Raw genomic sequence first — 288,358 nt, 5'->3', positions numbered from 1 at the left:
TAAGAAATGCTGAAAGATGATTTAGCAATGTCTGCTGAAATTTGTTTAAATTACATATAATTTTATATCATTACAAGTAGTTTTTTATATGTGAAAGCAACACCCAGACATTCTCACAAATGCAAGGAGTAAGAAAATATACTTCCTCTGGGGAAAAATACTTAGGATTTTTATGGCATCAGAGTAAGAACTCTAAAACTTAATAGTTTTTTAAAAAATACAGTGATCCCTAAAAGCAGATAAAGATTGTTTTCTAAGTAAATTTGTAGACATTAAAATGTTTTCCATTTTAAAAATTAAAAATAGAAAACAAAAATAATTACATTTGAATAGAAAAACAATATAAGAAGCTATGATCTGATTATAACAATCTGGGTATCAACTCTCAAAGTACATTAACAAATACAAGGTAAAAATGTAAAGTATTAAAATGAATTCATCTCTCATACCTCAAAATCACAGGTGAAGATAAATGGCACGTAGAATAAGAAAATGATGAAGAAACAAGAGCAAGAAAGGAGATATTAGAACGAGAGAGATAAAAGTCCCAGGAACTTACCTCCCTCTTCAACTCCAACTATATATATACATATTGAAGAAACATTTGAAAACCAGAAAAAATACTGAACAACCACCAGAAAACTAGAGAGTAAGGATATTCTAAAGGCATAAATCAGATGACATAGTATCTCAAACAGAACCAGAACCAAGAAACCAGAGGGTGCTTAAAAAAAAAAAAAAAAAAAAGGGAAATATGAATGAGAACAACTAAAAACCTCTCTCTCCTAAGAGCACCTCTGAGAGATCCAGGAAAGGAGCAAATGGTTGCTGAAGAACATAAGATGTAACCATTAGTAAAGTGCTGAAATAAGGGAGTAACTCACCCTACTCTCAGAGCAGCAAACTCCAGAACACTGCCCAAGGCTAAAGTAGTTAGCAGTGCTCTCCAACATGGAAGGTCTGATAGGAGGTTCCCAGAGGGAGCACACTTGCTAGGATCTGAGAATCAGGGCAGTGTCAGGATAATTCATTTACTATACCCTGCTGATATCCATAGCCTCTATTAAGTCATTGCCTGTGGATTTTTGAGATAATCAAAAACTATGGCAGATAAAGAGTGAGACTCATCACAGCTTAGGAAATAGACTCAATCTCCAATACTGTACAGCTTACTTCCTCGTTTACAAACATGCACAGACCAGAACAATCATCAACAGTTGAAGAAAGTTATAATAGCATAAAGAAACTTATCAATATCACCAAACTGAAAAACTAACTTCAAGGAAACAGAGTTAATATGAGAAAGAGAAGCACATATAAAAATTACTAGAATGATTATTTCAGAGTAATTTTCAATACAAAATCACATTCTGTAATTAAATCCAGATCCCAAAATTGAAAACAGCAAATCTAAATTAAAATCTTCAACAAATATGGTAGAAATATTTTTTTAAATGTTAGATTGCTACCTCACACTACACACAACCACCACTACCACCACATGATAGAATATAAATCAACATGTTAAAAAATAAACTATATAAGTAACAGAGCACTTTCAGTTAAAGGTATACCCATTGCTGTATTCCCAGCATCTAGAACAGAATCTGGCAAAAATTAGGTGCTCAGTAAATATCTGTTTAATGAGTTGGTTGCAAGACTGAATTTAAGTTGGTTATACCTCCTGAATCTTTTTTCCTAGATTGCAATTAGAAATGTTAACCAGAAAGTCTCCAGACTTGGGGATATTTATGCTGATTAGAGTTAAACGCCTGGCTAAAAACAGGAAACGATGAGAAATTCTACACTGACCTCTGAGAACATGGCATCCTTCCCTCCTTCTGTTTTAGGAATGCTAGCAACCAAATATCAATCCTTCCATTGGAAGTACCAATAGGTAGGAAATTATACATTTATCTCTGCAAAAGGTGAACGTCCTGAGAGTAAAAACGTTGATTATTACAGCACAGCACTGGGAAATAGTCAAATGGCATGCAGCATAGACAAGGTCAATTATCTCCCTGCCAAGAACTGAACATAGGGCTCTTGCCATTTTATATTTGCTGGGGGCGGAAAGGGGGGAGGGCTAGGAATGGAAAAATACTGAGTCAAAGCAGAGAAAAGTGCCTTAGCCAAGGTCCCACACCCACCCCTGATAAGGCGGTCTTGGTGGAGGTATCTAGGCTAGGAAGGAAGATTTGGGAGAGCAGGCAGGGCTGAGTCCTTGACTGCCACTCCCTCCAGAGACCACAATTCACTAGCAGTCTGGTGTTAGGGAGGGCAGCTTTTTCCCAAGAAGTATGCCAGGTGAAATATTTGTAATTGCCTGTGCTCAACACTAAAGGATAACACATAAAATTCTGACTGGGAGTCAGACTCCCACTCCACCCCTTAATCCTTCAGAATCCAAGGAGAAACATAGGCTACCCCACCATGGACTAAAATGGGTCAGATATCGAGGGACTGTGACCATAAGTGATTCGATTCATCAGTTTGAAGAAACAGCAAACCAGGGCTAGGATCAAAATTACTCTATCCAGGGTGACCAGGACTGACTTGAGGAGTGAACATAGCTATGAGTCCCCACTGTTGCCAAACCAGGAAATGATGTTCCATACACCATTAGGATCTACTTTAGAGAGCCAGGAGGCCTTATTTTAAAACGTCATAAAGGGCCATTCTATTCTGCTATTTTACTCGATTCAGATACAACACAAAGTGTTGACAATCACGTGACTCTTCCTTGATTGTCCAGCAGGAAGCTAAGGTCTCTGTTGTTCTCCAACTGTGTTTAGGAATTAAGGCTGGTCTGCCATGTCTCCAAACTTGAGATAGTATTACTAATGCCCTCAGGGAGAGTCAGGAAAAGCTGAACAATACTTTTCTAATCAGATGACCCCGACAGTGGAAATAACCACCCAGAACACATGCATGAACAGAGTCAGTAATGCCACCTGGCAATAACCCCATTTACCTACGGCTGCCTGGTTTTGGAGATCCTAACTTACTCAGCATGGTGCAATATACCCAACCAGGTCTGGGAAGGGAGGCAGGGAGAGTTGTTTTGAATACACAGAAGTATCTTATTAATGTCCCATATGTGCGTGTTACACTGATAGGAGAAAGATAAGTGAAATCCTGGTTTTTATAAAAAAAAAAATATCTCAAGAAGGTTCACAGTTTGGGGAGTGTAAGAATCATTGATTACCACTGGATTCAACCAGCTAGAAGTTTCTGCACGTGGACAGAAAACTTGAGTGGAACTGAAGAGTCTATGGAGGGTGGGGTAAGCATAGGGAAGGAGAAACCTGCCACTATAGACGTTAAAATAGCCCCAACAGCAAATTTCCCTTTTTTTCAGATGTTGCAGCTGCCTCCATCTCTGCTAGGAGCAAGCTGAAATCTAAGAAGGAGTTTTGCTCCTATAATGCCAGAGTCCAGTTGTGGCAATGCATCTTGTCCAGATAAATAAGGTCGGGTACTTGAGGTACTAGCAAGTTCCAAGGTTAGAGAAATGCCCATTTATGGTGGCCAAAGTCACAGAAATGTGACGTTTAGACATGAGATCGGGTGACAGGTGACATATTCAACAGCTCATCAAATTCAGGGCAAGGGCAACTGCCTGGGACACATGTATCAGTGAATTTGGCCAGGAGGGACTCACACAGGCTACCCTGTGTAGGAGAGAGAGAAGAGAGTTTAGATCCCCTCCCTCCCTCTTTCATACCCTTGTTCTCAGGTTCAAAGGTAATTATGACCTATCAGTCAGAGGGGCTTTTCCTCATCAATGGCATGTGGGCAGTGTACACTGTACCATGGGCAAATATAGTGCCCTTGATCCAACCCCCAGGGATTTGTTGAATATAGGCAGAAAGAGAGAATGAGAGGAGGATTTACAGAGAAGACAAGGGAGATTGACTTTATATCAACCTGACTGCTCTAGAAATAGAAATAAAAGCATATTGCTTCATAGTGTGGGCCTGATTACTAGAAGAAATGTCTAAAAGATTTGAAATGGCTGTTTCTGGGAAGTAAAATAGGGATCTGAGGAGGAGTAGAGCAGTGAACTACTAGTTTTCATAAATATCTTTTAGCAACCTCTGAATTTTTAAAATTATGAGCATGTTTTACTTTGAATAAAATTAACAACTAATAAAACAAAAACTCTAAAAATAGAAAAATGGAGTAGAAATGAATGTCCAAAATCCTATTACCATACTCTTAACCCCACAACTCAGATCTTTTTGACATTGAAGTCTACATTCTTCCAATTTTGTCCCTATAGATATATATTAAACATAGAGATTTACAGTTATATAAAAAAAACATGAAAAAATTGATATGCTCAAATTTTAAAAATATTTAAGTTTGGGTTGGAGAAGAAATTTTTGATAAAGGAATAAGTTATAGAAACCATATAGGGAAAGAATAACCTCATAACTATACAAAAATTTCAACTTCATTATAAAATAAATGCACATAATCAAAGTCAAAAGATAAATGAATATTAATCGTGCATATTTTCCTCATATATAACTGACAAATGATTATTTTTCATGGATAGAAATCCTACAAATTGATTTTAAAAAAGAAAACAATAAAATATTGTCAAAATATGAACTGAGAATTTACAGAATTATCATGGAAAATAAACCTATGAATAGGAATATTCTGGATAAATAGTAATTGAGTAAAAGCAAAAAAAAAAAAACATGCATTTTTTCCTCATTAAATTGGTAATAATCCATAGTATAGATACAATCTTGTCTGAAAGTGAAAGTGGATAAACCACTTAGTTGAAGCGGAAGTTGAAAGAATACAATATTATGTAAAAGCCAACATACTAAATGACAAAAATAAATCTATTCCTGTCTTTAGTCCCAGCAATACTTCTTATAGGATTCCCCTGTACAAAAATGCTTTCAGATATAGATATAAATATTTACAAATATCTTCATGAGGAATTGTATAATAAAAATGCTAATTGTGGGATTGAGAACACCTTCTTGACCAAGAGGGGGATGCAAAATGAAACAATATAAAGTTTCAGTGGCTGAGAGACTCAGATGGAGTTGAGAGGTCACCCTGGTGGACATTCTTACACACTATGTAGATAACCCTTTTTAGGTTTTAATGTATTGGAATAGCTAGAAGTAAACACCTGAAACCAGCAAACTGCAACCCAGTAGCCTTGACTCTTGAAGACGATTGTATAGCAATGTAGCTTACAAGGGGTGACAGTGTGATTGTGAAAACCCTGTGGATCACACTCCTTTTATCCAGTGTATGGATGGATGAATAGAAAAATGGGGACAAAAAAATTAAACAAAAAATAGGGGCTGTTTGGGGTGTTCTTCTTTACTTTTATCTTTTATTCTTATTTTCACTTTTTCTGGTACAAGGAAAATGTTCAAAAAATAGATTGGGGTGATGAATGCACAACTATATGATGGTACTGTGAACAATCGATTGTACACTTTGGATGATTATATGGTATGTGAATATATCTCAATAAAATTGAATTTAAAAAATGTTAAGCAACCATAATTTCTATCATTAGAAGAAATGTTAAGCAAAATATACAAATGGAATTTTATGCTGCCATTAAAAAAGAATAAAATAGCTCTATAGTACCTAACATGGAAATGTCTCCATATCACATTGCTAAGGGGAAAATCTCAAGCCACAGACAGCACATAAAGCTCTATTTCCTTTACTCAAAAATAAATAAAATACATATACATGAAATAAATAATATACATTATAATATATAATATATATTTATTAAATAATATGTATGTATGAGTGCTTATATAGAAATATCTGTCAGGACACATGCCAGTATTTTAATAATGCCACGACCACCACTTCCAACATAACCCAAGCATCCACTGGAATTTCTTACCTGGACTATTTGGTAGCCTCCTAACTAGTCACCCAACATTCACTCTTACCCCTCCCCCTCTACTAAACTCTTCACTAAACTCCACAACAAAAACGTGGATTTTTTTTTTAATGGAAATCAAATCGCCCTTCTCTGCTGCTAGGGTGGGGTAGTTAAGGGGCAGAACTTCTAGTGAGCTGTACTGTGCCTACCTCTTTGACTATATATTCTCCATTCATTCTCCCCTTCACACCTTCAATGACCTTCTTGTTTTTCCTTCGACAACCTGAAGCTTCTTGCATTTACCGTTCCTTTTGCCTGGAAGGTTCTTCACTCACATTTTTACGTAGGTATACATCATTCAGTTCTGGTCCAATGTCACTCCACAAAGAGGCTTCCCTATGTCCGGCGCTTCTCCGCCCCGCCTCGAGTCCTCGGTCGGCCGGCGATGGGGACCAGAGAGATAAGGGGAGAGAGGGTGCGGACAACGTCTTACCCGGAGCACTTGTGATCACTCAGGACTCGCGGTGGTAAAGCAGATAAACTTTTAATGGGACTAGGCAATCATCATCTTTACAGGTTCCACCCGGGGCGAGACACCTCGGGGGAGAACAACCTCGATGCGGCCGTCAGGTACGGCTCCTTGTGGGCTGTCTCCCCGAGCTTTGCCCGGGAACTTTCTTATAAACCTTGCGTGTATCCAATGGGCTAACGCCACGCACACAAGCATGATTGGTGAATACAGCGGGTGGTTACATACATCAGAAGCCGGAAGCAGGATGTGGGCGCCATCTTGGCACCACTCGATGGGCGGGGGGAACTCAAGGGCAGGCTGCAGCTTGTCTACTAGGCCAAATCCGGAAGGTGGCTGCTCACATCTCCCCCTTTTTTGTTTTTTATGCCCCAGTGTCTCCAGTGATGAATGTGCTCCCGTGGACCAAGATGGCCCACAACGTATTTTTTGGTGCTTTGGGGAGTCTGGACTAGGTCCCGGCCATACCAAGGTGGGACCTCTGGCACCGACCAGAATGCTCACTTCATATAGAGACCGGAGAACCCGTGAGCCGGAAACCACGTGGCCCTCCTTGCAGTACTCAGTCTCGCAACTGGGGGACAGGAGGATTAGGAGAAGGTAGCCAGTGCCGAGGGCGTCACTAGGAGCCTCTGTGCAAACGCCAAGGGTCCCGTCTGGCCACAACTAGGACTCTGCGTAAGAGGTCCACCTGAGACAAAAATTAGGGCCACTGGTACCGAATGTTTATATACGAGATTTTTTCATATACTTAGCTGCGAACCTTACCCCCGAATGCCCAGCTTCGAGTGGTTGGGATGGGTGCTGGGCAGAGGGACTATAGTTATCAGGAGGGTTACAGGCAGAGGACATGGCCATCATGGCGGTAACACGTAATTGCTGTTGTCTTTGAAACAAACGCTCCAGCAAACTCTTAACAATGATCAAACCTACTAATAACCCCACAGCAAGAAGAACCCAGTTGGTTAGATTAGGCCAAGAGAACCAGGAGGGAAAAAAGGTCAATATTCCTGGCCCTCTTCCCGGTCTGCTGGGGAGTGGTCGACACCGTCGACATCATTTGACCGCTCATCACGCGAGTTGAGGACTGGATCCAACAGGTCACGTTGGGGGTTTAACGACCCGTCAGGCTGCAGTTCTTTGGTGTTCTCAGGCGACTGCACGGTTCTCACCAATCTCTCCGGTACCCACACTGGTTGGCGTCCTGGTTCCTGGGGAAAGACACAAACAGAGCCTCTGGCCCAGCTGAGCACTGGGTCAGGACCTTTCCATTGCCCCGACAGAACATCCCTCCAACGGACCAGGCCTCTATGCGGAGGACCTGGGGTGGTATGTTGTAGGGCAGGCATCATGGTTGATGCGTTTTAGGTGTAGGCGGGTATGCACCCTCAGTGGCCCCTAGGAAAAACCCAGGCCTTGTCTACCGGGGTTAGAGTCAGCCTGAATGGGCTTCACGCGCCCTTGCAAGGAGGCTCCCAGCCCCCTGCCCGGGACATATCCCATTCTATTCAGCAACTGTTTAGAAGTTGGAGAGTAACCAGTGGTTAAAGTCACGTCCATTTGAGCTAGAATATCTCTTCCCCATAACGAAACAGGCAGGGCCAGCACATAAGGCTGAAAACTGCCTTGATGCCCTTCCTCATCCTCCCAATGGAGAGTAATGGCGCTCACCATGGGCGCTGAGATTTGGCCGATCCCTCTGATGGTGTCTTCCGCTTGGTTCGTTGGCCAAGCGGGGGGCCAATCTTGCTGTCTTATAATCGACCTATCGGCTCCAGTATCTAACAGACCTAGGAAGGCTCGGCCTTGTACTTTAAGAGTCAGCATGGGTCGAGACTCTAGGGACATCTGAAGACCCTCAAAAACTTCTCCGGAGGACCCAAATCTTTTATTCCCCCTCTGTCCTGGCTTGCTTGGAAAGACTGAATGCAGGCTGGGCAAGAGCAGAAGCTGTGCCAACCTATCGCCCTCTGCAATGACCAGAGTGCCCTGCAGAGACTGCACCATAACCTGGACATTACCCGTGAAATCTGAGTCTACAACACCTGGCACAATTGTTAATCCTCTTAACGCTATGGATGCTCTCCCTAATATAAGCCCCACGGTTCCTACTGGAAGGGGCCCCCTGAAAGAGGTCCCCACCAATTGGACTCCCATAGCTGGGGTTAGCACGAGCCCGGAGGTGGCACGGAGGTCCAATCCTGCTGATCCGGGAGATGCGCGGGTCTGGATGGGGGCCGCATCGTCCGTTGGTGTGTTTGGGGGCCCACCGCAAGGGTGGACCCCCCCTGCCCGTTTTTTGAATCTTGCTCAGGACGACCAGAAAGGCGTACTCCTTGCGCATTGAAGACTGACTTACAGTCCTCGGCGCGGTGAGGCCCCTTGTGGCAGCGGCCACACAGCCTAGTGACTGCACGTGGCCCGCGGAGGTGCTGAACGGCAGGCGGTTGATCTTTATTGGGGCAGTCTCTCTTAAAATGCCCAGACTGGCCACAGCCATAGCATCTTTTTGGCTTTACCTCTAAAGCTCTGGGGTCCTTTGTGTTTACTTGTAAGGAGCTGGCTAACATAGCAGCCAGCCCCGCATTAGTTAACGGGCTGCCAGCGTCCCTGCAAAGCCGAACCCACTCTGTCAAGCTCTTTCCCTTATTCTGTGCCAGGATAACCTTGCACTCCTTATTGCATTGCTCAAAAATCATCTGCTTAACCACAGTTTCTGCAACCATTGGATCTGAGAAAATCCTCTCAGCCGCAGTCTGCATTTTCGCTACAAAATCTACAAAAGGTTCTGTGGGACCCTGGTGTATGCCGCTAAGCGAAGCCTGCGCCTCTCCTTCCCCTGTCAATTTTTTCCAAGCCCCTATGAAACAGCGAAAAATTTGGGCATAAACCTCCTGGGGGTATCCTGTCTGATTCTGGGCGTGAGCACCTTTCCCTAAAAGCATATCCGCATTCCACCCGCCGTGCCTTGCCACAGCGTTTCTTGCGGCTTGTTCCTCAGCTAACTCCTCAAACCACGCCTTCCAATCGATAAACCTGCCAGGAGGCAAGCAAGAGCGAGCCAGCTGAAGGATATCTGCAGGTGTATGATTTAGGGCGGAGAGGTTTTCAACCATATTCAGGGTGTAAGGGGCGTTAGGGCCGTACTGATGGACGGCTTGCCTCAGCTCCTTCAAGAGCTTGTAATCATAGGGTTCATGATTACGAGCTTGCTGATTGATAATGACTGGGAACATCTCGGAGGCTGGTTCGGGTTCATTGAGCAGCGGTCGGTAGCCGCCAAGAACGCCAAAAGGTCTGAATGTGGTAAAAGGGCTCCACCTCCAAAAATGCCTCCTATTGGGTGAAGGGTGCGGAGGGTCCGCGTAGTCGGGTGGGGATTCTGGGCATTGCGCGGGAAGGTTAGGGTATGTATTCGGCATGTCCGCCAGAGGGAGCCCTCTATAAGGGCCCTTTACGGAACCGCTGAAACCATCCACCGGATGCAGGTGCATCCTCTGAGGCGCAGCAGCCGTTGCTGGTGGGGCGGAGGGCCGCGTGGGTGAGACAGGAGGCCCCTCTAGGTCAATCAGCGGAGGCGCTTCCGGCCCTTCATCTGCCTCACTTTCAGATTCTGAGTCAGAATTATCAGAACTAGCACTCGACTCCGGCGGCTTGCCCTTATGGGAGCCCTCCGCAGATGAAACAGACTGAGCCTCTTGGAGTGCATGTCGCGCCTGCAACAAGGCGGTAGGCGTAGTTAGGCCTGTGGCTGATTCTAACTCAAGTACTGCACGAACAGTCTCCCATATAAGGACTAGAATCGGGTCCAAACAGACACCCGTTTGGCGCGCTCGGTCTATATCACGACCAAGTTTCATCCAAGAGGGCAGATTAAGGCTGCCAGAACAAGGAAACCAGGGGGCAAAAGTGGCCACATCATCAAAAAATCGCTGGAGAGAGCTTCTCTTAACTGAGATACCCCACTGTTTCAAAAGGGTCTTTAAGGGGGTTAGTAGGGGTGAACTCCCGGACTGCCCCATGCTTGCAGCCGGCACTGTCTTGTAATCACTCGGAGAGCTCTTCCGAGTCCCCGGGGCTACCTGAACGCCCACGGGCCCTAGTCCTCGTATGGAAAGGGGGTGCTTACCTTCTCGCGGTGATCAGTCGCGGAGGTCAAACCACGGATCCCGGGAGCACGTCTCCGTCGGGGCGAGGGGAACGCAAATGAGGTTGCGGGTTCGAAGGTCCCCGTACGGGCCACCACTTGTCCGGCGCTTCTCCGCCCCGCCTCGAGTCCTCGGTCGGCCGGCGATGGGGACCAGAGAGATAAGGGGAGAGAGGGTGCGGACAACGTCTTACCCGGAGCACTTGTGATCACTCAGGACTCGCGGTGGTAAAGCAGATAAACTTTTAATGGGACTAGGCAATCATCATCTTTACAGGTTCCACCCGGGGCGAGACACCTCGGGGGAGAACAACCTCGATGCGGCCGTCAGGTACGGCTCCTTGTGGGCTGTCTCCCCGAGCTTTGCCCGGGAACTTTCTTATAAACCTTGCGTGTATCCAATGGGCTAACGCCACGCACACAAGCATGATTGGTGAATACAGCGGGTGGTTACATACATCAGAAGCCGGAAGCAGGATGTGGGCGCCATCTTGGCACCACTCGATGGGCGGGGGGAACTCAAGGACAGGCTGCAGCTTGTCTACTAGGCCAAATCCGGAAGGTGGCTGCTCACATCCCTAATCATCCTGTCTAAAACATAGCCTTACCTCCTCTCTCTTTACCCTAGTTTATATTTATAGCATTTATCTCAACCTGAGGTTGTGTTATACACACATTTGTTTACTTGGTATCGTTTATCTTCACTATTGGAAATTATTTTCCAGGAGGTAAGGACTTTTACTATGTTGTTTATCCTTGAATCCTCAGAGTCTAGAAAAGTTCCTGACATGTAGTAGGTGACCAATAACTGTGTTCATCACAACATAGCTTGCTGGTGAAGAGCTAAATCAACCTGCCGGTGTTCAAATTCCACCTTTGACATTTAGCAGCAATATGAGCCTGAGCAAATTACTTAACTTTCATGTCCCTCTTTTAGCAATACAGGCAAAATATTAGCACATATTTTTAATATTGTGATTATCCAATATATGTAAAGAACTTTGAAATCTGTCTGGCACATAGCATTTATAGCTGTCAGCTATTCTTTTTGTTCCTAAAAATCTGTTGACAGAATGAATGCAGGAACAAATTTATGACTGAATAAATGAATGAATAGTGGAGGTGAAAGGGGACTTTCATTTATAAATTACCTTGCTTAACTCTTTTACAACAATCATGTTTTTCTTTACTACATTCATAATGTTTTGGGAATTAAATTTAAAGTTAATGGAAATAAGTAGTATCTATGTTTTTCCAGTGGGAAAGAATATGTTGACTTAAAATGCCTTTCCCCCTTCCCACTACTCCCTGATACCAAGCATGTTGCCCTCCACCTTGAAATTCATTCCAGGTTACTCAAAATGATAATAACAGTACTCCAAACATGCCAGTTATTCTCTGTGATTCTCTTTCCTCCCCAACCCCGTAATCCACGATTTGCCTTTCTGTGCCCTGCTCCACAATTTGGAAGGCTGGTGTCTGTGGACTAGGTCATTGCCCTCTCTCTTTTGCTTTTAGGATTCTAGTTGAATTCAGCCAACAGGAAGGACTGTGAGGAAATCAGAGAAAAGGAGGAGAAAGAGCATGTGCTTGGTCTATATCTCCTGCATCTCTGCTCACATTACCAGCTGTGTCAGCAGCTACAACCCTCTATGGCCACAGCTACTGCAGCGCCACCCCTATTCTGTATATCCACATTTCACTGGGCCTCCATTCCCCTTGCTCCTTAAGGGCTAGGAGGGGCAAATTACTTCCTGCTATTACTAATCCCTAAGTGTGTCACCACCCCTGGTTGATTTCTATAACACTGCCCGCACTTCTGTAAGTAATCCCTTCATTAAATTAATTCCAGTTAAATCTTCTTAATTGTGCCATCTATTTTGTGACCAGCAGTCAGAAAATTATATTTCATGATGCAACTGGAGCATGTGACAAATCCAAAAATTATGCTCTATTCACCATCAGCTTTCATTGCACAAAAGTCATGACCTTCTAAATGAAGAACGCCATTCGGTTTCTGCTGCATCATCTACAGCAATCTTTGTTTTGGATTTTCTCCCTCCTCATTTCTTGAGGCATCTCGGAATCACTTTTTATAAGGGGAGAAGATGACCATTCCCATGTAGTCATTTTACAAGTAAGCTCTTTTCTTGATTAAGTCCACAAAATGTTCTGCTAATGATCCCTGGAAAGAAATTAAGTTTTGCTAAATTCCCATGAGCTGTTTCTTTGAGTCTTTGGATGACAATTTGAAATGGGCAATCAGGGGAAAAATAACTCGGCCTAGAAGTGTTTGGAAATTATTTTGCTTAGTTTGTTTTGAGTCTCCTGGGTATGAATTTTTGAGATGAAAATGCCCACTCAAACTAAACTTTTGCTTCAGAGCAGACAAATGGGGGCACATGTGTTTGGTTTAACTGGCTATGCCCCTCATAGACACCATTTGAATTCTCTTCCCTGTATACCTCATTGTTTAGGGGAAAATTGGCTTCAAGGAGGAATATCTAGGGAATTTCTCACTGTTAGTGAATAAACTCCAAATAAATACTAATTTTGTTTTTGTTTTTGTTTTGTTTTGTTTTGATATCCACATGGCATGATTTTGTAGCAGAGAACTTTAGGAACTAAAAAGTGAATGAAAGTACTTTTAATGATTGCTTGTATTATTTTTGTTTGAGTAATATATATGTATTCACATTCAGTTACCTCTTATGACATCTTTGCAGAAATTTAAGCACTCTCAACACAGATACTTAATCAGTGGAACTAGGTTGATACATTTGTTAAATGTAGGTATAAAATTTAAGTGTATTAATTTTGTTTATTTATTGAAATTCTCAATGAATTTGCCCCACATATTACCCTTTTAGATTTTTACTATTTAGAATGTTTCTCTTTGACTTAATTTTTTTTTTTGTTTTTGTAACCCTTAGTTTTAAAAAATGACAATAATAATATTTTTGCTCTTTCCACATACTGCTTTCAGCTTAGTTGAGACCTTTCTGAACCAGGGAAAAAGACATTCTGTGGTTTTAAAAGGTATGTGGAATATTGGAAAGTCCTTTATGAGGCTCTAAAGGAGCTATTCTTTAGAACTTAACTCCTCTTTGTTATTACCCTTATCAGATATATAGTGTCCTGAAGGACTGAGCATTAAAGAACATTAAAGGGGAAAAAAAAAAAGGTGGGGAACCTGGAATACAAAAGGGGAGGAGGAAAAAGTTTGGAGGGTAAAAAGAATTCCAAGAGAAGGTATGTTGTAGAATATTTATAGAAGAAAAAAGAATATGTTTAGTAATGTTTTGCATTAGGCCTGATGCAAAAAAAGAAAAAAAATAGGGAAAAAATCAGGAAAGAAATCAAATCTAATGGTAGAAAATCACCTGCAGTATCCCCATAGGACACTGACGTCTGACAGGGAGGAGGCAGTATTTGTATAGCTGAATCACTTTAGCATACTTCAGTTATTTCTAGGTGCAGAAGCAGAGAGGCGAAGAGAGAATCTGTCTTGCAAGCAGGAGCAAAGTGTGGGTAGTCAGTCCCAAGAAACATGACTAGCGTGGCCTTCCCACCTGGTTTTTTGGACCCTTGCAATCCAACCCTTGATCTCATTCCTTTGACTGAAGGGAAAACTGAGCTGACCAAAAGTGTTAACACTTTAGGCCTTAACAAAAAAAATGTACAACTTAGTGGGAATGTTTATTCAATGCCTTCCCGAAAGAAGCTTTTGTAAGATGGAAGACAGAGAAAATAAGAAAGACATTCAATACTGACCCTACTCTCTGGAGAGGGTTAGAGTGGAAGGCAGCCAGTGTGGCCTGGAAGAAAGGAAGGGAAAAGTGCAAGCTCGAAAGCCAAAGATAAACTTGGCTTACTTCTAGTTTTGCTTAAAGTGACATAATTAAGCCATGCCCCCAAGTATATGCAACATCTGATGACTCTGAGATAAGAAATTGTGTAAAAAGGCAGATGGATTAATGCACTGAACAGGGAGTTAGAAAAGCATTTCCATGATTCTATAGCTATTTAGTCTCTCTGTCCTAGAAAGCCAGAAGTCCCTTAATTCAGCCTTCTCTAGACCCTGCTAAAAATGTTTTTTACATGGCATGTTTGCAGGATCACAATTTCATTACCAAAATTCTTCTGGTCCTGATTGTTGAGATTTGGTGATTTACAATACTACTGTAAATTCATAATATCTATGCACCCTACATAGAAGGACATAAGGCAACTGTGCTCAACCATTTCTCATTCCAGAAGAAAGGACAGGCTATGAAAATCATAGTCCAAATAAATTGTTTCAGTGGTTTTAACAATTCCTGATTGAGACTTGAGTCTGCAGTTTAAAATCCAGTTAGCACTATGTCCCATAGACTGTAATAGATACTGGCAGTCCGCAGGGTATCTCTAGAATGAATTCTTATGTCAAATCAACTGCTGGATTCTCATTTTCTGTGTCTTCAGTGAGTGAGATATTTGCCTTGAGTTCTTTCTTTCTCTCTCTCTCTCTTGTTTTGCATTTCCAACTAAAAAGAGTTTGAACATGCAATAAATCATTGAAAGTTACTAGAAAAAGAAAGGGCTTGCAGCTTGTAACAAAGACTGATTTAGAAATATGCTCAGCATTATCATAGAATAATATAAGATAATTTAGTATAAAAAGAACAGACTGGCACATAACCCAGTACCTTAAAGTGCCTTAAGGTGGACAGTTCTGTTTACACAAACTGCACTGCAGCACCAGGTACCTGTCGATTCTCAGAAGACGCTCACTGAAGTACCTGAACAGAGCTGTGTTAACAATTAACACTTCCAACCATCCTAAATTAGAACCAACTCAAGAGACAGAAAGTGAACTTTCAAAAGATGTTTGCAGAGCATCATCTGGTAGGAAGCCATTTTTGGAAAATAATCTGTCTAATGAGAGGAAAAAAAAGTGAAGAAAAAGTGGGATGTGGGTTTTGCTATTTTCAGCTCTTTGTTTTGCTTTCACCAAGGTGTCTATAATCCTAGCTGTGAATATTGTACATGCTGTCTGGGTCTCCTACCATGAGAACTGCAAATGAAATCATGTCAAGCCATGGCACGTGACATGCGTGGGAAGCATAGCCTAAATCATTAACTTAATGGCAATTATCTCTGGAGAAAGTGCTGCTGAAAACAAAAGATACATTAATTTGTTTTGCTATTTTGGATACTTGAAGCTCCAAAAGGAAGCTTTTGGAAGACTGAATAGACAATCAAAACTATGGGAAGCCACGAACACATAATTTCAGTTATTAGCCAATCTGCATATTAATATCCTAGAAAGAAAGGGACAGAGAATAAAACTCCTGGATTGTCTCTGAAAAAAAAAATCAGAAATTAGATGTACTCAGAAATGAAACTTGTAGCCTGTGTTAATTAATGAAATAATGGAGGAAAATTATTTGCTATGCAAAATGTCATGAATTTGAGTGGACTGAAGATAAGAAAAATAGCCAATTGTAGCTTTAAACTTAAAATTGTTTCTCCTACTCCAACAAAGAAAACCCAAACCTTTCAGTATTTTCTTTTTTCTCTCTCCCTTCATAGTTCACAAATAAGTGATAGGTAGTTATTAAACCCATTAATATTTCATTCTGTACAATTTCTGCTTCATTGCACACATTCCCTTTGTCAAAAAATATAAATAAATAATAAAACACCAATAAAATCTTTACAGAAAAGATATAAACAATAAGTATTCCTTTGCCATTTCATTTTGGGCAACAAACTGTGCTATTAAAGATTCAATCCCAGAACACATTAACGTGAAGCTAATCCCTTTATATTCGAAGACACTCTCATTTTTTAAAGCAGAATAATGGAATTTCTCATTTATATTTTCCAGAATGCCAACCCTTTCTATTCTGGTTACCCAAAGTAATTTGATGAGCTTCTTCAATGTTATGCAGCCAGAATATGACCAAGATAATACTTTTTCCATGTAGGGTTATCAGTTAGGGTATAAGTATTACAAATTACAGATCTGTGACATTGAGGGATAACTCCCTAAATAAGGTTGTTTTTAGCTATCCTTTAGTCTGCCATGAGCAAAAGCACAAGCTAATGGCATGAGCTGGTGCACAGCAGAGACATTTTTCTTTCATTTACACCCCATGATCTGTGAGAATAAAGGGCCTTCATGTACGAAAAAATAAAATTGTGTCTCTTATATTAGACTCATAACCATTTTCTCTGTACCCAGCAAAGAGCTTTTCTCTGCCGTTAACTAAATGGACACTCTCTTTCTTTTATTAAACTGGAAGATGGCGGAAATTTCCTTTTTTTAGTCATTTCCTAATAACCATATATGGCATAGATTTATATCTATATATATAACTGGTACTTTGCAGATTATAGAGTAACTGATACAACAATCTTTATTAAGATTGTTAGATATTTTGTATTATTCCTAATTTACATTTTGACAGATGAGAAAACCGAGCTATATAACTTGCTGGATATCATCAGGAATATAAGTGGTAAGCACAGGATTTGAGCACAAATGTTTTCTTTATTTAGACCTACACCATTCAATGGGATAGCCACTAGCTGCATATGATTGTTAAACACTTGATTGTTGGTTAGTTCAAATTGAGATGTGTTATAGGTACAAAATGTACACCAGATTTGGAAACTTGAAATGAAATAAAGAATGTAAAATATCTCATTAATAATTTTATATTGATAGCACATTGAAATGACAATATTTTTGAATATACTAGATTAAATAAAATATATTAAAATTTATATCACTTCCTTCATTTTAGTTGTCATATAATGTGGCTCCTAGAAAATTTGATATTAAATTTGTGGTTCTTATTTGTGATTCATATTCTGGCTGTATTTGAACAGCACTATAGTAGACACATACTGTCAAAATCTCTATAGAAAAATTATCAGTTCTTTATCTACTGGCTTTTAAAGAAAAGTAAAAACATTTTTCAAAAGTGGATTTTGATTTTAAGCTAAAATTACATATATACTTCTTATTTGCCTGTGTCAATATGCTGATCACACGTGAATGAAAATCATTTTTTTCCCAAGAATGTACTTCCCATTTTCAACCTGGAGAGACATCAAATCCCATGATGTGTGGTGCTTTTTTTCTCTGAAAGTCTATACTGTGCTATCCTATCAAATATTGCCTCTTCTTGCAAGGATTTTTTGCACTGCAAAACTCTCAACACCTGGTAGCTCTGCATGACTGGACAGCTTCTCCACGTACTCAAAAAGTGTCTGGAATTACATTGTCATATTGGAGGAATGGTGCAATCATTTAGCAGCTGTTCTCACACTTTAGTGTACGTAACAATTAGGAGGGGAGCTTATTAAAATGATCAATTCCAAGGTTCTCACTTCCACTGAGTTTCATTCGGGAGATTTCCATACTGCCCAGTAATGTTTATTTTGTCAGTCTGCTCAGATGATTCTGATGCATGTAGCCCATAGACCACCCTTTGCAAAATCCTTATGTAGAGAGAGGTCAATAGGCTACAAACATCAGAACCATGTCTGTATGTGCACTTGGAAGCAGAGTACATAAATTTCCCAAAAAATAGTACAGATGTCAATAATCAAAATTCAGGATTTATTCTTATGTATTTGTTTACAAGCCTATTTACATTTTCATAGAACCCAAACATGAATCAGTACCGATGAGATGATCAAACAAGGAATCATTTTGGAAAGATACATAGATTTTGAAGCCCTGGATTTGTAAAGGGCAAGTCTTTTATAAAAAATTCCCAAATTTCAGTCTTAGCATCTATAAAATGAAATAAAAATACTTGCCTCACTAGAATGTCACATAATCTACTTTAAAGTGCTGTAAAATGGTGTTATCAATTCTTTAATTTTTTTCCATCAGGAATACTTTAATTAGTTGACTATCTGGTAACATATAGTGTTTGTCTTCACTGCAGCTTAAAAGAAATACAACCAAAGTTAGGAATCCAGCAACATTATGATATATAGACTTTGATTCAGTCCATATGTAGGACACTTTTCAAAAAATTTTAATTTGGAATTAATATTGTGAAAATACATCAATTGATAGTAAAGAGCTTCTTCTCTCACTATATTACATATATGATATGTAATATATATTAAACTATATAGTATGCATGATGAGATGGTAATTTATTGACCCTGTTATTCTTTTGCACTTACTGATTTTATTTGCAAAATTCATGTGAGAGTGTCATCAGAGTCCAAAACAAACTGACATTTGCATTACAGAGTCAATAATTGAACTTTGTTATTCACTGAAGAATGTGCAATAGAATATTGAATTGGCAAGGATGTGGCATGAGTATGATGCAATATATGAGGCCTATTTAATAAACTATCAGTACATATGATATGCAAAAAATTAAAGTTATTGCCTTTATATTAATCCTTGCATAGGGAGCCAGAAAACACTAATTTTTCCCAAGAATCTTTTTCAATAGAACTAAGTGTTCATAGCAGGTAAGGAAGGCATTTTACTAGGTACATTTTACTAGGTACGTCGTTATTTCACTGGTACATTATTTTACTAGGTACATTATTATGGGAAAGTAAAAGTCATGGCCTATGCCTTCCACCACAAAGCTTGGCAATACATGCACATGTGGAATATAATAAGCATTCTTTGACAATTGATAAATAAGTAAGAGTGTACTCATGAATGAACAAATGAACAAGTACAAATGTAGTATAACAACTCTGTCAAAATTCAGGAAAGGGAATATCCCTATCAATGGTCTCTAACACATGTATACAAAACATTTCTTCTCAGGTGTCAACAATCTCCCTGCCTTGTAGGAGGAAGAATCCTGAACATTAAGTTCAATTGTCATAGATACAAGTATCTATAAATGTAACAGCACACACTGAAGATTTTTGTGAATTACCACATTAACTCCACTTGCCAGCTGTGCAAGTGGGACCTGAGAAATGAGGAGCATCACTCACATGTGAGGTCCGCAATAGAAAAGAACTCTACACACACAACTTGGAATGGCAGGAAATACAATGCAACTCTTTCAGCTGGGGGTTTTTCACTGGAACACAGATATTAATATACTTAATGCTTAAATTTACAAATTAACATCAATTAATAGATTTGGTCAAGCCATCAAAGTCCCTTCAAGAATAAAGACTGATAACATCAGGACAAAGCAAACAGGGATCCAGCGTTAGTTGAGGAATTGCTATGTGCTGGGCTCTTTAATTCTTATCTCAGCTAATCCTGATACCAGCACCGAGAAGTAGGCATTACTCTAATTTTTCAGAGAAGGAAATTCTGTGTCTCCCAAATGCTTCAGAAAGCCATATGGTTAGTAAATGATGGAGCCAAAATGCCAATTCTGATTTTTCAATTTCCTGTGCTTTTTCTTCTCTGCTACCTCTCAAGGAAGAAAATCGCTTCTGAATAATTTGACAGAGCTTGTCTTAGTTTTAACCTCCACCCAACTCACAGAGCCTTGGTGCCCTCTAATGATATATGCTATACAGAAAGAAGACAAAACTATGTATAGGAAAATGTCCTCATGTCCAACCCGAATGAACTCTGCAGTCCTAAACAAGGCAGAGGGTAGAAGTACAAACAGGATGAGACTATGAAATCAGTCCTTTTACTTATCTAGGCAGAGTTTCATCAATCTATCTGCAGAGACACCTACCTGCTGTGCATCCCCATGCTGATCACATTCATTTCACCAAAACAAATTAGAGAGGCAAGAGGGAAATAAATAATTAGCACTTTGGCCAGTTCCAGTAGGTTTTTCTTTCTAGCTATATGTATGTTTACATTTCACAGCAAATTTGAAACTGTGAAAACAGTCAGAAACCAGAAGAACACTTAGTTGAATGCCTCTAAACTGTTCACTTACGGTGCTCTTTTTGTGCAGTTGCTGTATGTCTTTAGAGAAAGAACATACTTTATTGAAATGAAAGAGAACTTTGGAAAATAATGTGTGCATTTATGTCAGAGAGAGACAGAAGGAACTGCACTGAGAGGGTAAGCGCTGTACTAACCCAGTTGGGGCAGGTGAGAAAATGACCATACTTGATAGTAGCTGCCAGAACTCCACAAACCGTGACAAGTAAGGTCCTTGGAAAGTAGACTCTGCCAGGCAGTGGATATTAAATCTCTGTAGAGAGGTGCCTAGAAATCCCCTACCGAAATGCTGAATTGAATGGTGGTTATTGTGGAACTGGTAGGAAATATCAGCTAATTAAGCAAGGCCTGCCCTAACTATGTCTCCCTTCCACAGAGTTATCCAGCCCTGTGCCCTCTATTCTGCAATATAGCTTGAAAACCTCTCTGTTCTTGCACCAGCCACATAAGCTCATCTCCACCATCTGACTAGGAACTCCTGAGAGCAGAAACCATATTTATTTGTTTCCTTGTTTGTCTGTTCGATCCTCCAAGCCTAGAACTCAATAACTAGAACATCTGGAACATGATGTGTTCTGGGCTTTGAGAATTAAATAAATATATAACTAGATAGATGATAGATAGATAGATAGATAGATAAATAGATAGACAGATAGATTCAGTTACCAACTTATCCCCACCCACCAACCCCCCCCAACCCCTACCCATGCCACACAGACAGTTCCCACTAAGAATTAACTCTTGACTTCATCACTTGGCTCACGGTCTAGATCCTCAACCATTTACCTCACCCCACCACTCACTCTCCTCATCATGTCTTCATGAATACCTTGGCTCCTATTATTTTGTCTCTGTCTTATGTCTCTGGTCTCACATGCTCTTACAAATGACATTTTATGCTACTTTATTCTGCTCCTCTACTGTTCCTATAATACTCTCTTATTGGTTATATTCCACTCAGATTGGTCCTTATGGCATGAATAGATCTAGTTTGACCCTCTGGAGGTCATGCTGGTCTCATCCATCCTGGCTTCTCAGAATCTACTCATGAGTTGGCCCATGGATTTGGCATCAATGACCAGATTTGACTTGCCCATAGGAGATAGCCAGAAACACGTCACCATGCAAAAAATATTGCTGGCTAAGTAAATATTTAAAATACAGGAGGCCTTTGAAGGGCCAATGATGATACTGTACAATGAAAGAGAGATAAAGATAGAACCAGTCATGTGCACCTGACTCCATAAGAAATTTTAAAAAGCTTTAAATTATGGTTTCAAAATAATTTTAAAAACACTAGTCTTCCTTAATATAATAATATTTTCAGAGAGAACTTTTTTAAACACACATACATGCAACAGAAGAGAACACAATCATTCTGTCATCATTTTAAAAGATTCTTGCATTCAAACACAGGAAATTATGATATAAATTAAACTCTAAATTAGTTGTGCTTTGCCTAGGTCCACAGACCTCATATTCATTTCCCAGAGCTGTACACAACTGCATTCCCAATAAGAGAGAATCAAGCCGACTTGGTTTCTCGGATGTCCCAGTGCTTGTTGTGGATTTGTTCACACACTGAATCAGATGCATTTTAATCTCCAGCTCAGCCCATATGGTCACCCCATGAGCATTCAGAATAATTCTCAGGTACATAGTTACTCAGCTCTAAAAAAAGTATGAGCATGTCAGGCATGTAACTTATTCATCATCTTCAGTATAGTAATTTGTGAACCTCAAGAAATGGTAAAACTCTACTCTAGGCTATTAATTTCCAATTCCACTAAATAGCAGGATCAAAAGCTGCCTCTCTTAGTGTGAGGGGCATCCACGGTGAGAAAATGGATACCCAGAAACGTTTTCACTACTGAGCTGGGGTATAAAGCTTCCATCTGTGTAGGAGTTCAGGATCTGTTCTGTGATTTCTGTTGCTAGGCAACTGCTTCCTTTGTCTGCTTTGTTCAGAACAGTTGCTTTATTTTTACTTGGTTTAAATGATGCAGATCATAATGTGAATTCATAAAAGAAAATAGGGAAAATTTTATATCAAAATTGTTCTAGGGAATTTTTAATCATGTATGAAATGTTGATGCAAATAAAGCTACCTACAAAAAATTGAAGAACTATAACCCAGCAGGTCCCACCTGAGATTTTTTAATAGATTATTTGATACTAGGGTTTCCTTTTGCTATCATCTATGTCTGACCAAAATAAAACTAAGTATTTATGCAGTAATTAATTAATACAAAATACATCTTGAGAGTGATTTGCAGGAAAAAATAACATTTTTTTAGTATGAGGTGTTGAGATAATTTGGGGGAGATTAAATGCACTAAAATCAAGAAATAAATACAAGTACAAAGGCAAAATAAAGAATACGGTTAAGGGATACACAGACTTTCCAAAATTTGAGAAAGTTTGAAATAGGCAATATAATAAATTTTCCTGTAACTCTGATCTGCACATGCTATAAGAATTAAACTAAACAAACTTATTGATTGACAAAAAACACATCTTAAATGAACACATGATAACTTTCTTAATGGCTCTCAATCTTTCATTTTAAAGGTAATTATTAAATGAAACAAAAACAACGACTATGGTCTGATTGTGTTAATCGTCACTTAAGTTCTGCCTCAGTCTTACGTGTTCATTCTTTGTCTCATTAGCTAGCTCTTCATTTTTTTCTTCTCCTATTAATAACAATAAACCAGACAGTGCATATAAGGGGCAGATATTTTAATACTTTACAGATCTTAATTCACTTGATCTCAGTACTATTACTGAAGAAAGTACTTTTGTTACTTATCTTTCCCATTGTAGAGTTGAGAAAAGGTATTAATATCCCAGGGGCATCCAACTAGTTGGTGGCGGAAACAGGATTCAAACCCACCACCTCTGATGTAGAGCTCACCTACTGAACCACAAAATTTTAAACTGTGATTTTTTACCTGAGACAATTTTGTGATTGACTCCTCTCTCTATGTAGTAGAGAACCTTCCTTGATTTGGGTTTTCATAAAATAACCACCTAAATCAATGTTCTATCTCAATCTATTTTAATTTTCAACCCTTATGCACTGTGGATTATAAAACATTTGAACCCCTGCACTCTGGTTACAACTGGCCTTAACTGAAGTGTGTCCAGCATTTGTGTCATTAGCTTTTATGCATTTCTTACTGCTGCCTAGAGTATTGAGCTCTTAGGTTCTAGAAGACCTAAAGAATGATCATATTGTTGTAGACTGGCTTGCTTGCATAGTTATGAATGTCTTCTGTCTTCAGTTTCTCCATTAGGTAGAAAGATTGTAAACCAATACTAAGAATTAAGGATCAAACATATCAGAGCAGATTATTTGTGAGTACTTTATTAATACTGTGGTTTTTGTAATTTGGAACTTTTGTTAATCTAAAGTGAGGTTCTAGAATGTTTTTTAAAATGTCCCCATAATCACAAATCCTTTATTGTTTAATAAAACTTATTATTAGTCCATAAGAAAATTGTTTGACAAATTCTGTAAGCAATAATGAATCTAGTGTTATGGAGGTGTTTTCACCCTTCGGTCTAAATGAGTCTTGAATTTGAAAGAAGTCAAGTTTGTTCTTTTCCCTATGCAGGGGCATTACTGGAGGTGAAAAATGTGGGAAGAATGAGAGTCTGATGCCATTGAGATTTGCTGTTTACAGAACAAATAAGGGTACAGCTCAATAGAAGCCCAATTTGCTGTATTCCACATGTTGTTGGATCCTGATGAAATTGTCATCTCTATATCAACAGTTCTCCAACTTTGGGTCCCAGAAAAATAGAGCAGAACAAAGTCTCAAGAGTATATTGTGAGCACTTGCTTCTTCCTTGACAGAAACAGAAGAGCAAGACAAAACAAATCAAGAAATATGGGCCAGTATGTAGGAACGTTAAATTTCCTTAAGGATTATTAATTTTCAAGAGATTCCATCCAATAGTGTTTTGAAACTAATAATGACAATTAATTTACAAAATTACCATTTTTAGAACACAAATTCCTCTCTTTTTCAATAATCATTAATTATTAAAATTATTTAAATGAAATAAATTTATTGTTATTGTTAAATTTGCAAGAAAATCAATTATTCTTCCTGAAGGCTTCCCCCTCAAGTACCATTCTTAGAAGACTGGTTGGTTTATAAAAGATAATCTTTTAATAGTATTGACATTCCCTAAATAATGATATTTAGAAATTTTATTAATTGCTTGTGCATCAAAATATCATTGTATGAAATAAAACATATATGTCATAAAATGTAAAATATATAAATGAATTAGATTATAAATAAATAAACTATAATGTCGAGTCTACACTAGGAAGGCCTTTATGGGGGTTAAGTTCAGAACTGAAAAATGAGCTGATGACTCCACAAATAAATGTTTTTTGCTTTTGATTTTGGTTTTTTTGGTCGCTATGTATGCAAGTTTGGATATATTATGTCCCGCCAAATGCCATGTTCTTTGATGCAAACTTGTGGGTGCAGACTTCTTAGTCTTTGGTTAGGGTGGGACATTTGATTGTTTCCATGGAGATGTGACCCACCCAACTGTGTGTAATACCCTTGATTATTTACATGGAGATGTGGCTCCGCCCATTCAGGGTGGGTCTTGATTACTTAACTGGAGCCCTATAAAAGCTCATAAACAGAAGGACCTCAAAGCAGTTGCAGCTGAGAGACACATTTTGAAGACAGACGGTGAAAGCTGACACTGACATTTTGAAGAATGCCATTTTGAAACGCAACCTGGGAGCAAGCAGATGCCAGCCTTATGCCTTCCCAGCTAACAGAGGTTTTCTGGATGCCAACGGCCTTTCTCCAGTGAAGGTACCCTACTGTTGATGCCTTACCTTGGACACTTAATGGCCTTAAGACTGTAACTTTGTAACCAAATAAATGCCCTTTGTAAAAGCCTTTCCATTTCTGGTGTTTTGCAAAATGGCAGCATTAGCGAACTGGAACACTATGGCACAGCAAACACACAGATTTCAATCAAAGAATAGGGAGGTGTAGTACGGAGCCTGCTACCTGCTATAACAGTTACTTAGTCAGTTAGACGGTGCACAATGCAGTATTCACCAAAAAGGAAAGGAATAGGTAAATTAGAGGGCATGCAGGAAAAAAGAACAAGATTTGAAATTTATTTTTTAAGAAGACACTAGAGTTCCATTTCTTGATATGTGAGAAGATTGATTTGAGTAGAAGTTTCTCTCCATAGCACCACATCATAAACAAATGATTGCAAGGGCCATGCAGGTGTCAAAACCATTAGGATCAGGCTAGGTATTAAACAACAGGGAGTGGTAATTCCCTGAATAGAGGCTTTTCACCTTTGTTATCTGCATTTAGATTTTATCCACAGTCAGTCCACCAACCACCAATTTAGGACTCATCTTACATAGCAATACAGACAAATACTTGACTTAAATAATAAAATAGCAAGAAAGAACAATCATATAATGCTAACTTATGCCAAGCACAACTCAGAGCAGGTAAGCAAGTGACCCAATTTGCATAGCAATCCTATAGCTAGGATTATAACCCAAGCAGTTGGGCTCAAGAGTCCAAGTGCTTACATTGACCCATACTTATTAATTTTTACTTTATATTGCTTTTTCCCCCTCAAAAGCTTAATGAGAGTTGTCTTTTAAAAGATTCTAATTCTAAATACAATTTTATCTATGTCTGGGATTTGTCAAATTTCTCTGAAAGACTAACAGAACCAAAACCATTTATCTTGAAACTCACGTTCCAGCCATTCATCCTGCTATCAAAAATGACATCCACTAGAATGCACATTGTCACCTCTGTTCAAGAGATAGACCTGCTTAAAGATAACAAAGTATGTTTCTCTATGATCATATATCTTCTTGTTAAATATGCATTACCTTTAATTTTATAAAACCAATTTTAGGCAAATAAAATAATAGCTTAAGTTCAGAATATAATAAGTAAACCAAAACAAATGAACAAAGTATGAGATTATGATACAGATAATTCATTAAAACAAATTATTTAAATATGAATATTTCTTCTACTTCTCACTATGTGCCTCTCTTATGGAAAGCTTTGATTTATCTCTCATTTTATAGTTCTTCATGTTCATGACAGATGTTCCAACAATGAAAATTGACTATGATAATGCTGTATCTCCTCATACCTATCAGAATAGAATTACTCTTATCATTTATAGGCAATGTCTGAATATAAACCTTTGTTTTATATTTAACAATTTTTCTGTATTATTTGCTTAATTTTCTTCACATTTGCTTTTTCTCCTTAGAACAGTTATGGTAAGAGCTCAGAGCACCTCAAGCAGCTGGTGATAGAATAGCTCAAGCTGTTTTTTGATCTCTGATTAGTATATGCTCCCAGGATGAGGAATTAAAATAAATCAGCTTAAGACTAAAAGAAATTGTATTCTAGTAAACAAAAGCATGCACTATAACACAACACTGCAAATTATCTAGAACTCAGAAAACACATCATGAGAATTAGAAACAATTTTAAATGGTAGATAAATTGTGAACCTACCATTTTTTAGCTAAAATTTCTAAAGATTTATATTTCATACTCAAGAACCTTACATTCTTAATTATTATAAATGTTGAACCAAGTTGAAGATGTATTAACTATATATATTTGGAGACATCAAAGGGCACAGAATTACTTGCCATTCATCATCATTTAAAATCAGTTTAAGTATTAGATAACTAATAGTATTTTTCTCATACTGAAATGTGCAACACCAGTCTAATTCTAGATAGAGTACTCAAATACATGGTATGTGTGTAAACTTCACAGTGTTTATTGGCCCACATTCAGCTGGCAAACAGTGAAAGTGTCACTTTGGATGTATAATAAATCAATGTTAGCTGAAATATAAGAAAAAACCTATGATAGTATGGTGGTTTGAAGGTATGCACCCCCCCCCCAAAAAAAAAACATGTTCTTAAAATTAACCCATTCCTGTGGGTGTGAACTCTTGTAAATAGGACCTTTTAATGAAGTAACTTTAGTTAACTTGTGGTCCAGCTGAATCAGGATAGATCTTAATCCTATTTCCAAGGTCCTTATAGGGCAGGCCACAGACAGAGTGAAAAAGTCAACAGAACCCAGAAGAGAAAGGAGAATCCCGGGAGAGACTACCATGAACATTGCCATGAGACAGAAAAGCCAAGGACCAAAGATCACTGGCAGCCAGCCCCAGAATGTCACAGCCTTCTGGGAGAAGCACTGCCTTAATGACACCTTGATTTTGGACTCCTCCTAGCCTCAAAACCATGAGCCAATGACATCCCAGTGTTTAAGCCAATGCACTGCATGGTGTTTGCTTTAGCAGCCAGGAAGCTTGCAGCTGGTGAGATAATATTTAAGTCTGAAATATCAGGATGACCATCAAATGTGAACTCACATTAGCCCTAGTTAAGACATTTCCCTATCTGGGACAACTAGTTTCTTCTGATTTGTTTGTAAATTTCTGGTAGCCTGCTTTAGGACAATTGTGAGATTTTCATGCTAAATCAAACACATGCCATATATGTTTATAAAAGCAAAAAGTTAAATTACAATTCAGAAAAATCAGTTTTCAAAACATTGTTTCATAGAAATAGGATTTGTGTCTACAAACTGACCAATTAGACATAATTATATGACAGTCTTAGAGAGAGCTGGATTCCCTGTTGGAAAACAATTATTCTTCCATTGCATTCCTTAGTTATAAGCTCTGTGCCTCTGGATTTTAAAAGCTCAGTATTCTAATGACTGAGCATTAAAACCATACTCATTTGGCATACAGAGAAGTTTTCATGCATTGCCAGAAGTACCATCACCAAGAACAGCAGGAGTGAGCTGATTAAAGTAGTTTTACCACCATTTACCTATAAAATTCAAACTGTTCTTAAACATTAGCCCCAATGGAGTTTGCCTTCTAGAACTGGATTCTTTTGCAAATTGCAAAATTTCACAGAGCAACTTAGTGCCCTGGGCATATCAATGGATATTTAAAAAAGCAACAACAACAACAAAACACTCTTTATTGGTTTAAGCAGTCTGATATTCTTTATCTTTATGTCTACGTTTTCCAAGTTTTTCCTCATAAACATATGTTGCTACTTCTAAATGAAACAATATATATTTTGGTAAAACATCTATTAACATTGTTTTTGTCCTAGTAGCATGTTTTCCGTCCAAGCTGCATACAATTTTTCAATGTTAATTTGTACCTATGACCTTAGAGTTGATAATCCCACCTTGCCATTAAATTACGCCCCTTTTTAGAGATGCTTAAAACATTGGCTATTAACATCAGGTAATACTCTAGCCAAATCCTGGTAGGGACCCAAGTGATTCTTTATATATTTTTAGATTAAGCTGAGTCTTGAAGGCTGTTAACATTGACTCTTGCATGTTCATCAGACTCTGAAGTTTATGCTAGACTTCTAGATTTGGCTCACTACATCAAATCAACTCTTACAGCATTAAACAAGCAATCTTTTTCTTAGTGTTGTAAACTTACTAGTGTTGCTTTCGGATGTTGCTCAATGTGGTATCTGAAAAAATTATGTAAGAAAATAGACAATCAGAAAGATAGGTCTGTTTATCTTTCTTGTAACTTCCTACAGTGTTTGTTCTGGTTTGCCAATGCTACCATTATGCAAAACACCAGAAACGGATTGGCTATTATAAAGGGGATTTATTAGGTTACAAAGTTACAGTTCTAAGGCCATAGAAGTGTCCAGACTAAGGCATCTACAAGATGATACCTTCACTGAAGAACAGCTGATGGCATCCGGAACACCTCTGTCAGCTGGGAAGGTACATGGCTGGCGTCTGCTGATCCTTTGCTCCTGGCTTGTATTTCAAAATGGCTTTCTCCAAAATGTCTCAGGACTTCTGTCTTCACTCCTCTCTCTCAGCTCCTGTGTGCCCTTGTTTCATTCTCCCAGAGCATTTCTCTCTAAGCAGCTGGGGGTTCTCTCTTATCTTCTCTTGGGAACAAACTCTGGATTACATATCTTAGCTTCTCTCCAAAATGTCTCTCTCAGCTTCTCCTGGGGCATTTTGTCTTCTCTGCTCTCTGTGTGAGCTCTCTTTAAAGGACTCCTGTGATCTAATTAAGACCCACCCTGAATGGGCAGGGCCAACCATCCATGGAAATAATGTAACCAGAGTTCTCACACATGGTTGAATGGGTCATATCTCCATGGAAACATTCAATCATACGGTTCCACCCAACAAGATTGGGCTAAAGGATCATAGCTCTTCTGGGGTTCATAAAAGTTCCAAACTGTCACAGTGTTCATAGAACATGAAGGAAGGGAGAGTTTGATTTGTGCTTTTGTATCCCTGCTGAAAGCATTGCATGGTAGAGCACTGACTTTTGAATTTGTAATAGAGATGTCAACAGGAAGAAATGGGATAAAATATTGGCAGGATGTATTTACATAAAATTTAAAGAAGCATCTTACGATCACATTTATGTAAAGTTTTTAAATTTTGTAAGAACTGGAAGGTAAATTACCAATCTACATCTTTCCTAGCTTAATTCCCTAAACTAAGAAAAGATGGAACTGCCGTCTATTGCCATTATCAAGTGGAACTTCCAAACAGTTGCTGTCCTATGCTCTAAAGTTAAGGGCCTACATCTTAACAGAAACCAGTTGCCACAAAAAACATTAACCTCTGCTTATTAGATTCTTCCAGAATTTCCCCACCTCTTTGATTCAAATATCTTAGCCTATATTCTTGGCAAAGAGCCCAAACTCTTTCTCTTTTGTACTTTTGTCTTGAACATTTTTCCATTTTTCCAAGTGCTGGACCTCATTCTGTGTTGTTGGCTTTTTTTGTTTTTGTTTTTTGTTTTTGTTTTTTAATCTTTACTGAGAAATCCTGTAATCAATAAAAATGGATAGTTTGTTCTAAGGGTGCTTCCCAGATTCAGAAAGACACATCTTCCAGTTCTTTTCCCCTTTGCCCAATTCTGAACTAACACCTTTCAGAGTAGATCTTCTAAAATCCTGAAGCTTCTTTGGGATTTTTATTTCATCTTTAGTTTCCATTACACTTTTGATCCCAGGTTCCCTTCCAGAACAGAAGATGGCTCCTGCTCTGTTCTGGTGTTTCTTTTCTTCCTTTTTCTTACTTTCCCCTCAAGCCACCAGTGTCCCATGGATCCTTATACACTGTGTGGTGAGCCTCATGCTGCTTATTGTAAGAAACAGTAATGATAGAAACTGTTTATGATTATTTTGTCTGAGAGGTTAGTAAATGATAGTGCTTTTATATTTATGCCTTATAAGGAATCAAAAATGACAATTAACAACCTCTACCAGTCAGTTATACCTGAATAATAATATAGTATGGACCTTTTGTTCTTAGCCATTCTCCCTAAGCAAGATAGAGTGGTACACTGATAATAATTCAGAACCTATTACTGATTAGAGGAGTAAATATAATAATGAGAATTAAGCTCCCTACCTTGGGGGAGGTGGACCAATGGTGAGCAGTGGAAATGGGGTATGTGGAAGGAGAACTGTATGATGACTGATTCAGCATCACAGGGGCCCATTATAGTGGGTGCCTTGTTTTGCCTAATACTTGGAGGCCTGATCTTTGCCTTTTCTTAGATGAGTGACTTTGGAAAAGATCCCGTGCCATAAAATCATCTTCAAGAAAGATGTCAGGGGGGAGGAGCTAAGATGGCAGCATAGAGAGGAGTGGAAGACTGTTAGTCCCCCCCGGAACAATTCATAAATGACAAAAAAAACTAGTAAATAACCTGGAATAACTGCGGGGAGACAAACGTGACTGTCCACTCATCATCCACTAACCTGAATTGGGAGGAATGCCCGAGATCGCAGCATAAAATCTGTAAGTAAAACTGCAGACCCGCACTAAGAGCCGAGAGACCCTCCATCACGGAAGCCTCATGGTGCTAGAAAGCAGCACTCTCTCAGCCCAGCTCCAACTGGGGTTTTAATGTTAACTGCTCGATACAGACAGCAAATCCTCAACAAGCAGACAGAGGCTTTTGGTGACAACTGACCCAGGAGAGTCAGGGGACATATCTGTCTCAGGTCAGGGAGCCTAGAGGATTGGGTGCTATCTCTGGCTGATGGGTGAACCTGGGAGATTTTCTGTCCCTTTCTCTCTCTCTGGAGAAAACCTCAGCCATTTTCAACCAGCAGCACTTTGCAGTAAAGACAGCCTCAGCCATTTTAAAATCAAAACACTTTGATCAGCAGAGTCAGAGAAACAAAGAACATACTGATATGCAGATGACCTCTCTGGAGGGGGCATAGCTTCCCAAGAGGAAAGAGAGGGGCCCAGCTCTACTGTCCACCTTTCCGGAACCACACCCCAAAGCCTGGGGGAGGAGAGCCACAGGCCACATCCTCTTACACCAGCTGGTGACAAGCTGACAGCTGCACCTGCTGGGCAGAAAAGCACAGGTGTATCAATCCTCTAAAAAAACCATCAGGGAAACCAGATACTGACTATTTCCTCCTTCTGTAACCTGAGCCTGTTCTTGTCTGGGAAAACCTGATTGGGTGGCCTAGGAGGTCAGATGCCTAGACAACAGAAAACTACAACCTACACTACGAAAAATGAACCTATGGCCCAAAGGAACAAACATACACTTCAACTGAGATACAGGAATTTAAACAACTAATGCTAAATCAATTCAAAAAGTTTAGAGAAGATTTTACAAAAGAGATAGAGGCTATAAAGAAAACACTGGGCATACATAAGGCAGAAATCGAAAGTTCAAAAAAACAACTAGTAGAATGTATGGAAATGAAAGGCAAAACACAAGAGACGAAAGACACAATGGAGATATACAACAGCAGATCTCAAGAGGCAGAAGAAAACACTCAAGAACTGGAGAACAAAACACCTGAAAGCCTACATGCAAAGGAACAGATGTAGAAAAGAAAAAATATGAGCAACGTCTCCAGGAACTTAAGGATGAAACAAAGTACAAGAATGTACTCATCACTGGTGTCCCAGAAGGAGAAGAGAAGGGAAAAGGGGCAGAGGCAATAACAGAGGAAATAATCAATGAAAATTTCCCATCTCTTATGAAAGACAAAATTACAGATCCAAGAAGTGCAGCATACTCCAAACAGAATAGATCTGAATAGGCCTACGCCAAGACACTTAATAATCAGATTATCAAATGTCAAAGACAAAGAGAGAATCCTGAAAGCAGCAAGAGAAAAGCAATCCATCACATACAAAGGAAGCTTAATAAGACTATGTGCAGGTCTCTCAGCAGAAACCATGGAGGCAAGACGGAAGTGGTGTGATATATTTAAGATACTGAAAGAGAAAAACTGCCAACCAAGAATCATTTTTCCAGCAAAGCTGTCCTTCAGGTATGAGGGAGAGCTCAAAATATTTTCTGACAAAAAGACAATGAGAGACTTTGTGAACAAGACACCCACCCTACAGGAAGTACTAAAGGGAGCACTACAGAGTGATAGGAGAAGACAGGAGTGCGTGGTTTGGAACACAATTTTGGGAGATGGTAGCACAGCAATGTAAGTACACTGAACAAAGATAACTATGAATATGGTTGAGGGAGGAGGGTTGGGAGCGTGTGGGACATCAGAAGAAAGGAGGAAAGATAAAGAATGGGACTGTGTAACTTGGTGAAATCTAGAGTGTTCAACAATTGTGATAAAATGTACAAATAAGTTCTTTTACAAGGGAGAACAAGCAAATGTCAATCTTCCAAGGTGTTAAAAATGGGGAGGCATTGGGGGAAGGATGCAATCAATGTAACCTAGAGACTGTAACTAACAGAATCATTGTATTATGCTTCCTTCAATGTAACAAAGGTGATATACCAAGGTAAATGCAGATAAGAGGGGGGGATAGGGGAGGCATGTTAGACACTTGACATTGGTGGTATTGTCTGACTCTTTACTCTAATTTGATTTAAGGTTACTTTTCCTTTTGCTACTTCCTAGCTGTCATTTTTTTCCTCTTTCTTTTGCCTCTCTACCTTCTTTGACTCTCCCTCCTGCCTTGTGGAAGAAATGTAGATGCCCTTATATAAACAGTGGTGAAGATGGTGAACACATAAATATGTAACCATACAGAGAACCATCGATCGTTTACTTAGGATGGAATGTATGGTGTATGAACAAAACCGTCTTAAAAAAAAAAAAAATGGGTTGATGTCAAAACCTCAAGGGCAATATACTGAGTGAAATAAGCCAGACACATAAGGACAATTATTGCAGGGTCTCACTGATAAGAACTAATTATAATATGTAAACTCACAGACATGAAATATAAGGTACCAAGATATAGGACGAGGCTTAAGAATGGGGAGTAGTTGCTTAGTATGAGCAGAATGTTCAACTAGGATGAACTTAAATGTTTGGAAATGAACAGAGGTGTCAGTAGCAAGATGTGCGAATAACTAACAGTGCCGCATGGCACATGAATGAGGTGGAAAGGGGAAGCTCAGAGTCATATATGTGACCAGAAGGAAAGTTGGAGGTCAAAAGATGGGAATGTATAAAACTGAATCCTATGGTGGGCAATGTCTATGATTAACTACAAATATTAGAAAACTCTTCCATGAACCAGAACAAATGTATAACAATACAACTAGAAGTTAATAATAGAGGGGCATATAGGAAGGAGATGTAAACCTATTGCAAACTATATACTACAGTTAGTAGTATTTCAACATTCTTTCATAAACAGTAACAAATATACTATACCAATACTACGAGACAACAATTGAGGGGGGTTGGTTAGGGATATGGGAGGATTCGAGTCTCCTTTTCTTTTCTTTTTTTTTTTTTCTTTTTCTTTTTTCATCTCTCACTTTATTTCTTGCCTGGAGTAATGAAAAGATTCTAAAAATTGAACAAAAATTAAGTACGCTGATGGATGTACAGCTGTATGAGGATACCAGGGGCAAATGATCGTACACTTTGGATCTCTGGATAATTGTATGGTATCTGAACAATCCCAATAAAAATTAAAAAGAAAAAAAAAAAGATGTTAAATCCATCACTGTTACATTCACTTAGGGGGAGGAAGCTAGGGCCATGGAGACAACAAAGCAGAGTTGGAATATTCAAGAATTTCTTTTCAAGGTGACAGACTGAGCAATTGCACTGCCCTACTTTCAGTCACAAAATCCTGCTGAAAGAATATATACAAAGCAATAAACCTATAACAGCAAAGGAAATGGTAGAGAGTGGACACTAAGGGATGATATTTCAAAAACTTTCTAGAAAGTATAAACAGGAGGCTGTTGCATTGATGCTGAAGATGTGCTGTTGGTGAGAATCCAGGAGAGGATTTAGGTTCTAAATCAGCAGGTATACAGGGGCCAGAAATGTCAAAGAGGGGTACAGAAAATTGAATGTCTACTGAGTACTAACTGTACCACTCAGGGACAGTGACATTGGACAGAATGAAATTGAATCTTCACATGCTATGTGCCCTAGTAATAACCAATATTTACCTAATCAAAATGATACTGTTATTCTCAAATTTCAAAGCTAAGTTATAGACAAAGTAAGGAAGATTTAGCTGTGCTTGATGATGTAATATAAATGTTAACCAACTTGACAACATAGAATTAAAATGATAGAGATGGTATATGCAAAGGAGGAAGAAAAGGGAAAGAATTTTAGAGGCACTATTATTCTCATATTTATAAATAGGGAGTTAAGAAATGCACTCAAATGTGACTGAAACAAGAAACAGAAATTTAAGTATAATATTTAAATATATACAAGCAATCAATACAAATAAAATAAAATAACTATCAAATAATAAGAATATATGCAGATAAGAAGGGAGAGAAAATGAGCTAAATCCTTATTTTTTTTTTAAATGGAGTCAGTAAGTATTGGCTGAACTTGATGAATTAAGAAATTGTGTCAAGCCACATTGTTCAGAATTACAGAAGAAATCAAGGGTAGAAACTGAAACAGAATCCTGTTAAAAATTGCCTCAGGAGAGGAACACTGGATTTGGAAATGGAAGAATGGTCTTAAGGGCATGATTTTAACCATAAACTCTTCTATACAGTTTAGTTGATATATATGACATTAATTTTTTGCTACAGGTTAAATAAATCAGATATCTTTAACTCCTGAAGTCAAATATGACTCCAGCGTTTATCCTTTCTACATCATGGTTTCCTCAGAACTAAATAAAATAATGAAAGTAAACTGCTTAGACTGATGCCTGTTACGTAATATTTTTTGTTTCCTAGGCTACTCAAGCAAGTACTGTGCAAAACGATGGCTTAAACAATGGGAATTTAATGGCTCATGGTTATGAGGCCAGGAGAACAGTCCAAATCAGAGCATCATCAAGGCAATGCTTTCTCCCCAAAGCCCGTGGCCTTCCGTGGCTGGATGCTGGTGACCCTTGGTCCTGGACTCCTCTGTCACATGGCAGTGCACGTGGTGGCCTCTCCTGACGTCTCCCTTCTCTTCCGGGTTTGGTTGTCCTTTAGCTTCTTGCTTCCTATGGCTTCCTCTCTATCTGTCTGAGTTTCATGCTGCTTATAAAGGACTTGGGTAATAGGATTAAAACCCATCCTGGGCCACACCTTAACCGAAGTAACCTTATCAAAAAGTCCTACTTATAATGGGTTCACACCCACAGAACTGGATTAAGTTTAAGAATGTGTTTTTCTAGGGTACATACAGCTCCAAGCCATCACACATAACGTGTTCAATAAAACATTTATAATTATTATTGTTGTTACCTTTATTAACATTATTTTCATATGCTTGGTGGCAGGATGATTGGTAAAGAAGAGGCAGTGAATAATGGTGCAAGTTCCTTCTTCATCTACGGCAACCCCCAAAAAAAAAAAAAAATAGGTCTACCTTTTTCTTCTTTCAAGTATCTGGTACTTAGTGTTAAGAATTTCACTTTCATTCATGTAAGTGTTAGGAATACTGTGCAAATCATTTCCTTATACTACTAATTTTTCTGGTTCACTCAAACACCATCCAGAGCAACTTCATATATGTTTATCCCTTTCTTCAATTCAAGCTTTCCTACTTTCTCTCTAAAACCCATTCTTACTATGCAATGATAAGAATATAATTCATGTTTTTTCTTATAGGACTTCATATAAAAACAGAAACTATACAAGTTTATAATTGTATAAATTATAAGAAAGAAAGACCAAATAATTCCTCAATGGTCTTCTTCTTTGTCTTTCTCCTTTTCCATTCTTTTTTCCTCCTCTCTTCTTCTCCTCTTTTTCTCCCTCCTTTTGTTCATGCCAAAGATCACCTCAAACTGTCAAGAGAAGATAGATGCTTATTTTTGAAACAATTAAAACTCTCAAAGTATCAATATATGCTATGTCACAAAGATTTCAAAATGGTTGCTGTATCCAGGGTCAAATTTGGTCTTAAAATATCTTAGGTAACATTCCCCTAACAGAGATTCTAAGGTATTTAGTCATGTTCGTGCTAGTAAATAACATGGCACCTGTGGCACTTTACCTTAGTGAACTTCATGCTTTTTAAAAACTTCCAGTGTGATTTTAGATTAAAAATCAGTTACTTGAAGTTTCTTAACTCTATTCCTACAAAACAAGTTTCCTGAACTAAACGAGACGTCATCTTTTCAACCAAGGGACCAGTTCCTGATAGCTGGCAAATTCCACCTATCTATCCTAAAGATCATACAAAATATGTCTATTTAATTCTTATATTTCCTGGAAATAGTCACATCAAAAATACAGTTTTTATTCAGCTGCAATGAAATACACTATATTAGAGGACTAGGAAAGTAATATATATATCTATATATCGTTATTTGCTGAATTGACCAAATTGATCAATGTGGAAAATCTGTAATATAAAGGAAAAGAAAGGCAGCAAGGTTAAACAGTAAGTATGAAAAAATTAAAGCAGTATATTCAGGAGAAAATGTGTATATTAATCAGAGCTTGGAGAGAAAAAGAATGAGAGATATGGAGAGACAGAGTGAATGAGAAAGAACAAAAGAGAAAGAGAAAAAAGTGAAACACAATTGTGGCTTCAATTGCTTTCTTCAAATACAAGACTGTGGCTAGATAATAGCAACTGAGCATTTGACTATTTAGAATTAAAGTTTTTATTTAATTCATGTGACACATATTCCAATCTCAACAGCCTTTGCAATATGTGATTATTTTATAGCAATGACATTATAAGAAAAACGCACATTAATGAAGTAATCATTAGGGAACAGAAATGAATGTGATCTAGTTATTTCTACCTTGAGGAGAATCTACAGAGGAATATGGAAGGTTTTGGGACCTCATACAAAAAAATAATGTATTGGAAAGGAGAATGATCTCTATATATCATTGAGTTAACTTGAGCCTAAGTGGTCTAGAAAGATCTTTTCATTTACTACTGATTTTTTTTTTCTCCTTACATGAAGACTTTAGGAAGAGTCAATAGTCAACAATAAATCATTACAACATTGCCTTACTTGTCAACTGGGACCTTAGTGTTAGGGAATAAATCCCAGAAATTAGGAACTCAAGAGCAGAAGAATCTAAGCAATCCATTGTTGGAATTTCTCTCCCTACCATTAACATCATCACAGAGTTTTGGTTCAGTCCAGGGCAGAGTGATAACACAGTGGTTGTAGAGTCATTCCATCTCCACTAGAGTCTAGCTTCTTTTGTGTGAGATAGATGCAAGCCATTCTGATTCATTTCATAAAATTGTTATACAACCTACTAACAGGAAACGGTATTCTGCGTACTGTTTTGAATTCCAACTTGAAGTGTTTTCCATTTATTAAAAGAGCACTTCTGCTTTTTTATATGTCATTCTATCTAAGTGTAGGAGGTTTTGATTGGAGATGACATTAATTTTAAGTAAGGCTAATTTAACAGATGGATGATAATGAGATATACTGAATCATCAATTAAGAGAAAATACACAGTTAGAGAATGGCAATGACAGTTCATTGGTCATTTGTGGGCTTATGTATCCAGTGTTTTAAATAATCAGATTTAGAATTCTATTATCTTTATAGGGTAGTATAGATAACATAAATATGAGTTATGATTATACCAAAGTATATAGTTTCAGTTATGCATATTTTAGAATTTATGTTGATTTGGTTAATGTTTCTATTTCTTTGAACAAGAAGTGCTTATGCAAGTCTTTATATAAACAAATAGCAAATCATATAATAAATTGCAATTCTAAGGGACACAATTACTTTTAATTTTGATTCAATAATATCTAATAGCCAATGTTTTATGAAGAGATAGATAGATAAAAGATTCGTTTAGGAGGAATGTGTGATTGTCAATATATCTTGAAAGATTAAAACTTTGAATATTCAAAGTCACCATTACACTTTCATAGCTTATTTGAAAGATGAAGAACATGTTGACAGCAGTATTTGTAAGCGCTGAACATAGAAGACTCTCCTCTGGAAAGGATCAGTGTGAGAACATACAAGGCCTTCTGTTGAATATGCTTTTGACAACTCCATTGGTGTTCATATATGTCAACAATCTTTGCTTTTAAGGAATTCTTTTGCTTGTAATTAGCAAGCTGGAATGAGATATTTAAACTGTGTTTCATTAGCAACATATTCCTGAGGGTTGTCAGTTTTTCTATTAAGATTTTTTTTTAATTTTCTCTCTACAATTTGATACTTTTTTGAAAACACAAAGCACATTTTCCAGAATATCTTGATAATCACCCCATAACCAGGCATTACCCATCAATTTGAATGTCTGTGTTTCAGTTTAGTATAGTTTTAACACCAGACAACACTGTTTAATTTATACCCAACTGTTGAGAAAAGAATTGAGTTTTAATTCTTTAATGTTGCATTCTTGCCAAGAGACAGTCAAATATTTTCTACAGAGCACTACATGAATAGATATTTTTCATTTCAATTAAAAATACTGTTTAGAGGTGTTCTAAACATTGTAAGCAGTAAACCAAGGGAAATCTAAGAGAATAATTTCTCAAAACATGACATTTTAAGTATTGGGGAAATTTTTCTGTTGATCTTGGAATTCACTGATGTTATACTTGGCACAAAATGAATTTAAAAAATGGTGCAAAGAGAACTTCCAGGGAAGATGGTGGAGTAGGGAGTTCCAGGACTCAATCCTTTCTCCAAAACAGCTAGTAAACAGGTGGGAACTGTCTGAAACAACTGTTCTGGGGCTCTGAAGGTCAGAGGAACAGCATCCAAGGAAGAGCAGAAAAAGAGGTGGATTAAACTATGGAAAAATACTGTGAGTAGCCCTCTCTGCAATGTGGCTGCTGGCACCCAACTCCCGCTCTCAGGGTGGGCTACCTCGGGATACAGCCCCTGGCTGGCTGCTGCTGTCAGAAAGGCACTTAAAAATCCTCTTCCCCAAGAACTGTGGGAGGGGGCATGCATGGCAGAGCACTGTTCACAGCTTTTGATTAGTGAATTCAGTCACTGGATCCCGGCTCTGTGCTACTGTTTCAACTTGTCCAAACAAAAGAGGCTGCAGTCAATGTTACCATCACACCCATGACAGGCACAGAGGCTGCGGATGTTTAAAGACACAGCACTTCCTCAGGGCTGAGGGGACCAGTTTGCTGAAGGGTGCCATCAATTGGGCAGGCAAGGAAAGTGCAGGTTTGGAGAGCCGTGAAAAAGGCTCTTGGCATCTTTACTGACCTTCTCCCTAGGGCACTTTGGAGCCAGTCTGCACCCTCTTCATGGGTCATTGGCCATGTATTTGCTGTAAAATGCATACCTAGGAAATTCCTCTCTGGGGCAGAATTTGCCCTCCAGGCAAAAACAGCTAGGGACAATGAAAGGAGTGTAAAAAAACTATAGAGACAAAACAAAAAGGAACAGAACAGAACAAGATTCCTGGAGAAGGGACAGAGAAAAGGAAGATTTCTCCTGGGGGTGAAAAATTGTACCTCATATCCTGGGCAAGAATCAGATGAAGAAGGGCTGAAAACATCTGATTGGTTAAACACAGGCTGTACTAAATGTCTAGAATAAGTTGAATCAAGTGTCAAAGAAGAGCCTTAATGCTTAAAGGTTAAAAACATTTTTAAGTCCTAACAGCCTTAAGTGTTTCATTTTGTAAATATTTAGTTCAGATTTTCAAAAGAAAAAGAAATGAAAATTATTTCAATTACACACTGTGACATCCTCTTGTCTTTAATATCACCTTAGCACTTTTCAGATGTGTTTGCAGAAAGAGAAAATTGTTTACCTTATTTTTAATTTTGGTTTATATAGTGGCATTAATATTAAGAGTCCAAAAAGGAGTCTTTTCATTCTCCTAAAACCTACAGCTAGCCTCCCCTTTTCATAAATACAGCTCATTCTTATTTATTCACTCAGCCTGAACTGGATTTCAATGTATATTAATCCTGAACCATGCATATTAATGCAAAATGGAAAGATAATTCTAAATTAAATATGGTTTCAGAACAAATGCTTAGTCCTTTTCTTAAGCATTTTGTTCTTGATTTAAAATTTAGAGCAAGAGATGTTAGAAAGCTCTCTGCCTCTTGTGTTGCACAAAATGAAGAGTCTAAAATTAGAAAGTACTACACAATTAATTTTAAGGATCCTAATAATGAAATGCAAATACTGGTTTAAAAATTTAAATGACAAAAATATGTACAGCACTACCACCCCCAAAGCATTTATTAAGTCACTGATGATTGTTCATGACACAATATTAAGCCCTGACAATAATCAGGTGTCTTCAGTTACAATGGTATTTGTTATACTGTGAGCTCCCAAAGGATAGGAATTATGCTATTTTCAGAATTCCTCTGTAGTCTGAAGTACCATTAGCAATTGACTATAATCTTAAACAACAAGAAGAGTTGTAATTAATCAAGTAATCAGAAACATCTTTCCCAATTCTATGAGAGTTATAGTTATTTTAATTAAATGCATTAAAGTTATATTGCTTGAGAAGTAATTTACATACTCACCATTCCATTTTTAAGTGTTGGTTTGAATTAGTTTAAGCAAATGTGTATAACAGTGCAACCATGCTGTAAAGTATATTTCCATCACCCCTAGAAGTTCCATCACACCCTTGCTAGACAGTCCCCTCTACCCTTCCCCAGTCCCTGGCAATCACTGATCTGATTTCTGCATCTATAGCTTTGTCTTTTTCATAATGTCATATAAATGGCATCATAAATTATGTAGCCTTTAAATCTGGCTTCCCTAACTTAGCATAATGCTTTAGTGATTCATACATATTGTTGCACACAGCAGTATTTCATTCCTTTTGGTTACTGAAAAGTATTCTATTATATGGAAGTACCACAATTTGCTTATCCATTCACATGTTGATAGACATTTGGGTTGTTTCCAGTTTCCAGTAATTATGAATAAAGCTAATATAACTATTTGTGTGTTGGTCTTCATGTGAACATATGTTTTCATTTCTCTTGGGTAAATACCTAGAAGTTGGATTGTTGGTTCAGATGTTCAGTGTATAGTTAACTTTATAAGAAACCGCCAAACTGTTTCCTGAAGTAGTTGTACCATACTGCACCCCAAAAGCAATGTAGGAAAGTTCTAGTTGCTTTGCATCCTGGCCAGGATTTGGGAATTGTCAGTTATTTCTAAATTTAAGCTTTCTAGCAGGTGTGTGGAGGTATCTCATTATAAGTTTAATTTGCATTTTCTCAATGACTAATGATGTGGAGTAACTTTTCATGGATTTATTTGCTATTCATATCTTGTGTTCACATTTTTAGCTCTATAATTTTTAAGGGTGTTTTTCTTCTTATTGTTGAGTTGTAAGAGTTCTCCACATAGTATGAATACAAGTCCTTTATCTGATATGTGATTTGAAAATTTTCTGCCAATCCATGGCTTACATTTTAATTTTTAACAGTGTCTTTTGAAGAGCAGACATTTTTGATTCTGATGAAGTCTTATTTATCATTTTTAATGGTTCATGTTCTTTTCATCCTATCTAAGAGAACTTTGCCTAATCCAGGGTACAAAGATTTTCTCTCATGTTTCTACAAAAAGTGTTCTAGTTTTATGTTTTACATTTATGTCTATTTCAAATTAATTTTTATATATGGTGTAAAGTAAGGGTAAATGTTCATTTTTTTATATGGAAGTCCAATTATTACATCAATATTTGTTGAAAAGACTACTATTTTCTCTTTGAATTACTTTGGCCCCATTGCCAAAATTTAATACATTTTTATGTGTGGGTCTATTTCTAGACTCTGAATTCTATTCCATTGATATCTATATCTACCCTTTTCCAAAACTACACTGACTTGAATTCTCTCTACTTCTGTTTTCTGAAAATATCTTCATTTATAGTAAGTTTTGAAATCTGACAGTGTGTGTCTTCCCTCTTCTTTTTCCCAATTGTTTTTGCTGTAATGGGTCTTCCACTTTCCCATCTTTAAATTTTATAATTAGGTGGTTCAATTTCTAAAGAAAGGAAAAAAAAAGAACTATGGGGATTTTGTTTGGGATTGCATAGATTTTATGGGTCATTTTGATAAAATTTTATATCTCAAAATATTTCTGCTTCCAATTCCCAAAAACAGTATGTGTCTCCATTTACTTAGGTTTTCTTTGATTTCTCTTCACAATGTTTTGTAGCTTTTAAGTGCAGAAGCCCTAAATCTTTCATATCAATTATCTTTGTTACTATTATAAAAGGTATGGTTATATAAAGGTAAAGTTATAGTTTAATTTCAAATCCCAATTTCATTTCTCATTGTAGTATCAGAGACAATTAACTTTTCCACATTGCCTTTGTTTTCTGACCTTTGCTACATTCTTCATTTCTAGTAGTTTTTTGTAGACTTTTGGGGACTTTTGGGGATTTTCTTCATAGATGATCATGTACTCTACAGAAAAAGATAGTTTTATTTCTTCTGTCCAAGAGTGATGTCCTGAGTAGGTAGGGGGATGGAGGTTATTATATAGCAGGAGGGGCTTTAACTAAGCCCATAGAAAACCTATTACAAAAGGAAAAAGTAGAGTATACGGAGTCTATAAATATTAGATATGATCTTTTTTAAACCCACTTTAATAATGAACTCAAGATGAAAAATATTACAGCTTAAATGCTGGTCTTAGTTATGTTCTGCAACAAGATGGCAAAAATGGACAGCAGTAGTATGTTATACAAAATAGCCTGCATTATCCCTTACCCAAATGTCCAGCTTCCACTAAGTGGTTCAATTAGTTTTAATGTGTGAATAATATCACTTTTTATCCTGGCATTTTAATAGGTAATAACATTACCTATTTTTGAAAACATTTTTGAAAAACAAGCTTCCACATTTAGAAACTGATAATGAAATGCCTTGGAAAATAAAGCTGAGGTAAAAATTATGTAAATCTATCATTACTTTGAGATAAAATGCCCATCAATCTAGGTAGAAATAAAGTTGAACAAACATCATTTAACAATTACAAAAATAATGCATAAAAAATTAGAGACTGACTTGAATATTACTCTATAATAGCATCAATAATTACAAATTTGACAACTCACTATGTAAATTATTTTGTCTAAGTATTCAGCTAATCTCATATTTCTTATGTCCGGGGGGGATTATAGATTTTTTTTTTTCTAGTGCATATTATCCCTCTGCTGTTGTTATTTCCAACAAATAGGAAAATGAACTAAATATTCTAAAAGTTAATATGGAATTATACTTGTATTCATATTTTTTTGATTGAAGAAGTGAGGTGCTTGGAGATGCAAATATGAATGCTAAAAAAAAAAAATAGGACAAAAATTTGAAAGAACATCTCACCAAAATTCTGAAAAAAAAAGGTAGTGTTCTATGAAATTAGCCAATAAATGTGGAAGATCAACATATGTCTACATATCTGATGATATTAAGAAATGGAACCAAAAGCCAAAAACTTCTATTTAATAGTTCTCTATAGGGGAAGGAGATGGTAATAGAAGCTAAATTTCACTGAATATAATTTTTTGACGATTTCTTCCTTATAGCTATGCAAAATAATTTGCATAATAATAAAATATTTAAAAGCAACTGCTAATAATATAAAGTGAAACAAATAAATCTAACTACATAACTATATACTGGGTTGGGTACATTACTATCACACAGGGACTTTTTCAAGTGAATTTAAAATACAGTAATTTTACTGTATGTCTCTAGTAGAATATAGCTGCAAGAAAAATTACACCCATTTCAGTAATCATATTGTTGGTGGTGTTCGTATTGCTATTTTAACATGGATTGTTTGTGTATGTATTGTGAAGTAAAGTTTTGGCTTAATGCCATGACAGATGCAAAAGGTGCTACAGCTGGAGGCTCACAGTTAACGACAGTTTGCAGAGCAGCTTCTCTCTTGAAGAGAGATCTGATCTGCACATACATTAGCCCCACACCCAGCTTTCTATTTGAATGTTCATCTTTTTGCGTTGATTTTCAAGTGCTTATTGTATAATAATGCCAGTATCCTTTGGTCTTTCACATGTTATAAATATTTAAACATAACCTACATTGTTTGGTACATTCATACATAGGGGTGTGTGTGTGTATGTAGATCTATCTATAGCTAGAAATCAATAGTTAGATAGGGATTTTCAAATGTTGTCTAATAAAGAAATCTGAATGCAGCAGATTGTAAAGCATGTTCCACTCTTCCTTCACCTTATTAAAAAGAAAATAAAACAACAAAAAAATAGTCCTAAACATATTTGGTTGGGCAGAGCAAGGTTACCCTCAAATGCACTATTAATGTTACAAATGAAAAATCCTGCATCACTTCATAGGATGTAAGGAGAACAAATCATAGCTTCTAGACAGTCCTGCCAACTGTGCATAAACTTAATCTAATCATGAGAAAACAATATTCAAACTCAAATTGAGGGATACTGTACAAAATAATAAGCAAAATAAAAGTGTAAAGGTCATGGAAAGCCAAGGAAAGACTGAAAAACTGTTTCAGATTGAGTCTAAAGATAGATGACAACAAATGCAGCGCATGATTTTGCTATGAAGACTTTATTGGGATAATTGGAAAAATTTGAATGGGGTCTAAATTTTAGGTTAATTAGTAATGCTTCTTTGTAACTTTCCTGATATTGATGGCTGGATTGTTATGTAGGAGGATGTCCTTGACTGTAGGCTATATACATGTACACTAAAGTATTTGTAACTTATTTTCAAATAGCTTTAAAAATATTCTTTTTTGATGTTCTTACAACTTTTATGTATCTTTGTTTCAAAATTAATATGTACAATAGATAGATGATAGGTAGGTAGGTAGGTAGGTAGATAGAGAGAGAGAGAGAGAGGTAAGAATGTAAGTGTAGTGAAGAATTAACCTTATCAAAAGAGAGGGCTCATTTTTGCCTTCAGCTACTGGGAGGTGATCTCTAGGCCCTTGAAATGTCATGCCTGATAGGAATGACTTTGTTTTCCTGGCGACCTTGACTAATGGAGAGTCTAACAATAGGACTTACACTGGGGCTTTGGATCACACAGTGTCTGCTCTGTCCCTGGAGATCAGCTACATAGAGAGTATGTGATCAAGCCCCAAAATGCATGAGTTAGCATCCTTTATTGGCAATATTCCATGTATACTGTTACACACCACAGCCAAAGATAGTTAATTCTATGTCTCCATGAAGAGAGGACAATAGAAGTTGTGTTTGGTACTTCTCCCAGAATCTCTGATTTTAATCTGATTGCTTTCTCTAAAATAAATCATAACTGTGAGTATAACAGCTTTCAATGAGTTCTGAGACCTTCTAGAAAATTATTGAAATGGAGGGTGGTTTTAGAAATTCCCCAAACTGGGAATTGATGTCAGAAGTGATGGTGATTTCTTCAGCGGACACTGTTTCCTCTAATTTTGTAGTTGGCCTCTTTTTTTTTTGGCCATTTTCTATAGGTTTTATTGCACAGGAGCATTGGTCATTATCATAGTTTGGCTTCAACAGGAAGACATAAACCCTAGAAAACCTGACTCGGTTTCTGGCCTTCAGGATTTCCCAATTTTCTCTATCAGATACAGATACATTTTGATTGTATGAAATACTTTTAATTCCAGATTCTAGTCATAACTAGAATGGTTCAGTCCAAGGTAAGGGACCCAGGAGGCAACCCTTAGGGTCAGGAATTTAGCTCTACAGAACTGCCTCAAACCCATCACCCTGCCTTTCTGCAGAATGTGGCCCATCAAAACCGTCTCAATCCCCAAAGAAGAGATGAGGGTACATTCTCCCACCCACTGTAAATAATGCAAACAGGTGTTCAACTAAAATTTTATCAAGAGGTATCATTCTCATTTTATAAATGAAAGTAAGGTTCAAGTTTGCTAATTAGCTAAGGCCTCCACATTTCTTCTCAGAACCTGGTTAAGGCGGGTTCCTGATGCTGACTATGCTCAGAGTCTACACTCAGACCACAAGGGAAAAGCATTTGTTAGCATTTAATGAACATCCTTCCACATGGCTTCAAGCCACGAGGACACAGGCTCCCCCTACACCCTTGATCTTCTCCTCAGCTCTCCTGCTGATGAATTCCACCTTCACAATGATAGGCTGCTTTGGAATCTTTCCCTTCCCCGGAACTTTGTAGTAGCCCAATGGCACCACATCAATGATGGGAGCAACTCCAGTCTTGTTTTTTAGCAGCATTTACCCATGTCTGCTCACTGACTACAGTCCACAATTTATCAAGGTTGACATTTGGACAGAAGCTCTGGTTCCTCTTCAAGTGATAATGTCTCATATCAACCTTCCCAAAGTAACCTGGGTGATATTTGTCGAAGTTGATCCTGTGGTGATGCATGCCACCAGCATTGTCCCGGCCTCCCGGATGCTTCCGGTGTTTGCCAATATGGCCGTGTCACAGCTGTGGCTCACGTGGCCCTGGAGTTTCCGGGTCTTTCTCAATCTGGAAGGCATGTCGGTGGCTGATACAAAAGAGTGGCCTAACTCTTGAATGATATATTTTTTTAAAAAAGAAGAAAAGAGAAGTCTGTTCATGATATTTTGCAGCTCCTCCCATTAAGAGGTGGAGTCTATGTCTCACCTTTTGAATCTGGGCAGGTCTTATATCCTGCTATCATCAGAAAAAAAGGCAAAGAAAATGTAGTTGTGTGAGTTCTGGAACCTAGACCTCAAAGACCTTAAGTTTCTACCACCACACCTTGGAATGCAATCCTGAAACCACCATGCCATGAAAAAGCCAAGGTTGAAAGACCACGTGTAGAGAGAGGCGCAATTATCCCAGCTTGTAAGATGAGCACACCTACCTGCTGACTAGCCAGCAGTTTCATGAAGGGGCCAGGTAAGACCAGCAGAAAAAAAAGTGAGCAATAAACCACAAAATCAGAAGAAATTTTAAATTGTTACTCTTTCAAGAAATTGATTTTGGAGTGACTTGCTACTCAGCAGTAGATAACTGATAAACGATGACTTTTGAGTCACATTTAGAAAAAACATTCATTTAAATAATCTTCTATTTCTTTTAAAATGCATTTATTTATTCTTCTAACAAGCAGTTAGAAACACCTACTCTGAGAAAACATGATGCCAAGGACTTAAAATATATCAGTGAACAAGACAATCTTTTTAAGCTGGACAGTTCAATACATATGCATATATACTGAACACAACCTATGTGCCAGACACAGTTCTAGAAGCTGGAATACAAAATACAGAGTAAGGAGAGACTCAGTTCAAAGTGAGGAAATTACAGGGCAATGCCCTAGGAAAATTCACTGTAAGTAATATAAATAGTGGATATGCTCATTTCATCATTTGTGCTCATGCTATCTTTGGTCTCACCCCTAATCTTTATTCCACTGAATGGCAGTCAAGTTATGGAACAGTGATTTTTATTGCAGAAAATAGGAAATAATTATGTATTAATGTTTTTACATCTTTTGGTTTTACATCATGGATTCAAAATAGGAACCTCACAAAGATTCCTATTTTAAAACATGTGCCTCAAATATAACCAAAATGTCCTGCTTTGATCCCAGATTAAAGTTACTAGATTTAATAAAAACCAAATAAACAAATGAAGAAACAAAAAACCAAAACAATCAAACAAAAATCATACAGGACTCCCAGTTAAACCTGAATGTCAGATACATAACAAAAAAACATTTTTAGTATATGTTCCAAATATTGCATCATGCATTCTCATGCTAAAAATTATTTGTTGTTTATCTGAAATTAAAATTGAACTTGGCATTCTGTATTTTATCTGGAAAATGTATCCCAGATCATTTCAAGTTCTAAGAGAAGCTATGTTATCCCTGTTCTCAGGACAACGTGTTCTTGTTCATAAGAACTGGAACCCTGAAAACTGGAAACATCTATTAATATATTAAAGCTTCTGAAAAGTTCCATCGTACAAAAGAATCTATTTAAAGTTCTTATATTGCTAAACATAGGAATCTATTTGAACAGAGCAATACTTTTACTCTGAATGCCTATTAGTACATTCAGAACAGCTTTTCTGTAAGACCACTTAAAAATTAAAATGCTACACAAATGGAAATGCTCTTTAAAAGCCAGGTACTTTAAAGTGCTCAGTCTGTGTTAGTTGAAACTAAATTTGAATATTCTTAATAACTATGGTGTCCATTTTATAGACTATATTCAGATAGGAAGAGATGAAGAGTTTAAGATTGCAAAATATCTGAAATCATGAGTAGACTATTTTGTCACCACTCCAAATTCTCTACTGAATAGGTGAACTTACTTAAAAAATAAAATCAACAAACATTTGTTCATTGGCAGTAACAGTTAAGGAATATATTTGATCCATGTTTTAATTTAGAATGATTTTCAACAATTCTGTTATTTCCTAACGTATTTAAATCTAGGCCTTACATTTTTATAAAGTGAAAAATATTTCATAATATTGACAGAGAAAGAATAGAACATTATCACCAGATCTATACTGTGTGCACATTAATACTCTGATTGTATATTATTTTGTTAAATTTCCATATATTTGTAATTCAATATAAATAATTTGGGGACTCTAATTAATGAGAACTGTTTTTTCAGAACCAACTCATTAAAGTTAAAAAATAATGAATGGCGGGACTTCTGGAAAGATGGTGGAGTAGGGAGCTGTAGAGCTCACTCCTCCTCCAATGACAGCTAGTGGGCAGGCAGAAACTGTTGGAGTGCACAAACAAAGTGCACAAACATAGGTATCATGGGTGTCCCAGAAGGAGAAGGGAAAAGGGGCAGAAAGAATATTTGAGGAAATAATGGCCTAAAATTTCCCAACTCTTATGAAAGTAAATAAAACGATAAACAACCCCATTAAAAATGTGAAAAAGAGTTGAATAGACATTTTTCCAAAGAGGCAATACAAATGACAAAAGGCACATGAAAAGATGCTCAACATCATTAGCATTTAGGGAAATGCAAATCAAAACCACGACGAGATATCATTTCACACCTAGAAAACTACAAGTGTCGGAGAAGACATGGAGAAATAGGAACACTCAGTCACTGCTGGTGGGAATGTAAAATGATGCAGTTGCTGTGGAAGACAGTTTGACAGTTCCTCATCAAGACTTTAAGTACTGAATTGCCATATATATCTGGCAATCTTGCTACTAGGTATATACTCAGAAGGACTGAAAGCAGGGATGCAAAGAGACATTTGCACACCAATGATCATAGCAACTTTATTCACAATTGCCAAAAGATGGAAGCAACCCAAGTGTCCACCAACCAAGAATGGATACAAAAAATGTGGTATATACATACAGTGGAATATTTTTCAGCTGTAAGAAGTAATGAAATCCTGATACATGCAACAACAAGGATGAATCCTGGTGACATTATGTTGAGTGAAATAAGACAGACACAAAAGGGCAAATATTGTCTGATCTCACTGATACACACTAATTATAATAAGAAAACTCATAGAGTTAGAATATAGAAAATAGGTTACCAGCAGATAGAATGAGGGTAGAGAATGAGGATCTGATGCTTAATTTGTACAGAATTTCCAATTAAATTGATTAGAAATAGATAGAGGTGATGGTAGCACATTATTGTGAGTATAATTAACAGTACTGAATTGTGTATGAATATGGTTGAAAGGGGAAGTGTACGGTCATGTGTATCACTAGAAGGAAAGCTAGAGGATAAAACATGGGACCATATAACAGTGAACTATGTTATGGACAATGACTGTGGTTATTAGAACATAGTATAGGTATGTTCTTTCATGAACTATAACAAGTGTGCATCACCATTATAAGGTGTTAATAAAAGGCTGGTATATTGAAAAAATACACCAATTGTAAACTATGGAATATAATTAACAGTAATGTTTTAATATTCTCTCATCCATTGCAACAAGGGAACCACACTAATGCTAAGTGTCAACAACTGGGGTGTATAAGGGACAGGGTTCTGTTTTGTTTGAGTAATGAAAACGTTCTAAAATTGATTGTGGTGATGAATGCACAACTTGGTGATTATACTGAGAGCTACTGATTGAACACTTTGGATTGATTGTATGGGGTGTGAATATATCTCAACAAAACTGCTAAAAAATAATAATAAATGGCCATGATGAAATCAGATAGTGGTGTCACTAAAGGTGTTCCATGGCATATATAAAGTTCTGGAACCTGCAAAGAAACACCATATGATTTATCATGCATTTATTTGCTACAAGCCTTAAGCCAAACTCTAAAATGTTCTTAGAATTATCAAAGGTATTTCTTACAATAAAGTAAACAATAATCTATATCATATAGTACAAACATCCAGGAGGGTTTAACTTCCTTATCACCCATCTTACCTCTAAGCTCCTGAGGAAATGGAGCATAGGACTTCTAGGTGATTTGGCTTTATTTTTTAACCTCTTTTTTTCTTGGTAGTTTGTTGTTTGAGATATCTAATTTTTTTTTCTTATTCCAAAATTTTGAGATTGGAGATAATGCATAAATTACAGTAAAGGAAAAAGGAAAGATAGCTTGAGAGGATATGAACTATATGAATTATTATCCATTAAACAGTGATTAAAAGCAGATTAAAATTTAAAAATTACCCCACTTACAGCACACACACACAGGACAACTAGGTGTATATGCCTCTCTTTTTCACCTTAAATATGTTGCAATTGTTTTTTAACTTGCCTCTGTTGCAGGAACATTTTCAATGTCAATAAATATTGAATGTGATGCAATGTTTACATTGACAAAGTAATGCTTATTATATACGTATATTTAATTAAGCAATCATTTATTTTACACATTTGAGCTATTTCCAATTTTTCATTAAACAGAGACTCAGTAAGTACTTTTATTTTAGTAAATTTGCATATATCCATAATTATTTCCTTAGGATTGCTTCCTAGAAAGGGAATCAATGGGAGAAAATATACTCCACATTATAAGGAGACTGAATCTATTTGGCAGGACCTAAAATCCAGGACTACCTGCAAGGGAATATAGTTTTTAGTTTCCCGACCTCAGAAGAGAAAGAGGAAGACATGGAGGCTCAGACAGCCAATCTTAATCCCATGACAGGAGAGTGCTTTGACACTTATACCCTAGATAGGAAAGTTAACATAGGCTAAATTCAGAGGATCCTAGATCCAAGGAATGTTCCTAACTCCATCTTCGAGCATAACAGACTTTGTTGTTTCTCTAGACCAAAATACTTCCCTACAAAGTCCCTCCTGGGCCACCCCTCCTCTACTTCCTTCCTAGGCAACAACAATTATGAACCCACAGTTTAAGGTGGACAGTTCTGATGAAAGAGCAGATACCCAGTGGTTTAGTGAAAGACCTCAGGGAACAAACACTACCCAGTAAACTCACTTCAGCCAAGTCCACAAGCAAAATTGCTAGATATTACTGTGCTAGGGGCTAGGGAGTATTCAAATAGTGAAAAATTCAAGTCTGAATAACACAGGTGAAACTGAAAGATGGAGGGAAGGAATTTACACTATTTAGATACCTAAGAAGGCATTCAAGTCAAAATCAGGTGAAATCAATATAGATCATGAACAAGTGCTTCCTCCAAACAAGGGATACATTATTATAACTGGAAAAAAAAAAAAAAAAAAAAAAAAACTCCTCAATGTGTTACTGATTGTCTTAAAAATATTAATTATGATACATGTTTGGCCCATATTTTTAAGAATATAATTCAATGAATTCAGTATTACTGCTGAATGAATCATCTCTCCACTTTCATAGGGCATGTTCCTGCCTACACTTAGCCTTAGGACTTATATTCTGTTTTATTCCACTTCACAGGGCATTTTCTGGAAGCCAAGAGGTTTTGACAGCAGCACATATACTGTAGCTCAGCAAATCACATGAAGGTAGAAAGACATGAAAAGGAGCTCCCAGCTTCAAAAAATTTCAAGATAAAGCCTTCAATTCTTTAAACATAGTAGAAACTTACTGATAAAGAATTGAGAATTTATATTACTCTATATGCATATGGGTATAGTTGTTTTAGTGAAATGATTCTATAGAAATTATTTAAATGACTCTAGAAAATAAATGTATATCTTTAAGCTGCCTTACATTGCCAGGCTGCTATGACAAAATGGATCGGCTTAATAGGAATTGGCTCACGGTTTTGCAGCTAGGAGAAGCCCAATATCCAGGCGTCAGCAGGGTGATGCTTTCTCCCCAAAGCCTGTAACATTCTGGCTCTGGCTGCCGGCACTCGGGGCGTGGGGGAGGTGGGGGGTGGGAGTGGGGTTCCTCAGCTGGGATTCCTGCCTCCCCTCGCACCGCAGCGTCCTCTTCTCTTCCGGGTTTCCATTGACTTCCGGCTTTTGGCCCCTCCCCCTGGATTTCTGTGGGTCTGAATTTCCTCTGTTTATAAAGTACTCCAGTAATCCAGATTAAGGCCCATTCTTATTCTGATTCAGTTGACCACACCTTAACTAAAAATAACATCTTCAAAAAATCCTATAAATAATGTCTATGCACCCACAGGATGCAGATTAAGAATGTATTTAATTTGGAGTACATAATTCAACCCACAACATTGCCTTTATATCATTATCCTTGAAAAAAATAGGCTCGGGATAGAGAATGCTGTGTTGTCCCATGGAGTATAAGCACAGTCAGCTAGCACTGGAGTGGAGGTGTGATTCAACCCACCCCTTCCTAGTGAAGACATTAAGCAAGGTATTAATTTATTTAATCTTCATTTTCCTCACCTGTAAAAGGCTAAATAAAACCTGCCTCACAGGGTGTGTGATAAAGAGATAATGTCATATATAACGCCTAACATAAAGTAAGTATAAACTGATGGCTCTGTCATAAATTAGTGTCTCACTGGTGATTTCATCTGACACACTGAATTATAATTAATATATGGCATATCTGCACCTGCCAGCTAAACTGAGAGTTTCTTGAAGGCAGGAACCATATCTTACCTACCTCTGTGCCCTTATTATCTAGCCCGTGGTTGTTGCTCAATAAATTGCAGTCAACTGAAAAAGGTCTCAAGTTCCTGGAACCACCTCATGCCAGGTTCAAGAGTTACAACAGCCAATTATAAAACTATGGATATAATGATCACATAAATAATAGAGTAGCTCACATGGGTTTTATGCAAGTCAACTTACTACTGAGTATAATATTTTCGATAAAGCTAATCAATGTACTCAGACTTTCAGTTCATTCTAGATCACCCATTTCTATTATGTAGTTATTAATACTCTGGAGCCACACAAGCCAGAGTTTGACAAATGCTGCTGAATTTGATTGTATATATGTGGCCGAATTTATTCTAAAACTGCAATAATTTCCTGAAATTCTTTGTCATGTATCAATATGAATCTAAACTGCATATTAAAAATCACAAATGAAGAATATTTAAAACTCCATATATTTCAAGTGAATGGAGAAAAATGGTTCACATTAAGACTCAGGAGAGAAGTCAGTCTCACTGCCTTACATTTTCTCTTGGGTGATGACTTAGTGCAGATGAAAATACTTTGGTTAACAAACTTCTGACGCCAGTAGTACTTGGCTCTTATGAATATATTTTCATTCAATGAGTCTCATTACTTACTATTATTTATTATATATTTATTAAACTTATCACATAAATGATATACATTATAACATGACATAATATATAACACTAACATATTTATTATATAACATATCTTATACATAGACTTACTATTCATTTGCATATGATATTACTTAGATATTGTATATAATATTACTTACCCACTTATTTTCACTTACATATATTACTTACTATTCACCTGCCTAAATAATCACATATATCCACAGACATAGTGTGAATACTTTGAAATCTTTTGAAATCTTCTTTGTCTTACTATTTTTATTCACCCACCCCTTCTGCTACCATTTTATACGTAACTTTTCACAGTGTTTGTCTAGTCACACATTCACTTATCTATCTGAAACCCCTCAACCCTCCAGTAGAAGCGGCTGCTTTCTTTTCTTTTTTAATTATTTTTTATTTAGAATAGAATATATATACACAAAATTGATAACTATCCAAGTGCAATTTAACAAGTAGTTAAAGAGCAAATTTCAAAGAGTATTATAGGTTACAGTTCCACATTTTCATTTATTTCTTTAATGTGAAATATAACATATATACAAAAAGGTAATATCTTTCAAAGTATGATTTAACAAGCAGTTATATAGGAAATTCCCAAAGTTGTTATGAGTTATAGTCACATAGTTTCAGTTATTTCCTTATTGTGAAATATTACATATATACACAAAGGTGATAGCTTTCTAATTACAATAGAACAAATTTCAAAGGATGCTATGTATTGAAGTTCACCATTTCAATTCTTTCCTTCTTTATGTGTTCGCACTCTCAGCTGCCTCATGCAATCACAAGGATGTGGAAATTCCCCCTCTTACATACCTCTTGATCCCATCATATCCAACTACCTTTTCTACAACTAAGGAACTCATCATCCCTTGTCTGAACACCAAGAGCTGCCTCACTGAGTCATTCATCACTTTTGTTAGAATGACTCATGTTGCACACCATATTGTGTCCTTGTAGCGTGTCCTTCTTCAGTGGTTTCCCATCACCTGAAAGACAAATTTTTGCATTAACTCCATAGCATGTAGGATTCTTTGCCATCTTGTTCTCTATCCCACCATCACTTTCTGCTACAGGAATAATGAATTTTTTTCCAACTCCAAAGCATATTTCACACTCTCAGTATCATCTTTGCATTAGTTCTTCCTTACTCTGAAATAGTCAGCCTGATTTATGCATCAGGAAAATCTCTTCTTTCAACTCTTAGATTAATGTCACTTCTTCTGTGAAACTCTGTGTGACTCTTACACATCGACCTAATATCTTCTTTGACTATATTCCCACTTTGCCTGTACACCATTAGTGTTGTTATAATTTTTGTTTCATATGCCTATCTTCCCAGTGAACTATACACACCTGAACATGGAATCCAAGGCTTGTCAACACTGTGTTTCCAGGGCCTTTTATATTCATAACATGTAACAGGAGCTCAAAATATTTATTGAGTACATGAGTTCATGATGGCCCTAGGCTACCTCTTACATCACAGTTGGTTACCCTAATGGGTAGCTTATTGCTTAATTCACCCACATGTTTTTTTATATGCAAAAGTCTGGAAAAGGAAAAGCTCAGTACATAATATCTGGGTTTTCTAATAGGCAGATGCCATCCAGCTTCTACCCCAGTAGTATGATGTACACATGGAGTTAAGGGGACAAAGGGAAGCGTTGTCACTGTCAGTAACTAAATCAAATTACTGTGCTAGAAGCACAGTAGTATATTTTAATAAATTTAAAATAATTTTAATTTCATTATTTAGCATTATCTAATAAATAATATTATTATACTTTATACTTTCTCTGTATCCTTGGAAATTTTCTAAAGAACTTCACAAAGTTTAACTCATTTCATCTAGTTCTATAATTATCTTCATTTTATAGATGAATAAATTGAGACAGAGATGTTAAAAAAACTTGCCCAGGATCACACAGGAAGTGAACAGGCATGGATTCAAACCCAGGCAGCATAGCTTTAGAGGTCTGTGTTCTCAACCACTACACCAAATCACTTTAAAATTATAGTGTCACAAAATTTTGACTTAGCCTGTTTCTAGGCTCATCTGATGAACAGTTGGTGAGTCCACCAAAAGTTATTTGCATGAACGACTTTTTTTAAGCTGAAAAAAAAAAAAAGGGAACAGATTTTTATGCAGGTGCCTGAGGGAATTAGAAAGGACTGCAGAAGATAGCACAGTGTCTGACTTGGGTAATAGTTCCCCAGGAGGGGCAATGAACTTGTGCTTGTGCCTTACGGAGAGAGGAACTCGAGACTGAAAATAAAGAGCTGTTTTTACAGAGAATCTTAGAGGTACAAGGCATAAACAGCTCTCAGAACTCCAGATGACAAAGCGTGGGGAGATTAGCATTTACCTTACTTCTAGAGCACAGCATGGATTTGGCCTATGAATACTTTAGGGCTGTGCTTCTAAAATTTTAGTGTGCTTAGGAGACACCTGGAGAGTTGTTATAAAATGTAGATTCTGATTCAGTAGGTCTAGGGTGGGCCTGAGATTCTGTATTTCCAAAAAGCACCCAGGTGATACCACAAGTAGACTGTGAATTGCACTTTGAAAATACTAAGGCTCCAGGGAATACCATGTGACTTATATTTTAAGGTTTGCCCTTTAAGAACATTGGACAATGACACTGACATGGGGCCCCCATAGCTGTAATGATGACGACTTTCCCGTTGTTTTTTGGGCCATGGCCATCAACAAGGAGACAGGAACAAAAAAACACAGGAGGGCTAGTTACAACAGAACATGAGAAACACCTGGGGAAACCAAAATTACCTTAGTAAGGCTTTCAGCGGATCTAGATTTACTGTTATTAAGAAGCAAGGGAAATTTATATTATTGCTGTTAATGCAACCCTCTTTGTAATCAAGCATTAATGAAGAGATTTTAGACACGTCAATGATTTTTGTAAGCTTTGTGTTAGCTCATATCATGGCATTTTTTTTAACCATAGCTATCTGTGTATTTTATTACAATTTCCACACTTTTGTGATTATTCACTTTGCTTGCCTGTTCTTAGTATTGTATATCTTTTTTAATCTTCAAACACAATGGTTTTTTTATTAAAGAAGTAGGTTTACAGAAAAATCATGCAGAAGGTACAGTTCCCATATGCCACCCCTTCACACACACAGTTTTCCCTATTATTAACACTCTGGGTTAGTGTGGTATCTTTATTACAATTAATGAAAAAATATTATTATAATTATGCTATTAACTATAGTCCATAGTTTACATCAGGGTTCACTATTTGTGTTGTACAATCCTTTGTTTTTTGGCTGTTTTTTTTTTTTCTTAATTGTATTGTAGTAACACATATACACCCTAAAATTTCCCCTTTTATCAACATTCAGATATATAATTCAGTGGTGTTAATTACATTCACAATGTTGTGCTCCCATCCTCACCATCCATTACAAAAACATTTCCATCACCCCAAACAGAAACTATGAAACAATTAAGCATTAATTTCTCCATTCCTTCCCCTATTCAGGCCCCTGGTGGCTTGTATGCTAGTTTCTGACTCTTTGAATTTGCATCTTCTAATTGTTTCATATAGGTGAGATAATACAATATTTTTCCTTTTGTTTCCAGCTTATTTCACTCATCATGATGTCTTCGTTCCTTTTTTATGGCTGAATCATATTCACATTTTTTATCCATTCGTTGGTTGACAGACACTTGGGTGACTTCTATCATTGGGCAATTTTGAATAATACCACTATGAACATCGATGTGCAAATATCTGTTTGAATCCCTGCTTACAATTCTTGTGGTATTTACCTTTAAGTGGGATGGCTAGGTCATAGGTGATTGGTAATTCTTTACTTGAGCCTGAGGAATGGCCACACTTCTATGTGGTTGCATCATTTTACTTTCTCACTAACAATGAGTTAGTGAGTGAGCATTCCTATTTCTCCATGTATTCTCCAACACTTGCTATTTTGTGCTATTATTTTTTAATACACCTATTCTATTGGGTGTAAAGTGTATCTCATTGTGATTTTGATATGTATTTGCCTAAATGGCTAATGTTGTTGAGCATCTTTTTATGTGTTGGTTGGCCATTTGTATATCTTTGAGAAATGTATATTCAAGTCTTTTGCCCAATTTTAAATTGGGTTGTTTGTCTTTTTGTTGTTGAGTCATATCATTGTCTTTTGAGATTTAAATGTAACTTGCTTATAGTCTATTCCAGGACAAGTGAGAAACCATCCTAAATTCTTATGGCAATTTTACACTCCAAGTCCCAGCCCTTGATGAACTAATTTTGACTTGAATCTCTTCTTCCATGGAAACTCACTTTCTGCTTCACCACATTGAGCCAGAAAGGCAATTTAATCACTTTTCCTCAATTTACCAAAACTGCTCATCCAAAATCACTGCATCCAAAGTTTCTGGTGCATAGCAAATTTTAGTGAAGATTTTGGGTGGTAAAGGACTATTACCTGTCAGAAAAGCAAGCATCTAACATTATTCATAAAAATTCTTTGGCCCGCTCACCACTGGCCATTTTCTTTGACCACCTTTCCCCACAGAACCCAGACTCATGTGTCTTGTTGCACAGCTACTTCCCTTCTCATACCCCATTTCTCTCTGCTGCACCAAATCCAAGTTCCTTTTTAATGTTTTATGAATAGCAGTACGGCTATCACTTTGTTTATACAGACCATGGTATCAAAGGCCCTGACTTCCCCTTCCAGGGCCACGTTAAAAAGATTAAGTTGTTCTTTTTTTTTTTTTTGTAATCTCTTCTTTGTGGAGCATCTGGTGGCAGCAGTTAAAATAACCTTTTACCCAAGCACCCATTAATGAGTATTCTTTATTGATAGTCAAATGAATGTACACTACCACACCATGCATGTCAACAGGCTTTTTTCTTCTTCCTTATTGACATAACTAGGTGGGGCAATTCATTTTTCTCTTGCCAAAGTTCACAAATACCCTTCATACAGTTATAACCTCACTACAGTGTCATAATGAGTCATGGGCATTCTGAGTTGAATGCAGTTTTGCTTAACATAGTGTTTAAAAAAAAAAAAACTAGCAAAATTTGGTTAGCTATCAGAGAGTTTTATTGAATCAATTCATGAATAGGGAAGATTCCAATCACCACACGGTAAAGAGGGATTCGACTGAACAAAAAGCAACAGGCTTTTATAGACAGAAAAAGTGAGTCCATTGGGAGGGAATTCCCACTGGTTAATACAGACTACGTTTCCTAATGTGGTAAGGGCAGGTGGTTGCTTAGCAATGAGGAGGTTAATGGGCATAGGAATAGGGAGTTGGCATAGCTGATTGGCTGTTTAAATATTGTTTCTGGGCAAGCTGGGAATTTACAGGGAATAGAAACTTAGATTTTGGTTTTGCTGACATGAAGCTTAGCACGAGTGCCTCCATGGTGAGCCTACTAAATTTTGCTTATCAATAGAAAGAAACCTCAGCACATTAGCTATTATTACATCCCACTATGAGAAAAATGCAGAAGAGTATGATAAAATCTTAGGCCTTAGGAGGGAAAAATGAAACATCATAATTGCCAGAGTCAAATCACAATTAACAGAACATATGTTTGTACAAGACTGTTTAAAATATGGCCATTTCATGAGTAGTAAATAAATGATTCTGCTCCCTCCCTCACAGCAGTAACTGATTAGGAGAGCACCAGAGATACTCACTTTGGTCAGTAAAAGACCATCATATTTTATATCTCAATGCGTATTGCAGAAAAATCCTGATATCAGACTACTTGATTGTTATACAGAGCATGTCAGAATGTTGTTGTATGCTGTGTGCTGGAATACTGGGGAGTGAACTGTGTTTCCACGGAAGTCTTTATCTGGAATCTCTTGTTCTAGGTCCTAACTTGACCCTAGGCTTTTCTTTTCTCAGTTGGAAAAAATGCTAATAGGGCTCTCTTTGTTTCTGAGGACATATAAGAAACACCATTCATTTGTAAATTATCCCTTGGGTTTCTTGTCAATAGTAGCTCTATTCTGTTGGGGTCCTAATCTACAGTTGCATTTTTCCTTTCAAGAACTAGATTCCAAACAATAATAACCTGGGACAATAGGAGAGATGAGGGAAAGAAAAACTATCTGCAAACCAGGTGCGGTGGAAGCATGGTACAGATGGTGGTAAATTGAAAGGTAAGAAATGGAGTGATATAAAATGTAACAAGTGGAAGCTTAAACAGATAATGAAACCATTAAAATTGCAAGTGCTACTGCTGAGAACGAGTCTCCAGAATCTCTTGGCGATTGATTTTTCTTCTTGGCTCAATAAATCTGAGCTATCACCTGAAATCTACACTCCTACCCCAAACTCTTGTTACACAATGCTGAGGTCTATAGCCTTGTTAACTAATTAGGTTAAGAAGTATTCTTGTTGTTTCCAGGGTTAACACATTACTATCTGATGCCATAAACACACACATACACATACACACAGAGGAAAAGGGGAAAATTTTCTGTAAAATTAAGTTCATGTTTTAAATAGATATGTTTGTGTGTGATTGTGAACTTGGGCAATTTTGCAGGGAAAAAAAAGCATGCCTAAAGAAACTTAGACAAATTTATTTTATTTTATTTTTTATTTTTTTGTCTTCATTTTATTGAGATATATTCACATACCACGCAGTCATACAAAACAAATCGCACTTTCGATTGTTCACAGTACCATTACATAGTTGTACATTCATCTCCTAAATCAATCCCTGACACCTTCATTAGCACACACACAAAAATAACGACAATAATAATTAAAGTGAAAAAGAGCAATTGAAGTAAAAAAGAACACTGGGTACCTTTGTCTGTTTGTTTCCTTCCCCTATTTTTCTACTCATCCATCCATAAACTAGACAAAGTGGAGTGTGGTCCTTATGGCTTTCCCAATCCCCTTGTCACCCCTCATAAGCTACATTTTTATACAATTGTCTTCGAGATTCCTGGGTTCTGGGTTGTAGTTTGATAGTTTCAGGTATCCACCACCAGCTACCCCAATTCTTTAGAACCTAAAAAGGGTTGTCTAAAGTGTGCATAAGAGTGCCCACCAGAGTGAACTCTCGGCTCCTTTTGGAATCTCTCTGCTACTGAAGCTTATTTCATTTCCTTTCACATCCCCCTTTTGGTCAAGAAGATGTTCTCCATCCCACGATGCCAGGTCTACATTCCTCCCCGGGAGTCATATTCCACGTTGCCAGGGAGATTCACTCCCCTGGGTGTCTGATCCCACGTCAGGGGGAGGGCAGTGATTTCACCTTTCAAGTTGGCTTAGCCAGAGACAGAGGGCCACATCTGAGCAACAAAGAGGCATTCGGGAGGAGGCTCTTAGGCACAATTATAGGGAGGCCTAGCCTCTCCTTTGCAGCAACCATCTTCCCAAGGGTAAAACCTATGGTAGAGGGCTCAACCCATCAAACCACCAGTCCTCTATATCTGTGGTCATGTTAGCAACCATCGAGGTGGGGTAGGCTAATACCCCTGCATTCTCCACAGGCTCCTCAAGGGGGCACTACATCTTTTTTTCCTTGTTTTTCTTTTTTTTTTTTTAACTTTCCCTTCTTTTTTAAATCAACTGTATGAAAAAAAAGTTAAAAAGAAAACAAACATACAATAAAAGAACATTTCAAAGAGACCATAACAAGGGAGTAAGAAAAATTTATTTTAAAACTAAAAAACAAAAAAACCATGAAGCAAATAAAGCTATTTAATCACCCAAATTTGCACAAGATATTTGTCGTTTATCTAAATAATTCTAATAAGCTCTAATAACTGTTTCTGTTTTATTTTCAGTTCTGTTTTTTTTCACTTAACTTTATTATTATACTGTATTTCCATTTCTGACAGAGTACAACTTCTCATTTGCTGACGTCGTGGTATTCCATATAGTTCATTCTCATTTTGTTGGTTACTTGGGAGTATCTTTTTTTTTTTACTCATATACAGTACACAACATTGTGTTCCTTCTTTAATTTTTTTTTTCATTCAGAAATATTTCCAGGGTATAGACTCAAATATGAAATTACAAAGTCAAAGCTTATATTTGATTTTATAACTTATTAATATTATACCTCACATTTCAGAAAGACAACAAATACTTAGTCCTACCAATGATGTATGATATTGACTAGGTATAATAATTATAGAAAACATTTATGCAGGGCTTAATAAATTCCAGTGACTATATTAGGAAATTTAAATATATTATCTCTCCTAATCAAAATATCACAAGCTAATATCTTCCCATGATTCTGATGTCAATATATATCCTATTTCCATAATATCTATGTAGTCTTTTACATATGCATACCTGTTTCTCCACTGGCTAAATACAGTAATTTATTATTTTAATGAATTGTTTTAGCATAACAAGAATTTATTTGGATGTTAACATTATTTTAATTTGCATTTTTTCCAATTCCAGGAAGTTTGTATATGTTCACATGATGATTTACTATATTTACAATACTATCTGTATTGCCTTTTTAAAATTATTTATACACTTTGAGGTTTGCTGAATAAAGACTATCATTGAATTTATATTTGACTAAAATGTACCATTCCAAAATGAAGAATTGATAGGATTCTTGTAAAACACCAATTTTGTTAATTTCCTGTAAATTTTATATTTTACTCTGCAAAAAAAAACGTATCTAAGATGTCTGGTGTCAGAGAAGGTGGAGAAACTCCATCCTGTCTTTTCCAAAGAAGGAAGGTGTAAAACCTGAACAGAATGCATGAAGCATTGTATTAGTTAGGGTTCTCTAGGGAAACAGAACCAACAAGAGATAACTTTAATGTGAGATTTTATAAAAGTGTCTCATGCAAATGTGGGGATGCACAAGTCCAAATCCCATAGTGCAGGATGCACGAGTCCAAATTCCATAGGGCAGGCAGCAAGCTGGAACTCCGATGAAGGTCTTTGATGACTCCCCCAGGAGAGGTTGACCAGCTGAAGAAGTAAAAGTTCTCTCTTTTCTCCCTTAAAAGTCTTCAACAGATTTAATTAAATCCAGCTGATTGAATTCTCTCATTGTAGAAAGCACACCCTTCGTTGATATGATCAGGCACAGAAGCAATCAATTGATGATTTAATAAACCAGTCTTCTGGTTTATTAACCAGCACAAAATGTCCTTGCAATAACAGTTAGGCCAGTGCTTGCTTGACCAGACACCCGGGCACCATCACCTGGCCAAGATGACACATGAACCTAACCATCACAAGCATCATGGCTAGAATTGGCAGGAAAACACCAAACCAGCAATGATTTTACTATTTTCTTCTCCTCTTATACCAAAACCTGATGTGGGCATTAGCGCAAACTGAGAGACCTCCAGAGAAATTCTCTTATAGAAGGAACTGTGGTCTCAAAAGGGTGGTGAAATTCCCTCATTGCAATTTTCTCTGTGTGTTCTGCTGCTTGGTGCTGTAAGTGGACAAATCATTGGAAGTGTGCGGCCGAGTGGGATAAATAAAGGACCAGATTTTTGGCTAAGAGAGAAACAGGGAGTCCCAGGGTAGTAGAATGCAATGGAAGAGATCAGAGAGAAAGAGGAACTAACCTAAAGAAAGACCACAGACAAGGTCCCAGGCTGACTCCTGGGTGGTTCACACACAGGATAAATTCAAACAACACTACAAAGGATTCAACAGTGGAACTGAAATTGAAACCACAACCCATAGAAGTTTGCTTGGAACTTGCAACCTGAACCTAACTCAGTCAATTTCAAATTGAAACAAAAATATGAAGATGCTCCATAGAATTTAAACAGGAATCAGAGCTTCGTAACACAATACTCAAAGTATCCAGGATACCATCTGAATTACTCAGCACAAAAATAACCAGGAAAATCTCAACTAACGTAGGAAAAGTCAAGGAACAGATGCCAAAGCCAAGATCACACAGATGTTGGAATCATCTAGCAAATACTTTATAGTGTCTATCAAAATGCTCTAATAAAAGCACACACACTTGCTATGAATGGATAGGTTCAGAGTCAAAGCAAAAAAAAAAAAAAAAAAGGAAGAAGAAGAAGATGTGAAGAAGACAGAAATGGAAAAAAATAAGGTCTGAAAACTTCCCAAATTTGTTGAAAGACCTAAAGCTAGAGATTCAAGAAGTTTAGTGAACCACAAGTAGTATAAATCTAAAGATGTCCATGATCAGATAGATCATAATGAATATACTGAATATTAAATTTTAAAAATTGAAAGCAGACAGAAAAAAATTATGGACTACTTACAGGGGAAAAGTGATTTCAGAATTCCCATCAGAAACCATGGAAGTCAGAAGAAAGTGGAAAGAGATTTTTAAAGTGTTGAAAGAAAAGAAACGAATCCAGAATTCTACATACAGCAAAAATATCACTTAGGAAAGAAAATGAAATAAATTGATTGTCAGGTTAAAGAAAAATAAGAGAATGGCTATGGGATTTGATCAATTAAACTCCTCAGACTGAAGGGAAATGATGCAAGAAAGAATTAAACAAAACATAATGGTAAATATCTAGCTAAACATAAAAGAGTCTATTATTCCCCTCTTGAATCCTTTAAAATATGTTTCAGGCTTGAGAGCAAAATTATAGTATTATCTTATGGAGTTTTCCATGTAATACATAAGACAACATCAACATAAACAGCAAGAACAAGGGAAACTATTTTTGGAAAGGTTTCTCATGCCACTTTAAGGGATAAAATATTGATTCTAAATAGAATGTAAAAATTTTAAATGTACGTGGTACTCCCTAAAGCAGTTATTTAAAACTATACAAAGAGATAGAGTAAAAACATAATAGATACATTTATATGGTATTCTATAAAATGTTCAAATAATCTAAAAGAAAAAATGAAACAGAGCAACAAAATTCAGGTGAAAAACAGAAGACCACCCCCCAGCTCCTTGCAATATTAAGTTCTATTAGGGTTAGTGAGCATGGGGACTTAAAGATTGGTGCATAGTGTGTGAAATTTCATTCCTAAGGGGATTTATGATCCCAGTGGCAAACAGACAGGGAAAAGCAACATGACAGCACAGGGAATAATTTTCATGACTTTGGGGTATTCAAAGATTTTTAATATATGACACTAAAAGCCTGACTGATTAAAAAAAAACAAAAAAACAAAATGATAAATTGGAGTTCAACTAAATTTTAAGAATTTTGTTTCAAAAGACACCATTAATGAAATGAAAAGCAGGCCATATAATGGGGAAAATATTTGCCATTCATATGTAATAAAATATTTGTATCTCAAATATAAAAAAGATTTAGCCCAGTAAAAAGTGGGAAATATTTCAATGGAAATTTAATCAAAGAAAATGTATGAATGGCCACTAAGTACATAAAAAGATGCTCAACATTATTACTTCTTAGGGAAATGTTGCACCCTCTAGGCTGACTATAATCAAAAAGAGAGACAATATTAAGTGAGGATGTGGAGGAATTGGAACCTCATGTATTACTGGTGAGAATGTCAAATGGGGAAACCAGTTTGGAAAGCAGTTTGGCACTTCCTCAAAATGTTAAATATAGTTTTTCATGCAAACAAACAAATCTACATCTAGAAATCTACCCAAGAGAAATGAAAATATGGTTCCATGCAAATATTTGTATAAAAATGTTTATAGCAGCCTTTTTCATAATAGCCCCAAACTGGAAACAATCCAAATGCCCACAACGGAAATGAAAATATATATCTACACAGAGACTAGTATAAGAATGTTTATAGCAGGATTATTCATAATAGCCAAACTGAATGGGTAAACAAATGTGATATATTCATACAAGGTGTTCTGGTCTGTTATTGCTGCCGTTATGGAAAATACCAAAAATGGATTGGCTTTTATAAAGGGATTTTATTTGGTTACACTGTTACAGTCTTAAGGCCATAAATTGTGCAAGGTAACACATCAATAATTGGGTACCTTCACTTGAGAATGGCCAATGGCGTCCAGCAAACCTCTGTTAGCTGGGAAGGCACGTGGCTGGCGTCTGCTTGCTCCTAGGTTGCATTTCAAAAAGCATTCTCCAAAGCGTCAGCTTTCAACTGCCATCTTCAAAATGTCTGTCTAGGCTGCAGCTCTCTCCAAAATGTCACTCTTAGCTAATCTGAGTTCCTTCTGTTTGTCAGCTTTTTTATATGGCTCCAGTGATTTAATTCCATGGAAACATTCAATCAGAGGTCACACCTTAACCAAAGGTGTCACTCACAGTTGGGTGGGTCACATCTCCATGGAAACACTCAATCAAAAGTTTCCAACCTAATCAACAGTAATACATCTGCCCCCACAAGAGACTACATTAAGGAGTATGGCTTTTGGCGGGACATAATATATCCAAACTAGCACACAAGGAATATTATTCAGCCATAAAATGGAACAAATTACTGATACATCATGCTACAATATGGGTGACACCCAAAAAGATTATGCTAAATGATAGAAACCAGACATAAAAAACACATATTTTATGATTACATTTATATGACATGCTTATAAAAGATGAATTTATACAGACAGGAGATTAATGGTTGTCTATAGCTGGAAATTGGGAAGAGAAATGTCTGCAAAGGGGCATGAGGGATCTTTTGAAGATGATGGAAATGTTCTAAAATTGGAATAGGTATCATTGCACAACTTTGTAAATTCACTAAGAATCATTGAATTGTACATTTAAAATATGTGAATTTTAAGGTGTATAAATTGAAGTACAACAAAAGTATTAAATAAACAAATCCCATGTGTAACCCAAAGCAGCATGATTGAATGCACAGAAACACAAAGGCTATAATTTGTTTGATGTCATGAGTTTGTAATTATTTCATAATCATGATTGTGCATTATGTAAAGAACTATGCATGATTTCTCTGTACTTTTTAATGTTTTATATCTGAATATGACTCTGCTCCAAAAAAACCATACCTATTAAACCTTTGTTTTTGAATCTTGTGCCAGTTTGAATATATTGTGTCTCCCAAACGCCATTATCGTTGATGTAATCTTGTGTGGGCAGACTTTATCAGTGTTGATTAGATTGTAATTCTTTGAGTGTTTCTGTGGAGATGCGCCCCACCCAACTGTAGGTGATAACTCTGATGAGATATTTCCATGGAGGCATGGCCCCACCCAATCAGGGTTTGCCTTGATCAGTGGAGCCATATAAATGGGCTGACAAACAGAAGGAACTCAGTGCAGTGCAGCTGTGAGTGACATTTTGAAGAGGAGCTACAGCCAAAAGGGACACTTTGAAGAAAGCTCAGGAGCTGCAGATGAGAGACAGTTTGAAGAGGGCCGTTGAAAGCAGACGCTTGCTCCGGAGAAGCTAAGAGAGGACAAACACTCCAAGAGCAACTAAGAGTGACATTTTTGGGGAACTGCAGCCTAGAGAGGAATGTCCTGGGTGAAAGCCATTTTGAAACCAGAACTTTGGAGCAGACGCCAGACACGTGCCTTCCCAGCTAACAGAGATTTTCGACACCATTGGCCATCCTCCAGTGAAGGCACCCTTTGTTAATGGACACTTTATGGTCTTAAGACTGTAACTTTGTAACTAAATAAACCGCCTTTTATAAAAGCCAATCCATTTCTGGTGTTTTGCATTCTGGCAGCATTAGCAAACTAGAACAAATCTATTTTTACTGTTACTGGCATGAGACTTGTTTCATTCAAGAAATATATTTTGGTTGACGGCTGGCTATGTTGGATCTGAAGGTGAGGGGAGAAGTTAAAATTGAGAGAAAGGATGCAATTAATTTCTTGAGGACTTTCTTACCACAGAAAAAAGTTTAAATATTATATTAGTTTGTCTATAAAGAATTTTAATTGCCAGAGCTACTCTTCCATTGGACATTAGTTTTTCCTTTATCCCTTATCACTAAATTAATGATTTGAAATGACACAGAAAGGTAAGTTATAATTCCCAGAAGTTACCCAAAACATCTGCTCATAGACCAGAGAAATACCACATGAAATATATTAGTATTTCTGTAGCATTTTTTTAGAGTTCCTCACAATATCCTTCAATGCACTTAAAGAAACTAATCTTCTGAACAGATTTCTCATTGTGTATTCTGTGGTATTGACTTTGCCCTTGAAAACTCAGATAAAGATCTAAGGAAATACATTGAAAAAAAGTGCTTGCATACTAAATAGTTATAAAAATACATAGAGAATTGTCCTTTATTAGGCAAATTACTTATACCCCTTTCTTACTTATCTTTCTGCCTTACTAGTCCTCTAAGTATCATCTTTCCATTTTAGTACATTACATAGTTATACTTGGGAGTTATCTGAAAACTCCTTGAAGACAGGAATCAAGTGAATCACATTCATTTTTAATTACCAAAGTTCTAAAACATTTGAGTCCTGGTATACTTGTTTCTTGATGTGGGATATTTTAGCCACCAGTACATGTGCTGGCAGTGGTATAAATATACTCTCTAGCTTATCTGGCCACTAGAAAATCTACCCTTTCTTTAGGAGATGGAAAAAAAAAAAGGTGCTCTTATGGGGCGCCTATGGACAGATGTTTATACATGCTCATTCTCATTTAGAGTTTAAAATGAATTTTCTATCCTTTTTCAGGTACAAATACTATGATTTTAGGAACACGAAGAGGCCTACCCTTGGATACTTGAGTTTTCTTTATTATTTTCATTATTTGGGGTTAAGAGCTTGGTGTTGTCAAAAATTCTTCCACTAAAAATGAAATTTAAGTAAAACATTCAGTCATTGTTAGCCAATCACCATTTACCCACTAGATAGTACATATGCTTACCAGGGATCATAATTAAAATTACAGAAGTGAAGTAAACTTAAAAGACAAAAGTCAGCAAAGTGACCACCATTCTATGAGCCTCCACCTTCCACTAATCATGTCAGAAATATGCTAATAAATCCTGTCTCTAAATGGCAACAAAGATGGGTTTGTGAAGATTGTAGCTTTGGTTAATGCAAGGGGCAGATAAAAATCAACCACCAAATTTTGTCCTCCCTAATCATGAAGGCGTTGACTTAAAAATTTTTATTAGAGAAGTTGTGGGTTTACAGACTAATTGTGCATAAAATACAGGATTCCCATACATCACTGCACCACCAATTCAGTACCTTGCATTGGTGCAGAACATTTGCTACAGTTGATGATAGCACTTTTTTGTAATCATACTAACTCATTTTAATGTTACCTTTGTTACAATTAATGAAAAACTATTGAAATAGTACTCTTAATTATTGCTCATTATTTATATTACGTGTATTTTTTTCCATATACCACCCTATTATTATCACCTTGTATCAGTGCCACACATTTGTTTTAATTCATGAAAGAACATCCTTATACTTGTTACTATAATCTGTAATAGATCTTCTACAATAGGGTTCACTATGTTATACAGTCCTGTGCTTTGTCTTTTAATTTTCGTTCTAGTAACATTTATGACTTAGTTTTCCCTTTTAACCACATTCATCTACATAACTGTGCTGTTAATTACACTCAAAATAATGTGCTACCATTACAACCATCCATTTCCAAACCTTGATAATCAACCTAAATAGAAATTCTGTACAAATTAAGCATCAGTTCCCCATTCTCTACTCCCAGTCTATCCCCTGGTAACTTACATTCTAGATTCTAACTCTCTGAGTTTGCTCATTATAATTACTTCACATCAGTGAGATCATACAATTTTTATGCTTTTGTGTCTGGCTTATTTTACTCAGCATAAAGTCCTCAAAGTTCACCCATGTTGTCGCATGCAACAGGACTTCATTCCTTTTTACAGCTGAATAATATTACATCATATGTAAATACCACTTGTTTATCCATTCATTGGTTGATGGACACTTGGGTTGCTTCCGTCTTTTGGCAATTGTGAATAATGCTGCTATGAACAATGCTGTACAAGTATGTTTGAGTCCCTGCTTTCAACTCTTCTGGTTGTAAACCTAGTAGCAGGATTGGCTGATCTCATATGGCAATTCTATTCTTAGCTTTCTGAGGAACTGCCAAACTGTCTTCACAGTGGCTACACCATTTTACAATCCCAACAGCAATTAATGAGTGGTCTTATTTCTCCATATCTTAATTTTTTGTTTTTTAAATAGTAGCCATTCTAGTGGGTGTGAAGTGATATCTCATTATGGTTTTGATTTGTATTTCCCTATTAGCTAGTGATGATGTGCATCTTTTCATGTGATTTTTAGCCATTTGTATTTCCTCTTGGAAACATGTTTATTCAAATCTTTTGCCCATTTTTTACTTCGGTTGTTTGTCTTTTTATTGTCTTGCATAAGAGTTGGGAAATTTTGGGCCATTATTTTCTCAAATATTCCTTCTGCCCCCTTTTCCTTCTCTTCTCATTCTGAACTCCCATGACACCTATATGTTTGTGTATTCTGTGCTTTCAGACATTTCTCTGTGACACTGCTCAATTTTTCTATTCTTTTCTCTATCTGTTCTTCTAAGATTTCAATTGTTCTGTTGTCTAGTCTGCTGACTCTTTCTTCTGCCTGTTCCAATCTGCTGTTGTATACCTCTATTGTATTTTTTTAATTTTATTGAGATTGTTCACATACCATAAAATTATACAAAGATCCAAAGTGCACAATCAATTGCCCATGGTACCATCATACAGCTGCACATCCATCACCACAATTAATTTCTTTTTCCAATTTTTAGAACATTTTTATTACTCCAGAAAAGAAATAAAGGCAAAAAAGAAAACTCAGTTGCTCCCCTACTGCTAACCACCGCCCCCCTCCACTACTGACTCACAGTATTGGTATACCACATTTACTACTGTTGATGAAAGAATGTTAAAAGATGGGAATGTATAAAATGTTTTATACATTCCCATCTTTTAACCTCCAACTTTCCTTCTGTTGATATACGTGACTCTAAGCTTCCCCTTTCCACCATATTCACACACCATTCAGCACTGTTAGTTATTCTCACAATAACATGCTACCATCACCTCTGTCCACTTCCAAACACTTAGGTTCAACTTAGTTGAACATTCTGCTCATAATAAGCAACCGCTCCCCATTCCTTAGCCTCATTCTATGTCCTGTTAACTTATATTACATGTCTATGTGTTTACACGTTATAATTAGTTCATATCAGTGAGACCATGCAATATTTGTCCTTATGTGTCTGACTTATTTCACTCAGTGTAGTGCCCTCAAGGTTTCTTCATCAACCCTTTCTTTTTTAAGACAGTTTTGTTCACCCACCATACTTTCCGTACTAAGTAAACAATCAATGGCTCTCTGTATAGTTACATATTTATGCATTCACCACCATCACCACTATCTATATAAGGACATCTCCATTTCTTCTACAAAGAAGAAGGAAGAGTCAAAGATGGTAGAGAGACAAAAAAAAAAAAAAAAAAAAAAAAAAAGAAAGGAAAACAAAACAAAACATGACAGCTAAAAAGCAATGAAAGGAAAGAATTAAACTAAAGTAGAATAAAAGAGTCAGACAACATCACCAATGCCAAGAGTCCCATACTCCTCCCTTATATCCCCCTCTTATGGGCATTTAGCTTTGGTATATTGCCTTTGTTACACTAAAGGAAGCATAATACAAAGTTTCTGTTAACTATACTCTCTAGTTTGCATTGATTGTATTTTTTCCCCAATACCATCCTATCTTTAATGCCTTACAAGGTTGACATTCATTTGTTCTCTCTTACGTAAAAACATATTTGCACATTTAATCACAATTGTTGCGCATTCTAGGTTTCACTGAGTTATACAGTCCCAGTCTTTATCTTTCCTCTTTCCTTTTGGTGTTCCACATGCTCCTAACCTTCCTCTTTCAACCATACTCACAGTCATCTTTGTTCAGTGTACTTACATTGCTGTGATACCCAAAATTGTGTTCCAAACCTCTCACTCCTATCTTTTCCTATCAGTCTGTAGTGCTCCCTCTAGTATTTCCTGTAGTGCCAGTATCTTGTTCACAAACTCTCTCATTATCTGTTTGTCAGAAAATATTTTGAGCTCTTCCTCATATTTGAAGGACAGTTTTGCTGGATATAGGATTCTAGGTTGGTGGTTTTTCTTTTTCAGTATCTTAAATATATCACACCACTTCCTTCTTGCCTCCATGGTTTCTACTGAGAAATCCACACATAGTCTTATCAAGCTTCCTTTGTATATGATGGATCACTTTTCTCTTGCTTTCAGGATTCTCTCTTTGTCTTTGACTTTTGATAATCTGATTATTAAGTGTCTTGGCGTAGGTCTATTCAGATCTATTCTGTTTGGAGTACACTGTGCTTCTTGGATCTGTAATTTTGTGTCTTTCATAAGAGATGGGAAATTTTCATTGATTATTTCCTCTGTTATTGCTTCTACCCCTCTTCCCTTCTCTTCTCCTTCTGGGACACCCAAGACATGTATATTTGTGCATTTCATGTTGTCATTAATTTCCATGAGACATTGCTCATATTTTTCCATTCTTTTTCCTATCTGTTCTTTTATGTGTAGGATTTCAGGTGTCTTGTTCTAAAGTTCCTGAGTATTTTCTTCTGCCTCTTAAGATCTGCTGTTGTATGTATCCATTGTGTTTTTTATCTCTTGTGTTGTGTCTTTCATTTCCATAGATTCTGCCAGCTGTTTTTTAAGACTTTCAATTTCTACCATGTTTGCCCAGTTTTTTCTTTATAGCTTTCAACTCTTTTGTTACATCTTCCCTGAAATTGTGGATTTGGTTTTTTATTTGATTTAGCATATGTCTTTGAAAATCTTTAACAGATTGTTTCATTAAAGTGAAACAATCTCTCAACTGTATCTTGATCGAGGTGCAAGTTTGTTCCTTTGACTGGACCATATCTTCATTTTTCCTAGTATAGATTGTAGTTTTCTATTGTCTAGGCATCTGGTCTCCTTGGTTACCCCAGTCAGATTTTCCCAAACCAGAAGAGGTTCAGGTCTCAGAAGGGGGTTATATTCAGGGTGTGTCATAGAGGAATGACAGACTTTTCTGTGAGGGCTCTATTTGCCATGCTTTTCCTAACCTGACCAGAAGGTGGCACCTGTCAGCCTGCCGCTCCCGACTGGTGTAAGGATGTGGCCTCCTTAGTTTCTGTTTTGGCTGTTTTTCCCCAGGCTCTGGGGTCTGGTTCTGAAGGGAAAGCTGGGCCCCACCTCCTTACTCTTAGCGAAGATACATCCCCTAGGGATTTATCATCTACATTTGAATAGTCTGTCTGACTCTGTTATCTCCACCCCTTACTGGGTCAGAGTGCTGCAAACTGAAAATGGCTGCAGCTCTCTCATCTGAGCCCTTCAGGTTGAGAGAGAAACAAAGGGACAGAAAACCCCCTTCTGGACCCAGTACATGGCCTCCCAGTTTCACTCATCAGCTAGAGGTAACACCCGGTCTTCTGGGTCCCCCTCCCAGTACAGATGAGTCTTCTGGTTCTTTAAGGTCAGTCATCACTAAAAGCCTCTGTTGTTGGGGGTTTGTAGCTTGTATTCAGCAGTCTACATTTGGTAATTAAAACCCATGTTGGAGCTCAGCTGAGCTATATTCACTCACTGGGAGAGTGCTTCTCTCTACCACAGCTAGGTTTTCCAGCAAAGCCTGCCGTGGCGGTGGTGGTTGTGGGGGGAGTGGGGGTGGGGGTGGCTCTCAGCATGGTTCTCCGGATTTTACTTACAGATTCTATGCTGTGATCTCAGGCATTCCTCCCAATCCGGATTGGTGTAAGATGTGTGGACAGTCACAGTTGTTCCCCAGCAGTTATTCCAGATTATTTACTAGTTGTTCCTTGTTGTTTATTAGTTGTTCCAGGAGATTGACTAAATTCCACTCCTCTCTATACTGCCATCTTGCCTCTCCTCCTCTGTTGTATTTTTAATGTCTAGTATTGTCTTTCATTCCCATAATTTCTATTATGTTTCTTTTTACACTTACAAATTCTTCTTTATGCTCATACATTATCTTTTTAATATCTTTTATCTCTTTATGCATATTTTCCTTCATCTCCTTGAATTGATTTTGGATATTTGTTTGAACATCTTTGATTAAATTTTCCAACTTCTGAGTCTCCTCTGAAGTTTTAATTTGTTCCCTTGACTAAGCCATATTACTGTTACTTAGTTAGGCTGGTATCTAGGCATCTGATTATCTTGATGAGTTAGCAATTCTGAAGGTCAGTGTCTTCCTCTTGTCTAGGGTGTTATTTGATTGGCTTTGTATTTAAGGCTCTTCTTTATGCTTGTTCCAACTTCTTCTAGATCTTTTGAATAGCCCATGTTTAACTGATAAGATTTTCCAGCTCTTCTTCATCTGAATCTTACCCTAGATATGCAGTGCACTTTTTAAGATTGCACTTTTTAAGATTGCACTTTTTATGTAATTGCTTCACATCTAAGAGAGAATTTACTTTCCTCTATTCCTTCTTCCGGAGTCTTGATCTGTTCTGTTTTTGTGAAGAATCCTTTTTCTCAGCTCCTATGATTTGTTTAAATCCTCTCCACTCAGTGCCCTGTTTTCCTTACACTTTTCAGTTCTGAGACACTCCTGTCATAGTAGTTCAGTTTATCCCCACCCCCCACCTTTTTTTTCCTGTGAGACTTTATGCCTCTGGTTTCTCCCCAGATAGGGTATTCTGTCCCATGGACCCAGATGGGTCAATCAGGAAAGATGGGACACTGCAGAAAGCTCCATTTTGCATTTAGATGATCTAGTCTAAATCCAAAAGAAACTGGATTGAGTGAGTGCACCACTTCCCAGACACAGTTTACCAAGACATCTCAATCTCTCTCTCTCTCTCTCTCTCTCTCTCTCTCTCTCTCTCTCTCTCTCTCTCTCTCTCTCTCTCTCCCTCTCTCTCTCTCTCTCTCTCTCTCCCCCGCTTCCTGGGGGCCCTTTTGTATGCAGCACTCCTCACTGGCTTGCGTTCTGCCCATGGTCTCTGTGGACTTGAGTCCCTGTGCTTGGATACATGTGGAGTTCTATTGCTGCTTTCTCCAGTGGAAGGTGGGAGGGATCTCACCTGCTGCATCTGAACAACTCCGCAAGCTGTGTGGGACCAAGTGAGGGAGAGAGAGTGGACTGGTGGGTCTGATATGGGAGGTTCCTGCCTGATTCTTTCCTTTTTCTTTAATTCAGCATTTGTGGAGTTCTTTTATGATCTCTACTGTCCATAATTCCAGTGTTCTAAGCAAGTGAGGTTTGTTCTTTTATTCGCTGAATTTCTAGGGAAAAATTTTCACAGGATGTCTTAAGTCACCATGTTGATTACATCACTCAAGGCATTGACTTTTGAGAAAAGAAAGGAAACAAAAGTAAAAAAATGTTATTAGCCCTAAAACAGGATTGTGCTCTGAAATATGTGGGAAGAATTTTAGAAAACAAAAAACAAATTTATTTTTTTCCATTTATAATCTTGCTCTCATTTTTGAACTGGTTCAAAGAGACGTAATATCTTCTGAAATAAGAACTATGATATTAAATCTATGTCTTGAACCATTTGTTTCACTGGAGCAAAAAAACCACATGAATAGGAAAATACACTTACTTAAATCACTGTTGACAGAGACAGATAGATGATAGATGATTGTTAGATAGATAGATAGATAGATAGATAGATAGATAAATAGAGACATTGTTTTAAGGCATTAGTTCCATTCATCTTATTCCTAATATATTCTCGTCTTTCAACAAGCATAAATTCATCTGCTTTACACAACTGATAAGATTACGTTCTTCTGTTCATTTATATTATGGTGATGCTATTTTTTGTTATGCTTCATCTAGAATTAGTGCACAAATTTTTATTACATTCATTCACTATTCTATGCACCTTCACAAACTTTAAAGTTAAGTTATATTACACATTTTTCTGTTTCCTTCTAACATAGTTTGCCCTTTACTATATCTATGCCTCTGCTTATATTAACGTTCATGTAACCAATAATGTACAGCTGGGCAAATCCCACTAAACTCTGATCTTTTCTGCCAATGTCCTCCAAAGACCCCCAGGAACACAGCTGTACTTGGACAAGTTCAGTTTATTACAAGTTGCAACGAAAGGGAACATACACCCCATGGCCAAACTTGGGGTAACTCAGTAAAAGGGTGTTAGAAAGGACTGACTACAGGATTTGATCTTGTCTTAGGTGATTTGGGAGAAAGTTAAAGTAATCTGGTCTTTGATATACATTGGAGAGTGTCAGAAAGCAGGGATAATTTTCTGATTGAGTATCTTATTACTAAATTTCATGTAGAGGTGAAAGGGGTAAAGCAAGGCTAAAGATATTGCTAAATGAGGAATAGTCACTCATATTAGTCAATATATAGGGGGATTTGTGTCAGTTTTGTGGTTCAGAAAGTGTTTATGTTTTGTCTTTGTCCCTTTGATTTGAGTGGTCTTTTGTCATGATTCATCACAGTCACAGAGTGGCCTTGTCTGATTTGCTGTCCTGTGAAATTGTTTATGATCAACAAGAGACCAACATTCAACACAAAATAGTTTCAGAATTACATCAATACCATTACTATTCAACTAATGGAGTTAGAGTTTGCTTTTTATCATCCTTTTTGTTTCATTTTAACTTTTGAATATATAAAATATTAACTTGGTTGCATATATATATATATACACACACACACACACACACATATATAATCACACCTGCCAGTATATATGTATGCATGAGTGTGTGTGCTTTGTGTGCATGTGTCTGTTTATCAAGATACCTTGCTCCCTTTTCTATCCACTATTCACACCCTATCCTAGATAACAACCTTCTGCTTTCTTCTCACAGTGACTATTTAGGAATGTTTTCTGCCACGTTGTGTTCCACTTAAAATTAATGGAATTTTCCCCATTGAGTCATTATTTACAGAAGTTTCCTGGGAGGGGTGCAATTTTAAAGTGTCAGATTTTTTAATATAGCAATGGCTCTTTGGTTGGTACAGTAAAGTTTTTATTTTTAATAGATGGTGTCTTTTGAGAAGCAGATGTTGCTTCTTGATTCTGTGATATTCAGTGATAACGTTTCCCATGTATACTTTCATTTCTTCTGATTGTGCGGTATCTGTTTTCCTGCTTGTTTACTTCTTGCCTTTCACCAAGTTTTTAGGTGTGTCAACATCTTCCATGTTTCCTGTCAGTCCCCTAGGCTGCCATTTCTGTATCTGTGCTCTTTCTAACCTGTTCATTTGGATTCCCCATTGGCCAGTGCTCTAGTCCACTTGAGAACAGACCTGTTTTCAGTAATTCTGCACTCAGGGTGGGTACTTCTTTTTCTGGAGGTGAAGTGTGTGTCTTATGATACTACTTGGACTTCACTCAATCTTTGTTTTCTGTGCAGTCTCTGCCTGATTAACCTCTTATGGGCTCTGGATCTGGCTTTATATTTGGGATGTGTGTTCCACCACAAAATATATAAAGTTTGTCATATCTTCTGTCTGCTACACTGAAGGCAATTTATGAGTCATTTCATTTCTTCTTGTTGATTTGAGGGATTAAGGATATGTTTGTAGATTTTTCTACTAAACACTCTTGTGTGTTTTTTTTTTTTGTTCAATCTTTCCTTCCTTCCTTCCTCCCTCCCTCCCTCTCTCTCTTTCTTTCTTTTGTCAGATTGGCCAGGACATCCAGAGAAATGTTGAATAGCAGTGGGAATAGGGAGGATAAGCTTTCAGTGTTTCATTATTAAGTGTTATATTGTTGTAGGGTTTTTGTGGTAATGTTTACCAAGTTAAATAATTTTACAATTCCTTGTGTGGTAAAAACTTTTAGTTCTCTCTTTTTCAATATGAATTTCTGTTGATTTTATCTAAAGTTGTTTTGTATATCTATCGTTTCTGTCATTTAATCTGTTGATGTGGTAAATTTTATTGACTGATTTTTATATTCCTAAACTAGCCATGTGTGTCGGATAAAGCCAACTTGGTCATGATGTATTAATCTTTTTAAGTTGTTGAAAAAAGTTTGACAATACCCTTTTATTTTAGAATTCTTTCTGTATGCTTATTGGACTGTAATTTTCTATTCAGAGAACACCATTTTCAGGGTTTGGTGTTGAGATTATGCTAGTCCCATAAAATAAATTGGAAGGCATCCCATCATTTTCTATTTTCTGAAAGTATTTGAATAATTTACTTCATGAGTATTTAAGAGAATTCACTAGTTAAACCATCTATGCACTGAGTTTGCTTTGTAGGAAAATTTTTATCTCTTGATTCTGTTTCTATAATAGTAGTAGAACTATTCACAGTTGTGCTTTGTGGTTTTTGTTTGTATCGGGTTTTTTTTTTCAGCTCTGCAATTCTGCAATGGTTGTGCTATACAGATTCATTACTTTTGTTATAAATCTTGTTTTTTCAATATCCTGAATAATTTAGGACTGATTTTTCAATTACTGAAAGAGATGTATTAAAATCTCCCATTACAATTGTGGATTAGTATATCTACTTTTAGTTTATCAATTTTTCTTTATATATCTTGTTGTTATGTTTTTAGGTCATATCAGTTGAAAACTGTTATACCTTCTCATCGTGTGAGACTTTCATTATCTCTAGCAAAGTTCTCTGAACTTAAAATATGTTTTGCCTGTTATTAATATACCTACCCCAGGTTTACTTTGGCTAGCATTTTCATTGGATATTTATTTACATTCTTGAAATATCTCTTTAAAAAAAGTATAAAGTAAGATTTTGTTTACTATCCAGTCATACATTAGTCTTGATTGGCAAATGCCATTACTTTTTCAGTTTTCAGGGCAGACTTAACTACAATGCAATTAGGAGCCCTGCCAAGCAATTCCTGAGCTATGGAAGTATCAATTGTGATAAATGTGTTAAAATTTTTCTTTGTAACAAAATGTAATGCATTGTACACTAAAACTATTTAAAACATGATATTTCAGAAATTAATCCATCAATTTTAAAATTTTTGTTCCTACTTAGTTGTAAAATTCCATCTTACTTTTATTTTCACTGTATGAAATGCAGACTGGCAAGAATAATAACCTTCGATTTAATTCACCTGTGAAAAATATTAAAATCCAGAAACGATGTGTCTGGAAATACCTTTGAAAACAAGTTTCATTTTTTTCTCTTTGTAAACGATCATAGTTAACTTTTTCAAAATATATATTATTCTAGTTCTATATTTTAACCACCTATTCTTTCATTGATTGCCAACTGTGCTACATGTTCTAGAAATTGTTAGGTTTTTCCTCTCATTTATTTGGTTTATCCCCCCTTCCAATTTACCAGCAATTTTAATTTAGTAGCTAAACCCTATTCCAACACATTTTATTATAATACATGTAAAATACATGTTTCTAAAATATGGTCAGCTATCTAATCATTCTGTGTAAAAGTCAATTATATGTTATTTTTCTAAATCTATTAGCAATATTGCTAAGAAACTGGAAGCTTGCCTAGCTCTCACAAGATTAGGAAGTTGTTATCTTAGTTTGGAAATAATATAGCTATATTTATCTTCCAAATTCAGGCCCTCTTATCCTCAAACGTGATTAGCAAGTCTGAGACATTTTTTTCTAGTGTAAGTTGTCATATAAATAATTAAATTATATAATTTTGAAACATTTATCTATTAAACAACAAATACAATATATTTTGTTAAACCATTAAAATGGTGAACAGTTGCAAAACTAAAATTATTAAGAAACAAAATTACATTTTCCTTCTACATTAAAGCAGTATAAAAGCATCTTCATTGTGATTACTTAATTATTTAAAAATATAATGTCAATAAAATAATTATTCTTGGCACATAGTCACATATTTTAATCAGTTTCTTAGTCATGTATGTGTCATACAGTACCACAGGTTTTCTTCTTAAGTGTTTCTTATTTTAAATTTCTCTCAAAATTTCATGCGCTCATCTTCAAAGTTATAGAATAATTTTGTTACTTTTCATTGAGAAAAAACTCAACAAGCCTGGGATAACTGGTGAATGTTGGTCAAATTCTACTAAATGGAGAGTATCCTCAATGAAATTTATACCTATACTATGCCCAAACTAATCTCTTAATCTCATAATCTTTTTCTTTTGAGGGCTACGTGGAGTTCCAGTTTCTTAACAATATTGTGAATAGATTTAGAAAAAGAATGAAAGACTCCCTTAAAAAAAACAAATTCAGCCTGTGAAATGCCTAAAAACAATGTGCATATGTGATTCAGGGCTATCTCAAATGTTGTTCAATGCCAAATACTAAATATGCTCTTCAGAGGGGAACTGGTAGCACAGACAATTACATTTCCAGGTTTCTATCAGGGCTCTGTCCTCATCTGTTGTGGACACTGCAATGTGCCCCTACCTAATTCCCCATCACTGAAGGACTTAATGCCTTTGGTTCTGGAGCACCTTTGTTTCTGGAGCACCTTCAGTTGCTGGCCTATTCAAGGGTCACCTTGATTCCACTGTCCTAAGGTACACCCCTTTTCAAGAGGCTGTATCATGTTTGATCAATGAAGGTGTGCACAGTCCTGGCATCTCAGGGCCCTTTTAGTTCCAGAGCTCCCCGTACAGCTAGCAGAGGCTCTCGTGGGACCTGCATCACAGCTTGACCCTCTGCCCAAAACGGCTCCCTTCCCCTCAGCTTCCACAGGTTTTAGACTCCAGGAAACTCCTTAATAAATATCCTCATACTAAATGCTTTCCAGTGAACCCAACCTGTGACATCACCTTGCTTACATAAGGTACAGAAAAAATTTTGCATGTGTTTTCAAGTTCCACAGATCAACTCTAAGAAAGGTAGGAGAACTCCAAGTATGAGACTCTTATCATCCATACAATTAGACCTGCCTCCAGTGGTGGTTAAAAAGCTAAGGAAAAGACAACTCAACAGAAAAAAGGACAAAAGATACAAAATGAACATTCACAAAAGGGATAAATATATGTTAAAACATGAAAACATGCCTAATCTCTCTCATAATAAACTGCATAATCAATTATGTAGATGAGGACATGGGACATAGGTTTCTTGACAACACTGCAGGAGAAAGAAAATGAGTGTCAACTCTGAAGCACAATATGGTGATGTCTGTTAGAATTTAAAATGTATGTGTCATTCTTGGCCTAGAAATTCTAGTTCCAAGCCCTTACATATTCCAATATTTAATATTCCAGATATATTCCAAGTTATAATAGGTGGAAAAAAGAGAAAGGGTCAGACAGTGCATATTTGTAGTATGCTACAATATACAGCAGGAAATAAATATACATGTACACATCCATATACACATATAAAAATATACATATGCATGTTATTTATATATTTATATCTACATATTTCTGGATATATAAAAATGTAAGTAATCGTCTTTGGGAATGTGAACTAAATGGCTTAGTATAAAAAGTATAGGAGGTATATTTTCATTAGATATCCTATTATAAATTCTGAATTTGATACTGAGTCTGTATTAACTATTTAAAAATAAAATTATAAGAACCAAAAATATTGAGGATCAAAATTCATATCCAAGATGCCACAGAAATTACATTTAGGTGTTCAGCTGGAGAAGTTAGTTCCCTATAAATCCTATCTGAAATTTCAGAGTGCTCAGATTTTCTGAAATTTTTCTTAATGATTCTAAGTATTCATGCAATAAATATACATTAATAACTACAATCTTTCCTAAGAGCTATGACATCCTTTTTCATTTTCTTTATGCTGCCCATCTCTTTCTGCACAGCAACTCAGTCATTAACATGGGCATTTAATTTATTAAAAAATCGCATGTTTTTTTAGTTTCAAGAAAACTGTAGCCTTAATTTTCTAAAATTTTTTCCAATCATAGGTCTTCCTCTACCTGTCTAACTTTCCTCTCTGATTAACCAACAGGACTCTCTCAAAGAGATATGAGATGCTTATTGATCTCGGTATCTGAGTTTGCCATTAGGGAGTCCTCTGATGAGCCACTACTTCATATTCATTTTTTTGTGATTTTAAATGCATTACCTGAACATAAAAGTGTTAATATGAACCACGTATTGGAAAAGCTAGCATTTTTGCTGCTTTTATTATTTTTAGGATATCCACAGTATAGTACTATTTTTATTCCATCAAATATTGAAGTGAATTTGAAGACAAGAAAATGATTATTCTCTTACCTAGGGTCAGCCATCCTGGGAGATATGGTAACAGCCTTCAAGAGCTTAGTTTCGGCAATATAATACTTTTGTGCAAATTAGAAAAATGAATTCCCTATTGAAAGACACATTAGAGAAAAATCCCCTCCCTGGACTGAGCAATTAGGGAAAAAAGATCCATGTCAGCTTGGTGAGTGAACAGAGGCTGGGCTTCAGTCTATTCAGCAAAGCACAAACCACTCAGCACATGTGTCTCAGTGCTGCCTCGACCAGTTTCAGAAGCCAAGTACAGTTTGGAACTATCGGCCCATTTAACATCAGCTACCATAAAGTTATGTAGAAGAAAACTGCCACCTTGCCCAGCCTTTGCTTAGAGTGAGTAGTATGTAAATAAATAAACAAACAAATACTAAAACTAGCCTGCCCTCCCAGATTCACCTTTCTTTCTAGCTATAGTCCCCCCAAAATAAATGAAACAGCAAATTTTTCCTGACTCTCCCCTAAGAAAAACAAAATTTTCCTGAGTTTTTAGTGCTGACCTCTGAAAATCTATGATCAGCCTTGCAAATATGATAATCCTGTGAGAAAATGGCAGCTTTCCATCAAGAACAGACTTACTGTAAACTCAATAACTTTGTTCTTTTGTGGATTTTTCTTTTCCTTCAAATACCTAAGATAGTTTGACTTGGTGAGCCAGTACTCCTGGTCTCCCTTGCAAGACTGCTTTGCAAGTAAACTCTTTTTTTTCTAAATGTTTTTATGTCTGAGTCTCATTTGACAGTTACTATTTAGGCCATGCTTTGGTGGTTGGCCTAGATTTACAAAATATATATGGACAGTTTAATTTGTCATGTGTTATATTACAAATATAAGGTCAATTGCATTCTATTTTGCAAGCTAGTTAAGAAAATATCCAACATACAACTACTTCTCATCAAATCCACAGCTATCTCCCTGGTTCCTCTGTCAGTATCACTTGCCCGGATTATTGCAAAACCACCTAAATAGTCTGTCTCCCTGTGTGGTTCGTGTCCCTTTATCACTGTATTTTCAACAAAGCAGCCAATGTGATAATATTAAAATGTAAGTCAGATCAATGGCACTCACTGGCTCAAAATTATCTCAATAACTTCTCACCACCCTGGCAGTAAAATCCAAAATCATTAAAATGTTCTGCACATCTCTATGCATTTTCCGCTCACCACCACACCCCATTACCTCACTTACATTATCTCAACCTAGCTCTATCATCCCTAGCTAAAGTGTCCTTGCCGTTTCTTGAAATCAAATCACTAAACATGTTTCTGCTTGAGAAGATTCTCTCTTCCTGGAATCCTGTCCTACCAGAAAGATTTTCCCTCACCTCCTTCAGGTCTTTATTCTAGTTTCACTATCTCAGTAAGGCCTTCCTTAGTATCACCTTATCATCTTTCCTACATTTTTCTGCATTGCATTTATCACTGTCTACATATTATAAATTTCACTTGCTTTTTCAGTTTATTGCTTATAGCCTCCACACTACAATATAAGCTCCACAATAGAATTTTATTTGTTTTGATGTTTTGTCTCTGCTGCAATATATATTTGTTTAGACAATGAATTCATTCCATTTATTCTTCCAAATTAAAAAAACAAAACAAAACAAAACATATATTGAGCACGTGTTTCCCTGCATTGGTGAAGCTACTTAGTGTCTCTCTGTGTCAATATCTCACTTTAAAAAAGAGGATAATAATTATGTTAATCCCATTGAATGCCTCTCAAGGTCAAAGAGTAGAAACTGCACATGAAGTGTTGGCACTGTGTTGGGCACATAATAAGGGCTCCACAAATAACTATGGTAATGATAATGAGGAATGATGATCAGTTGCGGCATGGTTCAGGGAATACTTAATTGGATTGGGCTTCTTAGAAATCTAAAAAACAATAAAACATGTCTACTGCCTATTCCTCAAAAAGCTTGGACAACTGAAAGCTGATGAGCCAGAGAAGACTCATTCTCAGAAGCTCTTTAATAATTGCTTGTTATCCTATGCTCACCGGGGCAGTACATTAAAGTTCTACAATTCCATGTCTCTTCTACGTTGTTACTTCATTTTATTATAATTCTTATTCTATGTATATTGTCAAAACAAAAAAAAAATCTGTGGAAGACAGGATTCTCCTTTCACTTGTTTCAACATTCACATGTGCGAATACTTCATCTTTCCATGGCTTTAATTTTCACAGGCAATTGAAAGATGCCTTTGGCCTCTGTTACTAAGTCATTTCACTTTTCAATATAACTTCTATTTACATGCTTTTCTATTTCAGCTGAATAAAAAACCATTTCACTTCCACATTACTGGAATGCTCCTATCTGCCCACTCATTCTTGTTGTCATCTTCAGTTTTCTGCTTTTACTCTGCTGCAGTCTAAAACATCATTCCCTAGAGAACCGACTATAACTGTACCAGCAAATTAGTGATACTGTTATTGCTTTACCAAAAACCTTTAAGAAGGCAATTGTCAAAATGATTAATATTATTAGTATTCTGCAATCAGCTTTACCTAAAGATTGTAGTTATTTTGAGGTTTGCTATAAAAGACATTATCTTCAATAAGCTCTATGGGAATTCCTGTATTGAATTTTACAAATTAAATTTTTGACACCAGATTTAAAAAAATTATCTCAGAGTCTGAAGTACTTACATGATCCATTTAATAAACAATTGTACTCAATGTGGTTTGAATATATGTACAAAAAAAGTTACACTGTTTTACCTGTAAAAATCAAGATTTTTAAGGCCGCTGGTATAGATTGTTTTGGTTTATTAATCTAGTGAAATAAATACTTCTCTTTTTTGGTAATTTTAAAAATTAATTGCGCTTTGAAATAACCACAATGAGAGATTTTTGTATATAAGTCAGTTTTAAAAGTGATTCTTGGTTGAACATAATGAATTCAAGGAATGAATGGACTTGTAGAGAAAGGTTTATATTCATATAGGAGTTATGTTTGTAGGAAAAGATTTTAAGGGGAAATGAAAAGTTAAAAAGGAAAAATAATCTAAATACTTACATAGACAAAGGCTAGAAAAATTCAAAACATGGGAGATAACTGACATTATACTTTGGAATCAGTATAATATTTAGTCCATGAAGATGTACAAAAATTACCATCTTCTTATGGGACAATCTCACAAGAAATTCAATATTATATTTCTTGCTGAGCTTTTATAAGTTGTTATCCAAATAAAAATAAGTATGTTGAAAAGTTTTCAGTTTTAGCTTCTTGGGCTTTGTTGTTTTGTTTATTTACTTAACAGAGGGTGGCTACAAAATAAAGCTACAAAAGCCTGGGTACTGCAAAATGGTTGCTGACAGAATTTGATAACCAATATTATCAATGGTATCTGGCAAGAGGTCTTTTGTGAAAATGCACATGAAAAGTTATTTTTAAATTAGCCTCTTTGACATACAATGCTTGCAAGATTAATCTCCATTATCTGAAGTCTAGTCCCTTCATTACATTACTTTATAACATTCAATTGTATAGATTTACCAAAATTTGCTTTTTCTTTCTGCTGCTGAAGGACATTTGAACCTGTTTGTTTTTCACCATTATGGACAATGCTAATGTAAATATTCTTTTACATGTATTCTGATGTAAATGTGCCTGGGTTTCTCTATTGTATATATGCAGGCATGGAAATGGTAAATATATATATATATATAAAATTTTAATACATATGGCCATATATTCCTATGAGTTTTTCCTTATGAAAAGAAATAAATGGTCTTCATTTTACTTTGTCTATACTTAGCTCAAATTACAACACAATGTATGACCTTATTAGTCATGTATTTCTGTTTACTTTTCCCCTCCTTTTAGATTTGGGCATGCTTTAATATTTGAATTTTTTAATTTCATAAGTTTTATTTTGAAATACATTCAAACTTACAAGACATTTACAGAAATAAAACATGTTCATGATACATAACATGTCTTACTAGCATCCCTCTCCCTCTATGTTGCTGGCTTTAAGGAACCAAACTGCCAGGAATCCTACAGCCTTAAGGAAAGGAATTTTTCTTACTCATCTTGATCATATTACTTCTGAATAGTAGGGTTGTCATAATGAATAACAGTTATTATTAAAAGATGAGCAGGCCTATATATTTCTCACCCAAGAGTGGGAGATCAAAAGAGTCATTTTAATTAGCCTTTATCATAAAAATAGCACTCAGGAACTATTTGTATATTATATAATAATATTATTTTATAATCCATAATATTGTTGGGTGTGAAAGGAATATAGACTAAGGAAGAATTCAGAGGCTTATATTTTATCTAAAACTTTCTGCAGGGTGGTTGTAATGGTAATTGCACATTCATTATTACCTAAGGAATGTGTTCCTTATGCCATAGTTCAGGAAGAAAATTTGATATAATTCAATACCACATACATCCTATCATTGGCATGGGACTAACTCCTACTTGTGGCTATGCAGGAACATGGCTAAGAAAAAGAAAATGGTTCTACAGTTTGGCAAATAGGTTATCATGTTACTGAAAATAATTATCAACAAACAATCAAGTCACAGTGTGATATGAAGTATCTCAACCACCCAGATTGTTTAACTGGTGACACTGTGCTAAGAAGAGGCACTGAGTTTTCTTCATTATAATTAGTTTCATCCTCTAGACCCAACTGAAATACTCTATGACCTGAGTCTCATTTAAAAGTAGTTGTGTCCAAAAATTATTTGAGTATCTTATCTATTTTCCATTTCCTTTTACCATTCATGTATTTATTTTTAAATCACTTCTATAAGTGAGTTCACACATACAAAATAATACCTGTAGCCTGTGTCTTCATTCTCTAACAAAGATACCATAATTTTCATGTTTCAAGTTTCCTGAGAATACGTACAAAAATATCTAAATCAAAATATTTTAGATCATTGTATTATTTTGAAACATGGTCTAGTTATTTTTATGCATTTAAGCATGAATTCTAACACTAATTAAAGAAAGTACTTGACTTAGTGATCTAGCAATTTAGATTATATCAAAAAAAAACAAACAAACAAACACCTGTTTTGAGATGGTGTTGGGTTGACATTTTTTTTCATTGTCAAGCTTTTCGGTATTGTTTCCCTTTTGGCTTAAGCCAAGTCAGTGGCCAGTAATCATTCTGATTACTCAGGTAAATCCAGGAATCAATTTCTTCCAAGTGAGCACTCTAATTTAATGAATTGTTCTGAGAAAAACAAACAAAAAACCAAAAAACTAAAATTAAGACCAAAAATGCCTGTAGTGTTTATTTAATTTTTCATCAGATATAAATTAAACTAAATCACATTGTGAGTCTGGATGGGGGTTAGCATATAACTAACTCAACCAATCTACTCAAAGCATACACTACATCTGTACCTATTATCCCAGATACTAATTAAGATGGTCAATTAATTTCAATATAGATTCATGCTGATACTCCAAAGGATTTATATGATTTAGAGGATCACAAGATGATGGCAACCTGGATCTTTTTAGTTGTATCAAGGGCACCGACAAATGCTTGGCTTACACATATAATTCTATCAATTTCACATCTTAGTCGATGACATTCTGGGGCTAGAAACATTGGCTTTCATTTAAAACATACCAGAAATCAGACAAACGAGCCTGGCTTGGTTGTGCCTTAATATATGTTGGTGTCAATCCTAACCTATACTGTACGGGTGATATCTGATTCCAAGATTTCCTGTGAAGGATTAGGACCAATTTGAAATAGTTCCATTTGTCTTTCCTAAGTTATGGGAAATTAACTATGCATTTAACATGATAAAGGAGCAACTCTTATTTGTATCTCGCCAAAGCTTGTTGAAGTAGCAGGGATGTAAACGTACATGGCTTATGTATGAATATCAGTCCACACGTAATCTACATTCATTGGTCACTATACTGAGTACCTGGGTAAGATGCATGAACAGTTATTGCTTAGGGTGATGTCTTGTAACAATTTTTATTTCTATGAAATTAATTATCAGAAAAAGACCTTTTGTTGTAAATATTTTAAATTTCTAATGTTTAACCAGTGAAGCTTTAATTATGAAATTGCAAATAATAAAAAGTCTATAATTTTAGATGGCATTAATGGTTTAATGTTTATGTGCCAATACTAGATGTTATTTTATCCCAACTGGGATTAAGAGATGAATAGAATTTATTTCCTCTGAACACAAAATCTGATACAAAATCACTTCTTGATTAGCAAGTGTCCAAATATGAAATTGTTATAATTTTCAATCTTTGCTTCAACTTGTATTTTACTGTCTTTCTTTAAACCAACTTATTGGTTCTAAATGTACCAAGAAAATAAAGGAGAGGAAATATACCTTCAAATAGTACTTTTCTTTTGGGAATGGTTCAGGTGATTTGGAGTGCTTGATTGCAATGGTGGGGGAAGGAGACATTGTTGTGAAAGTCTAATGAAAGCTAAAATGATCTAAAATTATTGCTTTGTCTTTGGGGAATTGTTGGCTTTCTCCTTTCCAGATAAAAATATGATATAAAATTATTTCTCTTTTGTTTGTGTTGGCTGCCAGACATGAAGTATTATATTCAGTTACAGCATCTATATTTTTTGCAGTTACATTTTTTGTTTTTTTTTACCCTCATTTCTCTTTTGTATTAAATTTTATTCATCTTTTCCTATAACATTTTGTAAACTTCAAAAAATTTTTTTCTTGAGGTATATGGGCTATAAATAAAGTATCATAAGCAAGATATTGGTTCTAATAAAATGAAAATTGTGAGTTCGTTTATCCCTAGTGTTTGCTGGCAGAGTGAACTTTCTAAAATACATATCTGATTCCAGCATCCCTTTAAAATCTTTAAAACTTGCCTTTAGCATAAAAACCCATATATTTTCTATGGGATATGTTGTGGTTTGCATCTGTATGTACCCCAGAAAAATATGTTCTTAAACTTAATCCATTCCTCTGGGTGTGAACCCATTGTGAGTAGGACTTTTGATGAGGTTACTTCAGGTAAGGTGTGGCCCACCTCAATCAGGATGGGTCTTAATCTTATTACTGGATTCCTTTATAAACTGAATGAAATTCAGACAGAAAGAGAGAAAGCCACAGAAGCAGGAAGCTGAAATTCAATGGAATCTGGAAGCAAATGGTGAGGCCAGGAGGGGCCACAATGTATGTTGCCATTTGACAGAGGAGCCAAGGACTAAGGATCACCGGCAGCCAGCCCCAGATGTCAATCTTTGGGAAGAAAGCATCACCTTGATGATGCCTTGATTTGGACTTTCTTTTAGCCTCAAAACCATAAGCTAACAAATTCCCATTGTTTAAGCCAACCTACTGCATGTTATTTGCTTGAGCAGCCAAGGAAACTAAAATAGGCTATAATACCCTTTATGACTGGGCCCTTACCTACCTCTCTAATTTTCTCCTAGCTTAAGCCACTTCTTTCACCCCATATGTAAGCCTAGATCTTCTGAACTTTTATTAGCAAAACAATGTGGTTTCCAAACTTCATGAATCTATACACACTGCTTCTTTTACTTTCATCCTTTTCATTATCAATGTAATTTCTACAAATTTCTTAAAACAAAATTCCACTATCCTTTACTGCAAGGTAAGTTGCAAGATAAGTTTCAAGATCTCCCCACCCTCTTTAAATCCACCACAGTCCCACATCACATATAAGTTAGATCTAAGTCTTCCTTGCACTCCCCTAGTATCCTGTGAAATTATGTCTCAAAGTATTAAATCATTCTATTTTAATGATCAGTCATAAATCAATAAGTTTTGAGTTCCTTTCCTTTTATTATCTTCTATAACTCCAGGGAATTTATAATATGTAACACATAGTAGACACACAAAATTGACCAAACCAGTGATTATTGATTTGAAGCTTTTTAGTTGATGGGTTTCTCTGCAGGTTTCAATCCTGCAGTTATTTTCAAATAGACATGAGTACCCAGAAAGTTAAAGTCCAATGGACAAGTGGTGGTGTAGATTTTACACATGGTACAAATTGATTCCATCATTTTCGACTAATAGCTCTCCCTACACAAAAGGCACGTTTGACTATTTTGGAAAGTGTTAGTGGAACGTATTAGGAGTTTGGATTTGATTATTTGGAAAGTACTGGGATAAGAAACCAACCGAAACAAATACACACCCAATGCCTACAAAAGAATATTAATTTAGAATAATCAATTATTGGCCTATATACTGGTCATTCAGAGTGTTTGCTTCATTCCAACTATAACATTTTGATTCTCTTCTAGAGATTCTCTCCTACCCTCTTGAAGACTAAGCATAATAAATACTTCTTTAAAGCAAAGGCTTTTTTTCCAACTCAGTCATCAATCAATTTAGCCACTAACACCCCCAAAGTTTATAATTAATCCTTACTCTGTAAGACACTGCTTGTTCCTTTATTTACCAAATATCAGCTACTTAATACCTTCTTTACAGTTGTATATTGTCTTGATTTGCCAGGGCTACTATGACAAATACCATGCACTGGTTGGCTCAAACAACAGGAATTTATTGGTTCACGGTTTGGAGGCTAGAAGTGCAATATCAAGGTATTCGCAGGTTATGCTTTCTCCGTGGATGTACAGTGCTGGCTTCCTAGAAACCCTCTGGTGGTCTCTCTCTCCTTCTCTGGCCTCCCCTGACTGCGTCTGAATTCCCTCTGCTTATAAGGACTTCAGCCATATTGGATTAAGGCCCACCCGGATTCTATTTGGCCTCATCCAAATAGGATCTTAGGAGGTTGTATTTAAAAATGAGTCCTCACTTGCAGGACCCGAGGTAAGCATTTGAACATGTCTTTGTGAGGGACTGATTCAATCCACCACAAATACCAGCTCTGTCAGTTGATATTTGCAAAGCACGTTTCTGGCATGATACATGAGATTCATATTCAGTAAAAAGTATAGGTTGGATGCAAGAGTCCCTTCACATGTTCAAATTGAATATTTCAAGGAAAATTATGGACAATGTGAAATAGGAATCTAAGACTGTAATGAATAATGTAATTACATACTATCAATTTTATATATAGGGGAATTGAGAGCCTGAGAAATAAAACCTGTCTAGGGTTGTAAAGATGTAATTCCATAATATACTTAGTTATCTCTTTCTATGCAGTTTTCCCTTTAACATGGCTTGCTTTCTGAAACTGAAAAGTGACTTCAGCATTGAGGAGGGGGAGGAGATAAAAGTTAATATTGAAAAACAATTTATTTAAGGAATTTTATTGAGAGGAAGTTATAAGTCTCATTAGATTTTACAAATCCTCTTTATGACAATGGCATACTGGGTTGAGAAGGAACGAGCACCTTTCATTTACAAAAATGAACTTATATCTAAGTGAGATTTTATGATTTACCCTTCTCATTCAGTCAGCCACTGAAACTTAAACCTCTTCAAAGAGCATATCTGCATAGGCCCATCTAAAATATCTGCATACAGTTCATAAATCATCTGGTTAAAATACCTTGGCATTTATCTCTAAGATTAATTTCTGGATCACAAGCTTTCATATATTTTAAGTGACTGTGCAGCAATAATATTTTTCTGCTAATAAATACTGACACCAGGTTTCAAGTTAATCTACTGAAACTAAAATCTACTCTTGATATTGTTTTCAGACCTGTGGGGTGGATAACCCAGAGAAAGTAGATTTGATATTCAAGCTTTGATTCAGGACATTGAGGTTATGAACACTATATTCAGTATATTTCATGAACACTGTTTGTTTTGTCTTGCCTTCTCTAAACAACTGTAAAATAAACCTGGTCAGACATTTGCTCAGACTATGGCAAAAATAGATGCCTATCATAATAATTAAATAATGTCTTGTTTAAAATGTTTTTTCATTTGGAAGGATTGCATGAATGAAAATAAGTATCAGCCCTCATATTTAAATCTATATGAAAATGTACTTAGACTTGGACAAGGAAAAATGTCATTAAAACTATATGCTGTTTATTACAAAGCTACAGTGCTCAAAACAGCATGGTACTGGCATAAGGATAGATATACTAACCAATGGAATCAAATTGAGTATTCAGAAGCAGACTCTCACATCTACAGACAATTGATATTTGATAAGGCAGTCAAGCCAAAGCAACTGGGACAGAGCAGCCTCTTCAATAAATGGTGTTTGGAGAACTGGATATCCACTTCCAAAGGAATGAAAGAGGACCCCTATCTCACATCTTATACAGAAATTAACTTGAAATGGATCAAAGACCTAAAAATTAGCTCTAAGACCATAAGACTCTTAGAAGAAAATGCAAGGTAATATCTTAAAGATCTTGTGATAGGAGGTGGTTTCCTAGACCTTACAACCAAAGCACGAGCAACCAAAGAACAAATAGACAAATGGGATCTCCTCAAAATTAAATACTTTTGTGCATCAAAGGACTTTGGCAGGAAGGTAAAAAGGCAGCCTACACAATGGGAGACAATATTTGGAAACCACATATCAGATAAGGGTTTAATATCCAGAATATATAAAGCAATCCTACAACTCAACAACAGAAAGATAAGCAACCCAATTAAAAAATGGGCAAAAGACATGGACAGACACTTTTCTGAAGAGGAAATACAAATGGCTCAAAAACATATGAAAAAATGCTCAACTTCACTGGCTATTAGGGAAATGCAAATCAAAACCACAATAAAATATCATCTCACACGTATTAGAAAGGCCATTATCCAAAAAAAAAAACCAAAAAACCAAAAAACAAAAAACAGAAAATGACAAGTGCTGGAGAGGACATGGAGAAAGAGGCACACTTATTCACTGTTGGTGGGAATGCAGAATGGTGCAACCACTCTGGAAGACAGTGCGGTGGTTCCTCAGGAAGCTAAGTATAGATTTGCCATATGACCCAGCTATTCCATTGCTAGGTATATACTCAGAGGAACTGAAAGTTAAGACACGAACGGATATTTGTAAATCGATGTTTATTGCAGTATTTTTCACAATAGCCAAGAGATGGAGACAGCCCAAATGGCCATCAACTGATGAGTGGATAAACTGTGGTACATACACATGATGGAATATTATGAGCTGTAAGACAGAACAAAGACACGGAACATATAACAACATGGATGAAACTTGAGAATGTTATGTTGAGCAAAGTTAGCCAGAAATTAAAGGACAAATACTGTATGTTCTCACTAATATGAACTAACATTAATGAGCAAACTTTGAGAGTTAAAAGCTGATAATACAGGCTACCAGGAGATAGAAAGAGGGCAGAGATCGGGCATTTGATGCTGAAGGACTACAGAATGTTCAGTAGGATTGATTGTACAGCTCCAGAAATAGCATAATACTGTGTAGTGGTAACTACACTGAACAAAGATGTCTGTAAGTAAAGCTGAAAGAGGTGGGCTAGAGGCATGAATGACACCTGAGGTAAAGATAGAAGATAAAGACTAGCACTGTTTAACGCAGCAAAAACTGAAGTGGTCAATGACTGTGACTAAATGTACAAATATAAAACTCTTCTTGCACATGGGACGACAAATGAATGTCAACCATGCCGAGTTTTGGAAAGGGGATGGTATTGGGGAAGAAATATAATCAAAGCAAACTGGAGTCTATGGTCAACAGCAACATTGTAATATGCTTCCATTAAATGTAACAAAGGCAATATACAAAAGCTGAATGTGTATGAGAGGGGGATATAAGGGAGGGATATGGGATTCTTGGTAGTAGTATTGTTGCCTGACCCTACTATTATGTTGTATGATATTTTATTTTTCTTTTTATTATCTTTTTTATTATTTGTTAAGAAAAACCTTTTTTTTTCATAGTAATCAATATGTTCAAGGGCTGACTGTGGTGATAAATGCACAACTGTATGATGATACCATGAACAACTGATTGTACACTGTGGATAATTATACGGTATGTGAATATAGCACTATAAAATCATATGGAAAAATATAAACAGGGATAAAAGTGCTGGAGAAAACATGGAAAGAGGGATGTGCGTATTTACCGTTGGTTAGGCAGCAGAATGGTATAGCCTTTCCGGAGGACAGTGGGGTGGTTCTACACAAACCTAAGTATGTGGGTGCCGTAAGTTCCTGCAACCTCATAAGGGGGCATTTACTTGGAGGATCTGAGAGCAGGGATATGAATGGACATTTGCACACTGGTGTTTATGGAGAGAGTATGCATGCTTTGCAATGGGTGGAGGTAGCCTAAGGGTACATCGACTGAGGAACAGAATGGTGAACTGTTGTGCGTGCATACAAATGGAATATTAAGCAACTGCGAGGAGTGAAGCTGTGAGACACTCAACAAGGTGAATGGATACTGTAGACAGCATTTTGAGTGAACTACACCAGAAACAAAGGCAAACGCTATAATGCCTCACCAATATGGACTAACTATAATGTGTAAACTCAGAATTGAATCTTAGAGCACAGCTTGGGAACACTTGCTTGTAACAGTCCCTAGATTGTAAGCTCTTACAGCAGTCAAACCTATTCCTGAATTGCAATGGCTATCTCCAGATTGTGTATAACCTGATTGATCCCTGGAACTTTGGGTATCTATGTGACATCTGAAACTCAGAGCTACAACTTGACAGATATGAATGTTGGTATTAGCTCATATAGCAACTGTTACAAAAAGCTGAAAAAGAGTCCAGACTTCAACTAGAAATGTGAATGAAGCAGATGTTGGTTAGGACTAGGGCAAATTGGGCCAAAGGGTAAAGGAGAATAATGACTGAGTTTTAAAACTTCAAATTCCATGTGAGACCAACGGAATAGATGTTTAGTTGGTGCAAGATCTATATTTCCTAAAAAATTTAACTTGTACAGTTTGTTAAAATACCATAATTACATGGAACTTTTAATAGGAAGTGAGACCTGGTAGGTTTGCATAGGTTAGTGTGAAATAGCGATACATCCCAAAGTAATTTGGACAGAGAATAAAAATATACATGCCGGGCCCCCCTGAGGAGCTGGGGGAAAATGCAGAGGTGTTGGGCTTCCTCACCTGGATTGTTGCTGATGTGCTCACAGACATAGGGGCCTGGTGGTTTGATGTGCCCAGCTCTCTATCACGGGACTTGCCCTTATGAAGCTCGTTACTGCAAAGGAGAGGCTAAACCTGTTATAATTGTGTCTAAGAGTCTCCCGAGTACCTCTTTGTTGCTCAGATGTGGCCCTCTCTCTCTAGCTAAGCCAACCCGGCGGGTGAACTCACTGCCCTCCCCCCTACGTGGGACCTGACTCCCAGGGGTGTAAATCTCCCCGGCAACACGGGATATGACTCCTGGGGATGAATCTGGACCCAACATCGTGGGATTGAGAACTTCTTGACCAAAAGGGGGATATAAAATGAAACAAAATAAAGTTTCAGTGACTGAGAGATTCCAAATGGAGTTGAGAGGTCACTCTGGTGGGCATTCTTATGCACTATATAGATAACCCTTTTCAGGTTTTAATGCACTGGAATAGCTAGAAGTAAATACCTGTAACTAGCAAACTGCAACCCAGTTGCCTTGACTCTTGAAGATGATTGTATAGCAATGTAGCTTACAAGGGGTGACAGTGTGATTGTGAAAGCCTTGTGGATCACACTTCCTTTATCCAGTGTACGGATGGATGAGTAGAAAAATGGGGACAAAAAGCTAAATGAAAAGTAGGGTGGGGGGGTGATTTGGGTGGGTTTTTTAAACTTTTATTTTTTATTCTTATTTGCACTTTTTCTGGTACAAGGAAAATGTTCAAAAAATAGATTGGGGTGAGGAATGCACAACTATATGATGGCACTGTGAACAACTGTACACTTTGGATAGTTGTATGGTATGTGAATATATGTCAATAAAATTGAATTAAAAAATTAAAAGATGCAGTGCCCCCTTGAGGAGCCTGTGGAGAATGCAGGGGTATTCGCCTACCTCACCTCCATGGTTGCTAACATGACCACAGACATAGGGGACTGGTGGTTTGATGGGTTGAGCCCTCTACCACAGGTTTTACCCTTGGGAAGACGGTTGCTGCAAAGGAGAGGCTAGGCCTCCCTATGGTTGTGCCTAAGAGCCTCCTCCCGAATGCCTCTTTGTTGCTCAGATGTGGCCCTCTCTCTCTAGCTAAGCCAACTTGAAAGGTGAAATCACTGCCCTCCCCCCTATGTGGGATCAGACACCCAGGGGAGTGAATCTCCCTGGCAACGTGGAATATGACTCCCGGGGAGGAATGTAGACCTGGCATCGTGGGACGGAGAACATCTTCTTGACCAAAAGGGGGATGTGAAAGGAAATGAAATAAGCTTCAGTGGCAGAGAGAATCCAAAAGGAGCCGAGAGGTCACTCTGGTGGGCACTCTTACGCACACTTTAGACAACCCTTTTTAGGTTCTAAAGAATTGGGGTAGCTGGTGGTGGATACCTGAAACTATCAAACTACAACCCAGAACCCATGAATCTCGAAGACAGTTCTATAAAAATGTAGCTTATGAGGGGTGACAAGGGGATTGGGAAAGCCATAAGGACCACACTCCACTTTGTCTAGTTTATGGATGGATGAGTAGAAAAATAGGGGAAGGAAACAGACAGACAAAGGTACCCAGTGTTCTTTTTTACTTCAATTGCTCCTTTTCACTCTAATTATTATTCTTGTTATTCTTGTGTGTGTGCTAATGAAGGTGTCAGGGATTGATTTGGGTGATGAATGTACAACTATGTAATGGTACTGTGAACAATCGAAAGTACGATTTGTTTTGTATGACTGCATGGTATATGAATATATCTCAATAAAATGAAGATTAAAAAAACAAAACAAACAAAAAAAAAAAGACATAATGCTGAGCAAAATAAGCCAGGCACAAAAAGAGAGATATTGTATGTTACCACTAATGTGAATTCTGTGAAAAATGTACAATGTTTTATACTGTAGAATGTAGGGGACCTAGAGATACCAATTAGTGGAGGGGGAATGATAATCTAATAAGAACAGATAAACTATGGAGGGTAATCTCAATGTTATGGGAATGCTCAGGAATGATTATGGTTTGTAAACTTTCTTGGATATAGTAAGATCATGTTGGAAGCAATAGAGTTATTTTAGGTTTTTTTTTCTCTTATTCCTTTGTTTTCTTAGGGGTTGTTAATTTTCTTGGGGTATGGTAGGAACATGTTGGAAGCAATGTAGTTATTTTAGATTATTTGTTTTTCTTACTCCTCTGTTTGGACATGGTTTATTAATTTTCTTGGGGTATGGTAGGAACATATTGGAAGCAAAGTAGTTATTTTAGGTTATTTGTTTTCCTTAATCCATTGCTTTGTTTGAAATGTTGTGGGGTTTTTTTGGTTGTTGTTTGCCTGTTTGTTTTTAATTTTTTGATAAACAAAGTTAAAAAATTGAAAAAAAATCAGTAGAAAAATGGGAGTAAAAACTAAATGACAAATAGGGTGGGATGGGGAGATGGTTTGGGTATTCTCTTTTCACTTTTATTTTTTATTCTTATTCTGATTCTTTCTGATGTAAGGAAAATGTTCAGAAATAGATTGTGGTGATGAACGCATAACTATATGATCATACTGTGAACAGTTGATTGTATACCATGGATGACTGTATGGTTTGTGACTATATTTCAATAAAACTGAATTAAAAAAAAATTAAAAAAAAAATTATATGCTGCTTATATAGAAAGGAGAGTAAGCAAGGTTAGTGATGTGGGAAGAATAATGGCCCCCAAAGAAGTACACTTCTTAAACTCCGGAACCTGTGAATATGTTACCATATTTGGCAAAAGGACACACAGATGTTATTAAGAATGTTGATATCGAGAGATTATCCTGAATTACCTGAATGGGCTCAGTGTAATCACATGGGTCCTTAAACCTGGAAGAGGAAGGCACAGGAGAATCAGAGGAAGATGTGACTATGGGAGAAAAGAACAGAGAGATGTATATGGTGCTGGCTTTGAAGATGGAGCCAAGGAATAAGGGCAATGTCTAGAAACCAGAAAGAACAAGGAAATGGATTCTCCCTAGAGTCCACAGAAAGGAAGGCAGCCAAACCAATACCTTGATTTTAGCCCAGTAAGAACTCAAAAGTGTTGTGAGATAAATCAGTGTTGTAAACTGCTAAACATGGTAACTTGTTACAACAGAGATATAAAACTAATAGAGTCAGCCTGGAATTTCTGCTCAAGGAGCAGATTAAATGCATCCATTTATCTCAGCTTCTTCCCTAAACTTTACTAAAAAGAAACCAGTAGAGTTTTTAAAAGTGTATGAAAGCAAAGTGGTCAGGAGACAATGGCAATACAATTTTGAAACTTGAAAAACAGCTGGATGATTAGTAACCAATTTAACAAACCCAAGAACTATGCATAGCAAGGGAAATCCAAGAAGCAACACTTTTACATCTCAGAACTGCCCTTTTACTTCTTGCCCACAAGCCAAAGGTGGGCTTCATATATTTATAGAATCAGTATATACTTCTATACCTCTGGAAACGGGAGGAGAGATGAGGTTAAAAAGTTCATTGAAAGTCTGTTTAAAAAGCAGACACTCTAGTTTCATTTTTTTCTTAACTCAATTAACTCAACTTGTTGATTGCCCCCTCTTACATCATATCAAGGTTTGTTTTTGTGCGAGGATAAAACATAATATTTAGAATATGGAACCCTAGAAACATTTGAGGATGGGGACACTGTTCTGAAAAGCGGGGAATAAAGACAGTTTCCTCCAGCGGCCACTCGGCAGTTGGAACAATGGCCACCCAGGTACTACCCTGCAGGAAGATTAAGTCTTATCTGAGCAACATAACTGAACTAAAAGAAAAAGCTTAAAGATACTCACTTCAAATAAACTGACCAACTATGTCACTCTACAGTCAAGATCGTGGCTGGACTTAATTCACATATTTGCACCAAGCCTCAATGATCCTTGTAAATGTCTCACCATTAATGAGCACAGACCTAACAATTGCCAGATATATGAGAAAATTGCCTAATATGAAAAATGGGTCCCAAAACAAGTACCTAAAAAGATGCTAGGAACAGAAGAAAATAAAAGGAATTTAATAATCTCAATGTAAGAAAATTTTCCTAAAGGACCTGTTTCCAGATTTAAAAGATCTAGCAAAAAGCATTAAGATAGTCCCACAGCAAGGCAGATCACTCTGAAATTTAGAACATTGGGGAATAGTATAATATCTGAAAAGCTTTAATGGAAAAAAATTAGTTTTATACAAAGGATCAAAACAGAATGACATCCAACTTCTCAGCAGCAAAACCAGAAACAAGGAAAAAGTAGAACAATGTTTTTGAAATTCATTAAGAAAAGTCATTTCTTCTCTAGGCCAAATTATTAACTAATTATAAGGGGAAAATTACGTATTTACAGATACGAAAGGTCTCAAAAAGTTTAACACCAGGTATTCTTCCTCATAAACTCCTGAAAAAAAATGTGTTTTATGGTAGCAAAGGAGTAGATCAAGGAGGAAAACAAAGGATGCATGAAAGAGGGTCCATCTACCAAGAAAGAGGTGAAGGCAACCTCCAAAATGATGATAATGGGAGATTCCAAGACAGCAGCTCAGCAGACTTAGAGAATTTTACAGACTAGAGCAGGACAGATGTTTTGTGGAGATTTCTTCAAGAAGATAAAATTGATTGACTATCTAGTGTGTTTGATCAATTAACAGGAAACTACACAACTGGTAAAGACTACATGGCTGAATTAGTGGTAAGTATATACCTAAATAAGCAAAGAAAAACAGGACTATTATCAAACCTAGGGAGAAAATGCTGTGAAGGCTGAGAAAAGTAATCAAAACACATGGAGCTCAATTCTGATGGAACTTAATGAAAACACTGATGATTTATATAATTAAAATTGTATACAGCTATATTGGAAATTTTGGGGCAGAGTGGAAGTGGTGGATGTGTAGTGGGTAGCGAAAGTTGAAATAGAACTACATCTTCATCTGTCACAGTGAAAAGCAAATATATAATGTCCCAAACTGGAAAATGAAGAAGAAGCAATATAAGGATGTTTTTTAGGGTTTTGCATGCAAATAACAATAGAATCATCCAGAAGAGTTGAAAGTGGCTACTTTTGGGGAGAGAGTGGAGCACTGTTGTCTATTTTAACAAGAGTTGTAGAATCTATATGATTTTTTAAACCTTGTGTGTGTGTATATATATATGGCTTTATTACTGTATATTATAACATTATATAGATATATCATTCTCCTTCAGGAGAATTAGACTTGTACAGACCCTCATTTTTTGTGGACCTAGATTTTAACACCCATGATGCGAAAGAAGCAACCTTGGAGTGTGGGGAACAGGAAACGAGACCAGAAGTCCCTGCATAACTACTGGGCCCTGTGAAGTCACCACTCTGTGAAACAGGGACCAAACTTTCCACACACAGGCAAGGCAGTGACAAGGGGGCTTGGCTGTACCTGGGGCTAGGGACAGGGTAAAAGATCCTGGGAGAATCTGAAACTCAAGCCTATGCATCATGCAATTATGGAGTACAATATCCTAATCCAAGAAATGCTTGTAAACCTGACTGGGGTGTGGAAATCCTACTGAAACTGAAGATAATCAAAATCAAACAGAATATACAAATTCCCTCTCCCCTAGATACAGCAATTAGACATATAGTAGTCTTTTCATCAACAACAAGAAAGTCCAGAAGATAATTTTTAAAATGACATTTTCATATAATTAAGAACTGGGGAAGTTTTCCACTCACAGATTTTTTTACTGAAAGAACTATTAAAATATATATTTCATTAAGAAGAAAACAGAGAGAAGAGTGAAGAAGTGGAGTAAAACAAGCTATGGTTACCAAAAAATCAGTAAATATTTAGGTAATTATAAAATGCTTTGACTTAAAAAAAAATAAATTTTTTTGGAGGGTGGACAAAGAACTGTGTATAAAAATAACAAGTAAAATAGGAGAGGATGTACCTAGATTTAATATAGTCTAAGATTCTTGCATTGTTTACAAGGAGGGCAGATTTATTAAGTTTAAATTTCATCAGATCATATATGTAAGCTTAAATTTTAAGGGTTATTAAATAATAGAAATAGAATATAAAAAGGCAGATGAAGAAAACAAAATCCAAGAGAAAGCAGGAAATCCACAAACAAAATTATGTACAAAACTATGTATTATTAGGTTTTCATATGTATGTGTATCTGTGCACAATTTTTGTGCACATATGTATGTATAAATACATGCATACATACATATATATATATATATACACACACACACACACACACATACACACATAAATTATATAAAAACAAGCAAACAAGCATGGGGACTATACACACACATTTCCAAATAGTTATTACTTCTGATGAGAGAGGGGATAGTGTAGGGTTTCGAGGAAAAGAAGGGCTGTTTTAGCTATTTTTATCACATTTTATTTCTTTAAAATAGATGAAGCAAATATAGCAAAATATTATTCTACACTTTTTTTAACATCTGAGTATAAGATACCTAAGTATGAGGCAACTTTCTGCTTATCTGAAATATTTTATAATTCTGTTTTTCAAGCATCCATTGGAGACCTGTATTTTTAGCTTGGCTTTCCTTTCACCTCTTGCCACTCATGGATCTCTCTGTGCTTCATCTTAAGTTTCCATTTTCCTTCATACTTACTTCATTTTTAATTTATCCTTCTCTTCTATTTACTTTTTTTTCTTCTTTAACCAACACATGATTTGGTCACACTTACTACCTTGCACTCTTATTTTCCACCCACTATTTCTCCAAACTGCACAGGGAAAAATGCAAACGCCATCATGCAAGCCATCTTGCAGGCTTAAAACCACTGAGCACAGTCATTAAATATGTATGTTCATGCTTCCAAATTGTTTGGGATATGGGGTTGTTAAAAAAAGGATTCTCCGTAGACTTTATACCCCCAGAGGACAGGGACTACTCATTAGGTTTATGGATTTAATTTAATTAAAAGGCCCACTAAACAGCCTCTCTGAGGATCAGTTTCTTCAAGTGTAAAATGGAGATAATCTCTATCATGTAGAGTTGTTGTGAAGATTTAAATAATGTACGCAAAGCACATGCAAGTGATTGACAGACACAGATCTGGAAAAGGATGAAAAGGGTTTATGGATGTGATACTTAGCAATGTTATACTGTAGCCTACCGTGTATTTGTTCTCTATAGCATTCATTAGTCATCCACAGCCCAGATTTTATGAAATAGTCAAGATTTAGAGAAAACTTCTCAGATAAAGAAATTCGCAATCTGGAAGACAAAATTTCTACAAATAATACTGGCCATCTCTTTGAGCCCTGAGAGGTCAAGATGCTGCAGGAACTTTGCATTTTAAATTAACTCCATAAAGTTCCTAGAAGTTGGGCACATTGCATATTACAGAACTTGACTGATACAAGATTACGAGCACAGATTTTCTATGAAGCATTTTTGGGACAAATAATGGAACATATGATTAAAAGATGATTCAGAATTTAAACAAAATTAGGAAAATTATGCATTTTTCTTTACTTACTGTGGTTCTTTGAAACAGTGGATCAGCAAAGCTTGAGATGGTCATAAAACTTCCTCCAAGGAATACAGCTCTCAAGTAATCTGCATTAAGTTCAGATTCCATAATGTTAAAGCATCTCCCCAATAAAGAGACAAAAATAAAAGTAATCCTTAGGGAATGACTTGTGATGGATTAGTCATTGTCTCTCAGGAGTTAAGAGCCTTATAATAACAAACTAACAAAGGGAGGTGACTAACTGTTCAGAAGTGGAAAAAGGACAAGCACACTGTAAAAATTAAATCCAATCATATTTCAAAAGTTTGATATAGTTTTTATAAAACTGAACTTGCAGTATTTAATACAGGAGCTTACTTTTGTAGCCTAAATTACCTTGTACATTTAAATAATTGTAGATTGCATGCTAGAAAATGCAATTAGTTTGATGCTAATGTGAATATGTACAATGTAATTCAAAGCATGAATTCTGAAATTAGCTCACAGTCCTGCTGGGCAGTCAAGCTCAACTCTTTTGTAGTATAGAGTGAGAGAAATTGTCACAACAGAAATAGATTGTAAGCCAGCTTCCCCATGTTCTACCTTTCCTCTTAATAGAAATAATACATTATAATCTCATTCTGTTCAGAAAAAGTGGCTCTCTAAGTTCTTCAGCTAACTGGATTACAGAGACAACTGAAATCCATTAATAGTACTTAAAGCAATATATGAATGAAAATAAAACAGTCTAAGGAAAATTTTTAATACACATAATTAATGGAAAAAAAATTCTGATTTTTCATTGGTATGTATTTACAAAAGTGTATTCACGTAATGCTGAGGAGAATGAATATTTAAAGGAAAGCATTACTGAAATAATTTTCTGTTTTTTACACCATTTTGGTAAATAGAATGGAATAGTTTACCATGACAGGAGGTACACCACGAAAAAGCTTTAAAAAGAGACCAGTTCTCAACTGTTAAGTACAATTATTCGGTTCAATGATCACACTGCATTTTGCTTTCCAAGAACCACCACATCTATGGGCTGAAAATTACCTTGACTTAAGTTCACTTTTACTCTCTTTAAGCTCTTTTAACTTCTTGAAATGGAAATGCCAGAGGTTTACTTTTTTTTATTTAGTCAATAAAATGCACAACTTTTCACTGCTGAGAAAACCCATCATGTACAGACAGAAGAATGTTGGTTGAAATCACTTTGATAAAAGGTCCTCCCGGCTGAAACACATTGAAATAGATGATTTTGCTTAGAATAATCAGAGTAAGGAAAAAACAAAACAAAACAAAACAAAAACCAGCAAAAGGAGAAGTAAAAGCAATTCTTTATTTTTAACCAAATATAACAGACTTCATAATTAGTTTCAACAAAAAAGGTAGGGTGACCATATAATATATCATCCAAACTAGGACATTTTGCGAGTGAAAGAGAATACTATTAATTACACTGGTACAACAGGTATGAACTGGGAATCTCCCTCCCAAAATTGGGACTTATGATCAACCTAGCAATAAGGGTTAAGCTGCAATTACATGCAGAAATCACACCTTTCCCATATATATCTGGAAAAGATAAAGGAATAGCATTCATTCATATAAGTTAATTTTGGCAACAGTGGTTCTTTCTCACCAGTCAGGTCTCTGTTCAAATATCACCTCCTCCCCAAGCCAGACACTCCATTTAAAACGATCAATTCTTACCCGACCCAGTCATTGTCCATCCTATTACCCCCCGTTATCATTCCCTTATTTGATATCTTGACTGAAATTATCTCATTTGATCATTGTTTGTCTCCCGAATGCCCCCTTCTCACTCCCCTACTCAAATGCAGGGTTCATGATAAGTAGTGGCTTTCTCTGTTGTAGCCATGTCCAAATCCCCAGGAGTTAAAAAAAATGCCTAAAACAAAAAATGCACGCCAAAATTTTGTTGAATGAATTAATGCATTCTGAGAGCTTGTTTTTGGTTCCATCTTCTCCCTGGTACCAAAGACAAATTAAAATGATTCTCCAAATTAAATTATGGCTCCGTTTAGTTTTAAGTGATTGGACTAAATGATCTTTGTGGTTTCTTCCACTGCTAATAATTCAGATCCAATGGACCCCTTTCCTTTTCTACCAATATTTCATTTTCTACATCCAGAAAATAAGATGGTTTGGGAATCAAAGAATAGGGCAATTCGCTTATTCACAGTGGATGGATACTCAAAGTTGATCATTTTGCCAGTAAAAATGCCCTGTTATATGTTTGCACCTACAGAATTTGGTTGATACAGAGGTAGCCAGAAGGTATTATTGTAGTCAATGATAGAATTGTTGATGTAATACTTTGCCAATAAGAAAATCATCACAGGGTTGATAAAAACGGGAAATGATGAGAGCCCAGGCTAGCCACTCAGGATTTATATATCATTGAGGAGGAGTAGACTTAGTGTTACAATGCCCAAAGAAGTTTTACAGGAAAACCCATCTTAATCTGATAAGGATATCTCCTATATGTTCATAAAAATCTATTTCAAATCTTTATTTTGGAGATGTTCTATTGATCAGTAGTTATGATTCTAATGAGTGACAAATATCAGAACTTGGGAGTTAGAAAAATAGGACTACTAAAATTATCTGGATAGGCCAGGGACCTGAGACACCAGTAAAATCAGTGGTTATCAAGACAATAAACTCAAGTAAACTATCTTCAATTGATCTCATTTAAATTTCTCTCCATTCTGTACACAACATTCTTCCTGAACTATGAGTGACAGGCACGGAACAGGTTCCCCAGTAAGCAAACAAGTCTATCTTGCTACAACAAATGCCATAAACAAGAGAACAGCATAAAAAAGAGACTCAATTAGACATACAGAGTTTAAGTGTGAATGTTTATCATCAGTCTTCATTGCATCCTCATCTCTCCTTATGGATAAATTATAGGCTTTTAAAATGACAAAAATTCCAGAAAAGGAGTTAAAATATTTCCAATCAACTCCATTTGAAACAGGGACCATTACTTGTGTAATTTCACACAGATTCTGATATATTCAACATGACTTGGCTACTATTATCATGATTTAGCATTTGTTCAGAGCTCCTATTTGTTAATTGCATGCAGAACAAATTTCCAGATTTTAATTGATCCATGAAGTGACCAATTCTCAAATTATTCTCTGTTTATTTTTCCCCAGTACTAGCAACTTTTAAAAATCAAAAGAAAAAATTCAATGATATACTGTGTATTGGTATCCTCTAAAATTTACAACTTAAATATATAATAGTTATATTTTTGTAGGGTCATAAGTAGTACAAACTTGTGTGACTCTCTCATATAAAGTACAGTTGAAAATCTTCTAGGACATTAAAGAGCAGAAAACATGAAATCAGATTTTTTTAAATGACAAATAACTTAAGGCTAAAATATTTGGTATTAATACTTAATTAATGCCAGTAGCCTTCCTAGTCTAATAAAGTAAACATGCACAAGAACTACAACTTAGAAACAAAACATCACAATTTTCAGATATGTGTGTATGCATATATATGTATGTATATATGTGTGTATACACACACACACACACACACACACACACACACACACAGTTTTATCACCCTGAAAGTTATCCACTCATGTTTGGCTTAATACATATATAAGAAATATAGGGGAGAGTGCCACCCCTTTAAATATATATATATATATATATTTTTTCAGAATATACAATATAAATATACCATATATAAATCATGCCATAAAACTAAATGCAAAATTTGCACATTATTGCATGCTTGATGTGATAATACATGCCCGTTAGAAGAACTTCCTTATAATGTCCTCCCTTCATAACTTTCACTCTCTGCACAGTAGCAACACTTGAGAAGGAAAGGGTATCAAATATGCATATAGGACCAAGAGAAAAATGTATCTTTCAGATTCCTTAGGGGGCATTACCTTGCCAGCCAAATACTGGACTATTACTAAATTGAACATTAAATAATGCCTAAAAGGTGTGTTTCGTTATGTGAATCGATCAGAGTTCATTTTTCTTAATTTGGCTGGAAGATTTCCTTCCATCCTAGATACTCCTCCAGCCATCTTTTGAAGCTTTGGTGGCAAATCAGCCACAGACTGGCTCATGGGATCACATAACATCTTAGTGGTTTTAGATACCAGTTTTTCTTCTGAGTTGCCAGGAACTGAACTTATTCGTTGAAGTTTCATTGGCAAATCTCCCAAGCTGTAGGCTTTTTCTGAAGTTGTGGAGCTCATTCTCAAGAGTTTCTTTGGAAAGTCTTCTCTTCCAGTGATTTTTTGCAGCTTGGATGGAAGCTTTGTACTAATGTCATCTAGTCCATCCAAGCATTCCACAGAATTATGTCTTTCTTTGCTGTTCGTTATGGCTGGTGCTATCAAAGGGGATGACATGAGAAGCATTTCTTCCTGTTCTTTCACACTATAAGGTGGGGTTGGGACTTCAAATGTTGCATGGAATTGGGAGTAATCAACTTTAAAGAATCCTTCCTCTAAGGAAATTACAGGGAAAAAACGATGACCCCAAAGGACTTCATCTTCAGTGTATGATGTTCGAGCTTGACATGTCATCCCTATAAGCAAAAAGAAAAGTCTTGAGAAATTATATAGTGAAAGCATATATAAAACCAGTTTGACCTAAGGAATTCATTTTGCATTCTTATTCTTAGGTATATTCTGCCTTTTTCCCCTGAATAGTAATCACACATAGAATACTTACAGAGAATTAGGGTTACATGCACTATTTAAAAAACTATAGAGGTGATAGTTTAAATCCTTCATTGAATCCTTCCAAAATCTTGGATTATAATTACTATCAAATACATATCACGAGAGTATCATCTGTTATAATTTATATACAGTCTTATTCCAGATGGATTTTAAAGAAACTTACACTGAAAATACACTCCTACTATGTCAGGCACTGTGCAAGGTGGTCTGTATATATTATTTCTTGTCCTCACCATTGTCCAGCTAAGAAAGGTTCTTCTGCCCATTTTAAAGATAAGAAATCGAGTGTTCAGAGAGGTTAAGTCTCTTGCTCTTCCTTGGCAGAGATCTAGTAAACTGTAGGGAAAGGCTATCAGTATCATGATAATGTCTGTATTTTTTCACTTTGCTGTGATGCCTCACCTCTATTGTTGTAGTTAGGAATCTGATTCCAAACAATTTAGTCTTTTACCTCTGTCATGATCCAATTGTGACAGGGACCAAATATCAGTCCTCAAAATCAATACTATATCAGGAATATCCACCAGGAACATTTATGTATTAAGATAATAATATTACATTAATGTTTAGTTTTACAGATGTACACACAATAGCATTCTGTTCTTTCCAACAATTTTCTAGCCTCTGACTGAATATTCCATTAAAAAAAATCAGAACGTCATGTAATTAAAGGAGATTTTTAAAAAATCCTTATCTACTTTCTTGGTTTTTTTTTGAGAAATTTAAAGATACAGAAAGGTACCAGGAATAAAGAACAAGTATTCACTGTTCCTATCCATTTACATATGATGTAATAAATGATGTTTGTGGTGGCTTGGAGTTATGTATCCTAGAAAAACATTCCCTTGATCTTAATCCATTCCTATGGGTGTGAACCCACTGCAAATAGGAACTTTTGATGAGGTTTCAGTTAAGGTGTGGCCCCACCTGAATCAGGATGGATCTGAATCCTATTATTGGAGTCACTTTTTAAGTAGAATGAAATTCAGACACACAGAGAGAAAGCCACGGGAAGAAGCCAGGAGAGACTGCCATGTGCATTGCCATATGACAGAAAAGCCAAGGACCAAGGATGGCAGGTAGCCAGCCCCACAATGCCAGTCTTTAAGAAGAAAGCATTGCCTTGATGAGCTCTTGATTTGAACTTCTCCTAGCCTCAAAACTATAAGCCAGTGAATTCCCATTTAAGCCAACCATTGTATGGTATTTGTAGAAGCAACCAGGAAAAAACAATGTTGAAGTACCCTTTAATTTCTCCTCCAAAAGCAACCACTCTAATGAACTCTTTATGTATCTTTCCAGTCAAAGGCATTAATTTAAATTAAAAAAAAAAAAAATCCAAATACATTAACTGTTAAGGGAGAGTACTTCCCTTACAACCTCATTTTAATTAAGAAAAAGCTATTCCATTACAAAATTGATGGTGGTCCGAATTATCTGTAGTGAGGGCATATATTTAATTTACTTCACTGTTTTGAAATGTAATACAGGTTTGGTTTGCCTTTTGATCAATTAAAATTCATATCTACATTAAGAGTTGAAATAAATTCAGGATCATAAACTTTGTTCAATTATTTCTAACATGAGAGTAAATACTGAAATAAAATTTGAACTATCCTCTTCTTAGCCCATTTTATTTTGATGGCTTTTTTCACATTAGAAATGGAATATGAAATTAAAAATCAAAAGTCTGCCCCTGCTACTTACCATTGTAATATACCACATTGCTGATCCCAAACCACCTTGCATAGTTTCCCTGAGAACTATCAGAAACTATGGAAAAAAAACTAGAGAACTTAAAAAGAGGGGGAAAAATGGGGAAAATGAAATTTAATAAAAGTTTCATTTTGTGGCAACAAGCTATTGATTAATCAGGAGGTTAAAGTGCTATGGCACCTAAAATGGAAACAGGTATTTCTAATGTGTGTTTGCATAAAAATACCTGTAAGCATTGTTATTGAAATGCCAATGGGTGACTCTGACTGAAAAGGAAGGTGGGGATTTTATTCCACTGTATGAAATTAATTTTTCTTCCTTCCACAGGAAACTGCTACCTGTGGGGAAGTTTATATAATTGAAAAGCAAGTGAATTTGGCTCTCAATTCCTTTACAAAATAGTTTGTGGGAATTTACCTAAAAATCTCTGAGCTTGCGTTTTCTTTTCTGTGAACCAGATAGCAATATCCTCTCTGTTAAGAGTTAGGTTACTTAAGTAAAAGTGCATGGAACTGTGTTTGGTATTTAGAAGGTGCTCAATAATGACTGCTGTTTCACTGTTCAGTAACGACCACTTGAATTTCCTGTTCTTAGGTGGGAATTGTTTACGTATTAGTATTTTGTTCCATATTCATACTATAAAAATTAAATATAAAAATCACTGGATATTAGGTAGCAATTTTCTTTTAAAATTTGTCAGACAATATAATATTCAAAATACGTAAAACTATAGAAAAAGATACATTACTCACATTCACAACTTTTAAGGCTTCTCTACATTTTCCACTTATGTATTCCTAAGAGCAGAGGAGACTAAATTTGGAAACTTGGTGCATCTAAAAGACCAGCAGCAAGCTGAATGACAAAAATCAATGATAAAATCACGTTCACAAGAACATCTGCCAGCTCTTTAACCTTTGCTTGTTTATTCTGCTATTCCTTTTACACGTTCATTAGATGTAGGTACACACACAACAGGCATTTCCAATCCAATTGCATCAGTTTTTAAATCTGGTTTTACCTCAGGATCCTATTAATCTGTGATCAACATATGGATGATATGGAAGCTTTTAAATTGGATAACAGAAGAAATTCAAGTATCAGCTTAGTTAAAGTGATAAAATCATATTAATTGAGGGACTACTTCTTTTGGCACAAGTTAGCCCAAAATGGCATTGAGAAAAAATAAAATGCAGATTTCCTTTGAGAAGCTTTAAAGTAGATATAGTAGATATAATTATGTTTTCTAAGAACACATATCATAACATTCATCCTTCTGGAATGTTTTATAATATTTCTCTAATCCAAATTGTCTTACAATAATCTATATTTAGATTCAGAATTACAGGTGCCATTTGAATTCAAATAAATGCAGGTGAACACAATTATTCAAAGGGTAATACACGATTACACCTCTTAACTGGCAGTGCAACTGTTTGCATGTTTTAACCAGACTCCAGACTTGAACAAATGTGGTGAAAATCAACACAAGCTCATCTCTGTGGAAACTGGCAAAGCAACAGATGCTGCTACTGGAAATAGCTGCGACTTTTGAATCTTTAGATTAAAAACATTCAGCGAAAAAAGATTTATTCTGTGCATAGATTCACGGATGAAAATGATATATATTATTGTTTAAACTATTTCAGTGTTAGTTAGGTGTATTTAAAATGATAGAGGCAATGCAGCCTAACCTCTTTGTGAAATTTCTCCTTCCTGATTCTGTCTTTACCCCAGAATTTTAACTGAATTGAACGTTCATTCAAATACCTAGTCTGGACATTTTTAAGTGAAAATGGCAAAGTAAGTTATTTGACAAGTTCTTAATTAAACTTGCAGAAACCCTGTAACTCAGTTGATGTCTAACGCTTCTCTTGGTCAGAGATTGTATGTATGTGGCACACACAAGGTAGGCATGATGTGGTTAAATAAAATATACCCAGAGGCCAAGAGGAATAACTGGATGCTTTTGACAGAAAGCATCACACAATCAGTAACTTCCACACAGGAGGCTTTCTCTAGTCCTTACCAAATATGGAAGGTGTTTTTAAGAGAGAGAGGAGGAGGAGGAAATGAAGGAAGGAGGAAAGAAGAAGGGAGAGAAAGAGAGAGAGGGAGCATTCTCTGTGAAGGTACCTGTCTATGTTACCATGTGTGTACTAAACAAAACCAGATCTTCTTCAGTTTGGCCATGCAATAATAATAAAATTAGGTAATACGTGTAAAGGGCTCACTATGTACAAGTATCTTTATAAGCCATTTTTACATGTTTATCTTTAATCCTTACAACCCTTGGAGGAAGGTACTATTATATACCCCTTCCCATTTTCTAGAGGTAGAAACTAAATCACAAGAGGTTATAAAACAGTAAGAACACATACAGAGGGAGTGTGAAGCTGGAATTTGAACCCAAGAAATTGGGCTTGAAAATCCCTTCTGTGGTGTTACCTGTCTACCAAGCTGTCCCGTGTAGTAGAAAAAAGGAACAAGAGGGAGTTTAGCTATAGAAATACAGTTAAAGAATATTCCATTTAAAGTGTTAACTTCAGGCTACAAGAGCATCAAGCCTGTGTTTTGTGGTCGGGGGAAAAATTTGCTACAAAAGGGCAGAAGCAATGCATGAAAGTAACAGCCATTCATTTCTATGTACAATGAACATGAGAGGCAGCTGGTGCAGTGGTTTAGAGTATGCGTTTTGGTATCAGACAACCTTGGAGCCACATCCCGGCTTTAACTTATGCTTATTAAACTTATGCTGTCTAACCTTGGAAAAGTGGCCTCTCTGAGCCTCAGTTGTTTAAATCTTTAAAATTAAAATAATAATAATAATAATACATATATTCTGAGATCACTGTAATAATTTTATGAAATAACATGCAATATGTTTAGTAATATCTTAATAAATATTAGTCATTGTGCATGTGCAAAAAGTATGGGAAACCAAAAAAGATCATTAAATCTTAAGAATTAGAATAATGAATAATTTTTACTCAACTTGAAAATGTTTGTTTCCTTGGGTTCCCTATTTATTGTTTAAAATTGCTAGCTTTATTAAAAAATATTAAAAACAATATTAATGTCATTTTGATTACTTAACTGTGAGTTAAGTATTGCTATATATATATTACATACTTTATTTCATTTAATCATCACAGCAACACTGTGAATTGGGTATTATCTCCATATTAAGGTGAGAGAACTGGAGCTTGGGGGTGTCACAGAGCAGAGAGTAAACAGCAGAGCGAACACAGAACTTCATATTGACTCCCAAACCTAAGCTCTTAACTACTTAAACTTTATAACCTCATGACTTAGTGAGAGGGTACTGAACATGATAATAAAACTAACACAATATTATTTGTATAAATGTATGTATATACATATATGTATAGGTATAGATATATATTTACATTAGTTTATTGATTAATAATTGTACAGTCCTCATTCCTAGTGTGGGGTCCGTATTTTTCAACTACTTTTCTGAATAAACAAAATCTTTAGTCACTATTATCAAGATCTGAACCAAGTGGACTCCATATGACAATCATAGCTGATATTCTGGCATCCAAAGAAAGCAGGTCATGTCAGCCCTACAGATCATCAGTGTAGATGATAAAGCATAGGCTTTAATGCCAGAACCTCCTACCATCAAACACAGAGCCCCAGCTCCACCACTAATTCCTGGATGACTTTTGAAAACCTACTAAATCTCCTTCAGCCTCAGTTTCATCATTTGTAAACTGAGGGGTACACTACTGATTTTGCAAGGACATTGAATCAAATTAAATGAAGTACTATACATAAATCGCTCACACAATAAATATTAGTCATTTAATTAAATGAAATACTATATGTAAATTGCTCACACAATAAATATTAGTCATTTTCTTCCAGAAGAGTCCCTAAATAAGGAATTCGTGTCTACCCAAAAGTTTCACTTACACATAAAAATTGAAGAATTAAGTCAAATAAGGCATTGTTTTGCTTCCTTAAAACTGTCCTCTTTGCCTATTTTTTCAAATTGACAGCTGTTTATAAAAAGTAAATGGACTAACTGCTTAGCATGTATAACATGCACTGTATCACAAAATAATTTCCTAGTCGGCCTTATGTATTGCACCGAAGATTACTGAACAAGATCTGCAGATCTTTCTTCCCTAAAGTACCTTGAAAATTTTATCCTCCCCTGAGATATAATAACTGTAGGACTTACTTGGCATTCTCTGCATGCTCTATTGTGTTGCACTGAGCTGAACCCAAATTTAAACTATAAACTTTCTGAGGAAGCTTATGATGTTTCTTTTTATCTTGTTTATTAAAAAAACATAAAGACACTGTGTACACAACTGTTCAATAATACTAAGGTTACTGGCATCAGGCTCTTCTGGGATACAGGTTACAAAGCCATTAAGAATATATAAATTGCTTCCAGAAACTGCAGTTTTCAAATACATGGACTCCTTTTAAAAGTCAACATATTCTGTTCAGACAGACTTTTAGAGAGGAGTGGAAGTTTCTGGCATTCATGGAACCCAATATTATATTCTATTATTTACAAGCACTTGGCCTTACAATGTGTTCTCAGACATCAGTTTTCCATTATTTCTCAAGGAGGTCAAATAATTCATAAAAAAAAAGAAAAGAGCCCAATTGCATCTGTTAGGAAATAAAGCTTCGATGAGAAATTTAATGGCAAAGATTTCAAATGTAATACTTGAAGTTTCTACATTTCCAGAAAAATAAAAGGAATGGAAATCGATTTTTAACAATGGCAGTAGAACCAAATATTACGTTGCATCTGTTAAGAAATAAAGCTTCAATGAGAAATTTAATGGCAAAGATTTCAAATGTAATACTTGAAGTTTCTACATTTTCAGAAAAATAAAAGGAATGGAAATAGATTTTTAACAATGGCAGTAGAACCAAATATTATGTTCCCCAAAGGGAATATAAGTGCTGCTGCTAAGGGTCAATGGAAGGTAAAAATACGCCAAGGATTTCATGGTCTTATTCAGATAGATGGAAACCTATTTAGGAAAGACAGGGTAGTATTAAGGAAAAGAATACAGTCTTTGAATATAAACTTGAGATTGTTCCTGTTTCAGACATTCACTATTAGTAAGATATTGGACATATTATTTAAATTATCAGAACTCTCCTCTAAAATACGGGTAGTACTAAGTAATAATAATACCTAAATACCTAATTCATAAGATTATTGTGAGGATAAACGACAGAACCTATTTAGTGGGCCTATCATATTACATGGTAAATAATAAAGGTTTAATAAGTGCTACTTGTCATTAATCATCATTATTATTGAAGGTCCAGTTAGTTAAAAGGTTAGTTTAAATATATTTCAAATTATTGTTTAGCAATCACCCAATTTATCAGAATTAACTCAAAGCAAATGAAAATAATTTTCACCTTATTGTTTCTGGCAATTTGGTATAGACCATGTTACCTCTGCTTACCCTGATTATGAAGAAAGATATAATTACACACATCATGAACTGAATCTCAAGTGTAGCACTGTCAACCTCATTTGCTCTGCACAAATTTGACAACTTTATAGTAAAAACTATTTTCCCCAAAATAAATTTGATTTCTCTGCCATGTTGTCAAGTCACTACCTTCAGCTCTCCACTCTCACGTCATATAGAAAGCATTACAAAACTATGCTAAGTACACTTTCAACTCGTTATCATTCCCTTAACAAAAAAGCAGAAATGTTCTGCTCTTAGCACATCTTTTGTGCCTCTCCTTCATGGTACATGTTAAAACATGTTTCTCCTGTGCTGTCAATTTTAAAATCAAAGTGATAGCTACCTAAATTCATTCATACTATTGTTTTATTTTGATAAGATATGAGTTTTCTTTCCAAAATATCATAATACTATAACTATACCATAGTTACATTGTAATCCAATTACTGTTGAAAGAGATCCCATATTATCCAACTGAAATCAGAAATATATCTTTCAAAAGGAAAATGTAACAAATTTCTAGCTTAAAAAAAGAACATCTTTTAAGGTTGCTAGAATTTAATTAAATTGGCGAACATTATTTCCAGTCATTGGGAAGAAAAAGTTCTGAAATATGATCTAAAGCAATAACATATATGTCAAGTTTTTTTACAAATGTCACAAAACAAATTACAAAAATTAAAATGTTTTGATTAATCCCTGTTTCTAGAGATATTCCTAAAATTTTGCTTTTCAATGTCATTCACCACTTCGTGTGATAAAGGTGACAGTGGTCATAAGTAAATATGTGGGTGCTCTGAGTGGCTGTAATAATTTAAAAAAAGGAAAATAAGGGTTGGTGAGGATGTGGAGACACTGGAATCCTCATACACTGCTGATGGGAATGCAATGTTTCAGTTGTTGTGGATAACATTTTGGCAGCCTTCAATAAGTTAAACACAGAATCCCCATCTGGCCCAGCAATTCTACATGCAGGTATATAATCAGAGGAATTGAAAAAAGGTGTTCAAATCAAACTTGTACATAAATGTTCAGAGCAGCACTATCATAATAGCCAAAAGGCAGAAATAACCCAAATGTCCATCAATCAACAAATGGATAAACAAATTGTACATATTCATTCAATGGAATAATATTCAATCATAAAAAAATGAAGTTCTGATAAATGCGATGACATGGATGAACCTTGAAACACTATGCTAAATGAAAGAAGGAAGACACAAAAGGTCACATATTGTATGATTCCATTCATAAGAAATATCCTGCTGTCATATCATAGAGACAGAAAGAGGATTAGGGCTTGCCAAGGGCTGGGGAGAGAGGGGGATAGGGAGTGACTGTTTAATGGGTTTGGGGTTTCCTTTTGGGGTGATGAAAATATTCACGGACTAGTATTGGTGATGGTTGCACAACACTGTGAATGCACTAAAATGGTGAATGGTTAAAATGGTGAATTTTATGTTATTTGTATTTTGTCATAATAAAAAAGGAATGAGGAAGGAAATAGGAATGAGTGACAAGGGTGGAAGGGAGGAAGACGATTTTCATCATATATACATTGGCAGCTTCTAACTTTTGAATATATGATACTTACACAAAATAAATAAATAAAATTTAAACAAGAAATAAAAATAAATAAACTCCTCACTTACTAACATGTCTTCCCAGTTCCTTCAAAATCTGGTTCTAAGCTACCATTAGTTTCATCTCTTAAAAACCTTTAACAATGACCACAACAACACACAGTAAAAAAATATGTGCCAGATCCTAAGTGCTTTATATATATATTGTACAGTTCTCCCTACAGCCCCATAAAGTACGTACTATTATTTTTCCAGTAGACAGATAAAGATCCTGAAGGGAGGTGAAGTAACTTGTCCAAACTCACACAGCAATGGTTTTAATTAAGATACAAACTCACACCCTCCAACTCCAGAGTCAATCTTTTTAACCTCTATGCTATTCTGTTGCAGTTTTCTTGAATGAATGAATTTCCCATTGCAAATTACTGTTCTCCATTCATATCAGTTGGTCCACATTGCTTCAACTGCTTGAAATGTCCTCTTCTGTCTCTCCATGTGTTGACATAATTCCTCATATTCAAAGCTCTTAAGAAATGCCATTAATTCATTGACGTCTTTAGTGATTTTTCTAATTTAACTTATCTTTAACATGTATTGTATCCATTGCCATACACACAGACATTCACACACATTCCTCAAGCACTAGGGACTGTGAATGTCACAAAGACGTGCATAATTAACTTCACTCAATAACAGTTTTCAGCATTTATCAATTTATGATAAATCTCCTTTGTGCCAGGAATTCTTCTAGATGCTGAATAAAGGTGTTATAAGGACCGATGGCAATGGAGTGAAGGATCAACTTTCTTAACCTGCAATTTCAAACCTGGTCTTGAAAGATTAGTAGGAGTTTGCCACACATCCCATTGCCACAATGAGAGAAGACTACAACCTGGATAGGGAAAGAGAACATGAAAAGACACAACCCAGTCGCACATGCGTTCAGGATACAGGTGCTATTTGCTCATTTGCTGCAGTTACCACATTTCAGATTAGAATAAAACTCTACGGGAGCTCCTCTCCACCTTGGCATTTCTAGTATCCACCATTATTCTAGGAACTGGGTGCTTAATGCATTCTTGAGGCGAGACATTGGAGTGTGAAGAAAGAAGGAGAATGGAAGGGTGAAATAAATTAGTGAAGGAGAAGTCAACTTTTGGAATGAAACAGATCATCCATAACCCCAAGTAATCCTCTTCAACACAGCTAGAGAGGGTCACTAACAAAACTGCCAGGGATATGTTTACTGATGAAATAGATATCTGCAATTTGTCAATCTGCATTATTTTCTGTGCTTTTAAGGTGATGATCTAGGTCATCTCATGAATACAAAATTGACCTTAAAACACCTATACTAAAAATTTTGATTAGTGAAGTAGGAAAAATGATATAAAAATAAATAATATAAAATATTATATAAAATATAAAACTTTGCACTAAGAAGCAAAGATACACTTGCTGATAAATCACATTCAACAATTAGCTGTATTTTTTCTTACACTTTTGTGAAATTATACAGATAGATGCATACAGAGATACAGTTAATTGAGAGGATAGATTTACCTGCATTTTAATTACTGAGCCATGTAATAATTAATTAATTGGATATTTTAATTCATTTGATTACCTGACCTCTAGTAATATTTAAAGTTGGTAAAATTTCTATCCCTCATGCAATATTACTGATTACTACCATATAGAGTATATACATTTGCATCTGACAATCTAAACTTTGTTTTTCCCCCTAATTCATAAGGCTTACATTTTATATAGGCTGCAACATCTTTTCAATCACACACTATAGCTATTTTTTAACATCTCCTTTGGCAGAAATTCAAATACATTTTGTCTGCTTGCAGGCTTAGAACAGAGCCTGAATAAATATTTGCAATTCAGCAGTTGTTCTGGTTCTACGCTTTACAGTAAAAGGTCAGAGATTTTTGCTTCTAAATTTGCTGTTAGGTTATTTATAGAGCCTAAATGAAAAATAAAATCCCTATACTTCTATAGGAACTATTTCAGAGTGCCTTTTATTCTGAGTGTGATAACACCATATCACATCAAAAAATCACAAATATAGTATATTTTCATACAAGTACTTTTTTAGTGCATTTTTTATTGTGAACTTTAACATATATACATAACAGTGATAACTTTCAAGGTATGATTTAACAATTAGTTACAGAACAAACTTCAAAGAATGTCAACAACTTCAGCTATTTCCATTATTGTAAAATATAACATATATACAGAAAGGTGTTAATTTTCAATGTACAGCTCAACAAGCAGTTATACAGGTAATTTCAAAAACTGTTACGAGTTACAGTTCAGTTTCAGTTCTTTCCTTATTATGCAATATAGGGTATATACAGAAAGGTGAAGACTTTCAAAGCACAAGTCAATGAGCCGCTATAGAGCAAATTTCAAGGGATGTTATAGGTTACAGTTCCACCATGTCATTTGCCTCCTTCCAGCTATTCCAACACCCCCAACATCTAATATATATATATATATATATATATATAGAGAGAGAGAGAGAGAGAGAGAGAGAGAGAGAGAGAGAGAGAGAGAATATAAAGTTTCAATATTCATAGACGTTTGTTAAATCTTATCTTGTTTGTTGCTACCCCTTCCTCTCACTTAACCTCTTTCTCCATCTTCAGGGGTGTCTAGGCAGTGAGCACCCTAACTTGTTCATATTGAAAGGAGGTGTCGACAGTATTGGGAATGGGGCCGCATCTGATTGCTGGTCTTAAAGAGGCTATTGCCTCTGGGTTTTAGGACTTGTCTGGCATAGGAACACTCTGGTGGATTTAAGTTTCTGAGAGATAAAACTTAGTGATGAATCTTTTGTAGAATCTCAGATAGGGACCTAGGTATTTGGGGACTACTTTTGGTAAGGGCATGGCTTCCCGTGGCCATTTGGGATGTCTAGCTGGAGCTTGCATAAAAGAAACCTCCAGGATAGTCTCTCCACTCTATTTGGGATTGCTCAGCCATTGTGACCTCAGCTTGTTACCTTTCTTTTTTCCCCCTTTTGGTCTGTATGCATTATCAATCCCTCGCTGCCAGGGCCAGGCTCATTCCTGGGAGTCATGTACTTTTAGTAGAGAAATGATTGGTTTGAACATGTATATACAAATCTTATGAAGGAAATTAATTTTCTGTCATGATATAAACAGGCATTTAAAAGTCCAATCTTTAAAAGTCTCCCTAAACTACATGGTTTATCATCTCCATAGGTATTATAATTTCATTCAATTTCTTAAAAAAACAGAAAACCACTTAAAGGAAAAAAGTCAAAGATATAAAAAAGCTGAGATGCAAACAATGACGTCCTTAAAATTGACCTTTTCAGAAAGGAAATGACTAACAAATTCAATAAATTTATGCTAAAACGTACCCCAACTCCTAAGTAATCCTGGATTTTCTTAGGTTTAAAAGTGAAAAATGATCTGTCTACTAGCATTCTGCTAATTTAGAGAGCCAGGGTCCGGAGGCAAAATTCTAAACTGGAATGGTGACCTTTTGTGGAAATTTTATCTTATATATCTTTGCACAGTATTTTGACATTTATGAACACAATGTATAAATGATGCTAAAGTATATAAATGTAGAAAAGAAAAAAAAAACTACTACCTACTGTTCAAAGACTTGTTAATATTGCAAAACAGCCTAGCCAAGGTCTAAATAATGAAGGGAAAAGGAGGAAGGACAGGTGTGTTAATCTGCCTGGAATAATGGAAACCAAGCTCTCCTGCCAGATGGTCACTTAGGAATCATAAGATAGAAACAATAACTGGTATCAAAAAGGTTCATTTTGTGGCCATACATATCCAGAAGCATCAACTTTTGTGTAGTTCAGAATCAGACACTGAATTATCTATACATTCTGCCAATTTTAATAACTTTTGAGCTAGTGATGTTCATTCTTAGATACATCACTTTTTGAAGAATAAGCAAAAAAAAAAAAGCAAAGGTTGAAAAACATATAATATCATTAGTTGTTTCATTTCAGGTAATACTGCTCTGATTAATATGCATTCTTGACCATGAGAAATTCATGACCTGTGCATGATCAAATTCTCGCTTATACATGCTGGCATAAATGTATTCAAAATTATTGAGGCTGTTTCTTTCACTGATTCATATTTCTAGTTAACAAACATTTCATGGAAAAAATAAGAGAAATTTGGCTGTATTTAGGGGATGAATCAGGAATAATGGAAACACTTCAAGCCAAACTGAAAGGAGTAATACTGGAGGCACTGATTTTTTTTAAAATGGGGAGAGAAGGTAGTTTGGGAAGGATGAAATGAGTTTTGTTTCAGACATGTTAATATGATGTGATGGTAATTAATCCTTGACAATAATATCATCTAGCATTTACAGCACAGGTATTACATCCTAGGCTGTACAATAAGAGCCATAAAAGGATTATTTTATTTTAAAAATGGCTTCAAGGTAGCCATCTTCTTTCACAGATGATAAAAACCTATCCTTGAGAGAGGCAAAGTAACAAGTTACTTCTATTCCCAGTTGGCTATTCTGGATCTCAAGAGCCCTTATCTTCTCTCTCTCTCTCCTCCTCCTCCTCCTCTTTCTCTCTCTGTATTGGAAAAGTTGTGGGTTTGCAGAAGAATAGTGCATAAAATACAGGATTCCCATACACCACCCTAATAGTAATACCTTGCATTAGTGTGACACATTTGTTACAGCTGATGATGGCACATTTTTATAACTGCATTATTTACTACAGTCCATGATTTAACTTAGGGCTAACTGTTTCATGCAGTTCCAGGGACTCACATGTCTTTTTTAAAAAATTTTATTCTGTTACCATATATACCTGCTAACATTTCCCCTTTTAATCACAGTCAGATATATATTTCAGTGCTGTTAACTGCATTCACCATGTTATGCTACCATGATCACCATCCATTTCCATCATTCCAAATAGGAACCCTGCACATTTTAAGCTTTAACTTCCCGTTCCACATCCCCACCCTGTCCTCTGGTAACCTAGATTCTAAATCCTGACTCTGTGAGTTTGCTTACTGTAATTATTTCCAATCAGTGGGATCATACAATATCTGTCCTTTTGTGTCTGGTTTATTTCATTCAACATGATGTCTTCAAGGTTCATCCATGCCATTAGCATGTACCAGGACTTCATACCTTTTTACAGCTGAATAACATTCCATCATATGTTGCTATATTTCAACCACTTCACTATTCTGTAAAGATAGACCTATGTACCATGCTGCATATGAGAAAATTTTAGACTTAAAAATGTCCCACCAAATCTGTTTGCTAACAATTTTTAAATTTTGGTTATTACAATTCATGAAGCCATAATTTAAAGGGTTTTAAATATTTTATAAGAATCTCTTTAAAGGGGGCAGAAAGAGAAGTCACAAAGTCAAACTTTATTGTGTTGTTCTTATTTTTGTGTATACTGTAAACACTTGTCACATTAGGAATATCTTTCTTACTCACATAAATGTAAGTATGTGCATCTGTTTTCTGTGCCTATATTTTATCTGCACAAAATACATGGAGGAAAGGAACAGATATACTTTCTTTGAATCTAAGCTTATTTCCAAAACCTAAGCCTCATGTCAAAGTTTCCATAAATATAAGATTATGTAATCATTCTTTTAAAAATATAAAGAAATTTTTCCCTCCATTATTTGAAATCATTGTTATTGCTTGTACCATCCCCTGAGGGTTGCATTCTCTCTGACGCTGACAGCTTCTAGTTATTTATAGGTGGTAACCATGCTCTTTTTAATCTGCCTCTTCCCTCAAGCAATGCAAATGCTGTTTTCTTAATTTTTCTTCAGACATCAGTTCTTTGTGTTCATATAATATTTAATAAATGGAGGCAGAAAGAGGACTTACTATACTATATATAGTATAGTACTATATATATAAAGTGGTATCCTATAAGATATAACTTTAGGACTTTTTTGAGAATATGCTAGGATCTTAATGGAGAAATGTTCCCTTCACCATCAGGACAAAAGGGGAAAAGTGCATAGACCATATCACAAGAGAAACAGAAAGTAAACATTCAAAACTTCAAACTGTCAGAAATGAATTTAACATGATAATTATGAAGTTTAAGTTTCTGGACTCTCACTAGCAAGACTTTTTCCATTTTCATTCACTTGATTTCTTAATTTTGTTTTCTTTTTTATTAATGAGAACCCAAATGATGTAGCTGCCATTCCCAACTGGATTTGCTACTTGCAAAGTGCCACAAAGTGATCAAAGCATGGCTCACTGACTCAGATGGCCTGAGTAACTGAAAATCTTTCCCATTATCATGGTGGTCTTGTTTTGTAATTTTTCTGTTCTTAATATTTATGAATTTTAGGAGAATACACACTCTGCACACCTTTTACAGACATTCCCTATTCCGCCTGAATCACACACCTCGTCCATACAAATTGCCCATCAAACACTGCCTGTCATTCTTAACCTAACACCACACTCCCCCTCCACAATCTCCGTTTCTCCCTGTCAATAAATGCCAGCTATCATTAGTACTACTACTATTATTACCAATATTTTAATATTTAGTTTCCAGAACCAAAGTCTTCTTATTCAAAACTACTTCTTCATTAAAAGGTTAAACTTTTCCATTTCCTTTGACTGCTGAGAAACCCATCAGATAAGGAGTGTCTGCTGTTATATATTGAGGGGGAACTATACTTATCACCTGAAAAAATGTGTTCCTCCACTGAGAGGGGGGTAATTGATGTGTTTTATCAAAGCTGGTGTCACAGTCTGATTGTGTTTTGCAGAGACCACTTTACTCTGTGAAGGAAATATCTGATCAGGGCAAGACTGAAACAAGTAGACCACTGGGGAAGCTATGATAAAACACAATGGCAAACAAGAGGCTACAGAGATAGATCAAAAAGATATTTTGGGGACACATTTAACAGAGTTTGACAATTGATTGGATTTAGAAGGTGTGGAATATATGCTACCTACAATTAAGTACTGTTAGAATGGTGAGGAAGGATGTGCCTTGAAATTCACTTGAAATTTAAACAGAAGTTAAAAATAGTAAATCAAATCATACCCTTTAATTTTCTGAACTTTCTTATCAAATTGTTTGACAGTTTTATACTGTCATGCCTGCCAACTTATAGTTCTAGCAGCCAGTAGTAGCACAAGAAAAATAACCATGCTCATCTAATTGTGTGCCATTAAAATGGAAACAATTATTTCCAACTAAACTGTCTCTCCATTCTGCTAAGCTCAAAGGAAATGTTATGACTGAAATGTCACCTCAAATCTCAAGTTCCTATATCTGGCATTAATTTCATTAATTATAGCCTCTTTGTTTTACTACCAATCTGCTGATAGAACACTGGCTGGGTCTCAACCAACTAATCAGATTAAATACTTTGAGTTTGAAATACATGGTGTGCATCTTGACGCAGTTGTTTTTTGAAGGCTCCTTTCTGAACAAACAGGTATCACTAAACTCATAGCGATTTCGTGATGCTGAAATATAGTTTTAAAGGAAGCTGTCCACTTTCCTATAACCAATAAGAATCTGTTGCAATACCAACATGATTCACTGCTTCTTTTCCAAGAACATGAGAGCAAAATAGGCAAACAAATAACTATTTTATTAAGAACTCTGGTAAGATAAGGAATTGTGTCTACTTTAATTGAGTAATCTTGTTGCCTGAATAGTGCAATTAAACCCATGCTATTCTAAATTGGAGAGGATTTAAGAAACATTTTCTAAAATCCCAACTTGTATCAAAGAGGGGCACCAAGATAGAACTTGTGTCAAAGAGGGAAACTAAGGCACAGGGGTGCAAACTGCTGTACATGTGCCGGTCTTACCTATTTTCATTTAATTATAACACAATTTGGGTTATAGATGATGTCCACTTTGGTAAAATGAAATGGGAACATGTAAACGACCAGACAATATGAACACAATCTAACTCTTCACTTTAAAATGAAGGGAATTGTGATCTTGTCTAAGTTTTCTACATTAATTTAATTCTCTATACAGGTTTAGCTATATCCTCAGTTAAACCATTTTTTAAATTACCAGTTCTGGTTGCAATTAGAATATGTGAAGGAAAGAGCCATCTGCTTCTTTCTTTACTGTCAATTTAAAAGAACGTTTGGGTTTCAGTGCCTGGTGTACCTATTGTATGGTCCCATTAGCTACTCTCAATCTCTACTTAATCAGGGCAAGGGAGAAAGCAACAGAAACAAGATGGTATGACTGAAGAAAAGCTCTAGTGACTATTAAGTACAGTATTTTTAAAGGTTATGACTTAACAACCAATAGTATAATATATATAAGAGAGCATACCAGGCACAGCACATTTTTGATATAGTAAATTGGTTAAGTAAATTCCAATTTTTCTACTCTTTTACTGAAAAAATCAAACTAAATATTTTACCTCTAAATCTGTCTAGCAATATAAGATGTTACATATCCAAAAGCATAGAGAAGAAGAGGGAGTAAGTAACAAGAGATTTCCCACTTCTGCCAGAGGGAGCACTATTGAAAGAAGAAGTCTGGGAGCTAAGACTATGCCCAACACACATGCTTCACCTAGGAATGATGGCTCTGTTTGAGCCAAGCTAAGGATCCCTGTTGACTGTTGCTCTTCTTGCCATCCCATGAAAAAATCCTTTCAACCCTGACAGTGCCGAATCCACCAATTACTTCAAATCTCCTGACCAGTCTAGACAACCCACCATACACAAATGCCAACATTCACCCCAAGCAAGCCGATCATCCTAAACATTTGGAAACTGGTAACACCTCCCTTCCCCTCCCAGCATTTGGCATCAGCCACCCTTCCCTGTCCTGGTTGCCTTTGCAAGTGGGAGTGGGCAGGACTGAGGTTACTGGCATGCACACACACACACACACACACACACATATTCAGAACACTTGGATAGGTTTGCAAAGTTTCAAGTGCATGTGGTTTTCATAGATGCCCTAGTCAAGCAGGAAAACTTACACATCCAATGATCTTGTGAAAACCATGGTTAAAATTTATAAATATAGACACTAAAAGGTAATAAGTAGTTAGTAGAAATTTTTAAGAATTCATTGTAGTCTAGTTGTTTATCTTATCTTCTAGAACTTAATCTTAGCATAACTACAATGCAAATGTTACACATACCACCTTTTTTACAATGAAGTGAATAGATAAATGCATTTAAAAATCACATGTCCTTGAGTCTAACACATGGATAGACTTCTGAGAGAATCTGCTTATATTTTCCAAAATCTGAATGAACTATAGAAAATACATTGGTTTTTTCAAGAATCGGATCATTAGACTATTAAGGTTAAAATGAAAAACAAACTACTATTATGTTTACAATAGACTGAACAGCTATATGTGTTAATACTTACTGTCTTCTAAGATAATTAGGTTCAAATATATTGTACCAGATACAGCTACTTAACAATGAAATCTTTTAAAAGCATATATTTAAATAAAATTGCTAATTTCCTGAGTAATTATACAAAGCACCTATATAAGTCTGCCTTCAACTTGTTTACACCTCCCCCTCCATCCATGTCCTCCACATATCAATAGATTGTAAAAGCCCTAAAAAGTTAGAGCCTGCTCTAAACTGCATGTTCAGCAGGGTCATCAATGGAAAGGGACACCGGTATCTTCGCACTGCTAAGCAGAAATAGTCTCATCAACATGGGACAGTCTATTTAGCAGAACATCTGTTGGGCCAATTTAGGAGAAAAAACCACCTTCAGAAATCTTAAGGGAGATTTCTGGGTTAGAGTGTTAAGCCACAGAAAGGTGAAGGGTTTTATCAACATGCCAGTTAAAAGGAATGGGAATTTCTCTGTACTAGCTTGTTTGCTACAATTTGCAAAACAAAACAAACATTGAGTGTCCTATAGGGTGCTTCTTAGGTTGAGGTGAAAATGAAAGGAAAATAAAGGCAGATAAATAAACTGGGAAGAAAAGGATTTCTATTTGCAAAGGTCATTATCTTAGAGAACAAACTATACCAATAAGAAAGGAAAATGAGATCTTGGAGGTTCAACTATGCAAACACATGGAAGAAATGGAGATATACATAGTCTAACCTGCCCATAATGATGAAACTGTACAAGAAGATTGGAGCTCCCACCGAATGTGTTGTTTCTGAACATTAACATCTAAAAAATGCAAATTTATTCAGTTTAAAATTGTTAACACAATTAAAATGCTTTAAATTAAAATGAAAATGCAAAAAATAAATGGTATAAACACAAACACACATACAGAGATACATTTATAGAAAAATGTTTGGTCAAAATATACATAATAGAATTGGTGCTCTCTGAATCCACTGTGCAGCATTTTGCAGTTACCAGTGTTGCCCAAACTCCTATTATCCAAACTAAGTACCCTGATTATTGGGGTGCCCTGATCAATGAAAATAACTATACCAAAGTATCAAAGTATCTGCAAGATGAGTAATAAAATAAAGACAAAAAATGTATAAATAATAGGGGGGGGATAAGGGATATGGGATGTTTTAAGTGTTCTTTTTTCTTTTTCTTTTTTTTCTTTATTTTAGAGTAATGAAAATGTTCTAAAATTGATTGTCACGATGAATGCACAAGTACTGATGATACTGTAAGCCACTGATTGTATACTCTGCATGGATTATATCGTGTGTGAGTGCATCGCAATAAAATTGGATTAAAAAAAAGTATCTGCAAGCATTTATTTCTACTTCAATATAAAATTGGCTTTAACATTATATCTGAAAAGCAAACCTTAGTGACAATTCTTAATAAATTATCAATGTGGAAGTAATAAAAAAACATAATGAAAAAAAGAAGAAACACAGATATAAATACTGATATAACAAAATAGTAACTAATTAATATTAAGGATGGCTGGTAAGATCACGGACAGCATGCAAGAGGATACGATTGAGAACAAGATGAGGAATTGATATATTCAAGGGCTATTGAAGGCTATGGAATCAGATGGAGGAGATAGCATTTGAGAGATGTAGGCATTAGGAATGTGCTTGCCATGAAGTAGATACTTGAAAAATATTTGTTAATTGAGTAAAAAACTGAATAAATAAACCCATAAAATTTTCCTAGACTTTGATCATTGATTGGATTTGGGAAGAGAGGACGTGGGAAGTTTCTATGGTACCTCAGTCTTCTGCATATCATCCCACCTTTTTTTTTGCCCTTCTATGTTCTAATTCTGTGCCAACAAGCATCTTTCCTTGTCAGATCATCTTTTTATCTTTCCGTTATCATACATATAATTACATTAATGCAAAATAAACAGTAAATGGTTAAAAGACAACTCAATGTTTCATAAGCATGATTTACACGCTGTACTTGTTAGTGCCCATATCAATATTATTTTGCCAAAGAAATCATTAAAAAACATCTGCCAAAGTTCCAACCAGTCAAAAAAATAGGATATAATGTCATCGTGTACTTCATAAAAATAACATTCTTCATGTCAAGAACAAATGTCAAACTTTCAATATTTTCATGAAATACACAATACCAAATTTAAATTAAGACTAAGTCACCGCTTAGTCAAACTAAACGCATTTATAATTACAGTACAACTTGTGTTTCTGTCTATTACATCAGATTGCTTTTATTCAACTCTTCATTGCCATAATTTATATTCAATTGCTTATACTTTTTAGAGAATATGTCTATGTTAACAATTTGAACAATTTTTAAACCATATACACTTTCATATATATATTATTGGCATATACTTAACACTTCTTATTGAATAGGTATGCTATGCTCTCATCAGCCATAGTGTCCACTGCTATAGCAAAATGTTCAGAAACTGCTACATCAAATATCTACTCAGCTGGCTAAGCTGGTTATAGTTCCATTAAGCCAAGGCAAGTAGGAAGATAATAATAAATGGATACATTTTCATGGATCCAGTTCTTCTTGTTATTTTCCACATTATTTTATTTTGCCAATGAGAAAAACTGAATAAAACATATTTAATATTATCCTAGGTCAGTTCGAGTTGCTAAAATGCCCCAGTGGTTCAAGATAAATATGAAGCATACAGATTGGAGATGGAAGCATCAAGAATACTTCCTTTACTATATAGTTTTAATTTCATATAGTAAAAAAAAATTGAGTGAGCATTTATATATGACTTATTCTATCTCTGATATCTGAAAACTGGCTCAGTTTCACTTGCAAACATCCGAAAATATTTTCTAAAACTAAAAACTGTTGTCAGGAAAACATTACTACACTGCTACTTTGTTTTTGATGTTTTTGTATAGTATAACATTATTAAGTTTGACAAGTGTACTGTTGGTAGTGAGCAGTAAAAATGGAATGCTGAAGTAGTCTAAGTCCAGAAAAAGAAAGTAGCACAGCTGCCTTCTTTGGTGTAGCTCTGCTGTCAGCCAGATGCATGTTTAAAACACAAAACCAAAAATAAACATAATCTCCTTTTTGTTTTTGGAAAAGTTTTGAAGCTAGCATCAACTTCAGTCTCTGGAGGGTTCTGAGGCAAGCTTTGCTTTCTTTAAATTAGAAAGCTACCCCAAGGAAAGTACAAGATATAATTAATGAAATTTTGTTTAAATTACAGTAAAGAAAATGATCTGTAGATAGCTTAACTTTGAAGGGATACAGGGATAATAATTTTTAAGCAAAATTTATAACCTTAAACCTTTGCAGCAGATTAATTTCTAATAGTCAATTACTTACTAATCTGCCCAGGGAAATAATTAAATTCAAGGAAACAGTGACCATGTTATGACTCTTGTGTGTTGTCTATGATATCTAAATATCATTTTCACTAAAAGGAACTACAGAGTTTTGAAGAATAAGTTCATTCCAGGTCTGGGACAAGGAACACACAAGATGAGATTCTGACATCTTTGCTGAAAAACAAGGAAACTGTTAAAATCTAACAGAGTTGGGTCAAAAGGACACAGGGTCTGGCTAGATTTACCTACTACTGATCAAAGATTTAGAATTTGAGATTGAAAGAGTAATGAGTACAACTAATATAATATTCTATATATTAATGTCCATGAATTCATAAAGATACTAAAAAAATTCTATGTATATAGAGACCAAGTATGCAAACAAAAGAAAAAAGAAAAAGAAAATCTCTGGTTTCCACTGGAGATAGATAGAGCGACTATTAATCTAAAAATTGTTCATTAAAAGGTAAACCCTAAATATCAGGATAACCAAATAAACCTAGTGTTAAAGACAACTTTTCATTACAGAATGATTCCAGATAATAAATGTGAAAGGAATGATAAAATTACAAATTGACCACTACTTTTCAACACAAAATGAAATAAGTGTTTCAAACAATGATTATCAAGAGATAATAAAACCATAACGAGGAGCGTTTTGGAGATTGAGGAAGGTTATGTTGTTTCCCCATTACAAAGAGAAGTCCAACGCCATCCCCATGATAAAAGTATATGCCATCTCCTGACACCTGTCAGTGGAATATTTGTTCTTATGCTTCCTCCACTAAAAAGGGGAGAACAAACATCTCTGAATGATCAAGTGCAGCCCATGATTTTAACATAAGAACCTGGAGAAAGAGACAATTGTATAAAAATGATTACAGCAGTTTCTAATAGACATAAAACAACAGAATTTTTTAGTTGACTTTGGGTGATCAAAACTTACATTTCACAAAACATTTTCAGGACTGATTTTCTTGATATCCTTGTTTTTAATTTAGCTGTAGAAATGCAAATTGTATTTGGGCTGTGGATCATATATAAGGTATAAAAGAGATGGACAGCAAAACAAAGGTTAAAATCAGAGAACAGCAGGAAAACAATTTAGCAATTAGGAAGCACTTCCCAACAATGAAATCTATTAGAGCAGGGAAAGTTCTCCTGGGGGAAGTATAGAGTCTTATGGACCAAGTCATTTCAAATAGGCTAGACAAAATAATCAAAAATGGCATTAAGAGAATAGTCCCTCAAGAGAAAGATTGGAGTAGGAAGTTGATTAGATAATCTAACAGAGCCATCTTATATTTAAATTTTCATGATTCTAAAATTCTGTGAGGTTTTTAGATCGTTTGATCACCCGATAGAGGGACTTTAATTTCATTTTTTATGACATATCTAATAGATGAACAGCAGTGATTGTGCAAGCTTGGCCTGGCTTGCTCTCTGGGGTTTGGATTTCTGGCACAGAGCTAACTACAGCTCTAACATAAACCTCAATGAAACCAATAATTACAAAGTATTCCCTATGTAGAATTTCCATGAGACATCTAAGGCTCATATCAGCACTGCTAATGTAGAATTAATGAAATTTAAATCAAAAGTGTTTATCCAACACTGTGATGAGATAAAGTGATTTGGAACAGCTTATCATGATTAAGGCTGCAGATTGCAGGCTATTATTAGAATGAAAAAAGGAATATGAAATTAATGGGAAGAAAACCAAAGGTAGATTCTTATTAATTGGGGGAAGAAACAGATTGTATCTTGAAAGTAATTAATGCACTATGATGATTGTGGTATTCTCTTGTTTCCTCACATTAATCACTTTTATAACTGAGGACTGGCATGGATAAGACAATGTACCTGAGGGCCAAATGACTTGCCATGGCAACAAAAACAAAGTCCTGGGCTGTTTAAAATCTCCCACAGTGCTTTGTCTTTCGGATGTGAAACTATTCTTAGTGACTAAAGCAAAGGTCAATGAGAAATTGCAATACAGATAAAAGGGCTAATAATGAGCTGAACTTTAAATCCATATTTCAGAACATAATAAAACTTATATGAAAACTTCATCCCAAAGAGATATGTTTTCCACAAGACATATAAACTGAAAATTTAATGGTAAAATTATTTACTTTGGCATTTACTGAGGTATCCAAAATTTTCTATCCATTACCCAAAATTGTAAAAAATGCTGCTGATAGAGCCTACCAATACATAATTATCTTTAACACCACGTGTGTTACTTATTACAGTAAATTGTTAGTGCTTTTATATTTTCAATAGTCCACATATCTTTAATATTAGAATGTGCTTTTATTTCCCAGTAAAAAAGTGGCTTCCTGTGCCTTAAGGATCTCATTCATCCACATACCATATTGCAAGATACTCAGCAAACACTCCAAAATGGGTGTTGTGTGAAGGGAAACGTCAAAAACAAGCCAAAATAACAACAAAAAAACCTTTTTTTTGTTTTGTTTTTTTTTGTTTTACATTCCAGTTCGTGACATCCAGAATGTAGGGTGGAAACTATTAAAAAAAATGCACAACCTTTTACTAACTTTGATCAAGTCCTATCAAATTTTTGCATAATTTTTACTCACTTCACCTACTTTTTGAAAATTTTTTTTTAAATTTTAATCATATTAATTAATTTATTCCCTTATATCAAAAATATTCTAAAATTTAATAAAGGATTTTATTATTTCATTTGTAAATAGTTTTGATAACACCCTAATAAAATTTACATCCTAATTGAAGAGACAAAAAATAAAGACAAATAATTGCATAACATCATGCCAGCAGTGATAAGCTCTATAAAACAATAATAAAGTAGTATGGTGGAGTAGGTATTTATAGATTGGGTATCAAGAAACCCCTCTCTGATAAGTAGACAACTAAATTAGGTGAGCAAATGAAGCCCAATAATATCTGGTAGAACAGAGTTTCAGCAAATGCAAAGGCCCTTTAATGAGAGCAAACTTGGCACAAATGAGCGATGACAGAGAGTCTGGAGTGCCTGAAGGGCAAGTGGTAAGGCAGTGAATATTAGGAATTGAGGTTGGGGACTGGCAGGGAGGCTGCTCAGATAGGTCTCATAAATTGAGGGATGGAGATGCAGGCTATGAGGAAGATGGTGAAGAAAGGGATCTCTCTGTAATAGAAAGAGATCATGAGCACTTTATATATGCATATACAAAGGTATGCATAAGGTCAACACTAGGTTTACACATACATTTTCCTTCTATCCAGCACGGAGCATTTCTAGTGAACACAGGCATATGCAATAAACCTATAAATAAATTGCAAAGAAGTACACTGTTGAAAGCTGACTGCACAACCAATATAAATGTCAAAGCAGTTTTAAAAAGAAAAGGAGGTAAAGAACTGAACAAAAGACAGCAGAACCTACTTGCTTTTATCAATTATTAACGTGAATCTTTGGAGCAGAATTAGCCAGCAAGATAAATCCCTGGGAATCCCATGTAGCAGAATTAACCATGTTTCTGTTCATCTATTTAGAACTGAGTTAAATTCAAAAACATATAATGAAGACGTTAAGAACCTCTTCCTTAAGGAGAAAAAAAATACAGAAAAATCACTATACAGAAATAAGGCTTTAAAGGAAATGTTTATTCTGAATAGAAGTCAGAAAGTCGACTCATAACTTCATGAAATACTTCCATAATTCATACTTTCTTATCATAATTTTTATAAACTTAATGCACTGATAGGTTTCCTCCCTTAATATATTTTACCGCTATACTCTACAAATGCTTTGGGAATTACACTGTTAATATACCTACACATTACATTATAAGCTACATACTTGAAAGCTTGACCGGTAATTTATAACATTTGTACCTTGGAAATGGAACGATATCATCTTTTGTCAAAAGTCACACAATTAAGTAGAGAACAAATAAAATCACTAAATATAGTGAAAATAAAGACAAACTTTAAAAAAATATCTTTTAGGGAATAACTGTGACAGAAGTCTTGAGTAAGTAATAATAAGGTAGGAAAGAAAACAGTGACGATGTTTAGTTAGTATCATGGCCCAGAACTAACACCGTGAGCGCCAAATCTGTAGATAGTACAACTACTTAATTAAGATGCATATTACAAAAAACTGCAAGTTGCCACTATTTATCTGGGGGGTGTAAACCCAGTTTTGGAACATACTATTATAGAGACAATGCAGTTTCTGATTCAGTAAGTATGTAATGGGTTGTCCTTTACATAAGGAAGATGCTAGCTGCCACCATCAGAGTACAAACTCACACTCTCTGAATCTCTTGCCATTTTGTCCTTAGGGAAAAAGATTGAATTTATAAATCAATAACAAGAGTTATACATATTCAATCCAATCTCTAGAAGTAAAATTTGATTCAGCCCACTGGGTGATATTAAGATCAATTATTGCATGATTTCATATTTTTTTCTGAGCAAATCATAAAACTCATCCCCATAAATAACAAATTTGTCTTCAACAATGGCTTTAGCACATACAGCTAAACCTATGCCCTACAAGAATTCACTGCAATAGGCAAAGACAAATAAGAAAAAGGAAAAAAAAGTGAATTAATCTTTGAATCCTAATACAGTAATTTCCGGTGATTAGAGAGTAGAAGAGTTAGACTGATGGAAAGGCCATTGTGACCCATGACTCAATATATGATGAAAGAGCTTGTTTTGGAAAACAAGTGGAGCAGATCAGGGGGCCATGAATAAGATGCTCTATCTTGGCAGGACCATAGGGTGGTGGGTGTTTTGCGGTTCCTATCACTACTCTTCAAGTGCACCAGGCTGTTGGGGCTTCAGAAGGTTTGCCAGGCAGAAAGTGGGGCACGGCTACAAGCTGATCACTAATGAGGACAAATAGACTGAAAATAAAAAGATGGGACTGCCCCTGCTGACTTCTAAACATATGAAATAAACTCTTTAACCATCTAACAGAGTGCTTAGGACTGGGAGTTCCAAGCTACTTATCAGCTGTGTAGCCTGGGTTAATAAGTTAACCTTACTAACATCACTTATTATATCTGAAAAACAGTAATGGTAATTATTATACTTACATGTGGCTACTGCCTGGATTAATAGAAACACTGAATTCAAAGCATTAATACAAATCAGCATGCAGAAAGCACTCAATAAATGCTAGCTAAGATTACTGTTTCCACAGTATCCATAATGAAGCTCTTACTGCATTTTTCCAGGCTCAGCTTCACTCCTAGGCAATTTGATATTTGACCTGGAAAAGTAAATTATATATAATTAAAAGTATCCCCATATTTCTTCATCTGGTAATGGCAGATCCAAAATATATCAAAACTAACTTCTATAGATGACAAGCAACTCCCAATATTGTGATGCACCTGTAGGTGTGAGAAACTGAAAGCTCTACAGGTTTTAAAAAAACAAACAAAAAAATCCAATTTATTTTGAAAAACAAAAAAGGCATTACTTTGAAGACTCAGAACCACTGTCTTACAATGAAATCAACAAGAAATACAAAAGGTTAGAAGGTTTTAAATTTATTTTCTCAAAAGAACCGCAAAAGTCCTACAGCTTTCACAATAGAACAGTCATGAATTAGCAATGATAAACTAGGAAAGTCTGAGTTGAGATCTTTACAAGATTGTTTTAAAATTACAAGTGTATATATTGTTTTAATTTTGGTACTTACTCTTCTTTTTCATGTAACAAATTGGATACATTCTGTGTCCCACACACCATGACAAGGCAATTTGTCAAAATTTCCTTGATTATGTTAGGGACTGTGAGGCTCTGAAGTTCATAAAGAAAATTAGTTTGCCAATTTGAAAGAAAAATAAAAAGAAACTACTTGATTTATGCTTACAATTACATTAATTTTAGAGATCAATTTTAGCAAATTATTACCTTCTTGATAAATATTGATTATTGTTTAATAGTGATTCTTTTCACCCAGGATAATGGCATTTGAATTTTCTTTTATACAAGGATCAGTCAATAAACATTTATCAAAGGAATAATTAAATTTCATCTAATTACTTTTTTCTAAATGCTATTCAAATAGGTGCTAAAATTTCATTTCAAGTTTATTTCCAGATACTTTGTATCCCGGTAATGAAAACACTTCCTCTTATAGAATTGTCTGATTAGTTGTCACAATCTAGTAAGAAAGGATGCCAAGTGGGACTTTTTCCTTTGTCCAACAATTGAAAACCTAAAAATAAAAGAAGAATTTAAGGATTCTTTATTCTAAAGGAATCTCAGACAAAAAGGGCCAGACTCTGCCTTGCAGGTCTATTAAATGTGGTAGAACTGGATAAGATACCATCACTCTCTGTAGCATACCTACAATTCCCTTTTCCCTTCTCTGTCTCACTATGATTGCTAGAAGGCAAACTGAAGATTGCTTCTTACTGGCCATTTTGGGAGGATGAAGGCTCGCTAGAGTAATTCCTGGCAGCAAGACAAGAAGGAACATGTGGGGTGGGATGGGGATGGGGTGCTCATGGTCAGCTGACAGGGGCCAAAGGGGAACAAAGCTGCCTGCCCCTCTCCAAGGAAGCCATGGAGAGGACTGCAATAAGTTTCCAACTACCCCCCAACACATATATCTTTTCTGAGGAAGTCACTTCATTGGCAGAATCCTCAGGAGCAGATGGAAATAGTATTGAGCCATCTCACCCCAATCCCCATCGCCTTAAAAAAAAACCTGTTAAATAACACCTACCAGGTCTCCTCTCTTCTGACTCTGAATTTCGGAAGATTTAGAATGTGGAAGGCTTGAGGACAGGTGTCCCAAACTACACTCCTCCTCTCCTACAAGATTCTAGATAAGTAGTACACCCTGGGGTCCCTCACCTGAAGTCAGACTACCGGTAGATTTAAATGAGTTATTGTTTATGTGTTTAGAGTGGTGCTGGACACATATTAAGTATACAATATATGTAATAAATATATAAAAGTGAAGAAAGTTGCCCAGGCTTTATCCCATACAGAACGAACCTAGTCATCCTATTTTCACTCTGGACAAGCAAATACAGGTGACATCAAAAGAGACATCACAACAATTTAACTTAGAATAGTGAAAGAGCTACACATTACAGTGATAAATAAAATGTCTTCACTCTGAAAAATTTTCTTAAGAGCTTGAGACCAAAGCATCTGCCCAGGACGAAAGTATTTAGATCTTAGCTTTTATCTATTACCATTTTTATTACTGTTTCAAGACATAGCTTAGCCACACTGAGGTCAAATAAATATTTAAACTATATTTGCATTTAGTTATTTTTGGATTTTTTGCATGCAGATTTTGGTATATTGTTGAACCGTTTTTCAAATAGTAAACCAATTGTTATAGTAAGTCATTAACCAATTGTTAGTGATTCTTTTAAGAAAAATTGATTTGAAATGTCAGGTTTTCAAGATACGTTGAATCAGTTTTTGGATCTTCTGTTTTGATGAACTGATTTGTCTATTCTTATGATAGTATTATTTTAAAACTCAGATCTCTTAATTTTCATAAGTTACTTTAATAATTGGATCTCATAATATCCTATCAAGTAGGGGACATGTTTTATTTTTCCTTTAATGTGTCCTTTTCTTGCCAGCTTTTCTTACTCCTGACCACCGGGTAGAGAACAAGACTTAATCATCTTTAAAACGATATTTAGTGCCTTCCAAGCATATATCATATGGAAAAATGTAAGCAAAATAAGAGTGTGCATGCATGTATGTGTACAGTCACACTATACATATATATAAATATGTATGGGTGCATATATACATACACACATGTCTAAATATATAAAATTTTCTATGATATGGAATTTCACATGCAATACATGAAATAAGTAATATTATGTCTTTGTTAGCGTTCATACAAAGATTTTAAAACGTGTATAAAATTGATTGCTAGCAAGGTAATGCTGGCTCTTTGAATATTAAAAAAGAAATTGTGGCTATGACACCACTCTAAAAAGTATCTTATTGCTCTATATGAATATACAGTCAAGACTGCTTTAGTTTCAGTTTAAAATTTACAGAGAAACAAATGGAATTGATCCCTCCACTTCTGATGGGAACCCAGCAAATAAAGGAAAATCCGCAAGCTAAGGCTTTCTGGGGCAGAAAGAGCTAAAACATAAAACCTGACTACTCTTTGACAATCTACAACATGTTACTTGTTCTCTGCCTTGTATCAGTGTTTTGATAATTGCCTCTGCAGACAATTCATTTTCCCTCTCAATTTGGTAATTAACTTGATTATCTTATTTAATTAGCTATTTAGCCTAGTCAGTTTCACAGCACTGTTGTGTGATCATTCTTTCCAATTTACTGCCTATTGAAAGGAAGTTCCAATCTCTCAGAGATATTTGGAACATTCTTCCTCATCGCTTCTCACTCATCTGATCTTTGAGACTAGAAGGAAAAACTGGGAGATTTATCTAGACCTGCAGATTCTCGTCTCCTACTCCTCCTTTGGTATGTGTAAAGTGTCTGCTCCCGAAGTAGGGGGATGGGGTAAACTGCAGTTGTCTAGAGGTGCTAATATCTCAAGAGATAAGCTGTGGAGTTTGGAGAAAGTAGGACATGAAAATCTTACTGCTCCCAGTATGATCAGTCAACCCCTACCACATCACTGAAACCCTTGAAACTAAAGTGTGACATATGTTCAGCTTTCCAGACCAATTACTGTCTGACAATGGTGTGCCTTTTGTAGTAAAGGCCACCAGCAATGGACCAATGGTCAAGGTATTTGGTGGACATTTCAGGCCCCTTTTCATCCTTAAACTACTGACTTCATTAAGAAGTGGAATGGTCTTTAAAAAAATCCACTGAAAAACATTTCTGATTCCGCCTACCCTACCTTCTCCTGGTCCACACACCATAGTCAGGCTGTTTGGAAACTGAATGCAGCAGTTCCCTGAAAAGGTTCATCTTTTCTTGATCATCTGGGTAATATTTAGGACAAAATGTTTGAGAGGTTATATAAACCTACTTTAAAAGTTTGGGATTCCACCCTACCATTCTTGGGCATGATGCCTTTCTCTTTCACAAACAATAACCTTGGGCCAGCTTGGTTGGTATCTCTGAGTGGCAGCTGGCCAAAGTGTAGCCAAAAGAATTTTGCCACCTGAATTCTCCCACTGGACTGATATGGTCCTGAGGTTGCAAAGATAATGACCACTAGGCTGAGTACACCGATCCCTGAGTTGCTGATAACACCCTACATGGGCAAGGTGAAGGTGTAACGCAGCTCATAAAGTTTGTTAAAATATCCTTCACCCTCTTGTATCTGTCCCTCTAGATGAAAGGTCTGGGCATGCGTAGATGATGACTGGTGAAAAGTGGAATTTATAGCTACCGGAATGGGATACAACAATTTCATGGTAGCTTATGGAGAGCAACAATCTTGCATTAGAACATGAGAACCCAGTAGGCACGAGAGAGGAAAGGACAGTAATGATTTTTTGTGTTTCAAAGCCACTCCTGGAGCCTTCCTCACAAAGTAAAACATTCCTGTGCAGCTCTTCCAAAGGGTAGCAAGTTTCTTAAATATAAATCACACTTGGTTCTGCCACCCACTGCCAAAATTTGCTGATCATGATTTGATAGCTGTTCTCCTTAACCTTACCAAGAATTCACCAGAAACATTAGGGGATGTTTCTGTACCTCCCATGCAAAACACCTGTCAGCACCTCAGTATTGCCCAATACTTCTTTGGCACCAAGGTGTAAACCCATGCACTCACTAATGCATCCTACCTTACCTGGGTTAATTCTTCTGGCCAAGTGGAAAGGTCAATAGAGAGACTTAATGGGAAATTCAAACGTCTTTCTAACATAGACCCTGATGATTATGGGATTTTTAAATGTGGCTGAGTTGGGGACACTGTGGGGACATGGTTGTGGTCATCCTGCCTGTAGTCTTTTTGATAAAATAGCCTTAATTAAATTTTGTATGAGACAAATTGAACCTAGTTAGGTCTAGTCTCGGTTAGATTAATCAGAGTGGCTGCCACAGTGGCACAGTTGTGAAAATTCGAGTTTGGCCAAGAACACATAGAGTTAATGGATGGAATTTTGGGAGTGGCAGTCTTCCAGGACTCTGAGCATCCCTGTATGTTCTGCTGAGAGTGCCATACTGCAAGGCTTCTCTATCTCCTGAGCTAGTCACATAATCAAATAAGTAGATCAAATTGACCTTCTTTATGACGAACATGTAGTTTGCTCACTCCCCAGTGAGAAGGGATTTACTTGTTTGCTGTTTGCTATAATGTTTGCTACTTGCACCAAAGATACTGGGCCCCTGGACCTGGGTCCCTCAGCTGTGAAATAAACCCACTGCATGTGTAGCATCCATCTGAGCCCATTGCATCATACCAGTGGGACTTGGGAGGCAAGGATGACAGGCACAGAGATGCTGATGCTCACACTGCTTGCTGTTACATGAATAATAAAGTTGTTTGTCTCTGGCCCAGCAGTGGCCATACCATGTTTTCTGCCAGACTCCACGGAATGGGGGCGGGCTGACTTTTTAGCTTGCAAGTAGGGTAAAATCAATTCTCAGAACCTTCACAGTTGACAGAAACAACACGTATTTTGACAAGCATATAACTATATTCTATTTAAGCAATTCATAATTGTGTTCTCATTAAAGGAAAAAGAAAACATGAATATATCCTTATAATTTGGCAAAAGACACACTAGCTAGAAAGTAGCTGGACTAGGATTTGAATCAGATAATATGGATATAGAATATATGCTTTTAAATACTCTCCTATACTTCTCTATAAATTGATGTAGTTTAAAAGCAATGGAAAATTTTGCATTTTCTTTCGTAAATCTCCATGTCTATTTAACGTAATTCTGTGTATAACCCATTAAGCATCAAAGTTTTCAGTTCTGTTTTCTAGATCGGTGATTGCTTTATCTAAACTTGACAAATCTGATTACCATTCCTTTAATTTGCATATGATATATAAACTTTTTAAAAAACAAACTATTTAATTGCAACATGCCCAGGTTAGATATCATAATCACTTGACTATAATAAACAGTGAAAAGGAGACTGGTTCCATATTAACAATAACTTAAATCTAGTTATATCATAGCACTTTAGTACAAACTCCCAGAAATTCTACATGTCATGAGTTTACCAAGAAAAAATACAGTCTTTTCTTTTCTTTGTTCCAATTCAAATTGTAATTCATGTTATATTCAGACTTTGAAATTTCTCTACATCACCATTAACTAACCAATCAGGAAGAGAGAGAGACAAATTAAAAATCATTTCAAAGTTTCATTAAAATGCTTTCTGAAACAGGAAAAAAAAAAAAAAGCCAAAACTTATAGATACCTATTTATGATGACAAAATAGATCTTCACAAGACTTCCTCTTTATCTTAGCCTGAAGTTGTTATACTCTGAAGCTTTTGTTCCTATTCAACACTTAGACCATTTTAGCAACTGAGCTACCCCAGACTGTTGGCAACCCCTCATGAACACAAGAGGAAATTATCCGCAACTTCTTTTTAGCCCTGTCCTTAGGTCTATGAGGTCAGTGTGTAAATAAAACACTGAAAACGCACCCCGATACTTTTATCTCACCAGTTATTAAAGCCATCTCTTTTGAACACAGACCTACAGATTTTTCACTTACACACCATATTCCAATTGCTGCTTGGATGTCTTAGGAAAATTGTTCCATCTTCTCACAATTCCAGCTGTTAGTCCTTCAAAGTACTCAGTCCCCCTCTAGAGTTTTATACATTTTAATCTACTCTTTTATTCTCTTCTTATTATACTTTTTTTTTATCAACTTCAAAGATAAATTGTATTTTTTATCCTTAAGCACTAAAATCTGATTTGGAAATAAACTTGTAGAACATAATCTGCTTGTAACATAGGGACTCCCTAGACTTTTATATTGAAATGTAGAAAAACTCAAATGATATAATATTGGAAAATTGATAATGTATAAATATTTCATACTATAAACTACTTATGCTTAATGTTTAAAAATTTTAGGAACATGTCAAATACAACCAAGCACTTCTTCCTATTGTGAACATGGTTTTGAGACAGATTGATCCAGGTTTCAACCTCAGCACCACCATTTTTTTTTGGTGTGTGGACATGGATAAGCTCCTTAATTCCATTCATTTTGGTTTATTTATTAATACAATGTGAAAAATACCTACTTTATAGGGCTGGATGCTATATATATATGGCATGTTGCATAGCACCTGGCACTTATTTGTCAAGGAATAAATCATAGCTATTAACATCTGATGAGAAATTCAGCAGAAAACTTATCATAAGGATATGATGGATAGTTTCTCCTTCATTTTGACTCAAGTGACCACTTCTCCACATTGCAACAATGTGAAACATAAGCCCAAAAATCAGGAAACATAGTTTTTGCAAATATGGGCAATGGAGAAAAATTAAGGAAAGTGTGTATTACTGGCAAGAAAAGAAAATGACAGTATCCAAAATAGCTTCACCAAAAATATACTTGATTGGAGTTTTAGCTAAATCTGGCAATTGTAATTTGAAATCCTTTTCACTATTTTCTTTGAGACAGCGCATCAGACTGTACTTCTGGTTAAAAGTTTACTAACCTTTATTGGGAACCTCCTATGTTTTCACATATTAACTTTCACCATGTCTGAAAAATTAAGTTTTTATTTTCACTATTTTAAAAGACCAATACTCAAACAATAAAATGTCTTAAGCAAAATCAAAACTAACAAAATTCTAGGTCTCCAAATTCTGAATGGCCCTCAGAACACTGAAATCTTTCTTCAAAATAAAAAAGTACTTTAAAAATAAGCTTTACTTCCTTAATATACAACACAATACAATAAGATACTATCACAGGTATTAGGTTTTACAACTTTTCTTCTCTTTTCAATTTTTCAGCCTTCAAATCAAAACATGATATTTAAGTCATGATATTCTATAAAAAGAACATCATTATTCACCTACAACCTAATCACCATTATTTCTTCATTTTGTATGACATTCCAGTTCAAAGTCAGTATTAGTCTTGACTACATTTCATTTCCATGCTACTATATACATATATATAATTATATTCTAATTAAACATTTTAATTTTCATACCATATCCAACACAAGAAAAAATGTTCACAAGCCCCCCTCCCCATAAAAGTTTACATTTTAATAGCCATAATTTAAGTCTGGCTTAAAATAATAAGGTTTTTGAAGTCCTTGTTAAAGAGACACAATAATTTAGTTCAATAATAAATCTCTCTGATTCTTAAGTCTGTGGAGGAAAATATCAAATTTTCACTCTCCCACCATGAAATGTAGACTGAGCATTAGATATTAAATAAATTAATACCTTGGATCCTTATCAATTTTTTTGCATGTTCTGTGTGTGTCAACCATTTTGATTTCTGATCACTTTATGAAACAAAACAGACCAGGTTTGACAATTACTTTTTAAATTATTCATAAGCAATCTTATTTTATAAGCCATATCTTCATTTACTCCAATTCTAATTCCATGATTCATCAAACTCACAGCAAATCATTTACTATATAATATAGGACCTGGAAAGTAGATGGTTTATTAAGGAAATTTATTTTTTGCTTTGTGAATAATGCACCCCTTAATAAGAAAATTAATTTAAAATAGATTTTTAAATCACTCTTTATTGAGATAATCTGCAAAATTTTAAGGAATACACAAAGTTTGGTCCCTCTGTGGTAGTGAGGAGTGCCTCCTAATTAACTTTGAGAATCAGAATGTTAAAATTTAGCATTATTCTCAGCTACTTCCACAGCCTCTCATCGTTTCCTCAATAGTTCAAATAATGGAATTATGTAACATGTTTGGTTTGTATTTAGTATTAGAAGTGGATAGCTTAATTTCAAGTTCTGTAAGAGTTAAATTCAATTTGAACTCTATTCAACTGGCAATTTCTCCCCTCACCCCAAATAGACCAGTGCTTTTGAAAACACAGTAACTTATCAATATCACCTTAAGACTGTTACTATACAAAACAGCTGTATTAATATTATCTTGGTAATACAACTACTAAGCAAACAAATTATATTATCGAGAAACTCTATAAGATGGACTGAGATGGAATTAATTTCTTATAGGAATGGGCTAGTGTGTTTGTGGGAGAGAAGTGGGAATGTAGATCATTGAATTGATAGGAAAAAGTAGTCACCTATATACATATATTTACATGACTCAAGGACACATTAAATCTTTTAGTCACTGTGTCAATATACTTAAAGGACAAAATCATGATTAAATACCTGCAATCCATATTTTCTTATTCCTTCTCTGAAACTCTGAATTTATATTTATGGTGAAGCATAAAGGTAAAAACAGGAAAATCAACTGAAACTCTGTGAGATAACAGGACCAAGGAGCCACAGGACAGAACACCAGGCGGCCATCGCCCTGCTCAGGATCCCATATCCAAGCCATACTGAACCATGCCCCCCACAAGAACACTGCTCTTCGGCTCTCATCAGCACCTACATCATTATAGAAAACAAAGCAGACAAGAAGGCTGGAGGCACGGTGCAAAAGGAAAGCTGCTTTCAAACAAACAAACAAAGAAACCCTGAGAAATCCTGAAAACATCACATGGTGAACAGCAGGTTTTTATCTAAGATATATAACCAACTACACACTACTTCTGATTCTGAACTATGGGCAGAATCACAAAGCCAGAGCAGGAGAAAATCCACAGCAGCAGTTCTACAGATCATACAATATTAATACATACTAAGAAAATGGGGCTAAGGCTAATTTTTGTTTTATTCTGTTGTATTAAACTCTAGATGAAATACGAAAGGGAGAATATTCCAGCAACTTGGGAAAGTTGAGGCAGACAGACACAATTTCTTTCTGGTATCAAAAGCTAGCAACTAATATATGTGTTCTCTCTTAAGGATGAGTAATCATAAAAAAATAAATAAAAAGTATGGGATCTATAAATAACAGCAAATAACATTAACAATAATAACCATTACTAACATTTATATAGTTCTTATTATTTGCCATCATCCTTCTAATTATTTAACATATATAAGCACAATTAACTCTGACAATACTTGCCCAGAGTAATTAGTATTTTTATTTCCATTTTAGAGATCAGGAAAATGAAGCATGGAGCGATTATGGTAAATGACTTGCCCCAGGTCACAAATGACAAGAGTGGGTGGGTGTAAGTGGGATTTAAAAACTCAGGCATCTGGCTCCAGAGCCAACAAGCTTAATATTACACTTTTCCAGAGCTGAGGTTAAAAAAAAGTGAGAATGCCTAAAACCTTCTGAAACACCTAATGTGTGCTTCCTCCCAGTCAGGTGGGAGCCAGACAGGAAGAAGGCTCTCTGGGATAGGAAGGCTGTGGAAGATGCTCCTTTGAAGAAGTATGCTGCCAAGCATCATGCTTTGCACAGCCATCTTCCACAGTTGCACTTTTGTATATTTTACTCAAAAATAATCTATACAACAACCAGAAACTTCCTCTAAAGGCTCTATGGAGATGTACTGCAGTAAAAAAAAAAAATTAATCAGAAATCAAAGAACAGTTTTGAAAATAACCGTTTGGGGTCATTGAAAATCATCAAGCTGCATGACAAAACATCTTTTGAAATAAGAAAATAGGACATAAGGAGAAGACAAGCTAGGATGAACAAGGTATTATAAAGGAATTGGCAGATATTTTTAAAATGCAAAAATTCCTAAATCCTGGAGCACAATTAAAAAATTCATACTGGAGGCAGTAAAAAGCAGATTTAAAAATTGAAAATGGAGAAAAAAGACAAGAAGTGCTCAGAAAGTCACTGAAAGAAAAACTGCAAGAACTGTGATAGATAAGGGAGAAAGAGAATAGAGAGAAAAGTTAAACATTCATGCTTCCATTCAACAAATTCTTTTTACTTTGGATTGCTAAAAGCCTAAAAGCTATTGCCTCTGTAATCATGTCTAGAATGTCTAGAATTCATAAAATGAAAGAGGTGAAGTTCTTACCCTCATTTTGTTTCAATTTTAGTGGAATTACAAGTGGAAATAAGAGTCCACAAATTTTGGAACCTGAGGATTAGGATAAATGAACCATGACATTCACTGCAGCATTATTTAGTATTTTTAAAAATAGAAGCAACCTAAATATTTAACCTCAGGGAAATAGTTAAATCTTTTGTAGAAGAATGTAGAACAACCTAAGTAATATGCAAAGATAATAACAGTAAACTTTCCAAAGCTGGGTGGGGGTGGGGGGGCAGGGAGGTGGGATTTAATACTGAAAATCAGACAAACATAAAGCAAATGAACCATACGTAGATATTTTCTTGACATTTTTATTTGTGTTTCAGGGATAATGAAAGCCTGCTTTTAAGAACAGACTCCAGATATTTGCCCGGCTAATTCCCTCACCTCTTTCAGCCTCTCATTGACTCTATATTGACCATCCTACTTAAAATTACAACCTACTCCCCCAACTCAATTTCACTCTGCTCTACCTCTATTTATCCTTCCAACTTACAACCTGAGAATGTACTATATTATTTCATATTTATTATGACTAGAATGTACGCTCCATGAGAGTTGGGACTTATGGTTTATGCTGTTCTGTGATAAACACCAAGACCAGAGAACACTGCCTGACATATAAGGTATCAATAAGTATCAGTTGTAGTAAGTAGTGAAATCCCCAGGAAGGGAGCAGGAACAGGTTGTACACACACGAAGAAACAGCAGGTCTCAAGTACTGTCACTTAAAGGAGAACCAGAAACGTGGCTGGAATGAGGTCAAATAGTAAAGAAGAGACTTCTGTCCTAAGAAATTTGGAGATGATTCAGTACACAACAGGATTTAGGATTAGCACTTTCCAAGATAAGAAGAGGAGTGTTTGAATCCAACATGCAGATCCTCTGAGACATCAGCGGCTTGATTAGATGGTTGGCTTCCCCATCCCCCCCCCACCAATCACTGCCTCTTTCCTCAACATTGTACCTTAAACATATATTGATTTCTCTTCCTTTTCTGGAGGCTTTGCCTGTCAAATTCCTACAATCATTCATATATATATGTATATATATATATATATATATACATAAACATATATTCCTTACAGTTTTACCATTTTAATGTTTATCACTTTTTCTCTCCCACCCCAGCACACACAGACACCACACACACAGAATTTCCTGAGACAGTTTCCTGTTCCTGTTCACCACAAGTCCTAATGTAAGACACATGGTTAACACAAAAAGTTCCTGGATGAAAGGTTGAATGCTTTAAATATGTCTATGGATTGAATTGTGTCCCCAAGAAGATACTGAAATCCTACTCCCCCATTCCTCAGACTGTGACCTTATCTGGAAATAAGGTTGTTACAGATGGAAGTAGGCAAACTAAAATGAGGTTTTGCTGGGGTAGGGTGGGCCTTTAATCCAATATGACTGGCATCCTTATTAAAAGAGGAAACATGGACATAGACATAGAAGGGGAACACAGGTGACAACTAAGGCAGAGAAAGCTACAGACTGCCAGAAAGCCACTGCCAAGCCAGGAGAGAGGCATGGAACATATTCTTCCCCACAGACTTAAAGAGAGCATGGCCATGCTGACACCGTGATTTCAGACTTCTAGCTTCCAGAACTGTGAGAAAATGCATTTCTGTTGTTTTAAGACACCCAATTTGTGGCATCATGTTGTAGCAGCCCTAGGAAACTAAGACAGAACATACTTCAGATTTTACTTTTGTAATTAAACAGATATGCAAACCTTGGAGATAATGCGGTTTGGTTCCAGACCACTGCAAAAAAGTGAATTTAGCAATGAAGCAAGTCATGTGATTTTTTAAAAAAATTTCCAGTACATATAAAAGTTATGTTTACCGTATACTGTAGTCTATTAAGTGTGCAATAGCATTATGTCTAAAAAACAATGTACATACCTTAATTAAAATTTGACACAGAGACAGAAAGTGAGCATATGCTGTTGGGAAAATAGTACTGATCGACTTCTCAATGCAGGGTTGCCAACCTTCAGTTTGTTAAAAAAAAAAAAAAAAGAAAGAAAGAAAGAAAAAAACTGCATTATCTGTGAAGCACCATAAAGCAAGGTGTACTAAAATGAGGTATGCCTGTATTTTTGTGCATATATCATGGTATCAAATAAATGTCTCCTTAAAAAATACCAATTATCTAATTTAATTCCTTTAGAAAGTTTGTGAAGCACAACCATAGAGTAAAACTTCAATTTATAAGTGAGAAAACAAGTCAAAAAATGTTCCATAGAATGTAACTAAAATGCTTAGGCACTGGAAATATAAATGCGATAGTTAATTTCATGTGTCAACTTGACTAGGTTATGGTTTTCAATATTTTGGTCCAGTAAGCACTGGCATGATTGCTCCTGTGGGGGTATTTCATGGATTTAAATTATTAGCCAGTTGATTGCACCTATGACTGATTGCATCTACAATCAACAAAAGAAATCACCTTCAGCTATGAGAGGAGTCTCCTTATTCAATCAGATCAGTTGGAGGCTTAAACGGAGAATGGAGGATTTCACAGTCAGAGGGAAAAATTTCTATCTCTACTCCAGACAGTAAGCTCTTCCTAGGGAATCCATCATCACCTTCATCAGAGTTCCTATCTTGCAACTTCTTCTGGGGACTTCAACACCACCTCTCGAAGTTTCCAACTCATGACTGCCCTAAAGAATATGGGCTTGCCAATCCCCACAGTTATATGAGCCAATTCCTGTCATAAATCCCTTAATATTTACATATATTTCTCCTGTTGGTTCTGCTTCCCTGGAGAACCCTGACTAATGCAGTAACCTAGCTCCCTTTACATGCCACACACCTAGAACAGTAGGTGGCACATTATTTGTCTCTGTAAATGCTCCATGAGGTGAATAAGAGTCGGAATGTTTCTGGAGACCAAGAATCTTAAAATCTAGTTTGGGACTCTCTATACTCTATACAGGTGGGGTGGGATTTTTGCTAGACATTACTTAACAGCTGTGTGCTATAATCTGTTGGTCATTGCTGCTAAGGTCTGGGAATAGAATGGGCTCAGCCAGCTACAACACAAATTCCAAAGCAGGTATTTTGAAAAAGACTTTTCTAAACTTAAACCAGTAGTTTACACAACAGAATTTATAGCTCCTCCAAATAAATATATTCTGTGACTAGGAAGGACTCTTTTTAATAAAGTAACAAACTTCAATAAAAGTAACAATGCAGTGCAATCAGTAGATGACCTAAGTAACTGGCTTTACATGCTGTCCACCATCAAGGCATTCAATTCCAATATAAACTATCTGTGTTCATAATTGATCCCACAAGGGAAACTTTACAAAATGGTATGAAGTTAGTAACTTGAACTATCTGTGTTCATAATTGATCCCACAAGGGAAACTTTACAAAATGGTATGAAGTTAGTAACTTGAAAATTAACTGAGCAACATAGACTTCTATATTAACTTTTCAAATGCTGAATGCTTGGTCTGCATTTGATGGAAAAAATGACCCAGGATTCTCAACTGAATAACGACCAAAAGGTGTTACTCCATATAGCAAAGTGATCAGTGTGTAAAAGACACAAAACAAGTGTTTATGTCAATACATCAATGAAAACACTGACAAAAGGCAGATAATCAGCACAATTACACCTCATCTAGACAACATAACTGAATAAGCTACATTTTTCACTTTTGTACGAAGATACCCTGAATGATTTTATATCCACAGAAGCTCTGTTGAGAGTCTACCCGATGTGGCACCCCTGATTTTCTGACTGAATCTCCTCAGTGCCTTTCTTAGAATGAGTTCTTCTATTGTACAAATAGTTCTTGTACCTTAAAAGCAAATGTCTTCAATCATGTTTTCAATTCCTTCAAGTGACCATCAAACAGTCCTGCAATTTAGCACTGTCACAACTCTCATGAAGACACTCAGCATAGTTTGAAGTTTAATCCATCTCCCATGTGATGCTCGTGACAGTGAGAGAAGGGACAATAAAAAATCTGCAGTCTAGCAAAAAAAAAAAAAAAAAAATAGCTGTACTACAAGGTATTGTGAACTAGTCTGCAAGGATATTCCAAAGGATGCCCTTCTCTTAGAGTTTGAGTTACTGTCATTCACATTCCAGTTGGGAAATCAAATTCTTCAAAATCCAATTTCCCAAGTAGAAATCCAATTCTGTAAGTATTTTCTTACTCTGTAATGATGCTTTGAGTTCCACACTGATTTAACCAGGAATGGAATAAAAGAAAAAGCACCTCACAAAAAATTCAAGTGTAAAGCACCAGGTCTTCTTTTATGACTCAAGAAAGCCCTGCTTTTCAATTGTACATAAGAAAGAAATACACTCACAATTTATTTCATTTAAGCAGTTAGGTCCCAAAACAATATGAAACATTTTTTAAAATTTTAACCTATTAGCCTGGCTCTGGAATACTGAATAAAAATGGCCCTAAGAAATCAAAAGCCTTGAAAACTTTTAAATAGCAAAAGAATCATGCATGAGCAAAGAGACAAAAAAATGAATTTTAGCATTTTAAAGCTTCTAAAACATTTACAAAATGTATAAGAAAGAAGATTATTCCTTTAGAATAACTAAATAATCACAGGAAATCATTTTAAAGCATTAATTAAACACTAAAAGAGAAGACTATATATATGTATACATATACATACATACTCCAGGTAGTATAATTTCAACTTCAAAGACATAAATGACTTGATTTTCATTCTTCTAGGTGAGACATTATAGATTTATGATCTCCAATGATATAAAACACTTATTTTTTCTCTAAAAGTGGGGAAAATACATCACATTGGCACCAAGCCAATCTATAGGACAAACACGAGAATCAACATACTAGGTTTCCTTAAGGCATAGACCTTAAGAAGAAAAAAATTTAACAACATTGAAACAGGCCCTGCATAGACGATGTCAACACATATTTTTTTAATACTGTGCCTGACTCTAATCTACTAAAGATTTATGTTGTCAATAGAAGTTATTTACTCAAGAACAATGACTTCCACCCTAGGGATATGGGTGAGGCAATTCAACAAGGCATACTCATTTGCTAAATTTAAAATATAAGCTTCATAAGATAAAGGGAAATTGTGCCTATACATTAAAATAAAAGCTTCATACAGAAGATAAAAGGAAATTGTGTCTATACAAAAGTCTATTATTCATGATGACATTTTTCAATCCAATTATTCCAGGACGCTTGCGTATGTTATGTAGAGAATAGTCTTCCTCAGTGAAGCTTTCCTGACCACCAAGACAGGAACTTCACACCTCCCCTGAGCTTCCTTACTGGCCTGTGGACCATGCACACCTTAACATGACATGTCTGTGCCCCTCACTTAACCAAGAGTTCCCTGACAGCTGGGACATTTTTCTTATACTCAGTACCCAGCATGTAGTGTTAGGTACTAGGAGAGAAAACAATACACTGTAATCACTCTTCAATAGGAAAAGTAATAGGCAACAACTTTATGAATATTTAAGACTTTATACATTCATTCACTAATATTTATTGAATTCCTACTGTGCGCTAAGCACTGTGCACATACTTATTTCCATATAACTAAGCAGTAAATTATCTTCGATTAAAAAGAATGAGGAATCAGATGATTCATTTGTTATTCAATCATATGCATTTAGTGCTTCACTCAAATGGAAATATTCATCAGAAGTAAGGATCTCATTGTTCACAAATGAGATTCATTAAGACTCTGAGGGCATGATGCCATTTGGCAGGTTGATCCCCATTGCTGGGGAAAGGAAAAATGAATTTTGCTGTGAGTGCTCTTCTAGATACATTTATTCCTGGATTTCTTTTTCTCCACGCAGTCATACTGCAACATATTGCACACTGCTTTAACTTGGAACAAGTACCAACTTCAAAATTCAATTTGGGGAACTTTAAAAATAGACTGAACATATCATGACAAATCAAACATTTAGAAATAACACTGTTGGAAAGGTGGTTTTTACTTAAAATTGAAAATGTTAACATTTTACAAGAAGGTGAATTATTTTCCTTGGCAGATAGGTTTTAAAGAACATTAAAGAAAATGCCAAATAAGAACAAAAGTTTCTAAAGTAAAAGCAGTTCCCTTCAAGGAAATAAAAATATCAAACAGAAATGACAACAAAATATACATGATTTTTTCTCCGACAAAAAAATAACTCATCTGAACAATACAAAGACAGACTGCTTAGCTCCCTAACAGTAAAGCAACAGAAATTTTTACTCAATACCCTAAGACATAAAATGATAGAATATATTACTCTGATTTTTTCCAGTTAGATGTGAAATGTCAGATCCCAATTCAGCAAAACTAAATCTGCCTCATAGATTGCCTTTGAAGAGTTTCCAAACACCTCCACTTTACATTGCTGAAAGTGAACATATAACAGTCCCTAAAAATGGCAAAGCATGTGCTTCAGAGTAAAGAAATTAGCATGAAGTTTGGGCTCAGAATCTGCAATATGAGTGCCTGGAAACATTAAATCCAATTGCACAGATTCAATCCATGGCCATTTGTTGTGATACTATTCACTCATTTATTCACTCAACCAACAAATATTTAGTGCTAGGCCCCCTGCAGTAGTTGCTGAGTTTACAGAGATATGCCTTAAAGGTTAACCCCAATCTCAGAAATTAAATTCAATCTCAGCTTCTTTCTGTGCATTTATATTTATATTTATTTATTTATATAACCTCCTAAAGTCACAAGAACCCTCTGATAACCAATCTTGGCAAGCCTAAAATTTGAAAGGCTTAAGATGATAAACACAATATGATGTAATGTTCTCCTTCAGGAGTTGCCTGTTCATAGGTTTTAAACCACAGAGACAGCCTTATGAAATCACTCTAGAAAATGTTACATGTGTAGAGAATATAAAGAAGGACTGTGGACAAAGCAGGTATGGTAAACTCAAGCAATCCTATCTTTCTGATATAGTGTAGTCCTGGAAACCATATCTAGAAAATGTCAGTAAAAGGTACAGCACTCATACCCTGCACTGTTCCTCTTTTTAATCTGTTAGGGAATACGCTTGCAGTTTCCGGCTTTTGCCATAAATTGATAAGAATGTATGTGCCTAGAAGGCACAATCCTGACAGAGTTTATGCAGTTGCCTTTGATTATTCAAAACAATTCAATGCCCTCAGTGGATATTTTCCAGTGTGCAAAGAGAGGGGGTGAAAAATTGATTGCAGGCATTGGACTGCCTCAAAGAAAAAGAAGGGAAAAGATGCAGCAAAAAGTCACCAATAATAAAATTCTTATGAATTTTTGCATTTTTCATTGTCACTTGCATTTTTCATTAACTTACATAATTCCCCCAATAACCTGAAAAGCCTTTTACCTTCAAATGCCACTATGTGACTCTTTTGAAACTATTAATCTTGAATCTCCTATAGCCTAAGTTTTTTCTGTTCCCCTATAACTTGTCATTTTATAAATACCTTCCAATGCTATTTATAGAATAACATAACTCAGGTTTCTCATTTCAAAGAAAACTGTTTTAGAAATGTTTTTATTTTTAATTCACTTCTGAAGATTCATGCTAGTAAAGATTTCCTTTTTCTTTTTCCTACCACTGTGATCCCCATCTGAATTCACAAGACAGCACAAATTTGGTTTAGGAGCCATTTTTCCAACTGGGTTAAAGTATGGTTGACAGTGTGTTATCTAAGTTACTATTTTAGGTAGAAAACTCATTGTTCTAAAAACAGACAAACAAGACAAAAACTAAATAAATAAACAAGGAAAGCCATTCAATGGGGTCACAAATCTCTGCCTTGGCTATTATCAAAATACAGAATGATTCTCTAGGCAAACATAGTCATATAGATTGACTGACTGATTTCACCAGCTGCATTATTCATAATAGGATTTTGTTAGAAATTTTCCCTACTTGAATAAGTATAACTATGGGGAAGAGAGCTAGACGCAGGAGAATTCACATGGAAATAACTCTATGAGCTAATAAGTTAGCTTGCCAGAGGTCCGTGGATATTGACAGCAGACACGGGACTTCTGGATCAGGGACTGCAGGAGTCATAGCAAAAACAGAAGCAGGAGTATCAGAAGAGTGACACTGGTTATCTGAGCCCCAAATTCCACAAGGCAACTCAAAGGGCTGGCAAGAGCTTGCCCATATGGAGGGGTGTGCCAGAGAGGAGGATTCCTGAGCTTAGGTTAGAACCAGCCAGCAAGCAGTAAGCAAACCTGTTCTCCCAGAATGAGAGGGCCTACATCTTGGAACGACCTGAAGCATTCCCTCTCTTTTCAGAATCGCTTGCTGCAAAAACAATCCTGAAAAGGGGCCAGAATAAAATAAGGGTCAGTGCCTTGTAATTCTGGCACATTCAGCAAGAAATGTTCGAGTACAAGAAGCCCATGCTGAGTCCAGATCTGATCTCCCACCAGATCTTATAATTGTTTTGTATATATCCGAGGTCAGGAAGTCCTGGACTTAGAACATGAAATATAAAAACAGTTAGAGAACAAACCAGCCACACCATCCACTTCTACTCATGCTTTCCCTGGTGAGGAAGCCACCTGAGGATAGGGGCCAGCATTCGCTTTGCTAACTGATTTAACCTTAGGATCTAATACAGAGCTTGGCCCATAGTAGAAGATTTTGATTTTGGGCTTTGGTTTGGTTTCTATGTTTTTTTTTTCATAGTAGAGGTTTAATACATTTTCAAATACTAATAAATGAATTCTGTGTGCTGGTATGCTCCTCTCATTCTTTTGGGCATCCTGCTGATTATCCACTTGGGTTTTAAGTACTGTTCACTTGCATCACCATTCTTGGCTGTATCCAATGTGGCTTGCTCCTGTACACTAATACTAAAGGCTTTCTACTCTCTGCTTTGACACCTTGGTTCCCAGACCTTGCTTTAACTCGTTGCCTCTATCTATCTCAAAGCTTTTATACCACCAGCCTCTTTCTGCTCTCCTGGGTATACATTCTTACCTCCCATTTTACTGGTTTTGACACTTGGTCCCTGCCTGATCATCAGGAAAGTAAAGTGGGAGGCACTTTAGCATCTTGGTTAAAAGGCAGAATTGGGGGATCAGAGTATCCGGTTTCAAAATCTGGCTTAGCCATCTACTCGCTGTGTGAGCTCCAACAGGTTTTGTAACCTCTCTCATACTCAAACTCCTCAAAATGGTAACAAAAATAAAATGAACCTCATGAAGATTAAATGAAATAATGCATGCATACTCAGTTATAGAAAGGCTGAACTAAGAAGGACCAACAAGGAAAATGAGACACTATAGCCTCCCCAAACCAATTTTGGAGCACTCTTCCTCTCCCCTGGACAATATTTGGGACATACCCTTTCATGTTTTAAACACTTTAAGAAATTAATGAATAAATAATCTTGATATAATGCATTTTAACTATTAATATTTAATGTGTAAACATTTATATTCAATGTATTTTTAAAAACATATGGTATTGAAACTAAAACATCAATCTTAACCAATTTAAAGTTTCAGCACTTCCCTATGCTCAAGTAAGACCAACAAATCCCACTGGCCAACTGGGGTTGGACTTGGCCTGTTTTTCCAATATTCCTTCCTAAGTCCTTCCCTTCCTTCTCCTGGACCCACCTTGCTCTCACTAAACAGCTTCTAGTTCCCCAGATTTGGGGAGAGAAGGAAGCACTTGAGGAGAAGATTAAAGTCTTATTTAACTCTGCCTGTTGAAACCAAAATACAGGTGTTCTCTATTGCTATTAGGTTTCTGCGTTATGCAAACATCACCCTTCCCCATGTAGGGGTCCTCTCAATACCCTATTCCTTGTAGGAGGGGACGATCCAGCAGACATCTCAGGACAGCCACTCAACTTCTGCTCTACATCCCATAGAGCTGCTTTCTGCTAGGATCACCACACTACTACCCCCATCAAAGGGAAACAGATTTGAAAACATATGCCTTCTAATTTGGGGGCTAATCAAAAAAATATATATAAAATTTTAACCATCAAAAAAGGAAACACATCTTATGATAATCTAAATTTTTATAAATCGGGGTTGTTTTTTTTGGGGGGGGGGCGGGGAGATAAACTTCTTTAAGATGTTTAACCTCACTATAAAACTACAGCAAAAGATAAATATGATGGTCAAGTTCATGTGTCAACTTGGCCAGGTTATGGTGGTTAGATGTCTGGTCAAGCAAGCACTAGCTTCATTGTTACTGTGAGGGCAGTTTGTGGATTTAAATCATCATCTGTAAGTTGATTTCATCTATGACTGAATACATCTACAACCAACTGAGGAGACTGCCTTAAACAATGAGAGGAGTCTCATCCAATCAATTGAAGGCCTTAAAAGGAGTAGTGATGATTTCAGTAGTCACAAGAGAGAATTTCCACCTCTACTTTAGCCAGTCAGCTTCTCCAGGGGGAATTCCTCGAAAATCTTCATCAGAGTTCCCAGCTTGTAGGCTGCCCTATGGAATTTGATTTGTCCATCCCCTCAGTTGTGTGAAAGATTTCTTTTAAAAATCTCAAATACTTACATCCTGTTGGTTCTATTTCCCCAGAGAACCCTGACATTAAGCAGTATGTTAAAAATTGATCTATCATACCTCACTAATCATTCATTTGGGGGAACTCAGAGTAATTAAAGAGCTTCAGATTCAGGACATTAATGAAAGAGGAGTAATGATGGCCAGTGGAGGAGATAACTGAAGTCCATGCAATAATAAAAATAGGAGATGATCAGAAGTGTCAGAAGAGGGTACAAGTTATGTGTGATGTCTGCTGCTTGATTTCCCTAGTAATTTTGTTGTTAGTATAACCGTTAGAAAAGTTAAAGTTTGTTCTGTACATCACTGCATTGCCTGTGATGGCAAAAATAAGTCTTCTAGGGTGCCCTTTTAGTTCTCTGTATTACTTTAAATAAGTTGTCAACTTGTTCTAAAAGTGTGCTATTTTTGGACTTCTGTTAAAATGACACTTGATATCTATTTATCTGTCATGAGAGAGAGCCAAGATCTTGACCCCGAATGAAAGTGGTATATATAAAACAAATCAGACCAGTTAGTTGCTTCTCCCTTTTTGTTCATCTAATAAAACAGCTGCTTGTTATCTGTCAGACTTGGCAGACCTTGGATTCTGTGGATTTCTCAAACATTATCAAGTGTTATTAATAATATTTTTGGAGAGCCCTGATCACATTAGCGATTATCTTCTATTCCTTCATTTTGTCCAGATGCTCTCTCTCCCAAAGCCTTATATTTCTCATCAGACATTCATTAATCTTTCTTTTTATCTGTTTATATTTGAATGTCCAAAGTCTTTCCTATTTGGGTACTTTAATATCAAAAATACATATTTCTGAACTGAATGTCAACACAGATTTTAGGTTCCAGATGACAATTTGGAATATTTGGTTCAAAATAAATATTTATAATGTTGAAGACAGTGTATAATGGAAATTATATTTATTACATTTAATTTTCCTATATATCTTTTTAGATACCTCTTTGTCTTACCAGGAATAGTTTAATTCTGAAAAAACAAACAGTATCTAAAATTTGAATGGTGCTTTGTACATTTCAAAGCACTTTTCAATGAATCATCCCAGCAGTCAGAGTACTCATCTACACCCATTCTGCTAGTTATAGTAAGGGCGTACCATGCAGAGTTAGGATTTTCCAAAGGAACACCAGTTTCCAAGTTCCCTTTGTTCTTCTAATGCCTAATAAAACCTTCCATCATGCAAACTTACACAATTCAAATTCCTAGATGAAGTAAATATCTTTAGGACTTTCCCTGTAAGAAGTCCTATGTTATTTCAACAAAGTAATTTCAAAGAGACAGTGGGTTTAATTTCCCTGGTGGCCACTAACATCTTCACTTGAAGCTTAGTCTGATTACTATTAGGCCCTTGGTACATGGTAACTTCTGGGATTGCTATTTAGAAAGAAATTTAATACTCAAAGATCCTTGTGCTTTCTCTTCCTTGCAATATTATAGAGCTAAGAAAAATATCAGCTGCTGATTGATACCTTGTGCCTTCAAGAAATTAAAGGTTATGGAATCAACAAAACAAGGCAAAAGTTTTTATTGACAACTTCTTGAACACCTGATAAATGCTTCTCAAATCCTAAAACTGAACCTTGAGAGGGAGAGTCACAAAAATCTCTGAATTAAGACTAGATAACAGAGCTTTGTTTAGAACTCTTATATCAACACTGAGACAAATTTTTGGTAACCTTTTCTTCCAGCATATCCTCATTTATTATGCAGCATGCCACCACATTCTTGAAAAATTATGCTTTCAAATAACTTTGACCAGAAGTTCTCACATTTAAATTGGTAAAGCAACTCAAATCACATCTGACATTTTCATCCATCTTACAAACCAGAACAATGTTAATAGTAGAAAAACATAAATATACATGAAATTGATATTTAAAAAATACAATAAGTAACTTTACAAAGCACGTCAGTAATCAATGTTACAGTAATCTCAAATTTTCCGAGCAATGTTTATTTAAAAGATTACTTCTGCTAATAGATAAGCAGTATCAAAGAATAAGTGAAAATGATGATAAAACATACATTAGATATAAGAAAATTCTATCCAGTAAATTGCTTCTTCTGCAAAATAAGGAAAGACTGCCGTTTTTCTCAATTATAGCAGCACAGTACCTCGATTCAATTTCTAGAATACCAGCAATCGGGGTTATGCACTGGGACCACTTGCTCAGCCCATGAGCTTTTATTTAAGTGACACCTATCCACCAAAAAGCAAATGGATAAACTAATATGCAATAATTTTTGTTGGTTTCCTAATTATTTTATCTTTTCAATGTTTAGCATATTGCCAGCTGCATGTTTTAGATAAATTATACTCACTTAGGTTATATTTACCAACTATATCAATGAAGCATAGCAGTGTGCGTATGTATGTGTGTGCGTGTGTTACTTCTGCTTACTCCCTCTGATGGATTCCTTTTCTATCTTAAATATTGGTTAGCTCCAAGACTCTGTCCAACTTACCTCTTCTCAGCTCACTTTTCATGCATTTATCACATTTCTGAAATTTTCAAGCCAGAGAAATGGGTGTGGGTTTCTAGACTTCTTCCTCAACATTCTTTCCTCCTGTCAAGGAATTTTTGCCCAATTAACCTAAGTATATGTCAGATTATGTTTTAAGGAGTGATAAGATAATTGTCGTAAGAAAGTATTGAATCCCGTTTAATTGGAAAATATTGGGGAATGGTATCTGGAATATTTGAGCTATCTACCAAAGAATGGAAGAAACTGCACTGTAGTTAGAGAGAAAATCAAGGGAAAAATGCTTTATGCAGGACACCAGGCAGGTTTAAGGAACCTGAGCAATGTAGGTTGAGTAGTGGGTAAGGTATGCTATACTCTTCTACATAGAAATATGCCTGGATTTGCCCTTCCCATGTCTTAGCTTCTATTAGTTTCTACTTGGGGAAGTCTGAGAAAACAGAAGGAAGAAAAAGGAGGAAATACATGCCTTCGCAATGCTTGGAGCAGTTGAACTCACACTTTGCTCTTGGTCCCCTAGGTTTCGCAGAGGCCCCCAAAGGTTGCTGTGGTAGGGGGAGGAGTGGGGAGGAAAAGGGAGGGGAAGGACATACAAGGTGAGAGTTGATGTCAGGAACAGAACAGCTCCCTCTGTATATGTTCAACATATTTAAAGATGTTGAAATTCTACCCAATCCTTTTTTTTTCAAAAGGGGCAAAAGAGAAAAAAAAAATGAAAATCAATTTTTATAATGATTGCTAAAAGGAAGAGCCTTTAGTGTTTGATGGAGCTGAAGAGCAATGACAGGAATGCAATGTACTGTCAATACACTAAACGTTACAGAAACTCAAGGAGGATGAGATGGACCCTTCACCCAAAGTTCCTGAACCTTAGTTCCACTATAGTATATTAAAAAACTTTTATTTCCAAATATAAAAACTACTTTCTCATTTCAATATAATTTCAACTGTTTTTAAAACAACACACATTCTTCTAGTGGCTAGAAAACAACAACAACAACACATTTTGGAAGATTCCCACCAAAAAAGTTAATCAATATCATCAACAGCATGAACCCACTTGAAATCTCAAGACTCCTCTACCTTGTATAGTAAATTTGAGAATAAAAAATTAATTTTATGTGGCTTATATTTGCAAGGATAACTAATAAAGTTTTGTTGCCTCTGAACAAATACATACTAGCCACTGATTTTCCATGATCAAGCCATTCTTGGTTTTTTCTTCGATGAAAAATAAATTTCATGATTCAGTTTTTTGGCAACCACTGTACTAAACAAAGGTGTATAGCTCCTTGATTTTTTTCAGTTGATTAAAATGAAGTTCTTCTTAAAGCAACTTTATTAAAATGTTTCAATTTGTTTTGTCTAGGCATGCTAAATAATAGAGGAAGTTGAATATCCATATCTACATCGCAATGGCACATAATACAATAGCATCAAGTACTAAGAAACAACTTGACTTACCGTAAGTAACATCCTATTCCTCACATAAATGGTGCCCAACAACAAATGTTAATTATATAACTTTGGTGGATAGCAACATTGTTCCTGAAAACCATTTATCAAGTCTATTGTCTTATGATTCAGAAATAAGTGATATATATAAATGCAGGGGCTTATTTTTCCAGGATATGCCTGACTTCAAATGTTTCCTTGGTTCCCAGGGATCTGTGGAGGGAAACTTTTACAGGTTTCTCCCCCCAGTTCCCAAAGTGAAGGAAAAAAATTTCATCAGGAATTAACTAAAAGAGCTACAATGTGGTCGTTTCAGGACTAAATAAATGTAGTCAAAATCATATTTCAAAAGTTACCATCATATTTGGAATCCTTTACAACAGCTTCAGCCTGAGTGAACACAGTGATTGTACTACCACTAATCCACTTCCTTAAGACATGAAGCTCATCCAACAACAGGTAGTTCTAAAATACAGATATCTGTCAGTTTCAAAATGAAGCCACTGGAAAGAGATGATGACATTTCACAGTTGGTCCTAACATTTAGTCACTGCTTCTAATTCATGTGCCCCAAACATGGCTTTGTCACACATCTTTGCTATTTACATAAAATTACACATTTTATTATTTTATTAAGTCATTATATATTCCCTAAGAGAAAACAGTTGAGAGCAGCGACATTTGGAGTAACATTTCATTTGCATAATGTTGCTATGGCATATCTGATATTTTGCATGTTTAGTTAAGCAGATCACAACCAACTAAAATCATCCTCCTCTTCTTCACCCTTCTCCTCCTCATTGTCATCATCATCATCTCCACCACCAATACCACCACGTCAAAAATCTAGCTTTTATTGAGCATGCAGTATGTTGTGGCCACTGTTCCAAATTCTTATATATGAAATCATTTAATTCTCCCAACAATTCTACAAGATAGGAATTATGATTATGCTCATTTTATCAACTGGGAAATTAAGACAAGGTGAGGTTAAATAACTTGGTCTAAGAGATAGAGCTAGGATACAAACCCAAGGAGTCCAACCCAGGGATCAGTCATTAGCCATTATGCAATAGGCTTTCCAAAATGTCCCTCTGAATTTAAAAAAGTTAAATTGTTTTTCATTTTAGCTTAGTTACTGTATTTCGATAACCTGAGTCTTTATACAAAAGTCATGTCCAATTTCAATTCAGGGATTTTTCCCTCTTGTATATTACTAATATCTTTGTGGATCAGAAAAATAAGCTAAATCTATTTTTTCCTGTTTTGTAATGTTCATAAATAATGGTTCCATTAAATTGGAAATTTTATATATTAAGCATTGTTTGAAAATCCTTGGTAACATTCCAACTGGCTCTTTAGTCTTGCCACAATTACTGATATGTTACTCAATTAATACATTCTAATCCCAAAGAGACTCATTATAAACTTTAAATTTTATCTCCCAGCAAGAAAAATTAAGAAATTGGATTTCCATTTAAAGTTTATAAAATGCAAAGAGTATCACACTCTTCTTTCATTCTTTCATTAATCAATGTTGCAGTTCATAACAGTATGTATCTCAGAATTGTTTTCTGTGTATAATCAAATCAATAATAGCAGTAATCCAAATACGTTTTATGGATGCAGAGCATATAGAGTTTAACCTTAACAGTTTTTAAAAAATAGAATAATGGAAATAGTTACCATTGAGTCTCTTGTATAAAGAAGAAACACTGTCTCTTATAGTTAGGAAAAGTAGAGTATAAGCTCACCTTGCTTAAAATCTGTCTCGACCACTCAGTACCGTGTGACCTTGGGTAAGTTATTTAACCTGTGTGTGCCTCAGTCTTCTCAACTCTAAACTCTGGATAATTATAATGTGTACCTCATAGAGTTTTTATGAGAATTCAGTGAGTTAATGTTTGTAAAGCACTTAAAACTGTGCTTTGGACATAGCATGTTCCATATGTGTTTTCAAAGAGACATGGAGACATAATTCTGTGGTTCGTTCAGGATGCTAGTGTTGCCAGACCATATCCTAAGGAGCCCTTCCCTTACTGAGCCACGTGAGAGTATATTTCCATGACCCCTTGTCTCTGTCTCTATGCATGAGAAACAAAGAATCCAAAAAACAAGGAAATCTGGGAAAATCACTAAAGCTACAAAAAACCCTGCATCATGAAAAATGTTCTAGGGAAAACAGACAAGGATCTTTTAACACTATTCCAACACTATTAAAATCTAAGCCACTCTTTGTTGCTCCAATGTCCCCTCCTGGGGGTTTCTTTATCAAAACATACTAAGCGTACTCTTAGGATTTAAATGCAGGGCTCTTCATTGAAAACCTTACTTAGAAGTTTTGTCTAAAGAATGTAATTTTAACCCTTATTCTTCTTTTTCATTTTTTTTAATTAAATTCAGTTTTATTGAAATACATTCACACACCATACAATCATCCATGGTATACAATCAACTGTCCACAGTATGATAACATAGTTATGCGTTCATCACCACAATCTATCTCTGAACATTTTCCTTACATCAGAAAGAACTAGAACAAGAATGAAAAATAAAAGTGAAAAAGGAACACCCAAATCATCCCCCCCATCCCACCCCATTTGTTCTTTAGTTTTTATCCCCATTCCTCCATTCATCCATACACTAGATAAAAGGGGGTGTGATCCACAAGGACTTCACAATCACACTGTCACCCCTTGTAATCTACGTTATTATATAATTGTCTTCAGGAGTCCAGACTGCTGGGTTGGAGTTTGGTAGTTTCAGGTATTTACTTCTAGCTATTCCAATACATTAAAACCTAAGACGTGTTATCAATATAGTGCATAAGAATGTCCACCAGAGTGACCTCTCGACTCCATTTGAAATCTCTCAGCCACTGAAACTATTTCGTCTCATTTTGAATCCCCCTTTTGGTCAAGAAGATACTCTCAGTCCCACAACGCCAGGTCCAGACTCATCCCCGGTAGTCATATTCTGCATTGCCAGGGAGATTTACACCCTTGGGAGTCGAGTCCCACGTAGGGGGGAGGGCAGCGAGTTCACCTGTTGAGGTGGCTCAATTAGAGAGAGAGAGGGCCACATCTGAGCAACAAAGAGGTACTCAGGGGGAGACTCTTAGGCATAATTGTATGCAAGTTTAGCCTCTCCTTTGCAGTAACAAGCTTCATAAGGGCAAGTCCCATGATTGAGGGCTCAGCACATCAAACTGCCAGTCCCAGTGTTTGTGACAACATCAACACCAGTCCAGGAGAGGAAGTCCAACACTTCTGCACCTTCCCCCAGATCCTCGGGGCGGAAGGTGGATGCTGTAAATATATTTTTTATTATCTGCCCAAATTACTCTGGGATGTGTCACTATTTCACTCCAGCCTATACTATACTCACTTCCTATTCAAAGTTCCATGCAATTGTGGTGTTTGAACAAATTGACTGTAGCGTTGTACCATTTAGAAAATTTAGATCCTGTACCAAATAGATATCTCTTCCCTTGGTCTCATATGGAAGTTGAAGTTTTAAAACACAGTCAGTTTCGACTTTTACCCTTTGGCCTGGCTTGCCCTGGTCTTAACCAGACCTGCTTCATTCATATCACTAGCTGAAGTCTGGGCTCTTTTTCAACTTTTTTTTTTTTTTTTTTTTAAACAGTGGCTGTATGCACTAATACTGACATTTATATGTGCCAAGCTCTAGCTCTGAGTTTCAGGTGTCTCAGAGATACGCATTGTTCCAGAGACCAATCAGGTTATACGCTAAGGGATCAGTATCTCAAAGTTTAGAGATAGGCATTACAATTCAGGGATAGAGTTAACTGTTGTAAGAGCTTGCAATCTAGGGACTATTACAATAATTATGCCCATGTTAGGCTATGTTCTAAGATTCAATTCTGCATTTACACATTGTAGTTAGTCCATATCTTCTTTTTCATCTTTATACTCCCTGATTAACTGAGAAAATTAAATAGGAATGAGGAGTTTCCATGGTTTCATCTGTCCAGAATACTACAAAGAAGCCGTATCTCTCTTCCAAATCTTTTCAGGGAGGCAGATTACCAGGAACACTTTATTACTTTGCAAGCATGGCCCCAGACAGGCAGTAGAAGGCACGGGTTTATTGTCTATTTTATCATGTCACTGTGCCTCCATTTTCTGGTCTATAAAATGCATGCTGGAGATGAACGTGGGTGCATATGTGTGTGTATGTTGTATGTATATAAATAAATCTGTGGCAGTACCAAATTTATGTTTCAACTGCTTTCAATCATATGTTTAAGTAAATAATTATAGCTAATGTTTATTTCGCACCTACTATGAGCCAGTCATGCTTCTAAGTACCTTAAATATATTAGCTCATTTAATCCTCCCAGCGTCCCCATGAGGTGAGGACTATTATTCTCCCCATTTTACACATAAGGAAATTGGGGCATAGAAAGGATGAACTTGCCCAGGATTATATGATTAGCAAGTAGAAGAACCACATTTGACCCAGGTTCTTCCTCTCAGTACTATGATGCTCTTTTAAAATCTTATCAAATATCACTTCCCAATAATAACCACATGGCCATGAGAAAGATAAAGCTTGTAGAATACCTAAAAAGAACAATAATTTTACTGAGTTCAATATAACTGATAGGCAAAACAATCACAAGAACAGCTTAAAAGGCGCAAGAAACATTTACCCACTTAAGCACATTTCTCTGCACTCAAAGCCACTGAACATTGTATCTAGCAGTACAAAGTAGCTCAGCATTTGTCAGCCTGACCTAAATAAACACTACATAAATGTAATTTAATTCATTAAGTTTCTACAGAGCATCTACCGAGTGAAAGGTAGGCATAGTGACAGAAAAAAAAATCACTCCACATTTACATCGTAATCACTATATGCATTAATACTTAAAGATAAAATACTGAATAGTATCCTTTCAGATATAGATAAGGTAAACACATTATTAAATGGTTCAGGAAAATAAGTACACAAATACTGATTTTTCCCTCTTAAGATTTATTTTTAAATGTTTCTCAATTATCCTATCATCTATAGCCTGGAGTAAATCCAAACGGAAGTCAAGACCATGCATGTTATTTAATTCTCTTAAAATTTCAGCATTGAGAATGCACATTACTTAAGTAAAAGTTCAAAACAGGCTCCTCATGGTTATTTCTTGAATCTGCCTTGTTTCTTAGTGTACTATTTTTTTTCAAATTTCTGTTAGTTACTACCAGCACAAAACTAAAATTCAAAGCTAAGACATTATTAAAAAGATTTTTTGAGAAGTTGTAGGTTTACAGAAAAATCATGCAGAAAATACAGAGTTCCCATATACCCCTCACATACACACATAGGTTTCCCTATTATTGACACTTTGTATTAGTGTGATAACTTTGTTACAATGGATGACAGAATATTATTATAATAGTACTATCAACTATAGTCCATAGCATACTTTAGGGTTCACTGTGTTGTACCATCCTATGGTAATTAAAAAAAAATATTCTGGTCACATACATGTAATCTAAAATTTCCCCTTTAACCAAATTTAAATACACACTTCAGTGATGTTAATTATATTCAAAATGCTGTGCTACCTGTCACCACCATCCATTACCAAAACCTTCCATCACTGCAAACAGAAATTCTGTACCAATTAAGGATTAACTCCCTATCTCTATCCCTACCTCCACACCAGTCCTTGGTAACTTGAATTCTAATTTCTGACTCTATGAATTTGCTTGTTCTAATTATATATATCAGTGAGATCACACAATATTTGCCCTTTTGTTTCTAGCTGAATTCACTCAACTTATTTGCCTATTTCACGCATGTTGTCGCATGTATGATAACTTCATTCGTTTTATGGCTGAGTAAGAGTCCATTGTGTGTGTGTGTGTGTGTATACACACACACACACACACACACACACCACATTTTGTTTATCCATTCATCAGTTGATGGTCACTTGGGTTGCTTCCATCTTTTAGCGATTATGAATTATGCTGCCATTAACACTGGTGTGCAAACATCTGTTCAAGGCCCTGCTTTTAATATAACCTTTAGGTATATACCTAGAAGTGAGATTGCTGGGTCATATGGTAATTCTAAATGTAACTTCCTAAGGAACTAACAAACTGTTTTCCACAACAGCTACATCATTTTACATTCCAATCAACAATGAACGAGTGTTCCTATTTCTCCACATCCTCTCCAACACTCGTTATTTTACATTTTTTAAATACTGGCCATTCTAGTAGGTATGAAATGGTATCTCATTATGGTTTGATTTACATTTCCCTAATGGCTAATGATGCGGAGGATCTTTTCATGTGCTTATTGCCATTTGTTTCTCCTTTGGAGTAATGTCTATTCAATTATTTTCCCCATTTTTAGATGGATTGTTTGTCTTTTTTGTTGTTCAGTTATAGGCTTCCTTTATATATTCGTTATATTAAACCTTTATTGGATATGTAGTTTCTAAGAATCTTCTCCCATTCTGAAGGTTGCCTTTTTTACTTTCATGATGAAATTCTTTGATGTACAGAAGTTTTTAATTTTGATGAAGTCATAGTATTCTTTTTTCTTTTGTTGCTCATGATTTTTGTAGTATAAGAAACCATTGCCTAATTCAAGGTCCTAATGATGCTTCATTCCGATTTCCTCTAGGAGTTTTATAGTTTTGTTTCTTTTATATTTAGGTCTTTGATCCATTTTGAGTTGATTCTTGTATATGGTGTGAGGTAGGAGTCTACCTTCATTCTTTTGGATGTGGACATCCAGTTTCCCCAGCAACATTTGTTGAAGAAACTATTGTTTCCCAAGTGAGTGGACCTGGCATTCTTGTTGAAAATCTGTTGGGTTTAGATATGAGGGCTAATCTCTGAACTGTCAGTTTGATTTAATTGCTCTGTTTGCCCTTGTGCTAGTACCATACTGTTTTAATTACTGCAGCTTTGTTATAAGCTTTAAAATTTTGAAGTGTGAGATCTCTAACTTCATTCTTCTATTTCAAAATGTTTTTGGCTCTTTGTGGCCCCTTATTATTCCACATAAATTTGATCACTGGCTTTTCCACTTCTGCAAAGAAAGAGGTTGCTGGCTTTTTGATTGGGATTGCAATGGATCTGTAAATCTCTTTGGGTGTAACTGACATCTTAACAATATTTAGTCCTCCAATACATGAACATGGAATATCCTTCCATTTATTTAGGTCTTCTTTGTAATGTTTTGTAGTTTTCAGTGTATACATTCTGTACTGTTTGGTATACAGTATGTCCCCCAGAAAAAGCCATGTTCTTTGATGCAATCTTGTGGGGGCAGACATATTAGTGGGGATTAAGTTGGAACGTTTGGATTAGGTTGTTTCCATGGAAATGTGCCCCACCCAACTGTGGGTGATAACTCTGATTGGATAATTTCCAAGGATGCGTGGCCCCAACCATTCAGCATGAGCCTTGATTGGTTTGCTGGAGCACTATATGGGCTCAGACAGAAGGAGCGAGCTTTGCTACAGCCAAGAGGGACACTTTGAAGAATGCACAGAAAGCTGAGAGAGCAGCTGCAAATGAGAGACACTTTGAAGATGACCGTTGAAAGCAGACTCTTGCTCTGGAGAAGCTAAGAGAGGACAAACACCCCGAGAGCAACTGGAAGTGACATTCTGAAGAGGAGCTGCGGCCTAGAGAGGAATGTCCTGGCAGAATGCTATTTTGAAACCAGAACTTTGGAGCAGACACCAGCTACATGTCTTCCCAGCTAACAGAGGTTTTCCAGACACCATTGGCCATCCTCCAGTGAAGATACCCGTTTGCTGATGTGTTACCTTGGACACTTTATGTTCTTAAGACTGTAACCAAATAAACCCCTTTTACAAAAGCCAATCCATTTCTGGTGGTTTACTTTTTGGCAGCATTAGCAAACTAGAACAGGTCCCTCACATCCTTGCTTAAATTTATTCCTAGATATTTGATTCCTTTAGTTTCTTTTGTAAATGCATTTTTTTTCTTGATTTCGTCAGATTTTTTCATTGAAAGTGTAAAGAGACACTACTGATTTCTGTGTGCTGATCTTATACTCAACCACTTTGCTGAACTCATTTATTAGCTCTAGTAGACTTGTTGTAGAATCTTAGGATTTTCTATATATAAGATTATGTCATTAGCAAATAGGGAAAGTTACTTCTTCCTTTCCAATTTGGATACCTTTTATTTCTTTTTCTTGCTTTAATTGCTCTGGCTAGAACTTCTAGTACAATGCTGAATGACAGTGGTGACCGTGGGCATCCTTGTGTTGTTCAGATCATAGAGGGAATGCTTTCAGTCTTTCACCATTGAGTATGATTTTAGTGGTATGTTTTTCAAATATGTCCTTAATCATGTCGAGGACATTTCCTTCTATTCCTTGTTTTCTAAGTGACTTTATCAAGCAGCAGTGCCAGATTTTGTCAAATTCCTTTTCTGTATCAACTGAGATGATCAAGTGTATTTTTTTTCCTTTGTTCTATTAATGTAGTATATTGCATTAATTGATATTCTTATGTTGAACCAGCCTTGCATACCTGGGATAAATCCCACCTGATGATACTGTATAATTCTTCTAAGGTACTGTTGGCTTTGGTTTCCTATAATTTTGTTGAGGATACATGTATCTATACTCATAAAGGATATTGGTCTGTAGTTTTCTTTTCTTGAGATACCTTTATCTGGTATTGGTATTAGGGTGATGTTGGCCTTATTGAATGAATCGGCGAGTGTTCCCGTGTCTTCATTTTTTTTCGGAAGAGTCTGAGTAGGCTGGTGTTAATTTTTCTTTGAATGTATGGTAAAATTCACCAGTGAAGCCATCTGGCCCAGTGCTTTTCTTCGTTGGAAGGTTTTTGGTTACAAATTCAATCTCTTTACTGGTCATTGGTCTGTTGAGATATTTGATTTCTTCTTGAGTTAGTATAGGTAGTTTGTGGGTTTCAATATCCTCTTATAAGCCTTTTTATTTCTGTGGAGTCTGCCATAATATGTCCCCTTTCATTTCTGATTTTAGTTATTTGCATATTCTCTCTTCTTTTCTTTGTAGGTTTAGCTAAAAGTTTGCCAAATTTTTTGATCATTTCAAAGAACCAACTGTTGGTTATGTTGATTCAATTTTTTAATTCTCTAATTTATATATATCTATAATTTATATAGATATATATATATCTGCTTTAATCTTTGTTATTTCCTCCCTTCTGCTCACTTTTGGTTTATTTTGCTCTTTTTTTTCTAGATCCTCCATTTTGAAGTCAGGTCTCTGGTTTGAGAGTTTTCTTCTTTCTAATGTAAGTTAAGTAGAGGTATAAATTTCCCTGAGAATTGCCTTTGCTGATTCTCATAAGTCTGTGTTCCAGTTTGCTAGAGCTGCCATTATGTAAAGTACCGGAAATGAACTGGCTTTTACAAATGGGATTTATTAGGCTACAAGTTTCCAGTTTCCAGGCCATAAAAGTATCCAAACAAAGCATCAACAAGAGGATACCTTCACTGAAGGAAAGCCAACGGCATCTGGAACACCTCTGTCAGCTGGGTAGACACGTGGCTGGCGTGTGCTGCTACTTTGCTCCCAGGTTGCATTTCAAAATGGCTTTCTCAAAAATGTCTCTGGCCTTCTGTTTCTCTCAGCTTCTCTCAGCTCTCTGCTTGGCTCTCCTGGGGCATTTTTCTCTAAGCATCTGGGAGTCCTCTCCTAGCTTCTCCAGGGCAAACTCTGAGCTTTATCTCTTAGCTAGCATCGCCAAATGTCTTTCTTTCTACATCTCCAAGCATCTCCAAGTGTCAACAGGTATTGGGGTCTGTGTTGGCTCTTATCTTCTGTCTTAAATACTCCAGTGAACTAATGAAGACACACCCTGAATGGGCAGGGACACAACTCCATGGAAATAATCAAATCAAAAATTTCACCCACAGTTGGCTGAGTCACATCTCCTTGGAAACATTAAATCAAAAATTTCCACCCTAATCAAAGGACTAATAAATCTGCCCCCTCAAGACTGAATTAAAGAACATGGCTTTTCGGGGGTCCATAACAGCTTTAAACCTGCACAGTCTGGGTACGTTGTGTTTTCATTTTCATTTGCCTCAAAATTTTTCCTAATTTCCCTTGTGATTTCTCCTTTGACCCTTTGGTTGTATAAGAGTGCATAGTTTAATTTATACATATTTGTAAATTTTCAAGTTCTCCCTCTGTTATTGATTTCTATCTTCATTCCTTTGTGATCAAAGAAGAAACATTGCATGATTTTAATATTTTGAATTTATTGAGACTTACTTTGTGGTCTATCCTGGAAAATGATCCATTTGCACTAGAGACAAAGCTAAGGCTTTTCTGGAAAGATTATGAATGATGTTTTGGTTTTAATATATCACTTTTAATCTTCATGTGACTAATTGAGCACAAGAAGGTGGAAAAATAGTTATAGTCATTCGTCTTCCAGGGGTGAATTAGTTTCCTGTTGCAACTGTAAAAATTACAGCATACAGGAGCTAAGACGGCAGCATAGAGAGGAGTGGAAGCTAGTTAGTCCCCCTGGAACAACTAATACACAACAGGAACAACTAGTAAATAACCTGGAATAACTGCAGGGAGACAAACATGACTGTCCACTCATCATACACCAACCTGAATTGGGAGGAATGCCCAAGATCGCAGCATAAAATCCGTAAATAAAAACTACAGACCCGAGCCAAGAGCCCCTCCATCATGGAAGCCTCATGGTGCTAAAGAGCAGCACTCTCTGAACAAGCGAATATACCTCAGCCCAGGTCCAACTGGGGTTTTAATGTTAACTGCTCAATACAGACTGTGAATCCCCAACAAGAAGACAGAGGCTTTGGGTGATGACTGACCTTGGAGAGTCAGGGGACTTATCTGTCTCAGGAAGGGGAGCCCAAAGGACTGGGTGCTATCTCCGGCTGATGGGTGAATCCAGGGCCAAAGACTGACTCTGAAAGAGGGCTTTCTGTCCCTTTCTCTCTCTCTCAATCTGGGCAGCTCAGTGGAGAAAGCCTCAACCATTTTCAGCTTGCAGTGCTCTACAGTAGAGAAATCCTCAGCCATTTTAAACTTGCAGCACTCTGACCCAGACAAGGGTGGAGATAGCAGAGTCAGACAAAGAACGAATCCATTTACATGCAAATGACCTCTCTCTAGGGGGCATGTCTTCCCAAGAAGAAAGAGGTGGGGCCCAACTCTTCTACCCGCCTTCCATTCAGAGCCAGATCCCAGAGCCTGGGGGAAAACAGCCAAGGGCCACACCTCCTTAAACCAGTCTGGAGTACAGGCTGACAGGCACCACCTGATGGGCAGAAAAGCAGGTGCGTCAATCTCTAAGGCACACCATCAGGGAAACCAGATACTGAATATTTCCTCCTTCTGGGACCTGAGCCTGTTCTCATCTGGGAAAACCTGATTTGGGTGCCCAAGGAGGTCAGATGCCTAGACAACAGAAAACTACAACCTACACTAAGAAAAACAAATTTATGGCCCAGTCAAAGGAACAAACTTACACTTCAACTGAGATACAGAAATTTAAACAACTAATGCTAAATCAATTCAAAAAGTTTAGAGAAGATATGGCAAAAGAGATAAAGGCAATAAAGAAAGCACTGGACATACATAAGGCAGAAATTGAAAGTTTGAAAAAACAACTGGCAGAATCTATGGAAATGAAATGCACAACTCAAGAGATGAAAGACACAATGGAGACATACAACAGCAGACCTCAAAAGGCAGAAGAAAACACTCAGAAAAACTGGAGAACAAGGCACCTGAAAGCTTACACACAAAAGAACAGATAGAGAAAAGAATGGAAAAATACGAGCAACGTTTCCAGGAACTTAAGGACAAAATGAAATACAAGAATGTATGTATCACTGGTGTCCCAGAAGGAGAAGAGAAGGGAAAAGGGGCAGAAGCAATAACAGAGGAAATAATCAATGAAAACATCCCATCTCTTATGAAAGAATAAAATTACAGAACCAAGAAACGCAGCATACTCCAAACAGAATAGATCTGAACAGGCCTATGCCAAGACACTTAATAATCAGCTTATCAAACGTCAAAGACAGAGAGAATCCTAAAAGCAGCAAGAGAAAAGTGATCCATCACATACAAAGGAAGCTTCCTAAGACTATGTGCGGATTTCTCAGCAGAAACCATGGAGGCAAGAAGGAAGTGGTGTGATATATTTAAGATACTGAAAGAGAAAAACTGTCAATCAAGAATGCTATATCCGGCAAAACTGTCCTTCAAATATGAGGGAAAATCTAAAGTATTCTCTGACAAACAGAAAATGAGAGAGTTTGTGAACAAGATAACTGCCCTACAGGGAATACTAAAGGGAGCATTACAGACTGACAGGAAAAGACAGGAGTGAGAGGTTTGGAACACAATTTTGGGTGATGGTAGCACAGCCAACATGGCTAGATTTGACTCCCAGGTGTGTAAATTTCCCTAGCAATGTGGGATATAACTCCCGGGGATGAACCTGGATTCAACATTGTGGGACTGAGAACATCTTATTTGACCAAAAGGGGGATGCAAAATGAAACGAAATAAAGTTTCAGTGGCTGAGAGATTCCAAATGGAGTCGAGAGGTCACTCTGGTGGCATGCTATGCACTATATAGATAACCCTTTTTAGGTTTTAATGCACTGGAATAGCTAGAAGTAAATACCTGAAACTATCAAACTCCAGCCCAGTAGCCTTGACTCTTGAAGACGATTGTATAGCGATGTAGCTTACAAGAGGTGACAATGTGATTGTGAAGGCCTTGAGGATCACACTCTCTTTATCCAGTGTTCGGATGGATGAATAGAAAAATGGGGACAAAAAAACTAAATGAAAAATAGTGTGGGAGGGTGGGATGTTTTGGGTGTTCTTTTTTACTTTTATTTTTTACTATTATTTTCACTTTTTCTGGTACAAGGAAAATGTTCAAGAAATGGATTGGGGTGATGAATGCACAACTATATGATGGTACTGTGACCAACTGACCGTACACTTTGGATGATTGTATGGTATGTGAATATATCTCAATAAATTGAATTAAAAACAAAACAAAACAAAAAAATTACAGCATACTAGTGTGGCTTAAAACAACACAAATTCATTACCTTACAGTTCTATAAATCAGAAGCCTGCAAAGGGTCTTGCTAGGCTAAAATTAAGATGCTGGCAGAGCTGTATTCCTTCTGTGGGATTCTACAGGAGAATCCATTTTCCTGCCTTTTACAGTATCTAAAGGCTGCCCGTATTCCTGGGCTCATGGCCCCCTCCCCTCTTTGAAGCCAGCGATGGCAGGTCAAATCCTTCTCATGCTGCATCCCTCTGACATAGACACTTCTGCTTCCCTCTTCGGCATTTAAGGGCACTTATGATTAAATTGGGACCACCTAGATAATCCAGGATAATCTCCCTGTTTTTAGGTCAGCTGATAAGCAACCTTAATTCCATCTGCTAACTTAATTCCATTTGGCCATGTAACATAAAATGTTTATGGGTTCTGGGAATTAGAACATGGATATCTTTGGGGATCCATTATTCTGTGTCACAGTGGACAATTTTTTTCTTTGCTATCCAGAAATTATTCATATTAATCCATTTGCTTTCAAAAGAGAAAGCCTGAGGAAGAGTTTCTAAATGTATATGCATAATACATATGTATAGCATATATGTATAATACGTATGTACAAAATGAAAACCTCAGGCTTCCACTTTGTGCCTGGACTGTTCCCATTGATGTTTACCAATCTTTCCCTCTTGCAACATCTTCCAGATGACAGAGTCATTTTCTATGATGCAAGTCTTATGATGCTTAAAAATGATTTCATGGCTATTACCTACAAGACATAATTAAGTCCTTCAGGAAAGGTTCCTGCCTCATTATCCAGCAATCTTATCACCTGAAGCACACAATCCTCTCTTACACAATACACACACACACACACACACACACACACCTCCAGCCATACTGAAATACTTACTATACCCAGATTGTGCCAGGCTGTTGTGCTTTTTTTCTCTTCAATGAAATCCCTTTGTGTGCCTCAAAATCTCCTCTTCATAATTCAGTGCAAATATTCCCTCATGAGTAAATTCTTCCCTGACCTTTCCAAGGTATATTTCCTTTTCTGTATTCCCACAGAACATGATATACAACTCTATTAGGAAATTTATTATGTTATTCTTAAATATTTGTTCTCATCTCTGTCTGTCTCTCTCTTACACACATGTACACACACACACACACACACACAAACATACCTGTCTCTCTCTCCTCTCTTATCCTCCTCAATATCCTCTCCTCTGGCCCTTCTCTTTCTTTCTGCCAGGAATTTAATCCCTTCATGTGCAAGGACTGCCCAACTGTCATCTTTGAATCTATTATGACTGGAATCATTACAGGCTTTTAAAAATATTTGTCGAATAAAAAATATATTACTATGTAGCTATCGGAGCACAAGAAAATGGACTTCTCCTTATAAAATGATGGTACTAATTGAGGGATATTTTGAAACCATGAAAAATTAAAATCCTACACATCATTAAAATCCTAAAGCCAGAGATGCCCATGGAAAAGTCAAATTCTGGATCTTTTGGGAGTTATCCTAACCAGTGCTTATTCAAACACCACTCTCATGAGAAGTCATCAAGTATTTAATTTCATTAATTTGCCAGCAGGTCCTCTTGTGTTAGAGAAGCAAGTACAGGTGCTAAGCAACTTTAGGTCTCTAAGCACAATCTCATGTGGTCTCTTCTTATGCGTAATTCTTTTGCACCAGCTCCACAGAAACCATCCAGGCTAGAGATAAGCAACTCAAAACCAATACAAGTAAACTTCTAAATTACTCTATATTCAATCAATCCCTCAAATATGCAATGCAATGAATGGTCAAAGAATTATGGTTTCTTTGTACCACCCAAGAACACAGTAACCCTTAATAAAATCAATAATCATGTTTCTTTCATTTCTGGATAAGAAGAACTGCTGTTTTGCTAGATCCCTAGTATTTGCCAGGCACTCTGCTATGGGATTTACCAATATCTAATCTGTATGATTCCTCACTGAGGGGCATATTGTTATCTTCATTTCACATATGAAGAAACTCAAGTTTCGTGTGTTATAGTAGTCCCTTGGTGCTGAGTTCCCAAAGCTTTAGCTCTTTCCAACAACTAAGCCCATGCTCTTCAACATGAAATTTTCCTACTTCTTGATCAACCTGAGAATTGTTTTTAAGTGATAAACTCCTCTCTGACGATAGGAAAAAAAGAGAAGTGAGACTATTCCAAATCTCATCTACAACTGCAAGGAAGATTATTGCTCTCCAAAAGAAAAATATGCATACATGTTATGAAGATTAAATAAATCAATAACAATACAATTATCTCAGTTCCTAAAGCTATCATTTACAAGGCGATTAATTGTGTCAAGGGAAAACTGTCCATGTCTAACTCTATGATAAATCACATTATAATATAATGAGCTCAAAGTCTGAAAGAAGCTTGATATTTTAAATCATCAAAGACACTATCTAGGATAGTTTCTATACTAGAGTTTCCAGACCATTAGAAATCATCAAAAGGTTACCAAATGGAAATTGGACATTTATCCTTGATAGAATTTCAAATGATAACTTGATCTGTTTTCCCACCTTTGGCTTTTAAATATCTCAGTTCAATATAAGTAATATTGGCAATGTCATATTAATTAGATGCTGTGATTGATCATTAACTCTGTTTTCTACTTAAAATATCAGAATAAATTGTTACATAATATATTTTGTTAGAAATGTCTCTCTGTCTCTTTTTTTAAATATGGTTCCATCAGTGAAAATACAAACAAAGCCACTGTTATGAAAAATTTGAAGAACCCTTTAGTACTTAGACAAATTATTTAGGAAGAAATAAGGTTTCTTCATTAATGAGCTACAACAAAATGTCACAGGTATCAAGGCTAGCATGTTTTCCTTTTGATTTTTGGTTCTTCTTCTTTTGAAAAAAAAAGATTATGATTAAGTCAATGAAGACACCAGATGGTTTCTGTTACTTGGCATGGTAGAAAACAGTTTGTGCACAATGTGGTCCATTGACTTACTTTTTGGTTCTTCCCTGTTAAAGATCAATATTTATGTTGATGTTTTATTTCCTAACGGCTACCATAAAATGTCCTCTTTTCCTTTTTATTTTGCCAACCTAGTCAGTAAATGAAATTGAGACAACTGACTCAGAGTAACTAGAGTTGAAAACTTAAGCTGGCCTATGCAAAAATTTGTTGAGCTTTTGAAAAACCATTATGAAAGGAATATACTTCAAAATTTAAAAAAATAAATTTAAATGCTCCCTAAATCCCACTGTGCCGCTTTGAATGCATTATGTCCCCCGAAATGCCATTATCTTTGATATAATCTTGTGTGGGCAGACTTATCAGTGCTGATTAGATTGTAATTCTTTGAGTGTTTCCGTGGAGATGTGCCCCACCCAACTGTGGGTGATGACTCTGATTGGATAATTTCCATGGAGGTGTTACCCCACCCATTCAGGGTGGGTCTAAATTAAATCACTGGAGTCATATAAATGAGCTAACAGAAGGAACTCAGTGCAGCTGTGAGTGACATTTTGAAGAGGAGCTACAGCCAAGAGGGACACTTTGAAGAATGCACTGGAACTGAGAGAGGAGCTTCAGCTTACAGAGACATTTTGGAGATGGCCTTTGAAAGCAGACTTTTGCTCCAGAGAAGCTAAGAAGGACAAACGCCCCAAGAGCAACTAAGAGTGACATTTTTGAGGAGCTGAAGCCTAGAGAGGAATGTCCTGGGAGAAAGCCATTTTGAAAGCAGAACTCCAGAGCAGATGCCAGCCACATACCTTCCCAGCTAATAGAGGTTTTCTGGACGTCACTGACAATCATCCAGTGAAGGTACTCGATTGTTGATGCACTATCTCGGACACTTTACAGCCTTAAGACTGTAACTGTGTAGCCAAATAAACCCCCTTTATAAAAGCCAATCCATTTCTGGTGTTTTACATTCCAGTAGCAATAGCAAACTAGAACACCAGTATTTAAACAGAATACACAATACAGCTGGGGATGGGGGTGATAGAAACTGAGTCCACTAATAGTATCAATTTCCAATATTCTACAATAGGCGGAACTATAAAAAAGTATCAGTTCACTCACAAGGAATGGGGCAGGGGAGTGAAACAGAAACAAAACATAAAAAGAACTTGTCAACGTGACAAAAGAGAAGGAAGATGAGTTAAGAATGTCATAGGACTGTTGATGGTTGCACAGCTTGCACTAGGCCAGTAATTTTTGACAGCAGACAAGTCAGCTTAGCTGAACTAAGAAATGCATGTGGTGTTCAGTAAAAAGGAAAATTTTAAAGAACATTTGCCTAAATTTGACACACACATCCAAAAACAAAGTAGGGAATATGATGTAGTTGCAGAAAAATAACAAGGTCTATTGCAATTCAATCCACATACACTCAATGGAAACTGTTTTAAAAGACCACAGTTACACAAAACACTTTCATATAAGTGCATTATGTATGAAGAGGCGTTTGCAGGCTGGATTTGCTATTTTGATCCATCAGACAAATTTAGCAATGTCCCCACTGCATCTTCCCAATTTGACAATGCTTTTTCATGTGTGTGAAAACTGGCTGAAGAGACTTCTGTAAAAATTTAGATAACACACGATTTTCTTGGAATATTTAGAAGCTGAGTGACTGATATTTGAAAATAGAACACTAGGACACAATTCCACTTTTCTTAAATTCTTTTTTTTAATGTGGAAATTTTTTTCCTATTCTTTCCAGCAATTCAAGCCAATAAAAATTGTTAAGAATTATAAACTACTAGTCAACTCAATAATCTTGTGAAACATTGCTAAGTGTTAGTATCATCATATTTTCTTAGGATTGTCATGATTTAACTATAGTAATTTTCCCTGAGATTGTAGTCATATATCTTGTATAAAGTGCTACTAGAATATTAATTCAATATAATCATAAATCTTTTTAAAAGTACCTATTTATAATGAAAGAATATTTCCATATTTATATATTATATATTTATATAATGAAAGAATGTTTCCAACACTTCAAGAATGGGAAGAACCTGTTCTACTAAGTGAAATGTTTGGAGAATCACCATGAAATGACTGAAAGCTTCAGCTTCAAATCTTTTAAATTTAATTAAAGAATTTCTGAATTAATTCAGTCATATGTATATCAATATATTGTGTACCTTCACATCACTGCTATGACCAATAGCGGACATCTGCTTTTGTTCAAGTTCCTTTCCCATCCATTCTCCAAACGTGTAGGCAGATACGGAGGGTGAGGAAGGGCCCACAAATTAGTGTGAGGGCAGAAGCAGAAGAATCTTTTCTCCTAAATTCCTTTTAAAAATGCTGATGATTTGAAAAATAAAGATGCTTCTATTCACCACAAAATAAGTAAAAACAAGCTCAGTATTTTGGAAGGAATTTTTATCTACTTCATAAATAAGTTGAGTTTAACTAAACTCTATTTTATTCCTCCCTCCCAGTATCCTCCACCTCCCCACACTGCTCTAGTCTAAGGTTTTATTCTTCAATGTTGTATGCAAGAATAATTTATACCAAACTTTTCAGTTACCGTGGAGAAGTTCTTTAACTTTTAAAAAGACATATACTGAATTCCCTTGATTTAAAATGAATGCTTTGCTACATAGTAACATTTATAAAATTGGAATTGGCTCTAAATTTAAATTTTCTATGTAATGAAATGGTATGATTTGATTTGATTTAAATTTATCCATAAAATGTGCTGTGAATGAAATCTTTTATTTTTTTTAGAAGTCTGTGACATTTAGGAAAGAAAGAAATGAAAAATTTATATAGTAAGGAAACATCCACCATGGAAAATGATAAATACCCAATTCTGTGAAGCAGACAGCACTGTAATACAGGAATCTGATACAAATAACAAAGAAGAGTGGTTTATCAAAAACTCTTCTGCAAAATACCAATTCCTGCATAGCAAAATACATTTGCCAAACTTTCTGAAATGATTTTTTAAAAATTTTACCCATCTGAAAAGATATACAATTTTCTGTGGTTGTCACTAAATATTTTAAAGTCACAAATTCTTTTACCTCTAAGAGACATAAAAGCAAAAATAAAATTCAGTTCGAAAGGTTAATAAAAAGTTGGGGAATATATGCATGGTGTGATTTATCTGAAACCAAATAATAAAAAATGCCCAATTATTACTGTCATTATAAAATCTTAAAAGACATGGCATCCCAAAAGGCTAATCAGTGTTGAAAAAATAATTTTCTATTTGCCTTCTCCCTTTTTTTTGAATATGTTCAGAAATTTAAATTCTTTCCATGTATTACAGAATAGCTGCCACACATTCCTTAATTAAAACTGGTAACTGTAAATGTTGTGATTGGTTTCCATCAACTGTTAATTATAGCATTTCAACCTGATTAAAACATTTCTTCAAACTACTTGCCCCTTTATTAGTCTACTTAGTCTTCAAGTCAATGAAAACACACATCTAAAAGCTAAAGAAATATTTTTCCAATAACGATTAATTTAAATAATTAAATCCTAAAAAATAAAAGATGTTGCAAGAAATTGAATCAATCAGTTCTGAATATAAAACAGTAAACCAAGTATCTTACTTTGAATACTTGTATTATTGGAGTGCAATAAAGATTTTAATTTACATAGATATTTGATTTAAAATGTTAAATTTACCTATTTAACTATAAATTAATACATCAAAACCCTGAAGCAATGCAAGTTATTAAGAGGTAAGTATAACCTTCTTTATCCAAGTGCTGTAAAACCAGTCTTTGGAGATGAAATATAGCTAAGTTTACAGGCATTGAAATGAGTTTCTATTTGAGGGAACTAGTTCTACTCTATAAAATTTCCTTTAATGTATTTGTCCTGGACCACCAAGTTGTTTCCTTTAAAAGATATGTGTCATTTCAAAAATTATATGTTAGAAGCGAATTATCATTGGCAAATTACAATAGATCAACTTGAAAGTGGTTAAAATGTTAAAGGGTTACTGACTAAATTTTTAAGATTTAGTAAAATAAGAGACCAATATCCATCTTTGGTCAACTTCATATGTCAAAACTTGATTTTAATGGACTTTCTTCAGTTCATTTGAAATGACATAAATGGAAATAGAAACTTTGAGAAAAGGATCAAATTAAAGAACAAAACTATGAAATTACAAATTTGTGGTTATCAGTAGTCATATAGTTAGTATAAAAATAGCTGAAGGCTAATGAATTCTTATGTAAAAAAATCATTCTCTGACAGAGTATGAAACAAATGTAACATCTCACAATGGTGGCACAATTGTTTTGGTTGATATAATTTACATATTAAGACATGTCTCAACTATGAATATTAGACAATCAACTTAACCCTTCAAAACTTCTAAAAGTACAAACAAAAAAGGGATGATCTGAATTATTAAAAGAGCATTAAAATGTAGATTACCAGAGAGATCCAAGATGGAACAAAAATGCATAAATTCAAACACTACTCCACATGGCTCCGACTTAAAGGTTCATGGCTTATTGGAGAGATGGTGAATTTGGAAACAACATGGACTTGAACAAAACTGAAAAAGTAGTCGCAAAGTAAAAAGTTTATCTTTGAATCATAAACTCTCTCACCAAATCCTAGATACCTAATTTCCTAATGCTTGCCTTAAAGTAAGCCCAAATTCCTATCTTCTGAATCACATTTAATCCAAATATGTCTCAACATAGCCCATGTTCCTAAAATATAGCATACCTCACCACCACCAACACCACCACTACCAGATTACCTCCTCGCCCAATACAAACTCTTAAAATCCATATTCTGGTGCAAATCTCAGCAGATTATTAACAAGAAAGCAGTCCCCTGATATCATGCTTAGGGGAAATAGAGTAAATCATTCAAAGAGATGATTATACATTAAAATCAAAGACTAAACGTATTAAAAGAAATGAAAAGTACCGTATCAAAAGAGAGGTTAATGCTCCCCTTGACAAGGATGAAAGAGGCCTCAGGCCTGCACAACATGTATTTGGTTAAGGCACTGCTACCTACTCTGTGGCATCTAACCATCATTTTTCAAATGGCATGATCCTATATCGAGAAAATCCTGAAAAATCGACAGCAAAGCTACTACAGCTAATAAATGAGTATAGCAAAGTGGCAGGATACAAGGTCAACATGCAAAAATCAATAGTGTTTCTATGCACTGGTAAGGAGCAATCTGAGGAGGAAATCAAAGGAAAAAAAATCCATCTACAATAGCAACCAAAAGAATCAAATATTTAGAATAAATTTAACCAAGGACATCAAAGACATATACCCAAAAAACTGCAAAAAGCGCTAAATGAAATCAAGGAAAACCTAAATAAATGGAAGGGCATACCATGTTCATGGATTAGAAGACGAAATATAGTTAAGATGTCAATTCTATGCAAACTGATTTATAGATTCAATGCAATACAAATTAAAATTAAAACTGGGATTTTAATTCCAACAACTTCCTTTGCAGAAACAGAAAAACCTATATCTAAAAATATCTTGAGAAAGAAGAATGAACTGGGAGGTCACACACTATCTGACTTCAAAGTATATTACAAAGCTACAGTGGTCAAAACATCATGGTATTGGCAAAAAGACAGGTATAATGACCAATGGATAGAACTGAGTGTTCAGAAATAGGCCCTTTCATCTACGGACAACTGATTTTTGATAAGGCAGTCAAGTCATCTCAACTGGAACTGAGAAGCCTCTTCAACAAATGGTATTTGCAGAACTGGATATCATTACCACAAGAATTAAAGAGGGCCCCTATCTCACACCTTAAAGAAAAATTAACTCAAAAAGGATCAAAGAAAGAACTAAACTTTAGTGCTAAGACCATAAAACTTTTAGAAGAAAATGTAGGGAAAGATCTTAAAGATCTTGTGATAGGAGGTGGTTTCCTAGACCTTACACCCAAAGCACGAGCAATGAAAGAAGAAATATCAGATAAATGGGATCTTCTCAAAATTGAATACTTTTGCACATCAAAGGACTTTGTCAGGAAAATAAAAAGGCAATCTATGCAATAGGAGACAATATTTGGAAACCATGTATCACATAAAGGTTTAATATTCAGAATATATAAAGAGATCCTACAACTCAGCAACAAAAGGCAAACAACCCAATTAAAAAAAAATGGGCAAAAGACATGGAGGGACACTTTTCCAAAGAGGAAATAAAATGGTTCAAAAAACACAGGAAAAGATGCTCAACTTCACTAGCTATTAGGGAAATGCAAATCAAAACCACAATGAGATACCATCTCACAAATACTAGAAGGGTATTACGAAAAAAAAAAAAAAAAAAAACAGAAAACTGTAAGTGTTGGAGAGGATGTGGAGAAAGAAGCACACTTATTCACTGTTGGTGGGACTGCAGAATGGTGCAACCACTCTGGAAGGCAGTTTGGTGGATCCTCAGGAAACTAAGTATAGAATTGCCATATGATCTGGCAATCCCATTACTAGGTATATACTCAAAGGAACTGAAAGCTAAGGCATGAATGGACATTTGTACACTGATTTTCATAGTGGCATTATTCACAATTTCCCAGAGATGGAAATGGCCCAAATGTCCATAAATGGATGAGTGGATAAACAAACTGTGGTATATACATATGATGGAATATTAGGCAGCTGTAAGACAGAATAAAGTCATGAAGCATGCAACATGGATAAACTTCAAGGACATTATAATGAACAAAATTAGCCGGAAACAAAAGGACAAATTCTGGATGGTCTCGCTAATATGAACTAACCATAATGAGCAAACTCTGAGAGTTAAAGTTGGGAACACAGGTTTTCAGGAGGTAGAAAAAGGGTAGAGATCGGGCATTTTATGCTGAAGAAGTACAGGACATTCAAAAGGATTGATTGTAAAGATCCTGAAATGGATATCACAAGAGTATGTGATGGTACCTCAATACTGTAAGTATAATGAACAAAGCTGACTGTGAGTATGGTTGAAAGAGGAAGGCTGTGGGCATGTATCACACAAGAAGGAAAGATAGAGGATAAAAACTGGAACTGTACAACTTAACAAAACCTAGAGTGGACAATGATGGTGATTAAATGTAGAAATGAAATAAAGTTTTTACATAAGGGAGAACAAGTGAATGTCCACATTGCAAGGTATTGAAAATGGGATGGTATATGGAAAACATGCAATAAATGCAAAGCAGGGTCTGCAGTTAACAGTAACTTTGTAACATCCTTCTATTAATTATAACAAAGGCAATACATCAAAGATAAATATCAACAGAGGGGGATTTAAGGGAGGGGTACGGGATTCTTGTTGGTAGTGGTGGTATTTCTCCTTTTTTTATTCTTTATTCTTTATTTTTTTTTTCCTCTTTTTTCTTTGTGGATGAAATGGAAATGTTCTCATATAGATTGTGGTGATGAATGCATAACATACCAGGAACTATTGATTGTTCACTTAGGATGGATTGTATGGTGTGTGAATAAAACTGTTCAAAAAATAAACAGAAAGATACAAGTGCTGGAGAAGATGTGGAGACAGAGATACACCTATTCACTCTTGGTAGGGAATTAGTATGGTGCAGCCCCTCTGGAGGGAAGGGTTCCACAAGAGGCTAAGTATAGGGTTGCTATATGATTGTGCAACTCTGTTGGTTTATACTTGTGTGTTAGAAATTGTAGGAAGGTGTAATGTGTGGATCAAACCAACATGAACCATAACCAGATAGCTGCCCTGCACGACAGCAGGTGCCAGCCTGTCTGAAAGGGATGAGAACCAAAGATACGGGTAACAAAGGAAGTCACTGAAGCCTAACAGTTTACCTAGGAGTTTCGATAATAGTTAATAGATCACCTGTGTCTCTGCCAAGGGGTAGGTTCCCCGCTGTGGACATGCCAGTGAAACTGAGATAAGAAAGTCTTTGTGCTCATCCCAAGGAATTAGCCCTTCCTTGGGATGTGCAGCACAGCACTTCTACTTCTGGACAAACTGCCATAAACACTGCCCTGAGTCCCAGGAAAAGTTAGAGGTCTCACCCAGGAGGGGACGCTCTGCCTGGGACCATGCACCAGCTCAGACTCTGATAGGCTGAAGAACAGGGACTTCTCCAGCCAGTAGTATCAGATGTGGGGGCTTTCCCCAGCATGGTGAGTTTTTCTTTTTCCTTCCTTTATCTGCTGGACAGACTGCTTTGTCTGCTGGACAGACTGCTTTACCCTCAACTATCGTGTCATTAATGATAAATGTTTGTAACCCTAGTTTGATGAGTTTTTTCTTTTCCTTTCCTTTGTCTGCTGGACAGACCGCTTTACTTTCAACTATTGTATTATTAATAATAAATGTCTGTAGTCTTGTAATTCAATAAATCTCTTCTGTAAAGTTATACTATATTAGTTTGTGTCTCTTCCCTCCTCCCACGATTCACCTCGCACAACAACTTGGAAGAACTGAAAGCCGGGACACAAGTGGGCATTTACACACTGGTATTTACGGCAGCAGGATTCATGATTTGCAATGGATAGAGGTGTCCTAGGGTGCATGGATGGGTGAACAGGGCGGGGGATGAATTGTGGTGTATACATGTAGCAGAATGCTGAGTGGCTGCAGGAGGGAATAAAGATGTGGGCATGGAGCTAAGAGAATGCTGAGGACATTAAATTGAGTGGAATAAGCCAGAAATGAATGGACAAATAAGACCTCACTAATATTAACTATAATGAGCAAAAGCTGAGGATTGAATTCGAGAGCATAGCTTATCGGGGTGTGCAACCTGGGCAGAAATTAGGCAGTTGGTGATGCAGGAGCCCAGAAAGTTCAATAAGGCTTGTTGTGGTGGCTCCTAGATTGTAGGCTCTTGCAGCAGCCACCTCTATTCCTGAGTTTTGGCTCTCATTTAAGAGATGTTTATTTGGTGCAGAATATGTATTCTCAGTGGCACACTATCTAGTTTGACCTGTGTGGTCTGTTCATTTAGACAGCATGATGCACGAAGCTGAGTAGGGAATGAGATCTTGTTATTCTGTATGGGTTGATTCAGTGCCCCAGTGCATCCTGGAGTAGTCTGGGCAGAAAATGGAGAAGTATTCCCGGGGTCCTTTGACAGACTGGGGAAAAATGTGGAAATATTGAACTTCCCCACCTGGGGAATTCCTGATGTTTTCCCGGGCACTAGGGACTCCCGATTTGGTGAGTTGGGCCCTCGATCTGGGGGCTTTGCCCTTTTCGGGCTTGTTCCTGCAAAAGAGAAGCTAGGCCTACTTGTAATTATGCCTGGGACTCACCCCCAGAGAGCCTCTTTTGTTGCTCGGATGTGGCCTCTTTCTCCCAGTCAACTCTGCAGGTAAACTCACTGCCCTCCCCACTACACAGGACATGACTCCCAGGGATGAGCATGGCCCTGGCATCATGAGATTGAGAAAGCCTTGTTGACCAAAAAGGGGAAAGAAAAGGAACAAGGTAACATTTCAGTGGCTAAGAGATTGCAGGTAGAGTCAAGGGATCATTCTAGAGGTTATTCTTATGCAGTATAGATATTCCTTTTTAGTTTCTAGTATATTAGAATGGCTAGAATGCAATATCTGAATCTGTTGAACTGTAATCCAGTAAACTTGATTCTTGGTGATGATTGTATAACTCTACAGATTTTATCAGGACTGTGTGATTTGCAGACCTTGTGACTGATCCTCCCTTTATCCAGTGTATAGGCAGATGAGAAGCAGAATGAAGACCAAAAAATATATACATAATGGGGGGGGGTGGTATGGATGTTTTTGGTGTTCTTTTTATTTTTTTTTCTTTGTTTTGGAGTGATGAAAATGTTCTAAAATTGATTGTGGGGATGAATGCACAACTATATGATAATATTGTGAGCCACTGTAAACTTTGGATGGATTATATGGTGTGTGAATACATCTCAGTAAAATGGCATTCAAAAAAAAAGAAATTAAAGTAATTAATATTAATGAAAACTTAATTTCCTTAGCTTAAGTCCTGTTTCCTCCATTATACTAAATGTCAGAACTTTTAATTGAGAGTCTTTTTCTATGACTCTTACTTAATTCACTTTGAGACTTTGTCCCAATCTATTCACCAGAATTTGCCACCCGACTTCTTAAGGGCTGACTGACTGTGCAACACAAAACACTAAATTCTTCAATGATTTTCACAGAATAATAATTAGGTAACTTTAAACTTGGAAATATTATTTTTAATACAATACTGAGTAAGTAAAAGCAATTATTTTGTAACAAAAAAAATGTCCATCGTACTTGGTTAACTGCACAGTTTGAACAGAAAATAATTAAAGCTTTCCGGGCTTTACAGACACTGAGATGTGTAAAAATAATAAGGCTTTAAAAGACTGCCCATTACATCTCTGACTCAGGCTTACAAGAAATGGGCTCTGAAAACAAAAGTTTAAGGATAGTTAATTCAGAATGATTCCCCACCTTCTGATGGCTCTATTTTCTGAGTTAATATTTAAAATCAATCAAATGTTTTAGACGTGCCTTCTTTTGCTAAAAGTACATTTTCCTTTCCACTAATATGAGTGAAAGAAACAGGAAAGTAACAGATTAAGGTGACCATTTAGCATTAAAGAACCAAAATAACTATTAATGTAGTATTTGTATTAACTTAATTGTGCTTCAACCATTCTAAATTCCATGATGCATTTTTAATACCCAAGAATTAATTTATACATAATTGTTCTGTAAAGCGAAGACTTCAAAAAAAAGAATTACAAATTAGGATTTTCAAATATTCAAGCATACCCAAAAAATTAAAAATTAACTGAGATAAGGAAGAAACTGTTAGCCAAAATCATTCTCTGCTTTATCTCTTTTTCTTTCTTTTTCTCTTTTTTTTTTTTACCAATGTACTATTCCAGGAAGAAAATAAATGTAAGAAAATGGGAATAGGGGAGAAAGACTAACTGATTCATTGAGAATCATCTTCAGTATAAGATACAAAAATATCCTGCCTCTTTTAAAACAGAAAAAACTTTCATCACTGTTGAGATTTCCCCCCAAGTCTACATTTTCACCACAGAAAATGATTGATTCATGCCAATGTGGGTTTGTGGCCTCACCCAAAACTGGTTATCTTTCTCGATATCATTTTATGTTTTTCCAGCACTTTGGCCCCAGAGCTTATTTCATTCCAGAATCTCTGCCTCTGTTTCCAACACACATGGGCTAAATGTTCACAATCCTGCCTGGTTTCTCTGATTAATACCAGATAAAAGCAAGAGGAATTTAAACTAGCACATTACTCTGATACTTAGCAATATAAGTCACCCTTTTTATGAAGCTACCACCACTATTTGGCATTAGGTCTCCCATCTAGTCACTTGCCTAGTGCGACATTGCCAGTATCAATTCCTCTCCCAACGATGAGAGGAGCCCAGCCGCTGACCCCAGCTAGCACTGAGGACCTGCCAACTACCAACAATACTGTCCAGTTCCTAGAGTCTACTGGAACAGTGTGTGCTCCATTTCCTTTGGACCCTCAGAACATTCTCACATGCTGGACATGACCGATGCCAACTATAATGAAGAGCAACTGCTTTATCAATGGCTAAGGTATGAGAGGCACTACCTTTTGGACGACACAAATTCTCAACACCTGTCTCTTCTATTCTACACACTCATGTTCATCCTTTCAGCTATCCACCTCAGTAATTCCAAACCTTCCTAAAGATGCCTTCTTACTGAAATCAAGGTAGCTTTTCACAGTACCATGTAAGGTTTTAATGCAATTCTTCAATGTTTTCTTCTAGTACGTAATACTTCAGTTCTCACATGCTTTTATATTTAAATACTTAGTATATTTGCGATTTATCTCATGGATATGAGGTATGGATCCAAATTTCTTTTCTTTTTCAGATGACTGTTTATTCATTACAACATCATTTACCAAAAAGCCCTATTTCATGAGAGGGACAGAATTACTACTTGCGTTTTTTTTTTTTTTTTTCTTTTCTGAACACATTACTTTTGACAAATAATATCTGAAAATGATCCTCTTGAGATTTGATGTTTATGTTAGGAAATTTAATATTTTAACTATCACAAGTTTATGACATATATCAAATCCTGGCACCTTCAAAATGATGATTTCAAAACAAACAAACAAACAAACAAACAAAAAAGAAACAATGGTTTCAACATTTAGCTCTAGGAGAGCTATCCTCCAGAGAGTAGGGTACGGAATTTAAAAACTGCTTCTGGCAAACTACTTTATGAAAATTACAGGATTCTTATCAACCTTATGGATCTTAACCTACCCCTATTTCACTACCTCCAAAACAAAACCAACTATATTTTAAAAATTCAGCAGTGGAATGAATTAAACAAACTGAAGACAACTCCCTTACATAAAAAAAAAAAAAAACACCTAATTAGCAGAGGCACAAAATGATCCAGATACTATACAATAATATATAATTATAACACTACAGAAAGAGAAAAAGAAAAAAAAAACAGAGGCAGGAAATCCTATTTCTCAGTTCCTTTAACCTGCCAAATACGCTGCTTCTAGTTTCCAAGAGATGTGCAGGAACAGAATTTAGCACTAGGAAGATTTTCACCAACATGAATTCTAATCATCTGTCCAAAAAGTCTCAGTGATAAAAATTCTTAACAAATCCATTTTGTGAACAATATTAGGAATTTCAAAGAGGTTTTCAGAGAGAGCAGTGAAGAGTAAGGATATGAAATAAGGAGAGGATATGAAAAAGAGGCTAACAACTCATAATTACAATTTTTAAAAAATATGTCTAATACTGAGAATTATAAATTGTTGAATTTCCTCTAAACGAAATACTTATCTTCTCAATTATGGTATGGACCTCATTAATCTATCATTGTAGTACTTTTCCAGAACTAGCAACAATATAAGTGTAAAAATATAATCAACTTTATAGAAAAATTCTTTTCAAGAGGTTTGGGTTTATTACTGAAAATTTCTGTGTAATACTATCAATGAAGGATTGATGCCAATAGGCAAAGTTTATTACTAGTTTCAGGACTCATAAAGATTCCCTTCCACCTATTTTTGCAGTAATTCATATAACTACAAAATGTTGGGATTAGTATATAGAGACCATAATAAATATAAATAATGTCCCAACAATGAAATAGGATTTGAATTTTCAGCTAAAGTAAATGTGATTTAATTATAATGATATTTATGGAATCTATGCCACACTCAGGTAAAAATTAGAGAAAAAGCAAGCACAAGGGAATTTCCAATTAATGATAAGTGATATTAAACACGTTTCAAATAAATCCTCATAAAAGTTTATCTAATACAGCCAAGATATGAATAATCCATGAGTAGCTTAGTAACCCTTTGGTAGGTATAATGATAGGGTCTAATATGCACTTAGGATGATAGCTCACGTTCAGCATTGACAGAAAGGCACTCTAAAAATGAAAAATATAAATAACAATGGGTCATTTCTACTAAAATGTCTTCTATCTATTTTGGGTGATCTTGAAAATCTTCTAAAATCAACTGCATTTTCTTTGACCTCTGGGCTGAGCATCATGACAGAAGAAAAACTGCCATCCATATCTATCTTGAGTTTCCTAACATATATTATTTTACCAAGTATAATGATGTATCGTGCCATAAAGAATTACAGTCAGACCTGTTAAAATATAGTATTTCTTAAATAAAGAACTGGAAAATAGTGTCTATGAAAAGAAATTATTTAGAATGAATAATTATTAGTCTTAAATTGACTAAGACAGAGATTTCCACACTTTCTCAGCTCATGGTTTTCTTCCATTTAAATAATTTTTTTTTCACTATATCCTAGTCAAAATAAATATCTACTTGTCCTAGTCATTAAGTAGTTAGGTTCAAGCAACTTATTAATTATTTATGTCCTAACAACTTGGTAGTCATTTTAAAAGCTAATACACATAAATTGAAAAAATAGAATAGGTCATTCATAAAAAAACACAATTACTTACTAATAATGGTATGTGCGCACCTGTTTGGCAGCATATTGTTTCTCATCCTCATGTTCTGTTCTATGTTGATTTTTCTTATGATAGTTGCTCTTTACTATAACAACTGTCAAAAACCTAGCTTTGCAAATTAAAGGCAATGTAAGTCAATCTAATGTCAAAACTGTGAACTCAAGCAAATAGTTTACAGAATTTATCACAAATGTTGTGTTTTTATTGAAACTCTTTTGAGTTCACTGCAGTGCTTTGGAGCACAGTAAGGGAACCATACGGCTAAAGATTAAACACAATCGTAGTAACAAAACTCAGTGTTAGGACTCTAATGATCTCAAAGAATCACTAGTTTCAAAAATACTAATTTCCAAAAGTAGGAAATGAACAAAACCAAAAAGAAGATCATTAAGTCTTAAATGCATCTTGATTGCCAGGCTTATGCAAAGCAGTGTGTCAGACGTTAGGGCTACAGTTGGAACCAGGCAGAAAAAGCCACTGCCTTCCTTGAACTAACATTCTAACAGGATAAATTAATACAAAATACCTAAATGAATAATCATTCTAATTTTAGTTATGATATATACCACCAAAGAGACTGACAAGGCTAGTAGGATTGGATGCTTTGAGAATGAGTAAAGAATGAATAAACAACTTATTTTAGGGGATAAGAGAAGCTTTCCTTAATAAGGAAATAACATTTTTGGCAAGCTCTCAGTCAATGGTTCTTAATCAGGGGCAAGTTTGTTCCCAGGGATATGCAACAAAGTCTGGAGACATTTTTGGTTGTCCTGTCTGAGAGGTGCTACTGGCACTCTAGTAGACAGAGGACAGTGATGCTGCTAAACATTCTAGAATGTAAAGGGAAGCCCTCATCTCCCACAACAGAGAATTCTCCAACCCAAAGCATGAATAACGCTGAGGTTAAGAAATCCTGCTCTGAGAGGCTAAACTTGCATATAATTGTGCCTAAGAGTCTCCGCCTGAGTACCTCTTTGTTGCTCAGATGTGGCCCTCTCTCTCTCTAACTGAGCCACCTCGGCAGATGAACTCACTGCCCTCCCCCATAGGTGGGACTTGACTCCAAGGGGTGTAAATCTCCCTGGCAACATAGGATATGACTCCCGGGGATGAATCTGGAACTGGCATCGTGGGATTGAGAATATCTCCTTGACCAAAAGGGGGATGCAAAATGAGACGAAATAATTTCAGTGGCTGAGAGATTTCAAATGGAGTCGAGAGGTCACTCTGGTGGACATTCTTATGCACTCTATAGATAACACCTCTTAGGCTTTAATGTATTGGAACAGCTAGAAGTAAATACCTGAAACTACCAAACTCCAACCCAGTAGTCTGGACTCCTGAAGATGACTGTATAATAATGTAGATTACAAGGGGTGACAGTGTGATTGTGAAAAGCTTGTGGATCACACTCCCTTTATCCAGTGTATGGATGGATGAGTAGAAAAATGGGGACAAAAACTAAATGACAAATAGGGTGGGATGGGGGGTGGTTTTGGTATTCTTTTTTTATTTTATCTTTTATTCTTATTCTGATTCTTTCTGGTGTAAGGAAAATGTTCAGAAATAGATTGTGGTGATGAATGCATAATTATATGATTGTACTGTGAACAGTTGATTATATACCATGGATGATTTTATGGTATGTGAATATATCTCAATAAAACTGAATTAAAAAAAAAAAAGAAATCCTGTTCTAAAATATTGGAAGAAACTAAATAGTCAACGGTGTGTAGTATGGGGGTGTTCAGTTGGTTGTGGGGAGTTGGGGAAAGGTGAGAGTAAGTACGTATTCCAGGCCGAGCAGAGAGCATATGCAAAGGCTCTTAAGTGGTAAGAGCATGGCGTACAATCACCCAAAAGAGAGCTAATGTAGGTGGAACCTAGTATAAAATTCTCAAAGTGCATCCAGGGAAGTCAGAAAGAAATTTTTTCAAAATGAAGATTCTGCTTGGATGGTTGTTAGAGTAAAAGGAATAGTAGCGGCTGTTATGTTAATAATCCAGGAGAATGCCCGGTTCTATATAGCATTCAACTTTTCTCTCTGCTGAGAAAATGTGACACGGCACAGAAGGTAAGTGATCTACCCAAAGACCTGCAGTCATTAATTGCCATAACATTGCTGGTGTTGGCTCCTGAGAAGCTGCCAGATTCTACAAGCTGGTCAAGTATGACCTGGCAAACAAAAAATCTGAAGGAGTAAATAGAGAGGGATATTTTATAATCAGAGATCTTTTCACCCCTTAGGTCTCACTGTAAATGATTACTTTCATTACTCTTAGCAATGATATTTCATTGTCACCCAGAACAGAATTAAGATAGTTACAGCAATTTTCATGTTATGCAATTTAACGATACAGTAAGCTGACAACAATCAACTAACCTTGGTAAGACAGGTGGTATACACTTAATCTATATACTATAATCATAATGCTATATCATCATCTATAGACTATCAGACAGAGGCTATGATAAACCACATATAGTCTTAAAAATTTTTCACCTCATATTAGCAGCTGTACAACAGAGGAAAGAGAATAGGTATTGTATTTATTAAACACCTAGCTTGCATGCACAAGATTCAGAGCTAAATCTTTTCACTTGTTTCTATTCAGCCCCCCAAATATCCTCATTTTAAGGAAGAGAAAATTGAGGATATATGAGGGAAAGTCACATGCCCAGGTCCAGCATCTACAAGCTAGAGCCAAGGTTTCATTCTCGATGTCTCCCGGTACCCAAGCTCCTACCACATCACCCTTCCCTGCAGAAGGAACAAAAAAAAAAAAGGAATTAACTGTCTCTTCCCTGTAATTCATTCTTGTTCCATGTTCTAGCCTCCAGTACTCTCTATAGCAACCGCAGGGCACACCCTAAAATGAGTGCCTAATTCTTCCAAATTGTCCACTCTTCCCCTTACAGGGACAGCCCATCTCATTCTGTGCCCCCAGGAGATGATTCACAGCTATAAAAGATCACCCCTGTCCCTGTCTCAGATCCTCCAGAACACCAAGAAGACAGAAAAGCAAAGTAGCTGAAGTGAAGAAACAGCCATGTTAATAGTTTGAAAGACTGGTTCTACTATCAGCATAGACCTGTGCAGAATCACATGAATAGGACAAAAACTAGAGGGCCACACAAGAGAAATCCAATTGGGAGGGAAATAATCCATTTATTTCTTAACACCACATTTGGTTTCTAAACCCCACTAGGTAGCCAGAGGCAAGAGACTAGATTCATTCTGGTTAGGTTAGAGTACACTGATTTAGTTTGTTTTATATATAACAAACTAAATCAGTGCACTCAAACCTACTTAAGCTTTTAATAACTAGGTGAAGGTCTCACAAAATTGTCAGAAATGTGAATACCAAAGTTGAAAACATAAGTATATTGGTCTGGGTATTTTCATCATATTATTTCATTTTAACTTCCCAAGAGTTCAGCAAAGCTATTAGAAATATCCTTGTTTTACAGATGAAACAACTGAGTGTTGGATAAATTAAATAACTGGTTTGAACAGACAATTTGTGGCAAAATGGAGATTTCTCTGCATTTTCCAGCAGACCATCTGCAGGGCATTTTTTTTCCTTTCTTTCTCCTCCAAATAGTTTAAAGCTTCCCAGCCCTCTCAACTGCACTGGAGGTGACTTGCAACCTTTTCAAGTCAATATCCAACATAATGTAATAACCACAACTAGAAAGGGTCTCATCCACTTTCATTACAAATCTATTTCCCCTTTCCAGTACTAGCTCTCTCCGTTGGCCACAGGGAGTAGAATGCCCCGCACCATGCTCCTCTGTATGTCACTTGACAGTTTATACACGAGCTCTTACATGTTTCTCCCAATAACCACGGAAGGTAAGACACACTATAAACCCGTCACACACAAAAGGATACCACATTCCTCAGAGGTGAACTGGCTTTGCTGGAAGCACTATTGTAAGTAAGTGACTTTCAAGTCTTCAAACACCTAGCCCAGGACTTAATACAGCTGCCTCCCTATCTTCATCCAGGCCAAGTCTTGTCCCAATCTCCAGGGACTTGTGGCAAACCGTACTGCAGGTTACTAATTCCTGGCTACTAATACTGTATATCCATAACTGGTAAGACTGAACCTCCTTTAAATGCGCTAGATTTAAAGATCAACCTGATAACAATACATTTATTATTTGATATCATTTTCTTCCTCACACTGAGTCAGATCAGAGTCTTCCAAAGAATTTCATCAGAAGGTGTTATTAGTTTTCTATTGCTGCCGATATTCTAAAAAACGGCTTAAATGAATACAAAGTAATTATCTAAATAATGAGTTCTGGAGGTCAGAAGTTTGAAATGGGTCTTTCAAGTTTAAGATCAATGTATTGGACTTTCAGTGGCTGAGAGATTTCAAGTGGAGTCAAGAGGTCACTCCGGTGGACATTCTTATGCACTATATAGATAACACTTCTTAGGTTTTAATGTATCAGAACAGCTAGAAGTAAATACCTGAAACTACCAAACTCCAACCCAGTAGTCTGGACTCTTGAAGACGACTGCATAATAATGTAGATTACAAGGGGTGACAGTGTGATTGTGAAGGCCTTGTGGATCACACTCCCTTTGTCTAGTGTGTGGTAGAAAAGTGGAGACAAAAACTAAATGACAAATAGGGTGGGATGGGGGGGATGGTTTGGGTGTTCTTTTTTTACTTTTATTTTTTATTCTGATTCTGATTCTTTCCTGATGTAAAGAAAATGTTCAGAAATAGATTGTGGTGATGAATGCATAACTATATCATCGTACCATGAGCAGCTGATTGTATACCATGGATGATTGTACGGTATGTGAATATATTTCAATAAAACTGAATTTAAAAAAAAAAAAGATCAATGTACTGGTAGAGCTGCATTCTTTCTAGAGGCTCTAGGAGGGAATCCATGCCTTGCCTTTTCAAGACTCTAGAGGTTTACTGCATTCCTTGGCTTGTGGCCACATTAATATAATCTGGGCTTTCATCATCACATCTCCTTCTCTGAGCCTCCTGCTTCACACTGGGCCCATCTGGACAATCCAGGATAATCTCCCCATCTCAAGATCCTTAACTTAATCACATCCACAAAGTCCTTTTTGCAATATAAGGTAATATACTAAGGTCCCAGGAATAGAAAAGATTTTTTGGGGAGCCAGTATTTGGCCTATCAGAAAAGGTAAATTTTTAAAAAGCAAGTATAATAAATAATCATATTTTATATAATTCTGACAAGATCTGTTATAATCATTTCCAGAAGTTAAAAATAAAAACTAATCTGATTCATATTTAATGGTAAAAATGAATTGTTCCTTTTAAAGTACAGAATAAGATACAGTCAACTTTTTATTCAACATGTATGGGTGTCCTAGAAAGCAAAATAAAACAAGAAAAAATTCAAAGATATCTAGAAATGGGAAGATTCAATATCATGAAGATGGCAAGTCCCGCAAACAAATCTAAAAGTTTGGTACAAATCCAATCAGCATTTCGATATTTTTCTAGAACTTGATAAGCTGATCCTAAAATTCATATGGAGTATCAAAGGACCAAAAATAACCAAGAAAGTTTTGAAAAATAATGATGGGGGGGGGTTGGTTCTAGGCCCAGTAGCTAGCATGACTTAATTGTAAAAATCTATTAATTAAAACAGTAAGGTATTGTTGCAGGGATAGACAGGTAGACCTCTCAACTGAAGTAAAAGCCTAAAAACAGAAGAAAGTATTAATAGAAACCTGTGAAGATGGAAGTGGCATTACAGGTTGATGTAGACAATATGGACTATTTCTTCTAGGAAAATTGACTATCATTGTGGTAAAAGATGGAGTTAAATCATTACCTCACAAATGTAGAAAAATGTATTTGAAAAGGATTACAGACTGAAAAGAAAAAAGCAAGTCTTTACAACATTTAGAAAACAGAAAGCACGTCCTTATAGTACTATATATTAAGTACACATTCCTTAAACAAAAACAAGAAACTAATTTTAAAGGAAAAGATCAATAAATTTAACAAGAAACTGAAAGCAGCTATAAGACATAAACTCACATAAATGTTTAAAGACAAGTCAAAAACTGGGAGAAAATAATTATAAAATACATAACTCATAAAAGATATATCCAAAATAATCAAAGAACTACAAATCAATGTTATAGATAACAGAATTTAAATCAAACTAATAATTACACATAAAAATGCTCAACTTCACTAGAATGAGCAAAATAACATTTCACGGTGAATATACTGGCCCAAAATTTTAAAGATCTAACAAAACCACGTGTTGTTTAAGATGTATTGGTTATAGAGTTCATGAATAGTTGGTAAGACTGTAAATGAGAACAATCACATTGGAGAGCAATTTAGCAATATGGTACAGGACCTACAAAATCTGGTGACGATATTCCATACCACTCAGCACTCCTTTTAACAGTTAGAAAGCCTTGCAGGATCACGTGGCAACCCTATACTTACTCTCCTGGGGACCACCAAACTGTTCTCCAGAAGGGCTGCACCATTCTACATCCCCACCAACAGTGAATAGGTATATCTTTCTCTCTACATCTCCTCCAGCACTTTATACTCTATTTTTTAAACACTTTTATTCACACACCATATAATCCATCCTAAGTGTACAATCAATGGTTTCCGGTAAAATCACATTGTTATGCATTCACCACTACAATCTATATGAGAACATTTCCATTTCTTCCACAAAGAAAGAAAAAGAGGAGAAAAGACAAAAAAGAGAAACAGCAACAACAACAGGAATCCAATACCCCTCCCTTATACCCCCCTCTATTGACATTTAGTTTTGGTTAATTGCCTTTGTTACAATTAATGAAAGAACATTACAATGTTACTGTTAACCGTAGATGCCAGTTTGCATTGATAATATTTTTTCCCATATACCATCCCATTTTCAGCACCTTGCAATGGTGACATTCAATTATTCTCCCTCAAGTAAAAACTTTCTTCTATTTGTACATTTTATCACCATCCTTGTCCACTTTAGGTTTGGCTATGTTATACAGTCTCAATTTTTATCCTCTATATTTCTTTCTGGTGTCATACATGCCCCTAGCTTTTCTCTTTCAACCACACTCACATTCACCTTTGTTCATCATACTTACAATATAGTGCAACCATCACATAGTATTGTGCTATCCATTTCTGGATCTTAAAATCAATCCTGTTGAATATTCTGTACTTCTTCAGCAACCAGTGCCCAAACTCTACCCTCTTTCTATTTACTGATAACCTGTGTTCTCAACTTTAACTCTCAGAGTTTGCTCTTTACAGTTAGATCATATTAGTGAAACCATACAGGAGGTTACTTTTATGCAAGCTTTAGCCAAACACTGCAAACTACCACAGTATTCCAAGCCCCAACCAACAATATTCCTGAAAACCCTAGGTAGTGAACGGGGCTCTATCTAAGTCTCTATAAACGTTTTTCTTAGTAAGTTTATTTTATCAAAAAGTTAAGGCCTCTAGATTGATCCTAAGCCAGATAAGCCCTGAAACCCAGAGGTACCAGTCTCTCCAAGAACATCAACTAGTTTCATGCCTCTACCCCATGAGGTCAACAGCCCTTTCCAGCACAAAGAAGTTAAAATGGCCATTGCCCAGATATCCCTGAAGATTGAGAGAAAGGTCAAATGAGAGGGATGAGATCTAACTGAGAAACTGGGATTTAACAAATGACTGCAAATGCTGACTCATTATATAAGTTATTTCTTTTTAGTGTCTAGTGTTTTAGAATAGGCAGAAGGAAACACCTGAAGTTGTTGAACTATAATCCAGTAGCCTTGACCTTTGATCATGATTGTATGACTATATAGCAATAATAATAATAATAATGTTAATAATAATAAAAAGAAGAGCGGAGGAAATGGGGATATGGGTAAAACAAGAGGAGCCATAATGTTGAAGTCATATAATAGGTACATGGGAGTTCATTATACTATTCTGTCTACTTTTATATTTGTTTCAAATTTTCAATTATAAGAAGTTTTAAAAATGAATGGTGTATTTTAACAAATGCCTTTTTAGAATATTTTGAATGGCTAAATTGTTTTTTTCTTTTGCTCTATTAATATGGTTCATATTAGTGAACCAACCTTGCCTTCCTAGGGATAAAGAAACACTTGGTCATGGTCAAAAAAAAAAGAAAGAAAGCCTTGCAAAACACTGTGACATCTGAACAAACTTTTATGATGATACTCAGTTCAGCAAGATTTGTAGTACTTACAAATAGAAACAAATGATTCATTAATAAAACAAGGGTGAATAAACAGTTTATTCATGCTATGGAAGACTATTTAGCTGTTAAAATGCATAACTTAAATGGAAGTTCTCAAAACATGGTCACATTTTTAAAAAGCAAGTTGTAAATAATATAATTTACATACATACACAAAGTAGACTGAACAATCGATATTATGCATTTTTATGGGTACATGTGAATGTGATAAAAATTTTAAAAATGTTCATGGTATTGTTATATGTTATTTAATAATAGTAATTTCCTTGGGAGAAGGAAGAAGGGGAAAGAAAAGGATTTTTAGGACTTAGTAAGGTTATATGTGTGTATGTTATACATATAAAACTTTCTTTTTGAAACAGGAATTCTGAAATAAATATCTCAAAAAATAAACACATATGGATATATAGATATGTGTCTGTTCTTTTATAAGTTTTAAATATTTAAAAAATAAAATTAAATGGAGTGAAAACTAATATGAAGAAGGCCTTTCATGTATATTGCAAAAGGAACCAGTACAAACAGCAAATAAATGAACTTCCAGAACCTCATAGATATCAAAGAGTACAACATCCTTCCAGTGCATCTGAAAGTTGTTCTCAGTCCAAACAACAGTCTAAGGTACTAGTACAAGTGGACAAAAGACTAAGATTCGACATCAGTGTCCCAACCACAGGAGTTTGATCTAATGCCACATGAACTGTGTTTTACAGCAGTTGTTCTGGGTTGGTTGCAGACACAAACATTATAAAAATGGCATTTAATAAAATGAATAGAAACCCCATCTGTTTCCGAGTCAGCAAAACCAGAGAATTTCCATCCACCATTTTATTTCTTTGTTTATACAACTAGCTTTTCTGTTGTCAGAGGCCCCTAATGGCAATCCAAGTGTATAATCAACAGTGTAAGCCACAAACTTGAAATCACCAAGTTTTCTTATAACTAGGTACCCAACTGGTTAAACTGTCTTTCTGTATATTCAGTTAATATTTAATCCAATAAAGTTATCAGCATTTGCTTCCAGCCATCACAAAAAACTTTGTCTTTAACCTGATATCCAAGACTGCAATTCCTGCATGGACATCCAACATTAGTATGCAAACATACTTGATAAAGTACAATTCTTATATTCCTATGCTATGTCATTTTATGTCTTTAGTTAGTATTCAGTTGCATTTAATCTACCACTTCTCTGGAATTAAACACTCAGATAAATTCTGAACAAGGCTGTTGACCGAGTGCCATCTTCACCACATCACAAACAATGCTAGTTCCAGAATTCTGTGCTATTCCCCACCAATAAGCCCTGCAAATGCACTCAGCTAAAATGTAGGAAATAGTAATGAAGAGATTCTATTGCCAAGAGATTCAGAAAATGCCCTGAAATGAAGGAATCTTAATTAGCTGAGAAACTGTTCAATAAATTTGAAATGCTGAGTATTTATTTCTTCAACATTAAACACAGACTTTTTAAAGATCCTATCAAAATCAGAGATTAAAACTAAGTTTACGCAATAGAGTGAAGTGTCCAATTCTTATGTCTGCTTCATACTACTTAAACAGATCTCTCCTTTGGCAAAAAAGCCAAACTGTGCACTTACGTAAGGTGGGAAATAAAGAGGAATTTTAAGGAGGGGACGATGGGCAAAGAGTTTAGTTTGTTGAGTAAAAATTGCATTTTTAGCTTTTGTTTCTATTTTTGATATTCCAGTAGCACTATTTCTGATAAGGGAGCAGTCTGTGAACTAGCTGTCTCAATACTAGGCCTTCTTCCCCAAAACATTAATTTCCCTTGTTATACTGATCTACTGCTTAAAAATACAAAATCAGCAGCTTTCCTTAGATGCTCATCTAGAAAGAGCCAAAAAACAAAAACAAATAAAAAAAGAAGTGGAAAAAACATCCTGTCGCATTAAAAAATATCTTGATTTATAATCTTGATTTGACATTTTATCCACTAATAAATGCTAACCAATCTGAAAAACTCACACTTGTGAAAATATTTATATAAAACTTTAATGTTTAAAGGTTCTTTTTAATTAAGTTCATTATTAATGCATTTCTAGTGGCCTATGAAATTATCATCATCTTTAATTTTTCAACCATTATACTTAGAAGGATACAGGATCTCAAATATCCTAGATTCTATAAATTTTCCCTGATCATGTACTTCCCTAGAGTGGATTTGAGTCAAAAAATTCTTCTGTATAAATCTTGTACCCTTTCTACTACAAATTTCTAGAGTGTTAAATTGCACAACTTAATTTTGTCCTAAATATTAAAATTAGACTAAAAAGAAAGGGCTTTGCTCTATTGTATCACATAAAAAAAAAAAAACACTTAATGAAAATGGCTTATGAAAAAATAACTTACAGCACTAGTTTCATTGAAACCCTATACAAAAATAGGAATTCATTTAATATTCACTGAATTATCAAACTTGTGTCACCATTAGGCTATAGGACATTAGAGTTTAAGTGTATAATACAGTATTATTTTGAAAAATAAAATAATATGCAAAAAGTGCTTAACATAGAGTCTTGCATATAGGAGGTGATTAAGATATATGACAATTGCTAATATTATCATTATTTATGTTTGTAAGTAATAGCTAACTCCTTTTGATATTGGTTTCGCATTCTATCGTGTATATATACAAGATGACAAACGTGAGAAACTTGAAGAGGCAGCATAGAACTAAACATGAAATTCCTATTCACCTGGTAACTGGAAGATAGACAATAGATTCTAGGATTGATCAAATGTCACTAATAAGAAAGTGTGTACCAGGTATGCTATTCACATAAAGATAAAAAGCCTGTCTGGAAAACTAAGGACCATAAGCATGTTAAAGAGCATCAGAATAAAATTCAAATCAGACTGCCCATGAAGTGACCATTTTAGCATTGTAGAGGTAGATGGTGTATGTTTTACTCAGGGCTCTCCAGAGCAACAGAACCAACAGGTAGGGTCTGGCAAAGGAAATTCTTGTAAGAGTAATGTTGAAGTCTTCAGTTGGAAATCCATTGGGAAGCTAGCAGGCTGGAAACTAGAGAGAACTAGAGGTTATAGCCTTGAGGCAGACTCTCTTATTTATGGAACCCTCAGTTCTTTTCTTTTAAGGCCTCCAAGTGAATGGACAGTGCCTACCCATGTTACCAAGGGTAGTCTCCTTTACTTAAATTTGGTTGGTTGTATAGGCTATGCCATCTACAAAATACCTCCAAAGCAACATCTAAGCCAGGGTTTGACTAAACAACTAGACATCAAAACCCAGTCAATTGACACAAAAAACTGACCATCCACAACATGGAAGAAAAATAGCATACTTCAAATGTTAAAGAATCTGTGACAGTATTGCTTGATGAATATTTATCATGTGAACACACTTATGTAACCAAGAAGATAGAACACTCTCTTGATCCCAGAAATCCTATGTGCCTTTTCAGTAATTTACTCTCCCCTCCTTCAAAAGTAACCATTGTCCTGATTTATTTAACAGGTTAGTTTAACAGCCACAGAGTTTGTATTGCTTTGTATCTAGCTTCCTTCATTCAGCCCTCATTTACAGTTGTATCAGTGTTGTGGCAAGAAGCACACTATATGTTCTTTATAGCTGAGCGGGTGTCCAATGTATGATTACACAGTACTTTCATGATTTTTGTACTTCTCTAGGGATGTTATACCTCAATATAAAAAATTACTTAGAAAAATAGAGGAAAAAAGAGATGAACAAATTATAGAGGTGAGATTTCCCTATCTCAGTGCATATAGTCAACATTATACCTAAGACTCACTACAATGCATGAAATTTGGGGGAAAGTATGTTTGGATGACTTTGTTATGCAGTTAGACATTAATAATGGCAACATGTTAATATTTCTAAACATACGGAAAATATATTTTACATCAAGAGAAATGATACATAAACACATATGCTTAGGGCATTCTAATTCTTCAGTCACATTCTAGATTTTCTAGTCACAATAAGAATTATCTAAAAGTGTTTATCAACTGTATTTTTACGCTGATGATTCTGTTGGAGGAACAAACATGAACGCATTTGAATTGCCATTACATTAATATGAACTTACATTTTAAAATGATGGATGTTAAGCAAATATATCTCTCTAGAACCTGAGTCACAAAATGTCCTTAAAATATAAGTGTGGTGATGGATTTCAGTTGGAGATATCAGTATGAACTCATATTTACTATAATACATATGAGGATGGTTACATACATAAATATTTTTACATTATGTGAATATACATCAAATAGGATATATATTTCCTTGCTGTGTTAACTAAATGGGCCTAAATGTAACCACACCCCACTAGCTATGAGCACACCTACCACCCAGATCTTGGTTTTAAATACCATTATCCAGCAAAAAGTACCAGAGCTCTTTGGAGAAATGGCTGATACTGGGACTGGAGCAGGAAATATACAAAATGAGCCTGAGGTATCTTGTATCAGAAAATAAGAAAGTGCTACGAAAAAAAAAAAAATACAATGATGGTGTTACACAAAGGGACACAAGAGCCAAGTGAAGAAACACCCAATGGCCAAATCTTGAACAATTTTAGTAATGAAATAAAGTAGCACTGACATGTAACCCAAAGTACAAAATAACTATCCATGACTCTATACTGATATAAATAAATGATTGGATAAATAAATAAGTGGGGTAGTAAGACAAATCTCCCATGTAAGAGAATTCCAAATAATATTTGTAGATATTCCACTCACAAGGACTAAGAGCACAGCACCACTCCTTACATGTAGGTTGCACAGAGTAACTTCCTTCCAAAAAAAAGAGTATGGAAAGGGCGGTACAAGGTAACTTTTCAGTAGAGAAACCTGGCAAACACTTCCTCAGTCAGGTGATCAAGGTCTACCTTGATAAGTCATGTTAATTTTATGTACCATTGATATGATATGATGAAAATGGCACTTTATATCTATGGCCTTCCTCCTAAGAACACATAACCGCTAGTCTAATCAAGAAAAAAGCTTCAAAGAAATCTCAATTGAGGGTCCTTTCACAAAATACCTGAGCAGAACTCCACAAAACTGTCAAGGTCATCAAAAAAAGAAAAAAAAAAAAAAAAAAAGTGAAAAACTGACACAGCCAAGAAGGGCCTAAGGAGACATGGCAACTACATGTAATGTGGTACTCCAGATGCAATCCTGGAACAGAAAAAGGGCAGCAAGTAAAAACTAAGGAAATATGTATAAAGTATGGACTTTAGTTAATGATAATGTATCAATATTAGTTCTTTAACTGGAACAAATGTACCATACTTTAGTTAAGATGCCAATAATGGGTGAAACTATAATACATATGAGGATGGTTACAAACAAATATTTTTAGATTATGTGAATATATATCCAATAGGATATATATATATATATATATATATATATATATATATATATATATCTCCAATTCTCTGTATTATCTTCAAAATTTCTCTATACATCCAAAACTGTTCTAGAATAAAAACTTTATTTAAAAATATATATTAGTTGGAATAGCTAGAAGTCAATACCTGAAACTATGAAACTCCAATCCAGCAGCCTTGATTCTTGAAGATGATTGTATAACAATGTAGCTTACAAGGGATTACAGTGTGACTATGAAAACCCTGTGGATCGCACTCCCTTTATCCAGTGTATGGATGGATGAGTAGAAAAATGGGGACAAAACCTAAATAAAAAATAGGGTGGGATGGGGGGGCAGGTGATTTGGGTGTTCTTTTTTTTATTTTTATTTTTTATTTTGATTCTGATTCTTTCTGGTGTAAGGAAAATGTTCAAAAATAGACTGGGGTGATGAATGCACAACTATAGGATGGTACTGTGAACAGCTGATTGTACACCATGGATGAGTGTATGGTATATGAATAAATCTTAATAAAACTGAATATATATATACATATATATATATATATATATATATATATATATATATATATATATATATAAGTGAGAATATGACTGAAATTCAAATAACATTTATAGTGTCGAATTACAGAATTAATGCTGATTTCCTGGTTTTGATCATTGTACTATGCTTAAAAAAGACATTGACATTAAGAGAAGTTGAGTGAAATATAAGTGGGAAATACCTATACTATTTTTGCAGATTTTCTGTAAATCTAAAATTATTTCAAATAACAGGTTTTTAAAAAGAAAAGATAAAGCAACTTTCGTGTATAAATGAACAAATCTATGTATCATAAAACTGAAGTATATGTATCTAAAAACTTGGGGAGAAATATCATCAAAATGATTAAAATATGTCATACATTAATTCCAAAAAGTTATTCCTCTCCTCCACCTCACAGGAATTCCTAGCTTTTTTCATCTCCATTCTTTCAGAGCTGTCAGCTGGAACAAGTTCTGCAATTTCTTACAAATCTGAATCAAGTTAAGGACACTAAATAAAGAAGAAACAAAAGTAATAAAGGAGACATTTTTCCTAACGTTATTGTCAAAACAATTTTAATAAGCCAACATGCCATGCTGTTTCTAAATGGCTTCAAGTCAATCAGAAACGCTGCTGTTAATAACATTAGTAAAATCCATCATGCTGGAGGAGCATAACTGGTATATAACCTGTACTGAAAGCAATGGGTAGTGTCATAATATTGGGCTATGACCAGATAACTACAGTTGTAGCAACCTATTACAAAGAAATATTTCAACAGCTATAAAACTATGGCTACAATACAATGGTCATTGCATTATAAATTACTAGACAAAATTTGTGTCCAATAAGAAAGAAGGAGGGTCTTCATCTGAGGTCAACAATATCAACCAATTAGGATTGCTGTTTTAGAACATAACTGAAGCATAAATATTTTCAATATTATTCCTACTCACTGCCTCTTATATACTGATTGGTTATACCTATTGAATGTTTCAGACATTATAATTTGTTATGTTTTAGGTACACTTTATTTCTGATAGTCATTCATCTTTTAACTCCCGTCATGGTATTTTTATGATAAAGAGTTAATTTGTATCTAGGCACATTATCAAAAGTTTCGTTTACTTAGAGTTCTATATTTTCATGTGCTACAGCTTAATAGAATTGGAATCTTCCTAAAATTTCATGTCTTGCTGGCACAATTATTATCCCATTTTAGAGGATGAGTAGACTGAGGAATAGAAATGTACAAAGGCTAACATAGGATCTTACAAAAAGTAAATATTCAAGAAATGGTTGTACCTAACAAATATATATTTGAGAAACCAGAAACTTAAAATTGTAAGTATTTGGGAAAGGTTAGTGGTTAACTATTACTGTGATCATCATCATTATCATCCAATAAAGTTTCATAATATTTCATAGTATTTCCTTTAGGGATTCACTAAGTATGCACCAAATAGATAATTTTTAGTAAAATTAATATTTTACATCATAGAATTTTATTTTAATTAAGAACACAACTCTCCACTGGAGTTTTTAATTTCCTTCTTTAAAAGGTATAACATCTTCATACTTTTCTTTATGTAGGTTTTCCACAGTCCTCCTCAAAGTTATTCATATATATTTTGTAGTTTATGTGGTTATTAAGAATAGATTTGCTTTTTCTTATTACATTTTCTAATTAGTTATTGCTATTGCAAAGGAAAAGTGATTTGGGTTTATAATGATAATAGTACATGTTTAAAGAAAACTGATATTTATTTGAATACACCAAAAAGTTTCTGTATTCAAGAAAATGTTTTATTCTGCACTCATGGTAACAACAAACTATTATGCTTACATGAAGCTTTATAGAAAGGTATTAATTTGAAAGGAAAATAAATGAAGCTACATTGCTTTAAATGAATAAAAAGTATTTTATAGCAACAATGAAGTATTTGTAATAAATAAATACTGCAACATTTTTTCTTGGTAAGATAATTTTATGATTGTATTACATATTAGGAGAGACCATTTTAATCTTTTAAATTTTTACAGTGGAATGCATTAAAGACATAGAAAGGAGCACTTAATTAAGATGTGGAGCTCAGTGGATGCAAATAATACAGAGTACATTCTGTCTAGAAAGCACTAAAACTAGATAGCAATAACAAAGATTAGTTGGAAACATCAATGTGCTTAGAAATCACGAAATAAAGTTTTAAATACTCTCAAAAGCAAAATAAAAATGGAAATTAGAAAATATTTTGATATTTAATGGAAAACTACATTATCCAAACTTGTAGGATACAGCTAAAGCTTTTCTTAGAGGGAAATTTTTTTTTTTATTTTATTTTGAAATAAATTCAAAGTTACAGGAACAGTTGCAAAAACAATACAAACTCCATACACAGAACTCCAGCATACCCTACCTCCCTCCCCCGATACCCCAATCCACCAACTTTAACATGCTGTCACACCACCATTTCTTTCTTTCCCTCCCTCGCTCTCTCCCTCATTATCTATCATCCATCATCTATTGCTCTATCTTCTGAACATATGAGAGCTAGCTGCACACATCCTTGAACAAACACTATAATTCACATATACATTAGAGGGAAATTTTTAACACTGAGGAAATTTATACCATATATTTGAAAAGAAAAAAAGGCTGAAAGTCAACAAGCTACACTTCTATTTCAAAAAATTAGGAAAGAACAGTAAAACTCATCTAAATCTTATTACTTTAAAGCAATATAGATGACCAAGTTTTTTGCCATTATAATGATTAAATATAAAATTAATTTTTTCCAAGTCCCAAGTACAAGTGTTCAAAGCTTATTTGAAGGAAAAGAATTCTCTATCTTTGAAGATGAAAGTGCAAAATACTCATTTCTGAATAGAAAATATAGAGGCAATTATGAGGACTTTGGTTGTCACTTGAGAGAAACAACGTATAACCTTTTTTCATTCTATTACGATCTATGGAGTTGACATGAAGGGTAAATTTGCAAAAATCTGGTTGATAACCAAACCATAAGGGAAAATCAAGGCAACACTTTACTTCTATGTTGTGATAAAGTTGTAAAAAAAGCAAAAGCAGGTAGGATTTCTGTTATTTTTTATTTGTCTGTTTTTGCTAGGCAAACTTGAAACAACACATTGAAGCCACAGTTCAGAACCTTTCCCTAATAATGGTACAGTTTCAAGATAAAGAGTCATTGAAAGTCATAGAAATAGAATTCTAATTAGTTTTGGAATAAGCCACCACTGTATTAAGCAATGTTGAAACTTGCTTATTTTTAAGAAGTTCCATATTTTACATGTGTCTCATCTAAAAGTTTGTTCAGTGTAGATAATTATATGTAAAATAATTAATAGTATTATGCTTTTATAAATTAGTAAAGCCCATGACCAAATTCTATATGTACTGAAGTTAAAATGAAGGTTGTATTAAAAAATCACTGGATTAATTGTAGAAGTAGAGTATAATTGTGCTCAAATAAAACAGAAACTCTTTACAAGGCCCTGCTTCAATTGTATGTTTGTTGAACATAATGTTTACAAAGGTCTATTCTTTAATATTGTTCAGTGAGAGATATATGAAAAAAAGATAACTTCTGGAGATGTTGTATCTTGAATAAGGACAAAATTACTTGATTCCTATTTCCTGGGCTTTCTGCCACAGGGCATTTATGGTACACTAATACTTTAAGAATAATTTTCACGGGTTTGAATTCATACAAAGTTATATGAACCATTTATTTAGTGGTTATAAATGAGCTATATACAAAGTTATATGAACCATTTATTCAGTGGTTATAAATGAGCTATATACAAAGTTATGTGAACCATTTATTTAGTGGTTATAAATTAGCTATATACTCAGCTCCACCCTCTCAAAAATAACCTGCTCTCATTTTACAGATGAGGGAAATGAGCCTCTAATAAGTTGCATCACCTTGCCAAGGTCATAAAACTAAATGATAAAAGCAGTTTTCAAACACATCTTAAAATAAAAACAAAAGATAATACTTCTCAGGTTTCAACCCTCTAATATGAGTTCCATTCTCATAGAGATAAACAATTCTGAGTTATATACCAAAAATTGTTTTGCTCCTTTGTCCACAGCATATCTGTAGAACTTTGGGAATGGCAAAGGATTTGGTTACCCTTGTAGAGGTTAACAAGCTAACTACCATTCTGAAACATGATAAAGCAGAGCTGCTGAAACTTTTGAGCATATGCAACTCTACTGTAAACATGCAAATGAGCCTGACCCAGGAAAAGTTTAATTAACTCTGAGGTCACTGAGTAATCAATTAAATGCATCTGAAAGGTGTCTTACTTGTCAGTGAATCCATTATTTAGTGATTAATAATAAAGTGTAATTTATACAAAATTAACGGCTTATTTAAGAATAGCTTGACCTCCATGTTCACACAATTAGCCCCACTACTGCCCACTCCTTCCCCCAAAATGAAAGCAATGCTTATCATTATGCAGTGAAAATAAGCAGCACCTTGATGACTTCGATTTTTGGACTTCCCCTAGCCCAAAATCATAAGCCAATAATTTCTACTTGTTTAAGTCAACCCATTGTATGGTATTTGTTTTAGTAGCTAGGAAACTAAAACAGCCACACATCACCCCATCAAATGCCTGGCCTTGCTCTAGGGCTCTGTCAAGTTCTGGGTGCAAGCTCTTGCCACTTCCACAGCTTATCACTCTAAGCCCACTTGGAAATTACCTCCACATTAGTCTATGTGTTTTTTGTGTTTTGTTTTTCAAATTAAAGCAATAACCGCTACATTTTTCTTATCTTGAACAAATATGAAATTGTAAAACTGCTTACTTCAGTGGAGGGCAAACGGGACAGCAGAAGGACAGATCAGATTTTTAGAATCATAATATTACTTCCTAGTTTCAGGGACTGGGGTAGAAAATAGAGAAGTGCCATTCTTCCCTAATGGATCCACGGCAACAAAAAATCCTGGAGAACAGTTTAATTCTTAAAAATATACCTTATAACATAAGTTTTATTTTAAAAATATAATAACCAAAAGCATAAAAAGTGGAGTAGAATACTAACTAAATTTTCTTGATTTTCCCCTTGAGAATATTTTTATCTTATCGATGACATCTCTTCTATTTCACAAACAATAATGCAAGAATCAGAGCCCATAGCCTTAATCTTACTGATAAATCAGTAAAAGGAATAATTGTTAACAGCTAAAAAGGTACACTTTTTACAAGTATGACGTGACTTCTTGAGACAGGCATTATTTGCAATTTATTTCATACTTAGTATTATAAAGTACAACTCTAAATTGGTTTATGCAATGAAAAAGTATTGCAAGTTTGGTGTGCACTGCCCATTGTACAAAGATCATGTTCTGGGATTTCTGTGTATTTTCAATAGCAATAGCAGGAAGTAGTTTGCCTATTATAAGCTCCTACCATCAGTTTACAACAGACAGACTAGATTTTATTGCCATGATCCAACCAATGTGCTGTTACTGCTCATTAAGATAAAAACATTGTCCATTAAGCTATGGTCCAATAATTTAGGGGATCTATTTCACAAATGATTTTCCAGGAAGTTATTATAGCAAAAAAAACCATGTAAGTGGAAGAGTTTGATGCCTATTAATTTCATGTATAGTGTTAAAAGCCTTTTTGGTATTTTACGAATTTTTCTGTGTTCACTGATTCTTTTTCAAAATAAACAAATTTAAAATGTTTAGCCACATAGGACTGTCAATAATAATAAGAATAATACCATTATTACATGTCTTTATTATTTTAGCACACATTTATCTAAGAATGAAGATACTGCATGAATTTATCTGGGATAAATTATATGCATACATTTCATAAATTAAAAAAAAAAATAATAAGGTTCAGAAGGACTTCTGTTTCTGAGAAGATGGAGTTTGTACTTTGACCTGAACCTCTTGCTAGGTATAACTCAAACCCCTGGACATTATATGTAAAACAAACAAGAAGGCTCTGAAAGCTGCAGAGAAGAAGGCAGGATGGCAATATACCTCAGGACCCAAGGAAAGGCACATGGTGAGTTCACTGAGTTTTCTTTTTGCCTCCTATATTCCAGTCTAGAAGCAAATGAATGCAGTAGCCTGGAAAAACCAAAGGCCCCACAGATGAAAGAAAAAAAAAAAAAAAAAAAAGCCTGCTTTCTCTAGCCAAAAGACAAGGAAAAGGACAGCCAAGCAAGACAAAACACTCACTATTCCACTCTCATCAAACACTACAGAAATCTATGGCCCTGTCCTGCCCATGCCAGCAAAGGCAGAGTGGGGAGCTAAACTCCCATCCTCACCAGGCTGTGATGAAGGACCCCAGCTCTCCAGCCAGGTAGTTTCAAAAATGGCCATGTAGGTAACCAGGACTTTCACCCTCACCAGGCAGTGATGATGCCCACACTCCCACCTGCACTGTGTCAATGGGGACCACATGAGGAACCTGGATTTTCACCCCCAACCAGTGATGCCCATCACCTTCCCATTGAGATAGTGTCAGAGAAGGAGTAGTAGAGAGACAGGACTTTCACCTGTAATGAGGCCATCCCTCCCAGACCCATGCTACCATGGACATCACCTGGAGCACTCCTGCACCGCCCCCCCCAGCTAGAGAGATATCAGTGGAGGCCTAGTGAGGGCTGAACTCCCACCTCTGCTGAGCTGTACCAAGGAGACCCCCTGCCTAGGATGTCAACAGACACTGAATAGGCAACCTGGATATCTACCCTCACCTGGCAGTTATGAGCTAGTGCCTTATCTTCCTCTGCTCAATTAGTGTTAAAGAAAGTCAGTTAAAACAGCTTAAATAAGATCAACGTCTTAAAACATAATACACAAATTGTCCAGGTTCGACCAAAAATCACTTGTCGTTCCAAAAACCGGGAAGATCTCAAACTGAATGATAAAAGACAATCAATAGATACCAAAACCAACATGACAGAGATGTTATAATTTTCTGACAAAAATTTTAAAGCAGACATCATAAAAATGCTTTTATGAGCAATTATAAACACACTTGAAACAAATGAACAAATATAAAGTCTCAGGAAAGAAATATCTAGTCTCAGCAAAGAAAGAGGGGATATAAAAAAGAACCAAATGGAAAATTAGAAGTGAAAAATACAATAACAGAAATAAAAATTATAAGGAACAGAGGACTTCTACATAATGATAAAAAAGCCAACCCACCAGAAGAAATACCAAACATAGGCAAAGAGAAATGTACAAATTGACAATTATCATTCAACACTTCAACATTCTTCTTGATAAAACAATTAATAAAACAATTACACAAAAAAACAGCAATGATACAGAAGTACTCAAAACACCATGAACCAACAGGATCTACTGACATTTATAGAATATTCCACCAATCAACATCAGAATACACAATCTTTTCAATGGTCCATAGAACATTCACCAAGACAGATCATATACTGAGCCATAAAACAAACCTCAGCAAATTCAAAATATTTGAAATCATGGAATACGTGTTTCCTGACCACAGCAGAATCAAATTGGGAATCAGTAAAAGAAAGATTAACAAGAGAATCCCCAAACATATGGACACAACAAAATATACTTCTGCAAAATCCATGGATGAAAAAGGAAGTCTCAAGCCAAAAAAAAAGACGTTGAACTGCATAGAAATAAAAATACAGTACATCTAAATTTGAGATACAGAGCTAAAACAGTGTTGAAAGGGAGATTTATAAAATTAAATGGATACATTAGAACAGAAGAAAGGTCTCAAATCCATATAAAGACCCATCCCAAAACCGAGAAAAAGAAAAGCAAAATAAACTGAAAGCAAGCAGATGAAGGAAATAATAAAAAAGCAGAAATCGATGAAATTGAAAAGAGAAACACAGTAAAGATAATCAATGAAAATTATAGTTGGTTGTTTGAAAAGATCAACAATACTGGCAAGCCTGACAGAGAAAAAAAGAAAGATGACACAAATTCTCATTGAGAATAATGAAATGGGATATTCCTACAAAATCTGTAATCACAAGGATTATATAAGGAGAAACTATTAAAAAAACTCTACATAAGTAAGTTTAATGACTTAGATGAAATGGACCAATTTCTCAAAAAACACAGTCTGGCAAAACTCACACAATATGAAATAGAAAATTTGAATAACCTAATAGCTATTAAAGAAATTTCTATCCCAAAATAGAAATTTTCAGACTGGTTTCCCAGAATTGTACCAAATTAAAAAAAAAGAAAAGGTTAACATTAATTCTATACAATCTCTTCCAAAAAACAGAAGAAGACTTCCTGATTCAATTTATGAAGCCAGTATTAACTCCGATACCAAAAGTAAAGACAGCACAAAGTAAACTACAGACCCATATCCTTATCCCATATAGACGCAAAAATATTTAACAAAATATCAGCAAGTATAATTCAGCAACATAGAAGCATAATAAATCACGCCATGATCAAGAAGGCTTCATTCCAGAGATGCAAGCCTGGTTCAATATTCAAAAATTAATCTTTGTAATCCACCATATTAACTGGTTAAAGGAAAAAAATCATGTGATCATATCAATTGATGTAGAAAAACATTTGACAAAATTCAATACCCATTCATCATAAAAACTTTCAGAAAAACAGAAATAGAGGGGAACTTTTTCAATCATACAGAACCTCTAAAAACATTGAGCTAACATATTTAATGGTAAAAGACTGAATGATCTCCTCTAAGACAAGAATGTCCACACTCACCATTCTTATATTCACCATAGTGCTGGAAGTTCAACCTGTGCAATAAGGCAAGTAAAGGAGATAAAATAATTCATATTGGAAAGGAAGAAATAAAACTGTTCCTTTTCACAGATGATATGTTTTTCTGTGCAGAAAATTTCAATGAATCTACAGGAAAAAAAAATCCTGGAACTAATAAATGAGTTTAGCAAGGTCAAAGGATACAAGATACATATGCAAAAATGAGCTGTATTTCCTTATAGTAGCAATGAACATGTAGAAACTCAAATGAAAATATAACAATTTACAATCACTCAAAAAATACTTAGATGCAAATCTAACAAAACATATGCAGGGCATGTGCACTGAAAACTACAAAACACTGACGAAAGATATCAAGGAAGATTTACATAAATGGAGAGACACACCATAGTCATGGGTTAGAGAACTCAAAACAACAAAACCCGTCAATTCTTCCCAAACTGATCTACAGGTTTAATCCAATCCCTATCACAGTCTCTGTGAGACACTTTATAGCTATAGACAAGGTTACTTAAAAATTTATATGGAAAGGCAAAAGAAATGGAATAGCAAAAACAATTTTGAAAATGAATAAAGTGGAAGGAATCAGTCTACCTGATTTCAAGACTTATTATATGGGTACAGTTACCAATATTAGCATAGGCAGAGGGATGGATACATAGATCAATGGAATGGAATAGAGAATTTAGGAATAGGCCCACACAAATATGCCTAAACGATTTTTGACAAAGATGAAAAAGCAACTAAATGAAGTAAATATAGTCTTTTCTTCAAATGGTGCTAGAGCAATTCAACACCCATTGGCAAAAAGAAAAATAAATCTCAACTTCAACTGACACCTTACACAAAAATTAACTCAGAATTGATCATGAATTTACATGTAAAATGTTAAACTTTAAAACTTTTAGACAGAAAATTAGTGAAATTTTGGGGATCTGGTGTTAGGGAAAATGTTCTTAGACTTGACACCAAAATCATTATCCATAAAAAGGAAAATTTGAAATATTGGATTTCATCAAAATTAAAAACTTTTGCTCTGCAAAAGACCCAGTGAAGAGGATGAAAATACAATCTACAGATTGGAAGAGAATATTTGCAAAACACACATCCAAAAAAGACTAGTGTCCAGAAAAATAAAGAACTCTCAAAACTTAACAATGAAAAAAAAAAAGCAATCCAAGTAGATCACAGATAAAGAATACTAACAGACATTTCACTTAAGAGGATATACAGATATACTTTCAGACAAGTTACTTTTTGAGGCTCAGTTCTCTCCTGATAAAATTGGAATATTAATACATGCAGAATTTTTATAAGGATTAACAAGGATAATAGACTGATTAACTGTAGAACAAGTGAATAAAAATCAAGTCTAAATTTAAGTCTGGTGTCCCAACTCTTTATTACAGAGGGGAAAGATTATCAGGCTACAATATATTTGACTACAACGTATCTTTTTTATTCTACAATTTCAAATGTCTTACAATCCTAAATTTAAACAAAGTAAAAACAAAAAAAAATCCATTCTAAAATTTAATTCTCTGTTTTTTGAAAAGACTAAATGTATATTTTTCAGTGTTCTAATTAATGCCTAAGAAAGTCATCAGTTTGCCTAGATCAGATCTTTTAGACTTAGCTCAATTTAAACTGAAATATATATTAGACTTCCTGATGAAAATATGAAATACAGTATTTGTTTTTTTAATTTTGGTTTGTTTTGTTTTGTTTGTATATGCTTCTGAGATTCTTCTGGTTATTGGAAAAAATACTTCAACACTATCTTCTGCGGATTGTGTCTTTTAAAAATTGTTTTTCAATTTAATACATTAGTCTCTGAGTTATATATTACCTAATTTTAAATAATCATTTAGTTCCTTTTGCCTGGTATATTTTTGCCTATCCATTTGCTGAAATAGCTTCATCTCTCTAACTGGCCTTTCCTTGTCATTTTAAGCATGGTAGAGCTAGAGTTTGTTATTGTTTGCTGTTTGTTTATTTGTTTGTTTATTGAATCTGAGAGGCCTTTTCAAACTCATTTATTACTGTGAGGTACTTAAGTAACAATAGGGTTTGTTTTTCTTCTCTCTCAGTCCCTAATAGCATTATATTTCCCCAAAGCCCACTCAAAGGAAATTCTCTCTTTACCTAGATAACTGTTCTCTCAGGTTTAGAGAAGTTGCAAAGGCTTCTGACGCCAGGAGAGGAGCAGAGACCGACTCTTGAGGAGACTGCCCCATCCTCTATCCTCTAAGTGGAAGGTGTCTGTGTATGTGTAAGAACTCATAGTTAGCGGTGCTTCTCGACACCGAAGCAAAATTTCACTACAATTTTTTTTTTAATTCATCTGTTCTGATTTCTCGTGAAGTCCATTTCACTTGATTAACATATTTTAGAAATTTTTAAATGCCTTATCTACTGATTGTGCCCTCTCCTACTTCCTAGGATTGTCATGGATTCATTTCTTCACACGTTTTTCTGTCATTTCAATGAAATTTGGGGAAGGAGGGGAGCTAAATTCCTATAGTTAATCTGCCACCTTAAACCTGATGTCTTCACATCCTCTCAGTTCTGTTTTCAGCTAAGATCTTCCACAGAGATACCAGAATATATTCTGCTCAAAAGTTCATTCAGGGGAGAACCTAAGATGGCAGCTAGGTGAGACAGGGCAAAAAAACACCTCCAGGAAAAATATTAGATAAAAACCAGAAAGTGACCCAGAACACCACTTCCAGCGATGCACCAGCTGGACAAGGTCTGCTAAATCCACAGGGATTTGGTGAAACCAGAAGTCTGCATTCTGAAACGAGTGAGTAAGCCGGCTGAAAGTCCCGCGGCCGCACTATGGTGCGGGGAAACCGGGGGTTGGCATTTGGAGACGGATTAGTTCTTTTTTTAAAAAACAAAACAAAAAAAACCAGGAGCGGCTGCAGTTACAATACAATGTTGAGAACCGCACAGTAAAGCACGGCAGGAGTGGGCTATGCCAACCTCTCAGTGTCTGGCATGGAGGATAGCCTGCTGCTGATTGCCTTAGGGCTGGGGGGCAGAGGGGAGAGCCAAAAGGAGAAAGAAACTGCACCACTTGCAGCTGGCTCCCTGGCGTGCTGGCTACACTCCTGCCCGGGGCAGACCCAGAGCCCAGAGCCGTGCCAGGAAACCCAGTCTGACGGGGAGTGTATCCCATGGCACCATGCACACGCCACAATATCAGCCGTGGATAGTGGCCTACGGTGCACCCACAGCTAGTTGTTCCGGAGCTGGGAAGGTGGAGCTGCGTGAAAAGGGGGGCAGGTGGGGGTTGAGATGCCCCATTCAGCCATTTTTGCATCAGGCTGGGAGCGCCCCTGCATGGCCTGGCGGCCCGGGGCTTCCCTTGAGAGACGGAACACACTTGTGACGTAGCACAGCCTTTCCTTAGCAGAGGTCCTGGAAGATCACAGCTGAGAAGGTGGCCCGCTCGGAAATCCCAGGGACCCTACGTCAATGCCAGGGACTTGTGGGTCAGCGGCAGAGAAAATCTATGGCAAGACTGAAATGGAGGCTTAGACTCTTGCAACAGCCTTGAATCTCCGGGAATACCTGGAAGGTTTGATTAAAGCTGCCCTAACTCCCTAACCACCCAGACACATGCCCCACATTCAGGGCGGACAACACCAACAACACACCCAAACTGTGTGCACCAACTGAACCCCACAAGAATCATTTCCGCACACACCACAAAGACAAAGTTGAGAAGAACTTGAGGAGAATAGGTGACTTGCAGATACCATCTGCTGGTTAAGTTAGAGAAAGTGAATGCCATCAAGTTGTACATCTGAAAAATCAGATTGGTATTTTTTATAACTTGAAAGAACCCTATCAAGCAAAGCAAATGCCAAGAGGCCAAAAACAACAGAAAATCTTAAAGCATATGATAAAACCAGACGATATGGAGAACTCAAATGCAAACACCCAAATCAAAAGATCAGAAGAGACACTGTACTTGGTGCAATTAACCAAAGAACAACAGTCAAAGAATGAGAGCATGGCACAGAATATAAAGGACATGAAGAAGAACATGGCACAGGATATAAAGGAGATAAAGAAGACCCCAGAAGAGCATAAAGAAGAAATTGCAAGAGTAAATAAAAAAATAGAAGATCTTATGGAAATAAAAGAAACTGTTGGCCAAATTAAAAAGATTCTGGATACTCATAATACAAGATTAGAGGAAGATGAACAACGACTCAGTGTCCTAGAGAACCACAGAACAGAAAATGAAAGAACAAAAGAAAGAATGGGGAAAAAAATTGAAAAAATTGAAATGGATCTCAGGGATATGATAGATAAAATAAAACATCCAAATTTAAGACTCATTGGTGTCCCAGAAGGGGAAGAGAAGAGTTAAGGTCTAGAAAGAGTATTCAAAGAAATTGTTAGAGAAAACTTCCCAAACCTTCTACACAATATAAATACACAAAGCATAAATGCCCAGCAAACTCCAAATAGAACAAATCCAAATAAACCCACTCCAAGACATATTCTGATCAGACTGTCAAATCCTGAAGGGACAGAGCAAGTTCTGAAAGCAGCAAGAGAAAAGCAATTCACCACATACAAAGGAAACATAAGACTAAGTAGTGACTACTCAGCAGCCACCATGGAGGCGAGAAGACAGTGGAATGACATATTTAAAATTCTGAGAGAAAAATTTCCAACCAAGAATACTTTATCCAGCAAAACTCTCCTTCAAATTTGAGGGAGAGCTTAAATTTTTCACAGACAAACAAATGCTGAGAGATTTTGCCAATAACAGACCTGCCCTACTTCAGATACTAAAAGGAACCCTACTGACAGAGAAACAAAGGAAGGAGAGAGATACAGAGAATTTTAACAGACATATATAGAACCTTACATCCCAAATCACCAGGACACACATTTCTCCCTAGTGATCACGGATCTTTTTCCAGAATAGACCATATGCTGGGACATAAAACAAGCCTCAAGAAATTAAAAAAAAAACAAAAAAGAACAATTGAATATATTCAAAGCACATTCTCTGACCACAATGGAATACAAATAGAAGTCAATAATTTTTTATTTATAACTCCACTATTTACTTCCTACAGCATATAAAATACATAAATTCTAATGACAAATCAGTGGTTTTGGACTCAATGTAAAATATGTAATTTTTGACAAGAACTATATATAGGCGGGGGAATGGAGGAGTATAGGAACATAGTTTACATGTCCTATTGAATAAGTTGGTATCAAAGAAAACCAAGATTGCTATGGATTTAAGAGGTTAAATTTAAGCCCCACGGAAAACACAAAGAAATTATTAGAGAATATGACCATAGAGATGAAAAGTAGAGTTTGGGTTACAAGAAGTAGGGGAATGGGCAATGGGGAGTTAAGAAATGAGTGTAGGGTTGCTGTTTGAGGTGAAGAGAAATTTCTAGTAATGGATGGTGGGAAGCTGATAGCATTACAACATTCTAAATGTGATTAATCCCACTAACGGACTGCTAGGAAGGGGGTGGAATGGGAAGATTTAGGCTATATATATGTTTCCACAATTGAAAAAAAAAAAAAAGACAGTCTAAATAGATGATAATTGAATGCCAAGGATGATCCTGGATGGGACTGAGGATGGAGGACAGGAGGCTCAAAGGGACACAGTTGTGACATAATAGAAAAAAAAAAAAAAAGGAAATATAGAATGTAAGCTTTGTATCAATGTTGAATTTCTTGAACTTCTTAGCTGCAATTAATGGGATTGCATAAAAGAATGTTCTTGTTCATGGGAAGTGTATATGTGAATTACAGAGTTTGTTCAAGGATGTGTGCAGCTTACTCTCATATGTTCAGAAGACAAAGCAATAAATGATGGATGATAGATAGGGAAGGAGGGAGGGAGGGAGGCAAAGAAAGAAATGGCAGTGTGACAGCATGTTAAAGTTGGTGGATTGGGGTATCAGGGTAGAGGAGTCAGGGTATGCTGTGTATGAAGTTTGTATTGTTTTTGCACCTATTCCTGTAACTGAATTTATTTCAAAATAAAATTTAAAAAAAAAGTTCAAATGACCATGTTGCAATGAAAAATTAAATTCTAAAAATTTTAACACAATTTATTCCCTCCTACCTATTTAAGAAATAAAGTCTAAGTGGGGTGGAAAAAAAATTGTTAAAATACAGCACTGAAAAATGATACAACAAAGCTAAACTAAAATATATTTTTATTTCTCTATTAGATAGCTTGAATTAACTTCATCAGGCAAATGTGGTGCAAAGGGGTTTGTTCTCTATGCTGTAGATAATCAAGCAGTTCAGCATACAGGTTACCAGGAGTGCCCAGAGTCAGACTGTAAGGGTTCTAATCCTAGATGCAAGAAAGTTGTATGGCTTTGAGGAAGCTCTATTTAACTTCTCTGACACTTAGACTCATAATGTGTAAATTGTGATAACAGTATCTATTTCACAAGTTTGTTGAGAGGTGTAATATATGAAAAGTCTTAAAATAAGAGCTGGCACATAATAATTGCTCGTTAAGTATTTCACAAGACTTTTAAAAGCTGTGTTTCTCAGAAGGTATAGCTGTGATACTGCCCAAAGACATGGACAAAATGTCCTCTCAAAATTCATTTCAGTTACAAAATTCTTTGGAAAACTCGGTTGTAGTGAGTAAAATATTTACTATTTGGTACCCAGATAAGAGCTCAAGAAAAATGACTGAAGTGTTTTTCTTCCTGGTCTTATTTGCAATTTGCATTGTTCTATGTTTGGCAACTCAAATGCAAAGTCAAAGCTGGTCTACTCTGCCAACAAATAACTTGCGGTTTTAATTTCATATCATATGCCACCATAAAAGGACTTTTTATACAGACTTTATTTGTAAGACATTGCTTTTTTATTATATAAACTTTTCACCAAAAAATATAGGAAAGGAGATTTAAAAAAAGAGTCAGTGCTAAAACAGGCTCTTTAAAAGTAAAAGCCCACCATCTGCAGCAGGAGGACTCCATGAAACCCAGGGGTATCTTCTTACCCAAATGTCAACACCAGAAAATGTGCCAAGGGGACAGATGCTAAAATTGGAAAGTCTCATCTAGGGTGTGACATCAGAGTCCTATAATTTCTCTCTAAAAAAGCATCAGTCACCATAACCGCAATGAACTACTAAGAAGAAAACAAAAGCACTCTCCTTGAGTGAATAATGGTTTCCATTAGTTATACTGCTAAAATTCTATGAACAGAAATTAACATATTGGATTTGTGGGATGAGATATAAAATCTGTATTGAACAACTTTCCAAAAGACCAGGAGGTATTTTTTTTTTTTTTAAATCATTGGCAACAACTGGGAACATATGATCCATCAGGGAAATAATAATGGGAGCAATTACTAAAAATAGTTTCCAATGGCAGTGTAAAGTTGAAGAAAAACAATAAGGAAATCTCTCCCACTAATGTGACAACACACTGACAAAGATCAGATGGTAAAAACTGATTACTCACAGACAGCATCTAGCATTAAAAACGGAAAACTATCTATAATTGGTGCCTTTATTATGGAGTCTGATAGCCCAGAAAGATAGGTATACTTCAGTAAAACATATCCCATGTCCATTCAAGAATTGTTCAACTTGGATTTTCACTCCCACTGGATTTTCATTTCTATCAGAGGACACATTCAGCTTTTCAGATCTTAATGTCTTCAGCTGCTATGTGTTTTTAAATCAGGTAGAATCTGAAAGTATACTTGCTGGTTGTGGGCTTTGGTTTCTAAAGCAGAGGTTGGAAAATTAAATCACAGACCAAACAGCTAACATGAATGAGTTAAGCAGACTGTGTGAGGACTGAGGTAATATGGAGGGTGAAATCTCCAGGTATAAGGCATGGATGCTATTCAGCTCCATGCAAAAAAGCAAGCCTGATGATGCCAAACCTAACTGTCCACGGAAATTAAAAGCCCATATTTCTATTTGAAATCCCCAAGTTTTATCAGTGTTGATAAAATAAATAAATAAGTAACTAAATAAATAAAACAAGTATTATTTAAAAACTTTGGGTGCCATTTACATCTATGAACTAAATCTAACCCACAGGTTACTAGATGGTAAGCTCAGAGTTGTCTCCCTTATAATTAAGCCTCTTACAGGATGACTGGTTGCTTGGTGTGTTTGTTTGTTTTGCTTTGCTTTGTTTGGGTGGTATGATGATTTAATTATACATGCCACATATCTTATGACTTTTTTTACATGAAAAGAAATCTCTGTGATCTGCAAATTCTGTTTAGCTTTTGTACACAGGAGATCTAAACTGGCTAAGGAGAACTGAACTGTAAAGCTTTAGTTGGCCCCCAAATATCAGAAATAATACTAAAATTTTCAAGAAATGTAAATATAAATCAGAAAGATAAAGCAGTCATTTGCTTTACCTTTAAAAGATCAGAGAACAATGTTAACCTCCATTTGTGTTATATGTGAGCAGAAGTGTGATTATAACCCAGCCTGGTTATTAACTTATGTAATATTTCAGAGGAAAACAGAATCATTATTAATAGGGCCTGTGTTTTAATAAGCAATGAGCTAATAAAGCAACCAACTCTAATGAAAGGGCCTCAAATTCAGATATACTCTTTTTTTCTTTTTAATACTATGAGATAATACAAGCAAATAAACAAATACTCCAAAGGGAAAAATTAAGAAAGGAAGAATCATGGGTGAATATTTATTGTCTCCTTTTAGACCCTTATTGTCTACTTTTATTTCATTTCATTTTAAGACAAAATGATAAGGAGAGTTTCTTCCCATCAGCCAGTCTTTTCCATTGCCATGCTTTGTTGCTTTTCTTTCATATTTATGGAGTAGAAAACTCATCTGTATACCTATATGACACAATACCTTACTAGTCAGTTGCAGAACACATGGAAATATTGAGTTATTTCCCAAAAAGCAAAGTAATGGCAGAAAGAACACATTTTTCAAAGAATATTTGGCAGGCTACCTCTCAAAGTATTAACCAGAATACTCTTCTGTGTATTTTATGAGCGTTCTTCCTCACTCTATAATCTGAAGAGAACCACACTCTTAGGGCCAATATTCTTTACTCCAGCCCATATTGAAACAGGTTCTCAAAGAAGCCTCGTACCTCTGGGCATGAAAGAGGTACATGAGTGATGCAGATGCTCGCTTGAGGTGTTCTGCTCCAAAAGACAAGATAGGACTGAGACTGGAGTCAGTGAGGTATAGATGAAGATGGCACAACAGACAGGATGAGTATTTCTCTAAGTGGGAAGGTGGAGGTAAAAGGTAGAAGATAAGAAGTGGCACAAAAAAATGACCAGCTATCAAGGACAATACCAGCCCAGCACATGTGGAAAATCCAATTGGACACTTATTCTAAGCTATCTCAACTAGAGACTGGGAAATTGAGCCCCTTATGTGGAAATGGGGCAAAAAAGGGAAAAAAAAAATCCTAGTTTCTATCCAAGGTAGAATTAAACAGAATGAGTTGGGAATTTTCACAGGAGCTGGAGCAGTGGCTATCAAATAATAAATAAAAATATGTAATGTATGCCGTCTTTTTACATGGCAAATATTTTGACAAGCTAATCTTCCTTCATACTCCAGGATTTAAAAAGCAGACTCAACTCCACCATAAAGTATAAAATCTGTGCCTGACTGAAGTTTCACCAAATAACAGCCACCACCCATTACCACCACCACAACTACTTTGAAGATTTTAGAAGTCTAAAAGTAATGGTTTTTCTTAATTACATAATTTGTGACTTATGTTCTCTAATTTCTTTATATTTACTAATTTAAAACTAATATAATAATGCAAAGTAGATACTTCAGGTGGTTTTTAATATAAATATTTACTAACGTAGTTACCATTTCTGGTTACTGATTACTAATACTTACTGGGTGGCCCTATAAGTTCTAGATAATGTGCTAAGCACACAAATCATACTATCTAATTTTAATTCAGTTAATTTAATCCCCATCCCATAAAAACTTAAGATAAATACTATTTCTAACTTTATTTTATACGTGAAGATACCAAAGCAAGGCGAAGTTAATCAACTTTTCCAGAATCACATAAACAATGCATGGCACAGAGAGACTAAAACCAGGCAGCCTGACTCCCAAGTCAACACTTTAAACACTGCATGTGCTAATCCTTTTACATTCAACAGCCTGGTCTCCTCTCACCCGTGACATATTTTAAAATCAGCAGGTTGATGTATCAAGTAACTTGGTCTTCTACAAGAACTTAAAACAACTCTAAGAATACTGTATCTTCTTACGAAAGAAGACAGAATGTTCCAATGGTTTGAGGAATCAACCACATAATTCTCAGAGAGTGAGTTCAAAACCATAGTATAATATTGGGGAACAGGTTTATTGTCACATCACAAAAGCTTTGAGAATATATGACCTTTTAGCTATCCCCCTTCCAAACTGTCATAAATTAAAAGGATCCCAGACATGCATATGGCCACTTATAAGCTATCCAACATAAGAGCAGAGTACTGAGAAAATACATAAAGAAAAGCATGCAATAGGTTATATAAAAGTAAGCCACAAGGCTATTTCTATACAGAATAAACAAATTCAAGGGTGACAAGTGGTTTGACTGGCTATAACTACATTATCATTAAAAAAAGATGAGGTCAGAATGACTAGCCAAGGATGAATCTTTACTAAACATATTTGCAATGCAACACAAAATACTACTGAAATTTTATTATAGTCAGAAGAATAATTAAAAAAATACATAACTAAAAAATAACAATATCAAAGAAGCACTACTAAGATGAGCATGACATGAAAAAAGGATACTTTAAGTCATTTTCATTCATCACAATCAACATTGTATTTTAAATATTCTGCACTTACTAATTTGATAAAATATTAAACACCCTTTGCCTTAGTAAAAACCAGGACACGCAATATTATTCATTATTTCAAATAAATAAAATTTTATTCTAAATGCCATTTTAAAAAAGTTAACACCATGTATTTCCTCTACATTCTAGAAGTTTTTAATCTAAGCAAAAGTTTAATGTGAAAAACCATATAAAAATTATATGATATTCTTTAAACACTAAAAGGCACTGCTTTTGAATGATTTAATTAATGTTCTTTCTATAAATTAAAATGATTTTAGGTTACTGTCATCTAGGTCTAGACTACATCAAATAAGTTAATAAAAATGGAAAGTTAAGAGTATCATCAAGAAACTAGTGAAATAAGGTTTGACAGAAAAATTAATCAAATATTTCTAAGAAAAATGCCTGAAAGTAAAACTGTAAAAGGTCATAGTTTTAAATAGGTTGCACAAAGGGATAAAAAGAAAAAATTAGAAGATACAATGGCACTCACTAAGCTTGAAGATGTTTTCCTATTCAGAACTTCAACTTTGCAAGGAATGTCCTATACGTTATCTCTTTGAATTTTCAGGATAACCCTGAGAGGTAAGTGGATAAGGTACTATTAAAATTATTTTCCAAATACAGAAACTTTCAAAGAGAAGGTCTCATCCCAAAATACACAGGCAATTGGTGGAAGTTGCAAGGTAAAAAAAATAGTCAGTCTCCAGAAAATCAGTCACCAGAAGTGAATAAGATGGAAAAACAAAATATATCATTATTGCCTAATGAACGACAAGGTGGGTACATGATCAGAACAGGTAACAATATGAAGGATTTAATCTTCAAAAACACGAAAGGCTATAATTGATAGTATACCAATTAAGTTATATTTATAGAAGGAGATTTCTGAATGCCTGAGAAAATTATTTTTGAAACACAGACAATTGAACAGCTTAGAAGAATCTTCCAAGGGAAGCATCAGAAACTCAGATGAATCATTTAAAACTCTTCAGGATAAAATAAATACTGCTTCAAGTCTCAACTCCACATTAAAGGTATATGTATATTAATATTAAAACATAGTATTTTACATATATTTATAAATAAAGCAAAGTAAAACATCAGATGTACAAAGTAACAGTAATATAGTATTTATTTTCATCCATTATATCAGATTTTATTCTCTCAGACCATTAAGATTATTATTTTTCAATTTGAAACCACATTATATCAAGGCATGACAAAGTTAAAGCTAAAAGACAAGAAACTCCTTCCTGTGGCACATAATGGCTGGCACAATTTCAGAAAATGAAATATGTCAAGGAAGGCAGTTTCAACAGGTTATGCTCTATTCTTGCTTTTGCTAGCACAGTGAAAACCACTGCACGAGGGGAAAAGTTTAACAACTAAGACTGACCTTTGAAACATGTCAAAAGAAAATCCAAAGGAAAAATCAATGCTTGTATATACCTTTTCTTCCCCAAGTCAGATTTGAAATGTATTCTGCTCAAATATAGGGCAAAAATTATCTACAGTCAGTGCTTATAGAACTCCTTATAACAGTCATATAATAATAATAATAATAATAATAATAATAATAACAATGATAAGGCCCTTGGTTAATCGTGTGCTTAGCAGAACACAGGAAAAACACACAGATGTACAAACACACACATAACATTTTGTGACCTCAGATACTTCCATTGACATTGTCACTATTTAACTAACCTTCATAACTATAAAATTTTTTATTTAATCTTCACATGAAGCACTCACATAACCTAACATTTCAAATTGCTGAGATTTTATTTTTGTTTCACAGACTCCTAATTTTCTTTCTCAAAAGAATCCTGAAAGACAAGTGGTATGTGATTCCAAAGTACTCCCCAGAAACTAATTTTAAATTTTAGAGTAGAAATGTATAACTAAATGAATTCAAGTACCTTAAAAGTTTTCCTCCAAAAAAGTTTTTAACATTCCAATTATAATTTTACCCTTTATTTTTCATATTACAGTGTAGTGGATCTTTATGTTTTGAAGACATAAACTCATTAATATCTACACTTTGCCAAAAAGAATAAATTTTTCCAATAATTTTTGTTGTTTAAAAATATAGTAATAATAATTTCAGACCATTTATTCTTAAAGAAGCAGTGGCCATATTTTCAGATTCCTCTGATTTATAAAATATACTAGCATAAACTGTAAAGCACTTTCCAAAAGCTAAACATACTTTAGCCATATCCATTTAACCAAATTTTCCTTTCACAGAAGAAACAAAATGAAATCAGAACACAATGAGAACCACAATGCTATATATATTATTGTTATTTATTTTACACATCCTTGTCCCAAGACATCAGCTTTAAGCACATATTTGATCACAGCACTCTCCTGCTATTTATGTGTTTGCACTTAATTGTAAAGAGTAATGGGAGCCACATAGCTTTTAAGAAGGAGAATGACACGATCACAATTGCATTTTAGGAATAGGAGTCACTCTGTCTCACCTGGAAGAAAATATTAAATGGGGCAAACATAAATGTCATAAAAGTGCTACATTTTCCAGCCTTACCCTTCTACTACTACAGAAGACTGAAGCTCCTTCTTTTCCCTGTTGACTCAAACACTCTAGCTCTAATCAAATGGAATGTCATCCAGTACCTTAAAGATAGCAAGATTCCTCTCTTTTACATTTTAGCTCTTCCAACTTTTTTAACTCTTCCAAAAATACTCTTCCCACCCTTCTTTGCCTGTCTAACTCCTACTCATTCTTTAGTTTACAGCTTAGAAATCACATCCTTGTGATGCATACTCTGATTTCCTAAGCCTAGACTGTGGTCTTCACATGTCCTCAATAACTCAGTGTATTTGCCTGTTTACAACACTTGTCACAGCATATTTAAATGTATCTCTCATTGGATCATGAGCTCTCCTAACTGAGACTGATACTGGACAAAAGCGGTGGGTTCTCTGCTATGCACGTTAACAGCCAATTCATGACACCAGGGTTTCAAAGAGAGAAACAGTTTAATACTACACATGCAGCAGGAGATCAGACGGCCTTTTGGCCCAAAAATCTGTCTTCCTGATTCTAAGGAGTTCAGGGTTTTTATGGATTCAAACAAGGGGGTAGGGATGGAGTTGTTAACCATTACCATAGTAAGAATACACAAAGCTGAGACAAGGTTATAGTAACCATTACAATAGTAAATATAAACAGGGCTGAGACTAGGCTAGAAAAACCATTGCAATAGCTAGTATAAACTAGGGTGAGGCTAGCTGAATTTCAGTAAATTCAGGTATTAACTTCTGCCTATTCTACAATACAAAAAGAATCTATAATGATTCCATAATCATAATCACTTGTTAATTCTTAATTTCTCAGTTACAGGACCCTTGGACTTTCTAATTCACCACCATGTACACAGTGCCTGCCATGGTGCTTGATATTTAGAGGCAGCTTAATACACAGTTACTGGAAAAAATGGACGTCTCAATAACTACCAATTTATTATATTTCCCCCAAAAAAGACTTCACAATTTGTTCAAGACCTGGCCTTTTCAGAAAGCATAAATTTATTGACTGGCCTTCCCTTTACCCAGCTAGGTAATTAGCTTATTTGATTAAAAAAAAAAAATAGACCTTAGAAATTGAGACAAAAGATCCTTGACATGTTTTAACAAAATGTAGTCTCTACTACATACAGTATAGTGAAAAAAATGGCTGGCCCATGTCATCAGTTCCTGGGAAACTAACTCCTGAATCTTTCGATTTTCTGGTGACAGGAGTGTGTTTGTTATTCTTCGTGGTCCAGGACCATACCTGATACATATGCTAAGGAGATGACGGGGAGGAAGGGACCAGCCACACTTGAAGAGCAACTAGGTAATTAGGGGGTTGGGGCTTTGAGCTCAGCCTGTCAGTCTATCTCCCCCACCTCTGGGGGGAGACAGAAGGTGCAGACTGGAGCTCCATCAATCAAGCCTACGTAATGAGACCCCACATAAACTCAGAATACTCAAAGCTACAAGGAGTTTCCATGATTGATAAAATATATGGCCGTCATGCTTGGAAAGTAACTCCTTCAGACTCCATGTGGAGAGGACATGGAAGCTTGCATTTGAGACTCTTACAGACCTCACCCTATTCACCTCATCCTTTGGCTTCTTCTTATTGTCCTTCTTTATCTTCGGCATTTGACATTTTGATTAGCACCTGTCTCAGAGTAGGTCTATTAGCATTTATTCTTTTGGACTTAGCAGAAGGAAAGAAATAACAAAGATTAGAGCAGAAATAAATGAAATTGAGAAGAAAAATTACAATAGGGAGAATTAACAAAACCAAAAGTTGGTTCTTTGAGAGGATCAATAGAATTCACAAACATTTAGCTAGACTGAGAAAGAAAAAAAGAGAGAAGACGCAAATAAATAAAATCAGAAATGAGAAGGGGTCCTTACTACTGACCCCACAGAAATCAAAAGGATCACAGGAGGATGCCATGAACAACTGTATACCAACAAATTAGAAAACTTAAATGAAATGGACAAATTCCTAGAAACACATGCACAACCTACACTGACTCTAGAAAAATCGAAAACCTCAAAAGACCAATTACAAGTAAAGAGATTGAATCAGTCATCAAAAACCTCCCAACAAAGAAAAGTCCAGGACCAGATGACTTCATGGGTGAATTTCTACCAATCATTCCAAGAAGAATTAATACCAATCCTGCTCAAATTTTTCAAAAAAAGTGAAGAGGAGGGAGCACTACCTAACTCATTCTATGAAGCCAACATCACCCTCATACAAAAGTCAGATAAAGATGCTACAAGAAAAGAAAATTAAACACCAATTTCTCCAATGAATATAGATGTAAAAATCCTCAACAAAATACTTGCAAAAGATATCGAACAACACATCAAAAGAATCATACACCATGATCAACTGGATTTTATCCCAGGAATGAAAGGGTAATTCAGCACAAGAAAATCAATTAATGTAATACACCATATTAACAAATCAAAGGGGAAAAATCACTTGATCCTCTCGACTGGTGCAGAAAAGGCATTTGATAAAATTCAGCATCCTTTCTTGATAAAAACACTTCAAAAGACCGGAATAGAAGGAAACTTCTACAAAATGATAAAGAGCATATATGAAAAACCCACAGGCTAACATCATACTCAATTGTGAAAGACTGAAAGCTTTCCTTCTAAGATCTGCAAGAAAACAAAGCAGTTAGGCAAGAAAAAGAAGTAACAGGCACCCAAACTGGAAAGGCAGAAGGAAAATGTTCACTATTTACAGATGATATATACAAAGTCCTGAAAAATCTGTAACAAAGCTACCAGAGCTAATAAACAAGTTCAGCAAAGTGGTAGGATAAAAGATCAACATGCAACAATCAGCAGTGTTTCTAAATACTAGTAATGAGCAATCTGAGGAAGAAATCAAGAAAAAAATTCCATTTACAATAGCAGCTAAAAGAATCAAATATCTACAATAAATTTAACCAAGGATGTAAAGGACTTGTACACAGAAAACTACAAACATTGCTAAAAGGAATCAAAGAAGAGTTAAATGAATGGAAGGACAGCCATGAAGGAAGGTTCATGGATTGGAACATTAAATATCATTAAGATATCAATTCCATCCAAATTGATTTACAAATTCAATAAAATCCCCATCAAAATTCCAATAGCCTACTCTGCAGAAATGGAAAAGCCAATTATCAAATATATTTGGAAGGGTAAAGGGACCGAATAGCCAAAAACATCTTTATGTTCTAAACTACGACATCTTAATATTTGCTAATGATGATGACAGAGTTCCTCCAGAACATAAAAAGTCCCCTGATGGGGCAAGGTGGGGAGGGCAATCAATTCTTTTATGTCCAAGGGTGACTTAGCCTTGGGAAATAATCTCAATTGTGTTGATTACATATAAGGTGAATTTGCTTAATCTCCCGTGCCACAAATATACTCATAAGCCTGAGAGGAGCTCTTGTCATCACGCAACTGCTCCCTACCTCAGAGAAGTCTAGTAAGTCTAGAGGTCTGCCCATCTCAGAAAATGTCTAAACCATTTTCAGAGAGATGATTAGATCTTAAAACCATTTGGAGAAAGTGTCTTACTTTTCCTTAAATTACTGTGAAATAATTTTTCCAAATGTCTCTAAATTAAATCCTCTTATAATTTAAGCCCTCTATTTTATTTTATTTTTTTCTTTTTACTTTGGGATCCTTGTCATTTAAGTTGGAATACGTTTTGTCATTATTTTTCAGAACCAACTTCAGAAGCATGTAGCATCATCTCTTGCTATACCTCAACATTTAACTACAAATAAAATCCAGTTCCTTGGAGGGAAAACATTCTCCCAAATACACATAAACATGAGGAGATCAGTGTTGGGGGAAGGAGGGCCATTGTTCTTTATGTGCCATGATGACCAGAAAAGGTTGTGGACTTTAATAACTGAATGGAAGGGTCTATATACTGCCCAAATAAACTTGAACATAATTTTTTAATTGTCTCAATTTATCTTTGACAATAATAATAAAACTATAATCATAATTACAGCACTTTCATTGAATACTGTGAGTCATTCTATCACATTATCAAACTCAAGGGGGTGGTGGGAACCCCCAATTTTGTACAAAGTTGGAGGACTCACACTTTCTGGCTTAAAAGCATGTTACAAAGTTACAGTGGTGAAAACAGCATGATACTGGCCATGTAATCAACCAATGAAATCAAACTGAGAGTTCAGAAACAGACTCTCATATCTATCGTCAATCGATATTTTGATATGGCTGCAAAGTCCACTCAGCTGGGACAGAATAATCTCTTCAACAACAGCTCTGGGAGAATGGGATCCATATCCAGAAGAATGAAAGAGGACCCCTATCTCACACCTTATACAAAAATTAACTTCAAATGGATCAAAGATGAAAATGTAAGAACTAGGGCCATAAAACTCCTAGAAGAAAATGTAGGGAAGCATCTTCAGGATCTTGTGGTAGGCAATGGTTTCTTAGGCTTTACACCCAAAAACACAACAATGAAAAAAAATAGATAAATGGGACTTCCTCAAGTTTAAAAACTTTTGAGCTTCAAAGGACTTTGCCAAGAAAGTGAAAAGGTGACCTACTCAACAGGAGAAAATATTTGGAAACCACATAACCGATAAGGGTTTAATATCCAGAATATAGAAAGAAATCTTACAGTTCAACAATAAAAAAGAGAAATGACCCAATTTAAAAATAGGCAAAAGACTTGAATAGGCATTTTTCCAAAGAGGAAATACAAATGGCCAAAAAGCACATGAAAAGATGCTCAACAATACTAGTTATTAGGGAAATGCAAGTCAAAACCACAATGAGATATCATTTAACACCTACTAGTAAGGCCCCTACTAGAAAAACAGAAAACTACAAGTGTTGGGGAGGATGTGGAATAACAGGAACACTCATTCATTGCTGGTAGGAATGTAAAATGGTGAAGCCACTGTGGAAAACAGTGCAGTGATTCCCTTAGGAAGCTAAGTGTAGAACTGCCATACGATCCAGCAATCACACAATACTGGATATACACCCAGAAGAACTGAAAGCAGGGATGTGAACAGACATTTGCACACTGATGTTCACAGCAACGTCACAATTGCCAAAAAATGGAAACAATCCAACTGTACATCAACCAACGAATGGATAAACAATATGTGTTATATTCATATGTTTGAATACTTAAGCTTTAAGAAGGAATGCAAGTCCTGATGCATGAGGCAAAATGGATGAAACTTGAGGACATTATGTTGAATGAAATAAGTCAGACACTAAAGGACAAATATTGTATTATCTCAATGATATGAACTAATTATAATAAGCAAACTCATAGACTTAGACTCTAGAAAATAAGTTACTAGGGGATAGAACAGGGGTAGAGAATGGGGAGCTGATGTTTAATTTGCAGAGAATTTCAATTTCGGTTGATTAGAATATGTTTAGAAAAAGACAGTGGTCATAGCAGCAAATTATTGTGAGTATAATTAACAGCAATGAATTATGTTTGTGAGTATGGTTGAATGGGAAAGTTTTGGGTCCTGTTTGTTACTAAAAGGAAAGTCAGAAGATGAAACATGGGACTGTATAACACAGTGAATCCTATTGTGAACAATGACTGTCTAATAGTACAAATAAAAGAATGTTCTTTCATGAATTATAATAAATGTACAATGTAGTTACAAGGCATTAATAATAGGGTTGTATATGGGGAACATACACACAATGTAAACTATGGACAACAGTATTAGTTTAATATTCTTTCATCAACTGAACAAAGGTACCACACCAATGCAAAGTGTCAACAATAGGGGTGTATATGGAAACACTGTGTTTTTTAACATGACTTTTCTTTAAACCTACAACTCCTCTAATTAAAAACAAACAAACAAACAAACCAAAAACACAGTTATTTTTTAAAAACATGCTGTTCCGGTTTGCTAATGCTGCCTTTTTAAAAAACACCAGAAATGGATGTGCTTTTATAAAGGGGGTTTGGTTACACAGTTACAGTCTTAAGGACATAAAGTGCCCAAGGTAACACATTAACAATAGGGTACCTTCACTGGAGGATGGCCAATAGCATCCAAAAAACCTCTGCTAGCTGGGAAGGCACATGGCTGGTGTCCACTCCAGAGTTCTGGTTTCAAAATGGCGTTCTCCCAGGATGTTCCTCTCTAGGTTGCAGCTCTTCTTCAAAACGTCTCTCTCAGTTGCTCTTGGGGCGTTTGTCCTCTCTTAGCTTCTCTGGAGCAAGTCTGTTTTCAAAGGCAGTTTCCAAAACGTCTGTAAGCTGCAGCTCCTCTCTCAGCTCCGGTGCATTCTATAAAAAGTGTACTTCTTGGCTGTAGCAAGTTTGCTCCTTCTGTCTGAGATTTTATAGGGCTCCAGTGAACTAATCAAGGCCCAGGCTGAATGGATGGGGCCACAACTCCATGGAAATTATCTAATCAGAGATATCACCTACAGTTGGGTGGGTAGCATCTCCATGGAAACAAAGAATTACAATCTAATCAACAATAATACATCTGCCCACACAAGACTGCATGAAAGATAACGGCATTTTGGGGGACATAATACATTCAAACCGGCACACGTGCTAAGTGAAAAAACCAGACACAAAGTACTATATATTATACGATTCCATTTATATAAAGTATAAATATAAATAAATCTATAGAGATGGAATTAGATTAGTGGGTTGTGTAGGACTGGGGAAGGATAGAGGGATAGAGAGGTGACTGCTATGGGGACTAGGGTTTTTCTTTTTGTAGTACTGAAAATGTTCTAAAATTGATTGTGGTGAAGAATGCACAACTATGCAATTATACTAAAAGCGACTGATTGTACACTTTGGATGGGCTGTATGATATATGAATATATCTCTATAAAACTGCTTTTAAAAAAATTTAGACCCCTGAATTTTTTCATAAAAGATTACTGCACAGCACTGTAGAAGCACATTCTACAATTTACAGTCTATAAAATATGAAAATCTTAATTAAATAGTCTAAGTCATATAAGCTTACCAAAGATTTGCATTTAATGTAGACAAATTAAAATGGAGGATAATGAACATATTTGAAAAAATGTCACTGGAAAAAACATAAAGCAAGGCAAAAGCAAAAAGAATCCTATAATACATGGTAAAACATTTTTGGAGCTGATAATGTGAATCTGAATAAATATACACACAGAAAGAATCTACATCATTTTCCCTCTAAGAAATGCTGCCAAACCGAAGGATTGGAGCCATTTCTGGAAAACTGCTGAATCAGGAGCATGAATCAGAAAGTAAACCCTCAGTGCAGAAAAAGTACTAAGAAAAAGTGCTGAGAGTTCACATATATATAGACCCTTCCATTCAGTAAATAAAGTCCGAACCTTCTCTGGTCATCAAGGCACACAAAGCACAACAGCCCTCCCTCCCCCCAGCAATGATCTCTCATATATATGTGTATTTGGGAGAATGTTTTCCCTCCAAGGAACTGGATTTTACCCATATTTAAATGTTGGTGTTTAGCATAGAGATAACACTACATGCTTCTAAAGATGGTTCTGAAGAATAATGACCACAAACATATTCCAACTTAAATGACAAGGATGCTAAGATAAAAAGAAAAAAAAAATAAAATAAAGGGCTTAAATTATAAGAGGATTTAATTTAGAGACATTTGGAAAAATTGTTTCACAGTAATTTAAGGAAAACTAAGACACTTTCTCCAAATGGCTTTAAAATCTAATCATCTCTCTGAAAATGGTTTAGACATTTTCTGAGATGGACTTCCTAGACTTCTCTGAGGTAGGGAACAGAAATGCATGATAACAAGAGCTCCTCTCAGGCTTATGAGTATATTTGTGCACAGGAAGTTAAACAAATGTACATTATATGTAATCAACACAACTGATATTATCCCCCAAGGCTAAGTCCCCTTGGACCTAAAAGAATTGATTGCCCTCCCCTCCTGCCCCATCAGAGGACTTTGTATATTCTGGTGGCACTCTGTCATCATCATTCATAAATATTTAGATGTCACAGTTGATAAAGTAACTTCATACGCTTTCATGTCATTCAACACACATTTATTTACAACAGCAACAATAACTTCCCACCTGAATTTTAGTTCTAAGTTCACTACTATGAGCTGAGTGGGTCAATGGTCTTAGAACTTGTTCATTCAAAGAGACTAGGACATAAAACTTACAAAGTAAAGATTAACCAAAGTGACACAATGTCAAATCAGGCATAGAATCCTTATTTGTCAAGATAAACTCATCTACCTGGATCTCAAATCTTACCTGTGCATCATCATAGCCCCTTGAGCACATTCCTATTTATTCTTTGTAATTTCTGAAAAAAAAATCCCCAGAAAAGAAAGCACTCAAATGGTTTACTTTTAATGACTAATAACCAGTTTTAGTCTCAGTATCAAATTGTGAAAATTGTCCTTTTGAACTTTGCCATAAGCATAATGAGATTCCCTCCCATGAAACCATGAACAACGGCACACAGTGTTCCGGCCTGAAGCACGTGTAGCAATTTCAAAGATCAGAATTCTCTCCATCAGTGAGGGGCACTAACATCCTTGTTTGGCATTTATATTGCATCTTCACACAATGTTCCACAATAGCTATCACATCTTGTTCTTCGTTATGATGATGAATAGCAATGCATTTTAATTCATATTTCTGATTTTCACTGTTTCCTACCCACATTAATTTGCATTTGGCTACATTGATCAGTACAGTCTGAATCAACACAAAGCTTCTTCTCTGAAGACTTCAGAATTTTAAACAGCTATGTTTTCTCTTATTTTTTCTGCATTCCAATGTGATAGGTTAGGTCAAGATACAGCATGGTCAAGAGTTAATTCCATAAACACTAGTGACCTTTTCTCATTGCTGGATGCAGAATTCTCAAACTTTAATGTTCTCAAAAAGAGTCATGGGACTGCTTGTCAAAAACTACAAATTACTGGTCCAAACCCCAGACATTTTGAAGGGTATCAAAGGCAGCATTTTAATACGCATCCTACCGGATTCTGATGCAAGTGGCCTTAGGCACTCACCTTGAAAAATTCTGAAAATGGAGTAGTCAATGTCTAAATTGTGAAGTTCGTTGTCACTAAACTACACCACATCTTAATCAAAACTGCATTTCGCCAATTACAGGCACTGAATCCTTATTTGTCAAGATAAACTCATCTACCTGGATCTCAAATCTTACCCATGCATCATCATAGCCTCTTGAGCATATTCTTATTTATTCACAATAGTTGCTCACTTCTTTTATTCCTTTCAGCCTTAGGCAAGTTTGTGACAAATGTAGTATCAACCTTACCCCAAACCCACCACACCCCTAGCAATTTACCCATACCAACCTACTGCTCAGCAAACAAGAAACTTCTACTCTGAGATATTAAGGATTGCATTAATTAAATTTTCTTTAAGCTACATCAATGAAAATAGAAGACAGAAGAAATCAGATAAGTGAAAATGTCCTTAACATGTGTTTTTGACATTGCTGACAAAATTGGGGTAAGGAAAATAGGCCTCCCATCATACAATAGAAAGACCTATTCTATGATCAATAAAAGCAAAATTTTCAATTAAATTAAAGCAGATATTTAGCAAGGCTGAACTATCATTGTAAATAAAGTGATCAGTCATCCCAGTTTGTTTGGAACTTCTCTGGATTTAGCATTGAAAATCCCAAATCCTGGGAAATCTTTCAGTAATAGTCAAACCAGGGTAGATGGTTACCTTACTGATAAGATAGTTTGTGCTTTGATATTTAGTATATATATATATATTTAAATCCATGGAAATTTTTTGCATCCACCTCTCAAGAAAACAATAAAGTAGGATTTTATTTAGGAATTGCTCATAAAAAGTTGCCTTAGGGAGTCATGGCATCAACGGGGTAATGTAAGGCATCCCCTGAAAGGGCCTTCTCGGAGATTTAGTGAATGAAAGGACAAGTCTCACTTGCTTAGAACTCTGGAGAATAGTAGAGACTGGAGAAAGACTCCACAAACGCTGAATAGAAGAAAAAGAAAAATATCAGAACAGTCTTGCATCTTGTCCAGTGTCAGTCCTGACCCAAGACATGTTCCTCCAGCTGTGGGATTTGAGGGCTGCTGTTGAGTGAGGAGAGGGCTACGGAAATTGTCCCCAAAGAATAGCTCATGAAGATGTAGATCATGAAAGATGGATATGTGTTCCCCTAGCAGGCAAGGCGGCAAGGGTATTCTAGACTAGTTGATCCTTTTTCTAATCTATTCTCTCTCCCCTCTAGAACAACCTAGATCCTATTGCCAGATGAATCTTTCATAATGTGAATCATTCACCGATTTTTATTGGTCATATACACAAGGAAGCAGGCAGTATGATATACACCAGGGATTCTCAGGTGATGTCATAACTCCATGTAGAAAGAACTTGTTATTGTAGAAAATAATGCATGGGCCTCATTTCTATTCACTTGCACCAGTCTCATGAAGAGCTGTCATTTTTATTTTGCTATATATTTATAGACTGCTTGCTTCATTTTGGTACATTTCCCCTTCAGCCCTTCAATGGTGATAAGTCTCATCAACACCTGGTTTCTTAAGGGAATGTCATTACATCAGATGGAAATTTCCTTGAGAATATAGAAATGTCCAAGTTAAGTCAGAATCTTTGCATTTCCAGTCCAATTTTCTATCCAATAGACTCCCTCTGCCTCACCCATAGGGTAGTTACTGTAATGGAAGAAAACAGAATGGAATGGAAAAGGAGGGACAGGAAGACAACTGAAGGCAAAGGAAGGGAAGAAAAGGGAGGATATGAAGTAGCATGTACTGAACCGCTCTATAAGCCAGGTGTTACTTGAGATACCATAGTAACTAGACAGAATTCCTGCCTGCACAGTCCACACTCACTCCTCCTCTTGACTCTACTACATTCAATTGGCCCCCTCTGCTACAAAACAGAGATTCAAGGGTATCTATTTGTCTTGCTATTAAGGAATTAAGAAAAATATCCAGTACTGATCTCTAAAAACTTTCATTCCAATAATGTGATATTGTAACTCTGGGTAAACAAACGTGTGCTGCTTTTGGGGCTTTATGTTACAAGACTATGTTCGTATTATAAGATCACTGTTGCCTATTCATGCTATTTTTATAATTACATAGGTGTTAATAATAATTTCTCACATTTATGGCATAATTATAATGTGCTAGGCTTTTCACATTTGTCATTTAACCGTTAGAACAATTCTGTAGTGTAGATGCTATTATTTTTGCCATTTTACAGATGACAAAGCTAGAACTTAGGTTAAATAACTTGGTCAGCTTGTGAGTAACAGGAAAGAAGGTGACCTAGGTCTGTCTGTCTATGTCCATTCCCTCATGAATTATTAAAGCCAAACAGGAACATCAATATGGGATTCTGCTGTGAAGCTCTCTGGCCTGTGATTAAGCTCCTGGAGTTAATACGTGTCCTGCCACAAGCTAGTAACAGTGAAGAAGATGCAACTAGTCAATCTCTGTACCCCACATTATTTATGCCTGAGGTTATCTTGTCAGTCAACAGAGGTTAATTTTAAAAACCAGCAAAAAAAGTTGCATTAGATTAAAAAGAAATATATGTCCCCAACAAGTTTGAATCAACTCAACAAATAATTGCTATGCTGTCTCTAATAGAGAAAAAATCCTGATTAGGAAGCAATACATACTTAACATATATATAATCATGGAAGTTACTGGTAGAAGGGTACTTTGAGATTTCCAATATATGCAGATTCATGTATCATTGACTTGTACCTGGTAAAGTAGTAAGTCTTCTGAAACAACAGCAATTACTTTAAAAGGTAACTGCATATTATGCATGATTGCTCTATAAACCTAAAACTTCTCTTAAAAAAAAAAAAAAAAAAGTAATAGCGATCTGAGCAGGAATAGGGAAATTAGAGAAATTTCCTTGATTTAGGTTCCTGGCTACAATAGGTGTGAGGTGAGGAGCTCACAAGCTACTGAATCAGAGCCTGCAAAGAGGAAGAATGAATACAATTTCCAGTGGTCAGGAGAGTGTCACCTCATTTATGACAATACTATGTGGTTTACTGATCACTGTTTTCTGACCAGTCACTAAGGAATAATGATTACATACAATTAACAACACTAAATATTAGAGAGTTATTAGGAGAGAAAAATTATAGGCACATCTCAATTATTCACAAGTTGAGCTTCTGCTCTGCGGTTTATTCATTAGAAAATATCAATTTGGTTTTCACGAGTAAGGAGAAGAGTCAACGGCTTGCTAGTGCTGTTTTATTTATCATTCTCATTTATCTTTTGATCTTTTCAGGTGCCTTGAAGACTTCTAAGTAGCCTGCTGAATTTCAGTGGTAAGGATCCAGGGGGCCTCTTTCTCCATTCTTGTTTAATCACAAGTAACAGCTCTGAAACCAGAGGCCTTTTTCATTGTTTTCAAACAGCCACATACTTGCCCGAGCCAGACAATTTCATTCAGGACTCAATTACATCTGACCTGTCCTATTGTAATAGCCTAATAACTGCTCTGTCTCCAGTCACAGCCCCACGCAATCCGCCTTCCACCAGCAGCCAGAGGGATCTTCATAACCTGCAAACCTGATCACAGCATTCTCCTGCTTAAAATCCATCAATGGCATTATTGCCTGCCAACTAGGGCCAAATTACTACCTTAGGGTAATTCTGGGCTCATATCCATCAGTTCCCCTCCATTTGTTCTACACTCTGACCATATCAATTTATTTATGACTCCCATAACAAAACTAATTTTCAGTGCCTGCACTTGTCTCTCGGGCCAGAATATCCAGCTCCCCTGAACTTCCTGATGAGCTTCTACCTCACCTTCACGTCTTGGCTCATGCCATCTTTAACAGGGACTTCTCAGACCTCTTAAAGGGTAGTGCATCAGGTATGACACTTGCATGATGCTAGTGTAACTATACCCCGGCATACTTCTATTTGAGCACACTATTGCTAATACTTGATTTAGCGCAACTCCTTTCTCCCTCAGGTCTATGGGCTTCCATCTTTATGATCCTGTTACTACCTTACACCTGATACAACAACATTTATTGATTCATTTCCTATAATAAGATACAACTCCGCAACTCAGAAAGAAGCTATAAAAGAGGACAACTCTATTAAAGTCAGTTAATTAAAAAAACCATAAGCGTTCACTGGGATCTATCACTTTTTGGAATCTATGACATAAAAAATAAATAGCTATAAAACAAAGTCCTCATTCAATATTGGAAGCTTAAAGTTTATTTGGAGATGAAATAAAGCATATATGAAATGAATGTGACAAATTACCTATATGTATCTATATATATACATACAAAGTAAATATTTTGATAATTGTACTGATGATACACAGATAACTAGGGACATGATTATGCATAATAATGTGTTAATTATACAAGCAACATGTGTATAAAAAGAGTTGCAAGTAAACTGATAAATATTAACTGTCAATTCATAAAATAAAACTCATAGCCAGGAGACAGATACAATAATTTCAGTCTCACAAGTAATTAAAGAGAACAAGATAAAGTCACATTGGAAAAAATAAAAATAATTGTAATATTCATTGTTGGCAACGGTGTGGGGAAATGGGCATCTTATATAGCTTAATTTGGTACACACTTTCTAGATAGCAACCCCGGAATACTAAAATCCAACATATAAACCCCTTTATCGAGGAATTCTATCTCTATTTTACCTAAAATCAGTAAAGTTGGTGTTAAATTAAAACTGTGAATGATGAGAGTATTTGCCTTATTAAAAAACAAATGACTAGATATCCCAAACTAGGGGATTAGTAATAAAATTTTAGATTGATACACAGATTAGCATGTAATAAAGCCCTTAAAACTAATGGTGTAGAATTGTAAGTTGACATAAAAGGTGTTAACAATATGTCATGTAATAAAGCAAGTTATAAAAGAACAGATGTAGCATAATAATATAACTGAATGCAGACAGCTGAAAGGTAAATCACCAACATGTTAACAGTACAGTACCTGAAATAAAGTTCCTCTTTTTATTTTTTGCATATTTGTATTTTTAATTTTTCTATAACAAGAATATATTCAATAGTGCTTTCACTGGTAAAAATTGGCTTTTTAAATAAGGTATTAAAGGAAAAGATACGGACTTGCACACCCAGGGAGGGTTTAGCAAATATTGCATCTCTTGGGCTGTGTGAGAGACGGCAGTGAAAACGGCATGATCGCAGACGTCAGGGACAAGACTGAGCATCAGAATATGATCACTATTTTAAGAAGTGCAGACGAATTTTCTCAGGAAGAAAAAAAGTGTATTTTGATGTGGCAGGAATCAAGGATATTGAAGCACAAGTATATTATGAAAGTCGTGTTGCAAGCAAATGTACTTGGCAGTAATATGCAAGCTACATGTAAGCAGAGACCCCGGTAGTACTAAATACACCTCTGAGAAAACTACTGCAATTTAAAAGTACTGCTATGTGGGCTTAAAGAGGAAGAATCACACTGAGAGACATTATTAAGAGAAAGTAGTGGCCAGGCACCCTGTCCCTCCAAGGAGTATTTACAACTGCTAATACCTTTTCCTAGAATGCCCTTCTTCCAGGTATTTGCTTTGCTCAAGACACTGAGTTTGGCTCAAATGTCACCTTCTCATTGCAACTTACCCCCCCCCCTCAATCCCTCTTACCTTGCTTTATATTTCCCCATACCTCTTATCACTTTCTAACCTTCTAGATGGCATATTTCTTTTGTTTACTGTCTGTTCCCCATATAAGTACAAACAAGGGCAGGATTTCCTTTTGTTAACTAATGCATCCCCAGGGTCTAAAATATTGTTCAGCCAATAACAGGTGCTCAACAAATGCTTATGGAATGAAAAAATAACTGGATATAAAAAGGAAAAGAGGGAGGGATCTGGAATAACACAGCTATAATTAATAGAGACAGATTTTCCAAACTATGATGAAATTTGAGGTTAAGATAATGATTTGGTATTTGGACAAGCTGACTGGATGAAAATTCTGATATCCAAATGGGAAAAATGCCCTGGAAATTAATAGCAAATACAGGATCATGACTTGGGTGAAACTGCATAATTGGAGGAAAGGGAATGGTGGACTTGTGAGTACTTTGTGAAAGTATAAAGGAAGCATGACTCTAGATCAGAAAGGAAAAGAGAAAAGGGTAAAGAACTAGGAAAGATTTACAGGAGAGATGAGGAGTAGAAAGCAGCAAGGGTGTAGGACAGAAGGAACAACTGGAAAATACACAGAAGACAAAGAAAACTAGAGAATGTGGCATCTCTGAATCGAAAGGAGGGTTTTAAGTGTATAAAGGGACAAATAACGTATTTTGTACAATCTTCATGAGGAAAGCCCCGAAAATGCTTGAAAGCAAAGAGAAAGGAGTCAATGGAATCTTAGATATTAGGTATGGTAAGTAATGGCATTTGAGTCATGGGTGAGGGAAAACAATGCATGAGAAACATAACTGGCGACAAAGAAGGTGGCTTTTGAAGAAAAATAAGGACAATTTCCTCTGACACCAGGAAAGGGAAAGAGAAGAAAACTATGAGAAAAGGATAAGGAAAATAAAGAAATGTATAAAAACTGAAGAGTCACATTCTTTTAGATAGCATAGGTGGGGAGATGATGTGTGAAGAAAGGGATTGGACAACTGGGACTGGGGGCATGGAAGAGAGAAAAGGGCTAAAAGAGAGCCCACCAGGAGTGAGCCTGGGTGTACAGAAGTGACTGTCAAATAGCAGCAGAGACCAGAACGAAGTTTGAAAGCATCAAGTTCTAATGAGTCAAATCTGCAATGCCTTGCTTGCCTCTAGCAGTGATGTTCCTCATGGGAGAAGAAACAAAGAGAGCACAAGTTAGATGTAACCTATGCTTAGGAATCTGCTAGATGAGCAAAGATGGAAAGATTGTATTAATGAAGAAGTAATTCTGTGTTCCTTGTTGGGAGGGAAAATCCCTGAGGGCAAGGAGGGCAGCAATCCCTGAGTCTGGGGCTTTGAAAATAGCTTCACCACAGAAGCAACTATCGCTGAGGAGTATTTCAAGGATGGGGGTAAGTAATAACTCTGAGTCCTGAGCTGAATCTTTCAAGGAATTAGAAGCCTCTAATTTCTCACCCCTCCCTCCTGCTGAGACAAGAGGAATGGGAAGAAGCAAAAATCAATGAGATTAGAAGATTCTTACCAGGGGATTGCTAGTGAGGCTGATGATCCTCATCAATTGCTTCAAGGGGGTGGGTGAATGGAGGGGTGGAGGTGCCATTAATACAAAAGCGGTAATTGTCTAGTTTTTTTTATTTCAACATATTAGGTTCGTTAATGTTAAAATAAACTGCATACAACCCACTAAAAAACAAAGTTGTTTTTGTCATATATAGTTTAAGATTACTAAACCATTATTCTTTCGTATTAACACAGACTTTCCTTTTTAACCAAAAATCCCAAAACTTCCTGTCAGTCCAATAAAATCAACTATAGTACAGAGATGGTCTCTCCACCTTCCTCAATTTCCCCACCACTCACTCTGCCCCAACTGCCTCCTCCTCCTTTAATTCCTGAAGTTAATCAAACTTATTTCCACCTCAGAGCCCTTGTGCCAGCTGTTTCAGGGTCTGCCATGCTCTCCCCTCAACCCAGCCCAGGAGGTTCTTCTGACCTTAAATGTCACCTCCTCAAAGAGCCCTCCCCAGACCATCAATCAAAGCAGTCTGGACTGCAGTCTTTATCACCTCACCCCGTTCTGTTTTGAGTTTTCTCCTCACACATTATTATCTAATAATATCCTGCTGATTCATTTTGCGGTTTGTGGTCTGCCATCTCCAATTAGAATAGAAGCCCCCTGAGGAAAGGGATTCTGTCCCTCTGGGTCACCACTACTCTAGCATCTCCTACCTCCAGGCATACAGGATACTCAACAAAGACTTGCTGATGAGTGAGTAAGAACTTGGTATTTTAATGCTAAATAGGATTGAAACTTACATAGAGCTAAAGTTTACTTCACAAAGCTAATTACCAAAAACATGAGAGATTTTAAAAAGAGAATTCTTGCATTTTCAAAGCAATCCAGAAAGTTCATATCTGTCCTTACTCTATTGCAATAAATAATCACAATTTATTGTAAATAAAGGAAAAAGCAGAAGTCCTTAACAAGGAGTCTAAATAAATAGCAATACAATTTTAAATTATCAAATGGGCATAAAATGTCTATGTTATTTTTTCCAGGTTCAGGGAGTTCTGGAAATATAGATGGATTTTAGTTTGAACACTGTGAGATTTAATTAGATAGGGCATACATGAAACAAAATGTCAGATAAATTTGCCATGGAAATAAATTCTATAAATTGTGAGTAATTTTTTTGCTGTTTGTCTTGCTATACTAGATTTAGAAAGCAGACTTAATTAAGAGGTTAAGAGGAAGCAGACTTTAATCTCTTCTCCATAAAAGGCAATCCCTAAATAAGAAATTCAGTCTCCAGCCAAGTTTTCATAATTTCTGTGGAAAGTATTCTCTGCCAGTACAATATTTTAAAAAGAAAAGGAGGGGGAGGAAATGTTAAAATAAAATTTACAGTCTTAGTGAAAAATTTAATGTTGCAGAACTCCTAATGGCATTATGTTGAACATTATTTACTAACCACGATCCTTTGAAATACAATGAAGATACATTGGTTAGGTCAAGAGTATTTAGGTAAAATTCAAAATCAACCTGTTTTAATATTTATTCCCTTAAGATGCCCATGTAGAAACCATATATCAAAAGAATTAATGAATAAGAAAACCCCAAACAAACCCAAATTAAGAAACATCTACAAAATAATTGACCTATACACTTCAAGTACACCAAGGTCAAGGAACAGAACAGAAGGTTGAGGAATTATTCCATGTTAAAACTGAAGAGACAAGTCAATTTCATTTGGGCACGATCCTTAAATTGATCCCGAACCAGGAAAAAGTAGTTATGACAGAAATTGCTGGGACAATTAACAAAATGTGAATGGAGACTATGGGTTAAAAGGTAGAATTGTATGAAAGATAAATTTTCTGATTTTTAAAAATTGAGCTGTGGTTTAGTAGGAAAAAAAAGTTTTCACTTTTAAGAAATACACATAAAAGTATTTAGAGATACTCCCCCCTATGTGGGACATGACTCCCATGGGAATGGGTCTCCCTGGAGATGAGGGATACAACTCCCAGGAATGAGCCTGGCCAGGCATCAAGGGAATGACAATACATTCTTGACTAAAAGGGGGAAAAGAAAGGTAACAAAATAAGGTTTCAGTGGCTAAGAGATTTCAAAGAGAGTCGAGAGGTTATCCTGAAGGTTACTCTTATGCACGCTTCAGCTAGATATTCCAAATGGCCACAGTATGCCAAGCCCAAATCAACAGCAGTCCTGAAAATCCCAAAGAATACCCAGGTCCCTATCAGAGACTCCATAAAAGTCTCACTCAGTAAGTTTATTTCTCAGAAACTTAAATCCTCCAAAGTGTTCCTATGCCAGATAAGTCCCCAAACCCAAAGCCTCTTCAAGAACATCAATCAGATGCTTCCCCCTTCCCTACAATGTTGACACCCCTTTTCAATATGAACAAGTTAGGATGGTCACTGCTCAGATAACCCTGAAGACTGAGACAGTGATCAAATCAGAGGGAGGAGTAGCAACAGACCAGATGGGATTTAACAAGGGATTATGCCCACTGAATCACTAAATAGATTTTTTTTTTTTTTTTTTTTAGCCTCTAGGGTATTAGAACAGCTAGAAGGAAATAACTGAAAAGGTGGAACTCTACCCCATGAAATTCCTTGAAATTTGCTCTATAACTACTTGTTAAATTGTACTTTGAAAGTTATCACTTTTCTTGTATATATGTTATATTTCACAATAAGGAAATAACTGAAATTGTGGAACTGTAACCCATAATATTTTTTGAAATTTGTTCTATAACTACTTGTTAAATTGTGCTTTGAAAGTTGTCACTTTTATGTATATATGTTATATTTCACAATAAAAAAATGTTTAAAGAAAAGTATTTAGGGATAAAGACAGAAAAAAAAATAGGTGGATGGGTGGATAGATGGATGGATGAGATAAATAAAAAACTAGTGAAAGATTTTTATGGTTGTCAAGTGAAACAGATTTACTTTTGTCCATGATTGGAGTAGTAATGAGTACTTGATAAACTGTAAGCAAGTATATCAAAGACAGAATCATATGCTACAAGAAATCAATTAAAACGTAAGATTTAAGTTCTAATTAAATATTATTACTTCAATAAAATGAGTGAAAATTAAAATTAAATTAAAAAAAATTTTGGACTAAAAATCTTTGTAAATTGGGTTATTCTTGAACAATATATGGTATTTTAGAAAAATGCTATGATGTCATTTCATCTTTAAGTTGAAAAACAGAATGAAGGCTTTAACTTTTTTTAAAAAAATTATGTATTCAAAAATCAAACTTCAGATACAGGCTGACTAAGTATTTTTTGATTGTTTTCAAAAATCTTAAATTTTAAACTGAAGCACTAATAAATAGTAAAAAATTAAAACATTATTCATCATCTCCTTAAAGAGAAGGAAAAGACATTTATAGAGGTTAGGGTCCTTGCCTAAATTTCAAACCAACACATGTGACAGATAAGCAAAAATTACAATGGATTGCTTCCCCATGCTCTGTGGACAAAAGTGACTGCTACATAACCAAATATACCACCTTTGCATAAATCTTGAATTCATCGGTGTTACTGCAAATGTTACTTTCAGTATCATTATAGTTTATACATAATTAACATTTTAGATTATTAGGATGACTTTGGTACGAAAAAAAATTAAGGGCTAAAACATTTCTTGCTTTCTCATTACTTGCCAAAAGGGTTAAAATCAAGATAAAGTCACAAAGAAAATATTGATTATATACATACGCAGAGCTTTATAGTCAATATACATCAAATATATACATGTATACATATGTGGGATTTTATAGCTATTACATTTTCAGTCTCAGTCATCCAGCAGGTTCCAAACCAACTGGGTGATGTTTAGACCCCAGATAATATATTTAGGTTGTTTCTTTCTTTTGCCAGCCTAACCCTCCTCCGACTGGAGCAAATTGTGAGTATTCAGGGAATACCAATGTTACAGTGCATCTTCAGGAATAGCATACAGGACATAGCTATACCAAAGCAGAAAAAGAAGAAACATCTTATTTGTTTTTAAATTTGGTCAAGGTTCTCTTTTGGTGAACTTGACTGACCCAGTTTGAAATTAAAGTGCTACTTTAGCATAGATGAACCTACCCACCCACACATAGCCACACACATGCAGAATTTTCCACTGAAGTTGCACATAATAACATATCAAAACTATTATCAATGACCTCCAAATCACCATCCCCAAGGCAAGAATACATGCATGGTGTTCAGGATGCCTTTTAATTACATTTTTTTTTTCAACTTTAAAGCTTGAAAGAAAAAATGATGATTACAGGCATTTCAAGTTTTTAATTAAAATAGAAATTCATAATCATTTCTAACGGGTTCATCTCAGTTTTCATTTTTCTTGCAGTGAATATTCCTGAGTCAATATTATCTATGTAACCATCAAAACTGTAAATCTTAATTTTCAAGGAACTATTGATTTAATGTTACAAAGAAATAAGAAGTAATCATTAATTTCATCATTGTGAACTGTTTGAGACATGTAGCTCAATTCATTACAGGTATTGTGCTTAAAATATAATGTCATTACGGAATAAAGAAACTTGATGGCATATCTATGTTTTTACTCACCAGTTGTTTCCACAATGCCTTCTAGGATGACGACAATCTCGAACTGTTCACTTTGCATGCCTCGCTGGGATAGGTCATAAAAGGGGCTTTTGGCATCGATCACGTGGCAAATCGTGAGCGGGGAAACAAGAAAAAGTTGATCTGCCCCTGTACTAAAACCTACATCCAGTTCAAGTTGGTCAAGGGGAAGGAACTCACCCTCAGGTGTCTGCCGAGACTAGACAAGCACACAGAAAAAGAGAAGAAATCACCACTTGCACTGAAATTTTCAAGGTAGCCCAACAGTAAATTTACATCATTGCCAACATTTTGCACTATCCTTCATCTGCAACAAAATCCAAGAAATCATTCTGTGGCTATCTTCAAGCAAATGGGCCAAAAATCCCATATAGCTCATGTGGAATACATATTATGCATAATTTAAAATATACAACTTACTATAATTACCATTCCCTAAATCATGAGCTGTGGAGAAATACCTGACCCAACGATGGTTGTTAGCACCAACTGCATAAGTGCGTGTACACGTGCTGCTGCTTGACATAAGTCACTACATGATAACTTACGGTGCACCAGATATTTTTCCTCGAAAGAGGCAATTCTTAGGGAGTTGTTAAAATGGAAAAAGGCTGACTACAACTTACAAAGAGAGTTAATTATTAGAAAGCAAAACATAATAATTCATTTTCCAGGACTTCACAAAAAGCAACAAAGAAGATATGAACTGTAATGGAATAAAGATGATGTTATCATATTAAATTATGTAATGCACACAATAGTTCACATAATAAAAATAAAAGGCAGGTGCTGTTAGCTTCAAACTCTTTAACAATAACCTGAATTAAAACAGTTTACTTGTCTATTTCAAGAATTTTAAAACACAGCAAAAAATTGCACTAGACTGAACTATCCTTCGTCATAATGCAATTTTTAAAAATTTGCATTTGAAAAACTCATATTTTATTAAAACTTTCGTAAGGTTTTGACATTTGGTCCTAGTATTAACCATTGAAAACTTAATTCAGTAAACTGTATGGATACAAAGACTAAAAGAAAAGTAAATGTGAGTATTAAAACTCAACAGATGGTGTGACCGTGTGATTGTGAAAACCTTATGGCTCACACTCCCTTTACCCAGTGTATGGAAAAATGAGTAGAAAAATGGGGACAAAAAGTAAATAAATAATATGGAGGAAGGGGTATGAGGTGGGTATGTTCTTTTTACTTTTATTTTTACTCTTATTTTTATTTTTTGGAGTAATGAAAATGTTCAAAAATTGTGGTGATGAATGCACAACTATATGATGATACTGTGAACAACTGTTCTATACTTTGGATGACTGTATAGTATTTGAATATATTTCAATTAAAAAATAAAAAAAATTAAATGGGGGAAGAGGAGTATGGGATGTTTTGATTGTTCTCTTTTTTATTTTTATTCTTATTTTCATTTTTATTTTTTTGAGTAATGAAAATGTTCAAAAATTGACTGTGGTGCTGAATGCACAACTATATGAAGAAACCATGAACTACTGTTGAACACTTTGGATGACTGTATAGTATATGAACATATTTCAATAAAATTACACTTATTAAAAAAAAACTCAACAGAAAGTAAAAGTAAACAAACTTACTCATCTTTCTTTTCTATTTATTTTCACATCATTTTCCTTATCTGTTACTTATAAGGAACCACGTCCAAGCAAATATTTAAGTTGATGGTGCTAAAAGAAGGACTGAATAGTTAGGAACTGCAGACAGAAAACTTTGGGTGTGGGAGGGACAAGTACATGCTGTTGGTTAGATGGAACTTTGAACAATCCAGTATGTATTACAGACTCTTTTCCAGGCTAATTTAATAAATAAAACAGAACTTGTAACACTTCTCTCTCCAATGAAATGATAGTTTGAAGACAACATCCTTACTTTCAAGATTCCAAAAAACACACTGGCCTTTTATGCAGAGTAAGTCTCAAAACACTAAAAAAAAAAAAAAAAAAAAAAGTGGTTTAAGATGCCCTCCATGACAAAGCAGAAGGATTTCAAGGTGGTAGTGGTTTGTTACAGCAGGAACTGCTGCAAATATTCCAAACAGCAAAATGAAAAAATTAGAGGCTTCTCTGTAGTTCAAACGAATTGAGACATGTAGCTCAATTCGTTTCAGGTACTGTGCATAAAATATAATTTGTGTAGGAAAAAATACTATTTGTATAGGAAAAAATCCAAAGAAATCTGTTGAGAATATTGTTTTCTCTACATTGTAGCTGGTTGAAAAAACACAAAGAAGAAAATGATTAGTGAGAAGAGAAAAATCCATGGGAAAAAAAACCCAATTGTACAAAAATAAAAACAGTAACTCTAACAACCAATGCTGGCAAAAACTAAGCATTTCTAAGCCAGCATGAAAAAGCTCACATTGGAGTTTTTTCAAATCACCTATTCTAAACCTATTCTCAAATTAGTAATATATGGATAAGAGCAGCACCTTTCCAACCACACAGTTGTATAGCAAGCACTGATTAATGTAACAAAGTAAAAGCCAAATCAAAAGAAAAATAAATAAAAGCAAAAAAACAGTGTCCATTGTTCTCTCACCTGCTATGAAAGAGGTGCTATATAAACACAAGCTGGTATTCTGAAGTTTATAATTAATGACCAGACTTTTTTCTCTAACTATTCTAAGATCTGCCTTTTTTTTTTTTTTTGCACTAAATGGCAGTGTTGGAAAGGATAATTTTTAAAATATCACTCCCCATTTTGTTTTGAAATATTTTTTCCAAGATATATTTTTTCCAATTATTATATATGTATTACAGCAATACTCTAATAATAGTATTATTATACTAATACTATTATATTATAGTACTAATAATAGTATTTAGAGCAATATTAAAATCGGTCTTTCTTGTTTGTCATTTATACCTGTGCCTCATTTTAAAGGTCTTAGCATAAGCTATTAAATTTTATATTCCCTGATCATCCAGCAACCCATGAAAAGAAGAGGTGGCCTAGCAACAGGCAGGTTATCAAGAAAATGCCAGACCGGAATGAAAAATATTTTATTTTTAGCAAAGTAGTTAATTCATAAGTAAGTAATTCATATGTAGGTAATTTAGACTTAAATACACATGGATTTGTTGCATTTGCCATTTGGATTCAATAAACACTCTGATTTGAAAAATCTGTTCTTTATATGCAAAATTAAGCCTATATTCTTAAAAGAAAAAAGAAAAAAAAAAAGCTCTCCATACCCTTTCAAGGTCTTGGCAGAACCAAAGATGACAGCTACCTATTATGTGCCACTATGGGGAAGTAATAATTCAATTATCTGAAAGTTATTTTCTAAGCTTATATTTTTCCCAGGTAAGTGAAGTTACTCACATAGGCATTGAAAATTATTTTCCAATGATTCCATAATGACTCTGAGACACTAAACATATCCATAATTTTATCCTCCCTTTAGGTTAGACCATAAAATATCTTAACTATCATTATTTTTGTTTGCTTCTTTGTGTAATAAACAGGGAATCTGAATACTCGTGAATTAAACAGAAGGCTTTGGCTCAGGACAAAAGGACAAGGTATGGTTTTAATGTGGCAGGTTTTTGGAGCTCTGGAATTCTGTGAAGTCTAAGCCCCAGGCTGGAGCAAGGTTATTTTATTAGTGTTTAGCCAAATACTTAACAGATGATCTGGAGTATACATATGCCTACAACAATACATTTTTTCAGAAGCATACACATTAACTTTTAGAACAGAGTTGTCCAATCAGGCTTTCCTAATTCTGGTGCAATTAACCTAAATTCCAGAGATGTGCTAAGCAAAGAAAAAATAAAAGCCTACCTTACTTTTAAATCTCCTGTCTTGTATAAGTGAAGCAAGAGAACGTTTGCTCAAGGAACATGTATATGAAAATGAAAAACAGAAAAGAAAAAGAGGAGTTGTTTGCGATTTTACAAAATTTAACAGTGTTCTGTAACTTGTGTGTGTAATAAATCAATAGCATTCCTATTCAGTCATTGTCTAATTCTCTTCTTTAGTATCAATTACCATATTTCACCCAGAAACATTAGATAATAAGCAGAAAAATTCAATATAAAAAACAATTTAACTTTCCTTCATTATGTCACCTCAGAAATTATAATAAAAGAAGGAACTTCCAGTTGATAAAAGCTTGTGCATGGTCCACATTATCACCTTAAGCTCTATAAACCTAATTCCAAAGGGAGTACTGAAGCATGATTATTTATGATAAAAATGTGTAAATGGACATAATCTAGATAAACAAACAGAACAATTTCTAAAAAGTTACAATTGATGCAGAAAGTTAAATTTTTAAAAAGCTGATAACTAAGCTTGACTTCTATTTGATGAAATGACCAATTAGAATAATAAAAACTGTGGAATGAATGAGAAAATAGTGGGAAAGAGATGGAAGGAAAGACAAAGTTAGTGGAATAAAACTAATTCTTAGAAGTTTAGACCATAATTTGACAAAATTATGAGCTGAGAATGACTTCTATGCAACTTTATTTTTTTATTTTTTTTAAATTTTCTGGAATCTTGGGAGAGAAATAGTTTCCCACCATTTAAGAGCCTCTCTGACTGCACTGTAGCAAATTCTGGAAGTTAAGAGAATAATCAAGGCAAACTAAGGCTTAATAATTTTTTTTTATTTTACTCTCTAAAAACTTATCATTTTAATATCATGAATTTTTTAAACAATTTGTACAATTTAGGTTGTAACAGTAATTTTTAAGGTAGTCTTCATAAAAAATATTGCCTTTTTATAAATAAATACTTCAACTACTTACAATTTTATTTTACAAAAGTCGATCTGTAAACAGAACCTAAGGCTCGCATTTCATTTTATGGTCACATGTACTAATTTCAAAGAAGTAATTAAAGTCAACTGCCTTTGAACTCTCTAAGGGGTGGCCTACAGATAGCCAACTACAATTATGACTACAGGTGGAAAAAGAATCAAATGTCACGGATGCCTGGAAGTGACCATTGTGGTGATATATTTTACAGATAAATAATTTTAACATTACAGATGAAAGACTGTTGAGTGTTCATTCAAAGACACACACACATACACACATACACACACACACAAACCTAGGATACACATTGTAGCACTATCCTGCATAAGATGACCCACATTTGGCAGCCCTCCTTCTGGGGGATATGTGGCCCCATGTCCACATTCATCCTGTAGAGGTACAAATCACCAATACAATCTCTTTACTCCCTTTCTCCCATCTCTCCAACCCTTAACTGTGTTCTCATTATAACCATTGTGCTCTTTCCTGAGTGATGCTCAGGGAATTTGGAATAAAGCATTTAATCACTAACATCTGACTCAGGAGATTTGCCTATATCATATTCCAAGGCAGGCACTTGTTGTATATGCCACTCCCACAAGTTCCCATTGGAAAAGGACCCTAAGGGCCAGTGGTCATGAAAGGAAATAAAAGGAAAGGAGTCTAAGCTGGAGAAAGCAAGCCATTCCTGCCTACCACCTTCCCACCATTTTATCTATAATTTCACTTCCACTCTCTAAATGTGTACATACTTAAGTCAGAAAGAAAACCCTTTGAGTAAGGTCAGAGTAATATCTGGAAGTTAAAATTCAGAAATGAGGCAAAAGCAGATATCAGGATCAGAAACAGAAGTGCCTGTAAATCAAAGTAGTTATGGAAATGGCTTTCGCATTCAGACCAAAATTAAAGTTGAGTAAAGGAGAGCACAGACCCAGAATTTTATCTCGGTTGTCTACAATAAATTTGTATGTTTCTTTTGACTCTTAAGCTTGAAATTCCATGAGTACTCAGTTGGAAAAAATTTGACAAAAATCAAGAACAAAATAAAGATTTTAATGCTAAGCTAACTAAAATTAAAAATATGCTCATTTTTATGAAAAGAAAGTACCTTAAAGAATGGAATGGCATTTATCTTGTAAAAGAGTTTGTGAGCCTTTTATACCATTCAAATGAAAAAATAGCTTTATAATTCTCTGAGGGCCTTTTATGGAGTTTATAATAACTGTGGACAGGATTTGTAACCCTACTTGCAAATTTCCCTCCTACTCTATAATATCCTCCAATCCATTAAATGCTTTTTCCTGCTTCCCATTATCAGTTGTTCTTACCTACTGCTGTTTATTTGTGGGCTTTTATGTCCCTTAATTCTGTTCACACTGTATTCCCTGAGCACAAGCCACCCTGTACTTTTCAGGAGCCATATTAAAAATAAAATTACAAAACAAAACAAAACACACTAGTACTTTTGGAAAGAGAATAAGTATATATTTAAAAGAGACCCAAGTTTTATACTTATTGGAGAAATGTTATACATGTGTCAGAGAAATCAAAGCTAGACAAATAGGAACTGTGCTATTTTTTAAAAACCTAATGAATCACCTAAGAACTTACCAGCCAACAAGGGACATAGCTCCTGAGAGTGTTGAGGTATCCAGTCTTAGACTCTTTGAACATTTTAACTAATAGCTTGGATGATGTTCAGAAGGGTTCTCTAATGCACATCCACTTGTGGAGTCAATAAAAAAAGGGGGAGGTAACTAATTGTCTCAAGATTAAAAGTAAAATGAAAATTGGCCAAGAAAAGGATCAGTCATGCAAAATAAAGTCATAAAGTTAAAAATGTAATAGCAAAAATGTACAAAGTATGGAATGAAGAAAACCAATAAATATATGAGAAAATTGAGGAATCATGTGCTCCAGAAATCCTTAGGTTATATGATTAACAAACTTTAGGACTTAAGAAGAGGACAAGAAGCCTAATGGTTTTGTAGCTAACATCTTTTTTTCATCTGCACCTGCTTACATTCTTATGGGAAAACCAGAGAGCATCCACATAAATAGGGAATAAAAATACAGGTACAAAAAATATAAGTGATTGTAGAGGAGCAAAGGAATATACTCCATTCCTTTAAATGAGTGAAAGTTAAAGGTGGCATAGCTGACCCCTAGGAAAAAAAGTTGACTGAACAGAATAGAAATATGAAGAAATAAGATTTTACTACCATGAGGAAAATGTATCCCTATATCTTTATTTCAAAATCTGGATCCAACAATAGATTTTTATGTTTTCAGCTATTTAATAATTAAAAAGGAAACTGTTCTGTATAAAAAAGGCTTGAATGGGTAACTATCGGCAAAATATATATATACACCAAATGACATTTTATGTATATATGATGGCATGATGGCAGTATTTGGATAATATTTTATGTTTTCAGCTATTTAATAATTGAAAAGGAAACTGTTCTGTATAAAAAGGCTTGAATGGGTGACTATTGGGAAAATACATATATCAAATGGCATTTTATGTATATATGATGGCATGATGGTGGTATTTGGATAATAAGTTTGTGAATTCTATAACAGTATGTCAAGAAGGATTATGTAATTCTTCCCCTAACAAGTTATATATCTAGAGCAGTCAACCATTAGTATTAGATTTGTAGAAAGGAGTTAATGAGATTTCCAAGTTCTTTAAGTCCAATACTAAATTACAGGGTCCAGCATTTCACCCATTAGTCTCAGCTCCATAATTCACGCATTGTTATTAAAACTTTCAACTGGATGATACATTAACTTAGTATGACCATGCTTTTATTAGTATCTATTCTCTAAGTTAAAACAAAAAAGGTGACAACTAAACTAAAAATTACAAGAAATGAATATGGAGGATGAGAAGAGAAAAGAGAAAGACTATCCATCTTGAAAATAAAGCTTTTTTCACTATATTTGTAATGAAATTATAGATCTCTAAAGATGCATTTCAATGTTATATCCTTTCATCTTTATTTAAGCTGCTTCCCACCCCTCCACCCACTCTAAGCATAAAAAGGACTGACCACTCCAGGCAAAAATTTGGAGTCTTTAACTTTGAATACTGAAAGAAATTTCCGTATTTTCACTACTGGGAAGACAGAAGTAAAACTGAAATAAAATTTGCTTTCATATAAACAAATAATGTAACTAAAAAAAGGCAGGTTAAGAACATAACTTCCAACAATAGTTAGGGAATGCAAAAGCAACATGCACAGAAATTTTGCTACTGGCAGAAATTAGAAAGCCACATCCATTTTCTTACTGTCTTCCCAAGAATTAAAAATGCTTTATAACCATTAAATATAACTCTCATATTGATACTGAGAAAGAAGTTTATATTCAGCAAATAAGAGAAAAGATGAAAATAATATAAATAAAATTAAATTGGTAATAGGAAGAACATTCTATGTTATATATACTATACACTATAATTGCTATCATTAAATATATTTTTGGTTGCCTTGAGAATTTTAAATATTCCTCTTTATACTAAAACTATAAAATTCTTACCTATAAAATATTAAAAAGAGGGTTAAAAGGAAATTGAACATGTGTAATAATATTTAATAATACTGGTGTTGAAACATCATTGCTTTAAAAATTTGGTAGAGCTTCTCTTTAAAAATGCAGTTGACTCTTTTAGGTCACTACATCTCAATCCTAAGAAAAATGAGAGCAACCTATTAAGGGCAAACCTCCCTTCTAATTTTGCTAAATGTTATCAGCTCCCAAATAAAACATGACTCCTTTTAAATGAAGTCTAAGGAAATGACAAGATGTATGAGAATTCATTTTAATTACCATGGCAACAGGTAAAATCAACTTCAAATAAACTACATTAACTGGCTGGCTAAAGAGCCACCATTGATCAATTTTTTTGCTTCACAAAAAGCAGCGATTTCCCCATAATTTTGTTTAAATATAAATTGACTGCACATGTCAATCATTTTTACCTCTAGTAGTGACATCTTCCTAACAAACCCAAAGTAAGGAACTTCATAGAAATATTATTCTTATTAGTTTGTTTAGATACTGGTTTTAGCACCTTGTATTAATGTAGCACCTTGCTCCAAATTTGTAAATATGTAAGCTTTATACATATATATCTATTTTTAATCAGCACATTCCTTATGGTATATGTGGTACATGGCCTTATGCATAGAAATCATTATCACTGTCTCCACCAGTGTAGAGACTGGTGCTTGAGATTCATTGTATCTTAGTATAAACAGACTGATGTGTAGATTAACTATTTATGACTTTATTAAATAAAATTTGATACATTTCCAAAACATCTCCTAAACTACATAGCCTGGAAAACATATTTATTTTAATAAATGACTTTATATATTTAAAAGCTAGAGAATGGCAATAAATGACCTTTATATTCTAATTTTCATTTTCCACTGAAGATCAACCAATATGGTAAACCACTCTTCAACAACTCTCAAGATGGTATATAAAATATGAGTTCCTCTACAGAGACCTTTGCACTATAGTAACAATTACAGTGTTCCTATCTGCCTCTAGGTAAATCTAAAGAAAGAGATGATTTATCCTGATCTATTTATAGAAACAGACACATACAAAAAATATCTGCAATAAAAATTTCTATGAAACTGCTTAGCCTGATCCAACAACCAGCTTTGTTCAAACAATGGCCAATTAAACAACCTGCTGTTAAAAAAAAAAAGAAAAAAAAAAACTGTATGCGATTCATTGATGATAATTATAAAAGAATTCGATCTACTCAAAATACTTATGCATACTTTTCTTAATGAATATGCGTATCAGAACCAGACTGATAATTTTCCGCTATGCTATACTAAAGTCAGTTCATGTACTTTAGCATAGTAAATATGCATTATGATTTGGAGTGACAGGACAACTGGGCTGCTTCAATTCTAACATTTTACTGGGCAACATGGTCAAGAGTTATTAGGGTAAGATCTTATAAATGAATGACAATGACACAGGAGCAAAACTTCTTTAAAGCACATTGGCTCACTTTTAAGTACAATGTCAGTTCAGGCTGGGGAAATCAATATATAGTAGTATTGTGGGAACTGAAACTTCAAAGACAAATATCAACTTAAATATTGATAAGATTTTCATTTTATTAACACTAAATTCTGAAACTGGCTATAGCTCTCCATGCAGTCTCTGAAAAACCGTTAATATTTTATTTGGGGTCATCTTTTACAACATCTGAATATTTGAAAACTACCTAAGGCTATCCCTCAAAAAAATGAGCTTTACCCCCTCAATGCCTGACTCTAACTGGATGAGTGATTAGGGAGGACTTCTCTTCTTTGTGGTGGTGCCCTCTAACGACTAGATGGACCCTACTTTAATAACATCCATGTGCAATCTGTTTTAGCATTCACACTGCTGAAGGTAGGAAGCAACCTTCTTTAATGGATGCTGAAAAGCTACAAGTGAAATCTGTAACTGAAAACGGTTTCACAGAAACAGTCAATTAAGAATAAAATTAACAAGAGGCTCTACAGGAAAAGCACTCAAGCTTTCAAAGAATACTTCTCTAGGAAAATATTTAGTAAAAATAAAAATTTAAAAGAACCAGGTGTGGTTTCTTCCACCTTATTAAGTGCTTCCTGGGTCTATGTGCTTGTTAAAAAGATGACCATACACTGAGTTAGTGTTAATGTTACTGGATCTCAAGAAAAAATCCACCTGCTAATATTATTAAAAAGACAAGAAAAAAAGAAAGCCCTATGGTAAAGTTGAGGCAAGCTTAGCACCTATTTCTTCAAAATAAAGGCTGTTCAGCTTAGTTCCTCGAGTTTAAAGGAGTAGTGTGTTCACAACAAATAAAAAAGCTCTAAAGAGCAAAGCAGCAAGGGCAGATAGAACAGGGCACTCGTTTCTCTAAGGGCTCCAGGAACCAACACCACTTCCTAAGTGTTACTAGTCCGAAAAGTGATACAAACACATCGGAAAAGATGAAGTTAAGAAATGCCAGAGATGGGGGGGGGGGACAAAATTGTGCTTTCTCTTTGCTAATCCCCCAATCCTCCCTCTTCCACCCCCACCTCCCCAACGAGAGTTTACCTGCGGTGATAGGTAAGACAGTGGACGGGGTGGTTCTCAGGTGAATTAATTCCCAGCTTTGGGGACTAGCAGTCGCCAGGTGGGGAAGGGGCTGGTAGTACTTACTTTGAGCAGCTTGCAGCGGATTTGCGCGGAGACCATGTGGCTGTTGCGCAGGTTGCCCACGCGGAACATGAGCGTGAGTTTGCCGTCCCGCATGGAGATTACCGCATGCTCGCTGAACATGAGGGTCTCCGCGCGCTTCTTGGGCTGGGACATCTTGATGAACATGCAGCCGATGAGGAAGGCGTCCACGATGGAACCCAGGATGGACTGGAAGAGGAAGAGAATGATGCCCTCGGGGCACTTGTCGGTGATGTAGCGGTAACCATACCCGATGGTGGCTTCAGTCTCGATGAAGAAGAGGAAGGCGGAGGGGAAGTTGTAGACATTGGCCACGCAGGGTGTGTAGTTGCCGACGTGGGCTTTGTTCAGATCGCCCCGGGTGTATGCGATCACCCACCACATGGACGCCATGAAGAGCCAGGCCACAGTGTAGGTAAGGATGAAGATGAAGAGATTCCAGCGCCACTTGAGGTCCACCAGGGTAGTGAAGAGGTCCGAGAGGTAGCGGCTCGTCTCGCTGCCCAGGTTGCCGTGCTGTACATTGCACCGGCCGTTCTTGTCCACGAACCGCTGCCGCTTCTTCTTGGGCACAAGCTGCTGAGGGCCCTGGCCCGGCCCCTGGGGCTGCAAGCCCGAGCCGCTGGACGAAGTAGTCACTACCTGGTAATCGTCCCCAAATTTCCTTCGAAGTGCAGACATAATACGGAGGGGCAAGCCAGATTCAAACGCGAAGCGAAGGCGCAGGAGCTGAGCGCTGCAAACCAGCACCAATAAGGAGGTGGGGGCGGGGGAGAAGGGGGAGCGCAAAAGGGAGCGCGTCTGGGGTGGGGGGCGCACCCTCCAAGTAGCTGCGTTCTCTGCCCCCTGCAGACGCCTCCCCTTCTCCCTTGGGACGGAGGCTTTCTTTGCAAGCTGAGTCTTAAAACAAAAAAAGTGTTCTCTCACTCTCAAGGCAGGAGGGACGCAGGGACCAGGAACCTACGCGCAATTTTGCCTCGAACCTTTTCGAGGCTTCTCTTCTCTTACCCAACCACCGGCATCCCGGGCCACCTCTTGCCTTCCCTCACCGCTCCTGAATATCCTGCAGCGACCCCCAAAACTGGAATGCTTTAAAATCAATGAGTTGACAAGCGACTCCCACCCCACCTGCCAACTCGCCAGGAGTCGACCAGACCCTCCCCCCCTCCCCGCTCTTCGGCCCCCGGGAGGGCTCCCGACTTCCCCTCTAGCTCTCGCCTCCTATCTTTTGGCCAAAATCCGATCCAAAGGCATGTCTGCCAAGCAATGGTGCAGCACCCCCTTCCCACGCCCGCTTGGCTCAGAGTCCCCTGCTCCGGACTCCAGAGACGTGTCCGCTGAGTTTCCGCGGGCGCCACCAGGGCCCTCCGATGGACCCCCAAGGGTCCCAGTCCGCCCCCGCGCCCCGCCGAGACTAGGCGGTGAGCGAAGCCCCGCACTCACCAAGCGGGAGAGGGCAGGAGGCGGCGCAGCGGGCGGCAGCCTGGCCTCGCACTCTGCGCTCACGGCTGTTTTGCTCGTCCCCACTTTTCCTGATGTACCACCATGGGGGCCAATGCAGGTCCCTCAAGCTCTGCACCTTCTGGAGGGCACCAAGCTGTCCCCGCGAAAATGTTCCTGGCGCGCCGGCACCGACTGCCTTGGGTGCGGGACTCGGGGTTTCCTTGGCGCGGTGCTCTCCTTCCAGACCACAGCGGCGCTTCTGGAAGTGGTTCGAGCCTCGAGCCGCGCGGGTCAGATTTTCAGGTTAAACACAGGCGCCTTTGCAGCGGTGGGAAGCTCTGCCTTTTCCTTCTTCGGTTCTCCACTCCCTGACCGTACCTCGGTGCCTCCGGGTGGGGTGTGCGAGGCTCGAGCAGGGGCGGCGGGAGTGTGGTATGTGTTGGTGCGTATGATCAGCTGCAGAGCCGCTAGCCCCGCCTGTCCCTGCCTTCCCCCGCTGCTCCACCAGCCTGAATTGCACCTCCGCGCCTCAGTTGAGCCTGCAGTGTCTGGCAGCTCAAGAAAACGCGAGTCCCTCCAATGAGAAGCGGCTCTTAATCTGCTCCCCGACGCCAGCCAACTCTCCTTCCTCATCCCCCTGCTTCAGCCAGAACACCCCCAGCACCAGCAAATCCTGCTCTCTGAAAGAAGAGAAGTACAATATGTCTAAAACTAGTGCTTTCATTTAAATGGATGCCTGGATTTGGGGATGCATCATAAACAGAGATCCCAATTGGCTCGGAGATAGGCGTGTTCAGAACTCCAAGTTGCAAGTTGCGGAGAGGGGCCTTAGTACTGAAACAGAGGAGGGGAGACAATGATAGGAAAGCTTCACAGACCTTTGCAATTGGCTCTGTTAGAAAGGCTCAGAATGGCCAGAGTTACCATGTGGCTATAGTTGAGGGAAGGAGGCCCAAGCCTAGCAGTTAACTTAACAGAGGGCAAAGTGCAGAAATAGCTAATATAGTGCCCATGAGTAAATACCAGCTTATTTACTACAGTTCATGTTTGTTTTAAAACGTCAGGACATATTCCATTCAGTTAAGATATATAAAATTGATTTTGTTGGAAAATCATCAAACTATGAGGTTATAAAAGCAAAAGGCTGCTACAAGACTCCTGATGCAAAGGAAAACAAGCACTTCATAACCTGACCAGTTCTCTGCAGTATATATTCCCTTCAGCATGTCTACCACTAAACCCCAGTGCAGGCAAGCACATCCAGCCACAAGAAAAGGACTCTCTCACAGTCATTTGGTTAAAATTCCTCTCCCCAATTCTAGATGCTTCTCCTGCAGGCTCTCTGATAAGAAAGAGGTCAGTAATTCTCTGTTATTCATTTAGCATTGCATAACAAAGGAAAGTGACACCGTGGGAAGTGGAAACTAGAATCATCAGACCTGATTTAAGTCCTCGCCCTGAGACATACAAGCTGTTGACCTTGAGCAAGTAGCTGAACATCTTCAAAACCCAATTTTCTCCTCTGAAAAACTGAGTTTTAACATCTTCACTGAGTTGGTATGAAAAGACACTGAATGTGGTTTTATTAACATTTCTTCCACAAAGGATGTTATATATTATATTGGAAATATGCGACAAAGCTAAGATGGGATTATGGATGAGTTTTTTGGGGTTGGCACTATGCTGTGAATTAACTCATATATTCATTCTCATCTCATGTCTGACTGCTCTTCCCCTAGCTCATTATGCTCCTACCAAGCTGGCTTCTTTCAATTCCTGAAACATGCAGATGCATGATCCCTCTGCTCACAACTTTGCACTGTTGGTTCCCTCTCCTGCTGCTCCATGTTGCTGGCTACTTTGGTCACGGAGGTCTCAACCCATATAAAACCTTCTCAGAGAGGCCATCCTTAGCCTCCCAGGTGCTCCCTATCACCTTAGCCTGGGTCATTTTCTTCAAAGCACTTTTTTCTAGCTACTGTTTTCTTCTTTGTGTGTTTACTGTCTTTCTCCCTCACCTTTACCAGTTCTAGAATATAAGCCCTGCAATAGCAAGGACCATGTCTGGCATATTCACTGCTGTGTTCCCAATACCTCAAGCAACATCTATCACATACTAGGTCCTCAATAAATATTTGGTAGATGAAGAACATATGTGACTCTAGAAACTCCATGTGCATTAAAACTCTAATATGGAACTGAAAGTCATCACTAAATTAGGTTTCTTCTATGACTTAATATAAAAGAACATGTAAATAAAGAGTAATACTTCCTGTGCTTCTTAGCTTTAGAATTGATATTCAGTCAGCTGCCAAGCCTTTTGATTGCACTGCACCATATCTCTGATGTAATTTGTCTTCTCTCTTTACAAAATGCCACCGACCTTCTTCAAATCCCCATTTCATTTTGGACCCAAAATCAAATACTTTTCTTGCCTTCAGTCTTCCTCTCCTTCAAACTATCCCAGACCTATCGCCTAAGAATCATATAAGTTTATCAGCGTAATGGAAACCAAAGAGTTTGTTCTCTAATTATTTCACTTCCAAGCTTTCAAACATTACTATTAAAAATAAAAACACTTCTCTATGAAAAACCTTTGCCATTTTCCAACAACCAAATTCAAAAACAAATACTTTTTACATTTCAAAAGGCATGATCCACTCTTGTCCTTTGATTTTGCAAATGAGCTATCGATGCTAAGAAAGGAAATACCTTGCTCAATGTCACAGCTGGTAAATGGAAACTCTTAGATTTGAACCTGGAAATATGTCTGCAGAAACTGGGTGCTCTGCCATCCCATACCAGGTAGTTGCAGAGCTAGGAAGGAATCTTGGACCCTTGATCCTTTGCCAGGTGTTCTGGTTTGCTAATGCTGCCAGGATGCAAAATACCAGAAATGGATTGGCTTTCATAAAGGGAGTTTATTTGGTTACACAGTTACAGTCTTAAGGTCATAAAGTGTCCAAGGTAAGGCAGCAACAATTGAGTACCTTCACTGGAGAAAGACTATCATCATTCGGAAAACCTGTTAGCTCAGAAGGCATGAGGCTGGTGTCAGCTTGCTCCCAGGTTGTGTTTCAAAATGGCATTCTCCAAAATGTTACTCTTGGGGCGTTTTGTCCTCTCTTAGCTGCAGCTCCTCTTCAAAATGTCACTCTCAGTTGCTCTGAGGTCCTTCTGTCTGTGAATTCCTTTATATGACTCCAGTGATCCAATTAACACCCACCCTGAATGGGTGGGGTAACACCTCCATGGAAATTAGCCAATCAAACATTTCACTCACAGTTGATTGAGTCACATCTCCATAGAAACACTCAATCAAAGGATTCCAATCTAATCAACACTAATACATCTGCCCCCACAAGATTGAATCAAAGAATATGGCTTTTGGTGGGACATAATATAGCCAAACAATCACACCAGGGCTTCCTTCTACTACCCCATGCATCATGCTACTTCATTAGGTGGACATTTAAGGCCTTCCAAAATATGGCCTCAACTACCTTTCCAAAATTATCTCCTGCCTTCCCTTTAATGTGCGCTCTGCTCTAGCCAACTTTGATGGCAATTCTCCAAAAATGCCCTCCATTAACTTCATTTGCTCACCTTATTTCCCAGAATTTAGAATACCCTGTTCCTATTCCTGCAAAGTCCAAGTCATAGATATTGGTATGTAAGAAGATGGGAGAAATTCTTCATATAGCATTTCTTCCATAAAGCCTTCCCTTAACCTTCCACTAACAGCAATCTTTCACTTCTCTGAACTCATTTCTCTGGATTTGCAACGTGGCATTTTTCAGTTTCTAGCTTGCATTTCAACTTATATTTCACATAGATTTCCCCTTTACAAAAGGGCAAACATCCTGAGCATCCACCTCTGGGTATATGACATCATCCAGTACTCCATGCATCCAACTTAGTCTTGCAGGTGGTAACAATTTAATGAAGTTTTAGAGAAAACTGGCATTTATTAAGAGCCAACTTTAATGTGTCTGGCACCATGTTTAAAATTTTAGAGTTAGTGTTCATATTATAGAGCTAGTAAGACAGTGGAATGGGGATTCCAAAATGCGTCTGCTCATTTCCAAGGCTCTATTCTTTTAGAGACAACTGCCTGATAAATTAAATATTTTTTAGGATGCCATCGTGTCACATTTTAAAAGAGACTGACTCTTTGACCTAGTCGTGACATTGCACCCAACTCCTTCAAAATGTTTACCAATGAACCAATCTGATATTCCCCTGTCAGGACAGCTGCTTCCTTTGTGGGCTTCTGGAGGGCGGCCAGCCCCACAGTGCCAAGGCCAGGCATGTGTCCTTCAGCACCACAAGGTGGGATGTGTGTGGAATGGATGACAGAAGGCCACCTAATCAGGTGCTGCCTGATGAGCTAAAGTGAAACACAGCAGAATGGGTCAAAGGTGGGAGAGGCATGCAATTTCATCCCAAGCCACAGAATCAAGGAAATCTGGAAAATCTAACTGCAGAATACACACTCATTTGAAGTCCAACATTTAAAGATAGGGTAGTAAATTGTGAGCAAATTACCATGCAGTTCATGAGGGGAAAATCAAAAGCTATCTTTAACAACAAACTCAGCCAAGAACAGGCTACATATTTATTCTGCCCAGAAAGTGCTTCTGGCAATGTCTTATTTGCTGTGTCCAAAATTAGTAATATCAGGAATAACTATAACTTACAAAATTTAGTATTTTATACTAAATAGGCATGACTTTGCACATGCACTTACCCTATTATGTAACTGAACAGTGTGGGGAAAAGAGTATATCTAAAATAAAAGGAAAAAAATTCTCTGCCCCTAAGAAGTCCAGATTCTAAAAAATGGCTTAATCGGCAAACTGAAAAAAGCAAGGCTTTGAACATCTTGGTATACCTGCAGTCTGTCTTCTTGTCATTCACTTATAGCCACTGTGACTTGTACCATGTACTGGCCTGCATGGCCAGAAATATTAATCAGTCTCAGGCAAAATGGGTACTATATTTATACTCGTTTACTCCTAATCCTACCATTCTCCAAAAATACCATGAAAAGATGGGAAGACCTGGGGAACTGAAGCTCTTATGCTTCAAAAGGTGACACATTCCCATTGCCACCGTAACTTTTGCTATATCTGGGAAGAGGTCACTCTTTGAAATTCTATATGCAATTCAGAGCAACAGAATAGTGTTCCTTTTTTTACCCTTCTAAAAAAGAATACTGAAGTTATTTTCTCTCTTGCCAAAAAAAGAAAGAAAAAAATGAAAAGGAGAAATCAGTTTGAGATTTGATTGCACAGACTTGTGAACGGAGGCATTTGCCACACCATGACTCATCAAGCCCTTAATCTTGGCTCCAAACCCTGGCTTCAGCCTAAGGATTCAGAGAAAGGCAAAGCACCACTGTCACTTGGAGGCCATTTAATTTTGAAATGCTTTCGACTTAAACCCACTCTTTTCTCCAAAGCCATACATGAGGGTTCTCCAGCTTAAAAAAGAATAAGAACTTATAAAGAAAGTCCTGCAAAACTCAGCATCCCTTTAAAAGGAAATAATTGTTATTTCATACCCAAGGGCTTGTTGGCAAGACGTCAAGGAAAAATAATAATTTCCCATCCTTACCCAGATGAAGTTATACTTATGAAGATTTCCCCTCTCAGAACACCAGTGAAGTCCCAAATGCCAAAATATGTGCATAAGTGAATCTTAGTTCAATACAGTAGATGCTTAAAATGCACGAACCACCAGCCTGGCACTATGCGAAGGGTTGTGCATGTCAGAAATGGTGAAAACATCATGCTAACAAAACACATAAATAATTATAATTAATTCAATGCGTTCACCCCTAAAAATGAAGAGATCTGCTTTATTAACATTCAGAGGAACAAGTCCCTTTAGGAAATACTGCTGTAACTAATGGAGATTTTCCAAATCTATCAAGTTGTAATCACTTACATTTTGTTTGGCATTAGATTACCTCTGCCCAAACTACTTTATTTTAGAACTCTGAAGATAAATTTTGAATGACAAGACTTCATGTGGTAAGGTTTTGAAATAATTGGAATAAGATGAGAAATAACTTGTACTCATCATACAGAACCTTATTAAAATACTTGAAGAAAAAAATACAAACAGTAGCATTTAGAAATTGGTACAGTGAATTTTTCCCTCTAATTTTCTGTATTAGTGTATTTCCGATACTGATGCTAATTTTATAATGTTTTAAAATATTAAAAAAATTAAGACAGATTGTGTCAGTACAGTTCCTTTGGGAAGCAGAAACTGAAACTAAATTAGGAGGGCAAGAGGTAAAGCCTGTGAAAGATAAAAGGGGAAAGAACAGGATGGAGTAGAGAGCCTCCAGACTATGATACAGATCTGGCACCAGTGAGAGGAAAAGTGGGAGGAAGAAGAATTGAGTAGGAAGAGACTCAGACTGCCATGCAGATCTGATAGTCTTGGCCAACCCACTGTGGGGCTCGGGAGCGCAAGTTGCCTGTTAGAGTAGTACCACATTGGTCAGAAATGTGCTGGCCATAATGGCCTCATTGGGCTGTCGTTGTCCATGGGCTGTCCTCAGAAGAGCATGACTCCAGCTCAATGTTGGGTCAGATCCTAAAAGTGTTGAAGTTGGAAGTTGTCAGATAACTGCACTCCTTGTAACTAAATGGCAAATTTCTCCTGAAGGGAGATGGAGCAGCACTCCTCCATAGCTGTCACACAGAGTAGAGAAATGGAATTCATCAGTGTCTTTCCAGAAGTTATGTTGCAAATATCCAGGAACACCACTATAGTTTAACGAACTGAATGAGTGTATGCATAAATCTTCAGTTCTGTCATGATACAACCACGTGAATCTCTTTTTGGAAAATATGATCCAAGGTCATGTTGATCTTGGCTTTCATAATAGTTGGCTAGAGGTTAGGAATATATCTATTTAACTTCTTTTAGCATCCTTCAACGCTGAGGATCTATTAAGACTGCATGAAAGAGTGGAGTAATGGAGCAGTTGGGCCATAGGACAGAGGAGGGGGAAAAAAGGAGAAACCAGTAATGCAAGAAAGACCCTGGTGAGAAATGGATGGAAAACAGAACTCAACTGACATTTCATGGCAGGTAATTCAGGTAAGAAAGGAAGAGAAAGAGGTGAATGGAATTTTGTGAAATTTCTTTACTCTGTTTATGGTTCCCAGCATTCAATACAATCACCTTGGGATTCCACCCCAGACCAATTACAGCAATTACACTAAATTCTCTGGAGGTAGGGCCCAGGCATCAGTATTTTTCAGAAGTGTCCCCGGTGATTCTGACAGCACAGCTAGGGTTGAGAAACATGGATCTATGGGAACTGCATGCCTATTGATAGAACTTCCCTAGGAAATGTCACACAGAGAAGAACCACCAATTTTCCTTCCCAGTCGGGAAAGCCCTCATCCTTTGGAGCCAGAGAGACAGATGGGATTAGTAAAGTCCAGTCCCCTGCATTCTTACAAATCACCAGAGTCCAACATGAGTGGAAACAAACATTTGGTGAAAGAACGATCTTCTGCTCAGTGAAAAAGCACCTGGGCAAAGCAGGACACATTGTGAGCTGACTACAGTTTAAGCTAATTCTACCACCCACACAGTCATAAATAATGAACATGAATAGAGGAAGCTGGGGCCACTGAATTGTAAAGCCTATAAATGTTTTAAGTTTTTTCACTAATAATATTTCTACTGCTCCTGTGGATGTGCACACAGAAATTCTGCTTTCATAATCCCTCTCACCAGGGTATATCATACATTCCTGAATTTAACAAATGAATGGACAAAAGAAGGAAGGGAGGAAGGAAGGAAGAGAGGGAGGGAGGGAGGGAGGAAGGAAGAGAGGGAGGGAGGGAGGAAGTAAGGAAGGGAGGGAGAGAAGGTCTCGAGACATAGTAATACAGTTCTGGAGGCTAGAAGTCTAAAATCTACATGTTGTCAGGGTCATGCTTCCTCTGAAGAATTGGTTCCATGCCTCTTTCCTGTCTTCTATCTCCTGTTTGCCAGTCCATGGCAGTTATCACATGGCTTTCTTTCCGTCTCTCTGTTTCCAATTCTCTCCTTCTTATGAGGACACCAGTCAAATAGGATTACAGCCAAACCTAATTTAGTTTGGCCTCATCTTAATGAATAACATCTTCAAAGATCCTATTTCCAAATAAGGTCAAATAAGGGAATACAACCTGAGTACGTCCTATTAGGGAACACAATTCAACCCCCAACTGACTCCCCATAAGACAGTGGAAGAGCACACCACTGAAGAGCCTGCGTGGCTGCAATAATAGAAAGCCAAGCTGGCATCAGGAAAGCTGGCCATTGGCCATTATATAATAGGTTTATTTGGAGAGGGGAGAGGTGAAGAAGACACAGAAATAAAGACAAGAGCCACTGGAATCTAGGATGTCACTTTTTTCAACAATCATTTCTAGAATTCCTCCCAGATTTTTACTCAGAAAATTCTCAATAATTTTCATTTATCAATTTACTCAGGAAGATACCTGCTTCTAGTTCACTCATAAAATTACAGAGTAAACTTATGCACTTTAGTGATCACCCAGTGGTCTGCCCATCATCTTTATATTCCCCATGAAATAACAAGAGGCCTGGGGATTAGTTTAGGGATGGAGTGGGAAGTCATTAAAACTCCAACATCCTTGTTTGGGGGAACTTCCTCCTATTTATAAAGACTGGTGCTTAAGGAACTCAAATTTCAAGTTGAGTAAGTCGCAAATATATTTTCAAAACTGTATCCAATTCATTTATAGGGAGCTTCCAACTATTTAATATGACTCCATACATGATGCTGTGCATCTAGCAACATTGATATTGAAGTAATAATTAATTTTGAATAGTTTTCTAAAGCTGCTCCTTTCTTTTTCTCATCTCTACTAATTTGAAAGTCTGTTCTCCTGTCTGAGTGTAAATGATTGACAGAATTTTAAAAAATGAGAAAATTTCTCCATTAGAGAAAGTGGATGCCTGTTCTACTCTATTATACGTATAACAAACATAAAGAAGATGCCTGCTCTTCAACATTTAGATTTCTCTATTGTCTTTATTTTGCATTAAGCGGAAAAGACCAAAAAAGGAATAAGAACATGCTGGGAAATTACAAAACGGTGAATTAATGTTCCCCATATGTAGAGGGGGAGTCCTTTTATAACTTCCTTTTAGTAGAACCAAATAATAGGGATGTAACAATTAGAGACGTGTGGGGGGAAAACAAGAAAGATGGAACAGGTAGGTCAAAATCCAGTCCTACCTATCAGGAAACTGCATATACTTTTTTGCATTCTGCGAGGCTAGAGTTGCTGTTGATGAGATATTTGTCCTCACATATTCTGTCAATGTCAGAATGCAAACATTACTAAGTAAACCTTTGTGTCAACATGTCACATAGTGATTATTTATGCTTCTCAACAACACCAATGAATGACAAGGCTGCCTCTCTGGCTGTGAAAGTTTTCATACCAATTGTTAGAGGTAACATAAATGAGGACAACGTAGTCATTAGAATTCATTTAAACTGTGCCATTAAATTAGATGTTTCCAATGTCCAACAGAATAAACATTACTCTGATTTTTCAGAAAGAAAATATTGGCTAAACAGTTTAATACAAAACATTGAACAATTAAAATATATTTCTGAATCTCTTTTTAAGTAGATAGTCATATCGAAAGGGAAGTGTCATTTATTTTCTCCTTTAATTGTTCATTGTTTCACGATGTTCCTTCTGAAATTGAATTTGCAGTCTACATTTTAAGAGGAGACAGCAATTTCTAAGGAACAAACTCAAATGATACAAAAATAATGTTTTAGCAAAATATATACTAAGTGACTAAGATATTTAATACCTTAGTTGTTCCAAATTCCACATTGTCTCCTGTACTGACTGTACTCATGTATGAGTAAGAGACATTGCATTGGTCCATGGTATAGCAACATGTAATGCAAAATATTTTATCAAATCAATCAATGAAATTTGAAAGCCAATCATATATCTGTTCCTTGATGTAATATTTGAATATTAAAGATTATTAAATAATTATTTGGAATTGTTTTCTTAGAGATAAATTTCTTATTGATTAATATTGCATTAGCATTCGAATGCTCACCAACACAATTCAAAGTTACGTAAATCACTGTGACTCTTAATATCTTGGCTAAGATGGTTGAAGCCACCTTGAGGTTATGGGTATGATTCCTGCTTTGCACTTTCTGGCTGTGTGATCTTAGGTCAGTTACTAACTTCTCTGTGGTTCCCTTTCCTTATTGTTAAATGAGATAGAAACGGCACCTACTTCTTAAAAGTTTGCTGTGAGAATTAAATGACAAAATCCACATAAAGCATAAAACCCAATATCTGGCACAAAATATTTCCAAGTTCAGTGAAAAACAAATAAATTCAACAATTATCTCTAAACAAAATTCAAATCCATTTTATCTATTGAAAACTTCTATTTGCTATTAGCCTACACATGATGTTGTGGCCACAAAAATATTCTGATATTAAAGTAATAATTAAATTCAAAAGATTTTTGATGTTTCCCCCCTCCTTTGTAAGATTTATAACATTTAAGTTTATAGGTTGCAAATCCTGTTTTCTCAGCTCAATTCAGAAAGAAGAATGTGCTTGCTTTTATTCTGTATACTCTCCCATCTTCCATTTATTCTCTTTTTTGTTAGGTGTATCTGAAGTTATCCTGCACTGGCTCTGCTGTCTGTGGTCTCATGGGCACTTTCATTCACTAGTTATGACAGTCTTGCCCAATGGAGGAGAAATCCACTTACACACCCCTTTCCATCTTCCAGGGTATCTTTGCCTTTATATAAGAAGAGATTGATTTCTTAGCAGCCCAATAAAAAAGTTAGCCCCTACCCAATCTCAGTAACAACAACTTCTACTACTACAACAAAGAAAACAAAATCTTCCCTAAGTTTTTACTGTAATGAAATGATGAAAGATTTATTCACCAGAACACCTCCTCGGAAGTGAAAGTATTGATGCAGACTCTGGACTTCTGAACGTGGATGGAACTATTTCAGGGTGACACCCCCAAGAATTGTTTGTCACTCCTGTGACAGAGGAAGAGAGAAAGATTTGGGAAGGCTGCCCGCCCGGGACTGGGAGGCTTACCACCGTGCAAGGTGACCCCTTGCCATGACAGTCTTCAAAATTCACAAAGTTCATCAGTCTGGTGATTGTGAAGCCAATGAAGTGCCTGGACTTTACAGTCACCCTGATGTAAGGCAAAGGCAAGTAAGTTCTTGCAAATGCAAAAGTGTCAGGTAAAGAAATAAGCCCTAAGAACTCAGAGAAATCTCTTGGAGGGCTTTGGATTCAATAAAGCTTAGATTCAAGGTCCAACCCAAGTTGGAATAGTTTTATGAGGGGTATTGAGCTACTAGGAGATTTTTAGTTTATAATTCTAAAAAAAAATCTTTTTTGGTTCATTTAAAATATTTTTCTCACCAAGTCAAAGGGATCAGGGGCTGCATCAAATCAGCTTTTTTGCCATTAACCTTTTACCTTGCTCTGTGTGGGTTATAAATTGGCAAAACAAAAACAAAAAGAACATTTTGAAGTTCAGAGATAGGTGTGGGCTAGGCTATTACTGTGCAAATAACAATTCAGCAATACTAGCAAAGAATTTCAAATAATGACTTGAGAAACTAAATCCACCTAATATAGTAATACACGTTTAAACTGGTGCTATTTAAGGGCAAAATAGCTATACTATAAAAAGCATCACTGATACTTCAATTCTACATGCCTTGCAAATAGTATGAAAGCTATAGCTTCAGCAAATGCCTCAAATAAAAGCCAAGGTTAGTAGCATTGATTTTTTAAAAAAATGCAGTCGCTTAGAAACATCTTTATGTACATATTCTACAGCAAAAGAATTTCATTTTCATAAGCAAGGACATTTATAAGTAATAAATCAGTTTCATGCAATTGTAATGATGAATGTGTATAACTTGGTAGCTCCCTGGAACTTTATGTATCTGTGTGACACCTGAGACTTAGAGCTAGAGTTCTGCAGCTCTGAAAGTCAGCATTACCCCATACAACAATTGTTTAAAAAGCTGAAAAAGAGATCAGACTTCAATGACAGATATGAATAAAGCTGATCTGGTTAGGACTAAGGTAAATTGGAATACAGGGCAAAAAGATGCTATTGTCTGTATTTTAAAACTTCAACATCAATGTGAGACCAAAGGAAGAGATGTTTAACTTTTCTGTAGTACACTATCTGATTTCACCTGTCTAGTAAGTTTATTTAAATAATCTAATTACATGGAACCTAGAATAGGGAATAAGGTCTTGTTATTCCGTACAGGTTATCTTAATACCCAATACATTCCACAGCATTTGGGGCAGAAAATAAAAAAGTATTTGCAAAGTCCCTGAGGGACTGGAGAAAAAATGTAGAACTATTAAACTTCCCCACCTGGGGAATTCCTGATATTCTCTCAAGTATTAGGGGCTCCAATTTAATAAGCCAAGACTTTGATCTTGAGGCTTGCCCTTTTGAAACTTATTTCTGTAATGGTGAAGCTAGCCTATTTATAATTATGCCCAAGATTCATCCCCAGAGGACCTCGTCTATTGCTCAGATGTGGCCTCTCTCTCTAAGCCAAACTCTGCAAATAAACTCACTACTCTCCCCTCTACGTGGGATATGACTCCCGGGGTTTTAAGTCTCCCTGGCAATGTGGGACATGACTCCTGGGGGTAAGCCTGGCCATGGCATTGTGGATCAACAATACCTTCCTGACCAAAAGGGGGAAGAGAAATGAAACAAAATAAAGTTTCATTGGCTAAGAGATTTCAAATAGAGTCAAGAGATCATTTTGGAGGTTACTCTTATGCAAGCCTCAGCCAGATATTACAAATTGCCACAGTGTCCCAAGCCCCAACCAACAGTATTCCTGAAAACCCTAAAGAATATCCTGGGCTCTATCTAAGACTCTATTAAAGTTTTACCTAAGTTTATTTTTGTAGAAACTTAAAGTCTCCACATGACTCCTATGCCAGATAAGCCCTGAAACCCAGAGGTACAAGTCTCTCCAAGAACATCAACCAGTTCCATTCCTCTACCCTATAATGTCAGCAATCCTTTTCAGCTTGAAGAAGTTAGAATGGTCATTGCCCAGATATCCCTGAAAATTGAAAGAATGATCCAATGAGAGGGAGGTAACTGAGAAATTAGGATTTAACAAATTATTATGACTACTGACTCATTATGCAGATACTTCTCAGTTTCTAGTGTATTAGAATAGCCAGAAGGGAACACCTGAAATTGTTAACTGTAATCCAGTAGGCTTGATCTTTGATAGTGATTGTATAACTACGTAGCCTTCATCTTGTGACCCTATGATTGTATAAACCTTGTGACTAACACCCCCTTTATCCAATGTATGGGTGTATGAGTAATAAAATAAAGACATGCATGGAAAAAACAAAAACAGAAACAATAATGAAAAAAAAACTCCTCAGCAGCAAAATTAATGCTATCACATAATGGATACTTGGTAAATATGTGTTTAAAGAACAAACGAATGAATACTATAAAATCCCCAATTTTGTGCACTGCACAATGGAGTAATTTATTAGCATGTATATTTTAATTGCTAATATTTTTGTTCACATATGTGTTGTATTCACTTTAAATCTATTATTAACTTCCTGAAGGAAAAAAAAAAAGTGGTGCCTTGTCTTCAGTTCCCTGAGAGACAGCAGAGCAGGAAGAAGATAAATAAGTCTGACTGATACTTCAATAAAAATGAGTGACCACCAGAGGATCCCCCAAAAATGTGGTGAATGGTGTAATTTGCATTACTTGAAAGAGCGAATGCTAGAATTAAGTCAATGAAAAATAATTTAGCCACATAGAACAGTATTTCACAATAGTTATTATTTCAAGTTTCAAGAAGAGAGTTTGTCAAATTCCTCCTCTACTCACTTATACCTCTTTCCTTCCCCCACCTGGAATATTCCACTCATTTATCATTGCACTAAGCATAGAACTGTGGCCCCCTGGGGCTCACATGTAGTGGGCATCCTTCCTGCCTAGTTGCCTACAAGAGATTGAGCAAGTGGGGTTCCCCCTTTCATCTTGAGTGAGAGAGCTGGTTCTACATTTTAGGACAGAGGTGGGAAGTTACTATGGAATCACTGAGAATAACATCCCAGAGATGGGTAATCCACGTTGGAATCTCAAGGAGTTTGCCCTAGGCATAGTAAGAGGCCATGGCCTTGCTCTAGTGGTGGTTATGGGTACATGTGGATGAGAGATGGGGCAACAAAAGCTGTATGTTCTGGGTTCATGAGGTCTTGGGTTCATGAGGTGGCAGAGAGCTGGCTTCAATTTGACCTAGGGCTCATGGGACTAGATTTTTCTTCCTGAGGAGGCGGCCATATATAGTATAAGAAAGTCCTGATCACCAGAACTATAAATTTGGGCAGAGGAAACAATCCTCCACCTGTTCTCCAGAGCCAACCATCAGGCGCTGCTTGAAGCAGCACCTTACCTCGATCCACCTTGTTCCCCCTTAGTAGCTCCGGTGTGTCCTGCAACTTGCAACCACCACAGCCTGAGTCCCACTGTCACATATTCATGAAGTAACAAAGGATTAGAAGAACTTTAACCTGAAGTACATTAGCCTATTTAATTGAACTTCCTTGTTTTGGAAGATCCTTTGAGTGTTCTTTTGAGAACCCTCAAAGATCTCCTGCTGGAGCTCTCCAAAGTAGATCTCTTGCATGGACCATGCCAGCTGCCTGTAACTACTCCCTCTGCTTCCTGTCTTTGCAAATACATCTCCTGTCTCCTTTTGTTTTCCTAACAAGAATATCCCTAAAGGGCTTTAAAGGCTTACAGCCAGCTGCCCAGAAATACACACACATGACTTTGTTCCACCACGCAGAGTTTACTCACATGAAAGCCATCCTACCTGGCTGCACTGATGTTCTACCACTTTTCTGGTATCTCTTTTACACTTTTCTGGTATGAGTCAGATGCCTGTCCCAGCATCCCTCAACTCCAGTGCGCCCATGTCAAGTTCTCCAAAATATTCTCTCAAAATTCCTTTCATTTGAGTTAATCTTCCTCTTTTCCCAGTGGGGAGTTAGTTGCAAGGAAGGAAACACAGCGAACCATCAACATTCTACAAAGCAATTTTCAGTACAGCCCCTTAAACCTCAAATAATTCTTTATTTTCTCTTATTCACCTGGAAATGGCTAGTGGGATAATGTTGGCTGAAACAATTTTGTAATTTGTGGAGCATGTTTCAAAGAGGTGATCTGGTTTCTCATTTTCTCATGATCATTTGTTAATTCTTAACTTCTCAGTTACAGATTTACATATAAAAGATTATAAAAGAATGGGCTTTTAAATATTTTTGTTTAATGTGTGTTTGTATTTGTGTTTGTTATTTTTCAGTAGTATCTTAGCTTTAGGACCACAGACAGCAGACCCAAGGCAAAGGCTACCATGCTAAGTGCTTCCCCCTTTATCAAGAAGTATAATCCCAGCAGCAGGAGTGAGGGAAAAGGAAATGAGGCAAGGAAAGGGGAAAGCCAATGAAGGATGCAAGGAATACCTGATGGAGGTGACTGGTTGCTCCATCTCTCAAGACCATTTTCTGAAAGTACAGTCATACCTTAGAAGTGACTGCTTTGAAACTCATCGAATCTGGTACTCAACACATTTTGATGCAAAAATTTTGCCCCAGTACTCCATTTGGTACTCGATGTGCAAACTAGAACTTGTCGGTGTCGCTTGCCTTGTGACTCACTACCCTTTCTAGCTGAAACAAAGGGTCATGCAGTAGCTCTTGCCTTGTGCACATCCCCTTGCGGTCTTATCTTAGCTTCTGTGGTTATTTTGTGTATTTTTGTGCTTTTTTCCTCATCATGGGTCCTAAGGAAATGAGCAGTGATAGCTCTGAGCAGAAAAGAAAATTACTTCACATCACCATTGAGCAAAAAAAAAAAAGAAGAAAAGAAAAAAAGAAAGAATAGGCAAATATGAGAGTGGTATTCGCATTACTGATCTTGCTAGGGAATACAGCATACCTAGAACAAGTCTCCACCACCATTAAGAATAAGGAAGCAATTAAAAACAAGGCTGATGTTGCAAAAGGAGTTAAAGCAGTAACTAATCAGCATTCCCAAACACTCGAGGAAGTTGAAAAGCTGTTATTAATTTGGGTAAACAAGAAGCAGTTAGTGGGGAACAGTGTTTTGGAAGCCATGACATGTGAAAAAGAGAAAGTATTACATGCTGATCTTTTGAAAAACAAACCAGGACTGAGCAAGGAAAGTGTTGAAGTTTTTAAGGCCAGTCATGTCTGGTTTGATAATTTTAAAGACAGGACAGGCATCCATAGTGTTGTGAGGAATGGCAAGGCAGTGAGTACTAATAAAAAGGCTGTTGATGAATTTGTCAGTGAATTTCAAGACTACACAGAGGCTGAGGGTTTTATTCCCCACCAAGTTTTAAACTGTGATGAGACTGGACATTGTTTGGGAAAAAATGCCAAGTAAAACCTACATCACAAAAGAGGAGAAGGCATTACCAGGCCACAAACCAATGAAGGACAGGATCACTCTACTGTGTGTGAATGTGAATGAGGATTCAAAACTCAGGCCTCTACTAGTCTATCGTAGTGAAAACCTACAAGTTTTCAAGGAGCATGTCATAAAAAACAAACTCCATGTGATATGGAGGGAAAACAGCAAAGCTTGGGTCACAAGGCAGTTTTTCACCAAGTGCATAAATGAAGTGTCTGGCCCCTCAGAGAAGAAATATTTGCTGGAGAAAGATTTGCCAGCTCTCCTACTTTTGGACAATGCACCTGCCCACCCTCCAGGCTTGAAGGATGACTTACTGGAGGAGCTCAGCTTCATCACTGTAAGGTTCCTGCCCCCCAACACCATTCCTCTCATTCAGCCCATGAACCAGCAAGTCATTGCAAACTTCAAAAAGTTGTACACCAAGGCACTTTTCCAGAAGTGCTTTGAGATCACCTCTGACACCCAGTTGACCCTCACAGAATTCTGGAAGAAGCCTTTCAGTATCCTTCAATGCCTTAACCTTATTGATAAGGCCTGGAACGAAGTCTCTTACAGGCCAATGAATTTGACATGGAAGAATCTGTGGCCAGAAGTGATGACTCAGAGAGACTTCAAAGGGTTTGAGGCTGACCCTAAGCCTGCAGGTGAAGAGGGTACAGTTATGCAGGACATTGTGTCTTTGGGCCAATCCATGGGTCTGGAGGTCGAAGCTGCTGCTGCTGAGGAGTTAATGGAGGAACATCATGAAGAGTTCAGCACTGAGGAGCTGCAGGAACTACAGATTTGCCAGCTCTCCTACTTTTGGACAATACACCTGCCCACCCTCCAGGCTTGGAGATGCGGCAACAAGAGGTGCCTGAAGAGATTTCTTCAGATGAGGAGTAGATAAGGGAGGATGTCCCTATTTCCTTAATAAAAGAAATGTGTGCAATATTGGCAGAAGTTCAAAACTTTGTGGAGAATTACCATCTGAACAAAGCTCTGACAAGCATAAACATGAATTTATTGAATGACCAAAGAATTTCACATCATCAAGGAATTCTGAAAAGAAGACAAAAGCAATCCTCATTGGATAAGTTTTTAGAGAGGGTGACAAAGTGTGTCAGAGACTGTGGTGCAAGTTGAAAAAAGGCAGAAAAGAGAAAGAACACCTGAAGTGCAAGTGCCCGATGTTCTCCTCCTCACCACTCTCCTCCCACCATCCCATTAGGCCATGGGCTCTTCTCAGTACAGGTAAAGCGAAGGTTTTTTTTTTTTTTTAATTTTATCGAAGTATTTATTAATTTTTAGGTTTATTTCCATGTAATGATATACAACTATATCTTTTTACATATTGCCTTAAAAATGTGCATTGTCTTTGATTTGGGAATACATTAAATTTATTTACATTATTCCTTATGGGAAAAATTGGTTGGTAGTTGTCATTTTTGCTACTCGTCACATCTCCCAGAACCAATTAGCAACGAGTACCGAGGTACCACTGTATAAACAACTGCTTCTCAAAAAACTCCTGAGGTCAGAAGGCAGATGAGTTAATTTTCAATCCCCATCTGCCTTTGGTCAAAGATGGACCCCAAGGAAATTAATTCCTCCCAGCCACCCCCATGCACACATCTTGGTGCCAAACAAGAATGGTGACCTCTCACTCCTCTGCATTAATAAGGAAGCCTGAGGCAGGAGGCATGAATCTTGTGTTATGAAGTTGGCCAGAGTCCACCTTCAGTTAGTCATGGTAGTTGTCATTGGGTAGGAATAAGTGAGATGCGTGAGGCAGAACAGTTGAGACAGAACCAGTCTGAAAATAAGAAGTGTCTAAGATAAATTGACTTCTGGGTGGGAGAGGCCATAACTTAAACCTGGATGTCACATTTTACCTCAAAGTAAATGCTAGTTGATTGAAGAATTAAATACAGAAATGCAATTATAAAATTAAAGATATTGATGCATGGTTAACTTTTCTCTAAAGAAGTGCTTCTTAGCGCTCCAGCAATAGAGAAGATTGCAAAGGAAAAGAAAGAGAAGGGAGGAACCACCTTTGTGCAGTACTGAATTCTTGATCCATTTATTAAAACTTTCCTCCACTGTTATCCAGACCACTGCCCTTTCCTTCTTCTTTTATGTTAGAACTTTTCCCATTTGTTCTCCTCTAAGGTTCTCCCTCATTAGTTTGCACTGTACATTTTATTCTTACCCAGAACCCTGTCTTGTTTCTGAGTTCCTCCTCACTTTATATGCTTTCTCTGTCTTCGTTCACATTCCTGGTTTCCATTATCTATAGACTGATGAACTCCAAGTCTATTTTTGCCAACCCTACTCTCTTTGGGGTTCCCTATCAATATTTCTACCACCTGTTGGGTATGTTCACTTGGTTGTCTCACAGGCATATCCAACTTCTCAGGTTCAAATTTGAAATCATATCCCTTTATACAACAGGACTCCTTACTCTCTATTCTGAGGTGTTATTGGAATCACAATCCATGCCATAAGGTAGAAATCTTAGAGTAATCTTTGACTTCCCCTCTATCCCCCCTGACTTCCCCATATCCAACAAGTCAACTTCTCTTGTCAGTTCCATCTCAGAATGTCCCTCAAATCTCTCTTGCCTTCTCCAGTTCTACCGCAAAGACCGTAGTCCAGGGTCTCAGGATCACTCATCCGAAATATTGCAATAGCTTCCCATCTGTTCTTTCTCTCACCAATCTCTCCCTACTACGGTCCCTTCACCACATTCTTGCCGCATAACCTTTCTAATAACACTTTTAATTGAACATGTCTCTATCTGTTTTAAAAAGCCTCATCTTCTTCCCACTCCTTATATTAGGATTACTTCTATAAACAATGCCTTTTTTTTTAACTTCAATCCTTTGTATCATATTGTTTGGGCTGTTACTAAATACCTAGATCATAGTCTTGTAATTTATCCATTTATGTGTCTGTACATTCCAAACTATGAATTCCCTAAAGATAGAAACTGATATGTCCAGAGAATAAATTGTCTAGAACAAAGTAGGAGCTAAAAAATAGCTGTTATTGAATGAATGATTAAAAATAGGATCTGTTAAAATTAGCATCTTCCAATACATGTTCCAGTAGTATGTCAAATAACGTGATATATTTGGTTTTGTAGCCAAGCAAGTATGGGACATCCTAGGAAAGCAAGTAAACATTTTTTTTTAAATTGCAGTACTTCTCAGAATCATTAATATTCTTTAATGCATATCATGAGTCCAAAAACATGTAGCATAAAATATTCACTGAACTCTGCAATTTTTGAAATGAGTAATGCTCTAAGGAAATGCTTTTATATAAGAATTCACTAATTCACTGTAAGATAGTTATAGTTTCATCTCATATATATCTTTATTCTTCAGGAGAATATATTATATGACACTAAAGCACAGCTTTCTTATAATTAAATTTAAGATATTCTGAAAGGCTGGTCAAAGAAATTTGAGCCAAGTTACTTTTCTGATGCTACCATGAGCAAATATTATGGATGATGGCCTATCTAACACAAGAATACTAGAAAATAATAATAACTATTAGTTGTTTGTTTCTTTCAGAAGAAACATGATTAAATTATTCTCAAATTCTACTATATAAAAAAATAAACTGTGATGCTTATTAAAAGAGGTAAATTCTGATTCCTTCAGTCTACATTAGGACCCAGTAATCTGACCTTTAACAAGCTTTCTTGATGATTCTTATGCAAATGTCCAGACTTATGCAAATGTCCAGTCTCTCTTTGGGTCTCTGAACTATTCTAAAAGAATCTCAGGTATTTATAATATGTAGCTAGGGTTGAAAACCACTGACACAGGATCTAACGTATATGTCAAGACCCGTGTGTGTGTGTGTGTGTGTGTGTGTGTGTGTGTGTGTGTGTTTGTTTTTTTGGATTGTTTTTTAAATCTAAGAGCAGTGGGAAGCCACTAAAAGCTCTTAAAATAAAAGAATATCCTATCAGGGCTGAGTTTTTTAAATAAATGCTCATTCCAGCAATTGGGGAAGAATTGAGTGGGGGTACAAGTGTGGATATAAGAAGATTAAGTGACTTGGATGAGGCAAGTAGCAGAGAAGAATGAAAAGTCAGAGGTACAAGAGGAGAGGGAACTGACAGGAAATTATCAATCATCTAAAAAAGAGTGAGGAGGTCAAAGTCGACTCCTAGTTTTCTACAAGCAACAGATGATGGCAACAGGATGATAGCATTTACTAAATAGGAAACAATGCAAGATGATCAAGTGCTGGATTCCATTTGGGCATGTTGAGTTTGAAATGCAAGAAGTTGCGTATACATATCTAGAATACACAAATAAATTTGGGGATGAGTGTCACACTGACAGGCTTAGTACTCGTCACTCTCTCTCAGTAACATTCATGCTGTTTCCATGGATTATTACAAAAATGAGAAAGGAGCCGAATTAGGAAAAAAGTGTGAAATGTTGCAGTAGGAAGAGTCATTTGTTTGTTTGTTTGTTTTTAACTTATTTAAAGCATGGCCAAGAAGTGTTTTTTAAAATTGTACTTAAGGTACTGCATTGCCTGGTCTGAGATGGGGCAAAAAGAGATCAATAAAGTTTGTAAAAGATCCTTCAATGCAGTCTATTCTTTTCTACGTTGCTTAAGATTTACTGGAGATCATAATTAATACATAAGTCTTAGTTGCAATTAAAGTGAAAAAATAATCTAGCTCTAATCTTTTTGATTTTTTGTGATTAATAGATCTACATAGACAAATATGATTTATTTTGAATGTGTTAGGCAAATATGCCTAAATGTCATCTGACCTATCCAGAATACTAGTTTTCTTGATGCTATTTCTGTCATGAATCTTAAAACAGTGATTAGGATGACTAAGAAAGGATTAAAAAGTTTTCCAGAAGTTATCAACAATGCTTCCCTGAAAAAATAAAATTTCCCAACAAGTTACTGTTTTCTTATGGTTTGTCAGATCTCAGGTGTGGCCCTTGTAATCACTTTACATCATCTTTAAAGTTGGCAAAGCTTTGAATGCAAACAATTGGTAGATGACAATCAGAAACAAGGCCACTTTTTTTTTTCAGCAAACATATGCTCCCAAAGATAAAATAAGAAGAATTTGATAGACTATGGACATAGTAGCAACAGATGAAAACCAAATCAAAACAAAAAATTGTAGGAGAAATAATGTGTAATTAAGAAGTTTATTTATTTGTTCTTTCCGGTCAAAAAAGCTAGTATGTTTGATAAACATCTTGATAGAGGACATCAACTTGTAGTTACTTATTGTAATAGCAAAACTCAGGCATGAACAAGACCAGCAGGGAAAGCAGGTAGCCCCAGAATGACTGGAAGAAGGAAGACTGCCTAGTCATAAATATCAAGTCATATGACAGCCATTTCTACCACTAGAGGTGCAGTGTTTACATAACGAATTTTCCTTAGGTCTTAAAGAGTTTGCTATAACTACTCAAGGTTTCCAGTGGAAGGGCCTAGCCAAGGCTATTGCTCAGCCAGGACTCATAGGTTAGGGATGTCAGCTGGCAACCCATCTCCCACACTGAGGAGCAGTGTACTGGCAGAAGCTCATGACATACTAAATTAAATATTAAATATTTTGAATCTCTCTCCTGGGCCTACCAAAGTCTTTCATCAGCTAAAACCTGGAAGAATAGTTATACCTTATCAAAGATACAAGGATAATCCAAAATGCCACATAGTATGAAAAGCATTCATATTTGGCTTTGAAATATATTTTTGTACTAACATTTGAATGTGTGTCTGATGTTCTGAGAAATTGCTTCAAAGAAATTAATGAAGCCATACTGTGGAAACCTGACTCAGGAGAGCTGGGAAATTGTCCAGCTTTCTCTTCTTCATGCTTCCCTGCTGAACTCCTCTCTGACACCTACTCTCTTACACCACAAGGAAGAGCTAAAAAGTCTTTTAGAATAATGTCAGTACTTCCTTAAGAAAGGAAGGTGGAGTTTGTGAACCATGGACTCTTTTTTTTTTTTTTTCAGCAGGCAATGCAGATTTTTTAAAAATAACTCTTAATTTACTGATGTTGGATATATCTTCATCTTGCATTTTCCTCTCATACCTTCCAACAATCTGGTTTTCATCGAGGGACTCCAGTGTTTCCAAGAAATTTTACTCTTCCCCCAGCTTCAAGCATGGGGAATGTGACTTTGGCTCCGTACATCTCATTTCTTTCACCAGAGTCTTTGGGTTGCTACCTGAACATTCAACCTAAGCTGGACCAATAACAGTAAATCTCAAGATAATTGAAGTGCTGCAGCTAGTTTCTCTATCATCTTGCAGATGATTTCAAATATAGATGTGAGGCCCAGGCTTACTGCAACTGTTTTCATAAAGTCATCATGAGGACAAACCAATATATGAAGTTACACAGAGCTGAGAAAAACAGAGCAGGAACTCTTGTGTCACTGTAAAAATCTGTATCAAATGATACCTAAGTGCTGACCTTCCTCTTTCACCAATACATGCACTGAGACAAAAATTCCCTTTATTTTTTAAGCCAATTAGAGTTGAGCTTTCTGTTACTTGCCTTTTGAGGTTGCCTAATTGAAATAGTATGTCAACAAACAGGTAATTAAACTAATTAGGAACCGTCAATTACAATAAAATATAAATGCTGCCAATTAATATGAAAGAAATTTTAGTATGGTAATCGTAAGTAGACATACACATTCTCTTCTCTTTCATTACACAATGCACACAGACGTGCTTACACACACTCATACATCTGTCACTACTATATTTTAACTCAGTTGAGATGTATATTTGCAAAGAATACATAACAAGAATATATAAAAGTAACCTCTGTATTATGAACTGAGTTCCACCTAACTCTGGAAGTAGAGCCTCTGAGAAAGTCAATGTATGCCAGATACAGAGACAGCTGGCTCCAAATGTAGTAGATTAAGCTTCTGTGCTCTAATCAGAAATAGATCAAATCTTTTTTGTACAAGGAACTATGAAAATTTTGATTAGAAGAATGATGATCAATAATGGCAATAGCAATTTATGAAAATAACAAATCAAATGCTGTAAAGAAACTTACTTTATATTAACACAATCTTCTACTGGCATGCCATCTTTGTCAACATTTTGAAATATTAGAAAGAAAGAATCTTATGACCTTCATAAGTATTTCTTTTTTTATATTACACAAGTAATAACAATTTCCTTTAGAGCAGAAGCTTTCCTTATACATGTTAGAATCAAAGGCAAAATAGGAGAAGTCAATAGTCAGCAAAATTAGTAACAGGAAAATAATGCTTTGTTACGTTTTGAAATAGGACAGCAAATACAAATATATCATGAGCCATTCCTCCTAAATTTTGCTACAACAGTTTCTTTGACCTATGAGCCAGAGGTTGCACAAGCAAATTCACAATATAAAATCTTGTCAATAGTACTGAGTGTCTGCACAGAAGTAATTTAAAGCATAATAATGACAGTGCCATAATCAAAGGTTGTGTTACTGTTGTTCAAGCTAGGTAATTTCTTTCTCCAAGAAAAATTCTTGGAGATGCATCATTAGCCTTGGCCTGTAGTAAGAACGACTATAGTGAGGCTGTTCCTAAAAGTGTTCACTGACACATGCTGCCAGGGTAATAGCTTGCGTCAGCATGCAGCTTTCTGCTGCAGAGAGGTGTGGGGCCAACTGACAGGCTCATCAGCAGCAACAACCGGGAAACAGATGTTATGACACAATGGAAAGATAAATCCATTCCAGCCATAACAGCCAGAGAAAAAAGGCAAAAAGAAAAAGTTCAGTGATGGCAGAGGTGGTTTGGGTGGCTACAGCTGCAAACATGTTGACTGACTGAGTTGGCAACTGAAATAATCTTCAAGAGAATCTGAGAAGAGATTTCAAGGAAAGTCACTCACTGTCAAATCAACAGTTGGTGTTTGGCATGAACGACTTCTAAAGAAAGACGCTTCATTTACTCTATAACTAGGCCAAAGAATAAATGATCCTACCTGATGAGTCCTGATTTCCTATCATTCAAAAGAAGAGGTATTTATCATCTCATATCCTATCAAATACATATTAAAAACCAAAGAAATTTCCAATTCTCTGTATTATATTTATTTTTTTTCTTTAGTAGGTACACAGGAATGGTGTGACCTGCTTCCCTATTCATCCTGGGTCATGAACTTGTAAATATATAAAACAAGATTTTCATTTGAGAGTTAAACTATAAAATCAACCTATAGAGGATCAAAGCAGAGAAGCAGAAAGCAGGCTTACGTCATCTGGATTTGTAGCCTCAGTATCATCATTATCGTGATCACCACTGACATCATCATGAAACAAAATGACTGCCAGGTAGCTGTGCTATATTCTATAACCTGCAAATATTGATTACCTAAAGTAAGAATGTGCTTTCAAGAGGTGGATTTCTCTGCTGACAACACAGAATATAAGTAGGCCCAGGTAAGTGACTGGTAAAGCATCAAGAGAGCATCAGTTCTTCAGGACGGTTATCCTAGAGCAGGGAAAGCTGTATTTGATTCATGACTCAATTATGCTGGCCATTAAGATGCTCCTGTTAACTCCATTTTTCTAACTTCATGGTCACTCAGCAACTTCCTACAATAATTTGGCTTCCCATGTAGAATTTCCCAACAGTGACTGTAAGTTTTATTCTCATTGATTAGTAATTTGGCATTCTGATTTTTATGCATCGGCTTCTTGTGAACATGTTTAGCAGGAGACTGTCTCCCACAATATCACAAACTCTAAATTTAATTTAATTTAATTTCTAATCCTGAGAAACAGAGGGGCCTTGGAATGCCCCAGGGAGTATTTTTCTTCTTCTCATTGTGCCTTCAGTTTTCTGATTCTCCTTCCCGTCTCCTCCCATCTTTGTTTATTAATAACAACTATCCTAAAAAGGCAGCATTTAAGAGATTTATTAATTCTTCACCAGTGAGATATACAGCACAGGACACTAGGAAAGGAGGTTGAAATTATTCACTCGAAGGAAAGCAACTTCACCAATCTCACTATATTTGATAAGTAAACATCTCCTCCATTATTATAGTAATTTGTGATACTAAAGAAAAGTCACAAACAATGGGAGGAGTGACTAAAATATAGGAAAAAGGAATTAATAATGGATGTTTCTCTCATTTATCAAATTTATTGATTTAAATAAATATAACATTCAGCTCTGGTGAGTGTATGTGCAAATAAATGTACATTCCTATTGGAGTTATATGTTAGTATATAAATCCTTTGGAAAGCAACTTATGACTATGTTTCAAGTATCTTAAAAGAAAAAGGTTCACAGACATTGGACCAAACATTCAAATACTCACACAGCGTTCAAAGCATAAATCTAAATGCAGAAACAAGGTTCATATACAAAGATCTTCACTGAGGCATTGCTTACAAAACTGCTTGTAACGAAATCACAAATGGCCTACAATAAGAAAACATTTAAATAAGCAATGGTGCATCTATCTGATGGACTATGAAAATAATGTTTACAACGATATTGGAATAACAAAATACATCAGTTTTTAATGAGTAAAAGGAGACAAATTATAGGCACAATTTGATTAAAGCGATATATATCATGCTACTCCATATTAGGGAAAATAAAATAAATATATTGAAATATTAATAATAGGTGTCTTCGGGTGAAGTGATTATGGGTATTTTTTACCATTTATTTCTGCTTTTTTAGATATCCAAAATTTTTATTCATAAGCTTGTATTAGTTTTATAATGGGAAACTACTTTCTGTTTGGTTAATATTTAAAAACACTAGGGAAGGATGGCAGAATTGGAAATTATTACTCTAGATAAATTGTGTTATGCATAAGCATAACAGCTCTATCAGGCAATTCTTTTAAGCTTTTTCAATCCTCAAGTATTTATAAAACACTTACTGTATGTCAATTACAATGATATATATTGGAAATACAAAGATAAAAAAGACCGCAACCTTCTCCTCAAGATGTTTACAATTGTATCACAGAGACTACTGCAATGCACAATTAAAATAGTGTGCAATATTGCCATGGTATCGCAGAAGCACAGTGAGGGCAGCTAACCCTCAATGGGGGAGGGGCTCAGGGAGAAGCCCCTGGAGGAGGAGATCATTGTGTTGAATCTGGATAACTAACACTGAGTATTTTAAGTGAGTCAGATGGTGCTGTCTTTACAAATATTAACCTTTTTACTAAGCCTAACAGTCTTAGGATGTTAATGTACATATTAATTTTATCATAATACAGGTGAAAAAACAGAAACAGAGAGAGGTCATACAGGTAATAAGTGACAGAACAGGAATTTGAACTCACACATTCTAGCTCCTGGGTCCCTAGTCTTAGCCACTACCCACAAGTTGTTAGTCAAGCATGGCATGGTTGATGAAGAGGTACTCCAAACGGAGAGAGAAGCATGTGAAATGGCAAACAGGTGAGAAAGCTCAGGAACATGGCAGGTTGGGAAGCTGCAGGAAGTCTGGTATTGCCGGAGTGTAGACCATTAGTTGGTGAGTTATGAGAGAGAATGGGAAGGTGACAGATACCAATTTAATGTGGGTCCTTTGAGTTATTCTAAGGAGTTTGAAATTTATTTTGAATTGATGGGGGAAGTGACATGGTTGAATACATTTTGGAAAAATTGCTTTTCTGAATGAGGAGAATAGATTGAAGTAAACGCAGAGGCAGAAAGGGGGTGGGATGGAAGGAGACTTATGACTCAAATTACATGGATTGGTTTTTGGTTTGGTTTGGTTTGGTTTGGTCTGGTTTGGTTTGGTTTGGCTATAGCGTACACCACATATTATCAGATGCCTTTTTAAACACTTGTTGATTTTAAATCTTAGAATTTGGAGTTTTAACATATCACCTAATTTAAGTAATCAGTGACTGATTATAATTATCATTATGATGATCATCCCTAAATCTGAGCAGAAAATTAATACTGGAATATTCATTGTATGGATTCAGAGGACTGTTTTAAATGGATATGTTTTCATAGTGCTTAAACATTTGTCTGTAAGACCTTAGGTAAAGGAGAGCAGAGAGATAAGCTATTAATTTGCATTGTCCAATTGCAGTGTGCTCACATATATCCAGACATTTCTATAAACCAGGATCTTAAGAAACCAGGTATAGCTATTCTAATGCACTGTGTGAACTGGAACTGATAAGAGAAGTTATTTATATTTCCTGAAATCAAGGCAAATAACTCAAAAAGCAGCACCACTTGGCCAGGAGAGTATATATATTTATAGAAACAAGCATGTTTTGAATCCCAAGTACAAAATGTCAGAAGAGGGCTGTTAGAATTTGTTTCTATCAGGTAAAAATATTACTTTAAAATAACATCTAAAATACATTAACCAAATTTAGGACTAGGGAAAAATCTCGTAGAAAGTACAAAAGGTAGACAACATCTACTAAAAACAACAAAAAATTTACCTATGTCTAAACAAAAAAAGCCAAATGATTTTATTTCTTAGCAACTAGCTGGCAGATAAAATACATGAATATTAACACACAAAGTCAAATTCACAATAACCTAAAAGCCCAAGTATGGAATGGGGTAGCATTTACTATTTTTTTGCAGGGAAGGACACATTTTCCCGCTACATCATCTAGTATGCCAACATAAATGATGCCTTGAGACTCGTCTATTTGGGAAAAGGCATAAGCATTGACCATCAAGTTAGAGGAAAGGGTTTTCCTTAATCAGGTTTGTATAAAGTAACAGGTGCTTCAGTTTTGAGTTGCCTGCAATTG

General features: G+C 36.0%; 1 protein-coding gene, 1 non-coding gene and 1 pseudogene across 3 annotated transcripts; 1 reads left to right on the top strand and 2 right to left on the bottom strand.

Annotated features, from left to right (window-relative positions):
• Positions 1-46,792: 46,792 nt before the first annotated feature.
• On the bottom strand, positions 46,793-47,437 carry LOC119544678 (annotated as a pseudogene).
• A 57,153-nt stretch (positions 47,438-104,590) lies between these two features.
• Positions 104,591-259,245, bottom strand: KCNJ3 (potassium inwardly rectifying channel subfamily J member 3). Of its 2 annotated transcripts, XM_037849504.1 has the most exons (3): positions 258,512-259,245; positions 247,473-247,689; positions 104,591-107,854 (listed from the first exon to the last, which is right to left on the bottom strand). In XM_037849504.1, the coding sequence occupies exons 1-3, from the start codon at positions 259,208-259,210 to the stop codon at positions 107,268-107,270; spliced, it is 1,503 nt and encodes a 500-aa protein (XP_037705432.1). In that variant the 5' UTR covers positions 259,211-259,245; the 3' UTR covers positions 104,591-107,267. The 2 variants fall into 2 exon arrangements, with proteins under 2 accessions (XP_037705432.1, XP_037705433.1); XM_037849505.1 differs by lacking the exon at positions 247,473-247,689 and having other exon boundaries at positions 107,790-107,854.
• On the top strand, positions 181,148-181,270 carry LOC119545045. Its single transcript, XR_005219024.1, has one exon. It is a non-coding gene; the product is annotated as a U6atac minor spliceosomal RNA (small nuclear RNA).
• Positions 259,246-288,358: the final 29,113 nt, after the last annotated feature.

Source organism: Choloepus didactylus, chromosome 9 (genome assembly GCF_015220235.1).
Source record: "Choloepus didactylus isolate mChoDid1 chromosome 9, mChoDid1.pri, whole genome shotgun sequence".
NCBI lineage: Eukaryota > Metazoa > Chordata > Mammalia > Pilosa > Megalonychidae > Choloepus > Choloepus didactylus.
Note: the sequence above shows the minus strand (reverse complement) of the source record. Positions and strands in the feature narration are given on the sequence as shown.

What these genes read in the sequence shown, in the direction of transcription:
- KCNJ3 (XM_037849504.1), bottom strand. Translation starts at nt 259,210, where the DNA reads ATGTCTGCACTTCGAAGGAAATTTGGGGACGATTACCAGGTAGTGACT. An exon ending in TCCGCTGCAAGCTGCTCAAA is followed by an intron (nt 247,690 to 258,511) that starts GTAAGTACTACC and finishes GTGCTTGTCTAG; the next exon opens with TCTCGGCAGACACCTGAGGG. An exon ending in AGGCATTGTGGAAACAACTG is followed by an intron (nt 107,855 to 247,472) that starts GTGAGTAAAAAC and finishes TTTTGCTTATAG; the next exon opens with GGATGACATGTCAAGCTCGA.